The sequence below is a fragment of the Enoplosus armatus genome, chromosome 20 (genome assembly GCF_043641665.1).
Source record: "Enoplosus armatus isolate fEnoArm2 chromosome 20, fEnoArm2.hap1, whole genome shotgun sequence".
NCBI lineage: Eukaryota > Metazoa > Chordata > Actinopteri > Centrarchiformes > Enoplosidae > Enoplosus > Enoplosus armatus.
In genome coordinates this window covers 3,609,068-3,858,902 of record NC_092199.1, presented here as the reverse complement: position 1 = coordinate 3,858,902, position 249,835 = coordinate 3,609,068, and the positions used below count along the sequence as shown (strand labels likewise).

The window sequence follows — 249,835 nt, the reverse complement described above, 5'->3', positions numbered from 1 at the left end:
TGAAGTCAACAAATCATCAAAAAATTCCCGCTTCAAATTTCAGATGTTACAGGTGAGTTGTTACTATGAAACTCAAAGTGACATAAAAGTGGAATAATCATCGTCTGCCAGCAGACACACACAAACCGGTCCTCTTTTGAAATGCGTCAAAGTTCACACCCTCTCTGACAAAAGCAAACCGACCAATCAGCACACGAGAACCTCACAGCGTTCTTTGCTGCAAACTTGCACATGATAGTCGTCGCTGCAGTGAGGAATGTAACATACAAATCTCACAGTATAAACATGCAGCTAAATATAGACAGGCGGCGTTCTTCTTCACTGTCTCCGTCCTCTCTGATCCTTCCCATCTGTCTCCTCTCGCTCTGAGAAATTACATAAACCATAACTGAAAGAAGACGGTTGTCACTTCTGTCTCTCACACGTTTAAATACGTACCTACTCGTACTGTATATCTCACCACTGAGCTGATTGTTTTGGTCCCATTAGCAACCCACTGGCGCTCACCAACCTCTATCTCCTGTAACCACCGCTTCTCTTTGCCTTTTATAATTTACGGTTATGGGGAGTTATAAAGCCGCTCCCTTTTCCAGTAGGCCTTTAATGGCTGACTGAAAGTGAATATTAGCTCTAAAAGTATTGTGTTACCTCTCAGTGCATGGATGTAACCGTTTTGGAGGCACATTATTGTGTTTGTCCGTGTGTGTTTGAGGCTGTCGGATTGAATTCAAGCTGAAAGATGAGGAGACACATCAGAGAGACGGGCCTAGAAAAAGAGAAAGGGAGGGAGGTGGATGTCAGCAGAAGACAGTACAGTGTCTGCTGATGATACACAAGCTGAAATTGAACACACTAGAAGAGATATTAAACCAAAGTCTTATGTTGTATGCGTAATGTATTAAAACTACTGTTATTCTGGAATCATGCACCTTTTAAAGACACCATAAAATGGCCTCTTTGCTTCTTTAATATGATGTAATTCCTGTTTAAGCAGGATTTTAGATTGAACCATAGTGCAGGGAATATTAAGTAGAGAGCGGCTGTTTGGTTTGATAGGAGGAGCAGAAGGGCACGATGACTTAAACATTTGCAACGGCTTTATCGATTTAATTTTATGCTCACACCTACAAGTGCAAGATGAGTTCATCGTTTAAGACTCATATTACAGACAGCGGCAACTTCCCAGGAAATTAGAGAGTCCAGCTGTGTCAAAAAGCACAAGAAGAGCATAGTGTGTGTTCACATTGGGGAAGAAACTAAATTATTTTACACATTAAAGCCTGGAAACAGGTCTTGGTGAGTAGTAATAGGGAGCTGTGTGAGGTCTGATAATGTCAGTTGGGTCTCTGCTGCAGGCTAGAGGCTCGAGGCTACATTAGCTGTTACTAGCATAACACACCCAAATCTCCCACCAAACTGTATGTAATGTAGGCGGCAGGTTTTGGTTTTAGAAGAATATGTGCAATAATAATAAATAATAAAATGTGATATCTCTGATTCTGCTCCACTGATTTTGAAACCTTTGAAAAAAACCTTTTATCGGCCGTTTTATTGTTCCTTTTTGTAGAAAAAGTACATAGATTTCTTGTATATTTACTGCAAAGACTGTTATAATTAGTATATAGCACATACTGTGTAGAATTAATATCAGTATGGACTTTGCTCAGAACATCTATTTTCTATTCTGTGCCTATTTTAGGTTTTTTTGGGATGTAATAGGACTTCAGATGGTTGTTGTCGTTGTTGTTGTCGTAGCAGGCCGTGGCCACCAGATGTCAGACTGGACTCTGCAGTTCAAGCAGGAAGTGTTACAGTAACACTTGAAAGCTTGTCTCTCTCCATTAACAGTGACACTAAGAATACATGAAACAATGATTAACATTGACTCTACTGATCCCAGCTGAAATACAGCACATGATTCTGCATTTTGTTAACTTTGACAGGGATGTCTTTGCACAGACACCTTTTTATACTGTAGCTTATAATTGGTATGAGAGCGACAGACAGTTACACAAACTTTGTGTGTGTTTATGTGTGTGTGTGTGTGTGTATGTGTGTTTACATGGCTTTGCAGTGAGTGCGTGTGCCCGTCTCCACAGAGAGAGTCACAATAATGAATAGCCCTGAATACAATCCTTGAATCCCTGTGCTTCTCAATGGATGATACAGTTATAATTGTACTGGGCAAACTGGCTCACATTGGGATAATCCACTCATAACACACACACACACACACACACACACACACACACACACACACACACACACACAAAGAGCAATAATCCACAGTGATCTGCCACCAGGGGTTTTCCTTTCTTTGTTCATTATTGATAAGTAAGAGGCAGAGGGAGGTGTGATGGGCGGGGGGTCAATAGGAATCCATCACTTCTCTCTCTTTCTCTTCTTATGTTTCTAACAAACATACAGACTTGCCTGTCCTTCCTTAAAATAAAGAGCTCTGTGTGACTGACAGCTCTCAAAGAGGAGACGGTTTGACGTCAGACAGCTTTCTTCACACAGACTGAGGGGGAATCCAGTGATTCATCAGGAACATTTGAGTCAACTCAGCCGCTCCGTGTCCCCCTGAACGTCTCCCTGTGATCACATTAGAGGCATCGAATTGTCTAAATATTTCTTTTTTTCAACAAACATTTATATTCGGATTATTTTCTATAGAATCTGATAAAATGATGGATATTACGTTAGTGGTGTACCTGACATTACTCTGGCATATTCGTTTGCAAGTTATATTTATTTATTTATAACGGCTGGCTGTCCAGTTATGGTAACGATGACAAACTGCTGGTAAAATGTCATCTGACAACGTTTTGAGAGCCCAGCCGAAAAAATCGACAAGCCGATATTAAGTTATCATAGATATATCGGTATCAGCATGTAAGAAATTGGAGTAAGGGAATGCCAAAGTATGTTAAAGGTCATCTAGAAAAATCCTCCACAAGAGATTCATTTTTGTTGCTTCGCCAACTAATGTTATTAAACTACAGCTAACTAAATTTGCAGAAGACAGTTGTTTATTAAGACTATTAATACGATCTGAATGTCATACACTTACACTCTTTTATATAGTGATTTTGAATAAAACATTATCACCTGTTCAGCCTGTCGCTCCATTCAAAGACTATTTTCATTATGAATTAGTTTTTTTTCACTTCAAAACAACTGTTCTTTAAGATATCCAAAATATGAACAACTGCACATTTCCAAACATAAACAAGAGATGAATCTGTGAAAACAACTTCCTCTTCATCTGTACTATTAAGTACATTAATATTGTCTTCTTTGGCATTCTGTCTGTTTTAACTTGTTGACAAAATACACTTCACCTCACTACGTCTTCTCCCTCTCTCTACACAAGAACAGGCACACACACACACACACACACACACTGCCGATGAGCTAATATTGATTGCTATTAATACTCAAGCCCCCGTAGCTTGTTGCTGCTCTGCTCTCACTTGTGGAGTGTGTGGGAGGAAACCACAGCCGCGGACAGGTAGAAGTGAAGTGTGCAAGAGAGTCTTTGTGTGAAAGAGAAAGAGAGACAGAAACACACACACACACACACAGAAAGAGCGAGAATGTGTGTGCGTGTCTCCATCGCTCCAGCTGGGCAGCCTTGTTGGCTCCTCTCCTCGCGGACAGAGTGTGTGTATGTGTGTGTGTATGTGTGTGTGTGTGTGTGTGTGTGTGTGTGTGAAAGTGGGTGTGAGCAACTGAGCGAGTTGGTCGCTGTGCACGTTGAGAGTGGCTGCCACTCCACTCTTCTCCGCTCATCCATGCTGGATTAAAAAAATAAAAAAAATACCCTTTTTTTTTTTTGGACTCATACACACAGCTGTTTGGGACACACACACACACTCTCACAGCTGCTGAAATGAGCGAGGAGGTTAAAGAGAAGGCGACGGGGAAGTCAGCTCATCGCAAGAAGAAAGGAAAGAAGGTAAAAAGAATTCATTAAGCCTGACTTGGGGTTTGTAAACAACATGGTGTGGCTGCTTCACTTGAAACCTAAATGTAAACTTAATGATTCAGACAGGAAATGAGGGCTGTGGTTTTATTTATTACACAAAAGTCACAGATTGTATTTCAAAAATATGCCTGATTTGATATTAGAGGATGATTATTTGATTCTTTTGAGGTGTCAATTTCAGATGTATTGCCCTGGGAAGTTGTACATTTGTGGTTTTCGTTGATGGGGAGCAGCTCTTCTGTTGTGGTCTCTGTCAGCCTTTGTTAACTGGCGATTTGATGACCGAGCACTATTATGGCAAAGCAGGGACTCTAATGGTTTTTGTTCTTCACTCATTCAATAAAAAAAGGGCAGTTTATTCATTCTAAATGCAATACTTTTTGTTGTAATGTTCATCGTGTACATTTAAATAACTCATAGAGAGGAGAAACGTTTGTGATGTGATGATGTTGCTCGGATGCTTCCATGTATTTGGATTTATTTGTGTGTGTTGGATTGTAGGAGATATATCCAGCAATTTTATTTAGCGATCCTGCCTCTTTAACAAAATATTACCTTTGCTTTTTATGTCCTATTAAGTTGAATACCACAAAGTGTGACTGCAGGCATTAGGCACCTGTTAACCCGCTATAATAAGCGAGAGAAATCAGGTCCAAACAGAAAATAAAAGGATGGGAAAGGGAAAGAAATTACGTAAGCAGAGGAGAAAGAGAAGAGGTAAAAGGTGAAAGATGAGAGTATGAAAAGGCTAACAGGGAGAGAGGAGGAGAATAGGAAAGGTGAGGAAGACGAGTAGGACAGGAGGTGAAAGTGAAAAGAGACGTGGGAGAAAAGAGAGGAGTGCAGGAGTGATTGTGAAAAACACATTTAAAACAATGTGTCTGTATATGAATCAACACATTGCAACTGCATTATCATGAAAGATATTTTGCTTTTGTTCCAGCTGCTCCAACAACATCTGCTTTAAAGTCATGGCAACAACAAAATGGAAAATGTTTGAGTCACATCTTGCAGCGCTACAACATGAATGAGTCAATATGGCAATAATTTGTCACGATGATAATGCAGAAATGCCTTCTCTCAGCCCGTTCAGTGATTAAATGGGTTTTCCTGTGCTTAGCAAAGACACCAGGATTTATAGTCCTACATTAGCTTGCTGTCTGACTCAATGTGTGTGTGTGTGTGTAGGCCTAGTCTTTGTTTATGAATTATTTGTTTATAACAGTTTGATCCCGAGAAAAGCATTTACATAGTGATAATGAGAATAGTATTTGGGTTAAGGAGTTTGATATTGTTTGACATTTTTGATACCAATGCCGATACAATACCTAATTTTTGGTACTCATACCAAAACAATACTCTTCCAATACCTTTGAGAAATATAAACACTTTTTCCACAAAATCCTGTCCTTTTATTTAACATGCAATTCATTTAATTTTAAATGTTACCTAAACACAAGCAGCCTTGGGCCTTAGCTCACCAGCTAGGCTAGTTGGTGAACTACTGGCGAGCTAACCGCTAACACACAGCTGTGAACTTGCTAATGCTAGTCAAACACAAATGGCTAGATATTTTATCTATACTAGGCTGTTTTCTGTTTTGTTCTCAGGATTGTACATCATTTCATTCAACAAGCTTGCTAACTGACGGTTAACATTAGCTTGTCCGCTTAGCTCAATCTATGACAGGATGTTAAGTTCATGCAGTTTATTTAAAAGATGTATTTGTACCATGGACTCCTGTCTTATAACTGTCTATAAAACACTCTTTTGTCATATATAGAGTTTATACTCTGACAAGGGAAGTCAAATAAGAGTTAATGGTGCAACAGCTAACAAGCTAGCTTCCTCCATGTTTTGACTCTTTGTTCACTGGAAGGTTAGCACTGCCAAGACGACTTGCTGTTGGTCAGGGGCGCAAATTTGCTTGTTCAAAGTTCAAAAAGTTGAACTGAAAACCTTTGTGCAGATTTACTTTGGGGATTCAGTTTATTAATTGATTTTATAACTAGTTTCTCAAAAACCAAGATTCTGACTATACATTCGATGCTAGCATTCAGAACATGACAGCTTTCGGTTTGACAGATTTCAATCAATCAGACCAAAAAGAGTGTTTAGTTTAAGTGTAAATTGCTGTCCTTTTTATGTCTGAAAGCACGGCCCAGGCTGCAGGTTGTGTGTTTCTATGCCTTTGTTTGCCTGTGCGTTCAGTATGTGTGTGTTTCCATGCCTTTGTATGCCTGTGTGTACAGTATGTGTGTGTTTCTTTGCAGATCCTATACTGCTGTGAAAAAGGCTGCTGGCTAAGCATCTTTATTCTATAAGATTCAGCCTTATGTTTAGTCAGCTGTTCTTAATTATCTCCCTGCACACACACACACACACACACACACACAGAGCACAGTCTTCTCTATTTATTTAGTGTAACAGGTGCTTTTGGTTCTCCCAGTGGACAAAGAAGGCAACATAGTATAGTGTATATGATTTCGTACATCTTTTAATATTGATGCTATGTCCTTTGGAAGAGGGACAGGGCTTTCAGAGTTTATATCTGTATATGTTGGGCTATCGTATTGGTGCTGAGATAAAGCATCTGTTTCTGTAGGGAAAGGGATCTGGAGAGAAAGGTGCAGGAAAATGGAGGAGGAGTAAAAAAGGGTGGGGAGGAAGAGATAGAGAAGTTAAACAAAAGCAAGGGGGAGAAGAAAATGTCAAAGGAGGAAGACGGGAGGTGAGGAGGGAGGAAAGAGAGGGAATGTAATGATAAAGTGGAGGGAGAGAGAAAAGAGAGCTGGAACGAAGACCTCTAGATTCTGTAGTGAGACGGCGTCTCGACTGATGAGAGATGACTGTTGTGTCGCTGTGATCCTGCGGAGAAGAGACAGTCGGGGAGTCGTGGAAGGAAAGAGGAGAGAAGACGGCAAAAGCAGACGAAGAAGAAGTGTGTAGAGTGAAGCGAAGGAGACGAAAGGGAGCTTGATGGCTCTATTTTAGGGGAGGAGGCAAGAAGGCAGATGAAGAGAAGGGTAGGCAGAGAGTGAAGAGGAGGAAAAATAGAGGAAGGCTATTAAAGGAGTGAGTAGACAAGATAAGTGGAGAGATCAGGAGAACAGAAAGTAATCTTGGAAAAAGAAAAGGAGAGGAACATGTTTCTGCTTTGATGAGATAAGTGTTGCCTCCTCTCTCCACCTGTTGCTAGGGACACAGGGTAGCACTGATGTGGATGACAACATGCAGCATGGGTGTGAGTAACCGGGGAAGAACCAGCACATACTACAAAAAGGAACAAATGAATGCTTGGATGTGAGTGTGTTTAAGGTGAGAATTATGTTTAGGTGAGATATTCAGTGGGAGAAATAATACTTCAGTTGGAGGACCGTGACATGAAGTCCACATGTCAATAAACATACTGTTGTCTCAGCTGAGTGCAAGCAAACAGACTTCCCGCGTGGGAGGATAGTTGCCATTATTGTATTTCATCAAACCTTTTATTTCGTCAGTGTTGTTTAACCAAGTAACGGCTTAATATTGTCATAATTAAAGGAAATAATACCAGTGCTTCAAACAATATAAAATGTCAATCGCCACCATGGACATTATGGTTTTTGGTCCCATTCCAAAACAAGAGTTTTAAATGAGATTTGGTGGAAAGCTAGGCGATGAATTTTAGTGTGGATTCAGTAATTTTTTAAAGGGGTATTCCAAGAATTCAGTGTTGCATTTTCGTAAAGTAAGGGACATGCAACAAAAAAAAAGGATTGTCAAAATCAAAGACATCTTCAGGGTAATTTTCTTAAACTTCACGAAGCTTTCCTGCCAAAGACATCTGCCGTTTCTCTTAAGATTTGATGCTGAACTGGAACCAGATGAAGATTAGTGCCAGATGAGTATAAATTTTCCAAAAAATGATCTATTATTAAAATAATTGTGATCTTCTTGCTATTCTCTGTATCCGATAATTAAATTCAAACTTTAAAAAGCTTTGCCTTGGTGGTTGTATATCACCTTGTGAGTTCTCCATTAATGACCCAAAGTTGGTCTCGAAACATGAATCCTACTAAAGTTATTTCACTTATTGGTAAACAATTTTGAAACTATCATTTATTTAAATCATGTAAAGGTTATTTAAAAAAATCATGAACAAGATGTGAATGTTTTAGAGAGTGGCAAACACGTCCTCCATATTTGCATTTTTGCTTCTTACGATCATATTTGTGTCCTCGTCTGTCTACTCTTCCTGTAGTTACCTGTCATCGGTCTTCTGTGACTATCACAGAAATGGGAGGGAGAGAGAGAGAGACACACATGGGGGACCTAAGAGCTTAGCAGGTGTGTTAATGGATGTAACTATGACAACCAAAGGCCCCGATGGGAGAGGGAGGAAGTGAGAGAACCAGTTTTGAACTGCGTTGGTTAGTCATCAGGTAGAGAAATTGCATTCAGCTCAACATTAAATATCAAGTTGGTTTAGAAGTAGAAACTTCAGTGTCAACTGGGGTCCTTCAGTACATGTAAACACACTGTGAACTGAACTGGATGAACTCCAGTCTAGAAGGATGAAAACAAATTGATATGGGCACTGTCACGCCCTGCACATGCTCTGTGTGTGTGTGTGTGTGTGTGTGTGTGTGTCCAGTATACACACATATGCACAGGCCTGGTATGCATTTTACATTTTTACTATGTAACTCAAAGCACGTCTGGTTGAGTCTTGTAACTGAGGAGGGAAACAGGAAGACGGGCAGGGGGGGTGGTTCAGCTTTCAGGCAAGCCGCTTGCAACGAGAAAGGCCACCTGGCACCCAAATGCCAAATAATCTGTTCAAAATTGTTGCTTGTTTGGCTAAAAATGGATGAAAACTTTATCTTAACAGCTGCAGAGTGCCCGTTTGTGCTAATAATTAGAATCAGAATCCTGAATATCACACAATATCATCATAATGTGTGATTGTTTCTGAAGAATTAACTGTACCAGCTAACAGAAGCAGCTCTCTGGCTTCTAATAATGACAGCTCCACTTTAATAATGCATCCCATCTGTTAGAGGGAGGTGAGCAGCACATATATGCATGATGTATCAGTGTTTTTGTGCTGTTTTAGTAAGAGAAGTGGACTATTGCTTATGTAACATGACTGCCCACGTTCAGTCATTTTCAACCCACACCCTCTCCAATGTCAATACTGTCAATGCTTTCAATAGGCATGAAGTGGTAGCTTCAGCACACTGATTTATCCAAAGCAAGAAAACAGACAGAGTTGTTAGCTGAAATTATACTTTGTCCTTTCAGACCAATACTTCTGTGAATATAAGCAAAGGAAAATATTTATTGGTTGCTCTAAATGTGTAAGCGACCAATATAACTGGAGTCATTCATTCTTTTTACCATCTGCAGCTTTGTTCATGTACTCTCAACGGGAACTATGCTTCAACCCATGCTCTATCTTTTGAGTATGAAACTCTGTATGGCTGTAAAACGTGTAGTTATTTAGTTCTTCTGAACTGAGAACTGAGGCAGTGGTCAGTTTGGATTCGTGCTAATTAACATGGATTCTGGATAGTCAATATTGGAGGCTCAATATGTTCCCAACAAACCTGTTACAATAAGACAATACTCCCTGGTTTGCCCGACAAACTCTCCTGCTTTGCTGGTCTGAATTCAGACCTATTATTATATTAAAATACTGCCTTCCATGCATGTGACTCAGTTACTAAAAGCAGTTACTATCATTTGATTAAATATCAGTCCACTTCTTTTTATTTTCATTAAAAGACAACTCCACTGATTTAGCGTTGCACTCCTGTAGCAGTGTCGGACAGTTTAACAAAAGGGATCAAAATCGATGCATCAGAACTGGACATATTGTCACTGCCTCTACATTACCCACTGCCTCTTCCCATTGACTTTGTGTGCGTACTCCCTCGTTTGGTGTTTGGATGATGGTGGCGGAGAGCAGTCTTTAAAATCCAGAATTTGTATTTCCACTTTGGACTGAGTTTCCTTATCTCCCAGAGGGTGGTGCTGGGTGGAGTCAGACAGGTTACTCTATACCAGGGTGTAATCCCAGTTGGAATGCCCGGCGCACAGCATCTTGTGAGCATGGAGCTGGCTGCCCTCCTGTACAGTTCATCATTCCTGACAGACGTTGCCAGGGAAATCTGATAACTCCTTGGGCACTCTTACGAGCCATTGATAGAGTTTGGCCAGGTTGTACTATGGGTACCATATTGCAAGCCCTTCTCTGGAAGCAGGAAGTGTTGGCTGCAAAGTGAAACATTAACTGATGAGATGCCCATTCTAAGATTCTGCTGGCTTGCTCAGAAACTCTGCAATGTTATCCTCAAGTAACCCCCCCCCCTGCGTGATGTACCACTGGAGTGAAAACAGGGGATCCATTTAGCTGCACCAGAGGGCAGTTTTTCTTATTTTAATGATCATTAATACTGCTGTTTTTCACATAAAAACAGAGGGATTGGTGAAATTGGTGTTATCACTTTTTTTGACTTGTGCAGACCCTGATGCATCTTGTCTTGTGATCAATTTAGTAAGTGGGTAAATGCCTAATGGTCACACTCATCAAATATATATAATACATTTGCTGTGTGTCTTTGTCCCTGAAGATTATTGTTTTAGTTCATAAAAATGTGTAAATGTTAGTGGAGGGGGTCTTTGCTTCAGGTGAGGTGGCCCACCTCCACTATAAAACATAATCACCACAAATGTGTGCCATAATAACAGATAACTTGACATTATTCGTGGTCTCCTGTGTGTACTGTAGGTATGTTAAGACAGCTCTGCTCCCCATGCTTTTTCTTTATGTGCTGAGTCAGCCTATTTGCAAAGCCTGGTTCTAGACTTCAGTTTAAGCAGCTCTGGTGTTGCTGTCGTCTATTTTTCCCGGTTGTGGAAACCACTGAGCCAATCTGAGCCTTTTGTAGGTGGGAATAATGTTGGTGACATTATCATGGACTCTTGTGGGACTTCCTATGACATGCAAGACGATGGTCATGTGACCAACAGAGGCAGCTGAATTAGTGCTAGTCCTAGCAAGCTAATGTTAGCTTTTATAGACCAAGACTGGCTGTGCGAGCTACGCTGTTATCTTACAGATCAGCACAAGGTTTGACTCAATCTTAGTTTGTTAAAGTGGCTAAAATGGTAACGTGTCGGTAGAAAAGATGGATTTTTACTTCAATAGGATTGTTTTTGGGTTTCCTCATTATAAGATGCTTCTCCAACAAGACGTTAGGACTGTAATAGGAGAAAGGAAATAACTTGTGTATTAAAGGGATCCTTACTGTTGGCTTTCAAACTCAGAGTGTGAAAGAGACAGTGACTTGTAGTAATAATGGAGTGGAAAAGAAATGGCCATTCAGTCTAAATATCAGGTTACTCTTTGCTGTCTTTTCAAACGATTATTTTAATAGTGAAGGACTCCTCTGTGCTGCAAAGGTTACAGTAGCTGGAATAATACACGCGGAAGGTCGAGAGCTTTATTCAAGCACTCTACATCGTGAGAGTATAGTTTGTAGTTCAGCCTGCTGAGTCAACCGAGTGTCCTTGAATCCCAGAAGAAAAGCCCACGCGCAAAATGTGATGAAAGGATGAACACGAAAAAGTCTTGGCCACGATTTTAATTTTGGTCTTTCAGCAACAAGTTGATTTTGATAAAAGGATGATAAGAAAACATGTAGAAAATTCTCCAGTAGAGTTACAAAGCAGGAGCAGACTCGAGCAGTGCTGCAGTTTCTTCCCATTCATCATGCAGTGATTTTCACCCTCTCCCCTATATTTATTGTCCTGGTAGATACTCTTGCCAAATAAGCAGCACACGGTATAATGAAGCTGATGATATTCTTTGGGGTGAGAGCTCCTGCCAGCGTGGTCCTTCAGAGCCAACATATTGTGTTTTTGCTGAGGCAGCCGTGGAGCAGAATGCTGCGCTTGGCTCTATTTCTCACACTTCACGGGAACAGGATGAAGCTCTGCTCTGTTAGCGTGGTTTGTTCAATGCACAGGTCTCTCTTTCTCACTCACACACACATAGAGACAAAGAGTTCATTGGAGATGATAAGGTATAAGGGTTGGGAGAGAGAGAGAGAGAGGGGGAGAGAGAGAGAGAGATGGTACCACTTATTGGCCTGGATTCAGTTCCAAATGTACATTGCTGTGTTTGCCTTGCTCAGCAGTTGACTGGGACCCAGGACTGCAGACCGTCTTTCTCTAAGATCTGCGCTTTAATCAACTCCCTAATCCTCAGCGAGAAAAGATATCGGCACAACATCCATTTGTAATGACACAGATCCTATAATCCTTCTGCGGTCGTTTATTGCTGTTGGCTCATCACCAGATGAATGAACGGTCAATTAAGAGTCTGCTGTATTTGAATTATTTGGCATCATTATCACCAGCAAGAGTGTTTATATTGTTAATGTATTGGAGGTTTTAGGGATGCTCAATAAACACATCATATATTATATGTGATCATTGTCCTTTTCTTATAGAGCTCGATGGAAACTAGATTTTTAAGACCGATATTTGAATATTGATATTTGAGTGGTATAACGATACATCTACCCATATTAGTTTTTTTAAACCTGTACTTACTGATATTTTATTTATTTTTTGGACACATCCACTGTGTCTCTGTCCACCTGATGTATGTAAGTCCAATATTTACTCTCTTTTTGCTCTGTTTTTGGTCTCTACCAACTCTTGAGGGAAACTAGCTAGTCGCTAACTGTGTCTGTCTGCTGTTTGCTGCTGAGCAGGTAGTGTAGAGTGGGTTTATAGAGCTTTTTAGATGAAAACAGCTGCCTGCTGCGGCCGAGAACGGTGCTATAAGAGCAGTGACAGTCAACCAAAACAGTAAAGTTGCAGCCGGACAGCTAAACGATGAGCTGAAACTCACTATAAAGCACCGTAAAGCCAAGGGGAGCTGCAGGTTCAGCTGATAATTCTCTATTGATACATTGTTATTATAGAAAATCTCCTATTATCTTATTTTCCTGCTCAAAAGTTCACATTTAAAGTCAAGTCACATTAAGTTTGGTCTGTTTTCACTAACTTTCTGAGTTTCTCATATTTTCCATTTTTGGTCTTTCTTTATTTTCTCTGAAGCTTTCTCTCTTTGTTTCATCTGTCTGCCTCATGTCTCTGTTGATGATGGCCTTTCCTGTTTATTACCACAGGTCTGTTTTATTGCAATCACTGGACAGTCATGTATTGGTAGCCAATGTGAGAGAAATGTTACAGATACAACTGATAAAAAAAAAACTGTATACAGCTGGAGGGATTATGTGTACAGTATTTGTGCTTGTGCTTCACTATGAATGCAAAGAATTGCTTGAATATGATTTGGTATTATACAGTTTGTGGTTTCAGTCAGCGCTAAAAGGGGTTACATCAGTTTACGACGGAAAGGGAAGGCGAGTGACTACATTTCTGCACAGTGGTGAACATATTGAGCTAGTAGTCATTTTTATAGCTTATTCCCAAGGCTCATTTCAGTATATTAAAAACAAACATGCCGCTTCAATTTTAGTCTTTTATTTGATGTGTTGAGCCGGTGTAGCAGGTATCAATGTAATAAATCAAATCGCTGAATAAGGTTATTGCTGAGAGGACGCTTCCTCTAGTACTACTTTGTGTCGAAGACTGTAGTGAAATGTAAAATGTGCACAAACACCATATAGCTGGTGAATTAGCTTAATGTTAGAGTGACTGACTAAGCAGCGGCAGTCTCAGAAGGAGCCACGGTTTGCAGAAAAGCTGGCAGAGAGTCAGCTATAGATCGCTGTTTAGTCCCTACACCAGCAATACCGCAGCTCTACTTCTTCTCTTCTTCTCCAATCTTTGCTTTGTCTTCTTGTGAATTACTGGATACATTTACTTCCACAGGCTTTTGAGGGTTATTTAAAGCTTTATAATAAATGAATTGATTTTCTTTGATTAATTTTGGCCACATGGGGGCAGTGAAACAGGCTGAAAACACGGATTACTTCCTGTCGAGCATAACGTAGTCCTTATACTCTCCTTTTAGCTCTGATTTGGACTTAACCAACCAGAAAAATACCTGTCTCTTTTGTTCCACTTTCTGTCCACTCTAGTAGCCATCTTTGTCCTGTACAGTGTTTTTTTTTATTTTTAATTTTTAGCTTTTTCACTGAAAACAGCTGCTTTCTGTGACTAGAAACAAGGTTGTTGGGAGCAACGTTTTGAGGGGAACTGTAGTCATTTGATCCATCTTGATATAATAATATTGATTAGTGCAGCTTTAAATCAGTTTTAAGAAGGAAAAAAATGTGCTTACTGGATGACAACTTGTAGACATGTAACCTGTGATGAGCGTCTACAAAGAGGTTTTGCTTTGTTGTAAGCCAAAAAGGTTGGGAGCCATTGGTCTATGGAGTAGAAAATGGCGTTTTGACGTTACTAATTAAAAGGCACTGCAGCATCCCGAAACCTGTCTGACCAAAGGCATATTTTTCTTTGTGTTGGTATTTTGTTGAGGGAGAAGTCAGTTAACCAAGAACTGCTCTGACTCCGGGAAGTATAGATGTGAAACAAGTAAACATTTAATACACTTCCTATGTATTATGTGGACATAACATCATTGCTGCTTCTTTGAAAATGAGATAGAAATGAATTATGTATTAACATCTTATTTGACCACTTTGGAGATTTGTGCAGTCCCTGCTCATTTTATGGAAACTGACAGGAGATCTGTTTACAGAAAATGTTGGGACACGTCTGTGCATTACGTCATTGGCCTCTTACCAAACTGGGTTCCTGTAATATGAAGCTTTGCCCAGCAGAACTAATTGGCCACCAGCTCAATCTCCAAAGTGCATTCAAATCATATCTTTGAAGCAGCCTTACAGTGGCCGGTGGGGGGTGGGGGGAGTACAAGATGCTGCAATCAGAAAATAGAGCACCTTTTATTCAAATAAAATGACGAGAAGAGGCAGATAAGACGAGTCAATCATACAAAGGCTGGAGTTCAGGGACGGAGCTCGGATGAAGGTGTCAGACGGTAGTATGATTAGGCTAATGTGACTCTGTAACCATGGCAACAGGAGTGTGCAGAGGGTGATGTAATGGTTTCAGGGGAAACATCCATCTCTTTTCCTTCATATTTGTCACTGTACATCATTCAGTCTTTCCCTCACTTTCTCTTTCTGTTTCTCTCCTTTCTGTTCTTTCTCACCCATGTTTATTTTCTCTTCTTCTCATTCATGTGTGTTGTTATCTCTCTTTCTGTCTCATCCTTTGTCTCACTCGCTTTTCCCACATCCACCATTACCTCCTCCCCTCTCCGTCTTTGTCTGTCTCTTGTCTTTTTTTTTTTTTGCTTTCTCTGAACTTTTAAGTTGCTGAGAAGCTGATTACAATTGATCCATTACAGTAGAGACCCGACAGACAAAGGCAGAAATATACCAGTGAGAAAGATGTACAGTCAGATATAGGTCGGATGTTGGGGAAGTAAACTGGCAGAGACGTCTTAACCCTTTGAACACACATCTGTTTTTGCTCTGTTCACTCCCTTATTTACATGCTTGTGGCACAGTCACGCAGTCTTAGCTGGACTTTTGTTATTTTATCAGGATATCAGCATAAATTAGGCTACTCAGGAATGTCATCATTTGGCATATTAACTTACTATACAGCAGTGGTTCCCAACATTTGGGTCAAATGTACTCCCTCTATTCTATCTATTACTTACTAACTATTTCAACTGTTAATCAATACTTTAGCTAGCTAACTATTTCATGTGGTTATCGAGACTTTGTGCGAAGCTAAGCTAACTGGCTGGTGGCTACTTTCGTACTTCCCATCATGCTTTGGGTGATGGAAACAGGAAGTGTACTCCTGCCATGGAGTCACTAAATGAATCTGTGTGTCCCAGTTTGACTGAGTTATGAACATGCGTCAGTCGGATGCGACTGTAAGGGTTAACTGCCTCAGGCATTAAAGGCAGATGGAAGAGTTCAAATGACGGATGGAGAAAGAAAGGAAGAGGAACAAGTGCCGTTATGATGTGTGGAGGATGAGGAAAGGCAGAAGGCAAAGGGGTTTCTGGACGAGAACATTGAGAGTACTGGCAGATCGCCTGCTGGAAATACCCAGACTGTTCCTCACACACACTGAGATGCACGTCATCATTGTCTGCATGTGTGTGTGTGTGTGTGTGTGTGTGTGTGTGTGTGTGTGTGTGTGTACTACTAGTGAAGACCGTGTATGCTTACAGTTAATCGTGCAATCATCAATCATGTCATGTTACCCCACTACAGCTAAGGGTGCAGGTAGCCATAACAGCATCCTGTTAACAAACAGAACACCTCACAGAACATCATCAAAGAAGCCAGCATGGCCTCTCACTTTCTTACTGTTTCACTCTATTTGTCTCTGTCACTTAGGCACACACACACACACACACACACACACCTATATTCACTGTGTAAAATCAGCACAAAAACAGCACACATGTACAGCAAAAAGAGTGGTTTCAATTACACAGTTCAAGCACAAATAGGTGCAAACACCACATTTTTGAGCTGATTATATACTATAAACCACTAATACTACTACCACCACTAATAATAATAATGTCGGTGCAGCATTTGTGTCTAAATTTGACTTTGTGTGAACTCAATCGACCTTCATCCTCTCTGCTCATGTTTTGCTTTCGAGATTTTTACATTTCTTATGCATAACTTAAAAAAAAAAGAGGAACCGAACATGACGACAGACAGCATTTATTACTCAGATCAAGTAATAAGAAGAATACCCGATGTTGTGAACACATCATTTTCAAATCCTTGAATATATATTTAATACAACCCCCGCTTTTTCAAAGCTAATTTCCAGAGAAAAACCTTGAAAAATGGTATTTTAGAATGGCGTCTTGTTCACAAGATCAGCTCGGGGTCAAAAGTACCCATCGTACCCATCCTTAATAGATAGAGTAAAAGAGGCTGGCTGACACCTGGAGACCCAGTAGCCTAGTTTACAAGATCATTAGCTGCTTTTGTCCTCCTTCATCACCTTCTCACCTCCATCGCCTGCCATTTTCCTGTCTCTTTTATCTTTTTTCTCATCACCGGTGCTTCCGTTTTCCTTTCCCTCCCCCATTTCTCATCCTTTTTTTTTTTTTTTTTTTTACCTCTTACTACTCCTCTTTCCTCCATCCTTTCCTCCTCTCCCTTCTCTTCCCTCCGTCTCCTGCCAGCGGCCACATGCCTGCTACTTGATGTGTTGCCATGACAGCCTGCCAAGGTGTCATCGCCAGGGTCATTTGCATAGCTCTACTGAGCATGCCCACCAGAGTTAGGTCAGGGTACCCGTCCTGAAGTGGCTGCATCCTGTTGAGCTCTGTTTGTGTGTTTGTCTGTATGGAAAATACACGCCGTATGTGTGTGAATACATGGATTAGGATGAGCTATCAGTATCTATAATGGAAAGCTCAAGTCTAATTAACCTTTATAATGTCAGGGAGGGTTATCATTCCACATGGATTAGCGTACAGTTTCAAGACGCACACACCACACAGACATGAAGCGTCGGATGGACATATTAGGATTTGTTCTCCAAAGACGACCAGATGAAAGTGTAATGTATTATTCAAATCCAGTGTAATTTCAGATGATCCTTAAGGAGGTTTTTACTCATTACGCGAGCGATCACTGGGGCTTCTGCAGTGTTGTTGAGCCTGAAAAATGTATTGAATGTGGTGTCGTCTTGTTACGAGGCTAAAAATAAAAACATACAACTTGTACTCTTGTTATGAGGGGACCCAGAAGTTATTGCATAATTATTTTATTAGGGGAAGGGTTGTGGTTGTAAAACATTAAAGAAACATTTTTTTTGCTTCCATGAGTATTTAATACGTAGATCTAGAGGCTGATTATTGATTAATCTGCCCATTATTTACTGATTTTGCCTATAAAATGTAAGAAAATAGGCAAAAATACCCGTTAAAATTTCCCACAGCCCAAGGTGATTCATTTATATGGCTTGTTTTATTCAACTAACTACTAAACTAAAAACATTCAGTCTACTATCATACGTGACAAAGAAAAGCAACACATCCTCACATCGGAAATGTGTGGTATTTTCTTGAAAAATGGAAAAACTAATCAATTATCAAAATAGATCACAATTTGCTTTAAACTCTCTGTCAGTGGTTCCCAACCTGGGGGTCGGGACCCACACAAGGGGTCAAGAGATGATCCTTGAGGGGTCATAAGATGATTTCCAGTGTTGAAAAACCAGAAAAAACCCTCAATTCTGCGACATAAGATGTGTTAAGTTTATTTTTCAGGCACTTTCAGTTTTATTCTTTGACGGGAAAATATTCCATTTACAACGAACAGTTATTGGCATTTTGCTTAATAAATCACTTAAACGATCAATCAGTTATCAAAACTGAATACACTGTTACATGAGCTATAGATTCTGGAAGTCACAATGTACAATAGCTTCATAGTTATTTATATTTAAGGCTTTATTTACTTATTTTACATATTTTTCACTTCCTTTTCATTTAAAATCACACTAAAAAGGCCGTTTTTTTAATAAATATACATAAACAAATATGAATTATGGCAAAGGACCGTCCAAAACTACACATGGCGAGTTTCTCCCATCCCTCAACGAGATCTATCTGTTGCTGTGGAGGGATTTTGAAATGTGACGAGGCGTGATGTGGTTTGATATGGCCCCCGACACAGCGAAGGGATACTCCGCTCGGAGCGCTATTTGTGGCTCGTGTATCCGGTTGCCTTGGAGACAGCTGGCAGAGCGCCAGCAGGAGACCGAGGCTGACCTCAGACAGACAGACAGTTACAGATAGATAAATAAGCAAATACCCAAACAGGCAGATGTAAACATCACAGGCAGACAGACGTATATCGTCTTCTTCTATCACAGAGGTGGTGATTGTAGCTCTCTCTCTCTCTCCTAGGTAAGTGGCTGTAATGGTGTCTCTCCCTCTGACTGTGTTGTCTCAACCCCTCAATTAACCCTCACCCGTCTCCCCCTCCTGGCCTGTAAGCTGCCTTCTGCTCTCTTGTGACTCGCCAGCAGGTAAAAGCAGATTTGACAGACCATGAACACCAGAGACGCTGTTACAAATGGCTCTTTTTTTCTTTTTCTCTAAAATAACACCACAAGGTTGAGTCACTCCAGTCCAGACTGGAGCGTAGTTATGGCGGAGCTGACCTTTCCATTGTGTCCCAAGAGCTCTCCGCTCTCATTACAGAGCAGCAGAGGAGAAGGGGGGGGGGGGGGGGTGAATGTGTTGTACAGGTGAGATGTGTGATTTAAGGTGGTATTGAGATGTCCTCGCATATCATGTCACATAGCGTTGCACTCCTCCTTCCTTTTGGCACATTTATCTCAGGCTAACTTGTAGCCTCATCAGTCTCCATGGTGATAACACACTAATCTTCACAAGCACCTTGTCGGTACTCGCCACCGCGTGGTGCCTCCTTGATTGGTCCTGAGATGAGATTTGTGGCCAATTAGAAACAATTAGGAGGGTCTTAGTCTGAGAGGGAGCAAATGTTGACAGGGTTTTTCACTTAGGGCCGGATATTGTTTGAAATTGTTCGATACTTTTTTCTGTACTTTACTTAAAGAAATATACATGTTTTTCTACAGAAGCCAAAATCCTCTAAGATTAAAGGCTGAATAAATACAAGAAGCTGTACAAAAATATCTCTCTCTAAAATTGGCAGATTTTTTTAGTTATCAATACTCCCCGGCCTTGAGGGTTACTGGTTACTACAGCTGTTTGTACATCGATAAAGTTATGTATCATATGATCAGTGTCTCAATTGGCATTAGCGCTGGAATCATTAGTGAATTAACTGATTAATTGTTGTAAATATCTTTGGGTTTGGGACAAAAGAAGCGATTTAAAGACGTCATCTTTGGCTTTGTGATTGCATAATTTTTCCAGACCAAACGATTAATAAAATAATCAGCATGCAGACTACATAAAGGACATCATAACACGCATGACGACTTGTAGCCACATCACACACAACACATAGATATAACTGTTGCTTTGCTGGCTCTGCCTCCACCTGGAAGGACGTTGGCCAAAGGTCATTTAAGAAGCAGCAAGTTTCGGGTTCAATTGTGATCATTCGGTTCTGCTTTGACATTTGAGAAGCGATCGGCTGCAGTGCTAATGGAGGGCCGAGAGAGGGTTCATGTATGATGGCAGCCATTACGGCAGCCTCCCCACATGAACTCAACCGTGTTGTTAATGGACATTTATCTTTTTTTATGGACCGTCTGGGCCAGCCACACCCAAACTGCCTCTCGTCTTAATGTGATCTAATCTGCGTGACTGATCCTGCAGGCCGGCAGACTGCAACCATCACCCAACAGTCAGAGAGTACATAATGCACTTATACGTATCTTGTTTTTAAGTCCATTTACAGTGTGTCGGATATCTGGATTCTGCTTTGTCAGTGTTGATAGAGTGAGAGAGGAAGAAATAAAGTGTGTGAGAGCGACAGAGACAGCAAGAGAGAGAGTTACAGAGACTAAATCAGACAGAGCAGAGAGAGAGGCCACGTTACGTCTAAACAATAAGAGCTCTTCTTAGACGTGACAGCTGAGAGTCACCTCGAGGGCTCTATCATTTATTTATATATTTATACAGAGCCCGACCAATACTGGATTTTTGAGTCTAATACAGATATTGATATTTGCAGGGTTCGTACAAAGTCTTGAGTTTGGAAAATGCTCCATTTTTTGTTTTCAATGCCAGGAATATGCTTGAATTTGAATATACTCCTTCAAAAATGCTCGATTTTCAACATAATCTGGTGTTTCATCCACACAATCACTCCATGTAAACCAAAAATATTTTACTCAGACATGTTAAAGTTTATGTTAAAGTGGAATTAATAATATGTTTGGTCATTCAGGGACAGCAGAGAAAGGTCCTTATAAAAGTTATTGTGGCAAATGTTTAACATTTTAACATTTACACATCCAGCAGACACATGAAAGTCCAATATTCTCTCTCCCTTTTAGCTCTGGTTTGGTCTCCACCAACTCCTGAGGAAAGTTTCTGGCTCTTTAGCCGCTAAATGCTCCACCGTGTTCACCTGCCAGTCGCTAACAGCATCTGTTTGCTAATTAATGAGATCGATGAGACTGAACCAAAACAGTAAAGTTTGCTGCCATAAAACCAAAACAACCATCCTAAAGAAGCCAAAACGCCACATAGAGCTGAGGGGAGCTGCAGTAATTCTCTGTGTTTCGCAACTACGAGCGACGTCATTCACATTGCACTGACCCACTCTTAATGTAAAAATAATTATAATACAAATTAATAATAAATTAATTACACTTTTAGTGGCGTTTGCTGCTCTGAATATAAAGATATCTCATTAATGTTACTGTCATCTTTGATAAAGAATTCTATATAGTTTAACTGTAAATTATCTTTACTCAGAAACAAAACAAAACCTGAATATCTATTATTAATATTAAGGTATTTTATTTTTGTCAAGAACCATGTATGTTCTCCCCCCACTTTTACTGTCAATTCCTTACTGACTAGTACCAAAAAAAAAACCCAAAAAACTTTAAATAAATATTATATATAATATTTTGTTATATATTGAGATATTGAGGTCAGGTCTGGTGTATTTGAGACACTGACGTGAGCTGCGTAGCATATTTAAGTCAAAGAGCTTGTTTTCATGTCCGAAATGTCAAACATACAGTACTGCAGTAATTTAGGGTTTAAAGGCTGAAGGGCAGAAGCATCTCACAGCCTCATAATGCCCTCAGATTGGCCTAAAATGTGTCGGCATCCACGTCTCTGTTTTGGTTAATTAGTACATCAGTCACAAGGTTGTCTGTGCCCTCGCACACTGATATACAAATAGAGAATAAGGCCGCCACCTGCCAACGAGATGCAGTGTACGTGGCTTGACTGACACGGCAGCACCGCTGATTAGCAACAGGACATGCGTGTGTCGTGTTCTCGGTGATAAGGCGCGACAATCAGCAGGTTTACTGGTGTTTTGACAAGATAAGGAACAAGTGGAGCTTTATATCGTTTACAAAAGAAAACTCAAAGAGACTCATGGAGCAAAAATGTAGAGAATTGGAGACTTAAAACTCTTAAAACTAGCCAGGAAAGTCTGCTGCTGTGGTGAGATGGTTTTGTTTGCTTCTTTTGAGTTTTGTCTTGAGAGAATTGCATTATCTGGCACTAGCAAAGTCCTTTTTCTACCTTATCAGCACATATTTTGAGTGCAGTAAGCTGCAGCAGAGGAGAGAATCCCGTCTCTATGTTCAGACTTCTGTCGGGACTCTGACTAGATATTTAGGTTTAAGAAAAACACCAAGCTGTATGATTTCTGGGTATTGAAGTCCTCAAACTTCAGCTACTCGTCGCTCCCATTTCTGGCGATGTGCAGCGAGTTCGGAGGCACGATGAAGCCTCATGTTGAGACGATGCATCTAATGTGATGTACTCTCCTATTTCATCAGGATGTTGTGATGAGACATAATGCAGGGATATCAATTATGGAGACATGTTGTTTTTAATTTCATTGGGCTCTAAACGGATTAAGGGTCCCACATAGGAGTACACAACAAGTCCCTGAAAGTGTAGAAAATCACATTAAAGTAATTCCATAAAGTAAACTTTAATGGAACATCAGGCTACACAATGCTAATGTCCTGATGTTGTAATCCTCAAACACTTCCTCTTGTTCATGAACGAGCGTCCCCGTCCCGTGTCCCGTTATAGTAAGGAATACTGGGTTTAATAAGACACACACAGACACCTGCAGAAGACCAGAGGTGTTTTACAAAACCTACTTCTAATAAATTTAAATTTATTATAAAATAAACTGATATCAATATAGATTTCAAACCAGGATTAAGCTCCATAAAGCCGGTTTATATCTAAAGCAGTGGTTCTTAACCTGGGTTCGATCGAACCCCAGGGGTTCGGTGAGTCAGTCTCAGGGGTTCGGTGGAGGTCAAGACACACACCTCACTCATATGATTCGTGATGACACATTTTATTTTTCCAATAAAGAAGGGTTCGGTGAACGCGCATATGAAACTGGTGGGGTTCAGTACCTCCAACAAGGTTAAGAACCACTGATCTAAAGGGACCGGGATAATTCGAGGCTGGTTTAGACAGCCAAGAAAACTGCACGTTCATGGCTTTAAAACACAGATTCAACATGTCAAACACAGATCACATCAATTCACAATGAAGAAAACTGAGATGTAAAGAGAAAAACCATGCACGCTGCTACAGAGCAGGATATATTAGACATGCTAGATGATGAGGAGTAAAATACTATGACAAAAAAGGACAAAACCATTTCCACTGGTGCATAAATACTCTGACACTGGAAGAAATGGCTGAGCTTTACTGTTACTCGTGTTGTGTTCTTGTCAGCTGGGCTTAAATCCAGCTGGATTGGATGCTAACTGGATTGCTGTGCAGAGACTTTATTGATACAGGTCTGAGCTCCATATTCTAATTAAGCACTAACTGCGGCGCATGTCAAATTAAATTTGACATCCACTGCAATTTAAATCTATTTACAGCACACCAGTAATGAGGCAGTGCTGGCGTTGGTGCATGAAAAATTCATATTTCAGTCTGATTGGTGCAGCAGATTGTAACACCAGTCAAACCTGAGGAAAATATAAGAATGAAAACTGGCCTGACTGAGACCAGACTGGTCTACATTTTCATGGTAAATTTCGTGGAAAAATAACTCTCATTTACTGAAGTAGCTTCCAAACACCAACTGTGATTCTCTTTTCTCTCGGCGTGATGCTGCCTCCAAGTGGTCAGACAAAGAACTGCATTTTGTACATATTGTGCTATATCAAATGTTTAGTTTCACTTCAACCATCTCATCCTTACAGTACACTGTACATGCACACTGACACACACTCCAAAGGCAAGAGGCAAGACACTCACATTACTGTTAGTTTCACAGTCTCTATATGAGCTTCTGCAGAATTTATCAAGACTTTAACTCGAGGGGCTAAAATTGCTTTGCACCCAGTTTCTCCATCATGTAAAAATGAATAATTCACACGGCTAGTGAACACCTGAAAGATTTAACATGTACTCTGGAAAGAACATGGAAGAAACCTGTGAAAGTCAAAGTCCTATATTGCCACTAGAGGGAGCCAGACACCACAGGAAAAAATAGATGAGATTCAACTTTATTGTCATTGCACAGCTACTGAGACAATGAAATGCAGTTAAGTGCAGAGTAATGTGCATATGTATAGAATATATATATATATATATATATATATATAGTATGAACAAAAAGGTATACAGTGCAGGTATAAGTACGAGTAATGGCAATAGTGAGACATTATATACAGAATAAACAGTGGGGGGTATGATGTGGATACAGCATAGATCAGACATATGCAGTATAAATACACAAAATAACTGTAAACATCAGTGCATGTGCATATAAAGTTATTATCTCATACAGTTTCCATTTCTTTGTTGTAACAGCAAGTTTTTAATGTGTATTTCTTTGTGTTTAGACATTATAATAACCGTTAGTGTTTAATTTTTCTGTTCTGGCTTCATTGTTAACGACTGTCTCTTTCACCTCTCATCATATTTCCTGTTAGGGAAGGAAACTTCAGCCAGGTCATTGGCTGGGGAAACTGGCAGCTGCTCATGGAGGATAAATCAAATATTTTCTTGTCAACACACACACACACACACACACACACACACACAGAACTCACAAACACAAACACACTCTCTCTCTCTTTCCTCACCCTCTCTGCTTCCTCGCTTCCCCTCCTGTTGTTGGCCTTTTACTGCCCATCCCTGATCCATTAGGCACAAACAAACCTCGACAAGCCTCCATCCAACACTGGTGTGTTCTGTGTCTTTGTTTGCCAGTGTACTGGAGCTTAAAACAATTCATTGATTAATCAAAGGACAGGTTAAAAGAATCAGGAACTATTTTGATGATGGTTTAATATTTAACTGTTGGAGAAATGATCTCTTATGTTGGCTTTTTTTTTTGTATGAGCAGTAGTGAAACAAGAAGCCGATTAACCGATTAGTTGATCAACTAATCAATTGATTCATTGTTTAATTTATTTAGCTAAAATGCTAAATGCTGTTTGCTTTTTTCTAGCTTCTTGAATGTGAAGGTTTGCAGCTTTTCTCTGTTTGGTATCATTGTAAATTAAATATATGTGTGGTTTGGACTGTGAAAGATTAAAGATGTTGTCTTGGGCTCATGGAAAATATAAATATATAAAATAACAATCAATTAAAAAATATTCAATAGATTAACTGACAATTGAAATAGCTCAATTCAGACAAATTCCAAAGGACTTAGGTTTTACTGTGTGTTTGCAGGTCAACAGTTCACCTTTTAACCTGTAATATTTGTGTTGTTATGAAATGAGCCTCAATCCTTCCAGAGTGCAATACTGTGTCGACCCTGTGGAGGCCAGTAACGCACACTTTCTCATGACTTGATTAACTGCAGTTTCATGGCTGTGTGCACTGAGCAGTTTGCTGCAGGCAGTGGGCAGCATTAGATTGAGATTGAGAGAGATTTATAAACGAAAAGCATAGCAGAGATGGATGAGAAAGGAGAAGATGATGATCGAGTAAGCAAAAAAAACTGGCATCTCTGCTGCTGACCCACATCTACAGCCTGACATCCTTCCTGAGTATGCTGTTTCCTCTCCTCTCATAACGTACGGTGTTAAAAACTGAGAGACGTCACTGTAAAGACCCCGCCAGAGACAAACTCTTACTAAACCTTTCCACGTCATCGTCTTTTGTTAGGCTAGTTTTAAATTTCAGATCCATGTACAGAGAAATCACCTGCTGTTAATCCCACTTTCAGGACAGACAGAAAGCCTTTAAGGGCTCGCACATCCAATTCATAAGCTCCTCTTACAAATGGAGATAATGAAGGATTAGTCCAATAAATCCTATCTGAAGTCGCTCTCTGACTGATGACTTATTATGGTGCAGTAACTGGAGTTCGGCCTGTGATTGGCCTCAGACGTTTGGTGGGTTGGACTTTTCTACTTTATGGAACATTTCACTTTAAATGTTCTGTCACGACTAAAGATTGTTTTACCTTTCTTTGAGGAAAAGAAGTCACTCAGTCTACAGCCGTGCCAGCAGATCTGTTGGCTGAATATTACCTTAATCTACCTATTGTCTTTGGAAGATTAGCAAGAGTCACGCTTTCTTTACAGGAGTTATACACACAGTCACTGAGTACAATTAAGTGTAGAGTGTTGCTTATACTACAGTTAATGCCATTCAAGTCAGGTCCAAGTGTTCATTCATTCATTGGCTCACACCCAGAGGGAAATATCTGGCTCTTACTCTTACACCAGTATTTTATGTTACCACATTTCCTGTGATTCACGTATAAATCATCCTCAGGCGTACCGCATACAGTAAATAAAACATGTTGGGTCTGATCATCGCTCAGTCAAAGAAAGAAGCAGCCCGTAAGCTGTGTTAGTGTCCCAAACTGTAGTTTAATAATAATATTAGATAATAAGTTAATCACTATAAAATGCAGGTTGTTTGTATTGAGACATCCTCCCCTCTCGTCTCCTCTTTGTTATTGTCATTTTGTGGGCGGGACCTCCCATTCCAAGTGGCCAATTACGGCTCTCTCACATCCCAGACGGCCAATAGTGAGACTGCTCTGCTGTCACATGGTGTTGTTACGGGCTGTGATCCCCATCCCCTCTCCCATGTTGTTAATATTCAAAGGCTGCAGTCTACCGACATGAGCTCATACCAGCACTCATCACACACACACACACACACACACACACACACACACACACACACACACACACACACACACATGCAGAGATGTATTGATCTCTCTGCACACACTGACACTGATTGAGGAAAACATTGCAGATCTTCTAAGAACAATTTTAAATTGTTGTCTGATATTAGTTAGTCGGCCTTTGTTATAGAAAGTCGAGCAAAAAAAATCCTTTTTGTCTCCTCAGGCAGCAATCTGGATTTTTTTTTGCTTTTCTCATTAATTTAAAGCTGACGGCTGCTTCTTCCTTGAAAGTAGGTAATTGCACAGAAATCATAATGGCATCCCCTTAAGGTATGATTCACCCATATCTGAGTGTATCAGTTTATCATGAATAATTCATTAGTATCTTAATAATTGATCAATTAGTGCACAGGAGCCTGCAAGTACCTTTTTCTCATTTATTTGTAAAACTCAAGTATAAATGTTTGTGGTTTTTCCAAATCATTGTTTTGAATTAAAACATATACAGTATATAAATGGCCTCCTGCGCTGTGCATCCATTCTGTAGTGCAGGATTTCCCCAAACAGACAAAAACCTTAAATGAAAGGTGCGACTTTTGTCTTTGACCTTTTAATGGTAGTTTGCTCACTTAAAAGCAAAGCAACGCTGAGCAAAACGGATTTATATTTAAAAAGGCTTCCATAAAAGTGACAATAAGTAAATAAATATAATGAAACATTGTGTGACCAAAACAAAACTAAGAGTCTCCGTGAGGCTTGACTTCTGATCTAAAATCTATCACGATGAATTATCTCGATGACAACAATAAATACGTGACATTTGGTTTTGTTTACTACTTTATTTCAGTATGATCAGTTAAAGATTCTGCACTCCTGATTGGTTGGTTGAACGTTTGGTTAGTTGTCATTCACTGTTTAACTATAAGGGACAGTTTTTTGGAAATTGGAAAACTGTGATGAAAGTAAATTTAGGTCAGTAAGAGATTCAACATGTCGGTAATTTGATCGTTTATCGCCAGCTCTTGTTTCGGGTTCGACCAAGAAGGAAGAAGAGAAGGGACGAAGACAGTGAAGAGGCTGAAAGAAGTTTCATAACAGGAGCGTCATGGCTGCACACTTACTGCTGGACACCCAGCGTGTGTGTGTGTGTGTGTGTGTGTGTGTGTGTGTGTGTGTGTGTGTACTGTACATATCCTGTGTGAAGTATCATCCTCTCTCTTTACCTCTCAGCCATAACCAGCTGGTACTAAGCAGAGGTATTCATCCAACCCTACTCCCTCCTTTTTTTATCTGCTGTCCCAGCTGCTCTCTCTACCTCTCTCTGCCCCCTCCTTTCTCACCCCTCCCTCCTCCTCTTCCTCCTCCTCCTCCTCCTCCTATCTCAACCTCCTTTCCACTGTCATTTCCATCCTGTTCATATGTCCCGGCAAGACGTTGCGGACTGAGCGTGTGCGTGTACATAGGGGATGGCTCAGTGCTCAGGTGCAGGCAGCGGGCTCTGGGAACCAGTCAAGCAGGCAGCAGGACCAGTTCATTTACCCAGACGGCAGAGCACTCTGCTGGCTTAGGGGCTGGAGCTTGAGCCCCTTCTTGGACCTCCAACCCTGGAGCTCTATTATGTGTAACTGAGCTGTTTTTATACATTATTCTTAATCAACAAGACAATTTCACCTGACTGTGGATCATATAAATATTTTTGTTTTTGTATTTGCTGTAATTGGCACTTGTTTTGCACTTTGAGCGTTGAGCAGTGGAAACAGCTGCCTTCACAGCGGTGGAGCTTGAGGAGTTGAAACATAGGAGCATGTCCTGTCTCTGTACAGCTCCAAACTGGACCTTTGCATCTGCACAGTGTGGATAGCCTCTGAGGGAGATAAAGAACAAAAGAGAGAGGAAAATCCTTCCTAGACAATCTCCCTCTCACACACCTGTGAGGGCTCCTTCTCCGACAAAAGCACAGCCGAGGACAGGAGGAACAAAAAGATAATTAGGAGCTAAGAAGAAAAGGCTAAAGAGGAGACTTCGGGTCCACGCTCCATCCCTCCATTCACCCCTCCGTCCCTCCTTCTCCCATTCCCACCTGTGAGGATTAATTGGACCGGAGCAGCATGGCGCATGCCGCCTCGCAGCTGAAGAAAAAGGCGGATGAGAACCTCAACGCTGTCGAGGACGAGAAGGAGAAGAAGAAGGCGGCGAGGAAGCGTTCCCGGGAAGCGAAGAAAAAGGTAGAGAAAGAGGAGGAGGAGGAGGAGGGCAGGATGAGGAGTTTGGAGGGAGAAAAATTACAAGACAGCTGAAAGAGCAAAAAGGAGTATTGGAGGAATGAGAGCTGACAGAGGGGAGAGAGAAAGGCTTTAGACGTGTCGGTCTGGTGGAGTCTAGGAGGTTCTCCTTTGTCATGATGCAGCCTCCTCACACACACACACTCATACATGCACATACACACACGCTGTGACATGAGGGGTGGTCCCATTGGGAATACCGAGGAGGGGTGGTGGGAGGGTGAATGAGACAGAGAGATGGATGGGTAGAGAGCGCGGGCAGGGAAGAAAAGAAAAGATAACGAGGATCAGCTATAGAGGACAGATTTGGTATTTTAGGCAGCGACGTTGCTATTAATATGTGTGTGTGTGAGAGTGTGTGTGTGTGTGTGTGTGTGTGTGTGTTTGTGAAAGAGACAGATGATCACTCGTGCTGCTGAGTTATAAAATGTTTCTGACGGACATGAGAAACAATCACTGTTGTAATGACTCTTTTAGTTCTTTAAAAAAATATCGAAAAATGTCAAAAATTTAGCTTCACCCAATCAAAAATTCTCTCTGACACACACACAAACACACACTCAAGTGTGTGTGTGTGTGTGTGTGTGTGTGTGTGTGTGTGTGTGTGTGTGTGTGTGTGTGTGTGTGTGTGTGTGTGTGTGTGTGTGTGTGAGTTGTCCCGCTCTGTTTCCATGTTAACTTTCTTATCTGAAAACATTTTTCACACTTTATATCCCACCTCTCCGGCTTCACGTCCCTCTGCTGAAAATAATGTGTGTGTTCTGTGCCTCAACATTGTGATGTGAAAGGTGTGTGTGTGTGTGTGTGTGTGTGTGTGTGTGTGTGTGACTTCAGGGGAGGAATCTGTACCGGAGCCGAGAGCGTCAGCAGTCACACCCTGCGGTTAGCTGTGTGTTGTTTGTGTGTGTGTGTGTGTGTGTGTGTGTGCACATGCGTCATTGTGCAAGGACAAAGTTAAGACTTGATCTCAGACACACACAAACCTCCATAAGGTGATCAATAGGTCTGACTTGAAATCAATAATCAGCATCTGACAAAACATTCCAGCTGAAGTCGACGTTGATGTGCGGTTTAGTGTTTGAATAACTTTGTTGACCTGCGTGTGTGTTTATTTGCCTAACTGTGATTGGCCCAGCGCTTAAAATCATTTGTGTTTGCCTGAGTGTGTACATGCTGACATCTGGGCTTGTGTGTGTGTGTGTGTGAGAGAGTGTGTGTGCACATGCTGACTAGCCTGAGGCCATCATTAGTCCAGGGTTAGCCACCTGTCACAAAGACTCAATACCAGTGACCTCATTAGCATCAAGGTCAAAATGGATAGCGAGGTCACTTCCTGTGGTCAAGTAGTTGTACCTCAAAGACAAACATTAAAACTGTTGGTTTTTTTACAGATTGAGCCGAATACGTATAATGAGACTGTCCTCCCAGGAAACACAAGAGCATCTGTCACTACAGCAAATGGCACCAAAAGGACATATGTTTACGTGCAAGTGACGGAGCCCTTTAGTGGTCGTTTGTAATTAGGACCCTTGACTGTCAAAACCTGAGTGGAAACAACTTGAAATATTGCAAAAAAAAGTTCAAAGGAAACAGCCCCAGCGTGTAAATCATGACGCATGTGACTTAAACGTCCACTGAAGAGACTAAAATATCAGCTCTGTGTGGAGCGACGAGGAGACTTCCTCAAATTAATACATGCGTCGTTTTCGTTGGTTTGACTGGCGATCTTGTAATTACGTGATCTCGTTGTGGCGTCTTCCTCTTCAGTGGTTTAATGTCACCCAACTGGAGAATTAGCGCCACCAACTGTTTACATCGACAGCACCCAACTCCAGATATTCACATCACGGTAGTGGATGGAAACGCGCATTCATTTGTATTTTCTTTTGCAGATTTTCTTGAAATTCGTTAAAAATTGTGCTTAATTTAGATGAAAGCTTGACTATGACTGCGATCATTACATAACCAAGTGGTTATTATTGCTACTGAGAGATAAATGTCATAATTGTCAGGTAAATTTGAACCTGTGACTGCAGAATATTCATATTTCAATGTGGATTTTTTTCTCAGAGACAGAAAACGATAATGAATTTGTAATTAATCCCATTCGGGCGCCTGCCAGTGTTTCCCACCAGTATCGATTTGAAAGCATCAGAAGGTATCGATCGTCTTCACCATGTTGGATGTGTAACAGATCTACTGCATGATGACGCTCTTTCATCAAACACTGGAAGGAATTCAAGGCCGAACTCTTTTTTTGAATGTCGACGAATCAGAATGAGCACGAATGTGACCAGAAGCGGAGGAGGGAGGTTTGACCTTGACAGCTGAAATTCGAGCCTGGGTGGTCACGGATTTATGGTTTGTCCTCTTAAGGCAACAGGTGAGGGAAACGTGTTGCTGTAGTATTACGCGTATAGAGTGACATCAGCAGTTTCTCGGTGTTTGTAGTGTAATGTTGTAGGGAGGGTATCGGCTATCCTGGGCTCACTCGAGGTAAATCTATAATACTGTCTGCCCCGGGCTGATTCTTGGCACCATGGCGCAAAAAGTATCCTCTCCCTCGTCGGATCACGTCACCTCAATTACCTTTCTTTTCTTTTTCCTGGCCTCACTTTAGCTCACTTCTCTGTCTCTCTGATACTGTCTCTCTACCCGGCCTGGCTTTTTGTCCTCTCCGACAATGTTTAACAGACGGTATGCTGCACTAGATGTCAGTGTCTCTCCCTTTATCTCTTGTGGACGCTCCTTCTCTTACTCGCTTTGCGTCTTTAAGAAATATTTCAACAATTTGGGTCAACGTGCTTTCTTTCCGAGAGTTACATGAGAGGATTAATATCAATTTAGAGTCAGAGTCTGGACATGTTAGCGTAGCTTAGCTTAAAGACTGAAGGCAGGCGGAAACGCCTTGCCTGGCTCTGTCCTCCGATACGTCTGAAGTTGTTTTATTCACAGAATATTATCTTGCTTGTTTAACCCAGACATGAACAGAAATGTAATAATGACAATCTGTGAGTTTAGGGAGCGTTGCATGCTGAAAGTATTTCTTTACGAACAACAATTTGGTCCGTTTGCCAGAGAACGATGCGTATGCTACCATTTCTGATGACAGTTGGTGGAAGTGCACAGATTTTGTGGGAAAACTCTGTGGTAATGCAAAACTAAGCTAACCACGTCCTGAACGTAGCTCTGTTTTAAATAGTTTGACATTTTACCAAATATGTTTATTCACTTTCTAGCTGAGACTTAGATGAGAAGATCGATCGAGTGTGTGGGGCTGAAGCAGAGAGACGATTAGCTTAGCTTAGCTTAGCTTAGCATAAAGACTGGACAAGGAGGAAATTGCCAGTTTGGTTCTCTCCAAAGTAAAACTAAGATAAAGGTACAGATTCATGCAGTAGCTTAATACCTTCACTTGGTCGTCTTCTTTCTGAATGAATGCAGCACTGCATGAAATATCCTTCCTTTCATTTGTACCCTTGTGTTATAGATTGATTTAGTAATCAGTGGTCAATGCTGTGTTTAGTATGGTGTGTTTATGGTTCTTACGGGAAGCTGGAAAACTAAAGTCATGCATTACGAACACCACTGAGACCAGCTGCCATTAAAGCTGGTAGGTGCATGCTTCAAATAAACATGTACTAATGAACTACAAGCCATGCAGTGCCTTTTAAAACTGCAGTACATCAGCAAGTTGTGTCTCTTGTAGCACTGCAGTCAGTCATGCTTTTCAGATTGGCTGGCTGGTAAACTGGCTGATTGACCGATTCATTAACAGGCTGGTTGTCTGATTAATTGCTCTGCTACGCTTTTTGTCCCTGCTAATAGTCTGACGACAGTCTTTAATATGCAGCGCATGTTGGGGCATTATTTTATTTTCCTACGTTTGAGGCGTCATTCATTTTGAAAAGTGTGACACAAATATTGATATTTGTGCAAAAAGCCATCTGTGTGCTGACCTTCCAAGGCAGAAGAAGAGGGTAATATTGCTTTCAGCAGGGAATGAATTTGGCAACAGGACAAAATCAGTGTGTGTCACCAAATGGGCTTTTAGGCAGAGAAGTGTGATGAAAACACTTCTCTCAGTCAGACTTGTTGGCATCACTTCCCTTCGCTCGCTTGTTTCCTTTATCATTTTGGACCTCATGCTTTTAGTGACGGTCAAGACTCTGAGGCTTCACCTCCACTCTGTCCTATGTCTTAAATAACACACACACACACACACACACAGACATAGGCTCACACTCACACAAGTACATGCACATACTCAGACATAAAGACATTGATAGAGATATATTCAGATGCGCATGGCTGAAGTTAATATCAAACACAAAATAGTGGGATTATACATTATCTCTACCTAAATAATATAAAGCTATACTGGTTAAAGATATATGAGATTATGTAAAACAGGAAGAAACAATAAAATACATAAGCAGAGTCTTGTTAGCCATGCTAGCGACGTGGCTACAGGGACGGCAATGTCGGACCACAACTGCATGAAACTTTGTACCGACATTCGTGGTCTCCAGACAATGGATTCTTAATGACTTTGGCGGTCCTCTGACTTTCTTCTCTAGCGCCACCAAGAGGTTTACATTTGTAGTTTTTATGTGAAATATCTCATGAAATTTCTCATGAAATTCATCTCCTCAGGATGAATTATAATAACCTTAGTGATCATCTAGCTCTGTCATCAGGTCAACATTTTAATTTGTCCAATACTTTGGACACTTTATTACTTAATGACCAAATACCTGCAAAACTGATGACAGTCCCGTCAGCCTCAGCTGTACTTTGTGTGAAGTCCTAATTAGCGAATATTAGCATGCTAACACGCTAAACTAAGATACTGAACTAAACTAGATTATATACATGCTAAACATTAGCATGTTAGCATTGTCACTGTGAGCATGTTAGCATGCTGACATTAGCGTATAGCTCCTGCAGCCTCACAGAGCTGCTAGCTGTAGACTCCTCTTGTTTAAAGGAAAACGCAAATGAGAAAAAGATGTAGCGGTAAGATGTGAAGTGGGAGGGGGTGACTTCTCAACAAGGATCATATACATATTTTGAGGCGGGGGGTGTGTGGAAACGCTTCCTCTGAGGTTTATTTTTGGGAAGGACTCGATTCTGGCTTTGTTTTTTCTCTCATCTGCAGCCTCCTCTGCCCCCCCCCCCCATCCTCACCCTATCTCTCTTTATCTTACTCTCTCTCTCCCCTCACTGCTCTCTCTTTCAATGCCTCCCTCCCTCCCTGCATCTCTGTCAGCTGGCAGAAGGCTGTATTGTTCTGCCACACTTCTGCTTCTGGGACTGGGGGGGAGGAAGCACACACACACACACACACACACACACACACACACCGCTCCCCTGTGACCAGGCATTGTACCACATTAATCCCCCGACACTTATTTAAGCCAAGATTCATATTTGAAGCCTACTCATTCTTCCTGCTCTACAGCCAGAGCGTCTCCATCTCTTTGTTCCCTAAAACTGCTGCCCACATACATATTCAATCCTTACATTTCTTTTTGTTTTCTTCCCCTCTTTTCTGTATGAACACGCAGACGCTTTGCATTTATATAGTATTTAGAAGGTTGCATGAAGCAAGATTATATTGTCTGTTTGCAGGTTACATTTAAATTACTCTGGAAATTAGTATGTTTTTATTGAAAAAAAGGTATTTAAAATATCTAAGAATGTACTCATGTAACAGTTCAGAACACTTTGAGTCTTTTGATGAACCTTTTTTTTTTGTGTGTCTTCAAATCTTTCACATGTTCAAGTAGATTCATAAAGCTCAACATTTTGTGCCGTTATCGTCATTAAAAAGCGGCCATGCTTGTAATGACCACAAATTTGTTTGATTTGTTTCCATTTTGAGCAACACTGCAATTATGCAATAAAATAATACACAGTTATATTGTTGCTACATACTGTAATTTATGCATTGATTTTGCAAATGTGAAACCAAATGATTAATTGCTTGAGAGACTAATTGGCAGATGAATTGATGATGGAAGTAATCATTAGTTGCACCCCTTTCCTCACTCTTATACACCTCATGTCCCCTGCTTCAATCCAATCTGCTCCTCAGTCAATTAATCAATCAATCACGTTGTCCCCAAAAGGCAATTGGTTGTGCAGCTGAGAAACAGAATTGTGTGTAGAAATATAAAATCAGATACAAATCAATAAAACATTTTAATATAATGTCGAAAATGTTGACCCTGATACCCATATATATGGGCTCGTGTTACTTTTTCCTCACAGAATGCTCTGCTTTCGTTAAACCTGCATATGTCGAATGTGTCAGCGGACATCGTTAGTCAGATGAAGTCTTAACTGTGGATCTCCACCAACTCCTGAGGGAAATATCTGGCTCTTTAGTGGCTAAATGCTTTATTGCTGAAAACAGCTGCCTGCTGTGGTTAAAAAAAAAAAGACAAGGTTGATGAGAGCTATACTAAATGCTAAACAATAAGCTAAAAGATGCTAAAATGCTCTGTTGCGCTGATGGGAACTGCAGAGTCGTGTGTAGACTCCTTTCAAATCACACATAGTAATTTGATCGTTTATATATGTATATATAAAAAAAGTACAACTTTAGCAACTATTAATTGTACAAAACAGACAGATGTTTCTGTAGAGTACCTCTGATTTAGCTGCAGACATTTACCACCACGTCGTTCTGTTTGACAGTGAGAGAAGCAAACAAACGTGAGATCTGACTCAATAAAAGATATAAAACAGCGTCAACATGAAGCTCCACTCTTCCCTCTCCATCATTCGCTCCATTGATGCCACGTACGGAGTTGAAATAGTAACATTGTCGGTTACTCACGCTCTTACTCATCGCACACACACTTATTTCTGTCATCAGAAGAATGCAGAGTCATTTGTAAGATGATGTTTAAGTTTTAAAAAGGCCTAACGCATGTGAAGCATCCTCGAGCTGGAGCCCCAGATGCCAACACTGACAATCTGACAGCTCTCAGCCAGAGATGACAGAAGTTGGAAACGAGTAACCTAACTGCGGAGGGAGCATTATGAATTATAGAACGAGTCCATTACAGAGCAGGAGGGGAGAAACGACAGCTGGAGTGGAGATGAGAGAGAATAGAGAGCCAAGATGAAATCTGAAAGCAAAGCAAAGGGATAAAAGAGGGTTAGAGGACAAGAAGTGGGGGTTTTAGGGGCTGTGGAGATGGAGAAGAGCTGTTGGAGTCTATAAAGGCAGCATGTTTTTTGCCACCCTCGCGGCACCAGGCTGTATTGTTCATTCTAACACGGCTGTAGAGGGGGTTGCTGGGCCAGAGGATTGGTGCAGAGCCTGCCAAGCGTCGTGATTGGTGGATGGGGACGACAAGGAGGGGTTGGGGAGAGGTAACACATCCCCAAACATACTGCGAGAAAGAGATAGGGGGGAGAGAGAGGGATGAAATCAAATTAAAATGAGGGGGATTTAGAAGAAGCGTTCAGAGAGAGAGAGATGTGGAGTTAGATCAAGGGGAGCCGTTGATGAAGTGGCAGAAAAACAGGAGCAAAATCTGCGAGTGGGCAGAGAGAGGAAGAGAGAAGATGAGGATGTTGGTAGTTAGGCCTTTTATCCTCCCTGTCCTCCTCTTCCCTGCAGCTCTCCTCTCTCCTCTAAAGTGGAAGATCGACACTAAGAACTGGGACAGTCCATTCATTTGCACACACACCCTTCATTTCACTGAACATGCCGCTGTTTTTGTTTTTTTCCTTTTTTACAGCCAGATTAGTGCTTAGCACAGTGACATCACAATATGTTGCTTATCTGACTGAAACCTCCTCGTTTACATGTGCGCAGCTTTCACAGAGTCGTACGTAGCAGTCTCGTCAGGCAACCAAAAGTCCAGGTGGCGTTACTATCCATAATGATATGATAATAAAGGCTGGGATTATGATGTGGTATCCAGGATTAGGGTTTGGTTCAGAGAGCTGGTTCCATCTTGGATTGGGGTGGTGGATGGTAAAGCACCCGGGGTTGTTAAAAGAGTACTCCGCTGATTTAGCATTACACTCCTACAGCACTGGTAACACTGTCTGACTCATGAAGGACTGTTTTTTTTTTTTAAAGGCTCAAAATCGTTGCAGCAGAACCAGAGATATCGCTTTCTTCTGGTGCCTACAATACCCACAATGCAACTCAAGCTGTAACAGTTGGGTCCGAGATTCGGGTGTGTTGTGCTGATGTGGCTTCAAACCGCTAGCCTCACGTAGACATGAGGAGCGGGCTACAGATGTTTAGTAAACTCAACCCTTAGATTTTCAACCCCAACCGATGCTGCAGTGGCAAAATCGTACATTCCTGGAGTTGGTTTAGCCAGAAGGTCCTGGGTTTGAATCCACCGGCGGGCTTTGTGGAGTTTGCATGTTTTCCCTGTGCCTGTGTGGTTTCCTTCAGGTGCTCCAGCTTCTCCTGCAGTCCAGAGTCATGCAGGTTTAGTGAATTAGTACATTTAAACTGCCCCAGGTGTGAATGGTTGTCTGTCAGTGTGTGTTAGTCCTGTAATAGACCCAATTACAGGGATAATTACTTGTGCTGTGATAGTCTCCAGCCCCTTACGACCCTACACAGGATATGTGAGGTTAGAGAATTGAATGGGACATACTGTGTAAAAGAAAAGAAGTTGACTCACATGTCAGGGGTACAGTATATTAGCTGCTGGCAGTCAGCAGCAGAAAAGAGCATTAAGTAAATCTACGATCGTGGGGAGACGCTGGCTTATCATATGAAAAGAGAGAAAAACGGGGGACTGGATTGATGTTTCAACCCTGCGTAGGCTCTCAGTGGGTGAGGTGTTGATCCACGGCACGGGTCCAGCAGAGAGTCACGACATAGACAGGATGAGAGTCTGTGTGTGTGTTTGTGTGAGAGAGAAAGAAGAGCCTTCTCCGCTGTATTCTCAGGGTGCAGCGGACATTTTGAAGGTGAGCAGCAGGGAGGAGACCTGCCTGGATCAGACAGACGGGGGGCATTCACACTCACACACAGATCACTGGAAGAATAAATTCATGTGTGTGACAGAAGAGAGAAAGAAGACTTGTCCAACCAACATCAACAATGTTAGCTGTCCTAATAACAGTTTCTTTGGAAGAAAATACTTGCGCTGTACCCGAATCATAAGTTTCCAAGTTGAGTCTTTAGGCTGAATGTTAGACTGGTGGGGTGGGGGGTCCAGTCCAGCCCACCTGCAGAGCTGCTGCCCAACACTAAACTCTGATAACATCTTAGGGTGCAGCTGTGAATCTGAATGTGAACCTGTTTGTCTGCCCGCATGTTTTCCCTGCGATAGATTAGCGACCTGTCCAGGGCTTGGATGTATTACACACGTTTGTTTTGTTATGATTGTCTGTGTGAAAAATCACCACAAAAAAGGCAAAATCGTGCCCCAGTTTAGCGCTGCTCCGGGGGTCTTGGTCCAGGGTGATTCCCTGCCTTATGCCCAGTGCATGCTGGGATAAGTCTCAACCCTCTCTCACCCTGAATGAGCACAATGGGGATGTATAGAAGGTGTATACTGTGTGGCTCTCCCAGTAGTCACAACCAGTTGGCTGTCCAGGATTGCAGTCTGTGAGTTAATGCTGCATTCTTACTTTTTGTTGAGAGACTTAAAGCGTGTCTCAGTTTATTCATGATCTGACCCACTAACATTGTGCAGAGATGTGCAGCAACTGAGCCCACTCAGGATTCACGGAGCATCTGGTGCAAGCCAATAACGCTGTCCTCATTTAGACAATTCCCTGTTCCCTCTCTATGTATGTGTCCATGTTTTTCTTTCTTGCGCTCCGTAGAGCTCTCTACACTTTGACTTTTACTTGTCTCATCAGGCTCTTCTGGGATTAAAGGGACAATACAGTTAACACGGTTTGTAACTACGAATGAGAAAAGAGCCGAAGCTTCTGCTCCAGCTGCTTCTGTAGTTCAGCGCGATCTCTCGTTCAGCATTTATTTTATTTATTTATTTATTTCATTTCTTTCTGAAAAAAGTAAAGCATGTTTCTGGGGTTTACTTCCCATTTTCTAGGACAAATTGGCTCCAATGCAGCACTTGCTTTCAGAAGTTGAAACCTTCGGGATTTTAACAAAGTTAAACAGTGATACATTTTTTAGCGTACAAAAAAACTACAGCGCCCACATTACCATAATAATCACAAACACTCTCTTCTAAGGTCAATTTTACACCTCTTTAGTTGTAATCTCTGATGTCTAAAAACATTTACGGCTCCTCTCTGTCCTGCTGTTATTACAGATATGTATGAACAAGCCGGGAAAGCTTTGGGAAATGGTGTTCGTTAAAGGCTGTGAAAAACAGAAATTATTAGATAAAAAACAAGATTTTTTGTTGTTTTTAAATTACCGTCTGAACAATGCAACATACTGCTGAGATGAGCTTATTAGCTTTGTTATAAATGTCAATGGGATTTTGAATGAGGTTTCCCCGCTTCTGGAACAGGACTTGGAAGTTCTGGTTTCACGCCGGCTCTCTGTGTGCGAGTTCTCCACAGCTGAGAAAAGAAGGATAAATACAGAATGTAGGATGTTAAAATGATAACCACAGCCCAGTGTGTGTCGCTGGTTGTGGTCAAGAGGCCTGAGAGTCAGCAGAGAGAGGAAATAGCCATGCTGATGTGGTACATACAACTGAAGTGCTCTATTGATTTTCTGAGCAATTCCTTAATTGCCTTTGTACTCCATGAGCTGTAAAGCTAAAGGCGACTGCTCATACTTTACTTCTTCTTCTACTTCTGTTTTCTGTAGATTTCCTCATCAACTATGCGATGAATCCTGCTGACTTTTCATCTAGCGCCACCATTAGGTCAAAATGTGTCGAGTACTTTGGTTTATGCAAAAACCAAAACTAATTTCTCACAAATGGTAGCATGCTAACACGCTAAATTAAGATGATAAACATGGTAAACATCAGACCTCCTGAACATCAGCATACTAGTAGCACTGAGAGCAAAGTAGCTGTCGCAAACGTCGTGAAGACAGGTCTTTGTGTATGCATGAAAGGGCAGTTTGGTTGCTCACATGCGCCACGCGCTCGCCACGCTGTGTGCTGTGTGTGCTTTTGGTCTCGGGCAGATGTTAATTTATTCATGACCAGCGCTCTGTGTCTGTCAGGAGAGATTAACCAAGCAGTGGTCCTTCTGTCTTACTTGTTTTCCTTCCTTTCGGGACCTCGTTGTGTTCATCCTTTGCAGTAGGACAGTTAAACATTCGGCTTTTTTGACACCCAGATCTGATAACATGCAGTTGAGAGTGCGCGACCGTCTGAGCCGACAGGATCGATGTCTGTCTTTCGGTATTTCTGTCTGATTCCCTGTTTCCCCTCTGGGCTGGCCAGTGTGTCTACCACACACACACACACACACACACACACACACACACACACACACACACACACACACACACACACACACACACACACACACACACACACACATATAGATATCAGCACAGTGTAATCCAGCAGCAGCAGAGCAACGTCATCTGCTGCCATCCAATCAGGAGAGATCTGCAAGCCAGTTGCAAGCAGACCTAACGAGGGACAGACCCTGCAGCTGACAATGAGAAATACCTGAAGGGAGGGCTTCCTGACGCACAGTGCATGTGTCTGATGTCTGTCTGGAGTTTGAACATCTGAAATAGAGACTAAAAATATGGCCAAACTGTGATTCAGAGCTGGAAATATTTATATTAAAGATCACAGATTTGGAGCCTCTCACATCCAACTGTTATGAAATGTGAAAATAAGGCCTGAAGAGACGAGTTGAAGAGTTTGTACTCTGTGTTTTCATCCTCCTCTCAAGTGCTGTGAGAGTACTGAGACTGCAGTAGCCAAGCGGCCAATCAGATTGCAGTACTCAACAGCCAGTCAGAGGCAGGGCAACACACACACACACACACACACACACACACACACACACACTTTATCTGCCCATTCTCTGCTGATTTCATAATATGTACAATAACAAATGATATGGGCCTTTTCCTGAGAGCGAATGCACTCGTTCTTATGTAACCAAGTCTTGATATAATATTGATAACAGTATTGATTCCATATTAAATGAGTTTTGTGTACTCTTATCACTTTTCTTTACAACAGACTGGTATATAGACAGTTGTTATTGTTTACATTTAAGGGCAGTCATCACACTATACAGATGTTTTTCTCTCCTGCTGCGGTTGATGCAGTACTACTGAGAGACCACCAGGGACTGATAGAGGACCTGAAAACTAATGATCGGTGACCAGGCAAGTGTGTGTGTGTGTGTGTGTGTGTGTGTGTGTGTGTGTGTGTGTGTGTGTGTGTGTGTGTGTGTGTGTGTGTGTGTGTGTGTGTGTGTGTGTGTGTGTGTGTGTGTGTGGATGTCAGCAAGGTGTCTGTGTGATTGTGCATACTCTAATGGTGTGAAAAACTACTTTACACTTGTCAACGCTGAAACCAATCTGTTTTAGTTGTGTCCATCACACACAGAGATTAGAGTTTAGTGCATTTAGTTACAGAAGAGTTTAATATCCCAAATAAAATTTGGCATTATTGGCAGTAGACTTAAGACTTTTTATTATTCCACAATAGAGCTGTTTTTTAACATTTCAAGCAGATTCAGTGCCAAGCCGTCTTCCATCTTTATTGAAATCCTAATACTAATAGCTAATTAAGTACTCTGAGCTAACAGTGAGGTTACTGCCTTGAGATATTTAACATTACGTTTGTGATTCATACAATTTAAGCAACAAAAACAACTTTTCCCGATGATCTCATGTTCCCCGTGTGCTCTCGTGTCTCGTGATGGAAAAACAAATGAAAACTATAGAACACAGAGTTGAATACTTTTGTTGATATTCTTCAATACTTCTAATGTGTTTCAATACTAGCGCTGCCATACTAATTGAAAGAGGACCCTCATTGACGTGTAACATCTGTATCCAGAAGGCCCAGATGTGGCACTGGTGCCAGTCCCGTCACATCAGTACTGTACAGGTTAATCCAAAATGTCAGTGATTACAGTTTTAACACCAGATGGTTTTATCCATCCCACAACATCCAATGAACCCAGTGCAGTGCTGCAAATTTAGGAGCCTCAGTTGCCATGGCAACCCCTCTCTCCGGTATCCTGTCTCCCTCCCCTCGCAGATGTCATAAAACACCAAAGACGGATCATTAAACTGGTGTGTGTGTCTGTGTGTGGGGGAGTGATATGAGCGTCTGTATCTCATGTTAACTCTGCCGGCCTCATTCCTACCTGCAGTGACAAAACAGACACATTCCTCTGCCTCCCTTTTGCAGATAAACAAGTAATTGATTAGTCGATCAAGAAAAAAACGATCGGAAACAGTCTTCATAATCGATGATATCATTTTATCCATTTATTCCACTAAAATGCAGAACATTTGCCCGTTTTAGCTTCTCAACTGTGATGATTTGCTGCTTTTCTCTGTTGTATATCATTGTAAAGAGCAACGTGAAGAGACATTTTATAGACTAAATGATTAATTGAAAAAAAGAATCCATAGATGAGAATAAATGTGAGTTGCAGCCACCTTTCTTTAATGTCATCTTTGGAAAAATCAAGGATAGTAACATATTTTAGATTACATTGTCAAATGTGACACTCGATTTGGGACCAAAGAAAAGCCACTACTGGGGTTAAAAGTAAAAAAAAAACAACTTCAAAAAAGGGGTATATGATGAGGTCACACACACACACATAGACGCATAGAAACAGAGTGTTGTCAGATGCATTTATTTTTTAATTAAAAAAACATGACATGCAACATTTTAAAGAGAACAATCATCCTGTGAATCCTCTATCTTTGGACTTGGGGATCAGCTGATTTGCTGAGTGAAACTGTGGAAGAGGTTTTAGCAGCAGAGGAATGAGGGAACACTTAACATGGAGTGCTTTGTAGGTGAAGTACTCAACCTGACACTTCATCCACAAATAATCTGTATCCACTTCTGTATTGTAGCAGAACATTCTGGTTTTGTATGTTGATGAGATTGAAGACCACAACCTCAATTTTCTTGTTTCTAGTTTTGGAGAATTTACCTTCTTTACGTTAAAACAATCATTTTGCGAACTGGATCTGGTTTACTCCTTTCTTGTAGAGCTGACTTTATGTATTTTGTCGAAATGCATCCGCCTGTTTTATTTCTGACAGTCCTTGATTTTACCGAAAGGTGAAGGCTGGTGTTCCTCAAATTATACTTAAATACAATGAAAACACCAAAACCAACAATATGTTAGTCTGTCTCTCTATACTTTAGCACTTCCCTACCTTGTCTGTGACACTCATGACCAAGCTCATTCACTCTTAAGACTTAAAGCTTTAAAAACAGGTCAAAATATATAGATTGATTTTTATAAAAGGCTCAGTAATTTCCTGCATCAGTTAAAACGAGGCTGAGCACGGGTGAATGCGCGGGTCCAGTTCCATTTTTATGCAGCAACTGGTCTGATCTTCATTATCATGGTTTTTAGGGAGTATTCAAGCCCTTTGAAAGACGTCCAGTGTACACCAGCTATACGGGGTGAAGATCCCCAGGTGTAGATCCCGTTGGGGTTAGCCCCAAAGCACGCTTGATACCAGAATCCTCCATAGGCCAGCCTGGCACAGTTTGAGCCATGAGTATCTTGATCTTTGTCAGTGGTGGTGAATTTCTGTCCGTTGTGAATTCCTAAAGAATCTCCTAATGGAAAAAAATAAATATTGACAATGTCTACAATGAAGTTTTACTCATATCAAGGACATTTTAAGATTTTAGATGTGTTTAGACGTGTTAAAATATGGTCATAATTTGCTGAATGGGAAAAATGTCCCACCTGCCGCTCCCTTGGTGAAACTTCCCAGGTTTAGCTTGTATCCGTCCGTCTCTGGACCAACAGAGAAGGAAGAATAATCGGCAAAGACCCTCTGGCCCTCAAAGTCTTCCATGTCCACCCTCAGCTCGTAGTTCTTGGCCTGGGTCAGCAGGTGCATCGTCTCCAGGCCTGAAAGATAAACAGTGAGGCAACTGTGATCAGAAACAGAACAGAACAGAAGTGGTGTAAACCAAAGTAGGAGATTCTGTAAACTAATGTCTGCTGGACTGCCCATGATGACGACAAATAGTGAAGTATTTTAGATCTGTATGTAAACCACGTCTGTAAACGTGCAGTATTACATTTACAAGGTCCCTAATACCTCAATCAGACAGAGTTCCTGTAATTCAAAGAACTGCTGAGCTGAGATGCATAAATGGACATCTTAAAGAATTGAAAATTTATCTTACAAAGTTGGATTTCTTTCCTCTGGTCAGTAAACTAAGAATTTCTGTCGTACCCAGCCAGTACTCTCCAGCAGCGCTGCCAAATCCAGTTTTGTAGTGATCCCACTTCATGTAGAAGTTCACGGTGCCGTCTTGTCTCCTCTGAATGACCTTGATTTCAGATAGAAGTTCAACAAACAGGGCGAGACAAAACAAGGGAACTGTCAAGGAAAGGCAAAGTAAAGCTTTACTAATTCATTTTTTAACAATGGATCAAATCAAAACAAACACGACTCCAAATAAATGCTATTGTTGCTCTGTGCCCACTGATTGTTAAAGTAAGCAACTGTTTGCTAATACTTTCGCCAAATCAACTTTACAAGGTGGTGATATTTAATTAAAAACGCATGTATTCTTCAAATAGAGTCTCGGACGTTGACATTTTTTAAAGAGCTAAATACTGCTTACATTCAGAATACACATTTGGTGGAGTAGATACTTAAAATATCTGAGTAAAGTCCGAAAATTTGAGTCAGGATCTGTTGGGGAGAAACAAATGGAAAGAAAGAAATCTCCTTGTTGTTGCTGAGGTTAGGTAGCTGTTTTGTCTAGATCAAAATCAGGCTTTATGTGGATGAGGTTTGGATAAAAGAGTGGTGCACTTGGTTTATTCTCCTATCCTCACCGTCCACTTTTCTGCAGAATCGTTGATGTTGTCCATGCTCATGTCACAGTAGACCTGCACAGGAGAGGTGGGGCCTGCTGGGTAGATGGTGTACACCCCGTCCAGGCCTGAGCCGGCTCTGTAGACATCACTACAGTCTGTAGGCAGAGCGGACTGATAAGCTGCTACTGGCAGCAGCACTGCTAGCACAACTCTGAGCTGTTGCAGAGAAAAACAAGATAATTCTGTCAAAAATAAGGTTTATAAAGACAAATGCATTATTTCACTGTCACCTTTAGCTTAATACCTTTTCATATCAAGACAGCTAAGCCTGTGTTAGTCCACTTTAAATAGCATTCGTTTGAATGTTCTTGCTGAGAGGTTGTTTTCAGGAATGCATGAGTGTTATATGTGTTGCTAAAAGCAGCGGTGAGTGTGTATTTGACAGCCATTAAGTGATTAGGTGGTGATTCAGTGTTGAGCTCAAGTAGACTTTTACAGAACGAGTGGTTGTTGCCGGCATTGACCCTTTAATCTGTTACAGTCCGACTCTGGTAGCGCCGTATTTGATAGTCCAGTGTTCATACTTGGCTAATGTCCTTTTCCTATTTTTAACTTTCTGGTAATGAGTGGTCATGTCCTGTCGTTGACTGTTGACAGGATTACTTTGCCACTTTGTCCTTTCTCATCTCAAAGAGGAAAGTGGCAGAGATGCAATTTGATGATGTCATTATAAAATCCATCCAAGTCTGAGAGTGGTTTTAAATGGGGAATTCTGCAGATTTTACACTTTAAAGTCCTCGAAAACAGAATAAAGTCTTCCAAGCCTGAGAAAGGTTCTCAACTGATGTTCCCTGGGATTAGCTACAAACTGGGGGAGTTGGAAGAGGAGGGCATCGCTAGCCAAGCAGCTCCTTTTGAGGCTAATAACTAACCTGTGGAGGGCTCTTTTAAGAAACTGGTGAGACAGGAAAACATTGATAACTTGTCTGTGAATAAGCTGACAGTCACAAGCTGAAGTTAACGCCCACTAACAAGCTAAAGAAGGAGAAGTCCAGCACGTACAAAGCAACTATCACAAGGATGGAAAACACGTTGTCACTGCAGCATAGTGAGCCACTATCGTTTCATCTATAAAATATTTTAAAATGCCAAACACACAGAGGCCAAGGTCTTCAAATGAACTGTTTTGTCTGACCAAACATCCAAAAACAAAAGGTATTCAATTTTGAATCATGTATAGTGAAGAAAAGCAGCAAATCATCACTTTTGAGAAGCTCAATCCAGACAACGAAATACAGAATTGTTGCCAATTTAATTTTGTCATTATTGATCAGTCAGTTAACCAAAAGTATTGTTTTAGTTCTTATTAGCGTTATTATCCCAATAATGAACAATTTGCTGAAAAATACATGTAAAATGCGTAATAATACAACTTTTGAGTCGGTCTGTAAAGCACATCATTGGCACTGAAAGTTAGAGTGGTTTCTCCTACCGACACACACAAACACACACATGTTGTTACGTCACATACCATCATTCTCTTATCAGCTTGAGTGAAGTCGAGGCCGTGTGGAGATCCTGAAGAGAAAGAGAAGACTTTTTAGCATTTAACAGTCTCTATAAAGTTCATTCAAATAAGAGTTGATGAACTTACCGATAGGAAAAATGTTCACACCAAGACATAAGCAGATCCTTTTATATTAGTGCGTCTCTGCCTGTTGCAACACTCAGTATTCTTCCTGTGTTTTCCCTCTTGCAATAAGTAACATAATGTTGATTCTCTCCCTGTTTTTTCTGCCTCTCTCTCTCTTTATCTCTCTCTCAACAGTCACTGTTAGTACATCAAATATACAGGAAACATTATAGTAGTATTTCCAAACAGTCCTCGTTTTTGTTTGTTATTTTGTCATTTTAAAATAACCTTCGTTCGTGGAAAGTCCCAGTACTGCAAGTGCTGCAAGTGTGGGTTTGTCACTATGAGCAACACCTGTTCAGCGTACACATAAACATTTTATCCATTGTTCATTTAAAAACATTGATTTGAGGACGCCCCGGTAGAAGTAAAAGTCCTTCATTCAAACTTGTGCATAAGTAAAAGTACAAGTTAGCAGAACGTACTTAAAGTATCAAAAGTTAAAGTACTCATTCATCAGAAACATTACTGATTTAATACTGATGCATCAGTGTGTAAGCAGCCTTTTACTGTAGTAGCTGGTTGAGGTGGAGTTAGTTTTAACTACTTTATATACAGCCAGGTAGTTCAGTCCGCTGGTCCCCAACCTAGGTGCCGGGCCCCTCCAAAGGGTCACAAGATACATCTGAAAGGTCCTGAGATGTTTAATGGGAGAGGAAAGAAGAAAAAACAAAGTTCTGATACACAAATCTGCATTCATTTTTTGGGCTTTTCCCTTATCTTTGCTTGTTTTATGAAATAACGGATAATTTGACCTCTTTGAGCCTCAAACGGTGACTAAAATGAAACCAAGTGAGAAGTTTGGAGGGGAAATGTCCCTTTGGTGGAACGGCTGACGACTCATACACAAGCCAAAAAGGTTTGGAAGCACTGGTTATACAGCTGTCAGATAAATGCAATGGAGTAAAAGTACTTTCATTTTTGAATTCTGCCATTAACAAGTGGCAGTGGGTTGCACACACACACACACACACACACACACACACACACACACACACATATACTCAGAGCAGTGCATTGTCCTCTGATCCCATGTTGCTCCAGAGAGAGTTGGTTTGAGATTAACGCCGGAACTCTTCTGTCTCACCCGTCATTCCCCCCTCCCTCACCCCTCCACCTCCATGCTCTGGACTTTCTCACTGCAAGCCAGGTATTTTTAGCTGTGACATAATGCCCCCCCCCCCCCCCCCCCCCTCTCAATCTCATTCACACTCTTTCACCCTCTCTCTCTCTCTCTCTCTCTCTCTCTCTCTCCCTCTCACACAGACTGTCCCTCCCCCTCCCCTCTCCTCTCTCACCCCCATCCCTCTCTCCCTAGCTTCCAGGCTATAGGGCTAGCTGCTACAGTAATTGAGTGCTCAGGTTTCACACTTTCAGCTGCAGGCTGAGGAACATGGCAGTGGAGGAGGCAGCAGACTATTTGACAGAAGTAAGTCTTTCCTGTCTGTACTTTTCTGTAAAGTCCTGGAGCTCGCTGACTGTAAACAGACTGAGCCTCCTCTCTCCTGCTACTTTGCATTAATGCTAACAAGATTTGGGGAATTTATAGCCAGTAGGATTTAGTGATCTTGGCGGTTACCGGTCCAGAGATGGGACATTGTCGGACGAGGTGGGACGTTATCGGCTGGAGGGAGGGGGGGTCGTTGGTGGGACAGGTCGCAGTGGCAACTCTGCTGCACCACTCTGCTGCAGTCTGCGTGGATGTGTGTGTGTGTGTGTGTGTGTGTGTGTGTTTGCATTCCTAACTGCTTCACTGTGATTGTACATTTATAAATTCCTGCTGGTTATATACGTATGAGCCTGAACATACAGCGTTCTGTGGATACAGTTACATGTTGCAGAGGGATGTGAGTGGAAGCACCTGACCTTGGACAGTGGCGCATGCTCTGTATGTATTTGTGTTTGTGGGGAAAAAGAGCAAAAATCGAGAACTGGAAAATAAAAATTAGAGGAAGGGGAGAGGGATTGACCGTTTTTTAATTAGTTCATTTTCTCATTAACTCAAATCCACTTAGTGAGGTAGAAAGAAAGCCCTTCATGAGCCCCCATAACCTGATGATATGTGATATACAGTATGCAGTATATGCTAGCTCATGATTGGCTTACCGCAGGACCCAAGCTGCAGTTTATTTGTAGTTAAGGAGGTATCAACTCACATATTAGCTGGTATTTTGTGACATTTAAGCAGGAAGACGTACATCTAATGTACTGTAGTGTAAGAAAATGCTTTGGCTGTAAAGAATCAGTGTTTATATAGGTGTTAATAGGTGTTTCTGTTAAACATAACTTGTAAACAGAAAAGCGATCTTGTGAAAAGTCTGACTGGCACACTCTCTCGTCCCTCAGCGTTGTCGTTGGTTGCAGGGAGCAGCTCCCATGTTGGAATGTGTGTAACTGTATGAGTGTGAAGCAGCTTGTTCTGGAAAAAGAGCGACTGTAGCATTCTTTGCATATCTCTCGTGGATAAATAAAGTCACACTGGAATGACACTTCAGAGCTGAATGAGTCTCCACTCTGCTGTTACAACCCCAAGACATCATTAAACTCATCTAGAAATTAGTCTTTTTAGTATCTGTGTTCATTTTGTCAGCAACACGTCAGTTTAAATGTTAGTGGGCCAAAGTCCTGCATGTCCACCAAACGTCATGCAGATTTGACCATGTTTTTGAAATGATCTTTTTCCACGAATACACAATCAAACAGATTATGTTATTTGTTTTGCAGAGATTTAAATTAAAAATGAATTAATTGGTTACAAAATGAAACTTACAAAACATCCGCTCAGTTCATTTATTCGAGTCAGTCTGCTGCCACGAAAATCCCTTGGAAATATTGTGTGAAGTTGGATTTTGTTTTTTGAGCGCTTTGTATGAAGCCATAATCTGGACAAGGACAGTTATTTTCATTATCAATTAATCCTCAGATTATCTTTATTAATCCCTTAATTGTCGGGTCTAAAAAATGTCACAAAAATTGTGAAAAACCCAAATTAACGTCTTCTTGTTTTGTCCTTCTAACAGTCTAAAAGTCAAAGTATTCAGTTTGCTACACCATCCCATGAGACAAAGAAAAGCAGCAAATCCTCATGAGTGAGAAGCTGGAACCAGTGAATGTTTGGCATTTTTACTTGAAATAAAGGATTTATCAATCATCATTTAGAGCTGCTGATTACTTTTCTGTCTATCCTCTAATCGAAGAATGGTGTAATTGTTTCAGCTCTAATGTGGAAACAGGAATAGTGTGATAAACAACTTGGTGGCGACTGCATTCCTGGCTCACACCACCAGTGTGGCACAGTACTAGAGGTGGAGCAACCTGAGAGGCATGATAATGAATACAGTGGAAGTTTATGGCAGGAATTGCAGGCAAGAACACATTTTATTGATTCTCATTCTGCAGTCAAATGGCTTCCACGGGATCTTATCAGTGACGATCCTGTGTGCACTTGTACATGCATGTACTGTCAGTTACTCAACACTACAGTCATGCAATAAGGAAGCATGAAAGCTGCTTTCTTTCTTTATCTGCTCACATCTTAATCTTTTCTTTTCTTTGAGATAATACAGTAAATAGTACATTTTTCTTTTCAGCAGAGGAACCGAACAAGAGTTGAGTCGCTCACGCAGGCTTGTAAATATGGTGCTACTGTTGTAAAGCGATTATCTGCCAGACAGACTGCAGGTCCCTGTTTTATCTCCGGATGTAGTTGTATAAGTTTGCATCTACAGTTCTCTAGCTGTATGTCAGTGTTTTATGCCTTTGGAACTTGTTTTAGAAAGTCAAGCTGTATATTTGTATCGTAGAAGCCGCCAGAAACTATGTTTCAGGAGGAAAAGTCTCCAAGTCTTTGAATTATTCATGAACAGTTCAAATAACAAAGATAAAAAAGTGACATAAAGATACTGTCAGTTCGATCTTCAGTCTGACTGTCTGTCATGTAATATATAAAATAAATAACGGCCGTGACAAGTGGACTAGTGCAGCTTTTGGTGTCAAGTTTACAAAACTGGGAAATACTCTGGACACTGGACTTCAGTGCTCTTTGGCCAGCGTGCTTTCTAAGAGCGTGATGCTTTGAAATAGAGTTGTGATAATGCTCTGAGTTATGAGCAGCTGAGCCTGGTGCCACGTTTGACTTAAAAGGCTTGGCATTGTGCCTTACAACCCTTCCCAGGGTTTAAAAACCTCCACAACACACTGGCTCTCAAGGCGCACTGCTTTCATAAAACAGTGGCAGAAACCTTCCTCGGGAAACGTTTTATTTTTAATAAGAAACGTAATAATAGTTTTCCTTTTTCCACCACTTGTGTGGCTCGTGTTACATTGAGGGCTGGATTTACATAAACATGCAGCACTTATGTGAGCTGCACCTTTCATTCAAAAAATATCCAATCACTTTTGTTTCTGTTTGTCTTTACATGGTAAACATTACACTGTATGCTTTTAAAGTAAACAGGAAACGTTATTTGCTGCAGTGGATTCTTTCCTGCGATGTGATAACATGCATTGTGCTGCACAGGGTCATGTGATACAGGAGTTAATAGTAGCTTAGCCCTTCATCTGCAGGATGTTACGGTGCTTCTACAGCAGAGATCAGCCATTAGCTTCAACCTTGGGCCAGCTGTTTTCAGCCTTGTTCACTGGAGGGCTGATGCACACGAGCAGTGAAAAGCTGGGACTTCCATGAGCTTTGTGTTTACATTGTTTTCAACAGTAGATTTATGAAAATCACATAAATGTTTTAATGTAAACTATGAAAGGGGAAACATAATCTTTCATTCTTTCTTTGACTTAATCTACAGTATTTAATACATGTTGTGACAACACGTCAGTGTCCGGCGAGGTGGTTTCTGTGTTGTTTGGTGATGTTCAGTTGCACATTTGTGTTTGCAGTTAAATGTGTTTTGAAGTTCAACAAGGTCAGACAAGAAATAAGGATGTAGTGATACTGCATTAATGACGAAACAAGATTCAAAGGCTGCACTGCATTAATAATAGTGATAATTAACTGTAGTGGAGAGGTTTACTCGCAGCAGCGGTCAGTCGACTTCTGTGTGTGTGTGTCTGATGTCGTGGTCCGGTAAGCCCCCCAGTCTCTGCCTCACAGAGTGGATGCTGACACCAGAAACACTCCCTGTGTTTGTGTACGCGAGATGATGAACTCCGATAAGATCCATTCACTAAGTGGGAAATGAGCTCAGCGATCAGCTTTAGCCAACAATCTGTCTGCAACAACAAAGATCATGGTGCAGTGGGCATGACGAGACTTTCTGTAGCACAGATTGTGTTGGACTTCTAGAATAATTTAAGTATACTAAAGGTTACAAGGTTATATAAAAAATATTTAACAATGAATTACCATTTTGAATGTCAACAATGAATCCTCAAATTCAATGAAAGATGTTTTTGACTACAAAGAGCTGAGAGTCTGTAAATAAAAACAGCTGAATTATTTCTTTAACCCACATATTTATTTTTTGTTGCCCTGAGTCGTGTTGTTTTCAGCCTTCCTTACAAGCTGCATACAGCAACAGCTTGTATATTGCCTGAGAAGCAAAATCCAGGGCAAAATGATACCAGCACAGAGCATTTTGATCACCTCAGAGCTTCTCCCATCTGGATTATGGAAACAGGACAGTAAGAGGACAGAGTTTAGTGAATGAATCAAACTGTGTCACTATCAGGTGGATTATTAATAATAACCTCATGGTAGATATTATCATCGACTTGTAGCCCGTTCAAACATTACCAATGTCAGTGATGGTTGGATGTGATTGTAGTTTGGTGAATGTGATGTTCAGTATCCTGCATCAAATACACAGTTTGTGTGTGAAGGTGGCTTTGTGATGTTACACCATCAGCCTGTCACTAACTCTGTAAAGCCTTTTTTGTGTGCGTAGGTTTTCTAGAGAGTATTGTAGGTTAATGGGCACACGAGCAAAGGGTAATTGGAGAGTGCTCGTCCTGTGTGCTGTGTGAGGATCCGCTCGAATACATGGGTGTGGCCGACTGTAGCGCTGCACTGCAATCATGAAATCGGAGACACACACTGACTGCCTGCCTCCCTGCCTGTGAGACTTTCCCATATTAAACAACCTTTTGCCTCCCCTCCACACCCTCAGTCACTCTGCATCAACATCCCACTCCGCCACTGATGTATGCTCTGTCTCCTGCATTCACCCACTTCTACTCTCAGCCGCACCCTGAAATCCTCACGCACATGTGCACACACAGCATGTTTAGTTCCCTTGATAATGGGCACATGTCTTCAGTTGAGCTGCAGATTGCTCTGCCTCTGCTGCTGCTCCCCTGTTAGTCGTGGAGGCTGGTGCATGCAGTAGGTGTGAGGATTGTCTGTGTTTGTTTGACCTAATTACACTGCCTTTTGGAAATAGGCACTACAGTGTTCATAAACAGTAACTTTGGATGCCGACGGCCCCCAGTAGTTGTCAGGAGTCAGTCGAGTGCATGTCCTCCGCATGAAAAAAAAAATATATATAGAATTTAATCTGTATTTTTATTCAAAGTTAATTTTCTCCAGAAAAGACTGGAATAGAACGTCAATCAAAAATATGACAGCAAAACACGAATCTCTTTGGTGTAAAGATGCAGATTCAACATATCTATCCTCTCTGTCAAGGCAACTAAACATGGCTTTAAGTTGGGTTAATGCATTAACAGTACAGGATTAAGGATTTGTTACTCATACTATATATATATGTATATGCAGTATGTGTATATCCATTACCTTCCTATTCATTTTTACTTTGTTGTTGTGTCCCACCCAACCTCTGAAACCAAACCCCTACTCACTTAGCACACTCTTCTGATGCATTTTGACTCGTAGCTTAATGCAAAGATTTAATCTACATTATGTAAAAAAAAAAAAAAAAACACATGTTGGCACCGAGCAAACCTTCTTATCAAACGGATGTAGTAAATCCTTCGGCTGTAGGCTTGGATTTGGCAGGCTGGCTATTCTTGGCTTGGCTTTGTGCTGTTTAACCCAGCAGGCGTGTTGAAAACGATGTTTTCTCACTTTCTTTCACCCTCAAACCTTCAAATGTTTTCTCATTCTGGCTCTCATTCAGCTTCTGTGAGCTCTCCAAGGGGTTGCCTCGTAAAATGCACCCTATTTTTTTTTCTGCTAATAATGTACAAGCCTTGAAGGATTTATTCAACTTATCTCTCATTGCAGGGATCCGCGGGGATGCTATGACACATAATATAGCTTTTGGCTAATGCCTCAACACTTTCATATCCAAATTAATAAACATCCTAAAATAAGCTAGTTATTAAAAATATGTAATTGCTGTTTTTAAATAATTCAACCCTTTTCTTTGCACATAGACACAGCAAAATAATCCGTCTTTTTTATAATTGCATTTGTAATTGTTTGGTCATATTCATTAATTTTACACACCAGCAGTTTGTATTTTCCCTGGTTTTCGTGTACCTTCAGTCACCTTTCTCGTCAGCTCTGTGAGCTGCAGTGAAATCAAGATGACAAACCAACCCGTTCTTCTCTCTCTGTCGTCCTGCAGACGGATGTAAATGCCTGTTATCTGCGATCAGCTCGAGCCGGGAACTTGGAGAAAGCTTTGGACTACCTGAAGAATGGAGTCGACATCAATATTTGCAATCAGGTAAGCTTGCTGACACTGCACAATCCTCAGAAAACAAGAGTTCCACTTTGACACCACTACTTTCGTAATTCGGCTTACAACAATGATTCATTTGGCTTTTACTATCACGAATCAGGAAGCTGCCAGTAAAGTCTCCGGAGATCTTCAAGTGATATTACACCCTAAATCGATCAAAACCTCTGAAACTGTTCTGCAACAAAAATCCACTTCTCCACTGTCCACATGCTCAGTCATCGTTTCCCCAAAATATGACTAAATACACAGCTTCCATGTCACACTATTGCCCTCGTTGATGCTGCAGGCTCTTTAAAATTGACTTTAAAATTGCAGGACACAAGACAATTACCAATCAAAGGATAAAAAAGATGATTAGTGTTTAGCCATGCTAGCGGTGTGACTCTGCGGATGGCAGTGTCAGTTGGTCCACCACTTCGGTCCAGACTGAAATATCTCAACATCTATTAGATGGATTTCCATTAAATTTTGTACATTCATGTCCCCCTCAGGATGAATTGTAAAAACTTTGGTGATCCTTTAACAGTCCTTCTAGCACCACCGTCAGGTCAGAAGTTTAATTTGTCCAATGCTTTATGATCAAATACCTGCACACGTGCTAATTAGCAAATGTTAGCATGCTAACAGGCTAAACTAAGATAGTGAACATGGTAAACATTATACCTGTGTAACATCAGCATCTTAGCATTGTCATTGTGAGCATGTTAGCATGCTGATGTTAGCATTTAGCTCAAAGCACCACAAATCCAGATTCTGTTCTTTTAAAGTGTTTATCTGCAACATGCCTCTTTTTCCTTTTTCCTTTATTTGATCAGCGTTGTGTTTTTTTTTTCTTCATGTCAACAAATCCCATGAAAAGACAAAAACCGACAATGAAATGATTGAACAGTTAGTCTGAAGTTAGTCTGTGTATCCAAACAAACACACTAATTCAGTTTGCGAAAAAACTGCAGTGCCCAACTTCATCAGGAAATGACTTACTTCTTTAAAAATGAAACTAATGACACCTTCTAAAGATGTTTGTCTTCAGTAGGAGTCAATGGGCTCTGGGCTGAGAGATACAGACAGGTCAGGGAAGTCAGAGAGACGGACTAATACATTGTTGGTTTTGGTCTTTTCATGGGATTTGTCATCAATAACAAAAATATAGAATAATGCTAGCCTAATACTTTAATAAATAGTGTCATTACTGAATGTTATGCACAAAAGGTTTGCATTAAAGATCTGATAACGTTCAATTACAGTGCAGAGAGGTGAACAGGGTGAATATTTTGTCACAATTAAGACCACAAAGCTATTTAAAGGAAAGGTACAATGTACACACAGGGTTTAATCTTTCCCCTCCTCTTCATTTTAAAAGCTCGTTCTCTCTCTCTCTCTCTCTCCAGAATGGCCTGAATGCTCTCCATCTGGCCTCAAAGGAGGGCCATGTGGAAGTGGTGGCTGAGCTCATCAAGCATGGTGCCAATGTGGATGCAGCTACCAAGGTGTGTGCCACCCAGGAGTCACACACACACACATACACAATAACTCACACAGGCTCACAGTGTAAGCATGAATTCACACACACACTGGAGTTTGCTTTGTCAGCTCCTTCCCAAAGTCACATTGCTTAAGCAGCACTAAAGTAGATGTATGGCTGCGTGTTAGCAGAGAGGTTGAGTGAACGGATTTAGTGAAAGGAAGTAGTCGGTCTTGTCGCGTGCATGACGGTGTTTCTCACTTGGTGGTGTGTTTAAATTATGTGACAGTGAAACTCTCACAGTGGTGATGTAACTCCACACAGTAAATTAATCCATCAAGAGGAAAATAAATTACATTTTGTATGGCTGTGGATGCATCGTCTGCTAGTTCCTCTTCTGTAGCAGCTCTTTCTAAATTCAAATTTAGCCTAGTTATAATGTAAGGGGTCATTTACTCATCACTGAATTAAAACGGGTTGCACCACACAAGCTAATTCTTATACAGATTAGTTTTTACTAAATATTTATGCCCAATAACTGCCAGGTGTAGCTAACTGAACTAGCTAGCTAACTGACAAAGCTAACGTTAGCTAATATCTGACCGAGTAAAGCAGGTAATATGAAATATAGTTGAAAAATGCTGTTTGATAATATTGTAAGTTGGGAAGATTTTAAATTACATTTCACAAAATTAACACAGTACCTTCAAACTATTTAAACTAATTAAAAAACAGGTTTAACAGTTAGCCTAATTCAGGTTTAACTGAACTAGCTAGCTAAGTGAGAAAGCTAATGTTAGCTTATGGTTGAAATATTTGACCTGACACTTGATTTGATCAAACTGCTGTTTGATAATGACGTAAATTGGGAAGATTATAAATTAGACACAATTAACACAATATACCATCAAACATTACAAAACGTTAAGCTATTAACGTCATTTAGCAGCTAAAGAGCCAGATATTTCCCTCATGGAGACCAAAAGCAGAGCTAAAAGGAGAGGTGGCCAGAAACATGACTCCAAATGAATGCTAATGTTGCTTTGTGTCTTGCATTATCTGTAAATAGGCAACTGTTTGCAAACAAGTTCACCGTATCAACTTTATAAGGTGATGGTGTGTCAGTATTGTGTTTACAGCTTGTTTCCCGTTGCCAAAAAATCAGTTAATGGAGCTTTAAGTGCATATGAACACACTGTAACTGATAGGGAAGCAGAGGTTGAAGCCCCAGTTATGTTCTGGCAACCATTTATTAATTTTTACATTCGGTATGTAACATATATATAGTTACATATGTCTACATGGTGAAGCTTGAGAGGAAAAGGAGGTATAGCAGTTCAGTTTCAGGCATGAGAGGAGGTGTATATGTGGAGGTTCCAGTGGCAGCAGGAATGACAACATGGCAACAGCTGCTGCTTAGCTGTTATAGCTGACATGCATACAACAGGTGCATCCATTAGAGGTTCAGTATATGCAGCTCACTCTCATACCAACTCTACCTCACTTTTTCAACATCCTTGTTTTTCTCAGATTTCACTTTTCTATCTCACTCCGGCTTCTCTGTCACTTTCCTCGTCACCATTATACAGTTGATGTTATTTCCTTCACTATAGACCTCTCATCATTCCCCCCTCTGCTGCACCTTCCCATAACCTTGCAGTCAGGAAGGTTGATAATAATGTCTCAGTTTTATGTAACAGAAAGTGAACATGACAAACAGACATGCTGACAGATTTTTGTTTTATTAAATGATTGTAATTGTAGCAGGTTTGAAATAATTTATTTTACATATAAATGTGGTTTTACAATTGTTTTATATACCATTGTAGTTCGAAATACTTATTTTGTAACTCTGTGTATTATATGTCTTGCTTCAATCTTTAGGTTTTGGAGGGGGCTTTGGGGGATGTAAACAGGAAGTATAATGTTGCCATGGAATCAGTTAGCTAGCTGCGGGCTACACCTTCAGTTTTCATTTTTTGGCCTATAGTTCTTTACATTTTGGTAAATTGGCACCATTAAAAGTATGCCGAATTAGCTATTAGCATTTCTTGTTTGCAATGTACCCATTAATGTACAGACATCTATCACTGGATTACTTTGACACTGAAGAAAACTTAAAAACGTGATGATTCTCAGGCAAGTTCTGGAGTTGTAAGGAGCTTCTTTTTTCTTTGAATTCTAAGCAGATTTATGGATGGAAGTGTAAGATTCACCCCCCATATTTGTATTATGTCTGTGTGTGAGTTATGACTGTGAGAAGGAGTATGTTTTTTTTATGCAAATTGTGGCTTTCAGACGCTAAAGGTTTTAAAGTGCCTTAATTGCCTCCATGAAGTGTGTGCCTCATGAGCTGCTGCTGATGCAACTTTTGACTGTGTTGATAAGCGGGACCAAACAACTTCCTGTTGTTTTTAAAACATCAGCATAGACCCGTCCCTTTCGTCTCACAGTATCATTTAAAATAATTTAAAATGTTTAAAATGTTTTTTTTTCTTTTCAAAACAGAAAGGAAACACAGCCCTCCACATTGCCTCCCTTGCTGGCCAGACAGACGTGGTGAAGGAACTCGTCACCCACAGTGCCAACGTCAATGCACAGTCTCAGGTAAAACACACACACACACACACACACAAAGCTCTCCAATGGTGAAATCATCTTTGTTGGAAATCCATGAGTGTGTGCGTTCATGCAGATGAATGCGTATACAACTATTGTACACACAGTATCCGTGTGTGTGTGTGTGCGTGTGCTGTGTCAGCAGCTCTGCAGTGCTTCCTGGCCCACATTCAATCGTCAGCATACACACACACACACACACACACACACACACACACACACACACACACACACACACACACTGCTCTGGTCACCACAGCAACCATAATAATGTCAATGTCAAAGCCTTGGTCGGAGCTGTAGAGAGGAAGAAAATGAAGTTGGTATTGACTGAGCTATAATCTTTGGGGCTGTACTGAAACTTATTGAATCTTAAGTTTGTTTTTTGTGATCGTCTATGGTTTAATTTTTACTTTATTTTAACAGCTGATAGATTTAAGATGAGAGCTCGCAGTAGTAATCATAGACACATACGCGTAGGGATATGTGTGCCTGTTTTCTGTACGTATCTGTACGTCTTTATCTGCTGTGTTTCTGGCTGCATGGCTGAACTTTATTATTATTATTATTATTATTAGTAGTAGTAGTAGTAGTAGTAGGAAAATGTCAAAATGTCAAATTTAAAGGTGCTGGTAGGGGGATGTTTTTTTACCTTCTGCCTCCAGTTTTAATGCTAACTGTCTTGGTGTAGCTTCATATTTGCCAAACAGACAGGAGAGGGGTTTTGATCTTCACAGCTAACTCTCTGCAAGAAACGGAAGAAGTTTATTCCCCCAAATGTTAAATTATTCCTTTAAGATCGCAAATTACCACCTTATTAATTCTTCATTCTAGTTTTGGATTGTATTTAGTTGATGTGGGAAAAGTATTTTAATCTGCAGTTTTATCTTTTTAATCTTTTAAAGTTTTGTCTCCACTGCGTCCTTGTTCATAGCTGCATTTTGACTGTGAAGTTTAAATGAAATGTGTCATGAGGGACTGAACTATAAGAGAGAAGCTGTTGGTGCATTGACACCAGAATAAATACAAAGAAGAGAGGAGGAGGAGGAGGAGGAGGAGGAGGAGGAGGGGGAGCAGCAGCTTTTTTGCATGCTGAAGTGATTTTTGGATCCTTGTGTTGCTATGGAGATGGAGTTTTCTTGCCCTTACTCATACACACACACATAGTCCTCGTCAACTGCAGCTTTTATCTTGTTATCAGGTGTGAGGTATGTACGGAGGTGACAGTATGTGCTCCATGATACGTCTGCTGGAATAGTTGTGGAGGCTGTAGAGGTCAGAAAAAGAACGTACCTGCTCTGAAGTAGGAGACAGATCAAATCTTTAATCATGGTGCTGTTTATAATCGCGACATATCATGACAAAGCAAATTTTCTTTGAAATGTAATTAAGAAACCATTTATAGATCCAAAAGAACCTGATTGGGATGTCTGTTTTTGGCGGACCCAGTTCATTAAATATCTGACAAATCAAGGTACTTTATCATTGCTATCAATGCAAACATCCTGTAAATCTAATTGTGCCATAAACGCTTATTGATTTTCAGCACTGTCCGCAATGACCTAATGCAAGCACAGAAATCAATGAGATAGATCATATCGCCCAACCCTACTTTGAAGTCAGCCTGATAACATTTATAGTTTTTTTTAATGCAACAACATCGTATTTTTGAGCAATTTGTAACCATTTGGTTATGATTTTCTGACAACACGCAGTCGCTTGTGAAGCAAAGCTGTTTGCTGTTAGTAACACTTTATTTTACTGAACAGGTCGCATATTTTCCTAATAATGTCCTAGTAAAGAACTGATGTTTAACATAGTCTTTTAGTCTGTACACACGATTTGAAACGTGCCTACAGACAAGCTCATAACTCAACAAATTAACTCTACTATTATATCATATTCTGGTTCATTCTTAAAAAGTACTTTACTACTACTACTTGAAAATTCTCAGGAAATTAGACAGCCTCGAAAATAAGAAACTGGAGACCATATCTTATTATGACTTACGTATCTCGGAAGTCAAAATTACACGATAAGGCCTCCAATTAGTTCTTTTTAGTGAATGCACTGAACTTACATACATTACTTCTTGTTCATAGAAGGTTCAATAGTTGCCTCTAATGTCCAAATTAACAGAGAGGAGGAGTTTAACAGGCCTTTAAAAACAGACATGATCGTGATTTCAGCTCTAATTCAGTGTTTTCTTCTCTTTTCCAGAATGGCTTCACTCCGCTGTATATGGCGGCGCAGGAGAACCACATGGATGTGGTGCAGTTCTTACTGGACAACGGCTCCAGTCAGAGCATCGCCACTGAGGTACCTAACAGATGATGTACAGTGCACACTTAACGCCTGTTTGCACACACGCGCTCATGAGCCCATAACAGCTTGTAATAGCTACCCTTCATCCCAGCCCTCATTGAGCCTCCCTGTAATTACACTGCACCATTGTGACCAACAGATTGTTTGTCGCAAATGGTAAATAGGTGCCTGCCACCAGCATCTCATTTAGGAGACACAAGTTGAACAACATATGAAGTCATCGTGTACTATGATGTGAGGGGTAAAGAAATAATCAGATGTAATAGTTTTATAGATGAATCTGTCGATTAAATGGTAAAGAAAGAGGAGAGACAGAGTGATTAGAGTGAAGGAGGTAGAGGGTTAGCAGCGTGATGATGTATTCATTCAGAGTGACCTTGGCTGTCTACAGAGGGAGGAACCGGTGACGTTACAGAAGTCTGACATCTGTGGCGTGAGCGAGTGCTAAGCTGTGAGTGTGTCAGTGTGATCCATCATCTGCAGTAGTACCAGCAGACGGCCAACTGCCTCTAAAGTGTGACAAACACGTCCTCGTTTTGGCCAAACCTCTCCGTCGTAAACACATTGATGAGGCCAGTGGCTATCATATTAAACAGCGGTAAATATGTAAGTGCACCAGGATTACTCTCAGTCGCTCAGTACTACAACTTTTTGTTGTATTCAGTTAGATTTTCACATTGTACTGGGTAAGAGATCATGTGACAAAAAAAGTCACAGGGCTGATTGTGTCAAAAGCCATTGTGTCCAACAGCCAGGGCTTTTATTGTTTAACTAATAAACTACTAATAATAATAATAAAATACCTGAGTTTCAGGACCGATACAATAGCAACACTAATTCCAATACAGAAGCCAAACTTCAAGTCAAGTAAACAAATAAAATACAATCAATTTTGATTCAAATTATGAACTATTTAATCAAAGAATAAGTTAACAACTCTTTGTACTTGACAGTTTTAAATGCAACAATCATTAATGACCGTATAGTAATTCTGAAATTACTTTTGGGTGTCAAATAACAAAAAATCTCAGTAAAAAATGTGAGTTGCAGTGATGGGCTTATCTAACACACTTAGTAATCTGATAAAGGATAATTACGTTAATAAAATAATAACAGTTGTGTTTTCTATATATATTTTTAATTGCCTACAAATAAGGAAAGACAGAACTTACAATATGTCTGTCTGTCAGTACATTCTGATGTCCCTACCCTGTAGTGCCAAGTCTTTTCATTCCTACTGAAGAAATCTTTAAAAACTGGTCAGAAATATATACTTTAAGTTTTAAAGTCATCTCAGTACTGTTCTAAAAACAGCTGAGCACAGTAGTTTTTAGCAAATGTTACTCAAACAGGAGGAAATAGTGGAGTTTTGTTTGGGTCTATTTTCAGCGGCGGATTAATACACATTTGGTGCTCTAGTGTGTATTTACGGCAGCAGGACGGTGTAGTTAACTGAAGGAACATGTCGAGTGACCATGTTTAATAAACATACATTTCAATACTTAAAATCTGATACATTATACAGACATGCAGCTAAAAGATTGATGTGTTTTTAATAGTTTTTAGATAACGCTGGAGCTCTACGCCATATTGTTAGTAGGCAGTGATGACGCGCCTGAATATCATTTCTGAATCTACAATTGAAGCTGCTTCATCTCAATGTGTATATCAGTATCTCTGTCTGTGTCAGCTCACAAACAACTGGCAGCTCTTCTTCTTCTTCCTCCTCATTTCTCCTCCTCCCTCCTTCTCCCACTCCGTCATTCCTCCCACCACATCTCGCCGTTCTCCCTCTTTCTCCTCTTCCCCCAGTCGGAGACGGGTTGAATTATTCATGTGGGGAAATATATATCCATGTTTGAAGCAACTCCTGGTGTTTAATAATTCATATTTAACCATTTCAGCACAGTGTGAGGCAGAACAGAACATCCTTTGTTTTTTTTAATCTTTTGTCTGCATTTGATCTTTTTTGTTGCTGTATATATTTTATTTTTGAGCTGTAAATTACAATACATTTTTAACCGTCAATGTACAAACTGTTTATAAATATTCTGCAGTTATATCCACATTTGACCTCAATATATTTGACCTATATATACATATTTGAAGCCTGTCTAAGGGCCTCTTTTTCAGATCTATTTGTCACGAATTTTCAGTTTTTAAAGTTATGACATGTTAGTGAAAATAACACGTTAGCTTCATGCTTTCTATAGTTTTGATTTATGTGATTTAACTTAATGTTTTTAACTGATTTTGTTTCAGTGAGGCAACATTATGCTGTGTCATTGCATGTTTTAAAGCTTGAAGATAAAGATCAAAAACCCTCTTTTAGAGCCTTTTTGTTTGCTGCTCTTGTTGATGTAGTCTCTCAAGTTATTTTTAGGACATTAAACAGACTTTGTCTTTTTCCTGAATCCATAATAAAGCAGATGAAACAGGAGGGTAGTGCTTTGGGATGGCTTATGACTTCAGAAGAAAAAAAGGCTGAATTTATGCATTTGAACGTGTGTGTGCCTGTGGGTGTGGGCGTGTGTGTGTCTTGCAGAGATGCTTGTGGATCTGATTATGAATGTGTGTGTGTGTGTGTGTGTGTGTGTGTGTGTGTGTGTGTGTGTGTGTGTGTGCGCGCGCGCTAGCATGGGTGTGTTTGTTTGTTTGTGTACACGCTCCCGCCTGCTCAGTTTTGCGTGTGAGCTATGCAGGATCTCTGAGGGGAGGTTCTGCTTTGATGTGTGGGTGTAGTGATGCTGAGTTGGTTTTATCCAGACAGTCGGCGTCCTGTGCAAACACACATGTACACACACACAGACACCCACACACACACATACATACATACATACACAATCTCTGTGTTGATTTACTTGGGAGAAATCTTCCTTTTTCTTTGATGACTCATAGACACTGCTGCTAGTAGCCTCTGCTGTGTCTCTCATTTATTATGTTGCCGGTGTGAATGGATATGTGTGTGTGTGTGTGTGTGTGTGTGTGTGTGTGTGTGTGTGTGTGTGTGTGTGCGCAGTAAGCAGTTAGTTTCTTCTTGTCTCCTTCCTGGTTTGTGCCCATTAGCAGCTAAATTTCCTTTCAATTTGTCCTTGAGCGACACACTGAACTCCTACTCAAGCACTTGGAGCTTTAGCTGAAATGTCTAAATCGCCAAACGGTTGTGAAGCATGTCTTGGACGTCTTAAACATGTCGGCTTCATGTCTGAATAAGCACAGCTCACTTTTAGGTAACAGGCTGAACAGGAGTGCGTGTCTCTGTCTGTGAGCATTCAAGTGAGCGTGCTTGGCTTTAAAAGACACACTGCAGTACTTCAGATGAGACGGGAATACTAACATTACTCTGGAGGCACGACACCGCCGCTGACCCTGTGTGTCTCTCATCAGCTTAATAGGCAGCTGTCTGATTTATATAATGCAACTTAACACAGGGAGGCCACGGCTGCAGTGACGACAGCAGTCAGCCACTTCAGAGGAGTTTGATTCGATTTTCGATTTTCCTCTGGTTGATGCTTTAAAGCATGAAATATCTTTAGTCCTCACTGCAGTCAGAAGTTCACCTGAACAAACACACACTAATGTGCAACATCCTGCTACTTTACATTATTCTTTTCTATTCTATTCTACTCTTTTATTCTGTTCTATTTTGTTCTTTATCTGTAGAATAAAAGTATAGAGGGTAACACCAAAACCATACAAAAACTATAAACATAAACAAAAAATAAAGAAGCCTTTAATGACTCTACAGGTATTGAAATTAAGGCAACAGAGGTAAAAAAAAAAAAAATGGACAGTTGTTTGTTCGCCCATGAGAAAGAAAAAAAATATATTTAAAACGTAATTACTCAAAATGTTTATCTCTACCGAACCAAAGATATTTTGGACAGGCGAGCTAAGTTTCTTGTTTATTGGTTCAGCTGTTGTCTGCTAGAGTCCGCCTCACGACCACTTCCTGGTCTTAACTGTCTCTGCTGGTTCACAGGATGGCTTCACTCCTCTGGCGGTGGCGCTGCAGCAGGGCCACGACCAGGTGGTTTCCCTCCTACTGGAGAACGACACCAAGGGGAAGGTCCGCCTGCCGGCGCTGCACATCGCCGCTCGGAAAGATGACACTAAGGCTGCCGCGCTCCTCCTCCAGAACGACCACAACGCTGACGTGGAGTCCAAGGTACTCTCACTGTACGATAGGCAGGACTACAATTCCCATCGTGACCTACTGTCATAGAGGAAGTGATTTTGTTGGTTTCTGTTCCTTTTACGATACTATCCAGCTTATTCCTAGACCCGTGAATTATGAGCATGACTTGTGGTTATTTCTTTCACTGAACCGTCTGTGAGTTAGCAGCGTGTTACCATGGATGTATTATAAGAGCTGGATATGGTGCCGCCGCTCAGCCTTGCCTCCTTGAAAAATTCCCTGTGGCCCCCCCAAAAAACTGAAATTTCATCTGCAGGTTTGTCGGGTAAAAAATAAAACATTTAATCTATATATTTTTTTACACACAGGAATAAGCTGGATTGATATTTCCTGTCATTGTGTTATTTTTATTGTGAACTTGATGGGTCTTTTTATTGGTTCCTATTAAGAGTCCTGAACATGTTTTCTGTGGGACTAAAATGCAACAAGCGTTTCCTTTTTATATTTTTGATAAAAGTCTCTACATGTGTGACAATCAGGGCCATAAAAGTGTCGTCATTTCAAAACAACAATGCAGATATATTTACCACACAGTCTGTCTCAGCGTAGAACAAATAACAGACTATAAGAGAGAGTCTCAGTCCATCATCCAGTTGTGTGTACCTCTACATTTTTCATTTTCTCATACACCCATCCTACAGCTTTGTGCTACCATGGTGTTGGTGTTGGTGTTGTAGTTGTTGTGGTGCACTAACCACCCCATTCTCTCCTCCTCCTCCTCCTCCTCCTCCCTGTATTCGTTCCTTTTTCTTACCCTACTGCTTCCCCGTTTTCCTTTTCCCTTCTAGATGATGGTGAATAGAACAACAGAGGTACATCTTGTCTTGTCTGGTTTTCTCTTCTCCTCTCCTCTCTGCTGTCATTGTTCACTCATGGTCACCATTGCAAAGCCAAAGCCTTCTGTCTGCTAGCATGAACGCTAAATGCTGGCATGAATGCTTTTGCTGCTGACAGCGCCTCACCCACGTGCCTGTTTTTAAGCCTGCATCGCATTTCGACTTTTTGCTTTGTGTGCATCCAGTGGCTTGCTGCTTTTGGGCAGAGATGAAATAAATAACAGTAGAATTTCAGTTACCTTAAGTATACCTAGAGCTTTTGAATAAATGTGTTGTCCTTACAGGTCTTTTTTCAGTATATATTGTAATGTACCGTAAAGTAAAGGCCTGGTTCTCGCCACTATAGGCCACTATATTAGAATACAGTATGCATATAGTAGTTAATCTCTAAACCTTGCTGAAGTTGCTGTTGCCTTCACAGACATCCTGAGGGTATAACACATCATGTACACGAGTCATTTAGTGTAAAAATATTCTGTGTACATTTTCAAAAGACTTCCCGATGCATTTTCCTGCTGTTCACCTATCAATAGATCTACTGGTCAAGCTGAACGTACGGCCTTTAAATGTTATTTTAAACGTAACCATCTTCTTAACTAAGCCCAACCTCAATGAAGGCGTACGGCTTAGCCTTAAAGGAATAGTTCAACATACTCTAATTCACTTTCTTTCCCAGAGTTGGGACGAAAAGATCGACACCACTCTCATGTCTGTGTGGTAAATGTGAAGCGAAAGGCAGCAGTCGGTTAGCTTAGCTTAGCACAAAGACTGGAAACAGCTAGCCTTTGTCACCTTTGGCTTCGTCTAAAGCTAATCTCTAACATATTATATCCTGTTTGTTTAATCTGTGCACAAATCAAAGTGTAAAAACAACTTCCTGGAGTCTCCACTGGTTGCCTGGCAACCTCATGGTGAGGACAAGTCCCTAACTAACTGCTTCCCCCTGTTTCCAGACTTAAAGCTTAGCTAAGCTAACAGGTTGCTGGATGTAGCTTCATATTTAAGCGTGGTATCGATCTTTTCATCTAACTCGTATTTGCCAAAATGTTTCTATTCTTTTAATATCTCAGTAAAAAAAATAGCATTTTGTAATAATCAGAACAGATTTTCTTTTTGTGGTTTGGCCAGAAAATGACTGGCAGGTATTGCTCCTGAGTGCCAGATCATTTAACCCTCACTTTCTAGGTTTTTGTCTTCATTTACTGTAAATGGTTCAGTACATGTCTACGTTTCTCTCATGCTGCAGTGTTATCAAGAAACGTAAAAATCCACAGTAGCACCTTCCTGTAATGTGTTCCTACTCGAGCTACAATGACATTTGTGGCATCGATCAACTAGAAAAAAGGCGTTTGTTCATTGCACTGCTTGAGTGATTGCTTGCAATCTGCATAGTCTTGAATTTGTGATTTATTTCACCGTTGTACCGTTTAAATTAACTCGTGTGAAGTCACATTAATGACTTGGCTTGAGTATGCAGATGGATTTTATTTACGGTCACTGTGCCCAGAAAGCAGTTTCAGCAGCTTTCAATAGAACAGCTCCTTGATTTTATACTTGATTACATGATCAATAGCATGTTGACCTTTCCCGTTTGTCGGTTTGGAAAAGTAAAAACACAAGAATTAAGACTGAACTGTCCATGATTACCTGAATAAATTGATGATGTATGTTTTGGATGAATATTCTTTCTGAACACTGGTGCTGAATTTGAGCTATTTACATTAATCCAAGCTGGTTATTTCGATATAAAGTGGTTGTTTTAGGTCAGACTTTTGAACTGGTGGTTTCTTTAAAGCAGCCATTTCAGGACTAGATAGTCCTTTTTATATGTAGATTACCTTTAACTAATGCAGATGCATGCTCACCTGCATGTCTGGTTCTTTGTATTTCCTGTCAGATGAAAGCATATCACAGAGGAGCGGAAGTTTTAGGAATTGAGACAAAACCTTAAATTCAACTTTAAATTAAAACTTTAAATTCCCCGGATGAATTGCCTTTGCATGGTTTTCATTTGACAGGAGCTTAATGTGCTTAGTTATTGTGATTCTATCCACTTCACACCTGAACAAAGTCAAGTCGCGGCGTACTTGCTTTAACTACAACACAAGAGAAGTAGAAAGGTATATTTTGTTATAAAAGAAAATCCAGCGCTCTTTAATTTGTCAAATCTTCGAAGCATGCTCAGCCGAGTCCTGCTGTTAGCCCGCTTCTGGCCAACCGCTATGTCGTGTCCCATCATGCTTTGCTCATGGCTCATTATGAGAGATGCTTTGCTTCTCTCTCTTTAATCGATTATTTTGTTTCTCTTTCCGTCGGTCTGTCTCTCGTCCCTCTCAGAGCGGTTTCACTCCTCTCCATATCGCTGCTCACTATGGAAATATCAACGTAGCAACGCTCCTGCTGAACAGAGGGGCTGCTGTGGACTTCAAGGCAAGGGTAGGTACTCTGCTTCAAAGACGCCACACACACACACACACACACTCAAACCTTTTTGAAGCTAGTGCTGCTGCAACCACTCAGACTCTCATATGAGAGGGCGGGACATTATGCACATGTGTGTGTATGTTTGTGTGTGTGTGTGTGTGACACACGTCACTCTGCTGGAGGAAACATGGCTGGCGATATTATGTATTTTTCTGATTGTCAACCAATCCCATGAAAAGACCAAAACCTACAATGAATTGATGTACTGTGAGTAGATGGAGATATTAGTGGCTTCTGGAAGTTTCTCTGGAAAGACGAAGAGAAAGAAGAAAGAAAGCAAGAAAACTGTTAAACTGAAGTCGCTGGATTGGTTATATTCCTCTAGAGACAAGTGAGACGTATTAAAATGCTGCAGACATGGACAGGTTGTCTGAAATGTGTTCAACAGCTTCATTTTTATTCTTTTTTTAGTTGAAATGCGTTCGCAAATTGTGTAATTGTATCCCTTTATATGCACATTGCCATGAAGTTCAATTTATCAGTTATTTGGCAGTACTGTATGTGACCAACAAACACAGTGTGGATGTTGTTTTCTTAACATAACTGCAGCTTAAGCTGGATGGTACAATTCTGAGGCTTCTTGTTCGTGTTTCTCCCCAGAACGACATAACACCACTGCACGTAGCATCCAAACGTGGGAATAGCAACATGGTGCGACTGCTGCTGGAGAGAGGGTCCAAGATAGATGCACGGACCAAGGTACAATTACACACACACACACACACATTATTTTGACCTACAAAATCTACATTTTTTAGCCTGTGATGGCTTCTGTTGGTGACGGTATGAAGTTCAAAGCTGATGCTGTTTGTTTTCACAGGATGGTCTGACTCCTCTCCACTGTGGAGCCAGGAGTGGCCATGAGCAGGTGGTGGAGATGCTGCTGGACAGAGGAGCTCCAATACTGTCAAAGACCAAGGTACATCTCTTCTTTTACTTTACAAAAATCCCTAAACTGTCAGTCTCTGTGTTTCCCTCTCGCGCTGCCTCATCTGTTCTTACAAACACGTCTTTCTCCTGTAGAATGGTTTGTCTCCCCTCCACATGGCGACGCAGGGAGACCACCTCAACTGCGTCCAGCTGCTGCTGCACCACGAGGTTCCCGTGGACGACGTGACCAACGACTACCTGACGGCGCTGCACGTGGCCGCCCACTGTGGGCACTACAAGGTGGCGAAGGTCATCGTGGACAAGAAGGCTAACCCCAACGCCAAGGCACTGGTGAGGATGAAAGGACGGAGGAGGACGTGGAGGACGTTGATCCTCTGTAGCTCCGGAAACGGACTCACCAATCATTCGTTATGATAAAAGTGTGAAAAGGAATGGGAGGAAGGTATTTGCTCATGCTGGATGTCAAACCTTTTGCTGGATTCATTCCAGCAGTTGGCAGGAAAGAAAATGTAGAATGAAAGCTGAAAATGTAGAGAGACTGATCGTTAAACTTTTGTAGCTTTTAAGGTTTTTTAATCTGTTTTGTCCCACACTGCGAGGGGAGAAAGAAATCAATGAAAACCCTTTTTCACACCGTGGTCTGACATGAGAAGAGACTCATTGACAGTATTTTACGGTTTATTAAACGGCACTCTTAGAGGACGGAACAAGGAGTGTGTTTTATCGCTCTCTGCTGCAGCCTTTACATTAATGAGATGGCAGTGAGGTCACACTTGAGCCATGTTTAAAGAGTTACAGAAATTTAACAAGGTTCAACAGAAAAGTGACATGTGAAACTACCAGCTAAAGTGGCTTTAGAGAGGGAAGTAATTGAAAGGTATTGTGATTTTTCTCCAAAGTTGAAGTATAGAATAGATGACATTCTGCAGAGACTTGAATTGAAGCTGCAGTGTTGCAATAGGGTCTTTAATCTAGGGGATTTAATCTCAACCACAAATGTATTCCTCCTTTCAAACCTTTCATTTCCTCTCTCCTTCCCCTCTCCTATTTCCTCCTACCTCCATCATTATCCCTACTTTTTGTTTGTTTACAAAAAATAAGGGACTTAAGTGGAGAAGAAAAGACAGCACAGGAGAGAGAAATGAATGCAGGAAAAAGAGACTTTATAACTCCGGCCACTGTCTTTGTGTAAGACAACCATCTCTGTTCTGTAATGGGAGAAGTCTGGGTGTGGTTAGAGCACTGGGACTTTATAGACAGAGAGAATGAGAAGGGGGAAAAAAAGGACACAGAGAGAAAAATGAAGTCATAAGATTGAGCCAGAAACCTCAAAGTCGAGCGAGTAAGAGAGCGAGGGAGGGGGCAGAGTGTACGTGTTGGCGAGAGACGAGTGAGTTGTAAAGAAGAGTATCTATTTCAGTGCAGCATACTTTTTATTTTTTTTACAGCTTACAGTCGAGTCAATTATTTCCACACATGCTTGTCTGGTTTGCATGCAGAGGGGTTGAGAGAAAACGTGAAAGAAAGAGGGGGGAAAAAAAGGAGAGAAGGTCCCCCTTTGTACTGTAGTTTCCATTCGGTGTTCCAGATTCGTCTTCCGCCAGCTCTGCAGGACCTGCACAGCAGCACGCAGAAAAAAGTTTTTGGACTATTTTTATACTTTGAAATGTTTATATTTTTGTATTGATTGTCTGTGTTGTAGAATGGTTTCACTCCCCTGCACATCGCCTGTAAGAAAAACAGAGTCAAGGTGATGGAGCTACTTCTGAAGCATGGAGCGTCTATACAGGCAGTCACTGAGGTAGGTGTGTGTGTGTGTGTGTGTGTGTGTGTGTGTGTGTGTGTGTGTGTGTGTGTGTGTGTGTGTGTGTGTGTGTGTGTGTGTGTGTGTGTGTCATGGAAGCATTATGGCAGTTGTTTTCTGTGTTTTTACAGCAAAAAAAGCTGGAGTTGTTCTTGTACTGTGGGAACTTCTGGGAGCATCATAGAGAGAGTAGAGAGTTTCTTCTGGGTTTAGTTTGTTGTCACTGCGGTGGAAAGTGACTAGCGTCAAAGGGAAATACTGTACTTTTTACTCCACTACATTTATCTGACAGCTGTAGTTGCTTTGAAGGTTAACATTTTAAATACTTTGCATGCTGCTAAAATCTTTATTTTAGTAGTTTTTGTCTGTTACTGAGTCCTAAAAGTCTTTGATTCTTTTTCAGTTGTTTTAAGAAAATGTCATTGAGCTGAGATGATTTTTAGGACTCAATAACTTAAAATGAATAACTATTATTGTGCAGCGCTAAACATAATACCATCATCACATACATTTATTATTAGAATGCTGCTTACATGTTAATACGTATGTGATAATGTTTTTAAAACATTGTTAAAGTTCTGCATAATGACTACTTCTACTTTTGATACTTGAAGTACATTTTACTGATTGTACTTCTGTGCCCTTACTTAAATAACACTTTGAATGCAGGACTTTAACTTTTACTTATTACTACATAACTGATTATGTAGTTTTCATTCATTTCTCCACTCCTCTCCTCACTACACAGTCCGGTCTGACTCCGATCCACGTTGCAGCCTTTATGGGTCATGACAACATCGTCCACCAGCTAATCAACCACGGGGCTTCACCAAACACAAGCAATGTGGTGAGTTCAGGAAGTTCCTGATTTCTGTTTCTTCCATGTTTCCTTCTTGTCCCCTCAAAGGATCGACCAAATGGAAAATGGTAATAAATGTAAGCGTGATTATTCACAATGTGACAGGGGAAGCTTATAGTGTTGAACCTACAGAGAATTATCACCTGAATCTGCAGCTCCCCTCCGCTTTAGGGAGCTTTCCAGCAAGTTTAAGCTCATTGTTTATCTGTCTGGCTGCAACTTAACTGATTTAACCCACTATACACGACCGGCTCAGTTAGAGACTAGCAGGTGAACATAGTGGAGCATTCAGCTGCTAAAGAGGCAGATATTTCCCTCAGGAGACCAAACAAAGAAAGTGAATATTGGACTTACATCCACCATGCACCCACAAACACAACTCCAAATGAATTCAATGAATTAAATGTTTGCTAACAAGTTCGGGTATCAACTTAAAAGGTGATAATATGTCAAATGCTGTGTTCAAATGCTGCCCCCAAGTGGCCAAAAAATCAGTTATTGCAGGTTTAAGTTCACTTCATTGTACTGGTACTTCTTTCACTACAGGTAATGCGACTGTGAGATTCAAACATAGAAAGTGACTCTACGCCACCCTGCATTACCTTAAAGAAAACTGAGCAGTTCCTCCAAAACCTCTGTAGTTCAGGAAGGAGGAGAGACAGTCTATTAATGCCATGTGTACGTACTCTCATCTTGTCCATCAGCCTCTGTCGGAGCTGCAAACTCTCACTACTGTTAACTCTTAAATCACCTTAAAGGACAAAGAGAGAATGAAGAGAAAGAGACAGAAATATGGGCGGAAGAGTTGAAAGAGAAAAAACGGAGTAATGAGCAAACAGAGAGGGGGAAGAGAGGGGAAAGAAAGAGCACTGCACATTCAACTCTTTAACCCCAAGTATTTGGTCGCCCACGCCATGTCTGTGGCCAGGTTACCGTAGAAACGGAGCATTATGGGACGTCATTATGGTGAGTTGGGTGTGGAGAGCGAGGGGGTCCCTCTCTCTCTTGCCTGCCTCCCTTTCGCTCTGTACATCTTAACAGAAAGGGAGTTTCTACGAGCTTTCACGAGGAAGAATCAAAACTTTGGAGTAACTATCAATCCCTCTTTTATTTTTGTGTGTGTTCCAGAGGGGGGAGACAGCGCTCCACATGGCAGCGAGGGCAGGACAGTCAAACGTGGTCCGATATCTGATCCAGAATGGAGCACGAGTCGATGCCACGGCCAAGGTAGACCACGTGTGACAGATAACTTTACACAGAAATCCTCCTTTTAAATAGAAAACACATTGAACCCATTCAGTATCAGCCACAACAAATGTGTCTGTGTGTGTTAATGTATGTTTGAGGCACAGTAATGTATTGTTACTTAATGTGTGCCTGAGTGTGGTCGTGTCTTTGCACTGAGTGATGTCTGACTCTTTTTTAATTACAAACTGATGTGAATATTGTAAATTGATAGCTTCTCTGATTTAAATCTTATTCAAAATGCACAAAAACTATGAAAATTGCATTGGCTTTTTGTACAAAGCAATTAAGAAACTGAGTGTGATTTCTTTCTTAGCTGTTGTGTCGTCTTGGTATCAATTAAAAATGTTTGTTTGGTTTGTCGTCACCAGGACGACCAAACTCCGCTGCACATCTCAAGCCGTCTTGGTAAACAAGAGATCGTCCACCAGCTGCTGGCAAACGGAGCATGCCCAGATGCCACGACCAGCTCCGGATACACACCTTTACACCTGGCCGCCAGGGAGGGACACAGAGATGTGGCGACATCGCTGCTGGACCAAGGAGCTAGTCTGGGCATTATTACCAAGGTATATATCACACACACACACAAAGAAAATGTAAATCTGATGTGTGGAGATAGATACTTCTCAGACGTTAACTACGTAGTTAACGGATCTGCAACATGAGACTGTTGCTCCACCTTAAGGGACTTAAGGGACTCTGAGATTGAGGAACATGAGTTACAGTTGACTGTCTGCCAGTGAGTGAGTTGTGTCAGAATAACTTCTCTAGAATCTGAACTGTTTCTGGAGAGGCTTTCTTTGTGCATTACTCATTTCATAACATCCATTTAAACTGCAGCAGAGCGTTTAATGGCGACACTGAGGAAAGTCCCGAAAATCTAAATACAGTCAAACAGGTCATTTTCAGCCATGTTGGATGTTGGCAGAACAAAAGAAGGAACAGGCTCTACCTGTTGCTTTCTCTTAAGGTCCTTTTCAAGGGGAATGTATATACAGTTAGGACACAGATTCACACATTTCATTCTTGTATTTTTCTTTCTGTTAAATCATCAAATCATCAGCATCCTGACATGTTGATGTTAAGCAGGTATAAAGAAGTCCACCATCTTAGTTTGTCATGTTAGCATGCTAACATTTGCTTATTAGCAGTAAACACAAAGTACAGAGCGCACAGATGTGGGCTACAGTCTTAACATTTCAGTGGGGCCAAATATAATTAAGTTGCAATAAACTAATCTGATTAAACATTACATGTGTTCAGCTGTAGAGACATGCATGATTCATCCATCCACCACCTCCATAGAGATGGATTCATATTGTGGAAATGTGGGGGCCTTGAACCTGGAATTCTGGATTCTGTCGAGTCCCCTAACTATCAGTCACCTCTCTGTTTGCGTGCATACACACACATACAACATACACACAGGGCCGGGTCTATCTGGGCCGAGTCGGTTTTTGAACCACGGTCACGGATCTGTGTTGCCTCATAGCTGAAGAATCTGATGTAACACACACACAACACTCTTCCTACTTCCACACCCTGAGCCCCTTATTTAGTTTCATCATTTTTAAGCACCAAATAATCAGTTTCTCATGTTGTCATGACATAACCCTACAAATTACTCAGTTATAAGTGATTAAACACATATGGCTTTGTGGAGCAGCCATGTATAGACATGAGGTAACTATAACTAGTAACTATTAAGTGTTTTTAACAACCACAGTACAACTCAGATAAGATTTTTTAATACGTTTTGGTTTAATATTCTCTTCTGTTGTCGTGTGTCTCTGCAGAAGGGCTTCACTCCTTTGCATGTGGCTGCAAAATACGGGAAGATCGAGGTGGCCAACCTGCTGCTGCAGAAAAACGCCCCGTCTGATGCTGCAGGGAAGGTAATGCATGTTTAAACACTGGTGTGTGAGAGAATGACACTTTAAGAGAGACATAAACAAGAGGGCACAGCAAATATGTTCTCATTCTTAAATGCAACTCACACACGTGCGCACTATCACGGTCTCACGTTATTCTCTGTGTCACCTCTGCTCATACTGCACTACACTTAATGTATATCACCATCTTACAATGTTTGTTTGTGTGTGTTCAGAGTGGACTAACTCCACTGCATGTGGCAGCACACTATGATAACCAGAAGGTGGCGCTGCTCTTGCTCAACCAGGGAGCTTCACCACATGCTGCAGCAAAGGTAAGAGCCAGTCAAAGAGAGCGTGTCGAGGGAATCGAACGTTCCTTAATGCATTAATGCACCAAAACCTCTCTCTCTCTCTCTCTTTGGCTCTGGTTGAAAGCAGGCTGACCTAGTTTCAGTCACCCACATAGTGAGCAGGCTAAGCGAAGCATTGTGATTGGCTAGTAGGATGCCGCTTCCACTCTAACAACATCTATCCAGAAAGAGACAACTGAAATTAGCTAGGCCCCAATAATTGAATCTTTAATCTTTAATGTCCTGGACATTAAGTTTAAATCTCTAAGGGCTTGAAATATAGTTTTGCATATATATATATATATATATATTATATATGTACATTTTAAGAGGATAAAGCTGTCTCCATCAATCAAAAGAAGAACAACATCAAAATGTAGACATAAAGAGAACTGGAATAATTGATTTAAACAACTAGTTTGTCATTTTCAGACAGACACTTATTTTATTTGTTGCTGGGAGTTAGATGAGAAGATCGACCTCACTCTCATGTCTGCAAGCTAATTATGAAGCTACAGCAAGCAGCCGGTTAGCTTAGCTTAGCATAAAGACTGGGAACAGGGGGTAGTGGCAAGTTTGCTTTTATACAGGGGATTGAACTTCCTGTGGTCTTGCCAACCAATCAACCAGCAAGGACAGGAAGTTACTGCTCCTGGCCAAGAAATAGTCTGGCCCTTTAAAACTGCAACTTGTAGTTTGTTCACTTTGGTTTTTGTACGGATTAGACAAACAATATATAACATGTTAATCAGTGAGCTTTAGAGGTGCTGGCTGGTGGATTTAGTTTGTTCTGTTGCATAGAGCCAGGCTAGCTTTTTCCCCGTTTCTCAGTCTTTGTGCTAAGCTAAGCTAAACGTCTCCTTAGCTTTGTATTTGATGTACTGATATAAAAGAGGTATCGATCTTCTCATCCAATTCTCTGTAAGAAAGCGAATAAATGTATTCCCTAAAATGATTAACTGTTTTATGAATCATCAGATTTTTGTAAAGGGATGACACAATATGATGATATCATCACAGTGCAATTCCACTCAATGTTGACGGACGATGATATTAAATTATCATCCAGCCCTAACAGATAAAACCCGTCTTTTTAGAGGCAAACAAGTGACATTTATGTGTTCTCTCAAAGAGATATTATACTGTATAACAGGATTATAATACAATTCTCCATGACGCAGAAAGAAAGTACCCATTCTTCTTAGAAATGTAATTGTTGAAAATGCGCATAACACATGGTACTTTATGAATGGAGCAATTGATCGATTCAGAATATTCTGTGTTTTATCTAACTGAGTTCGATGACGGTGGAGTGAGAAAAAAGAAAATAACAAGCGAACAAAGAAACAATCGTGTCTGTTTCTCTGCACCCAGAACGGTTACACACCGCTCCACATTGCGGCTAAGAAGAATCAGATGGAGATAACCACCACGTTACTGGAGTACGGTGCCTCCACCAACACGGTGACACGCCAGGGAATCACTCCTCTGCACCTCGCAGCACAGGAAGGCAACGTGGACATTGTGACACTGCTGCTGGCTCGAGACGCTCCTATAAACATGGGCAATAAGGTACGAGATCTGTGCGTAAAAACCAAAGCCATTGCTACAGATGTTTGACTGTATACATGTACGTGAGTCTTACAGACTTGTGTTTAATGGCCTTACTTCAAAAATGAGAGTGTGGGTTTTGGTCTGTTAGCTTCTGTTCTCTTGTAATTGGTCACCATAATGCATAGACCTGTCCTCTTGCTTGGAGGAGGCTATATTTCTCTACCTCTGAATTATACTGTACTGTATTGGAAACTTTTCGTCTCTCTCTGTCTGTGTATTTAACTCTGTTTGCACATCTGTAACTGTGTCTTGTTTCAGTTTCTCTCTATCTATATATTTAAGCCTGTCTGTGTGTTTAACTCTGTATATTTAACTATCTCCGTCTGTCTGTCAGTCCGGTCTGACTCCGCTCCACCTGGCTGCCCAGGAGGATAAAGTCAACGTTGCTGAGGTCCTAGTCAACCAGGGAGCTACTATTGACCCTGAGACCAAGGTACTACTACTAGTGTCTTCTTGTATGAAGCAAAGGTGCCAAATATTCACTAATTCCAGCTTCTCAAAATGTGAAGATTTGCTGCTTTTCTCAGTTTTATATCATTATAAATTGAATATCGCGTTGGGTCCGTCCCAATACCCACACTTGCGGTCAGGTGCCTGCTTGTTATCAGTGTCGAAGGCTATCAGAGCCCACTGGGACACACTCGATTTTTAAGGACATCCTGTCACTCATGCAAATGCAAGTACTGCATGTGGCAAAATGGAGCTCAGGTGATTTGTTGGAACAAATAAGTAGGATTAACCATACAGTATCACAGTTATCTTGGAGCATGTAGGTCTACTATACATAAAAGAGAACACATTTCTCAAAATCTTTGACAAAATTATATTAAATATTTATCTTGATACCGTCAGATATGCAATATTATTCTTATCAGTTAAGTGCTCGAGACTGCCAGTGTGGATATTGGAACAGACTCTTTCGTTTCATAAAACAAAGTACATATTTAGCTTTTGTTAAATGTATGCTAATCACATTTTGCAAATGACTTTCTGTGTCGTCAGCTGGGATACACTCCTCTCCATGTGGCCTGTCACTATGGCAACGTGAAGATGGTCAATTTCCTGCTGAAAAATCAGGCGAAGGTCAACGCTAAGACCAAGGTAACCGTTTAGTGTGTGTGTGTTTGTGTATATATGTGTTTTATTCCTTTATTTGTTTGTGCAGAAGAGATGTGAGCAGTTGCATACTTTCAGACAGTGTGTGCACACCAGTGGGTGTAGAATAAATGTGTTTTGTTTGCTGACTCTAACCTTTTTCTCTTTTTCCCTCCTCTGCAGAACGGTTACACACCTCTCCACCAGGCTGCACAGCAGGGACACACACACATCATCAACTTGCTGCTGCATCACGGAGCTTCGCCCAACGAGCTCACAGCTGTTAGTACAAACAGACCCTGTAATACACACTCCAAACATTTTAAGTCTGATTCAGGCTGTTCTCTACCTCTAAATTCTACCAAAAGTACCAAATATACTAGCCGCCACTCAGTGAATAAGCTTTGATAATTAAGGTTTTAGCACACACTAAGAAGAGCAGTAGTTTTGATTCCCTGATACTGTTTCAAACCTCTCACCTCTTTTATTTATTTATTTATTTTGTCCAGAATGGGAACAGCGCTCTGTCCATTGCCAGGAGGCTCGGCTACATCTCTGTAGTCGACACACTCAAAGTGGTCACAGAGGAAACTCTTACCACTCAGGTGCGTATGTGTTTCTGAGTGTGTGTGTGTTTAAACATACCATGTGGGGGCCTGGTTATTATATTAGAGATAGGTCTTTATTTCTCAGTTATTATTAGCACTTCCTCCATCTTTACCTGATATTTGTTGTATTGATCATGTACACACTCACCATCCTGCTGCTCTGAGTTTCTCCTTTTAGTAGAAATACTGTTCTCACTTAATAATTGCAGTCGGTTCTTCTTTGCCGTTATTCGTTTCAGTCTGAGTTAAGCTAGTGTCATTGATACTCAGTACTTCCTGCAGTAATGTATCACAGCCACAAGCCTTCCAGTGGCATTTTGCCTCCCTTTTCTGGTAGGCTATGAAACATCTGCAGGAAGTGTTAAGTTTCCTTCACTGTGTCTAAGTAGCGATCAAAAAAAACGTCAAAGTAGATGTTTTTATATTGGCCGTATTTCATGATATTTTAGCAAGACGTCTCTTTCCTGGAAGGTTTTTAATGTGAAACATCTGCAGGAAGTGTTGAATTTCATTTCATGTTATCTCAACGCCGATCAAAAAAACAGCAAAGTAGAAGTGATTGGAAGTAATGGATGAAAGCAGTGTTAAACAGAGAAACTTGTAAACTTGAAAGTTGTACTGACTGAATTAGTATTGTTGAAATTTGCCAAAACAAAGTGCAGGTTATTCCACTCCCCCCATCTTTGTTTTTTTACCCAGCCTTTACGTGTTCATGGTTTAAGACTTCTCTGTGATAATAGACTATTTTGATGGTGGTAAGCACTGAAAATTGGGCTACAGCAGTCTGTTGGTGGGTAACTTTGTAAGAGCATGTCTCTGTTCGACAGACTGTGATAGAGAAGCACAAGATGAACGTTCCCGAGACCATGAACGAGGTGCTGGACATGTCCGATGATGAAGGTAAGGATTCACTTCCCACTTTGTTTGTTTAATTTGTATTACTTTAAATCCGTCAAAACAGTTCTCCCCAAACAACCTGACTTCAGTGACAAAACCCTGGAGAGACGGCCAAAGTCTATAAAATCTCAGGTTGAGTCATATTTGGCTTTTGGGCTGGAATAGGACGAGATCCAAGCGCTGGTCCCTTGGTTGCCAAATGTCTTCATTGTTGCCAAGGAAACAGTTGTTTTGTTGTTGCTGCTGAGTAATTCAGGTGAAAAAGCCAACATGTTTCTTTTTTCCATCATTAACTTATTTCACTTTATTTCAGAGTATGATTTAAGGCTTTATTTCCAAAGTGACACATCCAGCCACTGAAAATGTTCAGTAACCACTTTGTTGTTTTCATTTCTTTCTTTGCCTGTGATTTTGTTATGAATATGATTTTCCCATAATTTTTTTTGATCACTTTTTCTCTCTAACCCTCTCCTCCATCCCAATCACACAGTCTGTAAAGCCAATGTCCCCGAAATGATCACAGAGGACTATATATCTGATGTGGAAGAAGGTATTTTTCATCTCATTTCTTTTGTTCTTTAAATCCTCACTTCTTTATTTCTCATCTTTCATACCTCTTTCTGTATGTCATTCCTCATCTCTTTTAACTCTATTTATATGTAACTGAAAGTAGTAAAATACCATGATGGAATAGAGATATTTCTATTATTATATAATAGTATATGCACAAACCGTTGTACATATGCGATGCACCATACTGCCTCCCCCCTTCGACTCTCTCATGCTGTGTTGTTGTAAAGCCTCCAGTACTTTCATGCGTCGAAATGCGGGGAATATGCCTTTCTCCTGGTTGCCATGCCAACTGTCTGCATATGGCGTTGTGGAGTGTGTAACAGATTCCTTTTCACACCGTGTAGTACACGACACACACACACACACACACACACACTCACACACACTCGATCCTTTGTCTTCGGAGGCTTGTCAGTGACGCTTCCATTGTAGTTTCAAACATTTGAGCCAAAGCAAACATGGTGTCAGCTGCTGGAGTGTGTGTGTGTGTGTGTGTGTGTGTGTGTGTGTGTGTGTTTACTTTGTGTATCTCTTTTCTCATGGTCTCTTGTATGAGCCAAAATTGAATGAACTTGAACTCTATAGTGTGTGTGTGTGTGTGTGTGTGTGTGTGTGTGTGTGTGTGTGTGTGTGTGGGGGGGGGGTTGATATGTTGAGATTCGCTTGGCTCGTTCAGCCCTCTGGTGTTTTTTGTTAAACAGGGAAGTCACATGTTTCTGACTGTCTGCAGTTTTTAGCTAGCTAAATGTCAGCAGCCTCCAGAATTCCACATTTCTTCAACACATTTGAATCACTTTACTTTCCCACAATGGTTAAGTGTGCATATGGACCGATGTTGTCTCTATATCGAGATATAGAGACAACATCCGCTGCTGTTTGTATTTAACACAATATATATGCAATATAATGTAACATGGATCTCTATACAGGATGGCAGAATGTCATAAAGTGAATTATGGCTCTTTGCCTAAATGTTTAGGTGACTTATAATAACTCTTTCTAGTGAACCTCACTCGCAGTAGATGGGGAGTAAACAGAACATTGAAAGAAGATGAGTAATGGGATGAGTTGAGAAAGTGAACAGATGAATGAAAAAAAAATGGAAATAAAACAGAATGAAAATAGAAAATTTACACAGGCTCTTAAACACAATGAGATAAGCATTTTATATGCAGCCTTATGCATGATTTCAAAAATATTGAGGATATTCCAAAGGGTTTGAAGGTGTATTTCTGCTTTGTTTAAACAGAGATGGATGTTGGAAATATCTGCATCAGCTATTCCTGTAAGTCCAGAAAAACGGTGATCTCACTGTAACTAACTCCAATAACCAGTCTGAAGTGGTTCAGCTAAACTGGTGGAACTAAACTCTGTGTGTTGCTTTTGTTGCCTTTTATTATTGCTGTATTTATGCGCATGTTTGCCGTCACATTGAATTTGTGTGCGAATTGTTGTTGTTTTTGTTGCAGAGCTTCAGTAGAGTGTCCATCTTTCACTTCTGATCTAAAAATATGTGAGGTGTAACTCTAGATATACAAATGCACATACACACACACATACTTTCACATACCCACATACCAGCTGAGTAACAGCAATGATTAACATCTCCAATAACACACACAGTCCAAGATCTAAATCAGGACAGACCACAAACCCCGTGCAGTCTTTTGTAAATTGCTGTGGGCTTTCCTGAGAGTTTCTCCAGAGTTGTTAATTAATATTTGGTCAGCATGGATATAAATTCTGAATCTTGAGATAACTATTTATGAGGCAATCACATACTGTAGTTGATTAATCATCTGTTTCCACTGCTGTTTTTAAACTTAATACGTTTTCATCCTTGGCCCTTCATGCCTGTCTTTGGTTTTGACATTTCGTAGTCTAAATATAGCACTTGCTATTTAAGAAATAGAAGCAGCGCCATTAATAAGAAGGCATCCTGCTCATCTTCCAAATGGCAACTGATCAGTGTACTGTAACTAAGATGATCTTACGTTGATGGTTTACGTTTGGACTCGAGTCAAACTTGAGTGAAAAATGAAGGCTTGAGTTTAACAAGTTAAAAAAAGAGAAGAATCTGATGGTGTGGAGTTAGAAAGAAGTGAGCTACTACTTTAGCCACTACTAGCATAACACACCAGAATCTCCGACCGAACTGTTGCCGGTCGAGTTGAATTGTGGGTAATGTAGGCACCAGGTTTTGACAATGAAGAAGAATGTGTGGAATAAAATAGATGATATCTCTACTTGGTGAGTCAGCAATGTTACACGAGTGCAGTGCTAAATCAATGGATTACTCTTTTTAAACGTTCACTGTGCGAGATGGCCGTAATTCATTCTTAGTTGCAATCTGTCTCAACGTATTCAAAGGTTTATTTTGCACATGCAAAACTAATATGTGTAGTGAAATGTGATGTGACATTCTCCTGGACCAGTGTGAAAAATACACATTTGAAAAAAGGTCAAATATTAAAGATAAAAAAACTAAAAATATATGTTAAAAATGTTCCACATCAGACATCTGACAGCTGCAGGAACCAACACAAAAGACAAGCAGGCAGATACTGTTGTGTCGACCCCAGCTGGAGTTGTTTGGGGAAATCTTTTTTTGGACATGCGCAGAGTGATGAATTTCTGCAATGTAGACGTGACAAAAAAACACAAGTTGTTAGACATGTGAGTTGACACACGGAGGAGGAGTCGGCTGAGAGATACAGAGATCAAGAGGGAGAGAGAGAGACGATGAGGATGCAGTAATGAGTGAGCATAATGACGGCAAAGAATTTGTACTATTTGGTATACAGAGAGACAAGTAAGCAGACAGACAGGTAAGAAGGAGAAAACAAAAAGACAATATATAAACAAACCGGCGTACAAACCATAAGATATAAACATAAAGAAATAAAAGAGAGCAGAACTCCTATAGACGCTGCATAGGTAGAGTTTAGATGTTAGACAACTTAGTCTGAGTCACACACCCACTTACTATTTCTGTCCTGCAGTGAGCTCTAGGTGTCTGCTCTGAAACACACACACACACACACACACACACACACACACACACACACACACACACACACACACACACACTGGATAATCCTGGAGCAGGGTGGGTAGGCGGGAGAAAGCTGATCTGTTTGTGTGAGCGCCGGGCTGTGAAAGAGAGAGATAGACAGAGAGAGAGAGAGAGAGAGAGTTGAAGGGAGGTTACAAGTTGAAGAAAGTTAGTTCAGGGTGAAATCCTGCAAACTGGACTTCTGGCTGAATGAAGTGCTTTAAAGCGGGAGGTGAGTTGTGGCCTTCGCTCAGGAGGCTGAAATAAGAAGGGGTCCCGGAAAATGAGCTGGAATGTCGCCAGATGGGGTCTGTAAAGTGTGTGTGTTGATATGTGTGTGAGAGAAAGTTTAGGGGGAGGGGTGCTGTAGCAGCAGGGGATGAGGGGACAGGAGGGGGGGGGGGGGGGGTCTCCGGTGCTTTGTGGTTGCTGGAATTCCTTCCTTTTCTTTCCCTCTGCGTTTCTCCGCCTGCATGCACTTGCTCCTCTCTCCCTTTTTAACTCCTCCCTTCTCTCTTTCAACTCTGCGGTCACCAGTTCATCGGTAGGCTAGGATCTACAGTACCTCTGAGGGGAATAACATGCTGCTAACTGTTTTCCTGCTAGGCCTGTAACGTATGTCTCAGCCACTTTTTTTTTTAAAGCTTGAATGACTTGTTTGCTGTGATGACGTGGGAGTTCTGCTGGTGTTGAACGTGTTTATATTTACCTCTAAACTTGCATGACCTTAACTTCATTTAGATATAAAGCTGTTAAATTGTTACCATTACTGCTCACTAAACTTAAACCTTACAAAAGTTACTGACAGCAGCGCTATTTGTTGTTGGCAGGCTTTACTGTTAACATTTTTTTTGTCATCTGGGGACTGAGACAAAAAGCCTTTAGTGACAGCAAGACTTTTGTTTGTGTGTGTTTGTTGGACCGAAGCTGAACTGGAAAACAGCCTCTGGGCAGAGGCTGCATTGATCTGTCTGTCTAAAAGAGCTGCTCTGTTACGGTCTGCATGACGACCCAAAAAAAAACCAAAACGTACAGAAATACACAGAAAGTTGCATTCATAGAATTTGCCACTTTTGCACTAAGCGGCAACCCATTAAAGCTGGTCTGCCACAGCTTAATGTTGAGGATCTCAGATAGAGCAGGATATGTGCACTGCTCACATTGAGAGCCCGGACTGTAGTTATTGAGAGAGATGAGAGGTTTACACTTAGTTTCCTCATCAGTCCAGAGTTTTGAACTGGTAAAGCTGTAGTCACACACCTGCTGCACACGCAAACATGGAAATGCTTTCTTCCTGTAACCTTGTGTTTTCAACTTACAGGTGATGATGCAATGACGGGGGACACAGACAAATATCTGGCCCCCCAGGACCTGCGGGAGCTGGGCGACGACTCGCTCCCTCAGGAGGGCTACATGGGCTTCAGCGTTGGTGCCCGGTCACAGAGGTAAGACGCACCCCGGTCGACAATCAATATTATGACTATTTCTATGTTTGTTACGGTAGCCTTTTGATATCAATCATTATGACACACGTGGATGTGACACACACGTTTGCACCGTTGACCAATAGGAAACCATCTTGACAGTTCTGACCTATGAGGGAACAGAGAGCCAAAGAGTCCAAAATGGAGGAAGCTATTGTAGCTTGTTGGCGGTGATACACCATCAACTTTTAACCTCTGTCGGAGTATAAACTGCTCCACAAAAGAGGAATGGTTTGAAAACGGTTATGAGACGGGAGTCAATGGTACAAATACAGCTGTTGAATAAACTGTGTTTAACAGCAACAAGCTTGCTAACTGACAGCTAGCTTTCTTCAAAAGCTTTTTATATAATGAAATAAAGTACAATCCTGGGAAGAAAATGCCGTGGTTGAGTACACGCCACAGTACATAGAAAATAGAAAGAAGCTTTGATAGCTTATGTGACTGATAGCTTCAGTATCGTCATCTCGCTAGCTACTATAACAAATAGCCGCGCGAGCACATCACCAAGCTTCTACAACCACAAATTTAACAAAGGTGCGTGGATGACTTTCTCTGTGCCACGTTCTGGTGTGACTGGGTGTTAAAACACAGATCGGGTGGTTGTGGGGTTTCATATAAAAATGGCGGATTTGCTTTATAGCATGAAAGGAAATCGCTCATGGTACAGCACGAAACAGGAAATTGGCCACTGAAACACCTTTGACCAAAGAAGCAAAGTGCTCTTTTAGACAGGAAGTAACAGTGTTTATGGAAATTGTGGTCTTTTTGTTTTATTGCTGGCACTATGTAGACATTCCCACCATGGTCTCCTTTGTTCGTGGTAATTTCAGTATACCAAGGTATCACAATCAATCTGATGGATACACTGAAGTTTAGACGTGCTGAAGAGTCTTTTTCAAAGCTCCAAGAAACACAATGATTTCTTGATAATGTCGTCCAGTGATTTAGTAGAATGACAGGGTTTCACTGTGGGCACGTGAACGAGCACAACAAGTCTCGTGAAAGCTCATGATCTAAAAACCATCAACTCACAGAGAATAATAATAATATTGTAACTGAAATCTGTGAAAACGTTCTGTTGAAGTCTTAATTCTCATATTATCCAGAGGAAGCAAAGGCAGCGAAGCCTTACATTATTCTGACCCCCGACCGGCCACACACACACATGTTCCCCTCACCAGTGGGAGGTCGTAGTTCGCTTTCTGTGGCTGTTGAACTTTTTGCTCACACAAAAATATTGACACTTGTGCAACCCGCTGGAGAGGGAGGCGGTTATTGAATATCTGAGGAGTGACACACATGGACACTGAGCCACAGGAAATTAGAAACATGTTCGATTCCGTGGCCTCGAGCGCTGGATTACATCAACACACACACTGTTTGAGTGGGGCGGGGATGTGTAAGTGTGTGTGTGTGTGTGTGTGTGTGTGTGAGATCAACCCAAGCTTAGAAGTGGTTTAACAAATTGCTGCTCTGCTGTTGGGATGGGTTCAAATCACTTCCAGATCAGTCAATTTAGGAAGTGAAATATCTACAAAATCACTAATAATGAGTTGAAAGAAAGGTTTTCAGTGATCACTATAAAACTTTTCTATTAGGGCACTCGAGGGGTTTAACATTGTTAATACATTATTATTTTGAACATCACAAAAAGCAACGCATGCGTACTCAACGGAGTTGTGATGCAGGAGGAGCCAATGGGTAGAAGTTTTATTCTAATCATATCCTCAGTGTTCCTCAACATGAACACACAGGAGTCTCCTGATAAATGCCCGCTCGTCGGTTTTAATTATTCCGTTAATTCCTGAGAAATCCTGTTTTTTTTCCCATTCAGTTTTGTTATAGCAGATGGCCGTACACTACTACTACTACTACTACTACAATACCCAGGAGCCTCAGCTGCCGTTACCATGGCAAAGAAGCCAGCTAGAGGCATGAATAAGAGGATGGATGTACATTTGTCAGGTGGTCAGAAACATGTCTGCGAATGGATGCTAATGTTGCTCCATCTCTGCTCGATGTTGTGTTTACAGCTTTTTCTGCAAAATCAGTAAATGCAGATTTGAATTTCATGACCAGATATTTTTTTTAATGCTGTTCCTCATCTTTTGCTCTGATGATTCAACCAAGACTTGTTCACGCCTGAAATAACTCATATATATAATATATATATAACTAATATAATAACTAATTTGAAATTGGAATCATTCAGTGTACATGTGGGGACACTAAGATGAAGCTGGCTGATATTAGTCCACAAATTAGGTGTTTGATTAGTCGAGAGCAGTGAGGATGCCAGGCAGGGCAACAGAGGTCAGTCAGTCAGTCAGTCAGTCAGTCAGTCAGTCAGTCAGTCGGCAGCATCTGGCATCATTCTACCAACCTGCATCTCTGCTCTGGCTTTTCTCCTCTCTGCATCTCTCTGTCCACTCCTCTGTTTGTTCATGATCTTTTATTCTCTCCTCATGTCCGTTCTTAATGTTAGTCCCAAAGTCAGGTAAGGCCGAAGGCATGAAGAGTCCTCCCTACACCTCCCCCACCAGCTCCCCACCCGGCCCATTTCACCCCTTTCCCTCCCCTGACACCCCCAGACTCCAGTCACTTGTCAATATCATGACTTTGTGGTCCGATGTAATACATATTTACTGTGTATGTTTGGCTACTAACATAATGGTTTGGACCAGTTTTTATGTTTTTTAACACTGTTGTATGTTGACATCAGGCACCGTGTTGTGGACTGCGGTTCACTTGTGTGATTTTTAACCTTTTTTTTACTCTCAGTTGAAAACAGTCTGCTGTGTTCGTTGCTTGTAGAGAACAGCCTGTTGTGTTTGCTTTTGTTTTTGACTGTGGTCACTGTATCATTAATGCCTGGGTCTTTGTGGGTTAGTCACAAAGGTGGAGCTTTGCATCATTTTGGTTTCTGTGTGGAGAATTCCTTCATCGAGCTTCCAGGGACCTGAACTGATAAATCTGTGGGCAATAGCTATTGCCTTCATCAGTTCAGCGTCATATAGTTACCACATATAATGGACAGTGCAGAATAATCTGGCTGTATGTTGTCAAGCACTGAGAAAGATATGTACATTTCATACAAAAATGTACAATTACAAACAAGAAGTTCATCATACAGCATCTTATGTTTTGCAATATCTTTTCGAAGTGAAATAAAGTAGTTTAATTTCAGAGCAGTTGTAATGTTTTTTTGTTTGTTTTTGCATGTAAGGGATGCACAACATAAACCTGAGTTTCTAATCTAATAGATGTATTACAAAAACAGAAGTTCAGAAAGTTTTAGATTACAACTATTACTTTTAAATGTCATATGTATTGGAAGCTAAGAGTGGCCAATTTGTTTTTGCTTTTTTATTCATCTCAGTATCATTTATGGAAGATTTAAAATGCCTAAATTAAAATAGATAAAAATATAGGAGAAAAAAAAAGTAAAATACATTAGATATTATTATGTGTTTCCCTTTCATGCATGCATTTACTGTGCTATAATTCAATGAAAAACATATGTTAAAAGGCCAATTATTTGTCTTTAATTGAATTAATTGTTTTTCATTGTGACATGAATTTACCATGTGTTGTCTGTATTGTGATTTGATTTTAACGTGGCATGGAAAATTCATGTCACAATGAAAAACAATTAATTCAATTAAAGACAAATAATTGGCCTTTTAACATATGTTTTTCATTAAAATCAAATCACAATACAGACAACAAAGTGAAGAGGTGCATTGCATCTCGTAATCCTGTTATCACGAGACTCTTGCAGTCTTGAGTTAATAGGATTAAAATATATATGTATTTTGAAACCACGGCCTCTCTCTGCTTCCATAGATTTGTCATTTGAGAAAGAGTTGTGTTTTTGTCATGTGCTACAGAGCAGATCCTCTAAGCACAGGCCAATTGATTCACAGCAGTTTACTTGTGTAGAGCAAATAGCGATGTTGTAATTGCGGTTGAGATGTTGCAGGCAAACATTCATCATACGTCATTACTCAGGAATGTTCTTAATTTGCCTCATAAAAGTCTCTCATAACAAACAACATCGCAGCGCACAGTCACTGACATATGTTTTGGGATAGAAACGTCATCTTTTGAACAGTCTACAGTTTAATGTGGCTGCACTGTCAAAAGATGGGTGATGAGACAAAGCAGCTAATTATCTGCGCATTTTTTCATCACGACAACGACGGCCAATACCAGCTTCCTGTCCTAGCGCTGTGTCCATTGTCCATCATAAAGTAATCTGCTTAACTTTCATAAGCTACTCTGCTTCCCTCGGGCTTGTAGGGCATTCGAATTGTGTGCTGGCGTGGTGTGAACAGCCCAGTGGCTAAGACTGAAGAGGCTAAAAAAGCTGTAATTGTCAGAGCAGGTATAGACAATATAGTGACTGTTGCAACAAACCCTCATTTTATTGTTTTTGTGCACGTTTTTTTATTTTTGCTCTGTTCACCATCCAAGAGGTCTTATTTGGAAAATCAGCCAGCACTGACAACTGCGTTTACTTCTGGAGTTTAGTTTCTGAAGAAGCCTCAGACAAATTAGTAGCCTTTGCAGGCCAATAATTTCTCTCTAGCTCTGGGTTTTGTCACTTGAAACACTTGAATTTCCTCTTCAATAGCGTCCTCTCTTGCCTTATGGTTGTTGTTGTCACTGGTGGCATACAGTCAGGTTCCTGGAAGCTGCATGCATTTAATGTGTTTATGTTTTTTTTTTCTGTTCACTTTCATCCCCCCCCCCTCACACCCACCCCCCTCCAACTCCTCCTCCTCCTCACCTCCCCTCTCCATCATTGTGACTGTTGTCTTGGTAATCCGTGACTTCTACGGCAACCACAACAAGCCTGCGTTCCTTCAGTTCTGATAGGTCCAACACGCTGAACCGGAGCTCGTTCACGCGGGACAGCATGATGATAGAGGAGATGCTGGCACCCAATAAGGAGATGGTACGTACTCTTACTGGACGTTTAGGCTTCGTCTCTTTCTGTCTCTCTGTGTGTCTTGCTGGCTTCTGTCTCTATTTCTTTCTCAGTAATCCGCAGGTCATTAACTTCACAAGAGAAGCACTTCTGTCTCCAACTGTGCCGAGCTGTCTTGGTGCTGTGCCAAAAGCCAGGCTATTCACCAATCCTCTTACACCTGAGTTGGTGTTGACATAAAGACGACCAATCCCGTTACATTTTACTGAAAGAGGAAATGAGATTAGTGGTTACTGCTGCTATCTAAGAGTGATTACTCTGATGGCCCACTTACTTTAAGGATGCAGCAAAATGGCACCTAAAGTAAAGTGGGAATTCAGGTGAAACTGATTGTAGAATATATCCCACCAGCCAAAAGACAACATGGCTCTTTTGCTTTTGCACTTTTGCCTCGGTCAAAAACCTTTTTATTAAATTATATAAAGATAATTTTTGCTAGAAACGGTGAGGTGAGATATACGTGCATATAAATGAAGGTTTAGCCCGAAACCTCTTGCTTAGGTAGTGGTTTCTTAAAATGGACTGCCTGGTTTTCCCTCCAAACAAATATCCGAATTAGAAACTCCTCCATGCATCGGCATCATTAAACGGGTACTCCAGCTTTTTAGTATTGCACTTCCATTCAGTTGAGGGACTTTGAGAGACTAAAGCAAACAAAAGCATTGTCAAAAATCGATGGAGCTGAGGCAGCGATATCCTGATTTGTAAAAAGAAACTATCCATAGACACTGTATCCTACACTTGAGTCTGGACATGCTCTTCTATGCATGCTCTACAACTCTACGACAATGAGACACGCAATACAGTAATTTAAGAGTACTTCAAAGTAACATGATTATATGATCTGTGAATGTAACAGCTGCTAAATAACAGCTTGTCTCCTCTCACGCCGCTCCAGATGCTCTGTAAGGAAAAGTCTTTCATTCTCGAGCAACACAATAAGGTACATGTTGGAGTCGTCATGCACTCCTTCTGTCAGTGCATGTGAGAATATGTCCTTCAGACCATATCATCATTTGTTTTATGTAGTATAATATTAGTTTTCAGTTCCGTTATGCCATCATCAGAGCATGTATGTATTCATCATTTTCTATTCATTGTTATAAAGTGGACTGACAATTCTTCTTCTGCATGCTGGTGATGAATAATCAGAGGCTATGGTACCACACTACCACCACATCAAAACTGCATTCATGTCTTATTATTTGATTAAGAGTAAGAGACTTTATTTTACAACAGTGCACAGTGTATGATGCCTTAATGAATCTTAACTCACTTAACTTTGTAAGCTGAGTCTTTAAAATGATTCCTAACTGTAATAGTAACCCATAAAGTGTTTTTTAAACTGTTATAATAGTAAATTTTGTCACGTATCAGAGCCTCGCTGGCATCGAAATATTGCATCTCTATCATGTGATCCTCTTACAGACAAAACACAAGACCTGTTGTCACGTCACCATGATCAGTGGGATCACTGTGTAAAATGCTGCAGACTTTCTTTTTTTAGGGCATCTGTTGTTGGTTTCTGTCTTTGTTACCATCAGTGATTTTTCTGTTGTTCTGCTTATGTTTTCCTTTTTTTTTTTTCCACTAATGTCCTGAATGTATAGATGCTGTTTTTAAATGCCTTTTAATTGCCTTTCCTTAATGACAGCTGCCATAGTCTTTAGAAAGTGGCACTAGTAGTGATGCCCTCCTTCCCCAGAGGAGGTGTAACATCGTCTTGTTATAACGTATCTCCCTGCGGACCCATAAAGGGAAACATGGCAACCCCTTAGTTAAAAAGACACACGATCACCTTTAACAAGAGCAGATTTATGTGCTTGCGTAAATTATCACTTTTTAGAAGGTTTTCTTGTTGGAGATACGATTTCATGGACATTGATGTTATGAATTAGACTTCATGACAAAAGCTGTGTGTCGTGATCTAATTTCTTCACTGTACTGGTACTGCTTTTTATTTAACACCCATTCAGGTAACACACACACACACAACATGATCATTTCTCTGCTGTCCCATTGTGCACATTACATCACGTTGTGCACTCACACACACACACACTCTCATGCATTGCATTGACCTCGTTGTCTCCTCCACAGCATTTGGCGGTGGCTAAGGACTTTGACAACGACTCTCTGAGGAGGTACAGCTGGACTGCAGACGCGCTGGATAATGTCAACCTAGTGTCCTCACCAATACACTCTGGGTAAGCACGTTTGAAAGGGTGGACGGGTAAAGACAGGAGGAAAGGGATACAGGGAAAACATCAACCCAGACTGTCTCACCTGACCGCTCTGGGAAAGGATAGAGGGAAAGGAAGAATTAGAGGTGTGAGGGAAGAAAGATGCAAGACATAATTTGTCTTTGTCCACCTATTTGTGATGTATTCTCTGTCTGTCTTCCTTGCCGATTCTGTCCTTCTCATTTTCTTTCCCCTCGAGAAAACGGCTCCTACCTGCAGCGGTTTCTCTTCACCTTCTCTGATTGTCTGTTATTTTCAAATTGTGAATCCAATCTGTTAGCTAAAGCTACACTTCCCTCATTTCCGTATTTAATGTATAATAACACGGCACCAAACCAACAAATCTCTCTGCTTGAAAGAGACTTGGCTCTAGTTTCTCTCTGTGTAACCAAATCCAAAAACCTGACCAGTGCTCACCTGATGCTAAAGGTCAGGTAAATCAGCAGCACCTGTGACTCACGTAGCTGCGGAAATGAAGGAGCTGTAATTTAAAGCAAAAATTTGACATCATGGGAAATACACAAATTGACTTTCTGGCGGAGAGTTAGATGCGAAGGTTGACACCACTCCTATGTCTGTCCAGTAAGGAAAATTAAGCAAACATGAAGCAATAGCCTGGAGCTGGTTAGCTTAGCACAAAGACTGAAAAGGGGGGGAACAGCTAGCCTTGCTCAATCCCACAGAAAATCCGCCTACCAGTCTTGGTGCTAAGCTAAGCTAACCGGCTGCTGGCTGTAGCCTTATATATTTAACAGAAAGACATGAGAGCGGTTTTAGTCTCCTCATAAATCTCTCCGCCAGAAAGCAAATAAGTGTATTTCCCAAAATGTCTAACTATTCCTTTAAAGGACTCCTTGGTAATGGTCTTCTCAGTGGTATTTCCAATGACAAAGCTCTGTTGTTGACCTGTCACTCCTGCGTTGCTTTGTCGTCCATCCTGCAGTTTTTCCTCTCCGCTCCCGCAGTACGACAGCAGGTGATTGACTGTGATTGGTTGCCCTCTTTATCACCACCTCTACCTTGTTTTGTGTGCGGTCACATCACACCTTCCCCTCTCTCTTTTCACTCATAACATCTGTGTTTGCTCTCCTCACACATGAACTGCGTTGATACAGACTTGACATGAAGTGGTTTGGATTTTTGTGTTTATTCCTTTTGTTCGGAGGAAATCTTTGAGTCTCTAACTGATGTGAATGAGTTTGTGTTGCAAAACTTTGTAGAGATAGGACTTTAGTTTCAGCTGGATCTGAATGTTTTTACATTTTCCACTAGCAAGTACAGTCAATGGACAGATTCAGGTCAAACAGCCATTAATCAGTAGCCAGTTCAAGATTAATATATTGCAACCACAGATAACATTTATATGAGTTTGTGTATTTGATAGTCTTGCATAAAATTTAATCGTACCTTTCAAATGATTAATTTATGCAACATTACATTTATATTCACACCATTTGTTCAACATACAAACTAACACGACATCTCGTTCATTGCATGGTGTGGATCTGTGTGTGTGTGTGTGTGTGTGAGTTATGTGATTTCCTTCTTTACGTTAAAATGAGTTACACACAGAACTACACTACCTTATAATATAAATAAAACACAGGTTACTCTGGAGGCTCCTGTGTTGGCATCTTGGCTACTTCATCCACACAAAATAGATAACAGAGCATTTAATGTCTTTTCATTTCTGCTCGACAGGTTGTGTGTTGCAACAATCATCAGGTCTTACTGAAGTATCTCAGGATATTCATTTTCTGGAAAAGGATGCAGCAAAATTGTGACATCAGCTCGACGAAGTTGGTGTTGTTTTCTAATTGTACCCAACACTGAAGCGCAGTCATAGCCAACACAGAAAACTCCTGACATTTCTGTTGCCCCTCCTTTCGTAATCTTTCTTCTCTTTTCACGCTTACTTTGTGTGTGTTTTGAAGATCACGGCATGAGAAGGGAGCTCACCTCAACTAAAGCTCTTCTCTCTCCATCAGTACTGTTGTTATACTGATATGTATTTTCACTTTTATTCCATTCCTTTTCTATATCTCCTGTCTTTGCACTCTCTGCTTCACCGTCTCTCCGTCTCCTATCGCTCTTTGTCTCTTCCTCCTCTCCTCCTTTGTCTTCCTTTTCGCTCTCCGTCAGGTTCCTGGTCAGCTTCATGGTCGACGCCCGGGGCGGCTCCATGAGAGGAAGTCGTCACAACGGCATGCGCATCATTATCCCGCCCAGAAAGTGCACAGCGCCCACCAGGATCACCTGCAGACTGGTCAAGAGACACAAACTGGCATCGCCTCCCCCGATGGTTGAAGGAGAAGGCCTGGCCAGCCGACTGGTTGAGGTCGGTCCAGCAGGAGCTCAGTTCCTCGGGTAAGACTTACTTCTTACTACTTGCTTCTTTTAAACTTCACCAATATTGTTGCAGTTTGCTTAATTGCTTACTTTTCTTCGCCCTATATCGGCGATTTGACATCTCCTTCCTTCTGCTGCTCGCCATCGCCATTTCCAGCCATCTGCGTTTATATTTGAAAGTGTGACTGTGTGTATGTGCAAGTTGAGATGGTAATACCTGCTGTGTAATTTGCAGTTTAAGTGGAACTGTTGCAATGTGCTCACCCTCAAGCAGCAGGTCCAGCTGTGTTTTTCCTTTTGGCAAAGTAAAGGCGACATCACTACCAGATGTAAACTGTGTAAAAGTTTAGATTGTGAAAGAAAGTAAATACGTGCTCATGTTTCAGTTTTATATAGGTTCTTGTCAGGAAGTATCTGTAACAGATATTATGAACTAGAGTTCATAATAGTGTTTATAATAGGGCTTAAAGCTATGATTCTTGATTGTCATCGATTAATTGATGAATGACTGCAGGCTAACCCCTGATCTGCAGTTGCCAGAGGGGCATGTGGAAAAAGAAAAGAAAAAATAGAAATTATGATTTGGTAAAGAAAATATATCCAGATATTGTGTTGTCTGTAGGAGGAACATAAACATACAAGTAGGATTGTTGTGTGTTTATTGCCACAATGACCAGTAAACTTCCAGATGCACAGAACATGTGTCTCACGGACCAGAGGGAGTCGTACCACCTTAACACCACATGCTTGAAGTCTGAATAGAAATCTTAAAGCGCTGGATAAATAGCTGAAGCATCCACCTCCAAAGCGTCCAATTCAAAAGAACACATTTGTAACACGACGGGTGGTGTCGGTGAAGGAGTACTTGAGCTTATCTGTTAGGGCTGTGCCAGACAAACAAAGGCTGGGACCCACTGATGTAGACGATAGTACCAGAAAATAGTATTTTCCACAGCCCAAGGTCATGTCTTAAAATTGCTTGTTTTGTTCCCACTAATGGTCCAAACCCCAAAGATAGTCATTATAAAATCATAAAAAAAAACAAAACAGAAAACAACAGCACATGCTCATGTTTGAGAAGCTAAAAGCAGCTTTAAGAGTAACTTAACACCAGGCAGAGAAGCAGGAAAGTGAGAAGTTAAACCCCTGGAGGTCACTGGGTGTGAAGTTACTCTTTAAATGATGATTCTAATAGTTGTACATGTACATATACAGTATACTGTAATACAGAGCATTAAAGAAGAAGAATCTATGATATACAGGTTTGTTCTGGCTCCTTATTATTTTCATACACCGTGTGTGTGTGTGTATATATGCCAACCAGCAACTCGGATAATGTGAGTGAGTAGTTGCCATTACTGATGTCATTGATGAGTACTGGAAAGACGAGATGGGAATCTTATTAGACCTCAGTGGTGTGTGCTTTTACTGACTTTGCGAGTGTGTGTGTTTTGTGTATGTATGTGGGTATGCGTGTGTGTTTCATTATCTTGCGGACACAGTAAACTACATCTTCCCAGAAAGCTGCCAGCCCTTAATGAAGGCGAGAGCCTGGTTAGTCCAGTGCTACAGCTGGGACCCAGAGGAACTAGATTTGTTGGGTAGGAACCAAACATAGCATTCCCCCCCTCCTGTTCCTCTCCCGTCTGTGCCTCCCACCTCCCACAAGGAAACGACATGGCCGAGGCTGATTCATGCTGATGGATATGATTATTTTACCCATCTCTGTTGACTTTGATTTGTTGGGATACAGCATTACTAATATATGGTTGCCATGTAGTTTTGGGAAGAAATCAATGACATGATTCACACAAGCTTTCTGAACCTTTTGAAGGGAGGACAACTAGTTACAACTTGTAGTTAAAGTTCTTTAGAAGATGGGTCCACCACTGCAAAGTGGATTTGTTTTAGCCTCGATAACATCCCAGGGAGAGAATATAGTTTTTACATTTGAGATTTTAAAATTCTTCCTAAAACTACACAATATAGCTTTGAATCCATTACAGTTACTTTCCAGCCACTTTCATTTAGAGACCATCGTATTTTTTAATTTCAGAAGCTTTCAGTGGGCTTCTGATGTCACTGAAAGCAAAGGTTTTGATTGGCTGTTTGGACTGGACTGCGCTTGTTGGGCATGAGCCTTTTCCTCCTCAAGCCGAGCATCATCCTGCTTCCCATGACCGCTGTTACTTTACTTCACCTTTTAAGATCAGTTTTGTGTCATCCCATAGTACCTTTGTGTAATTAATTTCCAGAGCCATTGGTAGAAGGAGTTTGGCTGATCCATATTACATTAACCCAGAGCAGTGAGAATGTGTTTAGACGTCAGGGCTACAGCTCAACCTAGAGGGGTTGTTTCATTATGATTATTGATAAGCAGGAAATACACTGTGCTTTAGTGGGTATGAGACTCATTGTGGTTTGTCACCTTACAATCTTGATTATATTAGGACTATCCTCTCTTCAGGCTTTTCTTCATAAAAATGTAAACAGTGAGGTTTTAACTGGTAAAGCACCTGTAAAACAATTTCTTCATGAATGAATAAGCAGCAGTCAAAGTTGCTGTCAGCGACGTCTCCTTGGCAACATAAGCAAATAGCCTAACTGTCATGAGATTGTGATTTTTGATTGGTGCAAAGAGCGAATTAAACCCAAGAGAAATGACTTTCTAGCTTTTCATTTGAGTAATCACACTCTTTAAGTAAAGGAAGGGAATTTCAGCCAGAGAGTAGCAAGCTAGCAAGAGATACGCGAGGTGGCGGCTCACGATTGGCCCTGTGTAGGCACATCGCTCGGTGTTTAGCGGTTCTTGCTCTTGATCTTTGTCAGCGAGACGTTCAGAATGCTAGCAAGGGTTTAATGGAAATTTACAAAAGTAAAACTGATGTCATGGATCAGATACTGTTGGAGCAGCTTATAACAGCACACAAAAATGCTATAAAAACAAAATAAAGGATATTATAAAAGATGTCTAGCCATCTGTTAAAGGGGAACTACATTTTGTTGAAAAGTTAAAGTTTTGTGGATTATAATGTTTATTTTAATGGCATTTAATGACAATTCTGCGAGTTCTACTGGATCTCCGGGACTGATTTCTTGGCAAAAATGCTTAAATGTTAAAATCCTTTACACAAATCACAGTGTTATACACAAGTGAGCTGCCACCCTACAACCTGGATTTATCTTTATTTATAACGTTGGCAGAAAATAGTAAATGGTGTGTTCATGTTGGACCCTTTTTTTTCCCAAGGGGATGATCAATGAATATAGTTCCTCTGATAACCATTCTGGTCTCTTCTGTTCTACCCTGAGCGACTCTGAAAGAAACAGTTCTCAGGCTAGACTGTGTTCATCCTTCTCCCTTGTGTTGCTGTCATGCCTTGTCTGAATAAGGGCTGTGCAGCTTTCTCCTCCCACTCCTCATTGCATTTCATGTGTCTTGTCAAGTCACGCCAAGCTACGACATGCACTCTGAATGTCCCATCGACCTGCAGCACGGCCACCGCAGCATCATATCATTATGAATCATCAGCAGAAGTCCATTCATACGTGTGCAGTGTGTTTTTCTTCAGACCAATGTCCTTCAGTGTTCTTTATTCATGTTTCACTTTATTTGTAGAATTAACGGAATTAGTGTTAATCCCTTGCATATCCTTAAAGAGATTAATGAAGGCTTATTTTTGCATTAGTTTAGCCCCACAAAATTACAACTATCACCCTAATCAGAAAGAACTAAACTGTGTATTCCCTTACACAGTCTAGGTCAACTTTAAAAACAAATGGCTTGTCATTTCGGCCTTAAATGAATAAAATATGATTAATTGAACATGTACCTTATCAGGCCTGTGATAGTGGAGATCCCCCATTTTGGCTCGATGCGGGGCCAGGAGAGAGAGCTGATCCTTCTGCGCAGCGAAAACGGAGAATCCTGGAAGGAGCATCTGTACGACTATAAGACTGACGACCTCAATCAGCTCCTCAGAGGGATGGACGAAGGTAAAGCACACTTCTTTTTTCTTTGATTATTTGGTCAAACTTTGTCTTATAGTGCACCCAGGCAAGATTAAACATTTAGAGAGAAGAAATTATAGGGTTAGGTAAGTGTTTTTAAAGCCCCTATGTGTAGAATTATATGATTACAGCATCTTAGAAATTATTCTGATGTTTGTCCCGTTGAAAATTGGCACATTCTATGTATCGTATTGCGTTTAGCCTTTCGTTCTCGTTGTATCTGGGTCAGATCTGGTAGGTGGAGGGGCGAGCATTGCAGGATCTTGAATCCTTACTGATGCGTCGCAATAGTGACTGAAGAGATATGTAACTTCTGTAACATCCACGACGTTTAGATGCATTTATATTAGCAAATGACGAGTTTGTGTCTGATGTCATTGTGACTCCAGTAAACCATTAGTGTTTTTCTTGTGTTTAGGATTATAATTGCTAATAACGATGCAATTATTAGGAGGACATAAAATAAAAGTGTTATGTATGTTTTTTAAGGAATGCAAGTTCGTAGTGCTACAAACTCAGCTGTTTCTGTAGGTTAGGAAAATAAATCATTTATAATTTACATGTGATTGATATCATTTATGTATTTTCCTTCCCTGTAGAACTGGACAGTCCCGAGGAGCTGGAGAGGAAGAGAATCTGCCGCATCATCACCAAGGACTTCCCACAGTACTTTGCTGTAGTGTCTCGGATCAGGCAGGAGACCAATCAGATGGGACCAGAGGGCGGGACTCTGTGCAGCCGGAGTGTCCCATTGGTTCAAGCTTCCTTCCCTGAGGGGGCGTTAACCAAGAAGATCAAAGTTGGACTGCAGGTGAGTTGAGGGATGTGGACGTTATAAACAGTACACATGTATGTACCTGTAGGTACAGTTAAACGCACATCGCTGATTCGCCGTCGGCTCTTCTCTCGCAGGCCCAGCCAGTACCTGACGATACAGTGAAGAAAATCCTTGGTAACCGAGCAACCTTCAGCCCCATCGTTACCGTGGAGCCCAGAAGAAGGAAGTTCCACAAGCCCATCACCATGACAATCCCAGTCCCGCCCCTCTCAGGGGAGGGGCTTACCAATGGCTACAAAGGAGACTGTACCCCATGTCTCCGCCTACTCTGTAGCATTACAGGTGTGTGTGTGTGTGTGTGGTGCTACTTTTGTACATCTTTGTGAGGACCAATTTGAGTTTTCGACCTTGAAAGTGAGGACATTGAGGATATTTTGACTCGTCATGTATGGTTTATGGTTTAGGTTAAATTAAAGTTGAGGGCTGGGGTTCGACATGTATTTGATGGTTATGGGCTAGAGGATACATGACGACAATGTATACGCACTATTTTGTAAAATGATTTGCTTCACTTTACATCAGCTTTGTTTTAAAGTAGTAGTAGAGTAATTTTAATTATTCTTAACTCAGTAATTGAACTGTTTTTGTGGGAAAATACGTATCGGATAAAAATGATTATTTAAAGCATAGTATTTTTATAAAAATGTGTAAAAACATTTCTTTGAACTAATCAACTAGTCAAGAAACACCAAATCTTACCAGATTTCTTATTATTCAGCCTATAACCAGAATAGCTTAAATATGATGATGATGATATGAACTTCTTGTTCCCCGTACATTAGACGTAGAAAAATGAATCACATTAAAAGAAAATGTTCAGGATGTTTGACTGTCCACCAGGTGGAACGTCCCCAGCACAGTGGGAAGACATCACTGGCACAACTCCTCTCACCTTCGTCAATGACTGTGTCTCCTTCACCACCAATGTTTCTGCCAGGTGAGACACACTACATTTCGGGAAGAAGCGAGTGATTGTGACTGAGTCTGTTGTATTTATTTATCATTTTATTTGTTCCTTGCGCAGGTTCTGGTTAGCAGACTGCCACCAGATCCCGGAGACGGTGGGCTTGGCCATGCAGCTGTACAGGGAGCTCATCTGTGTGCCCTACATGGCCAAGTTTGTGGTGTTTGCCAAGATGAACGACCCAGTGGAGTCCAGACTGAGGTGCTTCTGTATGACGGACGACAAGGTGGATAAAACCCTGGAGCAGCAGGAGAACTTTGAGGAGGTGGCCAGGAGCAAAGACATAGAGGTACACAATTATTGGTTGTTGGTTATTATCTATTCTGTTCCTGTCAAAACACGAGCTTGAGGGATTTTGAAGCATAATCCAATATTAATTTGTAATCAAGACCCAATTTAGGATATTAATAGGTTATTACAGCAGTACTTCATTTTTTATACATTGAAATGTTTGAACATTATACTCAAATGTTTTTATTTTAGTGATCAACAAATTCTTTGGTTTGAAACAACTTGCATGCAATATTGAACAAGTGCTTTCCTTCCCTTGTGTGAAAGTTATGATATTAAAGCTACAGTATATTATGTGGTTACATGTGAAGAGTGTATGTGCACAAAGTCCTTGTCCATAGATAAGTAAATAAAGTAGATTTTTATTAGACAGTTAGATAGAACATTGGGTATAAAGCAGTCTTTTGTCAAATGTCAAAGTTTATTTACACAGCAACGGTGTCACTTGTGAATAAAAAAAGTATGTTAAGCTGGTTTAGATTGTCCAAGTGCCTTAACATGATTGCAGCAGTACATTAAGCTAAGATCATAAATGAGTAACATTATTATAAAGGCAGCAGTAAGGATCCTGAGGCACCGCAGTGCTCTGACGATTCTCCTTCAACCCTAGAATAATCATATAAAGAAAAGCGCTGAGAAAAGAAATGGGAAACTGAAAGGTCTGTAAGTGCTCAGGCTCCAGTTTAGAGCGCTGAGTGCTGTTGAGGGTTACAAGCAGGGTTTGAACAGTAAGTTGTATCCGTGTTTCAGCTCATCGTGAATACTTTCTGTAACACGAGTGATGCATTTTTTTTGCTGCAGGTGACTGTGGTTCTCACCTCTGTGATGTGCTCTTTCAGGTTCTGGAGGGCAGGCCCATCTATGTGGATTGCTATGGAAACTTGGCTCCTCTGACTAAAGCTGGTCAGCAGTTAGTTCTCAACTTCTACGCCTTCAAGGAGAACCGCTTGCCCTTCTGTGTTAAGGTACTACATGCACTCATCACCGTGGCCTACAGCACCTCCTCCTCAGGCTGGAATCTATAAATCAACATGGCAAAAAAAAGTCACTGAAAGTTACTAAGATTACACCAAGGTTGAAAGTATAGAGAAAGTATAAAATGGTACAAAACATAATGCTGGAGAAAAGCAGCAACCAGTATCATTTTGTCAGTTAAAATGCTAAGCCATGATTGTTTTAGCTCTATTCCCCTGTGCTGCTCTACTTCCCACACTAGCTTTCAATGAATGAGCCCAGTCCACAGGGTATAACCTAGTTCCCCTTTGCCACTGCTAAACAACCTCATGTCATTGATCGACCCACAAACTTCATGTTCTCCATAATCAATCCTCTTGCATCATTTGAAGCTCTGTTGTTGTGAAAATTATCCTGTCTGCGTGTGAACTAGGCATCACTCTATCGCAACACAACCAATTAGAGCTACAGTAGCAGGATGAGGTACAGCAGTACATACTCATTCATACTCATGCTGCAAGTTTAATCCTTCAGAAGCTAATTCTTTGATCACAGAGCCAGCAAATTTCCAAGCACAGCATTAAAAATGTGTTTTTAATATAACCTTCATCCATGTCAGTGCCAAGTCACCTCTGCTTCTGTTACCTACTGTGCTTTACTACCCAATAAGAGACAGTATCGCTGTGTAATATACACTCCACAAATACACACATACAAAGTAATACTCAAGTGTGCAGTGATGACATACATGTTCAAGTACATCAGCGGTGACTGCCACCTTTTAAAGGAACAAGGTGCATAAAGAAGCAATGTTCTCTCTCTAGGTGAGGGATCCCAGCCAGGAGCCCTGCGGTCGTCTTACGTTCCTTAAAGAGTGTAAGACCATAAAAGGCCTCCCGCAAACCGCCGTGTGCAACCTGAACATCACGCTTCCCGCAGTGAAAAAGGTAAGGTAGCGTGAACTCACCATTCTCTGTTGTCACCTCCATAACCATACTCATGGTGAGGGTAGTTTTGGCCCCAATAACACTGATAGATGAAAGACAGAGAAAGACAAACTGCCGCCACTGTGTCTTTTATCTGTTTAAAGCTTCTCTGTAAATAAATCGGATATCTTTGCAGTGGATTCTTGCCATTGGCTGTTTCATTTTGTTTCTACCTACCTTTTGATTTGGATGACCTGCTTTTGGCTGAGGGCTTTTGTGCAAAAGGCTATTTTTGATTACCAGGCTGGCTTTTTGTGGCTTGAGTTCATTTGCTGTTTTTGCTTCTGAGTGTTGGCGCTTTATGCTTTTCTTTGGTGTTTGTTTAGTCTTTCTTTTTTTTTTTGGTTTGCTTAAGTGGCTTCTCTTCTGAGTTTGAGCTTTTGTCAATCACTCCTTTTTCACACCCTGATGTTTCTTTTCCCCCTGCTTTCCATTATGTTACTCCCCCTGTTTCTTCAATGCATCTTGGGAACCAGGAAATGGAGTCAGATGCCGAGGATGAGGTAAACCACACCCTCCCCACCATGTGCTGCGCTAGATCTTTAGTGGCCCTGCTTAGTGGTCCTGCTCTCTTCATCAAAGCCTTATTCTTTCCGCTTCTACAAGGGCAATACGAGCTTTCCTTTTTCAAAGCAACATTTAGCTCCTCAGTTTTGCATGATATATTGTAGATATGAACGATTTGTTTTATGTTCAATCCTTATCCCTTCCGCTCTACAGTATGTGATACAAGTGGCTTTGGAGTTTAGATGTACTTACATTGTCTTTAAGTCAAGAGCTTGTAGCCTTATTATGACTAACTTAAGCTAATTTGACTAGCTTGGCATAGTAACACTTATTGTAAGTAGTAGTATCAGTACTTGTAGAAATAGAAGATTGAAGTGCAGTGAATACTCTTAAAGGAGAATTTGCTGCTGTTTTATGCAACTGTTAAAGATGGGCTTTGTTTTTATGTTAATAACAGCTAATGCAAACTATTGGGTTTGCTTTAATTTGACATCATAAGATCCAAATGTTGCTCATTTGGCAGCACTATACAATGTAGGGTGACCTAGAACTGATGTGTTGTTTGCTATTGTTGCAGACTGAAAAGCCAGAGCGACGTCATACCTTTGCATCCCTAGCCTTACGTAAGCGCTACAGCTATCTGGCCGAGCCTGCACTGAGTGAGTTTGACATTTTCACTAACAAACCCTTTGATGAATATAATAATGCCAATTTTCGTTAAGTTAGTTTATTAACAATATTAATTATCCTGTAAAATGCGTGATCAATATGTAGATAGATGTGATTTACTTAATGTAATAAATGAATATTTCTCATCCTACATAACATGCACTGTCCACATGCTTGTTTACGACATGGTACATATTTTTGCATGGGTCAATGAGTGGTTTTTGAGTTTTTGTGCTGTGCTTGCCCACGTTGTGAGTTGTACTTCTTCTGGGTTTGTTTGGTTGATTTCCACTGCAGAGTTTTTGAAGTCCAAATGCAACAACATCAAAAATTTTTCTTTGACTTACCAACACAATGTTATAGGCATTTGGGAAGGAGGTCAAAGTAAAATTTTATTTATTTTTCATTTGTCCCCTCTGAGTTTAAAGCTCTTTTTGACTTTGTGATGATGTAGCAGCTTTTTGTGGGACAAAAATGCATGTTAGGAGGTCTTGGGTTTGGCTTTCATTCAGGTATTTGTTTTCGTTTTTTCACGCTCTCTGCTTGTCACCAATTCTTATTGATCTTGCATGACAAAATGGGCCAAAACTTAAGTCTTGGAAAACACATTTTGTCATATTGTGTTTGTTATATAATAAAAGGAAAATGGAAACGTCTGCAGCCCTTGGCTCAATTGCATCATAGTGTCTAAATTGTCTTTGGGGAATCTGTCATTATGTAATTTTTGGACCAAACAGATAAAAGGCACTTTAAAAAGCGGATTGAAATTAGAGCCAGAATTCATATGTGATTTTAGAACATCTGAAGTCCAAAGAGAGAAGTTGTTTTTGTGTTAATCCTGGTACATTTGTCTTGCCATTTTTCTGTTGTCAGTTGTTAGTCTAAACCATTGTCTTTGGAATTTTACTTTGCTGCTGTATGTGCTTCGTTCAGTTTATTCATTATGTTGTTGCTGTTTGAGTCGTCTCCCAATCCTGAATCACACAGGAACACAACTGTTTCTTTTCATAACTCCATCTTCAATCAGTACTCAAATATCTTATCTCAGCACTTCATAAAACTGCTGTTTTTCCCTCCTTGATACCAGGACTGCGTCACTGACCAACTGTTCCTCCTCTGATCTCTTCTTCTTTCACATTATTTCTTTCTTTTCCTTCCACAACATCATTTTCTGTTACCTTTACTATTCCATATTCTTTTGATTATTTTTTCCATTCCTTCTTTATCATTATTTCTACAAATTCATCTGAAGAAACAGCAATTGAGCGAAGCACAACAGCAAGAACACTGCCTGCTGGTTACCCTCACAAACCTGTCTTTCCAACCAGACCTTACCCACCATGGTCGACTGCTCCTATTACCGTCCCTGGGCAAACAAGGCCCGTCGGAGTGGGGGGTTCCCTCACCTCTACCGATTCACCGGCAGGCTCACCAGCTGCTTCTCCATTGAAAACTACCTGGCCCCTCTCCTCCCCGTCACATGCATGCCCTGCAACTATCAGAGCCACCCTGGGAGCTCCACCACCAGTACCCACTATGTCATCCCCAGTTAAATCAGTCAGCGACATAGTGTCCTCATCACCCATCAGGTCTTACAGGACTATGCCATCACCCATTAAAACCGTTGTCCAGCTGGGTCAGTACCCTACCCAGGGGTCTGCCAGTCTTGTGTCCTCTGGAAGCCCAAGTAAACCTGCTACAGATCCAGCATCTATCAAAAGCTTTGCTTCAGCATACACATCAAGGACTTCCCCACTTCACTCAATACCCAATGGTTCTGTACCAGAGTGGTCATCAGTTTCTGTTACCGCTCCAGCATCACCAAAGACACCTTACAACATGTACAATTCTAATCTGCCTTTTAAAACTGCCCTTGGGCCCACAGTTGTGACAGATGCAGGCAAACCTAACCTTTCTTCTGTTAAAAGCATCTCCAGCCTGTCCTCTTTGAAAACCCCTGTAGATTCAACACTCTCATCCAGAGGAGGGAGGTCATCCCTCTCGTCTCTCTCCTCAACTGGGCAGACAACCATTGCTTCCTCAGAATTGTCCATGATGAACGGATTGGTCTCTCCTGTTAAATATCCATCCTCCTCCTCCACACCATCCTCCCCTTCTTCTCGCCATCTCTCAGAGAGAAGTAGCAGCCTTCAGGAGAGGATTCAGGCCACCACCCAGGCAGCAACTTCCGGCGTCAGTGCAGCCATAAATGAAGCTATAGACTCATATTCTGTGTCGGGCTATGGCACTCTTAAATCACTGTCCTCCTCGCGTAGGTCTGCAACAGCAGGCTCTGCTTATGGCTCTCTGAGAACTGTAGCTGCCTCCTCCAGCTCTGCAGTTCCATCTAATACGGTGACTGTACCTGTTTATTCGTTAGTCAATGTCATTCCAGACACTCCTGTCAAACCAGGGCCAGGGTCTCTCAAAATGGCACTGCCTGATTCTCCTCGTGCCTCAACCTCGTCTTCTTCCTCTTTGTCTTCCTGTGTTACCGCATCAAAAATAAAGTCCCAACTGAAATCCCCCCCATATATCACACCGCCCATCATCCACCCAACAGCAACTTCCAACCAGGAGATACTAAAAGATGTAGCAGACATGAAAGAGGATCTGATCAGAATGACAGCTATCCTACAAACAGACACACAGACAGCAGCTAAAACTGTCCAAACATCATATACTGGCACTCCTAAAGAGATCAAGTTAGAGGAAGAGGAGCCATTTTCTCTAGTGGAGAAAGTGAAAGAAGATTTAGTGAAAGTCAGTGAAATATTACAGAAAGATATCATAAGTGAAAGTAAGGTCATTGCAGGTAAAGACAGAGCCTCAGAGGATGAATGGGAGGAATTTTCCAAAGATGAGATTGAGGAGGCTCAAAGAAGTGCCCTGTCAGACTATTACCCTCCTTTTGATGAAAACACACTCCTGCTCAAGCACGAGTCCATGTCAAGTAAAGACTTGGAGTTGGCTAAAGTAGTCGATTTTTTAACAAATGACATTGGCGCAAGCTCTCTCTCCAAAATGGCAGAGTTGAAATGTAAGTACGAGGAGGAGGCAAAAAGGGAAGGGGAAGAGAAACAGAAACGTGTTCTCAAACCATCTATGTCGATACAAGAGCACAAACTTAAAATGCCTCCACCAGTCTCAGGCATGCTGAGGTCTCCCTCTGAGAAGGACCTAAGCAAACTTGCTGAATCATATCAGGGGGCTGACACTATTTTGGAGTCGCCCGAGGACCTGTCTCATGAGCAGGATAAGAGTCCCCTGTCAGACAGTGGGTTTGAGACCAGGAGTGAAAAGACGCCCTCTGCTCCTCAGAGTGCAGAGAGTACAGGACCTAAGCCTTTATTCACAGATTCACCCATCCCTCCCTGCGTAACTGAGACCAGGACAGAAGTGGTCCATATTAGGAGCTATGATGATCCTTGTGAGCCTGTACTCATGGAGGAGGCTGCATCTGCTCTACCTTCTATAGAGCCAGATGTAGCTTCAACGAGCTCCAATAATGCCTTACAGATGAAAATGCCCGAAGAGGACTCCATGATGAACAAAAGTGTGTGTCTTAAAGAGGAAACTCATATTACTACTACTACTAGAATGGTCTATCACAAGCCCCAACTGACTGATGGCGCAGAGATGATAGAGGAAGCTATGTCAGTTAGAGATATCATGAAGGCTTTCCAGTCAGGTAGGGACCCATCTAAAGAACTGGCAGGCCTTTTTGAACATAAAGCTAGCCAGGATTCTGTCAAAGGTGATGAGCTGACTCCTAGATTTCTTGACAGAGACATTAAATCCAAACCCAAAGTCGAAAGGATAATCGAGGTTCATATTGAAAAGGGCCACAGCACCGCAGAGCCGACTGAGGTTATTATCAGGGAAACCAAGAAACACCCTGAGCTTTATGTCTACAAAGGGGACCATGGATTCAAGGAACTTACTGATTACGATGAGGCCCAACAGGAAGAAGAGGAGCTTACTGCCGAAGAATCCCTGCCCTCCTTCCTAGAAACATCTCGCGTTAACACCCCAGTGTCACAGGAGGAAGACAGTCGCCCAAGTTCTGCCCAGCTGATAGCAGATGATTCGTATAAAGCCCTGAAACTATTGAGCCAGCACTCTATAGAATACTGTGATGATGAGCTATCAGAAATCAGAGGCGAGTCATATAGGTTTGCTGAGAAAATGCTCCACTCAGAGAAACTTGACGCGTCATCGTCTCACTCTGACACAGAGGATTCAGCAATGGTGTCTGACAAAAACCGCCATCTAGTTTCTGAGGAGAGTGGTAGCCGTGGCACTGAGAGCATGAGTCAGCAGCATGGAAGCCCCAAAAGAGAGTTTGTTTCTAAGTCATCAAAAGATGGGTCCCCTAAATCTGGTAAATTCTTGCACAGGGAGGAACCATCTCAGTTTGATAAGGTGACGGTGCTCCATTACTCCACAGAACAGGGCAGCCCCAAACATGCTGTTTGGATGCGATTTACAGAGGATAAACATGACAGAAGCAGGGATAAGCTACTTTATGAGGATAGGGTGGACCAAACTGTAAAGGAAGCCGAAGAAAAACTCAGTGAGGTATCACAGTTCTTCCGTGACAAAACAGAGAAGCTCAATGATGAGCTGCAGTCCCCTGAGAAAAAGCCTGTGAGACGAGAGCCAAAGGAACCCAGGTCCTGGCCTAACTCAGCTTGTAGTAGCCCTGAGAAAACACAGCAGAAACCTAAAGCAGGAGAAGAGGGCTTGGGTAAAAGCAAACTCAGGGAGCCTTCTGTTGGTAAAATATTTGACAGTACTGAAAAGAAAAGCTCTAGCTTACCAAGCAGTCCCCAGAAAAGCATGCTCTCTCATATCAGTGAGGACAAAATTAAACAACAATCTAGAACCAGTGCGTCTGAACCCTCTTCTCCCGCTCATGTAAAATCAACATCCAAAGTCAGTGCTGTGAGGATGAAGTTTGAATCTGAGGCTCAGAAACAAAGTCAGACTATTCCAACCAAAATTCCTCCTCCAGTGCAGCCAAAGCCTTCAATTAAGAAATTACAGGAGAGCAAACTTCCTGTTTATCAGTTTTTTGCTGGAGGAAAAGCATCAAAAGTATCTGAAACATCAGAAGAAGGAAGCCCGAAAAAGGATGTTGAGAAGGACATATGTGCTGCCACTGACAGCAGTAAACCTGCTTTGATATCATCAACATCTAAAGCCCCAAAACATACAGTAGACAAGTTGACAAACAAAAACATCCCAGAGGGGTCGCCGCAAAGACAAATTAGTGAAACTGAGTCTCACAAAGCAAGTACTAAAGGGAAAGATATCCATCCCAGTGTTACTCAGGAAATGAAAGAAAGCAATAAAGGTCAGAAAGTTCAGACACCTGTTGTTCATGATACTACTAGATTAGTAGAGAAAGATAGTGATGCTAAAAAGTACCAAGAAGTCACAAAAAGTCAGCCTGCTTCCAAAGAAGTAATAGCTGAAGTGTCAAGAAAAGACACAGAAGAACCACTAAACAAAAACCTTAGAAAAAAGACAGAATCCCAAATTCCTGTAAGATTGTCTACTACTTCAGATAGTGACCTCACAAAGAAACAGACAGTAACTAAACCTTCACAGATACCTACATTATCTAAGAGCAAAATACAGATGAGTCTTGAGACAATCCCAGCAAAAACAGATCTGACTTTTGAAATTCTAGATAATGCACCCAAAGATTCCAACTACAATAACCTTTCCAGTCCTCGGGAAACACTGGAGAAAGGCATTACCCCTCCAGCTGCTACAACAACCAAAGAGAATTTCAAGGGCATCAAAACATTACCTGTTTATGTCAGTGTCCAGGTGGGAAGGCAGGCAGAGAGAGAGGCCAAAGGTGCCCTTCACACAGTCAAACAGAAATCAAACTCAGCCCTCAGCCCCATAAGCCCTGATGATGACACGCTAGAACAGGTCTCTTTCATAGATAGCTCAGGGAAAAGCCCCATTACACCAGAAACACCCAGCTCTGAGGAGGTTAGCTATGACCTCATGTCCAAGACTCCTGATGGCTTTATGGGATTCATGCCAGGGAAACCCAGCCCCATCATGGAGGTATCTGAAGAATCAGAGGAAGAAGGCAAAGTTGTTTTCTCTTTTAAAGAGGCCCTACCAGAAAGTAAAACTAGTGTTCATGCCACCCAAGCAGACCATGCTAATGCTAATGAGCAAGAAACAAAAGTGAATGATAACCAGCAGGAATTAAGTAATAATTTCAACCAGCAAGAAACAACAGCCAATAGCAGGGATGATGAAATGACAGGGCAAGAGCAGCAAGAAGTCTCAAAAGACAAAGGTATCGCATATATTGAGTTCCCTCCCCCTCCTCCTCTGGACTCGGTTTCAGAAATTTCAGACTCAGAAAGGAAAGGTTCCTGTGCCTCCTCAGAGACTGAGACAGAAATGATGGAGGTGAACTTACAGGAAGAACATGACAAACATCTGCTGACCGAGCCAATTATACGTATCCAACCCCCTACCCCGGTGCTCCCTGGGGCAGATGACAGCCAATCAAATGATGAAGAGGAGGATGAGTCAATCTTTCAACCAATTCCTTGTAAGAAATTCACTTTTCCTGAGGAGGAGGAGAAGAAGAAGGAAAAGCCATCTAAATCTAAAAAACATGACAAAAATGGAAACAATAAAGAACCTCAAGTTGGGACCAATGGCTCTAATGGTTCCAATGGTTCTAAAGGTTCTAATGGCAAAGGAGAGGACTATGAATATGAACAAAATGGAAATGACCAGTCAATAACAGACTGTTCAATAGCCACAACGGCTGAATTTTCTCATGACACAGATGCTACAGAGATAGACTCCCTAGATGGATATGAACTTCAGGATGAGGACGATGGCCTGTGCGAGCAGGCAGATTTACGGCTGTTTGGTCTTCCAGACAGCCGGAGAGATGTCTGGGCAACAGACACATTTAGGTCCACTGACCGCTCTTTCCCCCCGACCAAACTGGAAGTTATTGAAGAGGAGAAAACCCCAGAGGAATGTCAAAAGGACACTCCAAAAGAGACCCCCTCAAATGGTGAAAAACCTGATGGTGTTAGTAAAGATGGGGTTAAAAGTCAGGAACAAAAACACTCGGATAAAGAGGGATTTTCAGACACTTACTTTAGTTATAAGTTAGAAGAGGAGTTTAACTCTCCTTTTAAGACTGTTGCCACTAAAGGGCTGGACTTTGACCCCTGGCCCAGTAAAGGTGGAGAAGAAGAAGTCGTTGACATGGGAGGGACACAGGGAAGCAATGGTGAGCCTAAGCCTTTCGGACTGGCAGTGGACGACCAGTCTCAGGCCACAACACCAGACACTACCCCAGCCCGAACACCAACGGATGATAGCACGCCGACGAGCGAGCCAAACCCATTCCCCTTCCATGAAGGGAAGATGTTTGAGATGACACGCAGTGGTGCGATTGACATGAGCAAGAGGGACATGGTGGAGGAGAGGCTCCAGTTTTTTCAGATTGGTGAGCATTACTACTCGGCGGGCAGGTACAGGGTTAGGGATTCAGAGGTAGATGCCTCCTCACAACACAGGGATCAGTTTAATACTCAGGATCCCACAGATACCTTAACGGTCCCTCAAGTCTCTATTCAGACTACAACTGTCCAGCTAGAAATACCGAATACAGCTGGCAGTTACAGCACATGCAGAGACTCAACTTCCAACACTGAGCCTAAATTTTCCACTTTTAGAACAGGATTCAAGTTGTCATCTGATAAAACCTCTGATACTTCAAATAGCAATTCTGAATGTATAATACTAGGCATCTTTGATGGTTCTAATGATATAACCTCAGGAACAACTGTAGATAGTTCTTATTCTGTAACCTCAAACCGTAGAGATTATTATAATTTTAATACATCAGGCATGACAGATAACTATTATAATAGACCATCAGGCATCACAGAGTATTTTCCAAATCATAGTATTCCTTCAGGTACATCCAGACAGAGGGACCATTTGGATAGGACCTCAGAAAATCAGAACACTTATTACCAAAGTACATTTTCTTCTTCCGCACCTTTACAACAGATTAGCAATCCCCAAACATGGAGCAGCAATACTACTTGCAACATCCCTGACTCCCATTACGTCCATTCAGACGTCATTCAGGCTGGCAGTATTGCGTTCAACTTGTTGTCCTCTACAGGGCCAACTCTGCAGGAGGTCAGCAGGATAGAAGCCTCCTTCAGCCAGCTAGAGGAGAACAGCAGGGACGGCAGGGCTTTTACTAATGTAGCAATAACAAACACAGGAGCCAAAGAGGTCAAAGGCAATATATGCAAGTCCAGGTTACCAGTGAGGGTGCCCAGCCACAAACTATGCAGTCAAAGTCAACCAATAGTGAAAGACAATGTTGATAAATTCCTAGTCAGGAAACATGCAATACATTATGTCAGGGAAAGATTAGACCCGTTTGAGAATGTATGTCCGAAATCTAGAATCCCAGTAATGAAAGCCATGAAATACTCCTCTTGTTCCAGAGAGCAGAAGCGGATTAGAACCAAATCTGCGGTTAGTGATGGAAGCATTAAAACGTCCAGGGGTAATAATCAGTTAACTAAAGGCAAATCCAGTACTGAACCCAGATACCGTTTTGTGAAAACCCCAGGTAGGAGTAGCACAAATGAAACAGTGATAAAAAACAGTGCAGCGGTCTCAAAAAATGTAAAAGTAAGGTATGTCAATAGCCAGGCAGCCAGCCTTTTGGACCAAACCATTCCCAAGGAGGCTGAAACAAAGTTAGAGGGGAAAACACTGCCCACTGAGGACGAAGAGAGCTGCAGCCTCAGCACTACCAGGAACACTTCCTTGTCAGAGCCATCTAGAGCTTCTAGAAGTTCCCGCCCTTCACGCACCTCTACCTCCACCTCCACCAGCACCACCACATCAACACCATCTGCTAGAGATGTGAGAGCTGAGGTTGAGCAGGCCAGCAGTGAGAGGATGAGGAGGAGCAGGAGGAAGAGTAGGCGGACACTTGGAGAGAAGGAGCAAGAGCAGAAGGAGAAGGAGGAAGGGAGTCAGGTTGATCAACCAATCACGGCTCCTGTCACGGAGACTAGTTTGTAAACTCTTTCTAAACACTTGTTATACTTTATCTTTCTCTATGAGATGCATGTAGCTGTTGTGGGTGCTTTGTGATGTGACGTTGTAAGTGTAGCTGTCACTTCTTCTTCCTGTCATTCTTGTTATCTTTGTCCTGTGCTGTGTGATTTAGACAAAGAGGTAAAGACACAGAGAATCGATGACAGAATCAGCAATTCTCTGTAAATGTGCTATGACAGTCGATTACTTAACTCATTGCTAGTGAGAGATTTACAACAGACTGTAGTGTTGTCAGAAAAAAAGGTACAGGAACTTCAATTTCCATATCAGCAAACACTTTTTAGTTGGTTTGCAAGTAAGCCTGAGGGGCTAAATTAAGAGTGAGTATGCATTCCTTTCTATTACTGTGAGGTCTTTCAGGCTACCACACACATTCTCACTTTCATCTCACACTACAGAAGTTAGCTTTGCACCTCACCACATGACACCACACCACTTACTTCCACCCTCGACATGATTAAGACCTAGATATTGAAGATCATTTGGGGACCTTGTGTTTGTTTTGGTCTGCTTGCCTGGTTTGTAGATATCATTTGGTGGTACTTTTGCTCTCTGAAAGCGCTGCGAAAACAATTCATCGGATGAACTTGACAATCATATGAATGTCCGCTGCACAGGAGTGCGTCAGTGTAGTCGGTCATTCGCAACTTGGTGGAAAACTTAGTGCAGTTGGATTACTATTGATTTCAAGTTGAAGCCATGAATTGCTTTTATCAGTGAGAGGGAATGTTGCCTGATGGTAGATCGTTTGTTGTTAGTGATGTGATACAAAACTCTTTAAGTCTTTGACCCTTTACTACTAATACTAATATTACTGAAACATCAAACATTTTAGTGTGAAAATGTGATTTGTGTTTTTCCTTTTCTGGCCTCACAGATCCTCACTTTGATTTTATTTCGTATTATCAGATGTCTCACAGATGCTCTTTAATAGTGCTAATCTAAAAGTAGTTACTGCAGCAATTAGATTAATATGTTTACTTAGTTGTCCTCATTAGCAAGGTAGTATGAAAGCTAGATAGAAGGGAAATCTCCACTATTACAGTACCCTCTGTGTCCCATCCAGAGGACATATCTGCATTTCACAAGGCTTAATAATTAAGATAAACAGAATATAGCCTGATGGACAGTTCATTCTAAAACTTAAAGGAATAGTTTGACATTTTGGGGAGTAAACAAATGAAATACAGGGTGTTCATTAGTGAGCTTTAGAGATGCTGGAGGGCATATTTCTTTTTACCTTTGGACAGAAGCAGGCTAGCCGTTTCCCCCCGTTTCCAGTCTTTATGCTAAGCTAAGCTAACCATCTCCTGGCTCCAGCTCCAGAGACACTAGAGTGGTATCGATATCTTCATCTAATTCAAGAAAGTGTACCATATTTCCCAAAATGTCAAACCAGCATCCATTATCCAAACTGAATCACTGAGGAGAGTCTGGCCAGAAAAACTGTTTGGTTTTTTTCCAGAGGTGAGACCTGGGACAGTGAGCTAAAGTTAGTCTCTATGTTTGTTCAGTCAACACTACGGGGTTTAGTATGATCAGAAAGTGGCAAAAAAGAGACAAAAACTTGAGTAAGTAATCATTAAGTAGGTATGTAGTATGTATTCTGGTTAAACCACATTAATGTCTACAGTCTGAAACAGACAAACTTTCAGTTCACAATCCCTATCAGTTTCTTTCGTTAAATGTCATTGACCCCCCCTCTGCGGCCCTTTCATAGGAGCCATTTTGTGTATCTCTTACTGAGAACCACATTTAATTAATTTGGGGATTGCTGTCATAATATCACATGCTAATTGTTTGTGTCCTGCACTTCCCTGCTTCCTCGCACAGGCCCTCAGAGTCCCTGTGAGAGAACAGACCTCCGCATGGCAATAGTAGCCGACCACCTCGGACTCAGCTGGACTGGTGAGTCTACACACACACTCACACTTTGTAAAACACTCAAAAACAGTCAGGAAGCTGTTTATTATGGTAATTGATACAACATGGAGAAACAGATGAAATGTTGGAGTAAAATCAGTTTCATCTGAATCAGTTCAGCATCCAACCACAGACTCATGCGCTCATATAATATTCAATATATTCACTGATCTATCTCTCTTGCATCAAAGAGGATTCTGTATGTGAATTTTAAAGAACACCCCCGTGTGACTGAATGAGCTGGACTTGAGCCCAGCTCTCAAACCATTACAGTGTTTGTTGCCATCTGGTGGACATATAGTATAAAAATGTCTTAACTGGGCAGCACTGCAGTGGCATTTATACATCACATACATCACCATCACTGCACGACAAGAAAGTCGGAAAACTCTGATTTCATCGTAATTTTTCAAATGAATTGTTAACATTTAAACATACGCACCTCCTGATGAGACGTATTAGGAGTTCTGTGGCTGAAAAATATATAGAGTAATAAATGTATCATTAATTGTAATAGCAAAGTTATAGCACGCTTTTATAGCAATGTATTTATATGCTTCCACGTCATGTATCTTTGTGTTTGAGTGTGTGTAAGAGGAACAGTGAGATATTGTACTTGAGCAGCGATAAGGGTGTGGCCTCTGCAGTTTAGTCCGAGCCTGACCACCTGCACTGCAGCACTGCCCCACGCCTGCCTGCATGTGTGTGAGAGGGCGTCACCGTGTGAGTGTGTGTGAGAGGCGTCCATCTGAAGTGTGTGTGATACATATGTGGATAGTTGTAGTTGTGTCCAGTGCGGTGAGTGAGTGAGTGAGTGCTCTAGAAAAGGAATCTAATCCATATTTAATGTGTGTTCCTGTTGCAGAGCTGCAGTGAACAAGTAGATCTGCTGAACATTACGTTCTCATGGTTTTAAATTTATAGCCAGTGTGCTTGTCTGTACGACAAGCAGCATTTCACTGCTTCATTAGCTTTAGACTGTGTTTGACGCGGTGTTTGGCAGTTACGATTATTTAGAGAATGAACGCTAAGGACATAAATGAAAAGTATTGGCACAAATCATGTCAATCGCCTCTTGTTTCAGAAGCAATCCAGTGTAGCTTGTAACATGAGAACCGATCAGCTGGAATGTGAATATAATTTAGTGTGCATTATAATTGCTGCAAACCTGAAGTCTAATTTAAAATGCCTCGCTCTCCACATATCTTTCCTAGCTTCTTATCCTGCTGCTGTTTTTCTGCATTTATGTCCCCTGTGGCATCAATTTGTTTACTCCACACATGATGTGTCAGGCAGCAGCTCATCATCAGATAACTGACTGTTTTCTGACGTTTCTGCATCTGTGGAGGCATTTTAGTGCTGTCACTCCTGTTTGCAATGCTGTGCACTATGTAATGGATGATAAATCACAGTGCCTCACTGCCAATGCAGACATTTTTAGCACAGTTTACCGCAATAGAGATGAGACTCTTACGCCTTGCAATGTTAGTGCCAAGGCCGATCCCGTTGTGCAACAAAGGACTGCATCTTTATGTTTTAAGTTTCTCAAGAAAAGCGTCTTTTTGTGGTGTTCGTTGCTGTTACAGAGCTGGCCAGGGAGCTGGAATTCTCTGTGGACGAGATCAACTTCATCAGAGTGGAGAACCCCAATTCCCTGACAGCACAGAGCTTCACGCTCCTAAAGAAATGGGTGCACAGGGACGGTAAAAATGCCACAAGTAAGAAGTGTGTGTTTGTATCTATGAAAAAGAAATGAATCAATATAACTGACAATATCAAGGTTTTGTGGTATTACAACAGGACATGTGAAATATGAAATCTCTCTCTCTGTCTCCTCTCTAGCGGATGCTTTAACTGCGGTGCTGACTAAGATCAATCGGTTGGATATTGTGACTTTGCTGGAAGGGCCCATATTTGACTACGGTAACATTTCAGGCACACGCTGCTTTGCCGATGATAACGCAGTATTCCCGGATCAGTCCGATGGTAAAGTGTAGCCCACCCTAGCTGAACTCTCAGTCTATCTCTCAGTCTATCCCTTCACCCTTCTTCACCTCCTCTCTCAGCCAGATAGTCAGAACTGACGGTGCAAACCAACACAGAACCAATCAGGCTTGACCAAACAAGGGACATTAATTAGAATTTAACCAAAATGACTTAATGCTCCAGCAGGTCAGTTAATGGACCGTCAGGTGATAATAGCATTAGAGTCGTCTTTATCGAACGGTCACCCCAGTCAGCTTGTTAGTTTTCCAACACTGGGCAGTGCAATTCATTTGTAGCACTCAGTCATTGGAATGTTAATGGCAAGTGATAGATTTTTGGGTGATAATTAATTAAAAAAAATTTAAACTTAACTTTAAAATCTGTACCATTTTGGGTGCATGACACTTTTTAGCATGTTTTTATAAACTGTTCAAAAGCATGATGTAAGCCGCTAATGAATCTGTGTCTCTGTCCCATCTGAGAAGTGTATCGATGAACTTATTGATAAGATAACATGCGTGAAGCTCATTTCTCAGATGGGTTAGGGCTCTGATTCATAATTTGGTTAAACAATAGTTATGTTTATGTGTATGTTACAAGTTTAGAATTTTAATGGATACCCCAACACATCCCGTTTTGTCAAGTTTGTATCATACACTAGTAGAAAATACATAAAAACATAATTATAACAACCAATTTATAACAATGGCATGCTTGCTTTAAGCAGTATGGCAAGTCTTTCTCTTTCTAACTTTCTCTCTCTCCTCTTAAATGAAAAGTGAAATGTGGCAGCTACCAGTATTCTCTGATTCTGACAGACCCAACGAGGGACATTTCAGAACTTTGTGCCTTTTATTTACAGATAGTTGATTATAAAATGTACCTTTTTATCACCCTGGAAGTGTAATGAAACATTTCACATAATCCTATACATATAATCCTATCAAAAGAGACAGTATAAACAGTACATAAAACAGTTAAAATTAGCTCAACCTTGAGCCAACTACATCAGAATTCTTCTTACATGTTAAAGCATCAGTTATAACAATAAAACAATGTAATATATAATAATATAATGAGGACAGGGACCACCCTGCTGCATAATGAGTATTATTTAACTAGTTTTGTTTAAGTACACTTGCTGTTAATACTTCTCTATTTGAATGCAGGACTAAAACTTGTTTGGAGTATTTATTAACTTAAGTAAAGGATTTGAATACTTGCGTCAACTGTATGCTTCCACTTTGTTTCCACTGTTTTTATAGTAGCACTGTCACATCCCATCATATAATTTAGGAAAGGTATCCAACCAGGATATAACATTGTTGTAAAGTGTCCCTGACAAAATAAAATGAGCTTTCTTCCGTGATCAGTAGATGAACACACAGAATTAGGCAGACACACTTTGAGACAAACTTCTGAAATGAGCCTCATTGGCAATCTGTCCAAATAGGTTTCTGAAAATCATCTTAACACAAGGATTAGTGCTGCTACTGCTTTAAGTAACAGGTGATCTTTTTGCAAAGATGATCTTAAGTGAAACCAACATTTAACACATAAAATAAATGAACAAAATGCATGGCTGTGGCTTTGTGTGAGAGGCTGCCTGCTCTGACGTTGTTGCTTACAACAATACACTTTTAACAAACGGCTGGAGCCTTTTCAACACATGCACGAGTGTTTCTGCGCAGCACCTGTTGATTGGGATGTGCTCTGTCCCGGATGACACTCACAGATGGGTTGAAAATGAAACACCTTTTTCCAAAGTGTACAGTGTATAATTATGCTTTGTGTCACTGCTGTTAGCTGTACTGTACCTGTCATCTCCTGGGTTCCTCCGAGCCTCCCAGCCTCTTCGCTCCGCTGTAGCTTCTCCCGCTTTGAGACCAGCAGACTGCCTTCCTGCTCCTCCTCGCTCCTCTTCCTGCTTCTGAGTGACTAACTCCTACAGCAAATTCCCCTGTCAGCGCTAAGCACCACTAACCAGTAACCACTAATTTTCACCAGTGGCTACCTTTTGCTTTCCCTTCAACAGCTTTTGGATTCAATCGTAGCTTCTGCTTTTTAGCCCACCTGCTGAGCTCAGGCTGAGTAGAGTAACTGGAAATAAAACAGTGTCCCCTGTCGCCCTAACAACCTTCCTTATGCAGAGAGCTAGAAATACAGCTAACTAGCAGGCTTTAGCAATAGCTTATCCCCAACCATATGGCCCCTTCAACATTACTGTAGCTGTCATATTAGGTCAATATTACTTCTGGTACAAGTTTACCAGTCAGTAAATTAAGTATGCTCAAAACTCCCAATGCAATGCACAAAGGGACTATAGGATAGAATAAATTGCCAATAGTGGTGAGACAGCTAAAAACACAAATGTAACTGGCAGTGACAATCAAAAGACGCAGTTCAACTGGCGTCCAATGTATTCGTGACATAATCATTACATGTGATATATACTGTCTTCAATCAGTGTGTAGCATGGAATTGGGACACAGCAGCTGTTTGGAGGCTAGCCGAAAATGTCTTGGAGAGTGAGAGATTGCTCCGGGGGAATATGGTCTAATGAACTCAGTATTTATAAAATCCCGACTTCGACTCGGCCTTTCAGCATTCCCAGTCCCCCCCCCCCCCCCCCCCCCCCCCCCCACCCCACTTCTTCTCAGTTCCTCTATGAAAATGAATTTGCAGCTTAGCAAACTTAAGACCTCCTAGATCCCAAAACCTGTCCTCATCCCTCAGACTGTGAATTTTGCTTCCTTATTTATACTCTTCTCTACTGTTTTCTTTGCTACTGCTGTTGACTAAGAAGCCTATTCTTGCTTATCGTCAGAGATAAGCAATCCCGTGACTCTGGTGTGCAGTATCTTTGCTTCTGCAGCTTCTCAAACGCCTTCATTAATCACAGGTTCACTTCACTGTCCGTGCATTTATCTGTTTGTCTTTTCATCAAGTCTTGTCTAACAGTTGTTTTGTGTTTTTGTTTTGTTTTGTCTCTTGTGAACTGTGATAATTGTAAAAGCTCCAAAGCCTCTTAGGTCTCCTACAGTCCCCCTGTGTCCTCGAACGTCTCAGCCTGTCGCTCCTCTCCATACTACTCCTTCCTCCTCTTCCTCTCCTCCCTTTCACCCCAGCCACATCACCCCTGTCTCTTTCCCCTCCCCTCCTGCTGTCCCCTCTCCCTCCTCTGTCTTTCACTTCCCGTCTCCCCCCTCCACACCTCCTGTTTACGTCCTGCCCGTTGCCCCTGTTCTTCCTCACTTTGTCTCTCTGTCTTTCTCCCTGTCTCTCCCCTCGTCACCCCGAAGCCCTAATAGATGCTCCCCGTTCTTCTCTCCTCCTCCGATTATTCCTCGTCACCTCCGTCCCTCTGCCCTCCATCTGCCCTTGACTTCTTCCTCCGCCTCCATCTCTCCTCTTGTCCTCCACCCTCCTCCCCATCGTGCCTTCCCTACACCTGTTAAATCGTCTCCCCCTCTTCCCTCTCCTCCCCCTTCTTGCACCTCCATGTCTAGTCCTTCCCCTCCCTCCTTTCTTCCATCCCCTCCTCTCCTGTCACCTTCTCCTGTTTATGTTCCCCCTTCTCCTCCTTTCCCCTCTCCTCCCTCATCTTCTCCCCCCTCTCCCTCTTTAATATGTACCTCCTTTCCTCCTCCACTTCCTCCCACTTCTTCCTCCCCTTCATCCTCTCCCCTTCCTCTTCCCGCACCTCATTGTTTCCCTTCTCCTCCCTTAAATCCCTCTTCTCCTCCTTCCCCGTCACTTCCCACCTCCCCTCCACCCTCTCCCCTCCCTCCTGGTGTCCCTTCTTACTTCAGACGGGATCTTTCTGTTCCTGAGGTCTACATTTAGATGTAACCTGTTTGTTGCTCTGCTCCTCTCTGCCTTTTGTTCAAATCAACACAACTAACCTACCTGGATTCCACTCAAGCTTTTGCTCATGCTCTTAAATTAACATAATTAGTGAGACAATGAGCTGATGTCAGGCTTGTGCTACAACGACCACCCCCCTCACTAACTTCACTACTGTTGCATTTCAATTGAAATCAGTAGCTCTGAGTCTGAGGTGGGGGTCTGAAGTTAAGTGCTTTTACAAAAGGCATGTTCAGATGACATTAGTGTGACTGAATGTTCATTTAAAATTGATATAAATACAGTGAATGTGAAGTTTATCTATCTATCTATTTATCATTACATTTTATAGTCTGTCTTTATATTCTGTTTCCATCTCTTTGTGATCTGCTCATGTGTTTAAATGCTGGTCCAGAGGTCACACACGAGTCCCCGCGTCTTTGAGAAATGTGCCCTTAACGCAGTGTTGATTGATTTTTCTTTTTTTGGGGGGGCCACTTGGGGGCAGCGGGGCAAGTTATAAACCCAATAAAGCTGTTTTTAGTCTCCACCAACTCCTCGGGGAAATATCTTGCTTTTTAGCTGCTAAATGCTCCACTATGTTCACCAAGTAGTCGCTGACTGCAGATGGCATACAGAGGGTTTATCAGAGCTTTTTCACCAGATATTTCAAGCTGGTGGAGACCAAAAAAGTGCTAAAAAGAAGAGTGAATATTGGACATAAATTCATCAGATGGACACAAATACGGCTCCAAATGAATGATAATGTTGCTTCGTGTCTGCTGGATGTTACAATTGGCAACTGTGTGCTAGCTTGTTCTGCTGCCCTCAACTGGCCAAAACAATCAGTTAATGCAGCTTTAAAGTGTATTTGGGTTACACCTGTGTGACTTTTGAACAAAAGCTACCTTTTAGATGTTACAAGTGTTTCTCATTTCATCACCTCCACCACTCTACCTCTCCTTCCCTCCCTCCTTTCATCCCCTCTTTTTTCTTTCCCTCCCTCTTCAATCCCCTTACCCTCTAATCCTTTACTCCTGCCATCCACCTAGGATACCACAATATAGATCTGGAGCTGCAGACCCCCACAGACCTGAACTACCAGCCCCCTACCCCGCTGCGCTCAGACGACTTCTTTTTTAGCGAGGGCGATGCTAGCGCAGACTCCCCTAGCAAGACCATGCTTACTAGACCTAGCGACCTCTCTCTCACTCAGACCACCAGTACCTCCAGCAGTGACCCCCTCACAGTCGCCCCAGCCCCTGGCTCCAATGCCCCAGAGCCCTCCATTGTTGGGGCCGAAGATACAACCTGGACCACAGGAGAAAGAGGGATGTCTGCGGAAGAAAAGACAGGGCTGGTTTCTTACGAGAGGCCGGAGAATGACAGGAGGGCAGTATCAGGAAAGGGAACAGACAGGCATGCTGAGGCGTTAGAGACAGAAGTGACGGCAGGGCAAGGACTTGTTTTAGAGCGTCAGGGAGGAAACCAAAAGGAGGATGCTGCCTCAGACATTGGTCATGGAAATGGAAGGCAGGAAGAAGAAGAAGAGGAGGAGGAGGAGATGACCCAGGAGAGGCTACAGAGTCTGCTGGAGGATATAAAGCTGGAGGGAGGCTTGGAGGACGAGGAGATGACAGAGGAGAGGGTGAATGCAATCCTCGAACAAGTACGGCAAGCAGAAAAAGACGTGTGTTCAGTTCCAGGCTGGAGAAGTGAGACGTCCGACGCGGTTGTAGAGTCGGCAGCTCCTGGCCTCAGCCCCGGCACTGAGGAGGGCAGGTGGGGTTTATTTTTATTCTGTTTACAGATTTACACGCCAAGGTTTTTCTATCAGTCCAGCAGTTTTGTGATAGCATCTCTATTTATCTCACCTCCTCACTATATTTCACCCCCCCACCCACCCCCCAGCCCTGACAGTCTGGCTGATTCTTTGGAGCAGCCTCCGGCTCAGACCGACAGACAGAATGGAGGTCACAGTGAGGTAGCCAGGGAAGGAAAGGAAAAGGAGGCCAAGAGGAATGGATCTCAGGAGGACAGCACCACAGCGGGACCAAGCAGAGGACGGGGGGAGGGAGGTGAAAGGTCCCAGCACAACGTCCAGGTATATTTATTTACTTTCTTATGTTTTATTGAAATTCATGCACAAACATCAACACACATCATGGCGTCTGTAGGCCTTGAGAAAGTCTTAAAATGTTTTTTGTTATAATTCAAGGCCTTAAATATCCTTGTGTGCTGTTATTTACGGCCTTTAAAGCCTTCATTTCAGTTTTAGTGGGTTTAAAAAGGTTAAACGTACTCTCTGACACACACTGGGATCATTAATGTTACACTGCTACTGGGCTCCCTTTGTCAGGGGGGCGTTAGAGCCGACGAGTCCGGCTCTGATGAGGAGACCACTGTCACCACCAGGGTGTACCGCAGAAGAGTCATACTCAAGGTGTGTGAGGCCTGGTGTGTGGACGGCTCGAGGCAGAGTGAACACAAGCTCTGTGACTCTGTGCAAGTGTGTGAAGAACCGCAAGTCAGACAGAGGGAGTGTGTTTGTGTGCAGCTATAGAGTTTTTAACCAAGACAGTGTGGTAGGAAGAGAGTGGGTGTCTGTCCAGCTGTTTTTTCTTAAGTGGAAACACTGAAAATTAAAAAAGAGTCACTAAAGAGTTTTTATGCTTGGCTGAGGTGAACGAGACATAACTGCCACATTCCCATCAAGTTTTCCATCATTTGAGGTTTGACTGGCACTCTTTTAATTCTTGTTGCGCCCTCTTCTTCTGGTTTCATGGCCCCCGACTGGAGAATTATTACCAGCAACAGTTTATCTTGATTCACCCAATATAATATAACGGTACTGGATGAAAACATGCATTAGTTTGCATTTTCTTCTGCCGATTTTCTGGAAATTCTGTCAAAAATTGCGCTACATTTGGATGGAAACTTGACTATAGTGGCATAGGAGTGTGTGTGTGTGTGTGTGTGTGTGTGTGTGTGTGTGTGTGTGTGTGTGTGTGTGTGTGTGTGTGTGTGTGTGTGTGTGTGTGTGTGTGTGTGTGTGTGTGTGAGGGACAGTGAGTGTGTGTGGATGTTTAGCTTTGCTGTAGCATGGCGTGCTACTCACTGCTTGTTGCTGTGAGCCGCTACACCACCAGCCATGCCGTTTGGTGTTTGGCATTGCTACCTGGTCGGTGGACTGTTGGTTGTGCTGCGTGTTTGGCTCATTTATAGTATAATATTATATAATACTATTTGTAATTTGTGTGGTCTTTATTGTTGAATGAGGTGTCGCCAAAGTCTTTCTTGTGCATGACGTATGTCTGAAGGAAAACGTCGTAGAAGAATCTGCAGCTGAAAGTTTGCAGCTTTTTTGTTTTTCCTCTTGAAGCTTGGACATGATTTTTCAGTATATTAATGAATAATTGTTTGTTTTCACACCTCTATGATAAATACATGTAACAGTAAACCATAGTTTGTGTTTAAAAAAGCCATATTAACATGTTGAGACAGTCTGTATGATGCGCTAGCATCCTCATTGTCCCAAACAGTCACAACCTACCAAAACGCAAAATACCAAAATATCAGTTGTAAAAACTGAAATGAGTAAAACATTTTCACGTCTTCAGAGCACCTGAAGAAGTTGTGTTTCGTGCTGCTTCACACATGAACACTATCAAGAATTTTAGTTTTCAGATGTTTTTTTATCAATTCTGATTTTGCAGTTTTCAAATCTGTGTTCATGATTTTAACAGTGGGAAACCCATCGGCTGTGGCAGGCAGAATGTCCTCTACTTCCTAAATAACCAGATGAATAACAGTCTTACAGATAACCTCTCAAACCTCTTTCCAACCTGTACCTCCACCCCTTCATCCCTCCCATCCCTCACTTCCTCCCTCCACCCGTCCTTTAAACCTTCACCTCAGGGAGAGGAGGCCAAAAACATTCCTGGAGAGTCTGTGACGGAGGAGCAGTTCACAGATGAAGACGGGAATCTGGTCACCAGAAAAGTAACCATCCTCTCCCTCCTCCATCACCTGTCGCATTTTCATCCTACAGCTCACACACACACACTCTCACACACACACACATTCACATTCACATACAACAGTGTTTCCCCAGTAATATTTTAAATGGAAAAAGGGGAGAGTACATTCATGAACACACTCTTTCACACAGTAACACACAGGCTGTATCACATGACACACACTCCTCTATGTATCCTCCTCACCCTCCTTTCCATTATTTCTTCCTGCCTCCCTCCCACACCTCCTCCCCCTGACATGCTTCTGCCCCCCCTACAGGTGATCAGAAAGGTGGTTCGCCGTGTGGTCAACACGGAGGAACGGAGGGAAAGTGAAGGCGACACCGTTACAGAAGGAGGAGCTGGTGGTGGTGTTGGTGGTGGTGTAGCGACAGGTGGAGCTTCTTCTGCAGGAGCAGCAGTTGGAGCCACAGGGGGGAAGGGCAAGAAGAGGGGGAAGCGCTCCCGACAGGGCCACAAGGCTGAGGAGGCCCAGAGAGGGAAAACTGAGGTTGGCGTTAAAACCAGCCGTCTAACTTAGTCAATCGTGGTCCACTTCCACCTGCATGAAGCTGTAACTGTATGTAAACAATCAAATCACTCCGAGTAATGTGAAAGGATCAGTCGTAGCTAAACTCTCAGAGCATTAACACCCAACTCTGCACTTCTACGCAGCTTCTGGCTCATCGTCACCTATTCACCACTCACACATTGAAGTTTGAGCTACATTTGGACGTAAACTTTGCTACAGACAATATTGAACTAGTCTTTCCGCTGTGTCGTCACGAGACATCCGAGGCTATGACTGAGTTTTCATTCTCGCCGCGTCACATCTGTAGGCTCGCACATTGTCGGGCTCTTATTTTGTCATCTGATCTCAGCATTAATCCGAGCTGTTTGCTGTTATGCTACTGTGAAAAAGAAAATGGATGCAGTTTGTGAAGTGCTGTGTAATGGAGTCGCAGGGTCATTACAGCAGCCTTACTGTCTGTGTACATGTTGTGCAGTTTGCAGTGGTTGTGTTCTGCTGTGTGTGTTTCCTGCAGTGTATCAGTAGTACTGGCCCCTTGATTGGGCTTGAGAACTACTAATATTACGTGTTTATTAAGTGTTTCAACTAATATAGAAAAAATAAATATATTTTTCTCTCTTAACATGTATTGATGCACGTGTGATTTAGTCATTTTAACATCCTCTCTTCCCCTCCTTAAACTTGTCTCTCTTCCAGCATGTTGCCTGTGATCTCCTGACCAACAGTCGTTGTGCTTCATTAACACACACGGGTCGTATTCAGCCTGAACACAACACTAACTTTTCTTTCTCTTTTTTTCCCACTGCTTTGCTCGTTCTCTCTCTGCCAAGCCTGGAGACGGCGCCAACAAGAAACAAGGCAAGAAGAGTCAGTCATAACAGCAGAGCTGCCAACTAAACCAGGTAAGAGGCTAAGAACTTGACTGTTATTGATTCATGAGTATAAATATCAATCTGTAAAGTCAAAATAGTGGAATGGTTCACAATGTTGCTTTAATAATGTATTTTAAGATTAATTGTGCTACAAAACTCTCTTCTCTGAGAGTTAAACCTATTTAAAAATGTCTTGCTGAGAATTAGATGAGACGATTGATGCCACTCTCATGTCTGTATTCTAAATATGAAGCTAGGGCTAGCAGGCAATTAGCTTAGCTTAGCATAAAGACTGGAAGGAGGGGGAAACCGTAAGATACTGTACAAAAACTGACGAGCAAAAAACGACATGCTGTGGTTTTACAGAGAGTTGTACCTGAACAGAGCCAGGCTAGCTGTTTCCCCCAGCTTCCAGTCTTTATGCTAAGCTAAGCTAATCGCCTGCATGCTCTAGCTTCATATTGAGCGTACAGACATGAAAGTGGAATCAATCTTCTCATCAAACTCTCAGCAAGTAAGCGTATTGACTTTTCCTTTAATTTCATTATGGATTAATCTGCCATATATTTTTGATTGTTTAGTATATAAAATGTCAGAAAATAGTATTGTATGTACTCTTTTGTTGGACCAACAGTCCAAAAGTCAAATATATTTAATTTACAATCATACAAAACAAAGAAAATCAGCAAATCCTCACATTTGAGAAGCTGGAACCAGTACATTTTTGCTTGGAAGTGAATAGTTGTACATTGATTAATCATCACAGATCTGTGGCATTGAATATCTACAGTATCAGTCCACCTCAGATTTCAATATAAGCTTGTAATCCTTCACCCTGCAGGTCCACTGATGTCCACCTGCGACACCACACACACACCTTGGGAGGAAAAACGGACTGGAAAGCCTCGTCAATCGGCCAAAAACGTGTCTGAAGCTTTCACTTAACAACGCATGGTTTTCAGCAAGACAACGCAAAACAACTACTTTTCTTTGATTTCGCATGAGCATGTCACCAAACTCACTCACTGTTGGAAACAACACCGAAGGACACGCATGGACGTGAACGGGAACTTTCTTATCTGCGATGAATGAAAAGGCGTCTGTGACCAAAGACGGCACAAACGGGAAAAACAAGAGGGAACTGCTGACGGATAAGGAAGACGTGTGATTCACTCTCTCTCAGACACTCGCCTTATATGGTCTATTTTTTTCCTCCTGGACCCACAGTATTGGGGTGTACCATGTGGTTCTTTTTTTAAAAAATGAAATATAATAGTAAATGGGTGATTTTGTTGTATATAAATGACACTGTATAAAATCTAAAAACAAAACAAAAAAAAAAGATCAGTAGCTCCACAGATTGTTTATGCACTGATTTGAGTTGATGAAGCTTCGCAGAGTCGTCTGCATTGAGAGGTCGACACTGTTTGAGCAGCCTTGAGTGTGTGTGACCTGACATGCTCTTCCAAATGAATATAAAAAAGGAACAAAAAAGCTGTATGTAAACGAGAGACGAGCGGAGAAAAAAAAACAAAAAACTGCTTGATTTTAAACAAAGGACGTTTCTTTAAAGCCAACAGCTCCTTCCGCTCTGTCTGTGGAACATTGTTCGTCTTCAGAGAAATGATATTTTGCTGCATGTGACGTCACTTTATTTTTAACGCTTTCCTTTTTCTTTTTTTTTTTCTTTCTTTTCTCCTAATTCAAAGCACTGTAATACAATTAGAGAGGATTTTTGATGGTACTTCTGTCTTCGTGAGCACTCATAATAACCCCCCCATCTGTCATCTATAACTGTTTCTATTTTATTTTTTACAAAAATGAAAACACACACACACACACACACACACACACACACACTCCGTACTCGAGTGGCACAGATAGCAAAGCTTCATCCTTACGCTTCAGGAAGGTCAGTGTCCCCCGAATGTAACCTGCAGACTGGCGGTTTGTGTCATCTCTAGCAGCCCCCGTGTGCGTGCAACATCAAATACAAACGTCTGTCTGTAAGCCCATCATGCATACTAGAAGTGTACGTTTAAGCTTTTTAAAAGGTCTGCTGTGGTTTTAAAAAGGGGGACTGTTTTCATTTTGATGGTTTGATTAGTTTTATCTTTATTTAATAGGTTGTAATTACATGAGAACAGAGAATCTCATTTTTAGCCCCATCATCCAAATCTTGTCCTGTGTACTAACGGCTAAATCACATGAATCACAGTATTGATCACACGTTGTTCAAAATCTGATTTTCTGTTCCTGTGTCAATCTTTGTTTTTTTTTTTCTTTCTTCTTTCTGTTTGTCTTTTTTCATACAAAACCACCGCAAGCATCCACTGTTGATGATAAATCTGGTACCAACATGTATGACGAACCAACATAGCCTACACTGGATGATCCAAGTAATTATTTAAGCAGAAAAATAAATTGTGTTTAAACTGAACGCCTGCGAGTCACTCTGCTTTCTGACAGCTGATTATTGTTTTCCAACTTCATGGTTTCAATCGAGACATAAATTAATTACACATCTGAATAGAGGAGACATTGTCCTCAGGTTGCATCTAGAAAACAATGTAAACAGTGAGCAGTCAAAGACAAACAGACAAGTATCCAGCATTTAATGATGACTTGAAACAATATACCGTTTTATGTGGCTTTTGGCAAATATAACACTTTTGGTAAGTGATCAGACTCATGCAGGTTCTTCAGTTTTATCTATCAAATACATGACTGGTAATATCTGATATGATTTACAGTACATGTCAATAAATGCAACATCTTAGAAAAAAATTCCCTCTGATTTATAACTGGCTGTTCGAATACTGTTAAAAATGACTAAAACGACTAACATCATCTCACTCTGGGAGAGAAAGCAAATTAGTGTATTTCCCAAGATGTTGAACTATTCCTGTAACAGGCAGCACCCATTAAAGACTCGTCAGCTGTGTGGATTCGTCCCCGTGAGTCTGAACATGTCTCTTCAGGTCCTCTTTCCTCATGAATCCTTTGCCGCAGACGCTGCAGCCGTGTGTCCGCTCCCCCTCGTGGACGCCCATGTGTTTGGTCAGTGAGCCGCTCGCCGTGAAGCTTTTCCCGCAGACGTTGCACAGATACGGCTTCTCTCCTGTGTGGGACCTCATGTGGATCTTCAACGCTCCGCTCTTGTAGAACTTTTTGTCACATATGCCGCATCGGTGTGTGGACTCTCCTGTATGGATCATCATGTGCGTTTTCAAAGTCCCTCTCTGTCTGAATCCTTTTCCGCAGACGCTGCACAGAAACGGCTTCTCCCCCGTGTGGATTCTCATATGAGACATCATGTATTCTTTAAAGCTGAAGCTCTGGCCGCACACGCTGCAGACGTACGGCCGCTCCCCCGTGTGAACTCTCATGTGTCCCATTAGATTTCCATTTTGAGCGAACGCTTTGCCGCAGACGGTGCAGATGTACGGCTTCTCTCCTGTGTGGGTTCTCATGTGCATCTCCAGCTGTTTGTGGCCGTCAAAGTGTTTGCCACAAACTTCACAGTCATTGGTTCTGATGTAAGTTTGCAAGTGAAGCTTCAAGCTCTCAGACTCGAAACGCTTCCCACACACGCCACAAAGATCTGTGTCCGTCTCGTCTTCTTGCACATGCTTCAGAAAAGAGGCTCTGTAGCAGAAAGACTTGCTACACACTTTACAGCGGTATTTCGGATGAGATAAATCCTTGCAATCCTTATTTTTAGCACCTTTGGGTTTGTTTGATCCTTGAATTTTTGTTTTGGAATCTGGCTTCCGTAAACAAGGTCCTTCTTTGGTCTCATCTTTCTCGCTGTCTCCATCGTCACTATCAGTTCCTTCGCTGTCCCTCCAGTCCTCATCACTGTCACCCTCTTTACTCTCAGCGTCAGAGCACTCGGCCTCTGACTGTCTGTCATCCGTTTGATCCCCGCAGATGTTTTCTTCGTTGTGGGTTTGTAAATGCACCTTCAAGCTCTCGTCGGAGTCCAGATGTTTTCCACAGGCTCCACACAGATCTGAGCTCTGCTCGTGCTGAAGTACGTGTTTCAGAAAAGAGCGTTTGTACCGGAAAAACTTTCCACATACTCTGCAACAGCTCTGTTCCGTAGTTTGGCTCTTGTTTGTGGGAACCATTTTTATTTGTATTTTCTTCGCAGCAGCACCTTTATGGAAAGACCTTCCACATGTTTCACAATAATCTGCACCTTCACTTTGTGTCAGTCTCTGAAATCTTTTTCTTTTGTTTGATTTAAGGGCTTTCTCATTTTGCTCTTTATCACTTTTATTATCTTCACTCCCAGCTTCTGAATGTTTTGATGACAGAACCTCCTGGTCGCCACACCGCTCTCCTCGTGTCTCGGACGAGGTGCCCTTTGCTGCTCTTTGTGTCTGGTGGAGATGCGAGGGCTTATCGTGGATAAACTCAGAGTCCATCTCCGTAAACGCGTCTTTAATCTGTGGTAGATTTGATGTTTTCTGGACCTGAAAGGAGCTCCTGCTTTGCCCACATTTCTGCTGCTCAGAGGAAATGTCCTTTTCACAGTCCGACCCAGAGAGCAGCTGTCTGTCTGAAGGGAAGATCCAAGAGACACATTCAGCATGGAAATACTGTAAATTAATAAATACCAACACCAAGGCCATAACTATATTTCCTGTGTGTGCATGAGCAGTTATGTCAGTCAACAGGTGAGCATTTGATTTGGAATCACTTTAAAGGCAAGTTAAGTCCATCCAAGCAGGGGCCTCAGTGCAAACTATATTCATCAATTTCACTTATATTTGTTGGTGTGTCTAATAACTCATTAAACAATTAATTAAATGGTACCAGCAGGAAACAAAATCAATGACGTCTATTAAAAAAACATTCATTGCTGGAATATAGACTTTATTTAATGTACAATGCACCTGTTCTCTGTAAATTTGTCTCCGTTTCCAACGTGATGTCCAGCAGCTGGCGCTGCCGCTCAACCTCGTCATGGGAACTAGAGACTTCTGCCTCATATTGACCCATCATTATCTCCAGGATCCTAAATATCTCGTCGGCAACCACAGACAGACGCTTGTGTACGACTGCCCTCTGCTGCTCAGAAGACATTTCTGTGGGAAGGAAGAAATTAGGCACATGAGTAAATGCCAGAATAAGTTCCAATATATGTTGTAGAAATTATCTGGGATGCAAACTCAAGTTAATTTGCCCTTCGACAAGACGGTAGTTTTGTATTTGTGTTTATTATTTATTTCTTTGGAGATTAAGCTGAAAATACAGGTGGCTGTGATTTGGTTAAAAAGACAGAATGGTGCATTTATGGGCCATTCTCAATTTGTGAATTTTCAGGCAAAAATATCTGTATAAAATATTATATATTATATTATATAAAAGCCTCTGATGTTGTCCTTTCCCGCTCCAAACAGTATTAATGCATCTTTTAAGTCCACTTTAGTACTTCTTCTTCGTGTCAGTCCAGAACATTTCATGTAGCTGAACTTAAGTCTCATCACATCTTTTACAAAAAGCTAAAAAATCTTGTTAAGATTGAAGACCATTTCCAGTTAATGTTTTCAAAGCAGTGGTTGTTGATTTGGTAACTGAATCTATAACAATAATAATAATAATAATAATAATGCTTCTAATGCATTTGTTGGTTGCTTTGCGACTTTTCGTAAACGAACAATCATTCATCAAATATTACCGGAATCAAAAGATGGTCTTTTACTTTAGGAGCAAAACCATCTGATTGATTTGAGATTGCGTCACAAATTATTGCATAATCTTTTAAAGAATAGGAAAGTCATAAAAAGACTTTAGATGAAAGTAGGTGGTCTTAAGAATGTATAAAATGACTTATTAATATAATCCCCTTCATAAAAGCCAGCTCTTATCAAAACGTGTCTTGTGTTTACAAACCTGACGTGTGCAGCATCTTCTTCTCCGTTATCATCCTCTCGACGGCGCTGAATATCTCCTCCGCCGCTGCGGCCAGTCTCTCGGCCACCAGCGTCCTCAACACCGGCAGTTTAGACATGACGGACCGGTGAGGTCTCTCGTCACCCTGTGAGCATTTTGTAGCTTCAGCAGCACCTCCACATACAGTTCACCAGGCACAACAAAATGTACTATTTCGCTGTAGGCAGTACTGCTTCCGGGATCGTCTTCTTCTATTCCGGTTTGGGTAAATCTTATGGTTGATGGTACAACACCGCCACCCTCTGTTCATAAATGGTATTACAACCACACACAAACTGAGCTCCCAGCAGTGGTGGAAGAAGTACTCAGATCTTTTACTTAAGTAGAAGTACAAATATCACAACGTAAAAACACTCCTATATTTACTGAAGTAAAAGTACAGAAGTATTACCAGGTAAATGTATTTAAAGTACGCGATTAAAAGTACTTGTGACTGTAACTGATTTAATAAATTACATTATTAATACTGATGCAACAATGTGCAAGTAGCATTTTACTATTTTAGTTAGGGTTAGGGTTGGGGCTTGACTTGCCAATTTTCTTCCTACAATGTAAATAATGTGCAGAGTTTGACGGTGTTGTGAGAGAATAATAAATAACAAAATACCTTATTACAACCAGAAGATTCTGATCAAGAAACATAGCATTAGGAAATTAGTAAAAGCTTAACCACCTACAAAACAGTTCAGATTGGAGCAGAAACTGATGTTGCCTGGGTAATGTAGTTTGCTTCTTTTGTAGTTGGTAAAGAAGGGCATTGACATCATGGCCTGGTGCTGATGCCAACGTGTGGTGTAACTCACATGTCTCACTTTCACCCCTCTGCTCTGTACACACAAACAATACTGCAGGATCAGCAGTTCAGCTGAACTGTGAACGAAGAGGGAATCCTGGAATGAATTAGCTTACTTTTATATAAAGTCATTAATCAACCCTGTCTCCCAGAAATTAAGTTTATACACAGCTAATTTGCAACAGCCTGTTCTTCTGTTACGACAGGCCAGGTGTCCATCAAACTTCACCTAAAGCATCAAAAACTTTATTATTGCATATATACATTAAAGATGCAGCTTCACAGCAAATCATACTCTGAGCCAGTTTGTTTAAAGTTATAAGGAACTTGTTTTTAATCATACAACATTAAGTCTTGGCCCAGTTTTTCGCAGCTGTGACAGAGTCCATAACTCTGCGTTAATCATGGATGTCATGTGTGTGTACTGCAAAACACAAACAGACAAATATTGAATGTTCAGCTTGCACCATTGGCCTTATTGTGTGCATTGGCTGACACACAGACAGTTGTATGACGTGTGGATCTATGTCATCGCTGCATGTTAGGCTAAAGGCCAGGGCTTTGGTGCCGAGTTAATGATTTCTATCTCACTCTGGCTTTACCAAAATGTCTATATCTTTATCTTTTGAGGTTATACAACAGCCAAACACTAACTATAATAGTAAAATGCTGCTTGCACATTGTTGCATCATTATTAATAATGTAATTTATTAAATCAGTTACAGTCACAAGTACTTTGGGGGTCACGTGTGTATGTATTTCTGTTACATGACACAACATGTGCAAAACAATACCAAACACAAACAACGATGCAATAAAAACACCATCATTCATCATCATTCATGACTACATGTCTGAGCCATCTTTAAAAAGGTTTCCACTTGAGTTTATTCAAATCATGATCTATTTTGACCTCTGCTGACATAAAATGATCAAAACTTAATATGTTTGGCAGTGATGTCTTGTTTTTAGTAATGAATATCAATGGAACAACAGTCGTTCTGCAGAAAAGTAGAGGAAAGGGGCAGGTGCATGCTGGTGCTCTGAAAACAATGGAAAGCTGGTTATGTTTTGCCCGCTGGTTTGATCCGCTTAATGGTACTCCTTCTCGGAGTCATAACTCAGTAAAATCTGAACACAGAGACATGATAGACATATTTTTAGATCCCGTGTGACTTACCCTTCCCGATGATAACATTATATCCGATGTTCATCGCGATTAAATGCCCATAAATCCGCTTAGAAATCATAGAAAAAAAGACGCTCCTTACAACTCTTGAACCTGCCTGACGATCTTCATGTTTTTAAGTTTTCTTCATCATCATCGTAATTCAGAGATAGTTGTCTGTACATTAATGGGTACAATAGAAACAGGAACTACCAATAGCTAATTTGGCATACTTTCAATGGTGATTTTCCAAAACGTATAGTTAAACCAATATAGGTTCTGAAGTTGTAGCCCACAGCTAACTGGCTCCATGGCAACGTTGTACTTCCTGTTTACGTTTCCCAAATGTTGCGAAACTTAAATACATAATGGGAGTGGCAGTGGTGGGAACTAAGTACATTTACTCGAGTACTATTCTTAAGTACAATTGAGGTACTTGTACTTATTTCCATTAACTGCTACTTTAAACTTCTACTCTACTGTATTTCAGAGGAAAGTATTGTACTTTAACACCACTACATTTATCTGACAAGCAGAGTTGTTTCCCTGAGGAACATATTTATTTTAATATTAATATGTATTGCAGGACTTTTAACTGTAGCTTAATTTTTACATTAAGGTTCTTACCCAATAGTTATTCCGCCACTGGGAAGTGGAGGCTATTTACAATGTGTGATCAAATAGATAAATGCTGATTATTGGCTAATCATCATGGTACAGACCAGTGCAGTGTGATTGCATGGTGCAGTCAAATATGACCCAAGTCATTTAATACATTTTCAAGATTTTTTTTATTAAAAATATTCAAAACAGTTTTAAAAATACTTTCTATAACATTTAAAATACATTACTATTACAGTTGAAATGACATATCAAAGCTGTGAGGGACTGTTATTGTCTTTAAAGTGAGGTTTAACACAATAACTGCAAGCAAATAAGCACTTGCTAGACTCGTATTCATCATTTGTCCATTTCCAGGACTCTGAAACAATTGTAATTATCACATTTTGCTAAATTCAAAATTGGTCTTTGTAAGTGCCCCTGGGCCTCCTGGATAGTGCTTTCACGTAGTGTCACACAGTGCTCACAGAGTTCAGCGTCCAAATGACACCAGTGACAATTTCCCGTTGATCTCATAGGCTTTTCCTGAGGACCAGATGGACATATGAATGCAATAAGCACCAGAGGAAAGTTTGTTTTTTTTTGATCCGGAAGAGACACTGCACTTCCTTTTCATTAGTCTGTATACGTGGAGTTCATTGCTCACGCTCCCTTTTTGTTCTGCAGGCCCAGAGCTCCGTTCACGCAGTACGGGATGATACTGACAGTGACCAGAGGCACGGTGGCGCTCTTGCAGAAGGACAGCAGGTAGAACAGGGCCGCGGTGTGCGTGGGAGGCTTGAAGGAGTCAAACAGGTGCAGCAGGAACAGAGAGCTGATGACGCACCCTGCTTTGACCAATGTGCTGCTGCTCTTCTTGGTCTCGGTGTAGAGGGGCGAGTGCAGGCCCAGGCCCAGGCCAAACAGGGTGCCCATGTTACGCAGGAGGCTGGCGAAGGGCGTGGAGTCTAGGTGCACCCACTCGGGCTTCACGCACCACTTCTGGGCCTTCTCCATGGTCCACAGCAGGTCCACACCCAGAGCTTTGAGCAGGAGGTAGAAGCCAACAGCGAAGGAGGTCAAGAAGAGGGTCGTGTAGAAGTATTTCTTCATGCTGGCGTTGTAGATCCACTGAATTCTGTTGAAGGCTTCAGCCACGATCATACCTAGAATCCATTGAAAAGCCCAGGTCAATATTATGTTATATAGGAAGCGTAACAGCACAGGCTTGACAATTGTTCTTTGTCTGTTCCACTAAAGACTGACCTGTGATAACACCAGCAATGACCTGGTGGGGGAAGTGGGCTGCGATGAAGACTCTGGAGAGACAGACACACACCTGGACCCCCCAAAACAGTGTCCACAGAACAGCTTTCAGATACCTGTCAAATTCAGACAACTTAGATTATTTTATTTTGAAAAGGGCAGAACAGAGAGTGCAGCACTGGAGATTTAGATTAGTCTGATCATGACCCGGAAATAAACAAGTCAACCTTTTAAAGCAATATAACAACTGACACAGTTTTTCTTTGCTGCCTGGACGTCAAAACCACTCATGTATAATCTCCTCTTTACAAACCAATAGTTCTCAGAAGTCAATGATCAACCGCAGCACAGAACAGACACTGTGTCCACAATGATAAGCTCTGGGTGGTAAACAACACTGACATCAACGGGGAGAAGAGATCCTTTTCTCACCAGTCCTTGTTGGTGGATTTCTTGCTTCCATATTTCTTCTTGCTGGTCATGATGGTGAGGATGGAGGTCACCAGGGTGTAGTAGACACCAGCGGCTCCCATAGCATGGCCAGAGGGGCTGCCTGGACAACACAAACAGAGACAGAGGTAGATATCACAGACTGATTCACTCAAGTAGAACAATGACTGCATTGTTCATGTGTTGTTTTTTGTTGTTGTTTGATTTCCCCACTGAACCTCTCAGACGGCCCAAAAAGGTAAAATTATCCAATATTTCACAAAAAGCTAAGATCAGAGAAAAAAAAAATCCTGAAACTTGAGAGAGATTTGTGTAGCAGAACTTTTTCTACCTTTTCATCCGACAACCCCCCAGATTGGGAACCAGTGTACTAAACTATCTAACTGTATTTAAAGTAGTTAAAAGTAGCTGCCCTGGATCAGCTACAACAGCTAAATGCTACTTGATGCACTGATGCATTAACATTCACAATCTAATAATGAAATACATGATCATTTATCAGTCACGGGGACCAAGTACTTTTACTTTTAAGAGTTTAAGTACATTTTGCTGATAGTACTTGTATTTTAAACAACACATATGCATGATTACAAAGCTGGTTCACAAACTGCAGGTTCACTGTGTGGCAACTGGTTTGTGGTAATTGAATTGATTGTAACTTTGTTTAGGAATATGGGAATATGCACCACTTGCACTTAAACAATTGAAGACCTTCAATTCTGCAGCTGATTTTGTACCCACATAATAATACTTGTATGCAATGCACAGATAGTGTGAGGAACTGAGGGTTTAACAGGGATCCAGCAGCTCATTTTTGACCCCCAGCAGGAAAATCCAGCCATGTATGTATAGTGACATTTCTCACCTGGCCCAGTCTCACAGGTCATGGGGTACTGCTCAACGTGAGGAGGAACAGTGTTTGCATAATAAGCCGCCTCATGGACCCACCAATAAGGCCTCTCCCCAAACAGAATCCTGAAGAAGACAACAGTAACACGTACTCGGGTTATAGTCTTTAAGGACACATGAGTTTGGTGAAGAACTTCTAATTCAAAGATTAACTTAACTCACCATTTGAACACCAAGTTAAGCCAGTCTCCGATCACGGCCACCCAGATGAGCTTAATGCCCACTGAAGCCCGCAGTTGAAACCACAACGGGAAGAAGATGAAGAAGGTGTTCCTGAGGTCTGCCGCCCAGGAGACCCAGAGAAACAAGCCCTGGGCATCCTGATAGTTGGTCTGCAGGTAGTGGGTGGTGCTCACCCCAAAACCCTGCATGGCGTCCATTATAGCGTTCATCTTAGCCTCAAGAGGGAGAGACAAGTCTCAGTCTGGTGATGTGTGAGTCAAAAAAACAAGACTGTTGCTATCAGTTACACAGCTGGTTGGTTTTATACCAGAGGGACCCACCACCCAAACGCATGCTCACGCTGCTCTTTGGACCTTGCACATGTGTAATAAAACACCGGGAGTCAGGAGCGTTTGGGAGGTTTGTCACACAAACATGTTGAAAAGATAGCGGGAAAACAAAATGTCAATTGGTATCTTTCTCACTGACCTACTGTACGCAGCACAGAGAGGATGATGTTGACCAATGGCTATATTTCACAATGATGACTTGAATCAGACTGAACAGTTTAGAGTAATATCTCCTTTTCAATGACCTGCAAAATATATTTAAATACCAGCTAAGTCCTCTTGATTTCTAAGAACAAATCACATACTCCACAGAGCTTACGTTTAGGCTAAAACTGACTATAAGGATGTTTTTTTTCCACAGGATTCCTTTGCCATTCATGCAGCCACTGAGTAATAATTTGTCAGTTATGTAATTGTCTTTTTGATGATTTGGTGAAAACATCTCACTGGTGGAGGTAGTGTGGGTTACATAAGGAGATCAATGATTAAATGATTGGGTTTGGACTGAGTAGAAGCTGAGGAGATAGTCGATGATAAAACAGAAAAAGCAGATTGCCAGAAGTTACTGCTCTGTCATGACAAACGGGTCTGGCAGCGGAGCTCAAGATGAGCTCATGTTTGATCTTGTTTTTGGGGGACACGATTGTGATAAGGCTGTCCTAATTTCTCACACTGGGATCCCAAGCCTGAGTAGGAAGACACAAACGACACACTCGACACTATCCATGGGACACAGAGTGTAAATTGTGAGCCAAGATCAATGGATTTCAGAACAGAAGCTACTTCATTTTCACTGCTCAGAGGAAAAAAAAGGTTTTCCTAGAAATCTGTGATCTGTCAGTGGGGTGGCACCTGATTTCTGTAATGATGGGTTTTAGTAGAGGGGGCCTCAGGGGTGTAAAGGTTAAGGAACCTGTCTGCACTGTTCCAAAGGCAAACAAATTTGCTAGCCTTGAGTAAAGTCCAATAGGGATCACACAGTAGCAGAGCAGAGGGGACTGCCTGAAAGAGCTTGGCAGAAACCTCACTGAAAAAGAAGACAAAACACCCCAGATTCAGTGCATCATCCTCAGGGGGAGGTCGTCATATCATGGATCTTCTCCACAGTTGGGGGGTTGAGCTGGCGGTCCACCTGCAGACCAAATACAGCAGGTATGAGGGCTTGTTCAGCCTGGCGTCCACGGTGGCCGATCTGCACACAGCGTTCTTCTGCTTCTTCCCGGTCTGGTTCCACCTGCGGAGGGACACGGGGCTCAGGCTCATCTGGGTGGCTGTCCTGGGAGACTGGCTCAACTTGGTCCTGAAATGGTAACCCGCTAAAACGAAACGGTGAAGTCAACCAAAACACACACAGCAAGAGAGAACTGTTGTATTTTCATTTTCTTGGTCTTTCCATGGCAGGGTTCTGTTTGGGGAGAGACCGTACTGGTGGGTTCATGAGACCCGGTTTTATGGAGCAGGATCGGCTCCTCCTCTGCAGCAGTTTCCCATCACATGTGAGACGGGACCAGGTACAGCTCATGACACACATGATCGATGTCTTTTCCTGAAGATTTTGCCTGTTACAGTGTGACTCAGTGAACTATTCGTCTGGTTGATACTTGAATACATCACAGCAAGATAATATCTGCAGTGTTTGGCAAGCGCACATGTCGTTCTTTGAATGAGTTTAGCCTAAATCTGTTCCTTGCAGGAAGCCCTTCAGGTCATGCTATGGGTGCAGCTGGTGTCTGGTATGTGATGGTAACAGCGCTTCTATCTATTGCAACAGAGAAGCGATGCCCCCCTTTACTGTACAAGTGAGTCTGTGGTAATACAATCATTCATTTCTGTGAAATCTGGCCCGTAGGTGTCAAATAAAACGGTCATCTTGTTCTCCAAACCTTGAGGCCCATGTTCAGTGTTCACTCTCTGTCAGATTCTTGCAGCTAGGCCTGTGGGTGCTAATGGGCCTGGTAGAGCTGGTGGTCTGCATGTCCAGGGTCTACATGGCTGCCCACTTCCCACACCAGGTCATTGCTGGAGTCATTACAGGTTAGGCTGCCCAAGTAAATTCAAGATTGATACGTTTTGTACTGACGAAAGTTTGTTTTTGTTATGGTATATTTGGAAAAACCTTTTGAGTTAGTTCAGGAGCTCTACTGGCACGTTAGGCTTTTCAGACATGTGATGGACTGTCTTCTCTGTTTCTGTGTCAGGTTTACTTGTAGCTGAGTGTGTCTCGAGGGAGAAATGGATCTACAACGCCAGCATGAAGAAATACTTCTGCACGACCCTCTTCTTGACCTCCTTCGCTGTTGGCTTCTACCTCCTGCTCAAAGCTCTGGGTGTGGACCTGCTGTGGACCATGGAGAAGGCCCAGAAGTGGTGCGTGAGGTCAGAATGGGTCCACCTGGACACCACGCCCTTCGCCAGCCTCCTGCGTAACATGGGCACCCTGTTTGGCCTGGGCCTGGGCCTGCACTCGCCCCTCTACACCGAGACCAAGAAGAAGGAAACAAGCACCAGTTTCAAGATGGGATGTATTATTGTCTCCTTATTTCTGCTTCAGCTGTTGGATGGATGGACATTTTCTTCTGAAAATCTTATGACTTTCTATTTCCTGTCTTTTGGTAAAAGTGCAGTAGCACTTTTGATCCCAACCACTCTGGTTCCCTGGGCTCTCTGCTGGATTTGCAAGGGAAAGAGAGAAGACAAGAACTTGTGATTCAGGTCCAACTTGTCGTTTAAAGTCAATTATTAGTTTAATTTTGACATTGGACTTTTAGGGCAACGACCCTGAAGGACTGGATATCAGGTCCTTACAGGAATATGTACTGTAGTTTGACATTTTGGTAAATACTCTTATTCACTTTCTTGCTGAGACTTAGAAGATAAGATTGATACCACTCGAATGTTTACGCTAAATATGAAGCTACAGCCAGCAGCTGTTAGCTTAGCTTAGCTTAGCTTAACAGGGAAACAGTTAGCCTGGCTCATTTGTTTAATTGGTACAAAAGCTGAAGTATAAAAATGTCATGTTGTGGTTTTACAGGGGGTTTACCTCATGGTAAAACTACAAATTGTCTTTTTTATACTTTGGTTTTTGAGGTACAAGATATAAAGCGTTAATTAGTGAGGTTTGGAGGTGCTAGTAGGCAGATTTTGTTACCAGACCAGGCTAACTTTCCCCCCACTCTTTCCAGTCTTTTAAAGCTAAGCTAAGCTAACCGTCTCCTGGCTCACTGAACGCACGGACATGAAAGTGGTATATAAAAAAAACCTCTGGGAATATGTTTAGGACAACTTTTCTCTTTTCTTTCAGAAAAAGAAAAATGTCAGGAGTATACACATAAAAAGAATAAAGAATATATTTTTATACAAATGTAGATAGCACCTCAGCAAACAAAAGTGTTTCTTCAGCTCAATGATGCATAAATGATGAAAAGGAAATATTGTTAGCAATTTAAATAAAAACTGTTTTTATAATCATTTGCTTTCTATAAAGAGTTGTACTTATTTTAGTAACACCGCGCTCCCCTATCGGTTTTCTCCGAATGTCTCAGACTGATACTGATTAATTCTCCGGCAGGAACAGCCATTAAATATTAACCAGAGCATGCACCCTTCACTCGGCAGTCCCACATAGTGACACCACAGCCATGAGCTTTCAATAGAGACATTCAGGGTCAAGGGGCAGAAAGTGTTGCAGACAACACGTGTGCCCCTTAAGGCTCTAAAAGTAGTACATTGCTCAGGCGACATATCAAAGGAACTTCTGATGTATGGTACTGAGATCAGCAGGATTGCAGAGAGAGACACACCTCTGCTAATTAGATTATACAACTGCTGAGTGCAATGTCTCCCAAAGTCACTGAAGTAGTGATAAAAAAGTAGGAAACTGATGACCTATAGTTGGTGATAATTATTATATTATAGGAATTTTCAAAATATCAAAATTCAGTTTTTTCCCCCTTAAAAAAATTTAATCTTTATATGTACTTTGACATATTTTCATCTTATTTTACAAAACATAATTGATCTCAATTGTACACAACACAGTAAGACATGGTCCAGGTGGGAGGGAAATGTGAGACCCCTTCTGATGACATAATAGCTGTGGCCGTGTGACATTTCCCACCTGCAAATCCCAAGTCTCCTTTTTAACAATCTTATCTCTGAGGTCCCTCTGAACTCTTTTCCGGTGCTTATCTCATGGAGCCGTATCTATAAGGCTGCATTGTGGGTGTGTGTAAGACAGACGAGGGGGGGCGGGGTAGTTGGATCAGACACTACAACTGCGTCAAGAACATTAAGCAACACTTCACTGTTTACATCAGTACCACGGTCAGCTCATGTTGGTTGTTTTTCTCAGTTATGATGTGCAGATTTAATCTGATCGCTTCTGTCTCGTCGGGACAACAAAAACATCCACCTCAGTCTGAGAAAGCACGTCAGACGTAGTGCACGTTAGTGATGTAGTGCACGTTAGTGGTGCAGTGTTTCCCATACTGAATTTATTCAGGCTGTCAACCCAAATCATTAATTAACTGGTTAATGGTGCAAATTAGGGGAAATGGGTTAGAAGTTAGCTTGTAAATGCTGAATTGTTTTGCAGACTGTCAAAGCCTCCCATCATCACAAATACTTTATGACCCTCAGGAAACACAGCACTGTGTTGTTCATGCACTATAATCTTGTTAACTTTCCTTAGAGACTTATATATTATTTGCATATTTACAACAAAGAGCACTACTGTACTGTACTGCTTTTTATTTGATAAATGTTCCCACAACAATGAAATATATCTGCATATCTTGGCAGGAACATCAGTGTTGTCAGTGTACTGTGCTTGTGTCTTCCCTTCAGTCCAGCTGTGAAGTCTGCTGATGTACAGATGTGATAGTTAGATGCCACAGTGACATCTGCAGGTCAAGAGGAAACATGGCTACCCAATGCTTTCCTCAATTCTGATAACTATTTTACTGTACGCTTTGACTCAAACCAAACCAAATAATCACTTTTTGTAAAAATAAATATGCCAAAACAGAATTCAAAATCTCTTATCAAAAAATGTTTTATTCAGTAGAATCAATGCCTCAACATAAGAGATGCTTTGGTGACTTATGAATTTTCACTGAAAACCAATAAGCCTGTGGACCTAAAACCTGCGTAGTATTCATACTAAACTCAGTAATGTATAACAAACATATCCTATAAACATTAATCGGAGACTAACATAAGACTAAAAAAAGAAATAAGTGACAAACATTCAGGGAAGCAGTGGGTATGAAACAAACCACTTTACTTTCTTAAGAGCTATAAATGATGCAATTTCACAAAGATCTGAGGACAAAATGTTTAATTAAAATTAAAAAATACATAGCGCTTTTTGTTGTCTATGATCTATCTCCCCATTTTCCTTCAAATGGTTTAAAACAAGAAAAATATTTTACAATTAAAACAAAACATGTGCGTTGTGTCCATCTATGGAAGCTATGTTTTTGTACTGGGCGGTGTTGATTGTACTGAAGTAGGTGAATGTCTAGTTGTAGTCCTGTGGACCAGTGTCAGGCTACTGTAGCTCAACAGGCATGGCAGGGAGACAGGGGGGATGGAGATGGGAGGTGGAGGCTCAGATGGTTGGATGAATATCAGTACAATGCGTCAGTATTACTGCTTCGAGGCCTCTTGATCTTCTCAATGTTCTTCAGGATCATGTCGTGTAACGTTACCTTCACAGAAAAAAAACAAACAGACAGTATGACCATGTGGAAAATACAGCAAAAGTGAAAATATTTCCATTAACTTGTCAGTTGTATGTTGATATAAAATAAACTTTAATGGATAGTGATATGAGAAATAAAGATCATGACATACGTATTGATTTCTGAGCTCCGAAACTATGATCTTCAGACTGATGTACTCCTTCTCATCAATCTCGGTTACTGTGCGCCGATAGTCCTCCTAGTAAAATAAACAAAACAAAAAACACATCATTAGTTTCAGTTAAACATTCGATTGCTAGAGTCAACCACTACTGGGTGACTTCTATAGCAGTTGCTATAAGTTACAGTCCTTAATATATTCATTATTAGTGGCGGAGATACGCACAAGGGACTCGCAGGAAACGATGCAGCATGTAATCCAGCGCTGCTGCTTGTAATTTTACCTCATTGATATCAGCCTCTCTGTTTACTGTTCGCTCTGCATCAGAGCTGTAGTAAGTTTCAGCGTGAGCAAATCAAATGTTTCCTACTGCTGCCTGTTCACATTAAAAGCTTTCAACTGAGGAAACACAGGGGGGCTTTTATTGTGAAGCAGTCACAGGAAACAATGTATTTGTCACAGATGTTAGTGCCAACAGCAAATGTTTTTGTTTTTTGTTTTTTTTGAAAAGCACAGAAACAGAAAGAAGGCCCCAAAGCATCATGAGGCTTCATCCACCCATCACTACTCATATTGAAAACTGAATAATTTAAAATGTCGTGTATCATTGTATCCTGTCCTTTGTGCTTTCATTCTTCCAAGATAATATTCACTTACCACATGTGGATATTTTGCTATTTTAGAAACCAGCTTTGCCCTTGTGATGTAGTATCTAGAAGTAAAGAAGAAAAACAAAATGTTGGCGAAACAATGCAGAACCAATCTTGTAAATTATAAAGACAAGTAAACCTTGTAAAAAGAAATGCAGCAGCCAAGCGATCTTATGTGGCACCAGTTTCATGCCTCATACTGTATTACGTACAATTTGGTTAGGACTTCTACAAACCTTGATATCTGATCGAGGTAAGACGCCGCCTCCCCTTCAACTGTTCTGAGTTCGGCTACTGTCTCCTCCTGGATGGACACTCCGAAGTTGTTGCCATCCTCTATCCTGGGGATAAGCAGCTGAACCCACATTTTGACCTGCAGAAGAAAAGAAAACTGCTAAGAAAAAGGAGAATGCAGCATCTGGGATGCTATCAGTCGAGTCAAGATGTACAGCAGTCATATCCACAACACTTGCAGCAACTGTCTGGGAAGGGGTGCTCAACATAATTGGCACTCATGTAGGGTTACTGCTACCAATCCTGAAAGTAATATAACATTACTGAGATAAACTACTGATGGTTACCGGTTAAATTACATTAGAGGCATTACTTACTGTGTTACATTTCTCTATGAGTGTCCTGATCTCTGGTTTGACCTTTTCAATAAGATCAACAAGGTTTCCGTTGCTCTTCATCATCCCACCAGGCATGACAAAGACCTTGGTGCCAGTCACTGGGTGAGACGGTAAAGAGAGAAAGAGAGTAAATAAGTTTCAAACATATAAAGAAAAGGGGCCAAGAAATTATTATTATTTATACACAGAGGATTGCTTTAAATCTATTTTACCTATTTAATAGTCTTATACTCACCCTTGTCATCCCCACCTCCATCCTCCAGCTTTCTCTTTTTGGCATTTTGCTGTGAAATAGATAAAAACAGGATCAAGGTACGTTCTCACCTCTGCTAGGCACACAGTAGTAATTATAAGCATTGAGGATTTAATTGGAACTCTAAAATGGAGCCTCACCGCTTCTAGTCCGTCATGCAGGTTTGAGACTAGGATGGGGTCTGGCACCGTCAGGTTTATCTCCGAGTGTATCTCCTTCAGTTCAGAGATGTTTATGATTGGATCCTGAAAAACAACAACGATACTAGCTGAACAAACAAATTATGCTCTGTGACATGACAAGATTAGGGGTAGGGTGATATGACGATACACACCATGAGATTACAAGAGATATTTTGCCAAACCATTTCTACAGTGATAGTTATCCCTTTAATATGTCTGTTAGGCCAAATCATTGACAGAACCAAAAACATTTACCTTATTTTACCAATAAACAGTTGGCAGAACCATCTCACCACACACTCCATAAGTGGCTGTTCTTTAGCTTTTGATAGTATAACAGTGCCTTTTTCAGCAGATTAAGTTTTGCCAGTTGTCATGAAATTGTAGATGTAGCTAATGACCAATTCTCGTATAAAACTACATATACCACACACTCCTAACCAGGATGTACACAGATCTAAGACTATTCAATGTGTATTTAGTTGAATGGACATGCAACTGACCTTTAGGAAGTGATCAAGTTCCAGCAACTTCTTTGGGAAAAAATTCGCAACTAGATCCTCTGCCTGAAAGAAATGCAACCTTTTCGTTGAGCCTTGCTTGAAAACCAATGTTTGCTGTATGTGTAACAGTGCTCACAATACATGTTTCACATATTTACCGATACTTACTTCTGAAGTGATACGTTCCCTGAAAGCATCAACCTGCAAACACATAAGACAAGAGTCCCAATATCACATCGGCAGCAATTCACCAAATGCAAAGCCATTCATTTTTTTTTCCTAGCTAAACGCTTTTGCGGGCCTACGTTTTATTAGACTTGGAGTGGGTTTATTTTGGCCGAAGTTATCGACATGGACTCTATAAACGTGGTTCATGAGTCAGTATAAGAATTAAAAGCTATAACATTAGGTAACATGACGCAGGTAACGGTTATGACAACGGCAGCTTGTTGAGGTGGCTAACCTGGTAGCTAAGGCCTTTTTAGTGCATGTGCTCTTCCAACAGTAACCGTTATTTAGGCACACAGTGCTGTAACGTTAACTTCGCTTCGCTCCTAATGAAGCTTAACGTCACTGTGACACAGCACCTGTTGGGAGGTTTGACCGGTGTATTGTAACCGGCGGGAAACAAGCCGGTTAGCCGTCGTTAGCCTGGCCTTATCAGGAGCTCTCACATCATGCTACAAAACGTGGCTAACATGCTAGCAAGCAAGTGGCAACAACAACACGTCGTGAAACGTTAACTGGAGTTTCCGAAAGACGAACCATACCTTGGTTTTAAGTTCATTTTTCACCTTGAGGAGTGAAGACATCTTATGTTGTCAAATAGCCGAAGAACGATTGTCCCAACAGCATTAAATTCACTTGTAAACGTGTGGCTTATTGCTTGTCAGCCACACTTCGTGAGCTTAAAGATGACGACTTTGACACGCGACAGACGCGATGTTTTGACTGCGCGTGCGCGAAACGTCACCGTATTTTTCTAGACGCAGCTGACGATGTAAACAAGAAAAGACAGTCGAGGGCAACAGGGATCAAATAGGCCGGTGTCACCGCAAATGATAGCCATTATATACTCATAAACGGCTGACATGGGGCTGCCTGTTACTATTAAAGTCAATTTCCGGGGGAATGTGAAGAGATTTCTGGCTCAGGATTTGGACAAATTGGAGTGGGAATCCGTTGAAGCCTGGGTAAGCTGCTAGCAGAGCGTGTTGGCTAAACGCTGGCGCAGTTTGGTGAAAAGCAGGCCCAGACATGGCCTAGCCACGTAAACAATAGACCACCTGAAGGACAGTCGATACTGTTGCGACAAACTGTGTACACAATGTGGTCATTTTTAAGCCAGCCTGTATGTCACAAAAAATACGCAAGGAAACGGAAATCTGCTGAAATTTGCTGTATTGCGTTTGTACAGTAGCTAGCTGTAGAGGTATTTCTCAACGTGCCATTATTGATGTTTTCATAACACATGTGAGGGATAAAAGAAGTTCTGATTTAATAAGGTGATGTTTGCTATGGATTTGACTCTCTCTCAACTTATATTTCAGATCAAAGCATCTTTTGGGATCAACCACTTTCAAGTCAAATACTTTGATGAGGATAATGAAGAGGTAAGGGAGTGTATGTAAATGTGTAGACTGCTGTAGAGCTGTTTTTTTGTTTTGGTTGTGCCTAAGTGTGTGTCTCATTCTGATCTTATTCACTCTTTATTTCAGATTTGCATAAACAGTCAAGGTGAGAAAAATACTTACATACATCTTAATTTCATGGTATCTTTTGAAGTAGAATGTAAGCAAAAAAATACCAAAATATGTGAGCTAAAGATTTGAATAACTGCAACTGCAGAATGTAGAAATGTCCATTGATTTCCAGTCAGTTGTTCAAGCAACTTACTGTTGATTTGTTTTATTTCAGATGAATATGAAGAAGCCATCAAGGTACTGGGGCACTGCTGGATTTCTGTAGAATAGTCAAGACGGGGTTCAATTTAACAACACAAGTCAATATCATTATAGAGAGAGATCATCAGAGATCATGCACAATATGGGACATTTTAGTAAACATTATATTGGCAGTAAAATTCAGTCAATTGTTCATTGCATAAATGAAGAAAGAACAGAAAAGAAAATACCTCTTATTACATGACTGTCATTACATGTACATGATGCAATATGACAGGATGTCATGCATTATATAGACAGGATGTACTGTCTGACTGTACTTAAGACATAAACATGTCACAAATATGTACTTGTTCCAGTGTAGCAGCATTCACATAGTTACAGAAAACAAAGGACAACAAATAGCAAAGATATATAAATGACAAGTCAAACACAACTACACTGTGTTTATATATTGAATCCCAAACATAGTTTTCATATGATAGTAATATGTTACATCGTTTTCTTGAATATGTCAACTTGTTACACGTGTTATATGCATCATTTTGTGACAGTCTCCTGTTGTACGTGTTTCGTGCTTATTTTCCATACAGAGCGCAGAGAAGCAGGGGAACCAGTTGCACATGAACGTGTACAAGATGAAAGGGCAGGCCTGTGGAGGCCCGCTGAAGACGGAGGTGAAGGAGCTGAAAGGAGACCTCCGGCCTGCTCCTCCTTATCCATCAAGGGTCAAAACAGTGGACAAAGGCACACAGGTCACCCCTGAGCGAGAAGCTGTAAGGAACCAAACAGATTATCCTCCTCTTCCTCCACTTTCATCTTCACTTTTGCAGTGTTTACAGTGTTTTTGGCATACAGTAAATTTACATTCTAGAACTACATCTTGAACACATTTCTTGCATCAGTGTCAGCAACTGTTTATTGTCTCTTGGGATGTAATTATTTGAAATAATTTTGATGCGGTTGTTGCCTAAAATCAGTTTATCTTAAGGTCATATAACAGTCTTTCATTGTCTGTGCATTTATTTGGCAACAGTGGTGGTTTTTACAGGATTTGTGGGGGTTAATACTGCTGAATGCATGTAGGGAAAAACTAATAATGATAATTGAACTTAGGTTTGATGTAAGTGTTATGTATTTTGATACAGGTGACAGTGAAGGACAACAAGGGGAGCAAACCAGAAGATGAGCCACCTCCCATGTGGTTCAGATCGTACATGGAGAAGGTAAGAGTTAAATTCAAACAACTCCACCTTTTAACCTTTTTATGGTTGATGCTTGATTAATATTGTTGTCTCTAAAAGTAATGTTTAGCTTCTACTAACACAAATCATACTCTTTTTTTTTCATAGTTCAAAGATGAGGTGGTGAAAGAGGTAGTGGAAAGGATGTGCAATGACTTTTCTGGCCAGTGTTGTACCCACAAATCATCTGATGGGCCCCTAGAGGCCATTGGGGCCATTGGCGGTCCTATAGGGCCCAGGCCGGGCCCCTCCACCTCAAATGGATCCCTTGGCTACACCCCAAACTGCAGCAGCTGCAACAAACTCACATCTGAAGGGGCCTACAAGTGCAGGTAGGCATGGAACACATTCCAATATATAGTATTTTGAGGGGAATGGGTACATAAGAGGGGACAGAATTGAATGTAAACATTTTTGAAGTTCAGAAACTGTTTCACCTGATGAATCAATAAGTGTTAGTGGTGATGCTTTGAACATGTCCCACACACACTTTTAATGATCCTTCAGACCTTTTTCACGAGTCTATGATTTGCTTTTTTTTCTTGCATGTTCTGTTTTCTGTAAGCAGCTTTATTAGTATCCATATTGATATGTGTGTTGGCTTTTTCCCTGCCAGTGTGTGCCCGTCCTGCATCCTGTGCGAGATGTGCAGACATAGCCATGATCCTAGCCACAATCTTGTGAGAACCAAGACACCTCTCTCCATCCCTGAGCATGGCATGTCGGGAGAGTTGAGGTAAACCCCCAAGACTGAGGATAAATCTTCCCACTTCTTGAAACATAAAGACATTTTTACTTACAACAGTGCGAACCCTTTTTGCTATCACTTCTTCTATATTAACGGAGGAAAACATAAATGTAAATGGATGCAAAGCAGGATTGCACAAAATGTTTTATCAGCTAGATTACTGTAAACAATGAATTATGAGTGTGTATGTGTTTTGTTCTTGGAAAATAAACATTTGATAGTCAACAAATAGGTGTTCCTGATGACATTTCAAACCAGGTTCCCAAGGCGAGGAGACAGGACAGTGCGCAAGGCTGAGCGACAGCGCCTCAAAGCTGAAAGGAGGCAGCTAAGAGCTGAAGTGAAGGAAATCAAGAAGAAACTGAGACTGGAGAAGAGGGGGCTGCAGTGGAGTGGGCCCTCTACCTCAGGCAGAGCCAACCTGACAAACATGGCCTCCGCGTCCACCCAGGTCCCAGCCCTGCCCCCCCCTGCTGCCTCAGAAACAGCCTCAGGTCCAGCCCCAGCCCAAGGTCCCATCCCTGCCCCGGTCCCTGATCCCCAGGCCTCCAGTCCAGAGTAAGCGCCACCTCGGAAGGGCGTCCGACAGTGCTGGGTGCCTCAAACCCAGCATGGATGCAATAAAGTCTTTTTTTCCAAGAAAAGAAATCAAAATATGCCATCTTTGTAATCTAGTCTGTATGAGTGTATCGCTGGCTGCTCTGGGGTGGTGGAAAATGTTGGAACTACCTCAATGTGAAAACTGCTGCTGCTGCTTCATAGATTTTCTAAGAAAAATTGCTTTTGAGCTGCAAAAAAAAATCTGGGTTCCTGCTTTTTGATTCGTAGAGAACAAAAGAGATGGGTATTATAAGAAACCAGGGCTATTTTCAACAATGCTCTGTACACTTGAAACTAGGGGTCCTGGGGTCTCGCACACGTCCTTGGTGCCCACTATGGCTGCGTTGTTTCTGGATGAAAATCTGCCGGACGGCACCCGTCTGGAACCTGGTACCAAGTTCATCAAATACTGGAAGATGAGGAACTCGGGCACTATCAGCTGGACCTCAGAGACTAAGGTACCCCTCCCACCCTCCGAGAGGACAGGCTCCACTCTCTCTTTGCCCCCCTTGCTTCACTTCCACTGACAGCTCATTGCCTACTTCTTATCCACTAACACCAGCTAAGATTTCTTACCCAGCGTAATACAACTAATGCCCTTTTTGTCTGAGATGTTTATTATTTGAATTCAGTTGAATCTGTGTTGTGCTTTAAGTTTTTAAGTCTTTGTCATTGTTTGAATGTGTGTGTGTGTGTGTGCGCGCGTGTGTATCCCTCACTTGAGCGTGTGTATTATTTTTCTGCTGAGTGACTTTGGTTGCATGCTCTTGTCTTTGTGCTTTTTCGCATGTGTATTCCTATTTTGTGTTTTGTGTATGTGTGTGCGTGCACCCAGCTAGTGTTCATGTGGGGAAACCTCGGCCTGGCGTCAGAGGAGAAGAGGGAGGTGCCGGTCCCCTTGCTGCTGCCCGGACAAGTGGGAGTGGTCAGTGTGGCCTTTGTCGCTCCTGTGATGGAGGGGACGTACACCTCCCACTGGCGGCTGGCGCACTGCGGGTGCCAGTTTGGCCCGCGTGTCTGGTGCAGCATCGTGGTCGACCCTGGTGACAGCCGCAACGCTCTCGGGCATCAGAGCAAACGACTGGCAAGTCTGCTATCCAATGACACCCTGTACAGCTGCAGTGAGAACATCTAGAACATGGCATTATATCATTATTATTATTCAAAGAAATGCTGTAGTTTTTACTCCACTACATTTATTTGACAGCTATAGTTATACGCGCCTATAGCTGTCTGTAGACGATAGCCGCGGCTGGACGCATTATGTTTTCCGGTTGTCCGTCAGTCCCATTCTTGTGAACGCGATATCTCAGGAACGTCTTGAGGGAATTTCTTCAAATTTGGCACAAACTTCCACTTGGTCCAAACAATGAGCTGATTAGAATTTGGTGGTCAAAGGTCAAGGTCACTGTGACCTCAAAATGACATTGTCAAACACATAACTCAAGAATTGATGCTGTAATTATGACAAAACTTCAAACAGATGTTTAATGGGATACAATATTCTTTACCCAAAAGGTCAAAGGCCAACTTCACTGTGACATCATAATGTCCTGGAAAAACAAACGGGAGATTGTGACTATATTTCACAGTTGGTAGGACACTGAATAGGTGACACTTTTGACTCAAAGGTCAAAGGTCATTGTGACCTCAAAATTGTTTTTTAGCCATAACTTAAGAATGAATTCCAGATTTCACACTCATGTTGACTGGGATGACACAATGAGGAAACAACAACTAGCACAGTACGGGCTTTCCTCCGTCTTATCTATTCTGCCTTTCACTTCCTGCCTCATTCAAAATCACATGACGGCAAACAACCTATTGGAGCACGCCGAGCTAATCGTGATGCTGTGAGTGAGTGAGTTTCACTTACAGTAGCTATGCCCTATAAGAATCCATCTTTACATAGTAATCAAGTACACGTGCACCTGTTATACATCTACGATACTCTAGTATAGTCTTCATTAATCAGTTCAACAATGTATAAATTCCTTCCAAGTATTCACTACATATATTATACGAGGCTGGGCAGACATGGATGTAAACTGCAACTTAATTGGTTTGTGGAGGAAGGCAACTGTGGGGCGGTAATTCTAGTTTAAATAACTGTTTGAGGCCCAAAGAGGTAGAAGTGTCCAATATCTAATAAGTCCAAAAATTGAAAATAGATTTGTGGAGCACAAATTCGTTTTTTATTCTTTCTCCATCCCTTTAATCATCTCATGACCCCTCAGATTTACTTGCTGTCCCTTTGAAGGCACCTTACCCCTATGTTGGAAGCCACAAGCCTACCTGACTATAAGTAAACTAGTCTTACCAGTCACAGGAGACATGTTACTGCACAACCAGTACTTTTACTTCTCTAAGTAGGATTTTGAATGCAGGACTTTTACATTGTTGTATTGATACTTCCATTTAAGTAAAAGATCTGAATACTTCTTCCACCACAAATGACTTTTCTGTTTTTATTTATTGTACATATTATTATGTATTAATTAAATTATTTAAGATTAAAAGTTCAACATGAACATGGCAGAATAATAAGTCTGTGTAAGTCCTGGTTCCAGGGTAATAAAGGAAAAATGTAACGTAAACTGGGATGTTAAAACTGTAATGGTGAAACTCTCATGAATATCACCTAATGCGTCATCTTTGAATGCACTCTGTGGTGATACTAATGGTGCCATTCTTGTGTGTGCTTCAGAAGGAGGAGGTGAGGCCAGTGGAGAAGAAGGAGAAGGAGGTAAGGTCCAAGGACAGCGGGCCTCGCTTGTCTGTAGACCTGAACCATGAAGACTACTACTTCCCCTCAGTTGACCTACTGACTGCGCAGGTGCACACTGAGAACGCTCTGGCATTCAGCTGCCTAAACATGTTTTAAACTAGTTTCAGTTACTACTCATGTTCTATAGCTTCATCTTGTTATGCTAAATGACCAAACCAAGCCAAATTCACAATCAGTCGGACAGCATTCATTCTCCCTGCTTGTCTTCTTTTTTAGGATCTACTGTCATTTGAGTTGCTGGATATAAATATTGTGCAAGAATTGGAGAAGGTTCCTAACAACACTCCTGTGGGTAAGCAACCTATGATGCTTTAAACACTGGAGAAGATGATTTAGCGGCTGTGAGACAATTATACAGACAACTTCCTTCCTTCCAAAATTGAAAATAATATGGCTACACTACTTCCAAAGTTTATTTTGAATATGCATAAACATTTTTCTAGTGTTCACATTAACACTTAAGTGTGTTAACTGTGTTGTGTTCTGCTCTGCCTTACTTGTAGATTTGACACCCTGCATATCCCCTCTGCCCCATGATGCACCAGTGTTGGAGAAGGCCATCCCTCCACAGATAAAAGAAGACACGGAGGTCACAGGGGTCAGAACACTTTTTGGTAAGACCGGTTGTGTGATAGGATACATATGTGAAATTAGTTGTATAAAGCCTTTTGTGGCTCTACAGGGAGCTGCGTGAAAAATAAATCTCAAGTGATGTCACCTAAGTCTACAAGTTTGAAAATAAAAAAATTCTGAGGATGTGAGAGTGAGAAAGAAGTGAGTTTACCAGCCCTCTGTTGCCCGATCCTCCTCTCTGCTTGAGGCTAGCAGTTATACATATGCAATGCTAAATTTTAATGTTTGTTGTATTCTGGCCAGGAGTGAAACTGAGGCAGCAGAGGGAGCTGCTGGAGCCTGTGACCCAGGAGGAGGACAGGGAGGAGGAGATCAGCGGAGCCCAGTTCCTCTGTGAGACGGTCATCCGCTCCCTCACCTTGGAGGAAGCCCCCGATCACAGACCCCTGCGCAGACTCCAGCACAGCAGCCACAAACCACAGGGTGAGGATCCACTTTACCTCCCTCTGTATTATTCTATACTATTATCATCCAACAACCCTGTGGTGGGAAATACACTGTATGTGTTTTGTGTTTAAAGGTTGCTGTATAGTGAGGTACCCTGACTTAGTTTTTTATTCTATAAAAACTTTCCAGTTGTTTCCCGGGGGCCCAGCTTTTGCTTCGAGAGAGCTGTAGAAGCTGAGAAGACAGAGACGGTGCAAGAAGGAAACGAGGAGATCTGTGCCATTAGACTTGAGAGTTCAGCTCTGTCTCCCAACACAGGTCTCAACCAGATCCCCGGGGAAGAGGAGACAAGGCCAGGTTAGAGAACGACTTCCACGATTCTGTTTGTTTCTGTTTGTTTCAACAATTCAGCTTCTGATTTTCTCAGTTTTTCTTAATTTTTCCCTCATTTCTTTTTTTTTTAAACAAGTTAAACACAACTTAAAACATTTGTGGTTACAGTTCCATGTCATAACTTTTATAATAATTAATTAATTGAGCCTCACCTGCAGTTTTTAGATGCTCATTTTGGTGTTTGTTTTTCACTTATAAGTTCTTCTGCTGGAACCAGCGAATGAAAACCTGCACATCAGTTCACATCATGATAACGATGACGAAGAGGTCACGGTCTTGGATGACATGCAGAACATGAGGGATACTCAAGAGGAGAAAGAGGAGGGTGGAACCAAAGGAGAAGACTGGGAGGAGGTGATGTTTTAACCTACAAACACAATGTTATGTTTTGAAGGACAAAGCGGATCATAAATTATTAAGACGTTGATTCTTAGAGAATAAGATGCTACAGAAGACAAAACCACAAGAGTAAAGGAACATAACACAAAAGGAACACGTAATCCTTCCGTTTATTAAAAATCAAAATCAGCATATTTGGAGATGCATAGTTTTTCAGTAGACAGCGACGTTTTCCAGTTTGGTCCATAACTGTCACCATTATATCCTCCTGTGTCTCAGGTCAGCAGCCAGACCTCCTCAGTCTCCTCCTGCGACGATTACATCATTGTCCTCCCAGACTGCTTTGACACCAGCCGGCCTCTGGGCGAGTCCATGTACAGCTCCGCCATGTCGCAGCCTGACGCTGAAGCTGCTGTGACCTCAGCTGATCCGGACATACAGCAGGACCCAGATGAAGACTCCAACACTGAGCCAGGCAGGGCGGCAGCCCTGACAGAGAGGCAAGAGAGGACCGAGGGAGTCGATGCTGAGGATTCATATGTGAACACGTGGCCTCTACCAGTCCCTCCCATCCACAGCAGTGTGAACCAGATGCTGTGTGCCTCCCAAACCCTGGACGCTGTGACGCTCACCCCTGAAGTGGTGCCACCGCCGGTGCTGCCTGACCCCCTGCTGCCCCCACCGGCCCTCTACTCACCCAGGTTAGATGGGAGCTCAGTCAAACAGATGTTATGTTCTCTCTTTTTCATTAAAAAAAATGGATTAAGGATTTAAATGAAACCTAGAAATGATCCCTATCAATTTTAATTAGTATCTCCCTTCATATGGTCTTTGTTTACTGTATGTTTCAGGTCTGAGGCACTGTACCTGGCTGAGGACCCCAGTCCTCCAGCCTGTGAACCATATGAGCCACACCAACCAAGGGTCCACCTAAATGGTGAGTTTTACTATTTGAATCACTGGATACAAACACATAGGTACAAACACAGTATCATAGGTGTCACTCTGAGCTACTGACATAAATAAGACATGTACAGTGACTTAAACGTCTGTGTGACTCACTTTGTTGATCTGAATTATCAGTTTAGTACTTTGAGGAGCTGTTGGTGAAAAAGGAAACACATTTTTCCCTTTGTGGAAAGACAGGAAGTAAGATGGCACGCAGGCTTTCAGGGTTTGTTGCTTCAGCAAAATACTGTGTGTTTGCGTGTGTGTTGTTATTTCCCTTTTTATCTGCTCTGCAGTATCGTCTGGTCTGTCAAGATCAGCAGGCTCAGCATCCAGTGCCTTTGAGACGTATAACCCCAGACCCAGCAACGCTTTGCAGCCAAGGTGCAATACAACAAAGAGTAAAACTTGATATGCTTCACTGGTGTGAAGGAAACACACTTCACTTTAGTTTCTCTTGACTACATTTATCTGTCGTCATCATCTTTTTGTGTAACCGCCTGATCTAACAATCAGTCTGTATAATCAGTGACAACACATAAAGCAGCGTGAAGCACCTCATAACTTGCATTTTTGTTTTCTGATATATATTTGCTTTTTGTTTAAAGAAGTCTAGCTCGAACACATTGTTCTCTGCAATACTGTTATGTAACCCAGTGTAACCACATCCTTGTCTTTATACAAGGGGCCAAGGAGGCATCACAGAGGGACTTGTCAAGGGGGCCCTTTCTGTGGCAGCATCCGCTTATAAAGCTCTCTTCACTGGACCAAACTGTTCAATACAGGTACATCACACAGCAACTCTTATGTCTACATTCACCAAAGCTAGCCAACATGCATACAATCGATTACAATTACAGTGGCAACCTTAACTTTCCAGTAAATAAGATTCTCACAAGTGCTAAAAATATATGCTCACGAGGAGATGAAGAGTTGGGTAGAGTTACGAGTCAGTGCTTCCTTACAACAGCCAAACATGCCAAAATGTACTGTCCTTCCAAAAATGTATTCAAAATGGGGCGAACATGTGTGTGAGCGTCATTTCCAGCTGCAGCAGGAAGCTGTTTCCAGCTGAAAAGCTCTGATAAACCTGCTGAACGCTATCTGCCCGACACCAAACAGCAGACAGACGCAGTCAGAGACTACCTGGTGAACATAGTGGAGCGTTTAGCAGCTAAATAGCCAGATATTCCCTCAGGAGAGTGAATATACATGGGTTCAAATGAATGCTAATGTTGCTCTGTGTCAGCTGGATATGTAAATAGGTAACAACTTTATGAGGTGTTAATATGTCAGTGTTGTGTTGCAGTTTGTTTCAGTTATAACTCAGCTGTAAAACAAAATGTGACTGTTAGAAGAACCCACTGATAATCATAACATTTAATCTAATGAAGAAGATCTGAAGGATAACGTGTTTGTGGTTATTTTTGTCAGTAACCACTTGCGTGTGCAGTTAGTTAGACAGGAAGTTCAGTGCACTGTTGTAATCCATATAATCCACAGACCTGCCAACGAGTTCCATTAACCAAATGGTTTGTTTTAAGTACCTTATTAGAAATGGTTTAACGATAACTTGGTTATAAGTTCAGTTTGAGCGATACACAGCCTTGGAGCAAGCACTGCCTGACAAGACAAGTTCTGGGGAAACAAAGTCTATTTCACTGTAGTTACAAGGAGGCTTGAGGCTTAAAGTTGTGTTTATTTTGGCTCATAAAAGTGGCTTTAAATTAGAGTATGTTTATGCGGAAAGGTGTGGCAATTGATAAAATCGGCAAGCAGTGATCCAGTTTGACAGCTTCGGGGGTTTCTCTGTTCTCTGATCTCTGTTTTGCTTACGCTCCTTCCTCCAGCGGGGCATCGACCCAGCCACCAGACAGGACCCTTCCATGATGGCGATGCTGCTGGAAATGGGCTTCAGAGACCAGCGGCTCAACCAGCGGCTGCTGAGGAAGCACGGCTACAGCCTGCTGCACACCGTCAACGAGCTGGTGCAGATGGCCGAGGACCGCCAGAACAAAGCTGTCAACACTCAGCACTAAAGGAGGGAAAGCGATGGGCGCCTGTAAGGCTGTAAAAGAGTCACAGGAAGGGATTTATTTGACTTTTAAACATAACATAAGGAATATTTAGATTATGACCTGTGTATCTCTCTCCCTTTCCAGTGTCTAGATTTATTTTGAATTATTTAAAGAAGAAAGCCTATTTATGATTCATGCAATTGATTGATTATCCAACGGGTGGACACTTTATTTGGACCAAGAGTATAATAAGACAATAACGTGTCACTTAAAGTGTAAAAAAAAAAAAGAAAAACGTGGAACAAAAATGAAAGAGGAGCCTTTATTTCTTGAACACTGTTGATTAGAGTGAAAGGAATGAATGGCTTCTCCTGCCTTTGCCTTTAATTTAGCTTCAACATTTTGATGAAATTAACCATATACACACTTGTAAATTATTATGAATAGCAGTTAAAATGCCTTGTTTACTTGGGCCGTAGAGCCTTATGTGTTATGGTCAAAAAGGAGCAGGAGCTTTGACAGGACAAAAGTGTGTATTTCAGCTCTTCATCTTAGTGTTTGTGTGGCTGTTGTAGCTGCTTCCTCTGCGCTGAAAAATAATTGTCTTTTGACGGGGCTTGGCTAGATTCTTCTCACAAATAGAGCAGTGAAAATTAATATTGTTGAATGTCACAAAAGATAGAAATGTTCTGTAAAAGCCAGCTCTCATTTTAGACGATGCTACTGAAGCTACATGGATATTCTGGTTGTTGAGGGTCAGCGGTGCAGTAGTCAGAACAACAGATATTTAAGACTTTTCTCGATTATCGTAGTGAAATCTGCCTAAACAATGCAATCTTTTTCTGTATCAGAGTACTGTTATTTTAGACGTTGACATGTGGAATGTATACAAAACTGTCCGAGCGGATCACTGTTCGGACCCAGATGTTTTCTACTGCTTTTTAGGAGACACCTGCATGACAGGTAGAGGCTTTAGAGGTGAGTCGTGTCCTCGTGGTCTTAGCACAGTCACAGTGGAAAATGTCCGCTTAGCGTCATCGTTTAACACCCCTGCCTGCATTTTCACGTGTCCTCATTCAACCAACCAGCCGAAACCTAGCAACAGTCATTTAGCACTTATCTAAGCTGAGATGTCTCTAACAACACATTCCTCAATCTCATAGTGGAACCAAGTAAATTTTATTTCTTTACATTGCCTTTATGAAAAATCCTTTTTAGTTTACTGAAATATACGTATGGTGATTTGACATTTGTGGTGTGAGTGTGCAGAGTTAAGTTCATGTTCGCCTCTGTTATTCTGAATTACTCCTCCTGTGTGTTTGTTCGTGTGGTTGAGGATTTCTTTAGAACCATATTTTCTTATGTTGATTGTCCATGTTTTAAAGAATCATGCTAGAGAATAATTCTGAATATATCTACTGTATGCTTGTCAAATTATTCTTCTGTCACAGAGTGTATACATTAAATACCCCTCTACTGTCAATCCGCCAATAAACTATTTGCACATCTCTTTGTCTTGTCGCCCCTCTGTTAATGGAAAAATGTCTAAATGTAGGTCATGACCCATTGCACACACTGTATGTCTTATATACAGCACATTCTTTACCAGGTTAACTAGATGGTGTAAAAAGTGCAGACGTTTCGTAGGTCAGAGTACAGCTTATACTGCAGTTTTGACTGAATGAGGTTGGGTTTAACATATTTTAATGATACAGTAAAGTACAAAATCAACTAAAACAGCATCTTTAGAGGAGCTGTGACTCAAAACCTTGTTTTAAGAAATTAAGTCTTTTAGTTCATATTATACTGACATGGTGCATATTACTAAACAAAGTTGTACTTTTTTGGAAATATTCAGAATTATTTGATTTGATACGAAGATCAATACTTCTCTCATGTCCGTGCTGTAAATGTGAAGCTACTACCAGCAGCTGGTTAGCTTAGCTTAGCAAAACACAGCTAGCCTGTCTCTGTCTGAAGCTGAAAAATACACACCTCTAAAGCTCACATCATATCACTTTAGTGAGCTTTAGTGATGGTAGGTGTATATTTGGATCTTTGGAGAGAGCCAGGCTAGCTACTTTCCTCCTGTTTCTAGTCTTTATGCTAGGCTATGCTAAGCTAAGCTAGCGTCACACTCGACACATAGACACAGGAGTGTTATCAATCTTCTCATCTCACTCAGCAAAAATGAAAAATGCAAATAAGTATATTTGCAAAAAGTAACTTCTTACCTTTTAAACATCAGCTTATGTGCTTTAACTTCCCTTTAGCCTAATTTTAGCCTAAACCTGAATAACTGTACACACCTGAACATCAGCGAGTTCACTGCACTTCAAGCGCCATCCCAGGCGTGAACCAGGGCTTTTTCTTGGGAGGGCGGTCTCTGTGGGTTTCTGTCTGGACAAATAATAAATCTGCATGTACAGACTGCTGTGGACTTGGAAGTGACGGGGGGGGGGGGGGGTTAGAGGGTTAGAGGCCCCCTTGGCCCCATAACAGGTTAATGCGGCCATGATATAATAAATAAGATTCCTGTCATGCTTCTAACATTAGTTGCAGTTTATTTCACATTAGTGTGTTGCAGCTGTAAACATGTGATCTGCCTCTGTGGGCAGCCTTAACTAACCTGCAGTGTACAGAAGAAGGAAGTGCACCTCCCACTCGGTTTTGCTTTTGTGGAGACTTGAGGTCGACAGTCTCAATGTAGTTCAGCAAATCTTCAGTTATACAGAAGGCAGCAGAGAAGTCTCCTCTGGAGGTTGAGAGGTAGGTGCTCGTTTCTCTCATCAGCTGAAGTTGTGGAAGTTTTAGACAACAAGCCAGGTTTCTAAACTTCAAAGACACGGAAGTATTTTAAGTCTATTTAGAGTAACGTGGTCTCACAGTTTAGGGATTTTGATCTCTGCAGTTGAAAGTTGAACTTTCGTTGAGGTTGTCTAACGGCAGTCCGTGTTTTTAATATAAATTAAAGTGTAACCATCCAATCAAAGTGACCGAGAGCCTGCTGTACTTTCAAAGTGAGGGTTTATACACAGAAGAAGAAGGTGGAGGAAGTATTCAGATCCTTTACAGAAGTAAAAGTAGCGGTATTGCAATATAAAAATCAATACTGCATTACAAGTAAAAGTCCTGCATTGAAAATGTCACTTTAGTAAAAGTTTAAAATGTTAAAAAGTACTCATAAAGTACAACTTGTGAGTGTTATAGCCTACTATTATACATTATATTACTGGATTATTATTACTGATCCATCCATGTGTAAGTAGCATTTAACTGATCGTAATTTTAACTACTTTATATACTTATAGGTTGTTTAATCAACAACAATCATGTTTTATTAAATCATTTATATGTTTTGTTTGTAAATGTAGAGGAGTAAAAGTACAATATGTTCCTCTGACTCGTAGTGGAGTACAAGTATAAAGTAGCATACAATGGAGTACTTGTATGAGTACTTGAGTAAATGTACTTAGTTGCATTCCACCACTGCAGAATAATGATCAAACTTTGACATGTTGAAGATGTGTTTGCATCAGTAGTTTGTAAACTCTGAAGTAATTTCAATTTGATCTCATATTCGATCTATAATTCAATTATATTATTCATTTTTTTTAAATTATGTCGGTTAATAAACCTGCTCTTTGCACAGCCCATTACTTTAAATATTGTCCTGGCTTGTCATGCTATGGCACATGGCACAAATCATCAGGCATGTCAGGCTTTTTACTTTTATTTTGACCTTCTGTATGTTTGTGGAGCAGCATAACCAAACAAAACAACCCAGTTTAGCTTCGTCATTGGAAAAGCTGGAAGGAGTCCGAATCCATCTGTTGAGTTCAAATTTCAAAATAAGGCTATTTTTATCCGAATGTCTATACTATAGCCTACATATACTGTATATACTGTATTTTTAATCACATATACATGCAAGAATAGTTAAAAAATAAACAATGGAAAACATGCATTTCTTTGTTTTTATGTCAAGTATAGTGATTAAATAGAAAATAGACTGATTCCACTGTGTTTAATACATTTATTACTAGGTAGCAGTAAAATGTAGTACAAGTTTTTAGATTTCATTACAGCTGTGGCTCAGGTTTGTGCCATAGAAGCGGTTGTGGAAGCAGAATGATTCAGTGCTTCGATGAATAAACTCAAACTCAAGCAACATTTTGTAAGATTACACAAAAAGCGATGATTATTGCGTTACTTTCCTTTATTTGTGAAATGTAGCTGTCATCATCCTACTAACAGTGTTACGAGGTTTTCCTAAGTCGCAAATGAATCATAACATAATGTAACACCCAGTCTGCGGACTCTGCTCACGTCCTGACATGTGGTTTTTATTGGCCCTTTAAAGGTTTGTGAGGAAGGCTGGCGTTATAGGTCACTGCACAATGCTCTGCTGGAAATGCTGCACTGGGTCTACACACTGTAATGTGGCTGTTAGTCATAGGCGAACTTGATGAGTGTGAGTTTTAAGTGGAGATTTCCATTTTGGTCCCTTGTTTTTCTTCTGTAGTTTGGACTTGTTCTTTCGATAAAGTGTCATGGTTACACCAGGGAAAAACAGCAAAGCCCCAGAGGGACCTGACCTGACAAACGGGGCAGAGACGGTGAAAACACTGAGGCACTTCCCTCCATATGGCACCATGAATGGAAACCCGACAGGAGACACCTGCCCCACATGTCGTGGCACCGGGCGAATTCCCAGAGGTTAGTTCTCTGCCATGAAAAATCTGTCCGTCCGCTTTCATGCTTCTGACTGTATTTTAAGCGACTTCAGTGCCTCAATAAAGGCAGCAAAGCTCAGATCCTCAAATAACTGTTTCGTTTCACATTAAACAACTAAGGGAACGGAGTCAAATCCAAAGACACGTGTGTGTGTGTGTGTGTGTGAGCAGCTGACTCTGTTTAGCCACAACTGTTCACTTTCACATCATTTTTGTGGTAAAAATAAAAGTTGGAAGGAGATCTGTATTTTTTTGTATTGACAGGCCATGAAGACCAGCTAGTTGCTGTAATACCATGTAATGATGTGAGGCTGAAACCCAGACGCACGTAAGGGATATATATGTGTGTGTGTGTGAATGATAGTAATGTTAATGTTATGTTAGTATTTGTATTGTTTAAATATAATTGGATATAAACAGCATCAGCACACAGATGTTTGTATTGCTTCTCAGGAAGCTGTACGTGTGCGTCTCCATGGCTGTGTGTCTCCTTCTCTGCTGTCTGATCCTCTTCTTCGTCTTCCCCCGGAGCGTCACCCTCACGCCTGTGTCCGTGCTGTCAGTCATGGTCTACTTCACCCCCGACACAGTTGAAATGGAGGTCACGGTAAGTCATAGGAACACAAAGAGTGCAGCCAGTTACGTGTAAATCTGTGCCACCTCTTCTTCACCTCTTCTTTCAGGGTCTGTCCAGTCTTTTTTTTTTGGTTGAACTCCCTGTTTCTAGACTCAATGCTAAGCTAAGCTAATCGACTGCCAGCTCCAGCTAAATTAGTGTACAGAGTCTTTTCACCAAGCTCTCGGCACATGTCAAACTATTCCTTTGAGGAAAAGAAATGCATTAAAACAACATTTAAAAACACAATGAAGAGTAAAATAAAATCACAAAAGAACATAGACAAGAAAATGCAGTTTCAATGCAGTTACAGTGCATTAGGTTGCCCTGTATTTGATAATGGAAATGAAAATGCAGTAGAGAAAATAATCAAATGCACAGGAGAACATGAGTTTTAAATTAGATGTGAAAATGTCTAAAGTTTAAGCTCATCAGGAAGTTGGCTCCATCTGTCTGCAGTACTGTAGCTTAATGCAGCTTTGGTTCTGTGTGTCAAACACCGTCCACAAGGAGCCGTCTGAATTGCGTTCACTTGACAGACTGGAGATAGCTGGTGTAGTTATACGGAGGACAAAGTTCCCTTTGAGACCTTTTAATGACAGAAAGGTGAGTTGGTTGCACCTGACCAGCTGTGTGCTTCCTCTCCTAGAATCTCATCAACATCACCAACGAGAACTTTACCCCAGTTCAGATTGTGGAGTTTAACGTTCAGGGTCTGGTCTCTGACGCAGTCGTGGGCAAGACCAAGATATTCAATATGACCGCCATCCAGTCCCGCTCACAGAAATCGGTGAGATTCACACAGAAACATTCACATCCCAAAATAATGTTGATATATTTTGTCATGCAATGAATTTCTTACACTTCTTTTTTGAACTTTTGCAGTACACCATTAAAATTGACCTGCCTATCATCGATAAAGGCTTAAAGTAAGTTTAAAATAGACCTTCATTTTCTGCACTTTGTAATTTCTAACAGAAATATTGTATGAAAATAATAATAATAATAATAATGAGCTTTATTTGAATAGCACCTTTCATACAAAACATGTAGCTCTAGGTGCTGATATAGTATGATGAAAAATGATATAATGCTGTGATAATACATGTCAGAATTCAACGGCTTTATCTCTTTCAGCTCTTACTGCAAGTCGAGCTCCATCAAGATTCACACGTTATTTCTGGAGCTGCAGTAAGTGTCAATCTCAACCTGAAAATCAACAGAACAGGACGCCGCTTTAGCAGATCTGGAACCCACAGGGTGTTAAAGGCATCACTTTGTGCAGCGCAGCCACAACTGCAAAATAGGTCATCTCAAAAGAGGGTCACAGTCTAATTTTGTTATATTTTTATATTACTTGTGACAACATTGCATTTCTTGTCGTCAGGTTTAAACAACAGTTGAACTTTGTTCTTACGATAAATCTATGATAAATCTGAAACTGCATTCATTCAGGACAAGCTGAAAACACAACACTGACATATTATTACCTTATTAAGTTGTCTCCTTTTAGCTCTGTTTTGGTCTCCACTAACTATTTAGCTGCTAAATGCTAACATTATGTTTAGTTACTTAGCTTACAGTGGGTGTATATGACCTTCTCCTTGCTGAAAGTAGCTGCATGTTGCGGCCGAAAGCCTGCAGGTCAGAGAAACCAAAGCAAAGCTAAAACACACTAAAACACTCCATTACACACAGTGATTTGATCCATTTAAAGATATGTATTGAAACATTATGAAAACATGTTGGCTCCAACTGCCTCTAATTATGTTTTTTCTTCTTTCTCCCCAGAATGACAATGAATATTTCTTATCTCTCTCACACGGAGCAGCTGTCTCTGGACACCTTCGAGTATATTGACTGTGGCTCCAATTCAACGATCCCACATCCTGTGAGATGACGAAAGCAAAATGAGAAGCACCGAAGTGGGAGTGTGAAATAATGAATATTCTGGCTGCATTGCACCCTTATCTCTTCTGTATGGGATGTGAATGATAACTACTGTGAAAAATGCATCTTATCTTATTCTGTATGTTGTTTTAGCATACCTCAAGACTTTAATCAATCACTACATCTATCTTAGCTTGAATATTTTTCTTCTAGTTTGAGATCCGCCTGTAAATCTGTTTTACGAACAAGCACAATTTCTTAAATGCAAAATGGGAGAACTTTATTTTTATTTGAAGACATGTACATTTCTTAAAAAAGTAACTCATTTCACAGCTTTTTTTTTTGTCAGGATGCCACATATTGTGTAAAGAGGATGTTAATCTCTGATAATCTTGTCTTTTGTCATTTGCACTTCATTAAACTGTGGCATTTCCTTACATTTAAGGTTCTGCTGAATTAATAGTCGCTGCAATTCCCAACAAGGAGCCTTTTATGGAGAAATGTATGGAGAAAGTCACACACACTCGACATACTTTTATTTTCTCACTTACCTTAGCATGTGTTTCCAGCAAAAGTTATCCCATAACTAATAATCCACTGACCTTGCTGTGAACTACTTTCCACTGCATAAATGGTCCATAAATGTTGTCTTTTTTTAGGATTATCCAGCGCAGAAGAATGTGTGTGGGCAGATTGCAAAGTGTAGATACCAGAGTTGAACATACTTAAAATGACCTTCTGAATAATAATTTTACTGTCACCTCTGAACAGATGCATAGTCCATATAATGCCAAAGTATATAAAAACAAAATAATCTACAACAAGACCCATATTTTGGTCCGGCTCTTGAAGTTCTTGAGGGTGAACACAGGGTGGAGCCAACGCTTTGTTACGCTGAAAATGTGCACGAGCTGTGGCATCAAGTGTAAGCTACAGAACTGGTGTTAATTGAGCCAAATTTCATGACGGTCTTCCCAACAAAAACATTAAAACAGGAGATATGTCACAATAAATACAGGAACAGTTAGAGGCATCACAAATCAAAAATAGAGCACATGACTCAAGCATAAAAACACAGAAAAAAAGATCTTCAGCTGTGGTTTAAAACACCCAACAGAGTTTGTTGAGCTGACTCCCAGGAGGACACTGTTCCACAGTCTGGGACCAGGACTGAGAATGCACACGTTTTCAGTCTTGAACGGGGTCTCGATCAGAGGACCCGAAGTCTCGAGCTAGAGGTATCAGGCAGTCGCAGCTTGCTAATATACTCTGGAGCAAGACTACTCCTAGTCTTCAAGATGATGATCTGTTAAAATGTGCTCTACCTTGTCAACACTCAGATGCTGCTCATGCAGTAATGAATCAGGAATACAATTCAAAACAGAAATATAAGAAATGTAACACTTGGAGCCATTTTGCATAATGAGTACTTTTACTCCTGATACTTTGAGTATATTGTGGTACTGCTACTTTTACTTCCCTTAGGTGCAGATGGTTTGTTTATGCGCCGCCGCAGAGCGTGCAGTTCACCGCTGCACCGGCAGGGGGCGTGGACTATCCATCCAGGTGGCCGTGACGTCGGCCGGGCTTTAGGTGCTGTGCGCTCGAGCCTCTCCGGGGCTCCTCAGTCCTGCTGGAAGAGAACCGGAGCGGATGTGACCGCCGGGACAAACATCACTTGTGTACAAGTCAGCTATGGACGCGTTTCTCGCTGCTGGATGATGTTTTCACCGCTCGTTTAAAAAGGTATGAACGCGTCTTTTTTGAAATGTGCGTGGAGGAGGAGGGTTTCTCATGTTGGTGATTTCATTCTAACAGGCTTGTGTGGAAACTGCATGCGTTTTTATACTAGTCGCTCTCATTTTGTCTGGTCACAGTTGGTCCCTTAAAGTGAACCTTAGAGGATCTCGGTAGGATATTAGATAAGTTGTTTAATGCATTTACACACGTCTTTGCACACTTGAAACATCATGGTGATAACATACAGTACAAACTAGATGGAGGAGATAGAGGAAGGAAGAAAACTGAGGTGGCTGATTCCCAACAAAATTATTTCAGATGCATTCAAGTAATAAAAACAGGGATTCACAAACGTGACTGTGCATGTTGCCTCTAAACAATAACCGCTGAATGATCCTCTCATAATATGCAGCATCAGAATCATGAGTGAATGATAAATATCGTCCTGTAATGTCTGTATTCTGCAGAAGGCAGCTGTTTGATGGGTATCAGGATGTCAACAACAACCGGATTAGTGCTGCTGCAGCAGTCCTCATAGACAGTAGGCAGTGAATACATATCATCCATCCACTGCATTGAAATCAATCTGCCCCAAGAAAAGCCTTTCAGGTTTAGCAGTCTTAAGAGGATTAGGCTCCAGATAACCTCAGCCACCCAATTAACTGTTGTTTGGCTCCGTAATGTGGCACTGAAAACCCAAGACAGTTATTGTTTTATGTAAGCAGAAGAGAAGCTGTTCAAGTATGTGGATTCAATCAACTGTGGGACATTTGGCTTACGGTAAAGTAATAAAGCTGTGTACTCAACAGGAAGTAACATGTTGATAGGCTGAAATTACATCAAGCACTTTGAAAGGTGCTTCCACTGATAATCACCACTATCTATTGTAAACGCCTCCCGTATTCTTCAGGTGACTGTGAAACAGCACTTGGATTGCAAACACAATTCCTTCAGCATTGTCTTCTCATTAAATGTTAACTGAGTGTGTGTGTGTGTGTGTGTGTGTGTGTGTTTTGATAAGGTCTCCAACACCATCTGATCCCATCGACCTCTGAGGACAGGGAGCAAATGCCAATCTACTGAAAGAGGATTAAATCAGGAATCTTGTCACCTCACCTAAGTAGGTGTGAATTGCTGGCTGCAGTCATGGGGAACCAGCTGACTGATATTGCTCCAAACACGTCGTTCCTGCCAAACTTCCAGTCTCTGCACGTGGTGGTTATCGGCCTTGACTCGGCCGGCAAAACCTCTCTGCTCTACAGGCTCAAGCTGAAGGAGTTTGTGAAAACGATCCCCACCAAGGGCTTCAACACGGAGAAGATCAAGGTGGCTGTGGGGGCGTCTCGGACCATAAACTTCCAGGTGTGGGATGTGGGCGGCCAGGAGAAGCTGCGACCGCTGTGGAAGTCTTACACCCGGCGGACAGACGGGATGGTGTTTGTGGTGGACTCCACTGAGCTCGAGCGGATGGAGGAGGCCAAAGTGGAGCTCCACAAGATCACCCGCACCTCAGAGAACCAGGGGGTCCCTGTGCTCATCCTGGCCAACAAACAGGACCTGGATTCAGCCTTGTCCGTCAGCGAGGTGGAGAAGCTGCTCTCTGTGCATGAACTGAGCATGTACACGCTGCATCACGTGCAAAGCTGCAGTGCTGTGGACGGTCAGGGACTCCAGCCGGGCCTGGAGAAACTTTACGAGATGATCCTGAAGAGGAAGAAGATGGTGAAGCACAACAGGAACAGAAAGAGATGAACTCTCGGCTCCCACTGTGGACATTACCGTAGGAGATTTATCCACCGTTGAGACACTTCCAAGCTGAATGGTCCTTTTTAATGGGAGAGTGATTTGTGCCAACAAAACAACAGCTACATGTGGCCTCGGGGTCAGGAGAAATGGATTTGCTCATAATAACAGAAGCAGTATTGACACGTCCTTTGTTCTGCAATCGTGCAGCTGCCCTTCGAAAGCTTAAGCTATAGATTCAAAAGGAACGCTGATAGCAATTAGTCTTCACTAAGTGCTTTTCTACACTTGTTTTAAATAATTCTAACAAGACATTTGCCTGCTAACTGTAGGACTAATATATGAGCGCATTTAAATCCGTGTGGCAGGTACGTGGTGAAGCAAAATATAACATAAATGAAATAATGTCATTATAATCCTACACAAGCTTGCACAGATTCTGCCCCACTAAATAGCTGTTTTTGTTCCAGGGATGCTTCCCCAAAATATTTATTCCACAGTTTGGTGTTTGTGTTACACAGAGGGGCTTTTCTTCTGTAAATGATATGAAATGAAACAGAGTTGAGCACCAAATGATATTAAATTTCTTTGCCATGGAACAGTAATACTAAGTGCATTCTCTTCATGGCCACAGAGGTTTTAGTTACTATAACAATAATGTTTATACAAATTGTACATTTTTGTAACACTGAAGACTTAATAAATCGAAGCACTGTACAGAACATTCATTGCTTTCCTTGTAGTTACTGGAAGTGAATGAAGGAACGCCGTGATGGTTTTCTGAGTGAGATTTGAGCTCAGAGAGCTGAAAGGATTGAACTTCTCAGGTGGCCAGAAGCTCGACTCCAAATGAATGCTGATGTTGCTCCACAAGTTCCCCAAATCAGCCTAAAAGGTGATAATATATTAGTGTCGTCTGGAGTTGTGATCCTCCCCCATACTAAATGTTGTGGTGGTGGTGGTGAGGAGGGGGGGGGCTCCTCTCCTCCTCCCCCACGCAAGCCAAACAATCCACTTATTTTGATTCCCACCTTCTAGTCTGCCAGCTGCTGACACTGTAATTGCATCAATTAGTGGTGAGGTGGTTCAGAGGTGAGGTGGTTTAGTCCTGTTGTGGGATCATGTGGGATTGAACCACCTGAGACCATCACCAGCAGACGCTCTGCTTTACTGTCTGATACACTGACTTACAAACCAAAACAAGACCACTTTATTAAGGGGCACCACTCGTCATCACAGTAGTTTGTGGTCGTGTTTAATGTTTAATGATCTTGATAACCACAATCTGATCAAAGCGGTGTCCTGAAATAGCTGTTTTTCAAAGAAACAGTATTACTGTATATATATATATATATATATATATATGCAGCTAGAATAACAGTAAAGGATGCCTGGGGTTTTAAATGCAAACAAACTCAACACGATCTCACAGTCTCTCTTTGAGAATATGTCTCTGTGTATGGACATACACGTTGTGGCCGTTCATATCTGCATTTCTTATGTTCTTAAGCTCATCAGAACATCAGATTTCTGACGTGTCATGATTGTAATGTAAAGATTATTATTGCTGCATCATATCATGACCAGCAGAAGCCATTAAACCTATTCATGGTTTTAATCCGCTTGCTTAAGTTGCCACTCAAATATGATATTATGCAAAAACAAAGTCTGATCTACAGGTAACACATTGTTAACCTGCATGCCGTGCAGTCAGTATATGTGTGTGTGTGTGTGTGTGTGTGTGTGTGTGTGTGTGTGGGCTCCTGCTGCGTATTTGTCTTGAGATAATGACTTGTTGCCTACTCACGTACCTCCTGCTGAGTGTTCTTAAATACTGAAAGTCAAAACAGACATAAATTTATTCGCATATGATATGAAAAGAGACCTGCACACCCACACACACACACACACACACACACACGCATATCGTGACTCCTGTGACCTCGCCGTCCCCATTATTAACAACGGTGAGCTCATTAAAACTTTCAAGGATGTCTTTTGAAGAATCATCTTGACACAGCAGCTGGTCTCTGAATAAATTAGCATCATGATGCAGGTTCTTTTTTTTTTCAACAGCTGAGACACACTGTGGGCATGAGGAGGCACCGATCAGCCAGCGAAAAAACACACAAACATTCTGCAACTGAGATTCTCTGCCCAGAGTTAAAGATGTAAAAGACACCAAGGAAAGGTGCTGTTGTGCTGACAGGATACTGCACACTTGATTGACTTGCTGATTTGGGGGGTGGGGGGGCTGAGCGAGCTGCATGTGTATTGTCCTTTTTTTGCACTCTGCACTTTGCTTTTTTTTCTTTTGCATGTTTCTGTCACACTCTGTGCAGTCTCCATGTTTCCCTCTGTGCCTCTGTCTTGCCTCTTTTCGCTTTCAGGCATAACGGTGTCTGACAAGGAGCACACGAAAGAGGGAAGCCTCTGGGATTGTGTGTCAGGGATTAGACGGGGGAATCGCACGTAGTTAGGTGTGTCCCTGGAATTTTGTGACATAAATCAAAGACAGGCTTACCACTGAGCTTCAGTCAACCCAGGGACACAAAAACCCCTTATGTTGCTTCCTGGTCTCCTCAAAAAACATAATGCAATGACTGCAAGGGGACACCAGTTGTAAAAAGACAAGACAATAAGGGTACAGCCATGTTTGCGGCTCTGTGATGCTTCAGCTTTGAGCTAAATGCTAAGTAAACTAACATGCTAACAATGTCAATGCTAACATACCGATGTTTCGCAGGTACGATGTTATTATAAATGTATATTATAAATTATAAATTTGACCTGATGATGGAGGAGGACGAGTCAAACGGTCACTAAAGTTGTTACAATTCATCCTGAGGGGAACATGAGCGCCTGCACCAATATCCAAAAGTCAGGCGATCACCAAATTCATTAGGATCCGTGCTCTGGGAACCTTGAATGTATATATAAAATTTCATGGCAATCCGTCCAGCAGCTGTGGAGATATCTCAATCTGGAACAAAGTGGTGGGCCGACTGAACCGACTCATCCACATTGGCATTTATAGAGCCCCGCCGCTAGCGTAGCTAAGAACAGGAACACAAAAACACGACTTTCAACTGAGTCGACCGACGTGAACAGTCCCCCTCAAAAACATAATACAATGACCGCAAAGTCAAAAGTTACAGAATATCCAGATAAATAACAATAGAGCATATAATACTTCTCTGCTGCAGTCTCTTTATGGACCCCATGATGAAAAGCAATAGGGCGCTGGGCACAAATCCAAGCCTCTTAACGCGTCCAACAGGGCCTAGACATAATTTTCTGTCACCATGGCAACCTGAAGTCAGCAGTCACTAAAGGGTGACCTGTGAGGGCAGCGGTGGGGGTCAAATTGCTTTTTGTGGCTGGATGTCCAATCCAGCTGAGGTTACTGAGCGGGCAGTGGAGATTAGAAAAAGAAGCTCAGATCAATACTGGAATCCTGAGATCACCGCCTCACACTGTCTGTCCCTTTGTCTTTATCTCCCTCCCTCTGTCCGTCTTTAATCTTCTGCAGTTTTAAAGTTGTTGACAACCTCAGTTTTGTTTGCTCTTTCACTCCCCTTTGACCTGTATTTGTTGATATTGGTGTCAGTCTCTATGAAAATATCTCAAATTTCACACCAACAGGGTCTTTCTAGGAAGTGGGCCTTGTTGACATTGCTGTGGATGGAGGTGGGGGGGTGGTCTTGCAGGGGAGAGTTTGTTGTTAGCGCCTGACACGCTGCAGAGGGAAGGTCTACTGACAGTTCAAAAGGGACAATGTGTGTGGGAGGGTTGGATTAGTTGCTTTAGCTTTTATTCCTGAAAGGTCGTAAAGCTGCCACTTGGCCTTCATTTAGAGGCGAGCCAGCAGGATTGAATGGATGGGAAGGGATTGCGAGGGAAACTGAAGCTTGACTTTACGACATAGTGCAGTCTTTCACCCTCGGGGCTATAAGTGAAGAAAGAACAAACAGCAAGGCTGTATTTCTAAGCTGTGAAAAAAAAAGACAATGTCACAGTGGGTGGGGTCTGAGTCTTTATATCAAATCGCCTTTACCTCTGAGGTGACCCTGCACCAAAACATATGGATAAAATCATCTGCTTTATTCATCCTTTGCCATCAGCTAAAAGACGGTCATCATTTTGATTTTATTTGTGAATAAAGGGTGTCACATCAGGGGTCAGGGAGCATTTATTCACTTTCATAAATACACTTGTTTCCCTGCAGACTCGAGAGGAAAGGATGATTCATTGCTTGTGGGAGCCATGAGGAAATTATGGGCCACATATTTACTGTGATTTAAATTTCATGGCCAAACTTTTCTCTAACTTGTTCAACTGCAGGGGGGGGGGGGATATAAATATGACTTCATAATGATTTCATGCTTCCACACAGACTCTCAAAGGGTCGAACCTAAATCACTTTTCAAGAACAACCTCTTCTCATGAAGTGATGCATTATGGTGTCATTTTTAAACATCTGGCAAATCTCACAGCTGTTACAGTTTCATGATGTATTTTTGTCTTTGTCTTAATTTGGCAGTGATTAATCCATTCAGTGCACCCACACTGCCACCCTGGGTCCACCCCTGATCCCACACTAGGATTACCAAGAAACCCATCTGGCACATGCCAGCTAGCGGGGTGTACATGAGCAGTGGCCACTGAACACCAGCTCTTGTTAATCCCAGTCTACTACCGCTGTTTAAAAGCAGACTGTCCTCTGAGCCGCAACCCAGATTACTGGGGAACATCCATGCTGCGAGGTGCTGTATCAAGAGCAGAGCTGTTTATTTGTGTCACCCTGGCAGTGGGCGGATCTGGGAATCTGCTGACTTGGGAATTATGTGGCTTGATTTAATGTGATAGAGTCAGACATGAATAATTGCCATTGTTAAATGTCACAACTGCAACTCGTAGCAACAGCAGGCACTGAGCGGTCAGAGCCGACTACGAATAAAGAATACATTTAAGTGGCTATAATAGATATTTTTATGATGGTGAACACAGTGGTGTCAGATATTTCCCTCAGGAGTTGGTAGAGACCAAAAACAGAGCTAAAAGTAGAGTGAATAATGGACTTACATTCATCAGAAACTCCAAATGAATGATAATGTTGCTCCATAACATTGTTGTGTAAATAGCTGTTTGTCATATCAAGTTAAAAGGTGATGATTTGTCAATATAATGTACTCCAAGTGGCCAAATAAATCAGTTATTGCAGGTTTAAGTGACCTTTTACATCTGTTACCTTCATTTTAAACAAAACAACATTATTTTGTTACTTTACTTTTTAACAAACAACCTTTGCATAGTAATCAATCACAGTAATTGAGTGCACCGCAGCATATTTACTCCTTTGCATATTATTTCATTGTCTGAAAGTGTAAAATGTATGCACCATGTAGTGTCTTAACAAATTCCTACAATACAGTGCTTCACTTTTGCTAGATATGCAAGTTATGCAACACTGCACATGTCAGTGATTCATTTTACCCAGCACAGAGCAGAGGTGGAAGAAGTTCAGATTCAGATTCAGATCTTTCACTTAAGTAAAACCAGTAATACTGCAGTACAATGGAAAAATACTGCATTACTATTAAAGATTCTGCATTCATAATTAGTAAAATTACAGACATATTATTAGCAAAAGTACTGCAGAATTGCCCCTGTCAGTGTTATATTACTATGTATTATATTATTTGATTATTAATACTGACCATTAACCTTTAAGCAGTACTTACATGTTGTATCTGACCACGTTTAAGCTCATTTTAATAAAGTGATATACTGTTGGGCAGTTTAATCTATAACAATGCATAGTTTATAATTCAATCATGCGTTTTGGCTGTAAAATCTTAATCTGCAAAGTAACTGCAGATGTCAAATCAATGTAGTAAGAAGCACAATGTTTCCCTCTGCAATGTAGATGGAGTAGACGTATCAAATGCAAATACTCAAGTACTTAAAGAAAGTACTTGAATGATGTTTATTATGTAGGAAATAGCGAATGAGTGAATGAGGGAGTGATTTCGGACACAGCTGACGTCTCACCAAACTAATTTAAGGACAATATCTTGAAGCAAAGACAATGTCTCTGAAGCAAAGACGAGTCAATCCCCTGCAAACACTCTATCTTCGAGGTCGAACTGTCTCTCCCCACGTGGCTTTTGTTGACACTGCGTCCTGCCTGGCAGATACAGATCAGGGCTCAATCAAGAGTGGGACCCCCGTGCTCTGGCTCTCCCCAGGATGCAGGACCGAGGACCAGCTGTTATGGCCGGTGTTGGGCTTTTGTTCAGCCTTGTACAGATAGGAAGAGCACGTGGGAGTGAGGCTGCACGTGAGATGTGGAGCTCATGGCAAAACAAATCGTCCTGGACTGAGGTTTTCGTCTCTGCAATGATCCTCGTCAAAGAGTGGTTGGTCATGCGTATCTGTTTCTTCCCCCTCTCTGCTGTTTCTCTTTCTTTCTTCTCTTAATTATTTTCCTTCAGACAAAAGAGGACAGAGTGTTGTTCAGTAAAACGTGTCAGACATATTTCCTCAAAACTATTTTTTTTATGGAACTACTGTACTTGCAGATTTATCTGAAATTTGGGACTGGGAGAAAAGACCTCCCTTCAGGAATAAACCACAAAACACCAGATTCCTTAATGAAACTGTACAAATATAAACAGCTGAGGGGGCATGATCAAGTTTTAGATTAAAAAACAAGGTATATTGATTTAAAGTCTCTTGAACTGTGATGCAGAACGCCAAATAATGCATATTACTAATTATTAATCTTGTTTCTGATAAATTGATGTTTGTCCAACTTGTCAAACTCACTCAGTCAGTTATATATCTCAGTTATGAATGCTAGTAACTCTCATTATATGTGTACAATGGACTGAAAACTGTATTGTGGAGAAGAACCCAGGAATCTTGACCAAGGTTGTGAAGGGGAACCCATGCGGATCAGATCTGGTATTTGGAGCTTGGTCTCCCAAATGAGGCACCCATAGTAGCCTTTTTGTTTATCCCAGCCATGCCCCGGTCTTTCACAAGCCACTCAGAATTCCTTTTGTATGTTATTTTATCAAAGATTTCACTGTTTGAGAGTCTGAAGTTGGCCTGAATGTCAGGCCACCGCTCCAGACCAGGGTACTTCAGGATCAAGACCGTGCTGTGGAGGTTTTTATTGAGGGTCAGCAGTAAAATCCAAGTCCTCCAGTGGCCATGACGACACGGGACAACCCAACCAAAAGTGCTGATTTGACAACAGTGAGCTCATTCCCAAGAGGAGATGTGGTCATTCACTCGAATCTACATCAACCTGGATTCAGATTAGTTTCTAATGCTCAAAGAGCAGCTGGCCGTAAAATCATCCAGTTTCCATTTGCTCATGTTTTGGCCTGATCTGCACTTTGTCAGCTTGTTTGAGGGGCGGCGCCCTAGTTTGTACGGTATATTCCTGGAGCTCCTAAAGTAGATGATTAACAAAAGAGGACTAAAACAATGTTGCAGGACAAAACTCTCTAAAATGCTAAAATGATTATAATCATCTCATCCTTATTTTTAGCCATTTCAGCTCCCTTACATACCAAAGTAATTATGTATACCACTTTATTCTGAATGAGAATGGAAATGATCAAGAAATACCAAGATATGACTTTACAGAAATCTTCTGCATCATCCACCGTTGTTATGTAACACTGTAGGACCAAGCTACAGGAGTGGTTCGACATTTTGAGAATTACGCTTATTCATTCTCTTGCCAAGAGTTAGATGAGGAGATTGAGACCGTTCTCATATTTGTCTGCTGAATATGAAGCTATAGCCAGGGGATGGTTAGCTTAGCTTAGCATAAAGACAGTGAAACAGCTAGCCTGGCTCTGTCCAAAGGTAACAAAATCCTCCTTCCAGCACTTCTGAGCTCATGTTATAGCTCAGGTTTTCTCAGCTCACGTGTGACCACACAAAAACCTAAGTGTGGTTATACATGAGGTTAATGTGCTGTGACTATTTCTTGGCGGGGTGCAGTGACTTTCTCATTATTGTCAATGCATTGCGCCTGGCGTGGATATATTGAACAGAACATTTACCACGCACCAAAATCACCTCACTGCCCAGCGCTGTTCCTGAGAGTCAGGCTAGCTCTTTCTCACTGTTTCCTGTCTTCATGCTAAGCTAAGCTAAGCGTCTCCTGGCTCCAGCTTCATATTTATCATACAAAATTGAGGGTGGTATCAATCTTCTCATCTAACTCTTGGCAGGAAAGCGAAAAAGTCAAACTTTTCCTTCAATTCTCTCTTTCTTACCTATATGATTACATATATTTATATCTTATCTTATAAGGACCGAGATTGACAGGATGCAGAACTGAACACTTTTGTCATTACACTGTTTCTCCTGTGCATTGAGAATAACACCTGGAGACCTCATTCAGCCATCCACCTTATGTAACATCGCTGTACATCAAGCATCAAGGGCATTGTAGCCGTTTGTTTAACCACATGTCTACTGACCCCCCCCCCCCCCCCCCCACACACATGTGCGTAGCTGACATCCTCCGGTGTTGCTTTAATCCTGTTAGACAGACCTGCAGCTGGGAGCGTTGCCAGGAATCACCAGCGGAATGAGAGCAGCAGGTCACAAATAGCCTTAAGTCCTGTCTAGACAGGCGAGCTAATGGATGGTGCTGTAACACCCTGCATGTGCACACCCATGCCCCGCCAAATGATTAAGAAATTATGTGTGAAAGAGTCAAGCAGGAGAAGGAGTAAGTGATGGAACACTTTATGCTCCTCTATATACGAACTATACGAACATCTCCTCTGATAGCATTAGGTAGGTACGTCTGCCCGTCTTGCTAGCGTCACACTTGCTAACACTAGCCAACAGCTAAGCATGGAAACTGTTCTGGCCGCACAGACGAGCATAAATCTCCACATCAGCTCGCGTGTGAGCACATGAAGGCAGGGTGGTATTTTGGATGAAAATGTTTCAGCTCGCAAAAGCCAGTATGAGTGTGCTAACCACAGTGTGTTGGACTGTTTTGTCAACGAGGGCCAAAACAAAGCAGAATTCAGGTCAAACAATGAAAGAAGGATCAATGATGATGATGGCATTCGTATCATCGCGTATGTTTTGCCATTTTAATAGCGCTGAAGCAATTTTAACAGTCGATTAGTTTATCGATCAACAGATAATTTAATTATTTTGACAAGTGACTGATGCCAAACTTTCTCTGGTTTTATTCTAAATTAAATATATTTGTGTTTTGGACTGTTATTTACATTTTCCACTATTTTCTTACATTCTGACAACATGACTAAAGAATAGATCAATTACAAAAGTCAACTTTCATAATGAAAGTAATCGCTAGTTGCAGTCCTATTTTCAACATTACATTGTTGTGCTCTTATATATAATCACATTTTTTATAGTTCTCACTGCAGGATCCTCATTAAACTTTGTCAATAAGTCAGTTTTTGTGATGACTTTCTTGGGTGAATGTCTGTAAGGATGTTTACTAGTGAACCGCAGAATTTCACATTGTAGCCCATTTCTTTTCCAGCACTTTGCCTTTATCTAACAGCAGAAGAAGATGAGGAGCGAGGAAGGAACATGACATCAACAAAGGTCTCTAGCTGAAATCGAACTGTTAGTCTACTTCACGTCAAGTAAGCAACACAGTAAATAAGCAAAAGACAGAATATATTGTCCTGTAGATCCTGACAACTCATCAGCACCAATTTCCACATTTTTCTATCTTTCCTTACCAGTTTCCGCTGCCCGTTTTTGATGAAAGAACAGAAAAAGAATTGCAATGTCCTTCATTTCCCTCATTATTTTTTCACATGTTGCAATGTGGTGAAATGCATGCAATTGGCCTCAGCAGTTTTTGTCTTACTCGATTGAGTGTGCAGCTTTATTTATCTTACAATGACACCCGGGTGCACACTTGAAATCATAATGCCATTTCCTAGGAGAGGAGCGGGGAGGGGGGCACAACCATTGTGCTTTTCTTTTGTCTGTTGCCTGAGACACCCCTGCTTCCATTACTATAACAGGAGAGGAGAAGGAGGAAAGTAAATGGAAAGCCATTGTGTGTGAATGCTTTTTGGAATATGTCCCATGGCACACATTTAAATCACCCGAAATGGAGCATCCAATGATCTGTAACTGTGCAGAGGAGATTGACTCAAACAGCTTCCGCCTGCCCTCTTTCATTAGGAACTTATTAAACCTGAATGGAAACTTGGAGAGCGCGACAGTAAAAAAAAAAACACCTCAGGCATCAGTTGAATGCGACTAAATACCCTGTCATTCTGTCAAGGACACACTGCAATTTTTTAGGGAAATGCAGAGGATTTGAGACTACAGCGTGGCACTCGCTTTTACTTGGATATAGTTCTACTAAAGGCAGTGGAGGCCACGATTCGCCTTTTCATTCATTATTCACCAGCTGTGTTTTATCTATGTTACAGCACACATACTGGGGTCGAGAAGGTAGCAGCTGGGTGAAGAACAGCAGGAGGGTTAGCAGAAAAATACATATATAAATATTTGTCAAGAAGAAGCAGAATAAATGCAAATTTTCCAACCATATCTCTTTTTTTTAAATTTTTTTTACTGCATATTTAAATATTTAATCCGTGTCACGTAAAATGTTCTGCTCCTAGAAGCAAAGAAGCAGGACACGGCAAAAGCAATACTTTCTCATCGCTGTCAGCTGCAGTGTGAAGCTCACGGCTCAGCGAGTGTCATGGGACAACAGCTCAGAAGGTGAAAGCGGGAGGACAGAGGAAGTGTGTATCGTATTACTCGGTGGGTTGCCTGGTGGTCTGTGCACAGAGACGCAGAGATGACAGGCAGAGGCCAGCAATGACACACGGTGCATATGCTCTCCTGACAGCTTCAGACACTGCAATGCAGAAACAGGGGGAGAGAGGAGGAGAGGGGGAGGATACAATTACAGGTGCATGCTGACACCAATAACTCTCATTCTGTGGTGTAAAATGACTATTATTAGGCAATCTCACACTGATTGAATGGATATTAAGAATGCATGAATAGTTCCCAGGTAATTTTCACACGCTGGAAGGAGAGATGTACTTGTTCAGCTGATGACAAGTACAGTATGATGACTAATACAGAGAGGTTTGAATACTGAAATGATTACCTTCCATTTATTCACATCCAGGACAAAATATCTCGGAATCTCAAAGGTTGCCTACAAATATGATATTATATTTTATTCTTTTATTATTACATATGAATTATCTCTATTTTGTCAGACAGTGTAAGATATTGTACAAAAGCAACACAATATACTGCCTCAAAATGTTTGTTGAACACTTGATACACCATTTTGAGAGGACAGTATTAAGAAAGCAAGACAGACAACAACAAAAATGACTGACAGTTTTGGTGAATTTTGCAACAAGCGTGTGTAACTGCGGCATGTAGCCCATTCATACACGTTAGTTACAGAAAAGCAAGCCCATCATATACACAGTAGGCCAATTAAATCACAAGGACACAGGTGTATGAGTATACTAAATAAATAATAAGCAATTCAAGGATCAAGCTAGAAAACACATAAGATGGTACAAACTATATACAACAAAAGAGAGCAGATTGTTTACTGGTTTATTTAGATGTCGTTGGCACGTACAGTTAACAGAAAGTGGCTATCTGCATAAAGGAATGACATCTTAGAAAACAAGTTTATTTGTTTTATTGCAGAGTTAGACGAGAAGATCGATACTGCTTTCACATTTGTCCACGAAATATGAAGCTACAGAAGACGCTAGCTTAGCTTAGCATAAGAACTGGAAGCAGGGTGAAACAGCTAGTGTGGCTAAAAGCTCACTAATTAACGCGTTATGTCGCGATGTCTCCCCTTGCCTCCAGTCTTTATGCTAAGCTAAGCTAACTGTCTCCTGGCTTTAGCTTTATATTTAATGGTCAAATATGATACTGGCGTTGATCAACTCTTGGCAAGAAAGCGAGTAACTCCAGTTACTGGGGAGGGAAGACTGACACACTCTCAACAAATATTTGACATTATGAGGTTTAAAGAGGTAACATTCCTTTCATGCATATTGCATTGTTATTGCATTATACTGCTCCTTTTGTTCATCTTCTGTACCAGGACTTGAAAGAAGCATCGTGACAAAAAACAGTCTGTGCGCATCATGCAGTCTTAACCTGACCTCTTGTCAGTTTTATGTCTGTATTCCTGTAATCTCCTTGAAATAGTTTCCAACAAATGTAAACATACCACGAGAGAGAGGCTGTGCATGTTCACAAACACCACAGCGTCACGGGGACTGACCCTTCGGTGCAAACCAGTCTGATTGGGTCAGTTTGTAGCTGATGTTTGTCTGTCCCCACTTTAGCCTCAGTATGGCAGCATTTAACATGATTAACCGAGTTGATTGACCAAGCTATTTTGGGATTGTTTGATTAGAAAAACAAAACTGTATTGTTGTATTTAATCCCCTACAAGGAGCTACTTTTGTTTTTGCCCAAATTACTGTAAAAGCAGACGTTATTTCTTGGAAAATACTCAAAACATTTGGCAATAATATTACAGTCAACAGCAGCGCGTGAACAGCTAATTAAAAGCTGAAGTAGGTATCAACAATCAGACAACCAGTAATGCATTTCACACCATTAATAACAAAGCCCGTGTGTATAATATGCAATATAAATGTACTGTAAGAAGCAGAGGCACTGGGCCATTAAACACTAATGATAATTGGTCTTAGTATGGTTTGGTTTGGAGCAAATTCAATTATTAATGGTTTATAGTCCGTGAGTGTACCACTGACTGACTTTAATACATTTTTGGCCAATAAGAATACAAGAGTGTATCCTGTGAGGCCCATGGCTTATAACTCGCCTTCAGGCAGGAATCAGGGCCGCTCAGGGAACAAGAGTCAGTCTTTCTCTCTGCAGCAAGAAACAAACATCGGGCTCATGTTTTTATCCCAGAAGTAGGTTACTTCCTCTAATCTGCCCAGTAACAGTTATGAAGTGTGCATATGTATGCTACAGTAGCGTGTGTGTGTATGAGGTTCGGTTGTGTGCAAGCATGCATAAGTGTGCATGTTTGCATGTGCAGCCAACAGTGAGTGGGCTGAGGGGAATGGAGGAGGAGGAAGAGTGGGAAGAGTAGGAGGAGGAGGCCAGTGGTAAAAGCTTCTACAAAGGCTAAAGATAGCACAGCGCTTGCAGGCACTCAATGAAGCTTAGCTTACCCTGTCAAGGTTACACACACACACATACAGTGGGACAGAGGGACCTTAGCAAGGGCCTGAGAGTGCACGAGAAGCATGTTTTAACAGGAAAAGTAAAATAACGAAACAGGTAATTGTGCTGTTATGAGATAATGTAAACTATAGTCCATAATGTTCAGATCCGGCTTGGTCCGGTGGAAATGTGTCAAATCTATAAGACAGAGTTTAATATTCTGCAGGTGTTATTGAATGTAGTATGGAAAATAAGCAAGCTGTGCCACTTTACACGTATATAGTCAGATATTGATTTGTAAAGAGGCTTTACTTAGTGTTAAAGTCGAGATGAAAGGAAAAATTCCATTTTAACCCTTTTAGATCACATCCCCGGTCATATTGTGCACCCATCTAACAATATATGCCAAAAAAAAATCTATTTCTTTGTATTCTTTCATAAAAACCCAATCATGTTTTCTTCCTGCAAAACAAAATATGACTGTGTGCTTCCACAAGTTTGAACCAACCATTTTCAACCAATAATATCGTGACATCCACCCATCAATCAATCTTATTAGCTAGCTAGCAACAGCACGGTGCGTCGGTTGTGACTCGCCCACTTTTCAAAGTTCGAATCAAATTCCTCCCAATGTTACGTTACGTTCACATCACAACACGGACGTTAGATACTTTAAACTGTGAACTGCTGATGTTCTTCCTCAGGAAAAAGGCCCCCGAAAAACAACCAAACTATACTCTTCCAGAAAAGCATGAATTCATCCTTTCATTTCTCCTCATAACATTATGTTTACTTGATATCACATGCTACAGATTGGTGATGATGATGATGGTAGAAAAGGCTGTCGTAGGTGTTCAGCAGGGTTGACATCAGGTGACTGTGAAGGTCATAGCATCTGATTCACATCATTTTCATCTAAGCTTTCGGTGAGCGTTCATGTCCTCAGAAGCATCTGAATGTGTTTTGTTCTCTCATTTATTCACGTTTTGTCCTTTCATTTGAAATGGTGTTTGAGTAAAACTGCATTTCTGTATGTAAAAGTGTTTAACGTATGTTTGGGTGCGTTCATCCGTCACACCATCCCTGCAAGTCATCTAACCCGCCTTCGATTTATAAAGCTGCAGAACAGAACAACATGGCAGACTGCCTGGATTCTCATCAGCAATACATTTCACATTCATCTCGACACAAGATCAACCATAGTTTGTAATCTGAGATTTGTCAGGATTTCAAACTTCACATTGGATGCAGGTCACCACTCGACCGGTCAGGTGGCCTGACTACATGTTCCTTCACAGGGTGATGATCCAGAGGCTTGAGACACTGGGTTTTCTGTGAACAGCATTTCCCCTGATGGACAGACTGGACACCTTATAGTTCCTGTGAGCAGAGACAGTGTGAGTGGATTCTAATTGATCACATTTGGCTCACCAAACCTGCTAAACGCGAGCGTTAAGTGGTAAATTAAACAGAAATCACATCAGCAGCAGCGGTGACACGTTGATCTACTTCCCTTCAGCCACATGTCAATACGTCTCGCCAACTCCATCCAGCTCACTAATAGCTTGGGTCTAAAGATAGAACTGAACTAATGGGCATTACCCAAAAGACTGCACACAGCCATGAGCTGTGTTTAAGCCTCTGTGGAACTCCGTTTAGTAGCTTTTCTGTGATCTTGGCGGCAACAACAACCGGCTTTCTTTGGAAAAGGGATAAAATACTCACGTAGCTAAGAGGGGGTGATAAACCTCGGCTTACCTCCGACACACTTTAGTGTCATGGCTGCCTAAAGCCGGGATCAGACTACATGATATCAGCTCGACCGAACAGACATGGGATACCTGTCACACAGGAGACTGATGTTCACGTCTCATCACAGACCTGCAATTAACGTTTGCCTTTTTATTAACTGCTGAGCAGATTGTTTTTCAAATCTCCTTCTTCTTCTAATGATCACCTAATCTGACCATCTCAAAAGATAGAAGTGTATAGTGTGTCGTCTGATCCCGGCGTAATGGTTAAGAAAGGGTCACGAGTTCACCAAAATCATTAGAAATCGTCTTCTGCGTCTCCCGGGGGATATCCGTATCAAATTTCAGTACAATCTGCCCGGTACTTGTCAAGAGCTTGCTCTTTTACCAAAGCGTGGACAGACTAACAAACCAACTGAAACAAGAGCTTTACTTTAATTAAAGTCAATTCAAAGGAATACTTTGACATTCTGGGAAATACTTTTAATTTGCTTTCTTGCCGAGAGTTAGAGAGAAGATTCAAGAAATCTACAAAAATAAAACATTTGCTCAAACCCAGACTCACAAATCTACTAACATTAGCCAGACGAACAAAGCAAACACGCAGGTGATGTATATCTCGGGCGGCTTTTAAAAGCAGGTCATGCAGTTGTGGATTTCCGTGTTCCTATGTAACCAGATTATCAGGGCTGCTGTTTTATGTGAAAACAGTTCAGTCATTGTGATATAACACGATATAGCAAGCTTACATAAGAACTGCTGGATGGATCATAGCTCCTGAACACCGATGTAATGACTTATAGAATCACAGGACTCTGCTTGGTTTCCTCCAAACCTCTTGCGAGTGATTAGCGGCCGCGGCCCTGTCGGCTCGCCTTGTCTTTATGGCCTCAGACTCTTTTCCTGCGGGTCATTATTTGATCCCGTGCAAACACAGATTATCTAAAACAACACAGAGTGGCTGCGGTTATCACATCATCACTCTGCTGCTGGAATAACATTGAGCCTAATCACAGTTTGGCAAAGAGGCCATTGTAAGTCAAACACAAACATGGTGGCTGTAAATCTCATTTCAGAAAATGGGAGAAATCCTCTCCTCAAACATGCCACTCTGCTAATAAGAGTAAGGTTTATTTGTTGTAGAAGGCGAATGTTATCAGTTTTCCCAGATGTTAATGGGTTAAGCGGCAGGCAGAGCCTTGCAGTCACTGTAAGCTTGTACGGGTGTTTAATCGTGGTACAACCTTATTTTAGTGAATTATGGAACAATGAAAAGTAGGTAATAAAACTGTAAGTTGGAAGGAGGAGAATCAAGTTAAGGTTATAAACCACAAGAAAGCTCTAGTCTGTTTTATGGGCGCAATATTAAGGACTTCACTAAATAATGCATTCATGTGCCTTAATTTATAACGTTAATAATTTAAATGATTGGAGGGGAATGAGGCAAGAGGGGTGATACGGTTGCTCAGTCATCTTGGAAGAGTGTAAAAATAGAGAATTGTGCTTTGTGTAAAGTAGGTTACAAAACCATACGGTAATACAGTTTTTGATGATTGATTTGTGGTTTTGAGTGAGTTTGATTCAGACATTCATGTTGTCCACAGGATGAATTGTGATAATCCTTTCACTTTTCATCTAGCGCCACCAACAGGTCAAAGTTTTAATTTGTCATATACTTTGTTTTTTGCCCAAATACCTGCAAAACTAGTGGCATTTCCCATCAGCCTGCGCTGTACTTTGTTTTTAGTGCTAACTAGCGAATGTTAGCATGCTAACAAGCTACATTAAGATGTTAAACATAACCTAAATGTCAGCACGTCTGCATTGTCTGCAGAGTCACAGACATGCTGGCGTCTTCTTTCAGTTTGTAGCCTCACAACACATTTAGATCACGTTGATCAGTGTTTTCTTTATCATCCTGTGAGGCTTTCTTCACAGTGGAGACTTTAAATAAAATGAGCCTAATTAATATTTGATAATCGATTCATTGTTTTTGTCCTGTTACGTTAGCTAGTTCCAGCTCCTCACGTGGGAGGCTTTGCTGCTTCTTTTGTCTCATGTGACCGTAGACTTCTTGGGGTTTTGATCTGTTGGTCAAACAAAATAAACAATTTATAGACGTTGAATAGCGCTTCAGGAAATTGGAATGTACATTTTTCACATTTTACGGACATTTTATAGACTCAATAATGAAAATAGCAGCAGTCAAAAATACATTTTTGACTCTTACAGAGTAATTCACGCTATAAATATACACTAAAGAGTGCATACAGCTCTTTATTTGTGTTCTCTATCTGTTCAGTTACTGACTCATTTTTCATGTTCTCTTTTTCATTTTAATCCAATTATATTTATGTTTTTCACTAACCGGAGGCCTTCATTTTAATTAACCACTAAGGAAATACATTGCCTGACAAAAGGTTACTCCTTGACCAGGCAAAGCTCTGCATCTACTAGTCGAACAGGCTGCTCAGACTGAAAATGACCTCTCCTGAAAGAAAAACACCCAATGTCACGACCTCCTCTCTCAGCTGGGAGATTAATGTGGGTGCAGAGTGGCCACCCAGAGCAGGCAGGAGTGGTCAGCAAGGCCAGGCTCATCACTACACTCCAACAAACCAGACAGACTAAACGTTCATATGCATACATGTGTGCAAACACTGGAAGGCAGCCAGGAAGCCATCTGAGCAATTTCACAACTAATACTGTACCTTTCACACCGTGATTGTGCTTTTATTATCATCATACCCTGATACTTTGAATTCTGTTAGACTATCCCAAGGCATCAGCATTCAGATTATGCTCCTCTCCTCAAGTTTAATCAAAGTGGCCACTCAGGCAGATGGTTATATCAATCACACTTTTCCCCCCTCCTATAGAAACTTCTATTGTTATATATCCTCTGACATAAGACAAATAACCTTCTACTGAACGGCTACAAAAGCTTCTGGCTAACGCCGGACCGAGCAGTGGTCACTGTGAATAAAAGGAACTCAGATTGATTGAGACGCACTGATTCTGGTATGAAAGGAGCTCAGGGCTAAAAGGCACCACGTGCAGATATGCATTACAATAGAGTGAGCATGTAGAGAGGCAGCTTTAAATGATAGAGTACAGCACATGCAGAGACCATCTGGATAATTCACCACAAGGCTGCTGTTGGGTAGAAACCTGGCATCTTGGAGGTTTTCAGGAATTAAGAAAAAGGACTTTGTTTTATATGTTAATGACTATGCTTTCTTAAAGTAGATACAGAGTCTAGAAAAGGTTGAATATTTTCATGACCCAGGGGTCATAAATATTCCTGGAACTCAGCCACAAACCTGAAAATCCCCACAACTGGATTTACTGTGTTTCAGAAAAGCTGCTGACCTGAAAATGTAGACCTCTACTGGTGTTTCTCGGACAGTGATGAGTGTAACTTTACAAGGGGGATACTGTCTTAGTCATAGTATTTTGAGGTCATAACAACTTAGAAAGGAAAGAGCATTAATGCATGTTTCACCCACGCAGGTTTTGAAAGAAGACTGCAGTGTTTGGACATGCAAATGTTTGTGCCCACTGGATGTGCACGTGCAAAGGAATATCCCATATTAAAATGTGTATGCCTATTAAAAAAATGTTTTCATGTGTTGCTAGTGGGCTCCTGCGAGTATGTGCAGCTGATGAAGATGCAACAAAACCATTTTCCCAGCAGGAGCTGCTTTGAGCCCCTTGGGAAAACTGACAATGATTACCAGGCTTCTCTTTCTGTATAGATTTTTTGGTGGCAAATCTAGAGAACAGAATGTAGCCCCCAACAAACCCTTCCACATATATGTAAAACAAGATGTGAACCCCCAATTAAAAGTAGCAGTCATAGCGAGAAAATAAAATCAAAAAATACAAACATACAATCTACAGGTTTACAGATGCTGCTGCTCCAATCAGCCTCTCACAGGCTCCATTTGGGTTTTTCATATTAAGATAACAAAGCTAATATCAGATATTAGTCAGAACAGGGTCACTTCAAATCAGACCTGAGCGTGCAGTGTAACTCCACTGCCTGTCACTGACAGCTGATTTGCAGCAGGACTCAGGTGGTGGTCGTCCAATTGACTGGGCATGCAGCATCATGATGCAGAATGAGGAAGGAGAAACTGTCAATAAAAATGCGACTAAATCAATGTAAAGTCTTGACTTCTCTCAGCACAGATGGGGCTCGTGGTGCACTGCCACGTAATTTATCTATTCTGCATTTTTATGTCACATTATGGCTGCAGTGCCTGCTGCTGTCCATTCTCTTTTTAAAATGGGCAATAAAAATTAACTGATAAGGTAGATTGTAATGCAAAACGTGACAGCTGCTGAAAAGAAAATTGCAATTTGTAACTGCAATTGAGGACGATGCAAATACATGTATATATTAATAAAAATACATAAATGTCTTCTCAATGTCGCCCACCATCGTAGTTTGTTTGTACTTCACTCCACTCAACTCTTAAAACCCCCCAAAAAACCCAGTATGTTGTCATGGCTACACATCAGTGTCGACTTACAGTGACGTTAGATTCAGGCGGATATGTTGGTCTCTGGTGGTTTGGGAAATTTGAATCCTCCTCCCCCACGGAAATCGGTTATGGATCTTGGTAAAGAGTAAGATCCTTTTTGTTTAACCAGAAACACTGTTGTCTTCCTGCTACAACTCACCTCTCGCGATATTTCAGAGTGAAACTTCTCTTTGAGCGAGTTTCTGGACACTAAGAATAACAGTCTGAGCCCGTCATTAGCAAAAACAAGCCCTTTTAGTTGGCCCAGAGGATTACGTTCCGATCTACTGGACCAATTCCAAAACTTTTGGTAACTATTATTCATTTAGACACCAAAATAAAAATTGGGCCCAGGTTTAAAAATACTGGAATTTCCCTTTAAAGCATCTTTTGTGCAGAACTGAATCAGTGTCACGTTCCATTCACTTATCATCAAAAATATTAAGTGCAGGTCTGTATTACAATGAACACACACACACACACACACACACACACACACACACACACACAGGTGTGTGCGCGCAACAGGGAGCTCAAATTTTGTTCCACAAGATCTGTTGTTGCCATGGTACTGCACTGCATCTCCTTACATTGCCATGGAAACACAAACATTATGACTGGCATGGGGCTTTAAGTGAAGTGGGTCAAGAGCATCCGAGTCAAGTCAAGTCAAACCAAATTTATTTGTACAGCCCAAGATCACGTAAAATGTCTCAGTGGGCTTCAGAGGCCAACGCCAGCAAACAACTCAACCGACCCGGTCCAGGATCTATAAGAAGAGGATGAAAAAAACGCCCCCCCAAAATCCCCCAAATCCCTGAGCACATTAGGACACAAAAGGCTCGTAGGGTTAACCCATGTTCACACTGCCACAACATGTCATCTATTTGTCTGGTTGATCCACTTTGAATAACACACACAAACACTGCATTCACTTGAAAAAGTTGACACATTCTCCAAAATGATTGAAGTAAAACTAAATATATGTGAAGAAATATATGAACCTAACAGATGAGATGAGATGAAAACCTTTTACTCAGCAGCGGCCATTTTTTTCAGGATGAGATGGGTCTTTTTTTCGGGCCACTGCCTGAACATGACTGAATGCACCTGACTCATTAACCTACTTTATAAACCTCTCATTCATTCAAGGTCAACACTGAGGGGTTACAGGAGACAGCAGCTTTCACTTTAAGCCCCCCAACTCTGTTGCATGACCAGTTAAATACAACTCAGTATGATCACTAATCACGCATTATTTATTATTTATCACTGTGTGCATTGTTATAATTGTTGTTTGGTTAAATTGACCCTCACGTGCCTCCTAAAATTACAGTTTCAGATGTTTAATTGTGGCACCGGTGTGTTGATTTAATAGAAATGTGGCTCCATCTTGTGGTCATAAGTATTACAGCAAGTACCACGCAGGTCGGTTGAGCACTGTCACATCAGATAACAGTAACATGTATTCACCGCAGTGAGACCACAAACATTACAGCTCTGCTGTTTTGAATTTGCAGATCACGCAGAACTGCAACGAAAAAAACGTGAAATGAGTCATCAAACATGTCCTCAAACTTGTCTTTAATACTGTAAGAAAGCCAAAAATTGAAATCACACACGTTTCAGCTGTTTTTTCACATTTGCATTAGTGTGACAAGACGTACACATTAACGAGGGCTAAAAATAGTATTTTCATCTCAGTGTACAGTAACGTCACCACCATGAGGCTAAATAACTTGGCTTGTGCTGACATCTAGGGGTTAGCAGAGTCAATACATCTATCAAGATGTGTGAAATGTGTTCATTAACATTATTATTATTATTATTATTATAAGGTGATGATAGTAAGGTGGAAGGTAAAGATACAGTGATTGTGATTATTTTTTCCAGCACAGCTCAGCTGTGACGTTGTCTTTGTCATATGATGCCCTCCTCACACCTCCGTGCAACACCTAACATAGCATGCCTTTATACACACAGATATATAAACAACACGATGGTTTTCTCTGAACGTCACAACAAATATTTTCTCTTGATGTCTACATGCTTTTTCTGCTTTGGATTTCCTTTTCATATTTTTTGACTTCCTGTCTTTTATGTCACACTTTTGTCACATTAAAAATAAGTTGTATTTTTAATTATGCATGTTTTGTGTCAACTGATTAATAAATTGACCTGAACTTTTCATGGTTCAGGGCAATGGGGACCTGTTTAAAGTGTAACCTCTGTTCCAGCAAATTGTCAACATTTCCAGTGTTATGACCACTTGTTGTAGGTCCAGCATAGAAAACCATTAGTTGGCCTCCAAACTGTCTTGTCCACAAACAGTCTGTAAAGCAGGGACTTATGGGTGCTCATGATAGGCTAAATAGGCAACCTATTATGTTATGAAACCCAGCCAAAATGCGCGGTGAGCCTAATTTTAGGATCTTACGAGCAGCACTTGAAGGCAGCACGCCACCTTCACTTGTCGGCGTGTGTCACTACTGTCCTCCTCCGGTCCAGCTCCCGTCTCCTGAGTGTCTGACTGCCGGTGGGGTGTGTCTGCTGGAGATAGTGGTGTCGAGAGGCAGCTGCGTCAAGTGAGCCACAAACAGACAGAACAATACCGGAAGATGCACGATTTTGTCCGTAAAATAAAAGCACTGCAATTCCTGCTGCTCTTGTTCAAATGGGCGACAAAGAAAAACTGAGTATATTGTTCGTATATACAACTACTACCTCATTATTTATTCTATATTCATATTCATACTTGAGCTGTGCACTACTGACTGTTACTGACTTAAAATTACAGTAATCTGTACAATAATTCACCAGTGCAATACATACATATATATACATACATATACATTGTTATTGTATATATTTTTGTACTTTTATTTTTCACTTAAATATTGTAAATGTGTATATTTTTATTTTCTATTTATTATTTTTTATATTTTGTACATATTTTTATTTCTAAATTTGCTATGCTACTTTCTACTCTTGAATGGGAGCACCAGTACTATACAATTTCCCCCCAGGGGATCAATAAAGTAATTCTGATTCTGATATATTGTAATGTAAAAAAAATAATGACTGCTTAGATGTCTGCAGTTTGAAGTCAAGTCATTTTGGCCCTCATTTCCAAAAGTCCATGTAGACTCCTGAACCCAGTCATCCCAAAAACAATGGGCACTACTCTGAAAAAAAAAAGTGGTTTAGGGCAACAACGACCAAAATCTGTAGTATTAAGTAGCTAATACTACAGTAGCCATACTCTGTTACAAGTAAAAGTACATTAAAAATCTTACTCAGGTAACAATAATAATTAAAGCACCAAAAGTGAAAGTACTCATTATGCAGGTGACTGATTATATTTATGTATGCATTAATGTGTTAATAATATATCATAATTTATTAGCTGATTTATATATATTTTTTATAATTAACACAATCTATCAGCTATCTTCCTTTTGTTGTGAAAGGTGTGACCGGAAGTGCATGTCGGACCTCCCTTGTACTTGACGTTGATGGTAAAAACTGAAGAGCTCCCGCCTCATCATCATCATCAGACACCGCGCGCACGACTCACGTGCGGAGGTAAAATGCAGCTGAATAACGGGACACGAGCGTCACGAGTCTGGAGCTGGCTGTAATCTAACATTAGTTTTTGGAAGAAGAAGAAGAAGAAAGAAGAAGAAGAAGAAGAAGAAGAAGAGCCATGAAGAAACACCTGAGTCCGACAAAACAGCAGCAGCAGCAGCAGCAGCAGCAACCACCGGCTGAAGTCCCGGTTCCAGGCGGCGAGGTTACCGTCCAACAACTCAACGAGCTCCTGTCCAACGGCAGCGGCTTCTACAGCCTCCCGACACAACACTTCAACGAGGTCTTCCCGAGGATATACATCGGTAACGCGTGAGTCATTTATCACCCCCACCCACCCCCTCAGATTTATTATGCTGTCGGTGACGGTGTCTGACACTGACAGGTAGGGGTTTTTATTGTAAAGACGCTCCCTCCTCGACCACCGACCAGACAGTGTCGCATGCCGGGCAGCACGCACTCAGGGCGGGCTCGTCATGTTGGTGTCTCCGCTGTCTCCGCGGACAAAGCGACAGCCTGTTGTTGTCCTCGACATAGCAGCTCGTACCAGCGGCGTCAACGGTGCCTGAGCGGCCAGACAGGTGGTATTGTGTAACAGTGTAACATAATAATAATAATAGTAATAATAATAGTATTTTGGAAGCTTAATCGATTCCCTTCAAAAGCAGGGGAATACATAAATAAACACGCCCGGATTCAGCTGCGAAGGACGGACACAAAGAGTCCCTCCATCATTAGTATCACTGCCGTGTAATCACGTCTTCATCGAGCCGCTCCCATTCCGTCCTGCTGGGCTGCAGGGCGACAGCAAGCATCACATCTAACAACAAAAAGGGGCTTTTTGTTTTTATTCTTAAACTGATAAACAAACAAACAAACAAACAGAAACAACAGGCTGGTCTCGTGGGTTCCTGCCGAACAAAGAGGGAAGAAGAAGAAGAAGAAGGAGCACGTGAACTTTGTAGTCGTGAGTGGGAAGATGCTCTTAGTAAGAAGCGATGTAGAGAGGTAAACCTAAACTCATGTCAGTGAACGCCTTTATTACCTAAATCAATAGCACAGGATCAATCACAGTGACAGGCACCAAACCCAGTTATGATAGTGTGAGTTTTTAAGACAAAAAACACAAATAACTTGTATTCAATCAGTTGTTTCAGAGATCTTCCTACTTATGAGATAACCTGTTGTAAGGCCAAGGAAACAATTCGTTCTCTGCCGATAGGCTGATTAATCGACTAATTTTCTGCTCTTATTGGTTATTTCTTGAAGCAAAAAAGTAAAATTATTCAGCTTCTCAGTTGTGAGTATTTGCTGCCTTTCTTTTGTCTTATGTGACAAAACACTGATTATGTTTTGGTTTTTGGACAAAAACAAGCAATTTGAAGACGTCACCTTTTGCTTTGGGAAAGTAATAGTTAGCTGCAGTTCTACTTCCTTGAAGAAAAACAGGACGTTATCTTTGTATAATCATGTTATGGGACAAATGAATTGTTGCTACGTCCTTAAATTGAAGCTCAGTTATCACATTGTGAAAGGCGCTGATCAATATAGCCAAACCAATAATGTTTTTTTTGTCACTGATACTAATATTTGAAATTTAAAGAATCTGATTGCGTCTGCAAATGACAATTATTTTCATTATCGGTTAATCTGCCAATTATATTCTCGATTAATCGATTAGCCACTTGGTCTATTAAACATTAGAAAACAATGAAAATGCCTAGAGTCTAAGGAGACGTCATCTTGTCTTGTTTTGTCCGACCAACAGTCCAAAAGCATGATGCGTGACGTTCTCACATGTGAGAACCCAGAAACCATCACATTTTTGCTTGAAAATTTACAATTAATCGATTTTCAGAATAGTTGCAACTCTTAAATCTGATAATGATGTCAGAAAATATATATTATACAGTTTACTATCACATAAGACAAAGAAAAACAGATTATATCGTCCATTAACGCCATCAAAGAGCTGGAACTGGGTAATGTTTGGCAGTTTTACCTGCAGAATGAGTTGACAATTGATTTTTTTTGCCAGTCAACTAATCAATTAATCGACGAGACGCGCACTGATCGGGATACGTTCAGTTGAAAAATAAACTGGTCAGTGCTCGTCTGTGGACAAAAAAATGTTTGTGCCATTTTTGTGCTCCAGTTTCTTGAAAGATATCAGCTGTGTGCTAATACCAATATATATGTGTGACATGCTAATATCGCTGTGAAAGGTGCTGAGCACACAAACACACACACACACACACACACACATGCATACAGTGTATTTACGGTATATGTGTATTAAACATGGCAGAGGCCGAGCCATAAATCCGTGGTTGTTGGTTGACTGGATGCTATCGGCTTTGTAATGAACATGCCGACTCTTTGGGAATTTACAGCTCGCTGTTCCAGTCAGGCCAGTTCCTGGTACTTCCTGGTACTTTCTGCACATGTATTGTGTGTCTGCACGACAACGAGATAAACCGGTACACAACAGTCCTCGGTCCATACTGTCAGTACAGTATTTTAGATGAAAATAAGTCGGTAATGAAAAGTTGTCACAAGGGCTGGGGCTGTGTCTTACGTTTGTTTACTTATTTTATGATCTACAGCTCGACTGATACTGGATTTTTGAGTCCAACACTGATATCGTTAAAAAAAGTAGATAGTACATTATAACAATCACGCAAATGCTGTTTTTTACACAGACGAATAATCTTGATACAGATCTGTTTCGTTTGTACTTTTAATTGTGACCAAGATACATCGTGAGTGGGACGTTTACATTTGAAAAATCAACTTGTCAGTGCTCTCTGGTGGGCAAACTATGTAATGACACTGTTACTAAATGACCTCGTTCGGCATGTCTGTACTGCAATTTCCATTTCCATTCCATTAAGCTAATATTGGCCCGGCTCTAATATGATCGCACGATTAAAGCTTTTGACTGTAGTCTATTTAGGCAGCGTTCTTTATTTACAACTGATGCATTGAGCAGTTTGGCATATTTTGTTGTTTATGTTCCCCAAACTAAGGTAACACTGGTACCATATCTCTCTCTGTCCAGACCCCTTTGGCACCCTGTTGTTTGACTTTATTCCCACGGTAACTCCCTGATCAGGTTTATGATATTGGTCATGTCTTTGCATACTATTAAAAATAATTTTTATGCAACATGTTGGGAAAGAAACCCCAAAATATAGTATTTAGTATAGTAAGATCCACTTATAAGTTCAGAAATACAGAGCAAATTTAACATCTTCTGCGACATTTCAGGCTTCTCGCAATTAAATCTGAAAAATCCTGAATACCACAAATATCAGAAATCACTTTCAGGTTTCAAGTGTCAAATTTATCGGAACACTCACACAGTTACGGGAAATGTGATTTTCAAACATATTTTTCTGTGCTGTAACATAAGCTTTTACAGAGCAGCTCTTAATCTCACTTTTATGGATTCATGGTAGAGAACCGGTTCAGGGATGCCCCTGAGAAACGTGGTGTGTCTGTGTGCAGTCCATCATTTGGCTCCAGTCACCGCCGGGAGAATGGTGGAGGAGAGGGAGGGGGGGGGCAACATACGAGCACATTACTGTACCTCAGTGCTACAACAACAAGATCAATCTGAATATGCCAATCTGCCCGGCCAAGTCTCCAAACAAAGCGCTGGCTGAAGCTGAAGCTGATCACACGGCAGTGTCGGCTTGAAAGAGAGACTCTCAATGTGCTCTCAGCTTTATGATTTCTTTTAAAGAACAGATTTTGATTTTTAATAAAGAAATTATGTTCACTGATTATGAGGAACAATAAACTGAACAGAAGAATAGACTGTGCAAAGGGCACTGTAATGTAATGTGATATTACAAATGGCTCAGGCAGGGCGAGGTGGTATTGATTGTTGATGGTTGATGAAAGCCTGCACCTTGTCCACTATTTCCACCACTGGGACCCACTAAGCCTTTCTGCTGATGTATCCTATTAGTTGCACCCTGTTACAACTTATATGGCAAAATACGATCAAAACAAATGCACTGATTAACACAGTATATATATATATATATATATTTCACACACTTATTGGATCACAGTTCAGGACTCAAATGCGAAACAGAAAGCTTTGTCCTTGAAGATGTTCATCAGCGTCTCTCATCATGGGATCCAATAGGGAATTGGGCCCATGACCCATTTTAGGCCCCAATCTATAAGCAACTCTTTTCGTTCAGGACTAAATTAATTAAATTAAATATAAGATTGTTCCTCTGGTACTCTGGTTCTTGAATATACATTATAGTTTCGTTAACAAGAGGACCAATCGGGATATTCTCATAAGCCATGATGATTACTGACGGAAAACTCAGCTTCAAATCTCAAACATTTTTCCATAACATTAAATATTTGTGGCTCACACAGTCAAATAAAATGGCGGACAGTAAATATAGTGCACTATATATTAAATGGGGAGTGATTTGGACACAGCTTCATCAGAACTGTGTGTGGGTGTGGTTTCATTAGACTTGACTGACAGTGGCCTGGTAACATTATCAACAAACTGTCTTCACATTTTCATTCAAATGTTGTTAAATCGTGATTGTTGCGTGGAAGTACTGAGCTCTGCCCACTTCAAACCAGAAAAAACACAAAACACAGAAATCTCTTGATTGTAAAAACCAAAACTGTTCCAACTTCTGCAGAAAAAAATATCTTTAGGAAGTCTGTAGGAAGTCTTTCTTTGGCGCCATCCAGTGGTAGCATCAAGAACGACACTGTGGCAGACTAATTCACGCTACTACACAGGGATGTTTTTGGTAACTTGGAGACGGGACTCCAAACAAACGAGCCTATTAACCGCTCAAGGCACCAGTTTGGTTAAAATAATTACTGTTTTTAAATATAGTTTATATTTCAATGACTGGTGTTTTTGAGTTTGACAACAGCAAAATAAAAGACAAGCTCTTGCACACTTTCAACACTTAGGAGTCAAATTAATTCGTAAAGCTTTTCGCACAACGTCAGTAAGTACCCAAAAGAGTACAATAGTTGCCGCCGTTTTGGCGTCTGATAAGCTTTCAAATTCACCGATCTGTTACTCAAACTGGACCTCTTGGACTGTATTTCATGTCTCACCTGTACCTGAAGCCAAACACCAAAGCAGCCCCTTGAGTTGTTTTAACTCGGGGTTGTTTTCGGTCTGAATGCCCACCAACTGAATGAGTCCAAACTCTCCCATAGGCGTCCAGCTGGGTGGAGATCTGGTGACTGTGACCCCCGTTGTCCTGCATCTGCATTTGTTATATTCCTGTATTAATATATATTTATCATATTTCCAACATAAAATAATACTTTAATGATAGAATGCTGTGACAGAGACGTTTATCCATATCACCCACTGCTTGTGTGTGTGTGTGTGTGTGTGTGTGTGTATATATATATATATATATATATATATATATATATACACATTCTTCTAAAAGATAACAATCAATCCCAGAGACTCTGCAATAAATTATCCAAAAGAGATGAATCGAAAACAGACATCTGGGAACGGGAGGGGGAAAAAACAATAATACAACAGAGTTTTAAAAATGATTATCTGTGGGGATTGTCAATAACCCCCGGCACTTTGATGGACTAGTCAGTAAAATGTTCCCACCCCCTAAATGGATTATGACTGTATTTTCAAAGCCTTACACTGTGTTTCAGATCAGTCGTAGTCAGCACTATGAAACCACCGTGTGCAGCTCAGGGACACACTTAAGGTGTGGTTGTTTGCTTTGAGGAACACTTTGGCTCTTTGTGAAGCTGCTCTTTAATAATGGATGTTGTGGGACTGCAGATCCTGGGGTGAGGAGGCCGGGACAGGGCAGGTAAATAGGAAGAGAGCCATCATTGGCTGTGAACACCCAGTGTGCCTCTGCATTGTGTTGTGTGGAAGTACAGTAAATGTGAACACTGCTGCTCGGATACTTCAGTACAGTCACTTCTCCTTCCACACACACACACACACATGTTTGAAACTAGCTGTACTTATGTTGCATTGTAAGTGCTCATACTGCACATGTAAGCATTTACTGTAACCATTCACTCAATCATTTATGCACACAAGCTTACGTCGAAATATACACGCATATATTCAGAATAAAAAGGGGAATAATATGACCGCCTTGCGTAGCTGATTTGAGTCTGAAGGAGTCTCTGGCCTGCAGCTGACACACGAGCAGATGGCCTGCTTCATCGCTCATCCTATGGCTGTAAAGCAAAATGGTGGCAGGGAGGATTTTTTTTTTATTAGTTCTTGCAGAGGGGGCTTTGCAGCCAGCACCTCTAGGGAGCTGTCCAGGGTCACCTAGCCTCGCCTCGCCAGCCTCATATTGACTGTAAGCACACAGCGCTGTCAGGGTGAGCTTCTTACATGAAGATTTAGCTTATACCATAACTTTTGCACTATATGGATAATACATACAGCTTTGGTATCATTCCAATTTTGTGCATCTTTTACGAAAGAACCTTTCTATTTTTTTAGTGCAATTTAATAGTGAAAGAGGTAACACACTGGAGAAAAGAAGAATAGGCTGACACTCGAGGTTCTTCTGGTCTGAATATCATGATTTGTCCGCCTCTATTAGCTGCAACATGGTGCATTTTAGTTTTAGTTGTGTAAACATAAATTCTGTACAGCTAATCGGTGACTCTAAATGTTCCATAAAACTTTAATGTAACATATACAAAGGAGGCATTTTATCTAGAATCAATGGCCAGTGCCTTTGGCCAGGTTGGATCGTAACAGTGGACGCAGGCATTGAGCCAGGCAGGCCGGAGCAGCCAGAGCCCCGTATTCCTTTGTTAGCGGTGTTGGTTTGTTTGCTCTGTATAGGCCCAGTGTGCTGTATTGTAGTTCTTACAAACAAAGTACAGTAGAGAGCACGAGGGGAGCAGATTTCTTTTTTGTTTCCTGGATGTTGAGTAAATGAAGATGGAGGTGAAGCTGCTGGCAGAGAATAAAGAGATCGAGATGAAGCTCTTTTGCCGTTTGTTTCTGTCTTTTCTGGTTATCGCCAAAGATGTAAAACTCTTGGTTTGCATGTCATTGTTTTTTCTCCTTTGTAATCTGTCTCTCTCATACTTCCTGCTTGTTCCCGTTACTTTGTTTTAGAGCACCGTGCTTTTCTCTGTACACAGCTCTTAGCAGCAGGACACGCAGAGTCATAATGCCACATGAGTGTGCGCATTCATTCTAGTAATTGTAGCCTTGTGGTCCGGTGGATATACGGCCAACATCTCATCATGGTATCACGCTTGCTGTGCTCCATATGCTGTGTTATTCCCTGACTAACCACTGTGAGCCGCTCACATGGCCGGACAACTCTACCACCATCGAATGAGGCGAGCTTTATATCGTTGTACATTCAATTTCTTCGGGTTTTGGACTGTTTTACCAACAAGCATCCGATTTGAAAGGCACTACTGACGCTCACATGGTCCACCTGCCTACACAGTTAATTTGCCTGATTGGACCTCTGTGGACATTTTGTGCTCACTCTTTCAAATGTTAAGGCAGGAATATGAACACCTTTTTCCACAGGGGACATTTTAATGTGTCACAGTAGGAAAAGAACAGGTGCACATCATAAAAGTAATTAGCTCCTCTCAACTTCAACCTGACCAGAGCTCTAATCAACCCGAGTAAGTGAAAACACCTGTGAGGGCCTTCAAGACGACGCCTTCGGCTGTGGGAACCTGTGATGGACATTGTTCACTTTCATACATTTCTAGATTAAATTATGAATAAATTAGCTGCTACTTGCAGCTTCTGTGGATATGTTCACCTTCCTGAAGTGCTTCCACACCTTCCAGCAGATATACAGATATACAGTATTTGGCTGCATATCAAGTGATACTGCCAGCAGTGTTCACTAAAACGCGTGCTGAGTTGTCGTGAAAGATGCAACCTACATTGTCAATTTTAAAATAAATTGTGCTGACACACTCCCCTGCTGTATCTGTCAGGTGTTTTTTTATTATTATTCCTCTTAGATGTCTTGTTCTGCTGCTGTATACTCATCATTTTGTGATGTGTGAGAACAAAAAAGCTTTATTTCACCATCATCAGAGGCACTCTATGAGTTTTTATTGGTGTACAAACTTTGTCTCAATGCAGCAGACATAAGCAACTTGCTAAATTAATGTATTTTTCCACTCCCCCCCCCCAGGTTCGTAGCCCAGAATGCAATGCGTCTGCAGAAACTTGGAGTGACGCACGTCCTCAACGTGGCAGAGGGCACCTCCTTCATGCACGTCAACACCAGTGCGGATTTCTACGCCGGCACGGGCATCACGTACCACGGTATCCAGGCCAACGACACCGTGCAGTTCCACCTCAGTGCCTTCTTTGAGGAGGGGGCTGATTTTATTGACAAGGCGCTAGCACACAATAATGGCAAAGGTGAGTGTATTTTGAGCTGTGAAGTGTAATATCAGTATCAGTACGTCCAAAATGACCATGAAAATGACAGTTTAGCGGATTTTGGCAGAATCTTTTATATCAGTTGTTATCAGTACATGTAAATGCATCTAAAACCCAAAGAAAGTTTATGTCTTGACAAAACCCCTCAAACGTAGAGGAGATCAAAGAGGAACACTGTGTCTATCTCACTTCAGTAGCTCCCACTTGAAATAATTTGTTGAGACATGAAAATAAGTTGCTTTTCCAAACAAAGGATACAAGATTTAAGGCATCTTTTAATGGTTCAGTCTCAATACGCTTCATTGCTGTGGATGTTAAAGTGAAGATAATCATGACGACCCTGAGCATCTAAATCTGACACACTCCTGAGCCCTGCTCCATATTCCACTATCGGATCAGGACACTGTCGAAATGTTCCATGCATAACACACCTGTTGTGGGGTGGCCGATATGTCATTTGCAGTAATTGTTCTGTAAATTCAAGAAGTGGTTTAAGATAACCATACCATACGTCTTTCACTCTCCTCCTCCGTGTTTTCTTGTCGCTCTCTGGCAAACCAGCTTAGAGCTGCGTTACCGCCATCAACTGTCGCTCGTGAGAACGTGGTCAGCAGTCCTGCCGTTCAAATCACGTTACCTTGCGAGGCAGCTGGATTCCCGAGATCGCGAGAAGCCAGCCCTGATTTGGACTAATTTCTACCGCCGCACGTTATACACCATCATATCGCCCAACTGTAACCTGTAGCCCCGAAGCACAATCCACTTTATTTGGTTATTTACGGGTGATGTCACTCTTTTGGACTGGCTAACAGAATAAAACAATTAGTGCAACGACGAATGACAAATGGTCAAAATGCAGAAATCACTAGCGAGTTAAGTCTTAAATTAGCCATTTGACGTACCTACTAGGGCAGGTGTGTTTTAACATTTCACGTGTGTTGGAAAGCTGAATATTTGGACTGAAGAAACAAATCAATCCCAGGAGGCCGCAGCCCTCCCCCACCAAAAAGATCTCTCCCCGGCTCTCCCAAAGCGGCAACTAAATTTAGTTAATTTGTCAGCGCACATGAGGGATGTATTTAATTAGTGTGCTGAACCCTGTACTTTATGGCACGGATCAGCTTTGACACAGAAAAGCACGTTAATTCCCAGGCAGTTTGGCAAAGGTGCACCAAGGCTGGAAAATCAGCAGTGAAGAGAGCTGCTGTAACAAGGAGTGTGGAGGAGAGGAGGGCAGGGGGGGGGGGTCACAGAGCAGAAATAGGAGAAAGCGTCTCTTTGCTTGCTGCTGTTGCTGTCGTTTGACGTTGTGCTATGTGCAACATTATCTTTGACATTTTGTGACCTCTAGATGCAAACTCTGGAAAGGTCATAGGTCCGGGATTTTAATGAGGAGCTGCATCGATGCATCGTTGCTATGTGTCTGCCATAATGAAGACACAAGGTTACTGTATATGAGCAGAAAGGGTTTGTTTACAAGCTCACGCTGCAGACCTTCATCTGGATATTATTAGTAGCAACAAAACTAAATTACCAGCACTAATCAATATTTGTTCTATTAACAATGGATCAATGTGTGAAAGGTGTCAGCGATGAGAGTTATCACCTGACTCTACAGAGCCTCTTTCAAGTCTCAACTTCAAATTGTGACTTTCAAATAGTTTAGTTTAACGATGTCTCACCACCCTGTGGGACTGCAACTAACGATTAATCTGCCTATTATTGTCTCGATTAATCGTTTAGTCTATAAAATGTCACAAAAAACAGACCCCAAAGTGATGCCTTCAAGTTGCTTCTTTTGTCCAAAACATTCATTTACAAACATAAATGACAAAGAAAAGCAGCGGATTCTTACATTTAAGAAGCTGGAACCAGAGTATCAAAATAGTTGGCAATTTGAGGTTCAGCGACTGTTAATTTCACGAGCTATAATGAGAGCTGTCGCCTTAGATTCAGTCAGCTGAAGCTAATTAACGTTAAATCTGTGGGTGTGTCTTAAGTTGTAGAGTAAAGCAGCTGATTTTTACCCGTCTCATCATTGTTGGTAAGTTCGTCATTCTGACAGGTCATCACAGCTTGAAGATTACATTTCTTCCAACGTTCGTTCGAATGTTAAAATCTTGAATAAGAGGTGACCGCTCTACCAGCGAGTGAGTGATGGAGTGAAGTCGTGAGCGTCTAACAAGAGGACACAGTAGAATCAACATTGATCTGTGGCAGGCAGGGTGATTAGGTATTGAAGAGGTCATTTCATCTGGCAGGGGGCTGTTCTGGGTGGAGAGGAGATTACACAACAGAGGAGAGGAGAGGATTGGGGATAATACTGGAAGAGGGACACAGGGAGGTGTCGGGTTTCAAATAAAGTGCAGAATCTGCAGATCTGACCTGAGCACATCAGCTGCTCTGAGATCGTTGCCAAGTCAGATTCCTCGCGGGGGTTTAGGCGAGTCAGTAAAGAAAGTCAAAGTCAGATAGAGACACATCTTAGAAGGCAAACACAAACAAGCCGTGATTTACGCATATAAGCACACAGCAATGAAAATACAAATACGGTACTGACAACATACATTTCTGTGCGCACACACACACACACACACACACACACACACACAGCACACACTCTCTGCAGGATGCAGCTGCAGTGAAGATGATTGACTTTGCCGAGTCTGCAGCAGAGGTCAGGTCTTGTATTTGCATCTCCTGGCACCGAAGATGCTTCGCTAGGCAAGTTTGGTCACAGCATATGTTCCCCAGCCTCTCTAACTCTATTTTGTTTTCTTTGTTAAATTATTTTGTCTTTCTTTCCTCATTTTTCTTTTTGTTCTTCAGCCAGAGTATCAGAGTAAAAAACAAACAAGCAAAATATAAAGCAGAAATTCTGAATGTTGTCACATTACCCTCGACGCCCATAACATTTCGGCATGGTCCTTTAAAGACACTGTGAAATTAAATAAACATTTTCCAAGTTCTAATCATGTGTCCATGTGTTAATTGTTAAGTCATCTTTTTGTTTCTTTCAAATATATGTAAAAGAAAATGATCTTTTTTGTGTCATGCAGCTCTGTATGTTATTTATGGTATTGCTCTGTATTCGCTAAGCCATGGCCACCTTTGAGCGATCCTCAGAAAACCGTCATATTATGGAAGCTAAAGACGCTCCGACGGCTGTTTGACTGTGACGTTAAGTAGAAAGAGAGCCAAGACGTCTGATCTGTAACAGAAATACTATATAAAATATATATTATTTGGCATCAATCTCGACTGTGTTGAGTGAAAGATAATGCATGAAAATGATCATTTACAACTCTACAATACGTCTTCATGATATTCTATATTTTATTATTGTCAACAAAACCAACGATTAATTGATTAATGAGTACTAATGAATACTAAGTTTTGTTGTTGTTTTTTGTGATTCTGTGAAAGCAGGCTTGCACCACATATGGCGCTCATCTTATTGTTCTGTTTCTCTGCTTGTATCCTCCAGGGAAGGTGTACGTACACTGCAGAGAAGGCTACAGCCGCTCCCCTACCATGGTCGTCGCGTACCTCATGCTGCGCCATAAAATGGATGCCCGGCTGGCGGTGGCCACCGTGAGGCATAAGAGAGAAATTGGTCCTAATGACGGCTTCCTTCGCCAACTGTGCCAACTTAACGAGAAGCTGGCAAAGGAGGGCAAGCTGAACGGGGAGGTGGGCAAACTAAAGACCAAATGAAAGCAGGAGACCCTCTGCCCTGTCTCCTCCCCATTATGCCTTTTCACAGGTTTCAGCTGCTCTCGGAGACTGACCCCACCCTGACCAAACCAGCACCCATCTGACGCACCAGGGGGTATTCTGAAACACAAACATACATGCATTTATCTGTGTAGATAATTATTCCTCATGCACACACTCAATCTCACACACACACACACACACACACACACACATGCACATGCTGTTTTCTTTCTAACCTCCAGTTCAGTCTGTCACTGCAGCCCTGTAAGGGGACATCTGTCCGTCCTCCGCCTGTTCCACAACCAGTGTGATCTCCAATTCTTAACCCAAACAAACCCCTCGCCACCCTTTTTTTAAACTCCACGCCACACAGATGTGCAGACGTCTCGCTGCTAGTACCCGAAAGCTCTAAATTTCTGAGCTGAGCTACTTAAAGCATTCCTTCAATTCCCACAAGTTGAGAGGGTGACGATTTTTAAGATTTCCTTCAAACAGAAGATTATAGCACAATCATTCCATAGTTTTCCACTGCCGGGAATGTCAGTGATGTCTCCGCCAGCAGGAGTACTCTATAAATTCCTAATGGACTCTTAGATATTAAAAGTCACACACGATGCAACCTGCAGACACAATAAGTCAGTTATGTTACACAGAAAGGATGGAGGAAAATCCCAAACATTCCATGAAAACTGGAAAAAGCCCCTCACAGTTTTTTGTTTGGACACTCAATCCTTAATTCCCCTCTCTTCCACCTGTCGGGGCAGATATTTAATGCACAAAGACAAACGATTCACACTCTAATGCAAGCTGTAGCTCAATGTAGCATTCCAGTCAGCATCCTCGACCCTCTGGCCTCTAGTTTGACGGCGGTAGCATTCGATCCGGAAACCGGCTCCGACAACAGCAAAGGTCGAGCTCATTAAAGATAATGAGCCGCGTGGGTTGTTCGTGACGCGGCCATATTTAGCGGCTGATATGACGAATGTTCATTAGAGCTGCGTAATTTTAGTTCGTCATTGAGCTCAGTCAGCTGACACACAAGACAGATCACATCAGGGTGAGTAGGTACAGTATCTGAGGGGAACAGCGGATTGAAAGTCCTCTTCGCCTTCAGATGAGCTCATTTACACTATTTCATTCCTAAAGTGGCTTGTTTACGAATTCAATTTCCTGCTGTGTGACATTCACTTGTGACGTTATTATAATTTTCTGTTCAGCAGGAGATGAGGAGACGCCCTGAGAGCCAAGAAGAGGTTTACACATGATAAATAAACCTAGTCTGAACACAATCTGCTGGTTCAGTTTGTATTAGAGGCAAGTGTTAAGAACAGTATCATTTTACGTAGTGGGTCATTTTAAGCCCTGAATAATTCCTATAAGGACTTAGAAAGTACCGTGTAGGGTGAACGGACTTGCGGAGTATCTACACAGGAAGTGTTTCAGCTGCGTTTTTCAGATACAATTCTACTTTAATCAATCCAGCTGTCTGCTAACGGCTTGGCTTTCGCTCTCGCTGTACTCGAAGAAACACGACCCGAAGTGTATTTTTACACTTAAAATCTATATTCTTCCCTTTTACACGTGTAGCTACATTGATTGTGTGTTGGACTGAGAAGGCCGGTGACCTACACTCAATACTGTACCTGAACACATCAGTCTGTGTAGACACTGAAGCTGCTTACAGTAACCTTAAAATATTTGGATTTACTATATCATATAGTGTATAATACTATACTTTATGATTTAGCAAGTTTAATTAGTTTAATTAGCCAACTTCTGACAATGTCCACACTCAGCCGGCTAATTTGTTTACACTGGAAAACTTAGGGTTTTTAGGGTTTTTTGTTTGTTTTTGAGAAGATTTCTGCTCACACTAAAACGCCTGGACAACAGGAACACTGCTAAATCTCTTCTTTTTTGGTCGGCAAGCAGCGAAACTGAGCATCAGGAGACGGAGAGACAGTCTCAGCTGGTTAGACCTCTGTCCCCTTCTGCTCTGCGTGTTGACCTATACTGCGTTTTAATATAGCCGATGTTTTGTTGTTTTCAGTTACATGTTTGTCAGAATGACAAAATAAACATAAATACATCTTAATGATAACAGCTGTCCATCCAGCTGTTTCAGACAGAAACTATTTTGTTAATCGATTAATCGTTTTCATAGTTTTTCCAAGCAAAAATAGTCACGTAATGTGAAATGTGAGGATTTTATGCTTTTCTTTGTCATATGTGATAATAAAAGTGAATATTTTATAGTGAGTTTTATACGGTTGGTTGAATAAAACAAGCTATTTGGATACTGTCACTCCTTTGTGACATTTTATATATAAAACGATGAATCGAAAAAAGAACCGCCAGTTGAATCAGTAATGAAAATAATTAGTTAGTTGCTGTGCTGTGTGAAAATGAGTGATCTCAGTCTTAGTTTTTCCAGAAGCTCAGTTTTCCTCATCAACACTGAAATGCAGTTTTCAGAATCGTCCGCTCTGGAGACCATTTTCAGAAAGCTCTGTTTTCTCCAGATTAGTGTGGACAGAAGGCCAAACTGGAAATGTAGCCGGCTTAGTGTGTACGTACCCAGAGGTTCTTCAGTTGAAAAGGAAAAGAGATTTGTTGTAGTCAGTTGAATATTCTTAACACCTCCAACATTACAGAAAAGCCGATTCTTACCGCCTTCAAACTAGAGGCCTTTAGTTTGAACTGTCAAATGCATCACCAAGGGAAGGATGCCACCCACTTCCACCAGAAAGTTCCAGTCATCATGCCAGAGAGTTGTCCACTGCCAATTCCCTGACACAGCCATTTCGGCCAGTATCCAGTTCCACTGTTTCATCAACACAGTTTGTCAGAGGTCCATACACAACATGTCGCTTGTCTCGCTCCTAAGTGTGTGTGTCATACAGTAATTTATTATGCCTGACTTCATGCACACACAGGGTCAAATCACAAAGCCTTTTTTGGTTGTATGTACTAAAGCATTGCAATATATGTCAATACCCCATCAGATATATAGAATGTAATCACATCTAAATATGACTATTCAGGCTGTAGTTGTCACATATAGGCAACGGTATAGTTCAATAATACATTTTGGAAGACTCTGTATTTATTACTGGGCATAATACTGTAAACTAGACCTGGTGCCAGGAAGGACGGCGACGGAGTGTTTTTAAAACCTGCACCAGGTCACTCCTCGAGATAGACGTTGTTTTTGGGGCAAATTCCCGTGAAAATGTGAGAATGAGGGAGTGTTGGCGGTTTGAGACGGAAAGTCAGAAGTGTCGGTAGTTCAGCCGCTACGTCCCACACATCAGATTGCATATTTCTCCTGAACAAATGGCCTGGGGCATGTTAGCATGAATCCAGGGGAATAGCTGTCTCACTAGAGAGAAACATGGAAACTAGGTTGTCTCACCTCATTAATGGCACTATTTATTCCTCCTTTGATATATCTGTATACATATGAATATATACATGTATACTGTATATACATATTTAAGTGTTGACATATATGAATGTATGAGCAATGTGTCTATAACGTGTAGGTATCGTCAGTATGTCTTAAGTCCTTATATATCATGTTATATTTGTATATTACATCGCAGAATAGCTCCATTCTTTCTGTTCCACAGTTGATTACATGTACATTCATATTCAAATGTACATGTAAAAATGTAATTGTGATATTCCTTATCACAATTGTGCAAAAGTTGCTTGTGATAGCAAGGGTTTTTCCAAGCTTAGCTGGAATACTGAGGCATGTAATCATCGTGTTTACTGGTGTTTTCGTACGGTTTTGAGTTTCCACGGTAACGCTAATTTACTCATAATATACAGCAAGATGCAGGTGGCAGCATAAGGTGGATACGGATTATCCTGCATATGACCTTAGCGCGTAAATGTCATCACGTCCAACTCAAGACATTTACGGCTCTTTCTCGACATGAGTCAGAAGTTTTCTGTTGAGATCAATATCTGTGTTTCTTTGGATGAGAATGAACCGATTCTCCAGCAACACTCTCCATTTCAATGCGTTGTGCACTGAGCCACGTTTCCATAGTAACAATCAGCAGCACCTGCTGATATATGTTTTCTTTTTTGGGTGCATTAGGTGGCAGATCTGGATGTAGACTAGAATTGATCTTGGTCACTGTGTTATCAGATGTTTTGATATTCGATTAAATGTTTATAATTTGCTAAACATTTGATTGGTTCCAGCTCCTCCTTTGTGCAGATTTGCTGCCTTATATTGAATATCTTTGTGTTCTGGACTGTTTTAGGATATCACCCTTGGCTCGGGCAAAATTATGATGTTTATTTTCACTGTTTTCTAAGGTTTTATAGACTAAACGACTAATCAATAACTCAAGGAAATTGTCCTCAGATCAATCGATAATGAAAATGATGATTAAATGAGTTGCTTCCCTAGTGTAGAGTTGTACTTTGATTTCAGTTTAACGTTACTTGGAAGCAATCCAGCCAAATGTGAAGATTTAGAGCGTCCGTGGCCTTGTGTTTATCCAGCCATCTGATCTCATAAACTCCAATCTTTAGGTAAAAACTCAAAACATGCACTGAAATGTCAAGTGTTGCTGTAGCCTCTGACTCATTATTGGCCAGGTGGACAAGTCAGAGAAGGGAGTGTAATCACAGGGAGTTAGAAATGAGGGCAAACTGTCACAAACTTTGCCAAATTAGAACATGATTCTGGCTCCCGGTGATGGCCTCAGTGCTGCTGGTTCACACACAGGTTGTTCTGTCCGCCCCCATTTCGTCATCTCATACACTTGAAAATGTTTCAGATCTGTAAAGCTCTACACTTGATTTCACTCTTCCTGCGAGCACTGCTTCCTGTTGTTGGGATTCCTGACGTGTCTGGCAAGATAAATCAGGTGCAGTAGCTTAAATTTGACACCTTTTTTCAAGTATAATTTAGTGCATGTGTCACACCTCCTCTTCATGAACCCCCGAACAATGAAGTTTGTCCTATTGAAGAGATCATATTGCAAAAAGTACACTTTAGTCTATAGACAGAGAGACATCACACAAACATCATACACCAAGACTGTCTGTGCCAAGTGACATACTGTATTGTACAAACACCATTTCTAAATGTTTATGATTGGCTTTTTTCTGTCATTTACATGGACTGGGGTTTCACTCATCACGATACTGCCCTCCTTCTGAATACACCAAAAGCAACAACTAACACAGTTCAGCATTTCTTTTACATACAGTATATCTCTAAAATTTGAGAATTATTCGGGTAAAATTCGGTCCAGGATGAGGGTATGTACTTTATAGCATCGGCTGCTGACACCAACCTGCTTGTTGATTAAATCATTGACAGTTTTGGCTTAATGCTCCCAGGATAGGGTTTGATAAACAACTCTAGCCATGGTAGAAGTTTTCTAACACGTTTTGTAGCCGCTATTTATACAAAATTGTACGACACTTCCTCTTTTTTGGCGAAGCAAAGATGCAACAGAGTTTGCATGACGAGAAAGCTTCTATGATGGCTACACAGCTGGCACCGAGGAACAGATAAACACTGCCACCTGCTGTTCAAATCAAGTTCTTTTTTTAAAACTGCTAGTAGTTTATGGTGTTTGTAGCTCATGATAGTTAAAATCCAACCCTGTAATGTCAAGATTAAGCAGTTTGTTTTGTTTAACAAGGTACCAGCATCATTTTGTGGGTTATACTCCAGGTACAGTACATTATGTATTATCGAGAATGTCAAATGTGAAATGCCATTAATGTATATTGTTATATATACTGAGTATGTAACACGCACTAAGGCAATTGTGAATTGCTGCATTTTACTGTCTTAACTGGCCTACTATATACTATAGATAGGACGTCGTTTGATATTGGATTTAGAGAGCTGAAATTGCAGAACATTTTCAGTTTTTGATTTATTTTCTCCTCAAATTAATGTTTAGTTAATTTGTATTTATATTTGTCCACTTACAGGGACATAAGTTGATTTGTTAATTATTTTTGCTTTGCTAATAAAGAAGGCAATTTTTTTGTACAGTAGGAAAAAGTTCACGAAAGTGTGATTGTGACCTACTTCTCCGACTTAACCATTAAGCTAAATACAGTATGTCATTATCCAGGTTGTTTTCGGATGAGTCATCCATAATGGTAGTCAGACCTGGAGCAGACAGTAACTGTAATTCATTCACAGTGCTTGTTGAAAACCAAGTTACCAGAGCGGAAGGGAGGGTTGTTAAATCATTCAGGGAGAGCCAGGTAGTTGTGTGTTATTTTTTTATTACAGAAAAGTACATTAAATTGACTTTTGTTCAAATTTGCAGTCCCATGTGGCGTATCTCAGCCATCTGCGTAGTAGTAGGCAAAAACCTGAGATGTTTAAACCATCTGAGACTGACAGTTGATATCTTACATCATGGAAACGCACCTGGCTGAACTTATCCGAATTGCCCATGATGCAATAAACTCCATCCATCTGGCACTCTCGAGAGCGTTCAAACAAACACCGGAAATGACTTACAAATAGAGTTTGGCCCAGGTAAGGCGCCGACACCAGAGCTGTCACCTTCCTCTTCTTGCTCCCATTCTGATAAACGGCTTAAAGCAGGAGTTTTAGCACAAATGAGCCCACTGCCTGACTCCACCTGGAGTCCATTACACAGTCGACGTCACGTAATCGCATTTCTGTTCATGTAGAGGTGTCGCAGAGGACACTGTTGTGATGTTGGATTGGCTGTTTATGGGTATATCCACATGTGTATTTGTCACCGCCACTGACATCTCAACGAATGCATCACAACAGTAACGACACAGCACCCCACCCAAAGCCTTACAGTAAAGATCGATTCTTTAGATTGTTTTTGAGTTTGTGTATCTCACTTCACACGGTAGGAAGGGACAGCTCCCTTACAGGATGAGACATTGTTGAAGTGCACTTGATTTTAAATTGCAATGTTATTTTTCTTACCTTGGAGAAGTCCCTTCTTTCTTATGTTTAAGAAATAAATGGCTGAGGTATTAACATCTTACCACGAGTGGCTTATTATTTTGACAAGAGCGATGTATGTTTATTCTGCAACAGTTGGAGATCAATTTTTACAAAATACTGTGGAAACAGTGTTTTCCATTTCCCGGTCAGTGCTACAAAAGCTGGGAACGGGTCACTTCAGTGCCACACTGTACTGAAATAATCATTCCCAAAGTATTTTTATACCATTTCATTTATATGTACCCGTTTATATACTTCAAATATATATCAAGCAAATGTCAGAGTATTTGGTTGTGTCGCTCACTTTGACCTGCATCTAGTTTGTTAATAGAATTAGACAATAACAACAAAACAACACCATTATGGACAGCAAGCTTGACATATTTTCACATAATAACACAGGTAACAGGCTGGTTTTCAGGAGCAGGGAACAGAGGGGGGGGCTGGTATTTATGTTGGGGCCTAAGGATGAAATAAGGAACAGGTGTGGCCTAATGAGGGAATGAGGAGCAGGTGAGCAGAGTGGGGCGACTGGTGATCAGGGTCTGCAAAGTCTCAAAATGTAAACAGGCCTTTATTTTCAGTGGCGGATTAAAACACATTTGGTGCTCTAGTGAATATTTCCAGCGGCAGGACTGTGTATGTGGGTTTGACTCAAATTAAACTACAGTGTGAGTTCATGGAAATGAGGGAATTATTATTATATATAAACCTAAAATATAGTGGAGTAAAATAATGAAAGTGTAACAAAACTGAAATACTCAAGTGTGTGCTTGAGTAAATGTGTCTTTACTCGTCTGCAAATTGCTCACAAGGCCAGACACAGACACCTGACCTGTCTGACGGTGTTTGTGTGTCTGCAGCTGCACATCTTTGCCACTAGGTGGAGGCAAACCCATGTTCAAACTCTCCATTTGAAACACAGCGATGAGGACAAACGACAAAAATAAAGCAACAGAGAGAAAGAGAGAGAAAGCAAGAAAGTTAGAGGGGAAATGACATCAAGGCTGGGAATGAGATGACAGAGGGAGCGAGGGGAAGCCTTCCAAGTCCGAGTCTCCAAGTGTTGATGCAAATGCTATTTTATGTTTCACAAGACACACCTGGGATGGACTAGTCACACAGCACGTCGTCCAGCAGGGTTACTGAGAGGGCGCAAACCAATTGGAGTTGCTCTCTTTTACCTTCTGCACCGGTCTTTTCTCTCCACGGTCTCTTGCACAAGCAATTATTGCAGACCAGCTGTGTGGTCCCTCATGGGCCCCAGTAAACCAGGGACCTCCTCCCTACTCCGGCTGAATTCAAACTATCACTACAAGTTGAGAATTTCAATCGATGTAGCAAGAAAGCAGCCATTTCGTTAGCGTTGAAGCTTAAAGGCGGACAAGTGAATTATTTGTTATCGAGATAAAAGGATTCCTGCAAAAAGAAAAAGAAAAAGAAAAAGAGAGAGCTATTAGCCTACATCCATAACTCCACATCCAGGACGTCTGATGGAGAAATATGCCAGGTACAGCATTCACGAGGGAGAACCGAGGGTCAGGAAGTAGCTTGAGTAAAATGGAGGGATTATGTGTTGCAGCAGGTTATAGGTCCCTCTCTGCCGCTTATTTGAAGGAATCCAGGATGCTTTTTTCCGAAATCTCATCAATAACAGCGCTGCGCTCTGTGTGATGAAGTGCCATTTATTTCAGCTATGTGCAGCGGCGGTTTTCTGCAGCGTGGAAATGTTTATAGCTAAAGCCGGAATCAAAGCAGACAAGTTCCTGTGCTCAGTAACAGGGCAGTCACGTGCGCCGGTGACACTTTAATTAGTCACTCAACAGGAAGTTTAAATTCAAGATGGATTTGGTTTCAGGTTTGTTTTAGTTGTTGTTACATTTCAAATAAAAGAGATGAAAGCGTGCACTGAATCATTGTTCCCGATCTCATGTGATCTCAGAGTCGCTCATCGTGTTCGAATAATAAGGGTGGAAGCTTATGTTTGATACTTGTTTATGGGGGGAAATGATTCATTGGTGAGAGAGAGGATATCCTGTCAGTTGCAGATCATTTGGGCCTTGACGAACTTAAATTTTTCTCCCATAATCTCACTAAATAAAGTTATCAGCCGCCTTTGAAAATTTTATTGCTGGTTGACTCATTTATCCTGTTTCCCTCAGGCTTTATGAAGTCCAGTGAGTTGATTTTCAAACTTCCAAAGTCACTTGCATTTTTCTTTTCTTTTCCCCCCATATGTTTAGGTTCATTAGACTACTTAAAATATGATTACAGGCCTTAAATACGCTCGCCTATAATTCTCCACAGCTCTTTTTTCCTCATACGGGCCTTTCAGCTTTCATCTTTGTCCTCATTTTAATGGCTTTATCAAATAGAAAGCATATGATGCTCTCTTTAAATCATCATCCTAATATCCCACATTCTCATTCAGAGGATGGAGAGGGTGGAAAGGCGGCAGGGTGAAGAGGGAGAAATGCACATCTGCGGCGCAGCGCTAATTATTAGGAAATATTGAGAACGGGGGAAAAAGGGAGAAAGAGAGAATGGGCTTTGGAGCTGAGCGATCCTCAGATCCTCTTCCAAGTGCCTGTGCCCGTGGTGGCGTTGCTTGTTTCATCTCCGTCTCTGAAGTGCTCTTTTACTGCACTTGCTGTGCTGTATGTTGATCCTGCGGGTCCGATGTTTATACAGCAAACCCACGCGCAGATATAAAGATAAAGCTGCCATGTCAGACCTAACAAAAGACAGTTAACAAGTACTTCTATACGTTTTTTTTCAATCAGCGTCAGGAATCAGTATATTTCTCTCCCTGGATGCTTTCTGTGCTGCTTGATCTGTAGAGATAAAATATGAGAGACATACAGTGTATACTTCGTAATAACACTTAATAGGAACCACTCAATTGCTGTGAGAGGAACAATGTCCCAAACTTAAACCACGACATCCTCACAGAGTTCTGTTTGAGTTGTGGTTTATATACGGTGACATTTAATAGTCGTGGAAAGCAGTCTGTGACGTTGTTGAAACGCAGGCCTCGGTTTCAGCTTTAAAACAGGTTTTTGCAGCCACACTAATCGCAAAGGGCTGTACATTATCAACCCATTGTCACCAGAAGTAGCATATTTGACTGCACAAAGCGCAGCTCTGCGCCTCAATAACAAAATTAAGTATTCCCAAAACTGTTACCATAAAATATCTGTTGATTATAAGCATGCAGATACAACAGACTGGGCTGCAGACTGTGTCTGTATCCCTGCGATTGCGCCTGTCCTGAATTGTATATGAGTGATACATTTCATTTAATCCGCTCCAGATGGGCTGCACCACTCAATTAGCATCACCTGCTCAACCTAAACTGGCTCATATTCATAACACAGCAACTACTCACGCTTTATGCTGTAGCAGTGTACACCTCATTAATAAGAGTGCATTTTTCTTTACGGCATGATTTAGGTTTTTAATGAGCTCATGAGTGTTTTTTTCAGTCTGTCCAGGAAAAACAACTCGCGTGCTTTTTAGTTTTTTACAGGAAGTGAAGTGACATCCTGTTCATGAGAAATCATACAAACCTGACTTGATTTTTTAGAAATATATGCGCACAACTGCAGAATACACCTGATGTATTCTTACATCACATTCAGTATTAGCACACTGGGACAGCCCTGTCTGGTGTGGAGGGGATCCACCCTGTTTATGTAGAAATCTGTCTCAGAAGCACACCAATGAAAGTTTTCTTGCAATATTCTTTCAGCTGCACCATGACAGCGATCATATCTACAAAAGCAAAAAATTCCACGGTGGTCATACTTTGTGAAACGGTGCAGGAAAGCAACATTTGTGTGTAAAACAAGGGCTGGACTTTCTCCGGAAGCTGCACGGTGGGTGGGCTTGGAACTGACAGCAAGCTGCAGCACCTTCACACGAGGAGCTGAGGCACGACCTTCTTTTAATGCCTCTGCTTTTAATTAGCCTTTATTGGATTAAATACAAGCGCGGTGGATTATTCTCACATGCTTGTTATCTTGTTTTATTAATCTTGTAAAAGGAAAAAGAATTCAAAGTTGTGAGCGATTCTCCAAGCCCTGAAAAATAAGAGCCGGTTCTCGTGGGCACGGCAGCCGAGCCTGTCTGTACTTTCACGCTTAATTAGCACACCTTGCAAAGTATTCAGGGATATTTTGACAGTCAGGAGGAATGTGCAGCCTTCGTGCTGAAGCAGCACCAGATTTTTCATTCACCACCTACATATATATCACCGCACGCTTCTGTTGGTATTTTCACAAGCTGGACTTTTTGGTCATTACTTGGCACCTGGAAATTAACACTATAATGTGTATTATAACAGGCATACATTACAGCATGCATGAATGATGACTCGAGCTCTGTTTAAAGTTAAACTGTTTGGTTTTCATCATGTGCAATTCACAGAGCTATCAATGGAATAGTTTGACATTGTGGCAAAAGTGAGATACGAAGATCGATACCACTCTCATGTTAGCGTCAAGTGCAGCTGGAGCTGGGAGGCTGTTGGCTGTTTTGAACTTTGAGAGAGAGCCAGGCTAGCTGGTCCCCGGTCTTTATGCTAAGCTAGATAAGCACAGACATGAAAGTGGTCTCAATCTTCTCATCTGACTGTCGGCAACAAAGCAAATTGGCAAGTTACAAGTTACAAGCAGTAACAGTTACAAGCTCTTTTGCTGGTTATAGGTTATATATTTGTTATATATATTTATATATTTCTGGTTATGAAGAGTTAGTCTACAAATCCTATACTGAGCTTATGACAGCTTTTTTTTTAATGTTAAGCCAGTATGCTGTAGTCGTTCATCTGCCTGGCTTTAGCAAGTGTTAATTACCCTCTTTGCTTCCACGTCTGCTACACGGGTTATATTTAGACATTTTATGGCACTGCTGTTTGACAATGCACAGTTTAGATTAAAGGGAAGGTACAATATGTGAAGTACAGGAAGATGAGTGAGTTCCTGACTCAGCAGAACTCACGGCACCTGGAGAGAGAGAGAGAGAGAGAGAGAGAGAGAGAGACACTAATAGTTCAGTCTTGTAAGTTTCATATAACACACTCTCGATGTCGTATGCGTAAATTGTGGATTTGATTCATCTCATTCATCCTGCAAAGACTCGTGCTGTGGTGATGACCACCTTGTGGACAAACATCATGATCTTTTCTGCGGAGGAATAAAACAGGATCCGGCAGTGGCTTTCAAAACCAGAGCACTTTAGTTTTAACTTTGGCCGTTTGAATCAGGGTCTAATTTACACCTTTTAGTTCAGGCCGAACATGAAGATAAAGCACATCATGTTTCAAAGTTATGGAACAGTTCAACTCTTTTAGGAAATACACTGTTTTTGCTTTCTTGCTGAGAGCGAGATGAGAAGATTGATACCACTCTCATGTCTGTATGCTAAATATGCTAGAGCCAGCAGGCCATTAGCTTAGCTTAGCATATCACATGAGTGACCTTTAGTTGAGTGTATTTATGAACTTTGGACAGAACCAAGCTAGTTTCAGTCTTTATGCTCAGCTAAGCTATACTCTTTCTGTCTCTAGCTCCGTAGTTAACGCACAAACATGAGGGTGGTATCAATCTTCTCATCCAACCCTCAGCATTTTACATATAGTTTAAATATGCAATAATGTAATTTGCCGCTTGTTCCAAAACTGGCCTTAACAGCGGACAACACACTGGGGCCTTGTGTGCATGTATGTGAGAGAGAGATAGCAGTCTACTTTGTGTGGTGAATAATTTGTTGGGTAATTTCTCGCACTGCTAAGAATAGCACCTGCGGCCGGCTGGCAGGCAGCGTGCTGGTGCTGAGCGGTGTGCTGAGAGGCTCGGGGTGGTGAGCAAACAGCTTAGTGTGGTCTCTGAGGTCCGGCCAGGCTTGTTCCCACAGTTCCTACTACTTGGCTGCAAGGCTGTTTCAATGGGCGTACTTTCTATTTTGATGATTCTCTGAAAAGCCCAAAGACAAACAATGGAAATGGCTGGAGTCTGATTTATAACAGCTAGGGTTAAATCTCCTGTTTTCATGCGTGGAAACCACATAAAAGATCAGAGTGGAAGAAGAATCCCACTTTGGACTTTAAGGCTTATCATGTCTCGGCTGGAGCAGTCAGTCACCTCCCAGTGACCTGCTGTACTGAAGAAAGCCATCGTGGCTGCCAGCAGACAAACAAATTGTACTTAGAAGTCAGGATGAGGAAAACACACATACATTCTGCAATCTTTAGTGTCTTCCCTCTTTTCTTCCTCTCGTGGCCACATTTCTCAAAGCTAATCCGGTGCATGAAAACGAGAGTTTAACTTTATTCTCTTGTGTTGTTCAGCCGAACTGTGACAGATTATTTCCATCATACGCAAATGCACAGATATGGTTTGGAAAGAATTGTGTGTATGCGAACAGTTGATAAATCAACTGTCTGAGCTGTTGGAAAGCGTGGAGAGAGTCAGCTCTGGTATTCTCTACAGTGGGATATACAAAGTGACAGAGAGCAGAGCCACTGTCAATAATGAAACACTTTCAAATATGTCCAGGGTCAATGCACAGCCATTGATCAACGTTACGGCACTCTTTGTAGTCATGTAGCGTGTTTTCAGATCCTTTACTACACGTGTACGACTCGTGACAGCAATGAAAATGTGAGCACAACATTTGTTCCTGATCATTTCAGTCCCAACAGCAACAAAGCAACAACATTTTCACTCCAGCATCCTCTGCTGCATTTGATGTTCCAGCGAGGGACTTTTGCTAGGAAGACGAATGCAAGGTTAGGAAAGAAAACATGTTTGTGCCTGTGCTGTGATGGCAGGGCTTCACATCGTCTAATTTATAAATAGAGCTAAATATATCCACATGTGCAGCGACTTGAAATGTAGATACGATACAGTCTACAAATGCACAAACACTTGAGTATACTGATAAATATCTGCATGTAGACATACGACAGCAGATTTTCCAGCACGGCCTGCTTTGTAACTTTATCTGTGCTCTTTAACTTAGATTTGTCTTGTCAGAAGCGATACGCTCTTCTACTCCTGAAGCCTAATTTGTGTGTAGGAGTGGTCCAATTTGTTCTTAGATATATAGTATATATATATATATATATGTATATACAGCTTTTCAAATGGAATAACATTCAGGAATGTTTCAAACCACACTGAAACATCAGGGTATTTATCACTGATCCACTTCTAAAGAGTACATACCAACGCTTTTTCTAAATATTTGTGTGTTTAACAGCATGTTTTGTATCTTCTGGGCCAGAAGGCAAAAATAAACAGTATGTGGCTTTTGGTACACTCACATCATACCTTTATCTTCTAGTGAGTGTCACATGTAGTTTATGAATGACCTCATATTGTATTTTGTGAGAAACGTATCAATAGTTGCGTTTCCATCCGACTTAGTGAATAAATCATGATGTTCATGAAGCTTCCGCTCGACTGAAGAAGCTAAAAATGGCGGCAGACAAAAACATCAGATCTGTGAGGAGCGATACAGGAAACAAACACATTTATATTTCCATCGTGTTTTCTACATCGTCCACCTCGTTCAGGTTTTACTGGACCTCATCTCATAGCGTCCTCTTCTTCTGCAATAGTTTAAAGGCAGCTGACTGGAGAATCAACACCACCAGCTCCTTATATTCGCATAATGGTAGTGGATGGAAGCAAACATTAACTTGCATTTGTCTTTGTGAGAAGAAGAAGAATTACTTCATTAATCCCTCTTGGGAGGAATTCAATTTTTAAGTTCTCTTTAAGCTGTACAAGAACTTTGCCTAAATAGTCTAAAATTGGCAGTAAGTGTGTCGAGTAAAAAGAAACCCGCACACATTTACTCCCATAAAGCTTTTACTGTAATATCTTTCTAAGGATTGACGTGGGAAGCCAGAAATCTGAATTTGAACCTATTTTGCATAATTGTGGAGGACACATTATGAATAATTCTCCCTCTCAAACTAGGAGTTAAACATTAAAGAGTTTCGAGCACACAACACTGTAACAATATCTCCTTATTTACTTTCATTGGCCTGTAATTGTGTCGGAAAAAAAGAGAAATTTGTTTCTAACCTGTGTGATCAAGCAGTTAACAAACTTGTACGATGAATCACGCTACCAAACACAAGGCATGAGGAGCTGGAATGGTTTGTTTATGGACTGAAAACACTGTTTTTCTCCATTTCCATAAAAATTACGCTCCGCCATCCTCTGCAGTGCCGGAGGCTTTCTTGCAATCTGGTGAGCATCTGATTGTTATTTGGGCCTCATCGTACTGTTATCATGATAAAAAACACTGTGCTGGGGCCCAAGGGCTCTTAAAAGAAACCCAGAGAGGTCTAAATTGAGACTGTGACTGACATCGGTCGCGATGTCGGCGAGAAGGCTGTAATCAGAGCTGGCTTTGTGTAGACAGTGGGACCATCCATCGCTCACTAAAAAAAAAAAATCTGGCACAACCTCAGAACTTTAGTCTTACACACAATAGGAGGACATAGCTGTCTGCTCTACACTTTAAGACCTCTTAGCTTTTGAAATTCAACTTCAGAGTTCGTTAAGTGTTACAACAGCCCCATCAATACCTCTGAGATTCAGACACTCGCCTCTCAATGTGGGCAAGTTGGACAAGAATTTCAATGGTTGATCAATAATCAACGCTGACTTATTATCTTAAACCTAAGCCAGTAGTTTTGTTGCCTCGACTTAACCAAATTACTTGCAAGAGTTTCACAAATTAGAGAATTATCTCCGAACTTGGCTGCAAAGCGTTTTAGCTACTTTTAGCTAGTTGCTATCCACTGTAGCGGAGCATGTAGCATCTAAAGAGCCATATATTTCCCTCAGAGACCAAAACAGCTAAAAAAGAGAGTGAAATTTGGACTTACAATCATCATGTGGTCAAAAACAGGACTCCAAATGAATGCTTTGCTCCACGTCTGCTGCATGTTGAAATAGCCAACTGTCACAGGGTGCTAATATGTCCGTTGTTTTTCAGCTGTAGGAAAACAGAACTTGTAAGCAAGAAACCTGTTTTTTTTGGTTGATACATACATGCACGCACATTTACACAAGAAAAAAGGGTTCATTTATACATCGTGAATGCAAATTATTATTGTGGTAGGACTCCAAAAAGGTCATTGAACTTGACGAGTGTCGTTGGGCTTAATGAGACTTTCACATATGATGAAAGGCTCTGATGTCGCAGACTGTTATTTAAGCCTCATCTCACAATATCATTATTTTAATTTAGTGTTTATCCCCGTTTACGTCCATCATTTTGAACTGCGATGGCCGACCAGTTGGCCACAGCTCTACCAACCCCTGATTTAAGGCTTGTGTAAAAGTAGATGGACCATGAGGAGAGCATGTGTGATTATGGAAGCATCTCTGTGCCCAAAATGAATGGGTACAAGATGTGTCAAAGCAGTGATACTGACCGAAGTATAAAGGATATTCCCCTTCATATCTCTGGCTTTATCTTTTTATCTTTCAAGTTCTTCTGACTTGCCTCTGCATGCCCCCACTAAAAGAGCTGGACATTAAAAAAAGACCAGTGTGATGCTAATTAACCCTAATCCTATCTCCCCCCCCCCCCCCCTCAAGACTTATTTATTCTCCCTCAAGAGGGCAGTGTTTGAATGAAAGAGCCTCCATCTGTCAGCACTCATCAAATCACCGGGATGTGAGGGATGCCAAGAACTTGGAGGAGAGCGTACATGCAGTCCTCAGTCCGTATTATTTTATTCAAACCAGATACAAGGGTATAGAATATTGGATTCTCATGTAAAACATTAGATAAATTCAAATCATGTACACAACACATGGTGCTGAAGTGTATCTTATTGCAGACGGAGGAAGGAGTTGATGAAGGTCAGTGGATATCTGCAGGAAAAGACTGAGGCCCAGCTGGGAATCTTTTAAATCGAACATCTCATTGGTCTGAAAGTCTCTGCTGAGAGATATAATAATGGATAATTAATGTGAGAAATGAATGATTAAGTCGTGTACAGCCCTGCAGGCTGAAGCCTCTTCAGAGGAGTGTGAGGCAGCATGTTGCAGCAGTGGAACAACTCTGTGCGTGCTGCGCCTCGAGACGCACTCCAAAATAAACCACCTCAAAAAAATAAAAAAACGCCTAAATGCTTTTGAGACACGTAATGCTGCGGAAATCATTAAAGGGGAGGAGAAGTGTACAAATGCATGTACACTTCATTCCAACAACAACAACAACAACAACAACAACAGTGAGATGTGCAGATCTGCTGTCTCAATCAACACACTCCGACATAAGTGTGCTCCTCTCCTCCTCACTTCCTCTGACTTTCCTCTCCCCCCCCCCTCTCCCCCCTCTGTCTTCTCCTCTAGTCTTCTCTCCCACTTCCTCTCCTCCTCACTTCCTCTGACTTTCCTCTCCCCCCCCCCCTCCCCCCTCTGTCTTCTCCTCTAGTCTTCTCTCCCACTTCCTCTCATCTCACTTTTCTAATTTTCTCTGTATTTCCCCTCCTGTCCTCTCCTGTCTTTCCCCTTCTAATTCATTTTCCTCTCCTTTTCCCTCCTCCTCTATTTTCTTCCTCTCTCATCTCTCTTCCTCTCCTCTTACCTTTCCTCCCCTCTTCTCTCACTTTCCTCCCCCCGGGTATCAATAAAGTATTTCTGATTCTGATTCTTCTATTGTCCTTTCCTTTTCCTACCTCTCCCCCCCCCCCCCCCCCCCCTCCTCTCCTCTCCTTGCGCACGGATCCAACCCCCTCCCCTCCTAGTTTCTCAATGAATCCTTCTCCCAGGTTCAACCCCTCCCACTTTGTGTAAGCGCTTAATTGTCATCTTTGACGGAAACTTGCGTAGGCTTAAATACCGCGTGCGCCTCTCGCATTGAGGGTGGAAGTGACCAACTTGTCCGAGCGGGCATCTCGTCTCTCTCTCTCTCTGTCTCTCTCTCTCTCTCTCTCCCTCTGTGCGTGTGTGTGTGTGTGTGTGTGTGTGTGGTTTTGTCTCCTGGTGCGCTTTGCTTTATTTCTGCAGCCGCCCGAGCAGCATGCAGGTGTCTCTGGCCCTCCTCGTCTCCAGCTCGGCGCTCCTGCTGCTCCAGGGATGCTGCACCGCCGTGAAGGGATGGAGGGTACTAAAAAATGATGCCACGGAGATTTTACCGGAGTACAGAGAAAATACTCGGACACCTCAGGAGGCGATATTACAGGCGTCCAACGGCAGCAATAACAACAACAACAACAACAACAGCAACAGCAACAGTATGAATAACAGGGCGAAGAACGGCGGGAGAACAGCAAACACAGTCTCCTACAGTAAGTAGTCACTAAGATGATCACTTTTAAAACACTCTCAGGTGGGACGTTTGAGATGTTTAGAAAGAAATGACATTAAAAGATTAAAATAATTCATTCTGTGCAGTAATTGAATTATTATCCAGGTCAAGCAGAAAAAGGCTGATGCGTAAAAGTGAGGAAACTATATCAAATATAAAACATGTAAAATGATGCGTGATAACTTCATACGTCAGTCAAACCTCGTTTCCATCGAGCGCGAGAGCTTTAAAATATATATCATTTAAATATCAGTGACTCCAATTTACACACGTGGAGACAGAGAAACTATATGTTTAAGTTTATGATCTTTTTTTTTTATATATTTTCTTTTCCAGATAAAATATTTAGATTTCAGTGCTTCAGACTGAATCTTCCTTTAATAGCTGAGAAATGAACCTGTTATTAAATTGTGTGTCTTTGGTTCTGAAGGAGCAAAAGGTTGAATTAGACTTGATCCACCTTTTTGACATTTTAAAAACTGAAGCACTGGATTGGTGGAATCTGTCCAAATTCGTGGCTCTGACTTATAAAAAGGCACCAGGACAACCTGCCTTTTCATTTGACTTCATTTTCACACTGATTCGCTGATTAAGAGCAGCTCTGCTGAGTGGGAAGGGTGTTTTCTTGCTTAATCCTTTGCCAAAGTTGAGGGTGATGAGAGCGGCGCAGACATTCTTGCGGTTTCTTCCTCTACACAATTTAAAGTGGAGCATTCAGAGAGACGTCAGGGCTTTTTTCACGCTGTCTTCCAGGTTATTTCCTTCTCTCCTTATACTATTAGTCAAGCTCTACTTACACCGTAACTATTTGATTGCAACAACATGTCTCCCAAATAGAAGAACCCCACAATTTGTACTTCAGGGGATGTCTTTTGGGATTTTTTTTGTAAATTGCTTTTTACATGCAACACTGCCTTTGAGAATGATTCCCACCTGTGGCTGGTAGAGGTTGTATGTTCTGATTGAGCAGCGCATGTAGAACGATCTCACGCTCGCTCTCATGGAGTCAAGATGGGTGGCGCAAATATTCTCACAGTTTAGCCTTCGTTTAATCACGGCCACTCAAATCGGAGATCAGAGAAGAAGATGATTAGGTTAGAAGAGCAACAGCTGACGGGGGGGGGGGAATTAACGAGTCAAGATCTGTCAGTGAGACTGATTTTCGTCTCTTGAGGACATCAGGAGCAACACATCCACACTTTAAACAGAGATCACGCTTTATATTCACTTTATTCTTTATCAGTCTCCAAAAAAGGGGTGGAAAAATGCACCCCCTTGTTTTCATATGGATAAGCAGCATATGTGTTGAGTTTCATACAGGGAGACAGAAATCTCCTGGATTATTTTCTTCATCCATCTCTCTGCTTTCGTCCTGGGACGGCTTCTCGGGGTCCCCGTGGGGTCACAGCAGAGGCTTTGACCACCGCCTGGCCCCCCTCCAGTCCTCTCCCAAGACTTATCTCTCACCGCCGGGAGAAGAACATGCTCACGCAGCTGTACAGTAGTCTAGTGTGTGATCCTTTGTTTTTTTTTATTTGGACCACCATCATTAGTAAAGATTTTTTTTCAGGCTGACGGTAGAGACGGGAGAGCAGGACACCAGCGCTCACCGAACAAGTCAACCTGACTTTTTGGGATACAGTGGGTAATTGGTGCAAACCGCTGCCCTGTGCGTGCTGTAGGCATTGTATACTACTGTGGTCCCTTCAGCGGCGGCCACAGAATAACACTAGATCAGGTTCTCATGGGGAGAAAAAAAAGGAAGTCACCTCACATAAATCCTTTGTTCAGCCCTTTTTTGCGAAGAAAGCCACAGAGGAAAACAGATCCCTCTCTGAGTGTATCATTTCTTAACCGACAGTTCCTTTGCCCCTTTTTTACACACTGCTTGTAAAAAAACACGGGACAGGGACAATAACTCATGTGTACGGCTGTTAAAAAGCTGCGGCTGAAACACAGGATTACAGGCTGAGTGCGTTGTCTGAAATCAGTCTGGCAGATGTCCAGTTTGCTCAAAATTGTACAGTTGCTGCCTTAAAATATCCAGACAGCTATTTACTCCTCCATCACCACATACGTTTCCTGAGGGCCAACGCTGTATGCAAGCTTTTTCTTCCAGCCCAAACCTCCATTAGGTTTGATTGAGCTGTTTAATGGCCCTCTGGTCTGGATTTGCTATCAGCCGATTGCTGCCAGCTGGATTTCTTTGTCAAGCCCCGTCATCAGCTAATGATCAGACCATGAATCAAATTCAGAAACTCTGATCTGATCTCAATGACTTAAATATGTACTTAAATGTACAAATAGTTGTACAAAGTAAAAGTGCATTTTTCGGCTGCACTTTTGACACTTTTCTCAAAATGAAATGCTGCCGCCTGCTCACTTTTTATCTGGCTTATGCTGTTTGTTTTCTCCACAAATAACACAATAGGTGAGTTCATGTTGACATAAACAGAATCAGAGAAATGCGCACACGCTGGGATTAGACACAGCTGCAGCATTGAAGCAGTTAACCTGCAGAATGTCCGTTCCAGTGTGCGGCACTTCAAAGTGTTTGTTTTGGGCCGAAGCCACGAGTGTAACTGTGATATCCTGCTCCTCAACCCAGGTGCCTCGGAGCTGAGCTGTAGGGAGCTGCGATCCACCCGTTACATCACCGACGGATCTTGCCGCAGCGCCAAGCCTGTCAAGGAGCTGGTGTGCTCGGGCCAGTGCATGCCCGCACACCTCATGCCGAACTCCATCGCTCGTGGCAAGTGGTGGAGGAGTAACGCTTCGGACTACCGCTGCATCCCGGCCCACTCCCGGACAAGGAGGGTCCAGCTGCAGTGTCCCAACGGCAACACTCGGACTTACAAAATCCGCGTGGTCACCTCCTGCAAGTGCAAGCGCTTCAGGCCCCACCATAACCAATCAGTGGCCAAGGAGGTCCCGAAGAGGCCACGCAGCAAGAAGCACAGTCGTTTGTCTCAAGACCGGAGCAAGAACACCACGCCATTGATGGGCAACTCGTACTGAAGCTCCTCAACAAGCATCCAAGGACAGACACCAAAACACACACACAAACACACGCACGTTACACAACACACCAACCAACATGTCTCCTTCAAATAGGGAGGAGATGCAAAAAGAAATTTCAAAGAGAGCGAATTCATAAGCTAATTGCTGGGCTGGTTTTAAGTCATCAGTCTTTATTTTTCAGCCACTTGTCAGCATATTTGTGAACTTTGCTTATCTGCATGAGTCAGTGCCAGGGCTTGCCACAACTGTGACTGGTCACGAGATGTAGCACCATGTTGGATAATAGGAAACAAATATCTGATCACCCCAACAGCTCAAAACCTCCCCGGGCTTTGGGTCCGTCCTCCATTCAAACAGATTTCATTTAAGCGTAATGAGAAGTCCTCCCCAAGGCTTCAAGCCCATCTGTACAAACATCCAGCGGATGCAGAGCTACACCGCACCACGGCCCTGTTTAAAGCTGAAAAGGTGCATCTTTGCTCCAAAGTGGTTGTAATCCATCTCCTTTTGGCTGTGTGGAGGAGATGGTGGCAGCTCTGGGGGCTCTGATGGTGGGATGTTGACAGGTTTTGAGAGGCCCTGGCCAGTACGGCAGTCCAGGCAGCTCTCTGACAGCCCACTAAAGGCCTCACTTATCAGGACAGCCCTACAGCACCCTCCACGCTGCGGCAGCCCCAACCAGGCCTGTCAGTTACAGTAGCGCCTTTCCCACGACTAGATACAGAGAGTCAGGAGGGACAGAGAAAGAGAAATGGGGGGGAGAAAAGAGTTTTGTCAGCACTGACAGCATGGGGGCACTGGGTATTCCTGTGACTCCTCTTAATAACTAAATGAGCCCATTCCTGTGTTATTTGAGTCGTAAAAAGCCATTTCCTCTAGACATAGCCAGTTCCTATTTGCTGGAATCACACACAAAAATGTGCACATGTGTGTAGGAGGCATCAGAAAATTGTGCGTGGTTGTGTTGTTACCTAGGGGCAGAGCGTTCTCCAGCACGCCCACACCGGAATTCTTTTGTAACGGGCCAAATAGAGCAGCGATCAACCATCCACTGCCAAAATCCGTCCGTTCGCGTTGGATTCTGCCTGCAGGACCTCGAGACACCTCCACTCCTCTCCTGCTCCCACTCTGTAAATAGCTCAAACAGGAAAGATAGGAATAAAAATAACATACATTTATTTTTATCATTGTATTGACTGATACAAATCCGTCAGGAAGAGGAAGTGGCGATGCCCAGTCTGTCGCTGCAGACAACACAACCTCCTTCCTCAGCAATGCCTCCGATGGGACTGTACTTCATGAAGAATATTCACAATGTTTTCCACATATTGTCAGCGCGCCGTTGTTTTTCCGCTCATATTGCTTCCTGATTTCGGTTGTCTAAACTGTACTGACAATGTTTGCTTCTTTTCCCGATTGTATGTTTGAAATAGCAACTGGAAGGGGTTTGTCGAGTAAGCTGAGAGCCGTGATGCGTAACGTGATTGTACATATCATACCTGTGTGGTCTTCTGCAGTGGTGCCCTCGCATGACGGGGGGAGTTAAAGAGAAGCAGGGAGGGAGGGAGGGAGGGCTGTTTCCTACAGACACAAAGAAGGACAGTTATAAAGAATGAACTGCATATTTATTTTTTATTTCCACATTTAAATTATTTATGCAACCTTTTGTAGTAAATAGCCATTATTGTCATATAGTATGATAGAGACTTTGGAAATGAAATACTGTACAGTACATGAATAAAGTAAAGGCAGATATATTTGAAACAGCTGGCTTATTTGTTATTATTCTTATTTGAACGTGTTTAATCACCCATGTGGCATTTATAAGCAATATATAAACATTTAATAAATGGTTTATATCACACTATTATGTAGTTGTAAGCAGATATAAGCGTTAATGAATGACAGTTGAAATAATATAAAATGTTTTCATTGGAGAAACTATCATTGTTGGCAAATACTGTACATTAATAAACACTTAAAATGTCCTTATATCTGCTTATAACTATGTTCTTGTGTGTTATAAACCATCAATTAAATGCTCATATATAGCTTATGAATGCTAAATAAAGTAATGTGTTACCGTGTGGCCTTTAGCTGTACGTGCATTCTTGGGAAATCTCTGAATTTGGACTTGAATCTGTTTAAAGTCAAAGATATTCAGGCAATTCAGGCCGCCGTTTGTAATGTCTGCACAGCTTTGCAAAAGAAGAAGAAGAGGAATCTTCGCGCTTGCTCAGTCACAACACCAACATTTCTCTTTTTATGAGGGTGGACTTGAGCCATAGCCATCATTCAACATCATTCCTCTCCGCCTCTCCTCCCTCCAGGCTTCAGGCTCGATACACTGCGAGTCTGAGAGTTCAAAACGCATCCCTCTTTGCTTTATTCGAGAGCTCTGTGGATGCTTGTCATATCTGGAGCGCACTTGCCAACAGCACTACCAGTGCTCACTGAAACTTTGGACTTGCAGTCAAACGGGAGTTACGCAATCTGGGCACAGAAAATGTACCAAGCTAAATGAGGTGTTTATGCTACGTTTTATCCGCAAATGTAATTTTTAATTACCGGGACAAGAGCTCCCTTAGAGGGCCAAATAAACTCAACTGTAAACACAAAATAGAAAATCACTGTGGCAACTGTGGCTGAGAGCTTGTCTTTAGTCGTGCCAATGGAGAACAGTAGATATTAAATTTCACTACATCATCCATAATGTGCAGTCATTATGTCATTTTCAAGCCCTGTTTTTCAAGAGAGAACAGACATGCCATGCTTTCACTCAGGCAACTAGCATGGAACAAGTTTTCCAAGAAAGTCAAGAACACATACTTAGGAGCAGTATGTGAACAGTACCTAAATATATTGATGCTGACAAAGCATCTGCCCCGTGTTACTGTGTGCATACACGGCGACCTGCATGTGACCCTCGCAGACCTGGGGAATACCGAGGTGCACGAGAAGTCAGGGATGATCTATTCCCAACAAATGCAACAAGTCTACCACACTTCGTTCAGGCCCCAATGCAAGTGTCATCAATGAAGTTTTGAATACCAGGTGCAGAGATCCCTGAGGATCCCTACTCTGTTACAAGTGTAGGGAACCGGAGTCGATTAGGTACACACAACGCCAAGAGTTCACAAACAGTTCCTGGTTGACTCATGGCCCTATAAGGAATATTTATAGAACTGACATACTGACCACAATAAATGATAACTGGCTTCCTTTGACCAAACGTGGGGGAAGAAATGATAGGATTGTACTGTAGGAAAAGAATAACGCTGTGTTCATCCGCATGAACAGACCTTCAGTCAGCCCTCTGTGCACACTCTTTGTTAACTTTATCTTTCAACTGACAATTTCTTAGAATAATCTCCCAGCAAAGCTCCATGCTGCTCTCAGTGCAGTGAGAATCGACTCCATCTCGCCACGTCTTCAGTGTAACTCCGACTGAAGAAACAGGACCCACGTGGAATAAATGTTGAGATGCTGCTCACAAATGCACGTTTCCGTTTCCTCCTTTGAACTCACATAATGGAACGGTAAATATCTAATTTCAGCTTTGTGCAGCACAAAGCTCATTGTTTAGCACGTAGCCAGAAAGTTGTCTAGAAGTCAGCCACTTGAATGGCTTAGGCACTGTCAACACAGACGTAACTGTTGTTCTGCCAAATGCAGAAGAGACAGTCACATAAAATAGACTGTTTATCATCTGCAAATAAAGAGCTGCTTGACTGATGCGTGTTTTTGCCAGTGGTATCCGTCTTACAAAAGCAAGAAAGTCTCCTCTGTCGCCCGCAACGAGCACCAGTGGAAACTGACTTGAGGTGACATTCGTAGCATGTGAAGCACTCTCTCTCTCACGTGCCAAAAACGAACCCCTATAAAAGTCTTTAAAGTGCTGTGTTTCTGGTCAGCTGCCTGTGCAACTGAATTGCTTAACGATGTTGCAGGCCGTCCAAGACGTTTATTGAGATGGAATATATTTACCGAACACATAACATTCAGACCTTCGTCAAGGATTACATGAAGTCAAAATGCTTCTACACCCCAGTAGTTTCACCTCCGGGCCTTCCAGTCAAATTTTTCCAGGAGCGGATATTATTGCTCAAGTCAAACACATATGGACGATGACGGATGTATTCGGAGACGGATGTTTGCGCTCCTCCAACCACTCCCTTATCAGGTCATGAGCGCTAATAGCTTTAAACAAATGGAAACCAGAAGAGATGTCTGGCTGCCTAAAGGAATGAGGAACGCGGAAAGCACAAGTTCAACTAATTTTGAGTTCCTCCAACGACGCAGTGCTTTGGAAGTTGGATAGTGTTTCCTGCAAGCTGAGAGTCTAATTCTCAGCAGGGAAGGGAGAAGCAGGGGTCAGGACAGAGGCGAGACCAAATATGTCCTCCTATGTTAACTTCAGCATCTAGACTGCGTCTAAAGTAAGTGGTTCTTGTTGTTATTTGCCGTTCTGGGTGAATCTAAAGAGTGCCAATGATGAAATAGACTATCTCTGCACCAGCAGAAAGATGTAGAAGAAGGTGACACTTTCCCAGAGATGGACAGTAGCCCCACACGGGTCGGGGGCTTCCACTGAGCCATGCAAGCCTCGGTCGCTCAGCCGAGGCCAGGCATGTAGAGAGGCGAGCCAACCACATGTGCTCAGGACAACAGGAGGTGCAGCGGATAGGAAACAGGGCTGTCAACAAACAATTCTAAACAACCACAGCAAGCCCCAAGGTTCAGAGGCAGAGTGCATTTCCTTGCTTAATCACCACCTTATGGACTTTGTATCTTGCAGAAACATCAACGAAAATATCAATTCAGTGCCGTAAGACATTTCAATTCTGGAATAAAAACGGGATACATGTGTCGTATGACTTTTGGTAACACTGCAAAAGTTTACTTTTTAAGTTTCAACTTTTTCAGACCCTTAAGAGAAATGAAGATGAAACATGGTTGGTGTAAGTGCTGCACACTATGTGATGCATGTGTGTTATTTTGTGAGAAAATTCAAAATCATTCAAAATCCCATTGACATTTATAACAACATTAATAACTAAAAACCCAGCCTTGGAACAGAGCCTGTCCCAACATTATCTCATGTGGCTCGCTTCATATGTCCAGATAACGACGCTTTTTTGTTGTAGTTTTTTGAAATTGAACCTTTAACGAACAACATTTCCCATAAGACGAAGACTTTTGCGGGATGAATGTCACAGCTCGGCAAATAGAGCCGAGCCCCGGGCGAGTCGAGGGGTCGCGGTTATCTCAGGTGTGTCTGTAATAATAGCAACGCGACTCAACAAGACTTTTACCAGGTTAAATAAAAAATATATAAATTAAATAAACACTCATGCATGAACACTCTGGTTTAAAAGATGTGATAAATTGTTTTCAAATTCAGGCTGACAGAAGAAAACCACAGACAGCATCTTCAAGAAGTTTCAGCCGTTACAACGTATTCCCATTTCACTGTTTGACGTCCACACATTTCATCGATTTGCTTAAATTCATACGAAATGAGCTGACTCACTCCTCTTCTTGCTGTCAACTGGTCATTTTCCAAAGACAGTGACCCAGGTCTTGACTAGCCCAGCCCAGCGCTCCCTCAGCCCAAAATGGCTTCGAGGTACCGTAATTATGCTGCTTCTCATCATGTCTAAAATATTTCCTTCTGTGACATTCAAGAGTTCCTATCAACAGCCATGTCATCTCCAGATGGTGTTGGAGCAAACCAGATTGCATTACTTGAGTAATGGCCAGAGTTGTCTTTTCAACTTTAGCTGCATATTGTACATGTGTGCACACTGGCACACAGAAACACACCCATGCACGCACACGCATAAAAACTGGTGGTCACCCAAAGCACTCGAGCTAAAGCGTGTTTTCAATAAAGCCAGTTAATTCAGGAGGCATTTCTGAAAAATAAAATGAGTGGAGGGATCGTTAAAGCTTTGCCTCCTTTAAGAGCGCACTGCAACAATTAAATCTGCTGCGGATGATTTTTAAACAGGAGCAAAGTATTTGTGTGGGTGGGTAGACATGGCAAGTCTGGGATTATGGAGCCCATGAGAAACAGATTTTATGACAGGCAGTAGTCAGTCTTTAACCAAAACCTCCCCTCGGATTGAATCCTTACAGGACTAAATAGAGAGAGTGAATCACACCAATTTTCTTGATGTCATCATTGCTAACCACAATGATTGTGATTGTATATATGTGGTGGTGCCGAAAAGACCGTGGATCGTGAGCCATCCCTCCCTTCACCCTCCCTTCTCTTCCACTTATAAATTCTTTGGTGCATTACAGCTTATTCTGAACATGACGACGCTCTCTGGACGGGAGCTCGCCGATGACAACAGCATCTTTGTCCTGTTAGAATTCGATTAGTTTCTGTGGCGTTATATATCACCACCCGGCACGCTGGCTTAGCAGCTGAGCCTGCTCGCTCCCCTTAGCTGGTGGCGCTACCCTCCCTTGAGGAGGATATGGTATCTAGTGTAGCCTATCTTGAAAAACCACAGACACCATGCTCAGTTCACTGGCATCGCAAAACAGACTGCGCAGGACTGAGAAGTAAACAGTGGCGTATTCTCCTTCCCAGAACAACAAACTGGAGTTTTCTCCCTGAGGGATTATGGCTACTTCCACAGACAGGCCGGTGCCTTTGTGCTTGTTTGTATGTTTATGTCATAGTTCCTCAGCTGAGGAGGTTATTTTAGGGCACTTGATACCCTGAACTTGATAATATTCCTCTGATGCAGACACAGATATTAACAGTCAGTAAATTCAAATTTCTCCCCACATGGAAGCTGTTTTAATTTTTGAGGCTAGCTGCTGATTAATCAGGCGTCAGTTTCTTTCTTTTTTCCCTCCCGCTTTATTCTGACCTCCTTGGACCAGCTCAATGCAATCAGCTCCAAGTGCAGAGGAAATTGCTTCCTATCCGTGTGGCCAGGGGTGCACGACCCAGCAGATATCTCCACAATCTCCCCAGCTTAGGAGAGTTTAAGATCAAGATCAATTCAGCTCTCCAGCCCTTATCAGATGTCAAAGAGCCTCTGGAACTGTATGCCTGGTTCAGTGTCCCAGTCTTGACCCAGGTTGCAAAAAAGGTCCCTAAAAGTTGTTTCTATGTGGTCAAAATAATGTCCTGAATCTGTTTTTTTATATATATTGGAACAGATGATTCTGGGAGGATCTGTCAACACTTATGCTGCCATAAAGTCATATTTTCCTTAGAAACTTCTCATGCTTGACAAACAACAGCATAATTGATAGCTGGGCATGACTATCAGATGCTGGATTCCCCTTTTCTCACAGTCTTCTCAGGGAAATGAGTGGTGTGAGAGCAGAGTAGTCCGATACTGGGGCGTGGGCAGGATTATTGCTGTTATGGCAGCTAAGGCTAATTGTTCATGAAATAGTTCTCTGAGAAAGTGTCTCTTTTTATGACTCACAGTCTACCATCTGTCTATGTGCGGCGGACTTTTCCATTTAAAGTGTTTGCATCATCTCCAAATTCTCACCGAGATCAGTCGAAGCCTGGGACAGGCTGTTTATGATGATATACAACTCACAGCATTTGACAACATCGACTCTGATGTGCTGCTATCGCTTTAACAAAACACTGAGGGCGACAATGTCTGTCTTCACTTTTTCTGTCCTTCCCGGTTTTGTTCAGCTGAATTCACATGCCTGAATTTCACTGTTGCTCGGAGAGGCCTTGGATCATTTGATGTTGTTATCACAGTGCGCTGAGACTGCTCCCTCAGTCAGCATATCTGACCCAGTAGGAGGGAGCGCAGGGCAAACAGTATGTTTTCGACCTCCACTGAAGACGAATAGGCGGGGAGAGAGTTGATTCACCCAGCAGATGCCTCTGGACCTTTTTGTGGACAAGTGAACTAGAAGAATATAGATAATTAAATGCATTACAAACCCATTTCAGGCTACTGTGCGTGGTGCCTCAATCACCAAAAACAGCACTTTAAAGAAAAACCCATAGCGTATCATTGACTTTGGAGGGAAACTTGCATGTCTCTGCTCTATTTTGCTTACAGAAATCATCTTTTTCCTCCAACAAATTTGAATAACACTGTTCAACGCCAAATGAAATACGACTGCCAGACAGCAAGGCCAAACACCTTCTTGAAAAATGGCTACATCAAGGGGGATGAGGTTTTTATGACATGATCGATCATATTTTGCAGCAACTTGGCAAGAAAAAAACTAATTCAGAAATAATACCGATAAATAAAACCTGATTGCTGTTGTGTCAACAGTTAATCACTCAGTGCAGACGCTGTGTTTTCCCTCCAATCTCTGCAACATAAATGATGTGTTTTATGTCTGGTTCAGACTCAGTCTGGACGGCGATGAAACACTCATCCAAGTGTTGAACTTAAACTAAAAGAAACACATAAGCAAGTGCAGTACAATTTACAACTCCAGTATGCTTTTCTGATTACATATTGATCTTGTACCCTGCACTTGTGCGAATTCCCTCCAATTTCTAAAAAAACATGAAATCATTTATTGGTTGTCCCCCCAATGACTGATTTCCAGATAAATTATGTATATTTAATAGAAGTCAACTCCGCTTTTGAAATAATTCACACATTAACACAACACTTTTTGGAGGCCCCCCCCCCCCCCCCCCATGTATCCTGCTCAGTGGTCTGAACCATTGCTACTGGACTACATTTCCCAGATCCCATCTCTTAAGCATCTCTGTAGCACGGCAGCGTCTTCAGCGAGACTGCTAAGGCCGTAGACCCAGAATAAAAGGTTTAAAATCCCTCCATGCCTATTTTAAGAGAATGAACAATTTGCTATACGTTGGTGATATTATTGATGTTCCCCTCAGAAAATCCCCCACCCCCAATGTTAAAACCAAAAGTTGTTTTCATGTGAAAGGAATTTCAGGAGTGGAGAGCCACTTGTGTGTACTATTGTGTAAGTCCTTTAAAGTCACAAAAAACGCAGACCCTCTTGTAAAGCCTTGATGCAGCCAACAGTCCAGACCCCCATCAGGCTCTGTGACCAGACTCCAGGTCTGAAATTGCTCAGGTCACAGTTTGAGGCACCAACGGCCCACCCAGGACCAGCACACCGCACATACTGGCCAAATGTATGTGGACACCTCTTGGTCTGGTGGTGGATTGTTTTTAGTTCTTTAGACAATAGTGTCCCTTTCCTGACAATGTTTAGACCGCACAGAGCCCTGACTTCAACCAGCACCTTTGGGATAACCTAGAACACCGAGCCCAACATTGGTGCCTGACCTTGTGGCTGAATGGGAGAATCTTGTGGCAAACCCTCCCTGTAAAAGGCCTGGTCAGTGGATCAGTGGATTTGATTGCAGAAGCAACGTAATTCTGAACAAATTTAAGTTAAACGTTGGTGAACTTTGACACACAAATTTGCAGCCTTCCAAGCCATCTTGCCAGAGCGTCCAAAATGGAGGAAGCTATCATGGCTTGTTAGCTGGCCTGGGGGAGTAAACATCACAGTAGAGAAAATAGAAAGAATCTCAGGGAGGTGTCTTGACTATTACCAGCAAGTTTCCACCTGGCTAGTGTGTTAGCGGTTAGCTCGCTAACACAGTATTTCACCTCTCACTAGCCCTGCGAGTACTCACTATGTCACTAAACGTCTAGAACCAAATCATTTGCGAAGACGTGATGATGAATTTCTCTTTGCCGCTGCCTGGTGTTCAGATCCTTTGCTGACATGAAAACTACCATCTATTGCATGGACCCTTTCCTATCAGCCCACTCAGTGCCACATCGAACACTGCAGGTCAACAACCCTTTCAGGGCTCTGGATCAGGATGATGAACATGATTGGAAGAGCAGACTAGCACAGGATAGTTCTGGTGGTCTGCTTCGCTTCCACCTCTGGAATGTCCATATTACAAACTGCAATCACTTCCTATCTCCAGAAGAGCTGTTACAAGCGTGCAGTTCATTTCAATGTCAGATGTCTTCCCCCCTCCCCCCCACCATGTAATGGCATTCACTGCGCCGTGTGCGGACAGACGGGGAGAGCGCTTTCTGCTCCCATAAATAAGGCCGAGGTAGGCTCCGGCCTGTTTCATCCATCACTGGGCTGGAGCTGTGTTTGTGGAGCAGGAGGGAGCGAGGGGGCCAGATTCATCCATGTTCCCAGCAGCCATTCCCCTGTGGGAACTTCACACAGCCATTAAACACCTCATGGCAGCCTGTTAGCTATTGGGCCAGCTGAGCCGAAGAGAGAACTGCAGTCCCACAAGCTCTCCTCTCGTCCCCGTGGACGTGTCAACAGGTTTTTCATTTAAAGTTTTAGTGCACATCTCGGGCACATAAGTCTGCTGATATAGGAGAAATGGAGGCACACACGTCCTCGGTCTTACAGACAGTCACACGGGTGTTAATGTAGGACGTGAAATACAGTGAAAGGTTCATTAAAAATGCAGTTTTGATTTGTTCACAGTGACAGAAATAATTGTTCGCATACAGCTACATTTACATTGTCAGTAAGCGTTCCTTTTTAAGTGACAATTATTACAGCTGAGAATTATAATGAAGCTATTAAGGAGATTTACAGAACAGCTGATTTGACTTTGGGGGCAGGTGTTTGAAATGATCTGAAATCAACTCTGATGGCTGTTTGAACCTAATTTTACTGCACACTGAATGTGACTTGACAGCTTTTAACAGTTCAATGTGGGATTGCTTTACAACAATACAGACAATCAAACATTTATCTCATTAAATCAAAATCTGCTTGATATCAGCAGTTGTGTTCAACCACTTTTTCACCATTTATCTTGATGGTAATCGTGAGGTCATCTCAAAGTCCCCAGAATCCATGGCAACGGTGATCCTTCAGTAAACACAGATGACTTTTGGGATGCCGGAGAAACCTGCAGTTGGGAGTCCAAGGGGATGTGATAGTGTATAACATGCCCTTAGGTCGCCCTTGGGAGTGAAACAAGGTGGTTTTTATGAGGGAGTGAAACGCAGGTGTTGAAATTGACAGACTGCGCTGTAGATTCCCAAGCTTTTCAAAAGCATGCATCTGGACTAATAAAGCCGTCCATTTATAAAGAGAGGGCAGGACCCAGATATGTGTGTTTTTGGTTATGATCACTTATCACTTTATTAAAAAAAAAAAAAAAAAATAGTAATCATCAGCAAAAGAAACAAACATTTCTCTCTGTTCCAAAATCCTAAGAACCAGTTATATTCCCCAGCTGGAGTGTTTTCCCCCACCCTGACGTGGGAGTGGTGCAGCCTGTTTGATCTCACCTCGCCCTGATTAATTAAAGAAGAATGCCACGGACTCTCAATGTCTCCATGGGTTTCACATAGCCATCCCATAGAGTCAAGTTAGATCATTCAGGGAGTCGACGGCATTGTTTTGTTGAGCGAGACTGAAGAGGTGGCTGCTTCCAGCACTCCTTAAAACCACACTCCACATGCCAGAGATTCCTTCTGACCGCACAACTGGGCAGAAGCAGATGCTTGATTGATGAATAGGCTTCGTTAAGTGTGTTTTCCTCATCAAACAACTGCAGTGTTTTTGAACTTAATTGAAATTTATTATTATGGTGATTTTATCCTTCAGCATCAGGCAATGAATTTGTAAAAGCTGAGATTTACACCCAAAAGGAGTGTGTTTATCTCGGTTTCTATCTCTCTATAAAACTGTAGAAACTAATACAGAAAATAGTAGAAAATAAAGGAATTAATGTAACGGTCAAGAGTTTCTCTGTTTAAAACAAGCCATCTCTGCTGTTATAAATGTTAATAAGTCATTAATAAAAAAACTTCAAGTCGTCAGCTATGATATATTAATTATGTCATTGATAAAAGGTAATTAACATCAAGTCTGTATTTGTAAATGTTGATAAAGTTATTAAAAAAGATTCTCACTTTCTAATAAGCCAACAAAAAATGTGTAAATCATTGTAATTAGAGATGTCAAAAAGTAATCAATACAGGTTTCTTACAATAATCCAACTCTGCATTTGTAATTGTTAATAAATGGTCCAATGGAGGAGAGCTAAAGTGACAAGTGTGATTCTGGAGGAGGATAAACACCAGCCAAAGTTTTTAGTCAATAGTTACGACTTATAAATATATATTCTATCGTGTTCAATATTTTCTACTTTCGGTCCTTTAAAATCTCTAATTTCACCGAGACCCAAAGGAAAAGAAAACACTTTGTCTCTGTCTGTGGGACAGATTATAAAGCATCTCTCTGGGCTCCATCATGCGGCGTGACAGTAAGGACGCGGCCCTGGACCGGTGACAGCACCCATAAGTCTCCATCGGGGCCCCAGGCAGGCTGTCTCATGACTCTGTGCAGGTGCCTCCTGTTCCTGCCGGACTCGCCAGCCAGCCAGCCCCTAAATGGCTCTCCTTCTCCGTCTCCTTCGTCTCGCGTCCTCTTTAAGCCGAGCTCCATCACGTCACTCAGTAAGATGTTCCACAGCCATGGAGGGGCTTAGCGTACGACGCCATGTTTAGTCATTAGCGAGCAGGAGATCTTGCGAGTCGAGCTGTAGGCAGTATCGGATATCACATCTGACAACAACTAAAGAGAGGAGCAGCATATGTGTGTGTGAGTGAAGGGATAAAGGATCAAAGAGCAATGCATACTTACGTTAACTTACACTCTGGTGATAGGACAACAAAAGTCCACTGCGGAAACAGAGATTCACGTGTAAAACAGACGCGTTTTGAAAACTGGTTGGTGGTCTCCTGTAAGATGCATTAGCTATTATTAACATGAAACTAATTCAAGGAATAGTTTGCCATTTTGGGAATACGTTTTATTCGCTTTCTTCAATCGATACCACTCTCACATCTGTGAGGTAAATATGTAGCTGGAGCCAGCAGCCGGTTAGCTTAGCTTAGCTTAGCATAAAGACTGGAAGCAGGGGGAAACAGCTAGCCACTTTGATTTGTGCAAAAACCGAAGTACAAAAACACTTTTAGGGAGGATTATGTGTCTGACTATTTCTTGGCGGGAGCATTGATTTCCTGTGGTTGCTACTGGTTGCCTGGCAACTACTAAACTAAGCTAAGCTAACTGGCTGCTGGTTGTAGTTTCATATATACCACACCTCATTTAACTCGGAAAGATGATGAAATGACAATGAAAAAAGAAACAGTGAGTGTGATTAAATCAAATATAAAAGACAAAATAAATATAATGCCTCTTTTATGTATTAGTTTCTTTCTCCCTTTATGTGTGTGGCCTGTGACCCGTTCACTTCATCTCCTCTTCCATGAATAGATCAGTATTTAATCACCTGGCATGGAGCGGCGTACTGATGAGGACTTGGTGTAGTCTTTCTTTATTGCAGTTAAACAGCTGTCCAACAAATAAATCATTACTCTTTCACTTGATGCCTCCACAGCTGTGATTTGTCAAAAGCAGGAGGGCCGCGATTAAAAGTAAATAACTCGACAAACATTTAGTTTATTTCATGGCTTTCACAACACCAGACATGCGCTTGTACACACACACACACACACACACACACACACACACACACACACACAGTTCTTATAAAGACACTGGCATGGCATGTGTCTGTATGGGCCAATTGGGCTCAGGTTGTAAAAATTTGGTTTGTTAGGAAACAGACCAAACACTCAGCAGACGTCCCACTGAGTCTGTAAAGACCTACTCATGTTAACAGAAAATCACAGCTTTTCCAGAAAATGCTAAAAACTCAAAGGGGTTCTGGGTACTTACATAGCTGGTGTATGAGAGAACAACCACTGCTAATTACCATAACCCTTAATGTTGATGTCTTGGCAGAGAACTGTGTAGAGAAGCTGAACAAGCTGAACAATAAAATTAATTTTTCATGTCAATCATTTCAGCCTTTAAGTTTTTTACTGGAAGCAATTTTGAAAACAGTGAAAATAGTAAAATTCAATGATAGTGGTTACAAATCAGAAAAAGGGCAAGATATCATGAACAAGAGTTTGACTGAAGATGCTGAAAATGAATGAGTGCAGTAAAAAGAAAACTGAATTACTGAAGGAGCAGAAACAAAGTATGACCAGTGAAGAGATGACTTCCCCATAGGAAGTACAACACATTCATTAATATGGTAACATATGAGTAAAACATCAAAAGTTAGTCAGCAACAGTGAATTAAAAGCTCAGACTGGTGTTAGTTAGCTTCAGGTGGCTAGCTTAGCACTAAACTGATTCCATAAAAACGAAATAAACGAAATACAAATCAACACTCACAAAACAGCTATAATAAAAAGAATGCTTTCCGATAAAGATCCGAGGGCATTTGGGCCGCAGATAAAAGACGCTTGTTTGGTCACAGATCTGACAAAACAGAGGATGAAACAATGTCAGTTAAACTGTTAAAGTGCGTCAGCAGTGGTTGCTAAGGTTGACTTATTCTCTGGACTGTGTAGCTTATTCAGAAATGTTCTGAAGCTTGTATTGTGAGGTGTTTCTGACACTGATTTATTAAGCATTCATGTACTATTCTTTTTTCACTTTTTATTATTTATCAGTCAATCGAACATGTGAAATAATGCATATCTATTTTTACTGTAAGAAACAAATTATTCTTGCACTTGTTCTGCATTTGAAATATGTCTAATTCTGCTCTTTTGAGAAGATGTTTTGCTTTCAAATGAGCTGCAGTCCAAATATTTTCTTGCTTATTTTATTGCTCTCAGGCATATTTCATCTAGAACCCAAAGGACTGAATTAGCACAACTTAAATATCTTAGCTGTAATAACACCTTTTTGAACCCTGAATGGTACAAAACCATAGATCTAGTTGAAATAATACATAAGCTTGTTCAGCCAAAACTATCTGACATACGCAGCAAACATTTGACTTCATGTTACAAGTTCAACAAGTGAGGGGGAAGTCAGATTGCTGTAGGATTCCACTGATGTTAGCGCCATTAAAAACACGCGTCCTCTTGTGAATAACAACACAACGCCGTCCAAATGGGCCGTCGTGTCGAAACCTTAGATCGCCGAGGGGAGAAAGAAAAACTTTTTGCAAGTTAATGTCTTCCTTTTGGATCCACTATCACACATGTAATTGCGTCTTGAGAAATTTCGTGCCATCTGACTCCTCTTGTATCTACAGCAACAGTTGGACTAGCTCAGGGTGGGTCAGATAAGTGTGTTATTTCTACAGTGGTCATCAAAAAGGTGCTGCAATATCCATTAGGAATAACGGTTCTGTGGACAAATAGAGCTGGGTGTCTCTGAGGTGCTGATTGAGCCGGCAGATGGAGAATAAATTATGATGAAAAGGCATCAGCAAGGTTGACCCCCCCTCCCCCCATCTATCCTTAATCTGCAGCCAAGGAGAGATTTTATTTTCCTTGCAAGATCGGGGGAAAAAAACGACCGGGGAATCATTCTGCTAAACCCTCGGTTGGCAGGCTCTGTCTCGGAGTGGTTCAGCATCTGTTGCTTTATTTTCCGATGGAGCTCTCAACTGTTTTTTTTTTTTTGCCTAAATGATTTCTTGCACCATGTGAAATTGATTAATCGTTCATAATAGCAGGACTAGCCTTACTTTTGAAAACGTCCCACATCTTGAGTCCAGTTTATAAAATGTTTTGGCATCAGTCAAAAAAAAACCAAAAAAAAAACCCTGAGGCGCTATCAGTGTAATAGAGGTCAAAACCTATTAAATGGCATGGCAATGGTTTGTTTAAATAAACATGGATAATGGCTGGGTCGGGCCTGCTCTGAAATGGTCTGTTCTTGCTATGTTTTGGTAGTAAAGTTTAGTTTAGTATCATAGCAATTAAACACAGGACTCATAAAACAGAGAATGATAAAACCCAGTAATGAAATACCAACTGAAGAGACAATTTTGTGAGGGCATTAATATACCACAGCTGCCTCTTGATCCATCTGAAACTAGAACAAATACCGCTACCAAGGCTGCGCAATCCTCTAAATTTGTTATTTTAATAGCAAGATTTTATTAGAAATGTCTACTTTGCTAAATAAAAGATAAACAGACAAAAAGGACCAAAAATCACCTCCTAGGCCACGGGAACAACACCGGTCAGTGATCACAACTGGGGATGACATAACTCTTTTCACTTCCACAACCTGACTCAGGAGAAAAAAAATAAAAGAGCCGAAATCATTTCCAATCCTGCGCAGTCAGTTGCAGCGAAGCCTGACTCTGACCTCCTTCCCCGTGACTCCATCGTGCACCTGTGCAGGCGAGGACCTCGGGGACGGTCGCTGTTCAAACCATGCATGGGGCCTCGGGCCTCCCTGTCGTGCCTGATGAATGTCGGACTGTCCCGGGGTCCTTTCCCCGTAGGTGTGGGTCTCCCTCCAGAGGCCCGATTAAAACGGCCTGCTCTCTCAGCTGTGTTTGCCGCTTGTCAAACAGTCTGGTTTACAGGCTTCATTAGCCGAGGAGGTGGGTTACATATGGGGAGTGTGTTTTACTGCCACTGGCTGTCTGTAAAGTCCAGAGATCACGACTTGTCTGACACTCAGTAAATCAGCAAAGGTTTCGCAGATTTCGGAACAGTGGTGGAGCACAAGTGCAAACTGGATGAGAAAGGGAAAGAGAGGAAGAGAGGCTGTTATCGTCACAAAACACTTTCAAGGAGTGAGTACTGTAGTATTGCCAATAAAAAACTATAACAATACTATAAGAAATTTATGATATGTAATCAATGCCTGACGGTGTTTATGGGAATTTGGTGTTTTCTGGCTGCATGAGTCAATGAATAGTTCAATCTGTCTGATTTTTGTCTGTGTAGCTTTGTTGCAGGAAGTATGTCCTGTTGAATGTGTCTGGTTATTATGGGACATTTGTACGGTGGCCCTGAGGGTCAAAACACAACGACATTTTGTGACGAAGTTTTACATCACAAACAATCACTCGATTAAATGAGAAAATAATCAGCAGATCAATCCATAATGAAAATAGTCATTTGTTGTAGCCCGATATAAAATTCTTGTTATTAATAGTTAATTAGCTGCTTACACATTAATGAGTAATGTGATCTAAGGATATGAATGAACACTCACAGGAACATTTTTCTACATTGAGTACTTACATATACTGTATGTAATACTTTACATATACTTTTTATACTTTCAATGCAGGATCTTTAGGACTAATCCAGCTATCGAGCAAACAAATCAAAATAATTGTTAGTTGCAGCCATATTTAATTGTTTTGTGCAGGTGTTTCTAGTCGTTTTTTATATTTAGTCACTCTTAATTTGTATTTCATTCCAGTCTAACTTCAGTTTGTGGCGTCGTAGGCACAGAATAGCATGTTGGGATGCTACACGATAAATTTCACTGACTGAAAATAGAAATGGAAATGTTGATTTGTCTATATAAGGGTTTTGCTTTATTGGTCAACCACCACAGTCCTCAATCTTCTCAAATCAAATGATTGGACATTTACCAGAGTGCTCATTACATCAAGTCCCACTGCCACAAATCTAATATTTTGAATTATTGGGACTTACTGGCCAAATGTCTCTTGTAATGCAGTGAGACATAAGAGCACCTAATGCCAGTGAGTGAATACATATGGGAGTGAATTTCTTCCATCTCGTAGAGCTTTAGTTGGAGGTAACCTAATATTTTTTGAGCAGTTCTTGTGGGAAGCTGACTGACAGAGGAGACGGACCTAAGGAGTCATAACAGAAGCCCTCATCTGTTCTGCTTAATGCAGACTGACTATTGGCTGTGACTGCCATTTTAATTCTTACCCAATCAGGCCACTTTCACTATTGATGTGCTGGGAAATAGTGATGCACGCTTTAAGGCCCGTGCCAGACATGGCAGACGTGCTGCTCTGTGGTAGCGAAAGCAGTTATGTTTCCCAAGACGTATTTCAGTTTAATGATGCAAGGAAAACGAGGGCTTTCCCTTGAGCTTACGTTTTGACTATTCCTATTTTTCAAGCAATTTCACCTGTCCACAGCTGGCCTCAGATGGCAAAATGATGTTGTGTTGAAGCATGACATTGATGTCTTTTAGGGTTTTTAGACTTTGTTGTGGAAAACTGGGAAACAAATGACTTCAGTCTCAACTGAGGCATTGAAATACCTGTATGTGGGTGTGCTGTCACTATGGGGTTTTTAGTACTTTGGCACTGAGCTGACAAGCCAGCAAATCTGGCAACTTTTGTGCTTTTTTGGAGGTTTTCATCATCCACTTTCCTGGTGGTCTTAAACCTAAGTCAACGCATTCAGCCGTCTAAGTGCTCGGAGAAAGACCTGGCAGGCAGGCAAACCTGGCAAAGGGGGTTTTCAAGAAGAGAAAGAGGAGTGTGTGTGGCACATGGCATGCTGGTACGTGAGTGTGTGTGCATGGTGGTGTTGGTGGTGGAGGGGGGACGTCTAGTGTGGGAGCAGGCAGCTCCGTCGTGAATTTAAACAGCCCACTGAGGACGAGGCACTGGCAGCCGAACGTACATCTGAGGTGACGCGTCATATAAAAAAGGCAACGAGCGTTTAATCTCCTTCTTCTTGAAAAAGAGCAGCTTTCTCCGAGGTTCCCAAAAAAAGCACTGCATTCTCCAACAACGCAGATGGGGGTTGAATAATTCATGGCAACAAAGGCAAAGTGTCCTCATGCTGCAGTTCTATAAAAATAATCCCATAACATCATCACACTCACCCCATAGCTCGCGGCGCTCATACAAGGCATCTGGGAGAGGTCGACTGGCCTTTAAGACTCATGACTCAGACTTCATTCACAGGGCCTCCTCTATTCTCTGTGAAGAAAACTTTGCAAGAAAGAGAGAGTATTTTAATAAAAAGGAACACAGATCTTGGACATTCTAAAAATGTAGATGTGTTGCTGCAGCCTCACCACAAGAAGAAGAGTCTACAGCTATGCTAGTGGCTCCGGGAGGCTGCACTGAGACACAGCTGTGTTTTGATCTAAATACTAATGTCAGCGTGAGAGCATGCTCACAATACCAATGCTAACATGCTGATGTCAAGCAGGTATAATGTTTTCCATGTTCACCATCTTAGTTCAGTGTGTTAGCACGCTAACCTTTGGTAATTAGCGCTAAAGTACAGCTCATGCTGATGGGAATGTCGTTCGTTTTGCAGGTATTAAGTGATAAATCAAAGTATTGGACAAATTAAAATCTTGACTCCGGCAGCAAATTATTAGGATTCATCCAAAACCACAAATGTGAACCCCATGGTGACACTAGAGGTAAAGTCAGGGGATCAGCACGTTCATTAAGATTTATCTTCTGGGAACCATGAATATTTGTACCAAATTCCATGGCAATCAAACCAAAACCTATTTCAGTCTCGACCAACAGATGACGACATTAGATCTACGCTACAAGTGTGGCTAAAATCATGGAATGAAACTGTGACTACAACAAGAGAAGATGAATGCTGCGTGTCGGCCGAGGGGAGATGGACTGTGTGTTTCCTGAAGTGAACGGCTCTGAGCTCAGCTTCCAAGGGGGCTACTTACTTTGGCCGTTTTTGCTCGTCTTGGCAGAAGCAGCATTAACAGTCGTCCACCCCTGCCTTTAATGTGCTTCCAAAGTCAAGTTGAACAATTTCATTACGACAGCACTTTGCCGTCCTGGGAGACAGATAGGGAGACAGCTGACAGGGATGAAAAAAGCAGGACCTGATGATAATGGATGAAAAAGCAGCCAGGAGGAGGGAAGAAGAAAAGGGGGTGAAGACTGAATTGGTCCGATATTTCACCCAACGTGACAGCACAGTTGTGTTAAATGCAGTGAGTACAGTTAACTTGGCTTTGGGTTTTTCCTCACACCTCCTTTCTTTTAGAAAAGTGAACAGGGAGGTGAAACAATGACAAACTGACGTCTCATGGCCCTTTGCCAAGCTTTCCCCCCTCTGGAGCGATGTGATCTCCCCCGCAGAGGATATTAACAGTGACCCCTCGTGTTCATAATGTGACCCGTGGACAACCTCGCCGTTCTGTTCTGCTCAGTTTGCTCCAACTCTGTAGACTGTTGTCAATTCATTCAAGGTTTCCCAATGTGGTTATGATAACATGAACCCCCCCCAAAAGACATTTACATTGTGATAATGTTACAGGCCAAACTGCCCGGGAGCAACACTATTTAGACGTACGTGCAGTCAAAAGCATTAGCATGGAATCACAGGCAACAGTCGTGTGTTTAATCCTGTTTATTAGTGTTTCTATGCACCGTGGAAATATTGGTGTAATGCTCGTGATTCTGCGTTAACCTAAAGCATAATATAAGAGAGAACCTTTTAGCTTGATGGCTCATTTCTTCTGATTTTTGACTGTAATCTGCATTTGTCATCTGTAAAACAGTCCAAACAGATCACATCACCACAAAAACTAACCATCATTCGTGAAATAAATGATTATTCCTCCAGACATGCATTCCTGTGAGAACCACTTGTAATTAAACTCTGCATCTATTGATAAAAATACTTCAAAAGCATTTCTTTTGCCAGTGTTTTCACAAACAGGCAGCGCGGCGGTGTGAAAAAGTGGCTTTACGAGCACATAAAAGTGGATACTGTTACAGCATGCTGGCTTGTGGTCAGAATCTCTTAAATGGTTAAAACAACAGTTGGGTTTTGTGGGATTTTTTAAATCACCCCTTTCTCTTGCTTGAACTCGGGTCAAAAGAAAACTGTGGCACACTATGGTTGAACTTCAGTCCGTAAAAGGAGTGCAGCTCAAAGCAATGCAATTTATGCAAAATGGTTGTGGTTGAACATGATATTTTCTATTTCATTAGGGTAGTTAGTAATGTAAACCTGCGGAGAGGTCCTTGTGGACAACTTAACAACAACCGTGACTATGATATTTAGTCATACTTCAAGAGGAATCTGCTGATAGTTAATAAAGACCATATTTATCTTCAGAATTGCAATTATTGCTGGGAATAATGGGGACGCACAGGGGAGTAGTGTTGTGTATCTGCACAAGTAGAGTGATTGAACTAATGTTCTTTATTTCGGTAAGGGACTGGGGCTCATCCAGATTTTACGTGCATATAAACACACACACATACCCGTGGCCACAGCCGTGCGTTGTAGCCCCATGGGCCAGGGTGAGTCTCTTTGTCTTTGTTCTCGCCGAGTGCCTGATTAGAAACATCAAGCATAATTTCCTAATTGGGCTGTCTTAACCACTTTCATCTGGGGGATGCAAGGCGAGCAGGTACAGCCGTAATCTAATAACCGTGAACGCGCGGCCCACTCCAACAGACACATGTAAGAGAGGATGTTCACCCTGTGACTCAGTCTTTTCCATGGAAGAATTGAGTTATCATCGCCAGCATCATGCTTCCCTCTCCCTCCAGCACTGCGCGGCCTACAGCAGATCCACTGGTCTGTGTGGTATCTGCTACAGGCACCTGCGTCATTAGTGCGTGAAGCTGTTGTTCTTTTGCAGCTTGCTGGAAACGTATTTGGGATATTGTCTGTGTCCTGGAGAAACTACTCAGTATTTTTATGTTAAAAATGGATCAAATGACGTGAATGTGAGAGAGGTCACAATCCCACAGAAAATGATCAACTGACCCTCAGCTCTAAGAAGCCTTTTAGCGTCTTTCAGCTTGTTTTACGTCCTGCAACGTTAATGTTGTGGTTCAGTCTCACCTCTCTCATTGACCTGGTTTTAAGCCCCAGCAGGCAGCTGTTTTCAGTGAGAAAGCTCTGATAAACCCGCTGAACGACACACAAAGTTAGTGACTAGCTTGTGAGCAAAGTGAGCAGCTAAAGCAGCTAAAGAGCCAGATCTAACAAACACCATCTCATTATTACTATAATGTCATATTCAGCCTTACTCTTTGATAAGTCTGCTTGAAGCATTTTAGGGTAACGGAGGAGAAACAGTGAATTAACAGAGAATTTAAAAAGTTCACAATGCGGTAATCTGAAAGTCATTATTGCAACGTTCAACAAATAACACTTTTTATTTCAATATTTAACAGATTCGGAATGTCATAACTTAGAAATACAGAAAAAGTATCCAGTAAAAGTTTTAAAAGCCTTTTAGATTAATGTCACTGACAAGCCAACACAGTATTTTCTACCAGCCTCTGTGGACGTCTAATATAAATGTTGCTTGGCTTAAGTATTTCTTGATGAACTCCAAACCTTCAGTTCAAAACCTCCTTTGGGACAAACAAAAATGCTCATGCAAATAAATCAGGCTACATCAAATGCTTTGATAAATGAATGTAAACAAATGCAAGTCAGATGTGGGGAAATGCATCGCGGCCGTCCACAGAGGGCCCTAACCTCATCACTGCAGTAAAAGGCTGATGTCGGATAGCTGTTCTAAATGGACAGCGACTTCAGCATTGTCAGTATGTACTCAAAAAGTGATTGAGTCATCTCTCTTTGGGGCCGTAGCTTCATATGGCACACATGTTATACACTTACAGAGGGCCTCATACATCTATCAAATCTAAAGATCAGAGTGCGATTGTGCCTTCGAGTGCGTCTGTGTTTGTGCGTGTGTCAAGGTGTCTCTGTGTACTGAGCTCTGTAGCATACATGTGTGAAACATACGCAAGCATGTGAGAAAAAGGAATAAACCTGTCCCACGGCCGTTAGAGGAATGCAGATGTGTAGAATGGAGAGGAGGGAAGGAAGGGGTGTAGAGTATGTGCCCTTTTCTTCCCTACCCTTGATGAAGATAGCGGGAAAGGCCTTATCACAGGGCTCCATCTCTGGGTTTTTCAGCACCAACATCCCTTGGGACAGTCTTACGACCTGGGAAAGCCCTGGGGTCAAGGCCGAACCAATAAACCTTCACTATCTATACCTCCCTCATACCCCTGTCCCACCATCCACCATCCCTCCATCACTCAGTCTCACACACTCATCATCCCCTGGATCTCTAAATAAGGGCATGTTGAGTCTATTAGCACTTGGCAGCGTAGAGGAGACCTTCTACTTTCAAATCAGGAGGGGGTTAAGTTAAGGGAAAAGAAGGTTTTCTCTGCAACTGTGTTTTTATCTGATAAAAAGTGTGGCAGAAATTCCTTTTTTTATCTTGGCAGACCATGAGCTCCTCACTGGTTTAGCTGCACAAGCTGAGGTTTATTTTCAAAATACATAAGCATGTGCATAAAAACATGCAGTACAGACCCATATGGGTAAAATACTCCTTTTCATAGTCAACCCATTATATGCCCATTATATCAACCTCCCCTCTACTTATATTCCAGTTACCATAATGCATTGCCTGATCTGCTTGTAACTATTTATTACTTTACTTATCACTACTTATTAAACCTTTTCGATGAGTCCCTTAATCTTTTAGCCCATGAGATAAAAATAGTGACAAATGTCCATCACAAGTACCCAGAGCCCAAAGACATTCAAATTCAAAAATTGTGAGATATTAAGAAAACCTCACATTAGAGATGCTGGAAGAAGCCACTCTCTGCTCGATAAATAACTTTTAATGGATAAGCTGACTAAGAGCTGGAACATGCTTCTCCGTCTGCAGGCAAGAGAACGTGCAAAGGTGTGGTTTGTTTATACTTGTATAAAAGAACGTATGGACTTTGAGTATAACATTAATGTGTCCATTTTGAACCCGCCTCCTGACAAGAAGATGGATCAATCAATCATCTTATGTGACACACAGGAATGCACAACGCATTGTTGAGACTGGGGAGTCGGCTCCTTTTCGAGTCCGTCTGACCCATAACGCCCTTCGCTGTGTAGATCCGCAGTGACGTTCACAAGTATCTCTGCTGAAATATAACTAATTATGTTAGCACTTGTTCTTTTCTTAATTTTCGTCAATAAGCCGAAGAGGAACAATTGCTGCACATCCATCTCGCAGCGCTGTGGACGGTAGTGCAGGAGGGGTGTGTGCGGGGGAGAGTTTGGGAGCTGCAGTTTGACGTTCGTAGTTTTGACAGTTGATTGATGGATGGAGAGAAAGATGACAGTTAAAGTGATGCAGATAGATGTTGTGGCCAAATTCTTCCGCTGCCACCCTGTGCTGGCATGGCAACATGGGGGGGGGGCGGCGGCGGCGTCTTGATATATACATGCACATGCATAGATGAACCTACCTACAGTGGATTACAGTATAGAGGCTCTTAGCCTAAATATTTGGAGGGGCTGTCACACTGGTCACCGGCTGCATGAATGTACCTGCAGGGTTCATGTGTGCTGAGAATTATTCCATTCTGACAGATGGAGCTTTTAGTTCAGATTCTAAGGTGCTCTGGGTTAATAAATTCAAGCTGCGTTACGAAGCTGTACGTCCGTCCCTTGTGCATGCCAGGATACACTCCGTCTTCATGTAGCTTTATGTACGCTTGAGTATGATGCTCAGTCCCCTGCTTCAGTGTAGGGGGCTTTAGGTTGATTCTCTGTTGTTCTGAGACTTAATGGCAGAAAATGTAGTAAATGCAGGTCCAAATGAAAACCAGGGCCCATTGTCAGTGTGCATTACATGTCAGCCTTCTGCTTCACCTCTCCCATTGGTCGCAGAGAGCCAGTAAACTGCCCAGAGACCAAGGGCCCTTCCTAGAAATGCTGTTGAACCATCACAATCCTCCCAAAGTGTTTGCATTCAAAGTATTACTGGTCAGCCCCATCAATTACATTCTTGGCAGTCGCCGACAGTGGAGCCAAATTTATTTAAGGGTGGTGCCCGTTTGAGATGCTTGCACAGGCTTTGAGGAGGGCTTTTAAAGATTTCAAGGTACAAGGGGGTGTTTCGCTTTGAACTAGCCCCCTTTATCATTTCAGCTTAACATCCATTAGAATGCCACAGACATCAATTGTGATAGATACTCTGCCCAGAAAGGCTGTGCTCCCTTTTGACATCTTAAAATGATTACCAGGGTTAAAGAG

The 249,835-nt window shown here is 41.6% G+C and overlaps 11 protein-coding genes across 14 annotated transcripts; 7 read left to right on the top strand and 4 right to left on the bottom strand.

The window, feature by feature from the left end:
- The first annotated feature begins 28,934 nt into the window (after positions 1 to 28,934).
- On the top strand, positions 28,935 to 128,277 carry LOC139302963 (ankyrin-3-like). Its single transcript, XM_070926625.1, has 52 exons — positions 28,935 to 29,051; positions 54,303 to 54,404; positions 55,808 to 55,906; positions 58,390 to 58,488; positions 60,721 to 60,819; positions 64,808 to 64,993; positions 65,812 to 65,835; positions 68,197 to 68,295; positions 68,944 to 69,042; positions 69,164 to 69,262; positions 69,367 to 69,564; positions 70,937 to 71,035; positions 71,787 to 71,885; positions 73,026 to 73,124; positions 73,514 to 73,711; positions 74,942 to 75,040; positions 75,253 to 75,351; positions 76,744 to 76,941; positions 77,318 to 77,416; positions 77,986 to 78,084; positions 78,262 to 78,360; positions 78,588 to 78,683; positions 79,514 to 79,586; positions 80,074 to 80,133; positions 81,406 to 81,441; positions 84,533 to 84,656; positions 87,184 to 87,195; positions 89,556 to 89,658; positions 90,590 to 90,634; positions 91,792 to 91,898; positions 92,878 to 92,910; positions 94,077 to 94,301; positions 98,125 to 98,279; positions 98,894 to 99,105; positions 99,207 to 99,414; positions 99,973 to 100,069; positions 100,157 to 100,385; positions 101,227 to 101,352; positions 102,166 to 102,288; positions 102,804 to 102,830; positions 103,412 to 103,493; positions 104,756 to 111,016; positions 114,496 to 114,570; positions 116,172 to 116,303; positions 116,428 to 116,571; positions 121,470 to 122,199; positions 122,329 to 122,521; positions 122,777 to 122,860; positions 124,336 to 124,419; positions 124,714 to 124,944; positions 125,796 to 125,867; positions 126,679 to 128,277. The coding sequence occupies exons 1-51, from the start codon at positions 28,935 to 28,937 to the stop codon at positions 125,841 to 125,843; spliced, it is 12,564 nt and encodes a 4,187-aa protein (XP_070782726.1). The 3' UTR covers positions 125,844 to 125,867; positions 126,679 to 128,277.
- LOC139303111 (microfibril-associated glycoprotein 4-like) lies at positions 43,590 to 45,317 on the bottom strand (the record flags this gene model as incomplete). Its single annotated transcript, XM_070926827.1, has 4 exons — positions 43,590 to 43,840; positions 43,974 to 44,141; positions 44,473 to 44,569; positions 45,084 to 45,317. Coding segments are annotated over 4 exons (750 nt in total), but the record flags the coding sequence as incomplete, so codon positions are not given.
- A 160-nt stretch (positions 128,278 to 128,437) lies between the features above and the next one.
- LOC139302964 (zinc finger protein 260-like) lies at positions 128,438 to 131,859 on the bottom strand. Its single transcript, XM_070926626.1, has 3 exons — positions 131,742 to 131,859; positions 130,742 to 130,933; positions 128,438 to 130,404 (listed from the first exon to the last, which is right to left on the bottom strand). Exons 1-3 carry the CDS (start codon positions 131,857 to 131,859, stop codon positions 128,762 to 128,764), a joined length of 1,953 nt encoding a protein of 650 aa, XP_070782727.1. The 3' UTR covers positions 128,438 to 128,761.
- Positions 131,860 to 135,025: 3,166 nt separating this feature from the next.
- On the bottom strand, positions 135,026 to 137,391 carry g6pc1a.2 (glucose-6-phosphatase catalytic subunit 1a, tandem duplicate 2). The gene is made up of 5 exons (XM_070927443.1): positions 137,150 to 137,391; positions 136,944 to 137,053; positions 136,061 to 136,181; positions 135,629 to 135,744; positions 135,026 to 135,528 (listed from the first exon to the last, which is right to left on the bottom strand). The coding sequence occupies exons 1-5, from the start codon at positions 137,377 to 137,379 to the stop codon at positions 135,026 to 135,028; spliced, it is 1,080 nt and encodes a 359-aa protein (XP_070783544.1). The 5' UTR covers positions 137,380 to 137,391.
- A 1,198-nt stretch (positions 137,392 to 138,589) lies between these two features.
- g6pc1a.1 (glucose-6-phosphatase catalytic subunit 1a, tandem duplicate 1) lies at positions 138,590 to 140,206 on the top strand. 3 transcript variants are annotated; one of them, XM_070926481.1, is made up of 5 exons: positions 138,590 to 138,807; positions 138,901 to 139,010; positions 139,193 to 139,263; positions 139,389 to 139,533; positions 139,698 to 140,206. In XM_070926481.1, the coding sequence occupies exons 1-5, from the start codon at positions 138,590 to 138,592 to the stop codon at positions 140,204 to 140,206; spliced, it is 1,053 nt and encodes a 350-aa protein (XP_070782582.1). The 3 variants fall into 3 exon arrangements, with proteins under 3 accessions (XP_070782582.1, XP_070782580.1, XP_070782579.1); XM_070926479.1 differs by having other exon boundaries at positions 139,193 to 139,292; positions 139,418 to 139,533; XM_070926478.1 differs by having other exon boundaries at positions 139,193 to 139,298; positions 139,418 to 139,533.
- A 2,619-nt stretch (positions 140,207 to 142,825) lies between these two features.
- On the bottom strand, positions 142,826 to 146,495 carry psme3 (proteasome activator subunit 3). 2 transcript variants are annotated; one of them, XM_070926483.1, is made up of 10 exons: positions 146,358 to 146,495; positions 145,756 to 145,788; positions 145,588 to 145,650; positions 145,025 to 145,147; positions 144,885 to 144,933; positions 144,629 to 144,747; positions 144,254 to 144,390; positions 144,025 to 144,079; positions 143,359 to 143,445; positions 142,826 to 143,213 (listed from the first exon to the last, which is right to left on the bottom strand). In XM_070926483.1, the coding sequence occupies exons 1-10, from the start codon at positions 146,397 to 146,399 to the stop codon at positions 143,133 to 143,135; spliced, it is 789 nt and encodes a 262-aa protein (XP_070782584.1). In that variant the 5' UTR covers positions 146,400 to 146,495; the 3' UTR covers positions 142,826 to 143,132. The 2 variants fall into 2 exon arrangements, with proteins under 2 accessions (XP_070782584.1, XP_070782583.1); XM_070926482.1 differs by having other exon boundaries at positions 145,043 to 145,147.
- A 103-nt stretch (positions 146,496 to 146,598) lies between these two features.
- nbr1a (NBR1 autophagy cargo receptor a) lies at positions 146,599 to 159,097 on the top strand. The gene is made up of 22 exons (XM_070926949.1): positions 146,599 to 146,780; positions 147,138 to 147,200; positions 147,306 to 147,324; positions 147,505 to 147,527; positions 148,085 to 148,267; positions 148,640 to 148,717; positions 148,844 to 149,067; positions 149,352 to 149,471; positions 149,742 to 150,041; positions 150,382 to 150,541; positions 150,919 to 151,167; positions 152,791 to 152,919; positions 153,088 to 153,163; positions 153,375 to 153,485; positions 153,748 to 153,927; positions 154,081 to 154,248; positions 154,484 to 154,638; positions 154,903 to 155,324; positions 155,475 to 155,560; positions 155,868 to 155,955; positions 156,257 to 156,356; positions 157,422 to 159,097. The coding sequence occupies exons 1-22, from the start codon at positions 146,679 to 146,681 to the stop codon at positions 157,608 to 157,610; spliced, it is 3,225 nt and encodes a 1,074-aa protein (XP_070783050.1). The 5' UTR covers positions 146,599 to 146,678; the 3' UTR covers positions 157,611 to 159,097.
- Positions 159,098 to 160,297: 1,200 nt separating this feature from the next.
- tmem106a (transmembrane protein 106A) lies at positions 160,298 to 165,479 on the top strand. The gene is made up of 8 exons (XM_070927368.1): positions 160,298 to 160,358; positions 162,115 to 162,308; positions 162,590 to 162,653; positions 162,779 to 162,932; positions 163,591 to 163,731; positions 163,827 to 163,870; positions 164,079 to 164,132; positions 164,733 to 165,479. Exons 2-8 carry the CDS (start codon positions 162,143 to 162,145, stop codon positions 164,839 to 164,841), a joined length of 732 nt encoding a protein of 243 aa, XP_070783469.1. The 5' UTR covers positions 160,298 to 160,358; positions 162,115 to 162,142; the 3' UTR covers positions 164,842 to 165,479.
- Positions 165,480 to 167,717: 2,238 nt separating this feature from the next.
- arl4d (ADP-ribosylation factor-like 4D) lies at positions 167,718 to 168,323 on the top strand. The gene has a single exon (XM_070926829.1). The coding sequence runs from the start codon at positions 167,718 to 167,720 to the stop codon at positions 168,321 to 168,323; it is 606 nt and encodes a 201-aa protein (XP_070782930.1).
- A 23,225-nt stretch (positions 168,324 to 191,548) lies between these two features.
- dusp3a (dual specificity phosphatase 3a) lies at positions 191,549 to 203,602 on the top strand. Its single transcript, XM_070927055.1, has 3 exons — positions 191,549 to 191,742; positions 199,632 to 199,864; positions 203,373 to 203,602. The coding sequence occupies exons 1-3, from the start codon at positions 191,549 to 191,551 to the stop codon at positions 203,600 to 203,602; spliced, it is 657 nt and encodes a 218-aa protein (XP_070783156.1).
- A 17,906-nt stretch (positions 203,603 to 221,508) lies between these two features.
- sost (sclerostin) lies at positions 221,509 to 226,952 on the top strand. The gene is made up of 2 exons (XM_070927467.1): positions 221,509 to 221,919; positions 224,548 to 226,952. The coding sequence occupies exons 1-2, from the start codon at positions 221,652 to 221,654 to the stop codon at positions 224,955 to 224,957; spliced, it is 678 nt and encodes a 225-aa protein (XP_070783568.1). The 5' UTR covers positions 221,509 to 221,651; the 3' UTR covers positions 224,958 to 226,952.
- Positions 226,953 to 249,835: the final 22,883 nt, after the last annotated feature.

Excerpts from the sequence above, each read along its gene's own strand:
- LOC139302963 (XM_070926625.1), top strand. The coding sequence starts at position 28,935 with ATGGCGCATGCCGCCTCGCAGCTGAAGAAAAAGGCGGATGAGAACCTC. Across the intron at positions 69,263-69,366 it reads CAATACTGTCAAAGACCAAG|AATGGTTTGTCTCCCCTCCA; the intron begins GTACATCTCTTC and ends TTTCTCCTGTAG. Across the intron at positions 122,861-124,335 it reads GCAGAAGAGTCATACTCAAG|GGAGAGGAGGCCAAAAACAT; the intron begins GTGTGTGAGGCC and ends CCTTCACCTCAG.
- LOC139302964 (XM_070926626.1), bottom strand. The coding sequence starts at position 131,859 with ATGTCTAAACTGCCGGTGTTGAGGACGCTGGTGGCCGAGAGACTGGCC. Across the intron at positions 130,934-131,741 it reads GAAGATGCTGCACACGTCAG|AAATGTCTTCTGAGCAGCAG; the intron begins GTTTGTAAACAC and ends TCCTTCCCACAG. Across the intron at positions 130,405-130,741 it reads GACAAATTTACAGAGAACAG|ACAGACAGCTGCTCTCTGGG; the intron begins GTGCATTGTACA and ends TCTTCCCTTCAG.
- g6pc1a.2 (XM_070927443.1), bottom strand. The coding sequence starts at position 137,379 with ATGAACGCTATAATGGACGCCATGCAGGGTTTTGGGGTGAGCACCACC. Across the intron at positions 137,054-137,149 it reads CTTAACTTGGTGTTCAAATG|GATTCTGTTTGGGGAGAGGC; the intron begins GTGAGTTAAGTT and ends TGTCTTCTTCAG. Across the intron at positions 135,745-136,060 it reads AAATCCACCAACAAGGACTG|GTATCTGAAAGCTGTTCTGT; the intron begins GTGAGAAAAGGA and ends TGAATTTGACAG.
- g6pc1a.1 (XM_070926478.1), top strand. The coding sequence starts at position 138,590 with ATGGATCTTCTCCACAGTTGGGGGGTTGAGCTGGCGGTCCACCTGCAG. Across the intron at positions 139,011-139,192 it reads CACATGTGAGACGGGACCAG|GAAGCCCTTCAGGTCATGCT; the intron begins GTACAGCTCATG and ends TGTTCCTTGCAG. Across the intron at positions 139,534-139,697 it reads CATTGCTGGAGTCATTACAG|GTTTACTTGTAGCTGAGTGT; the intron begins GTTAGGCTGCCC and ends TTTCTGTGTCAG.
- psme3 (XM_070926483.1), bottom strand. The coding sequence starts at position 146,399 with ATGTCTTCACTCCTCAAGGTGAAAAATGAACTTAAAACCAAG. Across the intron at positions 145,148-145,587 it reads AACTTGATCACTTCCTAAAG|GATCCAATCATAAACATCTC; the intron begins GTCAGTTGCATG and ends GTTGTTTTTCAG. Across the intron at positions 143,214-143,358 it reads CGGAGCTCAGAAATCAATAC|GTAACGTTACACGACATGAT; the intron begins GTATGTCATGAT and ends TTTTCTGTGAAG.
- nbr1a (XM_070926949.1), top strand. The coding sequence starts at position 146,679 with ATGGGGCTGCCTGTTACTATTAAAGTCAATTTCCGGGGGAATGTGAAG. Across the intron at positions 153,486-153,747 it reads AGGGGTCAGAACACTTTTTG|GAGTGAAACTGAGGCAGCAG; the intron begins GTAAGACCGGTT and ends TATTCTGGCCAG. Across the intron at positions 154,249-154,483 it reads GGAAGAGGAGACAAGGCCAG|TTCTTCTGCTGGAACCAGCG; the intron begins GTTAGAGAACGA and ends TTCACTTATAAG.
- tmem106a (XM_070927368.1), top strand. The coding sequence starts at position 162,143 with ATGGTTACACCAGGGAAAAACAGCAAAGCCCCAGAGGGACCTGACCTG. Across the intron at positions 162,309-162,589 it reads CACCGGGCGAATTCCCAGAG|GCCATGAAGACCAGCTAGTT; the intron begins GTTAGTTCTCTG and ends TTGTATTGACAG. Across the intron at positions 164,133-164,732 it reads ACGTTATTTCTGGAGCTGCA|AATGACAATGAATATTTCTT; the intron begins GTAAGTGTCAAT and ends CTTTCTCCCCAG.
- arl4d (XM_070926829.1), top strand. The coding sequence starts at position 167,718 with ATGGGGAACCAGCTGACTGATATTGCTCCAAACACGTCGTTCCTGCCA.
- dusp3a (XM_070927055.1), top strand. The coding sequence starts at position 191,549 with ATGAAGAAACACCTGAGTCCGACAAAACAGCAGCAGCAGCAGCAGCAG. Across the intron at positions 191,743-199,631 it reads AGGATATACATCGGTAACGC|GTTCGTAGCCCAGAATGCAA; the intron begins GTGAGTCATTTA and ends CCCCCCCCCCAG. Across the intron at positions 199,865-203,372 it reads AGCACACAATAATGGCAAAG|GGAAGGTGTACGTACACTGC; the intron begins GTGAGTGTATTT and ends TGTATCCTCCAG.
- sost (XM_070927467.1), top strand. The coding sequence starts at position 221,652 with ATGCAGGTGTCTCTGGCCCTCCTCGTCTCCAGCTCGGCGCTCCTGCTG. Across the intron at positions 221,920-224,547 it reads AGCAAACACAGTCTCCTACA|GTGCCTCGGAGCTGAGCTGT; the intron begins GTAAGTAGTCAC and ends TCCTCAACCCAG.